The 224,008-nt window shown below is 39.9% G+C and overlaps 4 protein-coding genes and 1 long non-coding RNA gene across 19 annotated transcripts in view; 3 read left to right on the forward strand and 2 right to left on the reverse strand.

The window, feature by feature from the left end:
• BRMS1L (BRMS1 like transcriptional repressor) overlaps positions 1–21,766 on the reverse strand; it is a 23,847-nt gene extending 2,081 nt beyond the window's left edge. Inside the window, exons 1-9 of the mRNA XM_033062959.2 lie at positions 21,555–21,766; positions 17,013–17,103; positions 13,096–13,223; positions 10,643–10,722; positions 5,199–5,295; positions 4,753–4,836; positions 3,324–3,388; positions 1,886–1,925; positions 1,057–1,183 (exon numbers count right to left, since the gene is read on the reverse strand). Of these exons, the coding sequence (XP_032918850.1) occupies positions 1,057–1,183; positions 1,886–1,925; positions 3,324–3,388; positions 4,753–4,836; positions 5,199–5,295; positions 10,643–10,722; positions 13,096–13,223; positions 17,013–17,103; positions 21,555–21,690 (848 nt within the window). The 5' untranslated portion in view covers positions 21,691–21,766. The remainder of the gene's footprint in view (positions 1–1,056; positions 1,184–1,885; positions 1,926–3,323; positions 3,389–4,752; positions 4,837–5,198; positions 5,296–10,642; positions 10,723–13,095; positions 13,224–17,012; positions 17,104–21,554) is intronic.
• Positions 21,767–29,609: 7,843 nt separating this feature from the next.
• On the forward strand, positions 29,610–160,890 carry RALGAPA1 (Ral GTPase activating protein catalytic subunit alpha 1). Of its 15 annotated transcripts, none has more exons than XM_033063049.1 (43): positions 29,610–29,931; positions 40,909–41,019; positions 41,523–41,572; positions 43,002–43,059; positions 43,700–43,743; positions 44,611–44,788; positions 45,603–45,718; positions 47,391–47,529; positions 53,527–53,735; positions 54,088–54,327; positions 56,490–56,678; positions 57,157–57,294; positions 59,454–59,602; positions 60,811–60,940; positions 61,659–61,896; positions 64,093–64,254; positions 68,493–68,633; positions 74,834–76,405; positions 78,321–78,445; positions 80,548–80,764; positions 81,935–82,111; positions 85,344–85,496; positions 87,284–87,477; positions 87,596–87,694; positions 87,806–87,961; positions 89,382–89,510; positions 90,500–90,625; positions 91,838–91,896; positions 93,890–93,998; positions 99,110–99,220; positions 100,149–100,217; positions 101,456–101,590; positions 102,312–102,495; positions 110,178–111,042; positions 112,430–112,501; positions 113,444–113,567; positions 116,130–116,285; positions 126,616–126,774; positions 129,109–129,236; positions 148,515–148,639; positions 149,466–149,502; positions 157,593–157,595; positions 159,529–160,890. In XM_033063049.1, exons 1-43 carry the CDS (start codon positions 29,826–29,828, stop codon positions 159,623–159,625), a joined length of 7,779 nt encoding a protein of 2,592 aa, XP_032918940.1. In that variant the 5' UTR covers positions 29,610–29,825; the 3' UTR covers positions 159,626–160,890. The 15 variants fall into 15 exon arrangements, with proteins under 15 accessions (XP_032918940.1, XP_032918945.1, XP_032918942.1 ...); XM_033063054.2 differs by lacking the exon at positions 149,466–149,502 and adding an exon at positions 149,256–149,286 and having other exon boundaries at positions 159,529–159,616; XM_033063051.1 differs by lacking the exon at positions 149,466–149,502 and adding an exon at positions 156,389–156,506 and having other exon boundaries at positions 159,529–159,614.
• On the reverse strand, positions 160,047–164,348 carry INSM2 (INSM transcriptional repressor 2). The gene is made up of 2 exons (XM_033062012.2): positions 162,835–164,348; positions 160,047–161,192 (listed from the first exon to the last, which is right to left on the reverse strand). The coding sequence occupies exon 1, from the start codon at positions 164,346–164,348 to the stop codon at positions 162,957–162,959; it is 1,392 nt and encodes a 463-aa protein (XP_032917903.1). The 3' UTR covers positions 160,047–161,192; positions 162,835–162,956.
• A 955-nt stretch (positions 164,349–165,303) lies between these two features.
• On the forward strand, positions 165,304–183,596 carry LOC116997188. The gene is made up of 3 exons (XR_004418119.1): positions 165,304–165,553; positions 180,647–180,705; positions 182,846–183,596. It is a non-coding gene; the product is annotated as an uncharacterized LOC116997188 (long non-coding RNA).
• A 24,055-nt stretch (positions 183,597–207,651) lies between these two features.
• NFKBIA (NFKB inhibitor alpha) lies at positions 207,652–211,388 on the forward strand. The gene is made up of 6 exons (XM_033062653.1): positions 207,652–208,053; positions 208,371–208,479; positions 208,989–209,199; positions 209,690–209,778; positions 209,896–210,156; positions 210,644–211,388. Exons 1-6 carry the CDS (start codon positions 207,830–207,832, stop codon positions 210,689–210,691), a joined length of 942 nt encoding a protein of 313 aa, XP_032918544.1. The 5' UTR covers positions 207,652–207,829; the 3' UTR covers positions 210,692–211,388.
• The last annotated feature ends 12,620 nt before the right edge of the window (positions 211,389–224,008 follow it).

The raw sequence follows: 224,008 nt of genomic DNA on the forward strand, positions 1-224,008 counted from the left end.
CAATAGTGAACAAAACTCCCTCCCCATACCCCACAGAAAAAATATCATTTCAAGTAGACTAATGGGGAAAACAGAATGCACAAAACCAAAGACTAAAACAATTAACAGAACAAAGATCAATTGCACACTGAGTGTGACAATTCCCTCTAGTCTTAGAAGTTGTGGGGATTTTGAAAGCCCAGGAAAGCTCCACTGCATGATTGCCCTGTTAAGCATCAGTTTTTTGGCTTTTGTCAGACACTGAATGCTAAGATCTTTACTTGGCCCAGTATAACTGCTGAACTCTGCTAAAATAATCCAGAGGTTTTTAAACTTCAAACACAATCTAAGGTACTAAAATACCTTCCTTTTTCAGCCCTGAACAAACACCAAAATCACTGAAATTTTTTCCTCTTCACCATACACAAGGAAGAAGAGAAACAGCCAGTTCTACAGTAAACTACTGATATATGAAAAGTCAATTTTCCTGAGTACATGTGTATATTTAATCAATGTTGGGCTTAGACTTATTTGCCCCATTCAGTAAAAGGTAAGATATTTAATTTTAAATACACTCAGATTTTTAGAATTTACAAATATTATCCATACATAGAAAATTTATAGATCTTAAATGTTCAACCAAATTTGCACTCTAAGATTGTTCCAAGGTAGGACCTTTCTTATGAGAAAAAAATATAATTAAAAAGTTCTCTCTTCTTTCAGAGCACTAATCAACAGAAAACAAAGCTTATCTTCAACCACATAAAGTTTTTCCATAATTAAGTATTTTTGGGTGGGCCAACAGATAAATTCTCAAAGCAACAAACTCAAAGGCTATCAGAAACTAGTAACAGCTTAAATTGTTAGCGAGATCCAAACTTGACAACCCTTCAGTCAATTCCAACCTTTACTGGCCTCTCACAAGTCAGCACTCATCTTTAGTGTCTTCCACTAAATGTCATTAGCAAATGTCACTGAGGTGGTAGTATTTCCACATAGGCCTTACTCTTTAATGCCATCACCCTAGCTACTGCTTAACATGAATGTACAGAGCTGCACAAATAAAATAATCTTTACCTTGTAGGACATTCATCTTTCTTATCAATGCATATAGTCTGCCCTCGTCCATACCACTCGCCATCATAATAGAGTCTTCCTTCTTCAGATCTAGCACTATGTAGGTGCTTTTCTAATTTGACAGGTGCTAAATTAAATAATAAAAGTGATTTAATATTGACTTCACAGAAATCAGTTAGGTGCTTAAATACACTTTCATCAAGTTATTTACACAGAATACACATTTTTCCAACAGTAGTCTGTTTCTTAATAATTGCATGAAAATTGGAAGCAACATACCTTTCTATTTCCATGCAGATAATTAAGTTATATTTTCATTTTCAAATAGAAGCTATCACCTACATGCCTCCTGTCCCTTTTCCTCCTCACCTCCAAATATGTGACTTAGCAAGAACATGCATCCCACTTCAGTGCTAAATATGAGTACCTCTCCTTTCCCACAGCTTTGTTTTTTCAGGGTTGTAGCGTGCAGTCAATGTGAGCATCCTTTGAAATGCACCTGTAAGGTCCAGATGCTCTCAATTTTTTGCTTTATCTTGTGCAAATGCTGGCACAGCTTGCTGATATGAAAAACCACTGCTGATATGTAAACCACTGCTAGAAGCCTGAATTTTTGTTGATAATTTCCTAGAATTTGTGTCAACACAAACAAAAGCAATCAAGCTACAGGTATTAGGACCTGAGAGAGGGGAAAGACAAAAGTCACATCTTCCAGCTACTTCATCCCATCCTCCATCTCTACACCAGTACTGTAGTGAATACAATCTGCCTGGATGCAGTTTGCATCACTGCAAGTTCTGTCTTGAAAAACCAGACCACGTTTACTTACGTTCTGGCTTTACCCTGTGTGGTCCCAGCGTAGCCATTGCCTTGAAACACAAAAGAAAATTAAAGTTAGTTAGCAGGCAGATTAATTTTGTCTTAACTGCCATCTTTAGTTGTGGAGTAACATGCAGTGGTATTTGTTTTTATATGCAAGTATATACTTGCATTTACATGCAAAAAATACAATGAGAATTCTAAAACAAAAATGTGTTCAATGGTGACTTGGTAGCTAAATAAAAAAGTATTTTGAGGGTGAAAGAAATCACCTTCTTCATTAAATTTTGATTTCAATAACTCAAGTTTTTCTAAATTAAATCCTCAAAATTGCTCTCATGTAATTCTGTCAAGAAAACACAAAATTACATTAACTCAGTCTGAAAAACAAAATGCTATATAAACAATCCAGTCTTTTAATTTATTTGTGAGTTTCACATAAGCTCACAAATGTTATTTCATGCAAACTCCAGACCACACATAACCTTGGGGGGAAAAAAAAAGCACTCAAAGAGTTTTTGGGGGTTTATTTGTTTTGCTCTAGGGGATTTTAAAAATTATTTCCAGAAAAGGTAAAACCCTAGATCCTGGGTTTGCTGCTAATTGTTTAAAATTATGCAAAAATATAGAAAGGAATAGGAGGGAAAAATATTTTGTGTCTGCTCCTCTGATGCGATAGAAAGAGAAAACATAAAGGCCACATTTCACTTCTCATTTAGGAAATAGGTACAGGAGAGACACTGACTCAGAGCCAACTCCCCACCAAGTTTTTGAATTCACCTAAGTGGTTTGCTATTCCATAAGCTGGGATGCACTAGGACACTAGGGGAAGCTTTCTGGCTGCAGATGCAAGGCAAGGACAGCATTTCATTACAGCAAGATCCTTCAACAGTCTTACAAAGATCTAACAAAGGGAATATGCAATTAAAAGATGGGTTTATTTTTTCGAATACATCAATTGACTGAACCAATTTCTCTTCCTGTAAACTATGATTCTCTTGTAATCTGAGAAAAACACAGTTCCTCATTTTTGTGGAAAAAAGAAGTATAAGGGGAGGTCAAATCACAGAAATCTGCTTTAAAAAAACCTTACTATATGAAAACAAGCTGTATGAGATTTTAAAAAAAAATTCATATAAAGCAAAATCCTATATATACTATTCTATCATAGTTTCTACCCAATTAGCCTAAACTATCAGAAAGCAGATCCACTTAACACAGGCTTTAGGCTCACTTTTTCATGGAAAACTACAGATTCCCCATTTTAGAGATATCCTCTTGCACCACTTTAACAGGTTCCTCTGTATGATTCGGGTAGAATCAGAAGAAATAGCAATAACAGAGTTTGAAGTGAAAGGATTAACTGACTACTGAAGAACTACAAGTCTATTTAGCGTTTTGATCATGTAAGAAATCCACAGTCGTTGTCATTCATCCTTTCATCTTACCTTCCTTATTGTTGTCCAGTCTTCAAGAATATCAAGGTCTTGTAACATATAAACTATATAAGGGCGTGGAAATGTTAGGGAAAACTCTTTTAAACAGAAATAATGAGAACACTCTAGTGTCTGTAGAAATATATTAACAGCTCTGTTCTGCAGATCTTTCACAGAAAGTGTACCAACATGAAGCAAAAGCTCAGTGCAAACATACCCATCTTTGAATTATGCAACCTAGAAGGATACTATAAGAATCATTAAATGAGGTAATAATAGTATGTAGATATTCAGGCTACTGGAGTTCAACAGAAGGATAAGATAAACAGCTGAGATAACACCATTCCATTCCTAACAGTTCAAAAATTACTTTATTAGCAGTAATTCAAATTACAATTAAAATTCCTTGCAATTTCAATGTACCACTGCAAAACAGCACCTACATTAACATCAGCTTATAATTATTTTTACAGTATTCCACATCATATATCTTCAACAGAAAAGTATGTCAGCACCACATATCTGAGTATCAAATATCCAAAAAATAGGAGGTGAAAAGGCAAACCCCCCCTTCCTTAAACTATCAACTGCAAAGTAAAAAATGTGTAATAGAACAATAAATGAACTTCAAAACAAAACTCCATATAGTACAACTATTCCATTACAATAGACTTCACTTTTTGTTTCTCCCCATTTCATCTCTGAAAAATAAGTTTAGCTTATTTTCTATGGTGCTATGGATGTATAAAAACAAAAATCTCCTATAATGGAAAGCAACTTTAAATTCCATTTGAAATTTTAAAAATCCTAATCCACTTTCAAATTTGTTTTACCCTAAAGAGCAAAAAATTGCAAATCAAAAGCTGTGTAAAATGTCTAGGTATTTGCTCTGCACAGATATGACAAGTAAATAACTATTTCTAAACTACAATCAAAAAGAACAAATTCATTTACTTCAGAAAAGATTCACTACTGAAAGGATTTTTTAGCATTATAAACTGCCTGACACTGCTGAGATTTTATACCTAATACTATATTAGCATTTTTGGTTTGGAATACACTCTAAAATGGTAAGGTCACTCATAATTCTCATAATCCAATGCTATTTATATGGTTAGTTGGTGATGTTCAAGGGGCCTAACTTGATTCTGCTTTTCTCTTGTAACTCTATTTTTCTTTAAGAGTTAGAAAAATCAACTTTTAGAAACATTTTCTACATAAGACTTGTAGCTAGGTGAGAGAATCTTAATTTCAATTTTCATGATGGGATGGATGTGTCAACATGGTTTCGCTAATCTGAATTAGAATAATGTCTGCCATGCAAACATCAGTTTTGATAATGAATTATCACTTCAACTTGATATTAATGACACATGTAATAAAATTAGCTATAAAACTGCAAACACTACTAGAAAGAACAACGATTTCAGTAAAAGGATATCTGATACAACAACAGGTTTCTTCTTATCTGGGCTAAATGGATCCTTCCTTTTCTTCCTGGACTGGAGCTCATCATTCCATAATTCTGAAAAGATATTAAAAAAACATGCTATGAATCAGAAACAGTTTCATGTTTAGCTCTTTTTATAGCAGAAAACACTGTCCAAAAATGAAAAATAATATTTTCTGGTGAGATGCTGTTTCTAAACAGAATAAAGGTGTTAAAAGATTATGTAGGCATAGATTAATACTCTCAAAAGACACAAGGGATGCTGACAACTATTAAACCAAAGCTGAAGTTTAAATTCAAACCCCTGCCCAAAGTCTACAGCTGAATAGCTTTCTAAAAGATAACCTAAAACTCACAGAAATGTACAGTTTACTAATCAATAGCCATCAGAAGACTAAAAACAAATTTAAAAAAACCCAAACTGGATTTCCATCTACCTGAGGTAATGTCAATGCTATGTCTGTCTTCCTCAAGTCTTCTAATCTTCTCTTCTAGTTCACTTTGTACAGTATCATACAAGAGAAGCTTCTCACTCTGTAAAAGCAAGATTACAGATTTTTACATTACTGAGTTCAATAATCTAAATATTGACAATTTAAGGCATCAGTGGAAGGAACAAAAAATAGCTTTTTCACAACCCACAAAGCATATGACATCTCCCTCTATTCACTTTCTTAGCATGAGATCCTAGCTCCTTAAAGACAGCACACTCACTTAGCACAAGTGAAAATATAATTATATATTTATCAACTACTGGTACCAAGAGAAATTAAGAGCATGCAGCTAGCTCTCCAGAATAACGTTTTGCATCTTAACACAAACACAGTATTTTTCTTCTGGACAGAAGAGATTTATTCACAATGGGTAACTGTAAAGTAGTGACCTCTATGCCACTTTTTATTAGAAATCACAAAAGCAAATGTTTTCATGGAAAGCTTTTTATAAAGCTACCTCCTATACTAAATTACACAGTATTTATATAGGTCAGTTACTTTTTCAAAGTCAGCATCAAAATCCATTCTCTAACAGATTAATTTAGAACTAAGCTGAGTTCCAAGCCTTAGAGAAATTACTCAACTGCTCTTTCATAAGTTTGCGTATTTCCAAAACTGCGAGTAGAAAATACAGCCAATTGTTAGAGTTTAATATTCACTTTCAGTGAGCAATGTCTTCAACAACTCTGGAAAACAGGGAGCTTGGACTTGCTGAAAAAACACCGTAAGCAGCTCAAGTCAATTCATCCAGCAATCTGCTACCATGTCTCTGTCAGAAGCTGTAGTTCCCTACAACCAAATGAGCAATGTCTGCTCCTCAACTGCTCTCGCCCACAGCACAGAAAACTTCCCTTTACCAGCGTTCAAGCTAGTTTGCTGGAGTGAAGCATCTCTTGAGGAATGAGCAAAGATCCCTATTCCACTAAATGACAGTCAGAGCTACCATTCCCTCAAGTTACAAAGTATTCAAATTCTAAAGACCTCCTTTCACATATTTTTCAATGCCTCATTATAAAAAACATTTCCCAGGCAGAAGTCTTTTTACATATATCTGAAGTGACAATTGAGTGTTATCTATTCTGAGACCACTTTAAAATTGAATTTTAAAACTGAATAGTGTTTGTGTTTGGACATGTGTTCTGCTTCAGATACCTAGTAACAAATAAGGTGCGAAAAGGTATTACAGGCATCAGAGGCATTCTTGATGAATGATTATATTCCAGAACAACAGTAATTCTACAAGCAGCTTTTCTGACTTAATAGAGACTTGTATTGCATGGTGAATTCTGAATGTTTCACATAACAGCAGAACAAGGGACAAAGACCACCTTAAGGTGTAATACATAGCCAAAGCAAATTGTTCAATCATGGATAAGAGACCTTGCAAGTCTTACAGGATTCTGTCCAGCCTCAGGAGTACTCACAGGAGCAAAGACAGCCACTAATAAGCCGTCCTTCATAACACCTAATTCTTTCCCAAGGCATTAAGAAAATGGAAAGCTTTCCAGAAGTACACATGCATACTCTAGCTTTTTTGGTATAGTAGGAACCAGGAATTCAGGAATATGGTGAACCACTCAGAAGAAAAAACCTTTAAGCAACTGTAAGGGGACTGAGGAGTACTATGATGAAAACCTCAGGATTTAAGCTATGTACAGCATTGGACATACAAGCACGTGAGTGTTTGTACTACAGTGTCCAGTACTTAGATAGATGAACAGCAATCTTTATGTTCAAGGAAAGATATCTATTTTTCTTGTAACTGCTTTTGAAATGACAACTCTATCAGCAGCTAACGCATCTCAAAAATACTTCTTTGGTTTTGTTATTAAAATGTAAGTCATTTTTAGCTAATATTATCTCAGGTATTTTAGTTACAGTAATTTCACGACTATAAGGCGCACCCTTTTGACTAAAATCTCCCCCCAAAACCGGAAGTGCGCCTTATAGTCCGGTGCGCCTTATCTGATCTACAAAGTTGCAACATTTGCCACCCCGGAAGTGAGAGCCCGTCGGCATCGGGGCCGCCCCCGCGCGGGGCGGACCCGCCGGTATCGGGGCCGCCCCCGCCGGCATCGGGGCCGCCCCCGCGCGGGGCGGACCCGCCGGTATCGGGGCCTCCCCGCCGGCTTCGGGGCCGCCCCCGCCGGCATCGGGGCCGCCCCCGCGCGGGGCGGACCCGCCGGTATCGGGGCCGCCCCCGCCGGCATCGGGGCCGCCCCCGCGCGGGGCGGACCCGCCGGTATCGGGGCCGCCCCCGCCGGCATCGGGGCCGCCCCCGCCGGTATCGGGGCCGCCCCCGCCGGCATCGGGGCCGCCCCCGCGCGGGGCGGACCCGCCGGTATCGGGGCCGCCCCCGCGCGGGGCGGACCCGCCGGTATCGGGGCCTCCCCGCCGGCTTCGGGGCCGCCCCCGCCGGCATCGGGGCCGCCCCCGCGCGGGGCGGACCCGCCGGTATCGGGGCCGCCCCCGCCGGTATCGGGGCCGCCCCCGCCGGCATCGGGGCCGCCCCCGCGCGGGGCGGACCCGCCGGTATCGGGGCCGCCCCCGCCGGCATCGGGGCCGCCCCCGCGCGGGGCGGACCCGCCGGTATCGGGGCCGCCCCCGCCGGCATCGGGGCCGCCCCCGCCGGTATCGGGGCCGCCCCCGCCGGCATCGGGGCCGCCCCCGCGCGGGGCGGACCCGCCGGTATCGGGGCCTCCCCGCCGGCTTCGGGGCCGCCCCCGCGCGGGGCGGACCCGCCGGTATCGGGGCCTCCCCGCCGGCTTCGGGGCCGCCCCCGCGCGGGGCGGACCCGCCGGCTTCGGGGCCGCCCCTGCGCGGGGCGGACCCGCCGGTATCGGGGCCTCCCCGCCGGCTTCGGGGCCGCCCCCGCGCGGGGCGGACCCGCCGATATCGGGGCCGCCCCCGCCGGTATCGGGGCCGCCCCCGCCGGCATCGGGGCCGCCCCCGCGCGGGGCGGACCCGCCGGTATCGGGGCCGCCCCCGCGCGGGGCGGACCCGCCGGTATCGGGGCCTCCCCGCCGGCTTCGGGGCCGCCCCCGCGCGGGGCGGACCCGCCGATATCGGGGCCTCCCCGCCGGCTTCGGGGCCGCCCCCGCGCGGGGCCGGCCCGCCGACATTGGGACGGCTCCCTTGCGGGGGGTGTTAAAGCCGCAGGGATCGGATCGGCTGCTGCGCGGGGGGGGCGAAAGCCGCAGGGATCGGATCGGCTGCTGCGCGGGGGGGGCGAAAGCCGCAGGGATCGGATCGGCTGCTGCGCGGGCGGGGCGAAAGCCCCCGGAAACACGGCGGTCGCCGCGCGGGTGGGGCGAAAGCCCCCGGAATCACGGCGGCCGCCGCGCGGGGTGGGCGAAAGCCCCCGGAAACACGGCGGTCGCCGCGCGGGTGGGGCGAAAACCCCCAGAAGCACGGCGGCCGCTGCGCGGGGGGGGCGAAAGCCCCCGGAATCACGGCGGTCGCCGCGCGGGGGGGGCGAAAGCCCCCGGAATCACGGCGGCCGCCGCGCGGGCGGGGCGAAAGCCCCCGGAATCACGGCGGCCGCCGCGCGGGCGGGGCGAAAGCCCCCGGAAACACGGCGGCCGCCGCGCGGGGGGGGTGAAAGCCCCCGGAATCACGGCGGTCGCCGCGCGGGTGGGGCGAAAACCCCCAGAAGCACGGCGGCCGCTGCGCGGGGGGGGGCGAAAGCCCCCGGAATCACGGCGGCCGCCGCGCGGGGGGGGCGAAAACCCCCAGAAGCACGGCGGCCGCCATGCGGAGAGGGGGAAAACCGCCAGAATCGGAGCGGCTGCCACGCGGGGAGGGGGCAAGCAGCTGGAATCGGGGCAGCGGCGGCACGGGGCAAGCCTGCCGGCATTGGGTCACCCGGAGCGCCAGGGAACTCCCGGAACAGCGGGGCCCTGGGGATGCTGCACGGAGCGGCGGTGGGCATAGCCCGGCCCTGCCGGGTACAGGCAGGCCCGGGAGCCAATGGCTGCCGGATTGAGGCGGGGCCTCGGCCAGGAAGCGTGCGGGAGGAGCTGGGGGCGGAGCCTCGCTGCAAAAAAAAACCCGGTGCGCCTTATAGACCGGTGCGCCTTATCTGATCTACAAAGTTGCAAAATGTGCCGGCTCCCGGGGGGTGCGCCTTATAGTCCGGTGCGCCTTATGGTCGTGAAATTACTGTACTTTCTTCATAATATTTTTATAAAAAAGGTAAAAAATCATGTGGGAATCTATTAAGAACGTGATAACGAGAAATAAGAAGCCTTATTATATATATATATCTATCTGCTAAGCCAAACTAATAAAAAGGTCTTCAACATCTTTATTAACAACTCAGACACAGGACTCGAAGGAATACTAAGTAAGTTTGCCAACAACACTAAATTGGGACGGGCTGCTGGCTCCCTCAAGGGCAGAGAGGCCCTGCAGGGAGACTTTGACAAATCAGAAGGCTGGGCAATTGCCAACCAAATGAATTTTAAAAAGAACAAATGCTGGATTCTGCATCTGGGACAGGATAATCCTGGATGTACAGACAGACTGGGGAATTAGAAGTTGAAGGGCAGCACCACAGTAAGGGACCTAGGGCTTCCGGTTGACAGCTGAATATGAGCCAGCAGTGAGTGCCATGGCAGCCAGGAGAGCCACTTGTGTCCTGGAGTGCATCAGGCTCAGCATCAGCAGCCAGGCAACGGAAGGCATTGTCCTGCTCTGTTCTGGGGCAGCCTCACCTCGAGTGCTGGGGACAGTTTGGGGTGCCACAAGATAAGAAAGCCACTAATGTAAGAGTGCTCAGAGGAGGCCCGGGAGGTTGGTGCAGGCACTGGAAGGGAAGCCATATGAGGAGCAGCTGAGGTTACTTGGTCTGTTCAGCCTGGCAGAGACTGAAGGGAGACCTCATCTTCGTCTTCAATATCCTCACACAGGGAAGCAGAAGCACAGGTACCAATATCTTTACTTTCATGACCAGGGACAGGATTTGAGGAAAAGGCACGAAGCTGAGCTGGGGGAGGTTTAGATTGAGTATCAGGAAAAGGTTTTTCAACCCAGAGGGCAGTAGAGAACAGGCTAAAACAGGTTCCCCAGTAAAGTGGTCCCAGCTTGTCTGAGTTCAACAAGTGCTGGGACAGCACTCCTAGGCACATGGTTTGATTCTTGGGTGTCCTGCACAGGGGCAGGAATTGAACTAGATTATCTTGATGGGTCATTTCTAACTCAGGACATTCTATGATTCTAATTTTTAGATGCTTTGAATAACCTCTTCCATGGGATTAAATATTACACAGCAATTGCATTGAAATAGCAAATAACTGCTATAATAAAAACATGTACTGAACCTGAAAAGCATGACAGACAGTAAAGTTAGATGAAATTAGCTAACAATGTGAAACAGCTGGTACAACCTCACAGTGCTGTCGAGACGCTTGAATTTCACATTCATACTTATTCTTCACAGATTCCAGACAAAGCTCTCTATAGATTCCTGTAATCAGACAAATTACAGCAATATTACTTTCTTTAGCAAATATCTGACTTCAGAATTCTATTTTAAGACTGCCTGCAAGTCTCAACACATGCACACAGTGGAAAATACAGATATATAAAATTAGGCACTTAAGAGTGGCTGGCTGCTTTAATGAAGATAAGTAAGAACAAGTAAATCCTCAATTCTAAAGATCTGAGAAAAACTAAATGCTATTTTAACTCCACCTGTCGGTCAATAAATTATGCCAGTGGTCACATTAACTTTAGAAAATAAGTCTATTTCATATTTGTGATCAAACTATCCTGAATATTATCCGTTTTCAAACTCAAGTACTGAATGACCTCTTCTATTTTCTAATTGGGTTTGGGGCTTTAAAAAAAAGCTAGAAAACTGATTGAAAGAAAAAGGTCTTACGAATTAGTATTTTGAATAAGACTTACTTTATAATGCATGACCTTAATAAATTACATTAATTAACAAGACTGTTCCATTCTTAAAAACAGTCACCTTGTGATAAAGGGTACCGCTTCTAAGTATTAGGAGCATTTTTAGACACTTCTGGAAATGTGTCCACTAAGCAGCTGAAAAAAACCTGGGAGGTACCTGAAATGTAATATCTAATTTGAACTCTATGTTAGACACATTACTTGATCCCATGAGAGACAAATGGTCAATAAAGCTATCACAACATCAGTGGAGGCCAGCATAACTAATGGGCTGCTTCAAGGCATCATTTCAAGCATCAATAGAATTTGATTTAATATATTCAATGCATTCAACAGAAAACACTTCTATTGCTTCAGATTAGAAACTTGAGGAGTTAAGTTTGCACACACAATGGCGATGTCTTGCAGCTGAAGAACTTTCAAAACCAACTTCCTTATAATTCAACTTACTATAAACGAACACAGTACTAGAGGAACAAAACTACTAGTAGCAATCCCTCTGAAAAACAAACCACAAAGTATTGCATCATTCATCTTTCCACAGTGAAGTTATTAGAGAATTCAAAATGTTCTCTTCTTACATTGCTATGTTATGCTGGCTTTTATTTTCTTATATTTATGGCTGACTGGCATATCTAGGTCACTGTTTATTTGCATGATAGCGAAAAATATAGGTATGAATTGGTCTAGAAGAAACAGCTGTTTTTCTGACTAGCTGTAATAGTCAAGATCCACATTTTGTGTGAATAGTGCCTTAGAGAGCTGAGGAACACAAGTTTGTGTTTTAAGACAGATGCAATTATATCCAAAGTTTAGCTAAATATAGTTTAGTTTGGGGTTCTGTCACCACTTCCTCTTCTTTCTTAGGCAACAGTAGGTCCTTATGGGTTACCTGCTAGAAGTCAAGTCCTGCTATTACTCACTTCTGTAAAGACTCTCAAACAGTAAGAGCAAATAAGCCAGTTCTGCGGTCTCTTGCCTTCTCTGGAATAATTTTATCAAGGTCATTCAGCTGGGGACAAATGGAAAAAAACCTCCTATTTTCTATTCTCTGCTTCAAGGAATCTGCTGGTTTTAAGCTGGGCTTTTTTTACATTGAAACATGGCTCTTCAATGGTGCTGAAGACCTATCAGGAGAACGTGTCGTATCCTGCATACCCCACACCCACCAATATGAAAGCACTGATGGATAGCCACATTTAAAACTGAAAATTAAAAGCCTGGATTAAGACTGTTTTTATACCAAACCTTTTGCAAGTTCTACTGAGATCCTTCTGCAAAGTCCAAGTGGGCTACTTAGGACTGACTAGTCAAGTGAATTTGGGCTCACAACTTAAAACCCAGAAATGCTGGGTCAGCAGCTGAGAAAAAACATTACAGATAACATCTGGAGGGAGAAAAATGCCTTCTTCTATAAACCTGTGTAAACATTAGTTTTAATAACTAACATTCAGCTAAGAGAAAAGCATCAAGGACAAGAGGTTTTTCCTTCTTCCAGAACAGAAGGATAGGAGATACGGACCAAAAGAGCAGGAGTCATACTAGATTGTGAGTATTTCATGACGTAGCACCTACATATCTCTTCAAAAGTGACTATTGTCAAGACTTGATCCAAAACCTTCTGACTAAAAAAATTATTAGCTTTTACTCAGTAAAAGCTTATTGTTCTTATTACACAGGCAACTATCAGGTGAAACATTAAAAAGAGCCGTATTTGTAGTGTGATGTTATCAGACAACTTATGCAAGGAGGTAAGCAACATATTCATTTTGACTTAAAAACTACTTCATATTTAAAATTATCCTACAATATTTCTGATTTTAAAACACATTCCTTCAACAATTCTAAAGAAAATAAAAGATTGACCTTAAAATGCATAGCAAGTTTATACTTTGAAACAGCAATACCCATTTTACATGCCTACCTGCCACCTTGGTTCGGATTTGCATATTTTCTTGTAAAGCTGCCAATGGTTCTAAATATTCAGGTGCTTTTCCAGCTATGACCTCTTGTAGCTTTGCATCCACTTGGCTTAATCTTTCTTTGTAAAGTCTTAAAATAATAGAAATAAAAATAGGTATTTTATTTAAAATAAAATACAAGTTAGAAGAAATATTTTTAAAATAACTATTTGTTATCCCTTTGTTGATGCTATGGAACACTAAACAAAATGAGGGTTTGCTAGCATTTGAATTTTCCAATACATATTTTCTTTTTGAACAATACTATCCATGTCTGTTAAGCCTTTCTGAAATGCAAATGCAAACAATCAGAAGTGCAGAAAGGATAAAATTAAATGTATCTCCATGTCTAAGGAAGTAGGAAAAAAATTGCACATCTGTTAATAATAAGACATGAATCAACATGGAAGAGGAGACAGAAAGGTACAACAGTACATAAGAACAAACTGGGTTATGTCATGAGAGAGAAAGATAAATCGTTTGTGGATAGAAATAATCATTCACATTTGTGTTCACATATCTGCTTCCACACTACCATAAATCAAGCAAAAAGAGATGCAGGTGCTTAATAAAGCAACTCTCAATTCATCTCCTGTGAAAATCTACATATTGTGTACTACTATAAATATAATGAGATAATTTCTGATGTATTCTATTCCTGCCAAAAGGAACTGTAATTAAAATACAGTAATTTCACAACTATAAGGTACACCCTTTTGACTAAAATTTTTCCCTCGAACCCGGAAGTGCGCCTTATCTGATGTACAAAGTTGCGAAATTTGCCAAACCAGAAGTGCGAGCTGTGAGCCGTGGGAGGAGCCAGGCAGCCGGGCCGGGTGGAGGCGGGCCCAGGGGCCCGCGGTACCGCCCCTGCCAGGTGAATGCGGGCCAGGGGGCCCATGGCACTCCCCCTCCCGGGTCCAGGCAGTCCCGGGGACCCATGGCTGCCAGGTTGAGGCGGGGCCTCGGCCAGCAACCGCACGGGGGGAGCTGGGGGCGGAGCCTCGCTGCAAAAAAAAAGGTGCGCCCTATAGTCCGGTGCGTCTTATCTGATCTACAAAGTTGCGAATTTTGCCGCCTCCCGGGGGCTGCGCCTTATAGTCCGGTGCGGCTTATGGTCGGGAAATTACTGTACTTTTATTTTACCTGGAATTCAGTCATTCCATAAAAGCTGATATTTTCTGGCAGACAATGAATAAATCTGCTTGCACTTTGAAGAATTTTATGTAATATCAATTACAAATATTTCAATTTCAATGAAGGTCCACTTACTTGTAACTGTTAGTGTTCCGTGTTAGAATCATCAATATAACTTTTCCTGTTCTCATTTTTCACCTTGCACCCCACAATTAAAAGGTGTGAAATTAAAGCAAACGTGTACAAACTGTAAGTGTTACGAACACATCAGTTGTTACCTGTTTACACGCACATAACAGATGTCCTTGGGACAAGGGTACTACTTTTTCCTTGTTTAAAGTGCACAGGTTAAGTAATTGATTAGACAAAATAAAGTTCATGAATACTAATATATCAAGACCTCTTTGAGAAATAACTGCCTTTTCACCTTGCCACCAGGATCTGTCCTGCAGTCAGCTAACACAGCCTGCAGCTGAACAAACCCCAGTTTTCTGGGCTTAACCCTTGATGAGCATGCTCTGCACATGGTGGTTAACACAGAGCTACAGCAGAATTATTTAGCCAGACCACAAGCCTGGGTGCACAGCACACCAGACTGGGTCAGTCCAAGTACCAGCTACATAAAAGCAAGCAGTTATGGACTGGGTGCTGTCATCACTTGGTACCATGCAGCAGTTGATGAACTACAACTATTTATCCAGTTCTTTCAACCAGTGATTTATTTAAAATGAATAAATGTTACCAAACCACTGTAAACACTACTTATAACATCCAAATTCAGTTTCCCTGAAATGGATGAGGAGGTAGACCCAATCACTACACCATCTGTTAGTTGTGACAAAAATCCCATTGTTTATGCATCTTTTTCTACTTTCCCGATATCATCTCCCTGTTCACAGCTGCTTCTCCCTATAATCCCTCTTCCATCATTCTAATGCTCCATTTCTGGTATTCCCACCATCACTGTTCTTTCAGCCCACACAAACATCTCTATCTCTCAATGTGTCTCTACAATGCCTTCCTCCATAGACCACAGTCTTACCACCTTCTCAAACACCATTTGTAAACCCTAAGCCCCCAAAAGTACTTGCTTCCTTCCTCTCAAGACCACTCTCTTTCAGACTCACTCCCTAAAGATCTGTTTCCACAAATTGTTTTCAGTCATCCAAGCTGTTGAACAGATGGAAGAGAAATGCTGAACTGAAAAGTTGACAGTTTTCCAAAAGCCAAACCGATCAGTACCGACTGGCTCTAGTACTCATCAATTGGTTGCATTTCCCAGGTTTTTACATGTGCAGCCCGAAGAACAGCAGGACAATCTTGTCTAGACACTGCAGCAAGGAATTTCTTGTTGGGCAATTCTTTCCAGACCCTGTTACTTCCACACCACACAGTGTCCTCTTATGTAAAGCAAGTTATTTGTCTCAGTTCTGTAGGAGAAAGAACTATCTCACAATATGAATATGCATCTGAACCATAATAACAATTAACTTTTCAATTAAAGTATGTGCCCAAGAACAGACCAGGTCTTCTCAAACTTTCATTTACCAAGCGCTTTATTAAGTTAATTCCCAAAATGCCACCAATTTAAACTTGGATAGATGCATCTAACTTGTCTGTGCATACATGAAAACAAATTTAACTCCACATAGAGTGCTGGAGCTTGTCCAAAGAAGGACAATGAAGTTGGTGAAGGGTCTGGAGCTCAAGTCCTGTGAGCAGTGGCTCTGGGAGTTGGGGTGTTTAGCCTGGGGAAAAGAAGACTCGAGGGAGATCTTACTGCTCTCTACAACTACTTGAAAGTAGTTTGTAGCAAGGCGAGGTCTGTTCTACTTGGTAGCAAGAGGCAGGGCTAGAGGAGGGCTAGAGGAAGTGGTTGCACCAGGGGAAGCTTAGATTGGATATCAGAAAAAAATGTCTTCACTTTAAAGAGTTTTCAAGCATTGGAGTAGGCTGCGCAAGGAAATGGTGGAATCTCCAAAAGTGTTCCAAAAAATGTGTAGATGAGGTGCTTAAAGACATGGTTTAGTAGTGGACCTGACACTGTTAGGTAAATGGTTGGACTTCACAATTTTAGAGGTCTTTTCCAACCTTAATGATTCTATAATACAAATGACACGCTGTAATAAAAATGACAATCACTCTTGAACAACTATGGCTATAAAGTTTATCTCTTCTTTAAAGGATGTTTTTACTAGCTACTTATGTAGGTATTATGGCAGAGAGATAACAGTATTTTCATTTTATCTTGTACTGGTACATGGTTTGCAGTAATCACAAGAAACTTTAATTGGTACCAACTATAAAGACTACTGCTATAAAAAAATCCCCAACCTAATTTCTTACTTACCAAAGATAATGCTTAGGTCTGTCCCACATATATAGAAGTATCAGAATGATACTGAATGAATAAGTAATTAAACAAAACCTCAAATTTCCCTAAAATCCCGGTTTCTTGGTTCTGCCAGGGAGTTTGATGCAACAGACCCAGAGTAGCCCTTCACGGGAACAACATTTCAAAACCATCCTTACAGCAAAACAAAAAATACATGAATACACAGAAGTATGTTAGAACAACTGCCTGCAAGTAATTTCATAATTCCCAGTCTTTACTTGTCTCCAAAAGTAGTATCTACACACATGAAAGACCAGAAAGAAACACCATGAAAGAAACACCAGCTGCACACAATATTTTCATAGAATGGATCCTCAAATGAAGCACTTGAAACATTAAAATACTTACTGATCTTTAAGGTCTGTAAATTGCTTTTCAAGATTGGACATTTCATCTAAACATTCCATTCTTCTTCTTTCACAGTCCTCATCATCCATTTCTAAGAATAAAAAAAAATTAACAATGTAATATATGACCAAATAAATGGGATATTTTGTTTCTAGTGAATGCCAAAGGGTGCTTGAATTTTAGCCATGAACAATTTCTCTCTTGTATGATTATTCTCATAAAGCAGAATATGAGAAATCCCTTAGCATATAAGCTACTAAGTAAGAAACCTAGACCTAATTCTAGAATAAACTCCATAAACAGCAATTCTTCTTCCTCTTAACAGGAAACAACAGCACTGTAAGACCTCAAGCGGGTAATTTCATTACTGAAATAGATACAGAAGATGAAGATGACAAAGACGAACAAGCACCTGACTAACAAGTTCCCTGTTACATTTGTTATATAAAATTCAAGATTTATTTTAGTAATATTCTTTAAAGAAAAGTAACATATAATTTTGAAACAGGTTTCATCCTGTTCAATTAGAAGAATTCTTTGAAGTTGAAATATTAATGTAAAAATATCTGAAATTCATTTTAATGAATATTCAAAATTACTCCAATGAAACACTTCTTAATCTGAAAAATCTAGAACACTGCAGACACCTGACTTTATATGTTTTTATGCAGCAAGAGTAGTTAACGTTAAACTCTTTTCACAGATTTTAATTTTCATTCCTGATTTTTTTTTGTACTTTACCTAAAGTATAGCAACATAAATACACAATTTTTTGCCAAAACTTTTGACACTGCCATTGAGACTAAACATCAGTTGTTAGTTCCATTGGTCTTTTTCAGACTAGAAAACTGAGAAACAAAGATACAAAATTCTTGACTCTTTCTCAACCTTCCCAGGAAAAAAAAAAAAAAATAAAAAAAGGATTTGTTAAGCCATATTCAAAAGTCAGATAAGTGAAACTGTTTTATAACAGCAGTATCCGCAGGAATTAGCCCTCTACAGCCACACTGCAGCTGACCGTTATCAACCAGCAGCAGACATTCAGAAGGGATGGCCATGCACTCAGGAACTGTGACTGAACAGGCGCAAACAGGTCAGATGCTTGAGAGAAGGCATTGTCCAAAGGAGTTCTTACTTATGTAAGCAGGTACTCTGGCAAAAAAAAATCCTACCTCCTGACAGAGAGGCAAAGTAGGATCCTGGACCCAGCAGGGACCACTCTTTTAGGCTATAAACTCTGAGCTTTTTGCTTCTTCCTCACTCACATTTTTCCAACAAACACGTTTAATTGCTTTATGCCGTCTCCTATACCAACTACAGAATGCAGCATGCAAGTCTTCATTCTTACTATTTTGCAAAACAGTATGGCAATTTGTAAAGCTGATGAGGTGAAAGGAGTAGCTTCAGGGCCACTACCTACTTGGAAGAATCTGATTAAATCAGATTTTCTACTCAGACCTCTCTGCACTTAACTTCTTCCTGAAGTCATCACAAGCTTTTAAGACTAAAATCTGTACTAACCTTCTCTGCCTGGATATGAAAACCAGCAGTCAGCACAGCAATACCCATCAGAATTACAATGGCAACTATGAGTCCAACTTAAAGACCTAATGCAGTCTGTCAGACTACTGTTAGTACAATCAAAAGGAACAGTGCACAAAGTTTTAAAACACAATATAATCTGAAGTATTTGAAAGCAGAGCAAGAAAACTTGAAGACAGAACTTAAAAAAAATACAATTAATTGGGAGGGTGGGGGAAGAGCACATAAAGCTGTTAAGAGGTATTATTTATATTAAAATACTGTTCTCTAAAGTAAGGCAGAATGATAACCCCAGAATTAGGCTGAAAATCATATTAAAAAGCAAAGTTTTATTTGATTGTTTGACACAATATCCAAACCAAAAATCGATGTAACAACTTATAATTTGGCCAGATTTAAGGAATGTGACAATCACATTACTCAGAGTTGTCTAAAGCATTTCAGTGCTACAAAAATAAAGCTTCTTCAAAACGTGAGGGCACCTCCCATTGAAACCAAACAGGAACAAGCACTGGGATATCCACAGTTTTTCCCTTTTATTCTCAAACATTTTTCAAATGTGTTGTGCTATGCTTTTGATTCTAAGTTTGCTTCCGTAAGGAGTTCCCTCATAAGCTTTCCTTAAATTAACATAGATTTTACTGTTTGTGTTTAGGGAGTATAAAGCAAAGAAAACTAGAACTGTAATCCTGGCTGAGGATCTGAGCACAGCCAGTGTTGGAGGGGAAAGGGACTGCATCTTACATTTTAAACTTGTGCTGCAAGGAAATTTTACTATTCACTGGCATCTGAGGGTACAGCTGACATCCTTGTAGATAAAGAAATAACTCATCTCTCTCCAACTGCCTCTCAGCTATAAATACTTTCAAAAGTCCTTAACTTTCTGCCTAGAAGTTTTCATTTTACCTATCATCCATACTAAATGTCAATTCACATGCCAAGTTGCTCTTCAATTGGTTCATCTTTATTCTTCTTCCAATAAGATTCATAAAATTATTAAGATTTTCATATTTCAGAGTCCTGAAATACCTTTAATTCTCCACTTATGGAATTTCTTCCTCGTTCTTTCCTACGGAATATGCACTGCTAAAAAGGTAAAATGTTGTAAGACCAAATTTCATGGCTTTCCAATAGAAAATTTATATCACAGGAGGTGAAAGATTGCTTATTTCATATTAAAACAGTTGCTGATAGGCCCACCCTGTCTTAAATCTTCAGATTTACCATACAGTTTCATACTGCAAAAAGTATTAATGGTACTTGTAAATACTTTCAAAGTCACAGTTCACAGTTGTTTTTTCCTACTATACTCAAGCAGTCTAACACAGTAATTAGGGCAACCTGGTTTAAAAATAAAAAAATCCACACAGCACTTAAAATACAACAGCACCTAAAACAGCTTTTTTTAATAAGCTGTGGCCTATATAAAGAGTTTCCAAAAAAATGGCCAAATTCTCCTCTGGGATAGTGAGCATAACTTTTTCAATTAATCTCTAAGAAACTATTCTATATCCCAGTCAATAAAACACCTGCACTAAGTACGTAACATCTAAATGAACAGGATAGAAAGACTGCCAGCTCTCAAGGACGAGTCATGCTTCCTCTAATAACACCTTTTGTATTCTCAGGCATTTACTGGAGACAGAAAAAAAAAAGAAAGTTGAATGCAAGTAAAGTAAATGACAAATACAACAAAGAAAATCATTACTAATTTCAACTGAGACCTATTTCTTGGGGTGCTAATCACTTTAAATCTTTAGAAACAATATGCTTCCAAGGAGTATGTTCATATTGGTCAACACACTGAGACAAGCATGTAATTTTCTGTAATCATCACACTTTAAGTACTCCCTTAAAAGCATTTCTCTGTGGAATGCAACAAAAAATTATCTGGAGAGCTTCCTGCATTGTTTTAAATAAACACAGAGTACATTCACTTAAAACACACTCCTTCCTAATCCCAGATTCTCAGGCACACGGTGTGATTTTTGGGGTGTCCTGTAAAGAGTCAAGAGTTGGTCTCAATGATCCTTCTGGGTCCCTTCCAACTCAGCATATTCAACACCTGTCATTTAGTCAGACAGGGGCCTCAGCACTAAAGCACTTCAGCTGCCAGAACCACATATCAGGTCTAGGACTGATCCTGGTCTACATCGACATCAGCACTTTTCTCCAATCATTAATTCTGTCTAATTTCCTTTCCATCCACTGTCATGCATCTCATCACTAGTCGAATAAGGCACCACACATTCCTACCGGTTATCACCTGGAAATATGTTGTAAGATCAAAGACATAAAGGAGTAATCACAAGGAAAGTTTGAACAGATAATAATATCCTTCTTAACAACATAGTGTAAATTAAACATAAAAAATGACCCTTTTAAAGTTAGATTTCAGCTACTAATGTAATTCAAAATGTACAGTCCAAAGGGAAACTGTGGAAAAAGGAAGGGACCTTCAACCGAGCAGAGGCCCAAGTGATTTGCAAAAGAGGCCAGTGGTAGGTATTCACAGGGTTTCCAATAACCCCTAAAAGGTCTTAAAACACCTAACTGAAATTCTGTGCACACGTATGTACACATGGCACGCCTTTAAGTGGAGACCTCAGCGAGGCGTCCCTCTGCGAGCACGCACTCCAGCCCCGCAGGGCACAGCCCCGCAGGGCACAACCCAGGGCTTTCCCCGGAGCGGAGCAGTGCGGCCCAGGCCGCCATGACCGGGTGCCAGCCCGCTCCGGAGCCAGCGGCTCGGGGCTCAGCGGCGCTCCCTGCCCATGCGCCCCGCCCCGCTCCCGCGCCCCGGCCGGCGGCCCGAAGAGGAGCCGCTGAGCCGAGCCAGAGGCTGGGCCGGGGCGGGGTCACGGGGGGAGGGGAAGGCGGGGACACCGACAGCCACCAGAGCTGGGGCGGAACCGGTGTGTCCCCGGGGCAGCACCGAGCGCTGAGGGAGCCGCCGGGGCGCCCTCTACAGCGGCGCTGCCTTCCGGGCGGCTGCGATACCTGAGCTATCCCCCTCCTCGGAGACGGACGAGCTCTCAGTCTCCTCCTCCTCAGAGCTGCTGCCCTCGTTCTCCCCGTAGTCCACCTCCATCTCATCGTGATTATTCTCTTTCTTCTCCCGGGAATGGACCGGCATCGTCCCCGCCGCTGCAGTGGAGCCCCGAGCCCGCCCTTCCCGCCGCTGCTCCGCCGCTGCCACCGGCCGCTCCGCCCCGCCCGGTGCCTGCGCGCCCGCCCATTGGCCGAGTCCCGCCACCGTCTGCCGTCACCACGCGCGCGGCGCTCTGGGAATTGTGGTCCGCCCTGAGAGGAGGGGCCGGGGGGTGCTGTGAGGGGCCGGGCGCGTAGCGGCGGCTTTTCGTCGTCTCCCGTCCCGGGACACTCACAGGACTGCTCGGCGCCGAGAGAGACTTCATCGCGGCCGGGCAGAGCTCGGAGCGCTTTGTACCTGCGCACGTCTCCCGCAGGAGGCCGAGCGAGGCTGTGGCCCTGTGTGGCGGGGGGTTCTGTCGTGGCCGTTCCCCGCCGGAGTAGCGGAGGGACGAGGCGGGGCCTCACGTGTGCCCCCCACCACCCGCCGAGCTCCTGCCGAGGAGTTTTGCATCTGGCAAGGCGTCCCTTGTGGCACAGATCTCAGAGGAGAGAGGTCCTTGTGGTTTTTTAAGGCGAAATTCTGTACTGTGATTGTGGTGAGGAACGGCAACTGGTTGCCCAGAGAAGCTGTGGATGCCTCATGCCTGGAAGTGTTCCACGCCAGGCTGGATGGGGGCTTTCAGCAGACTGGATTACTGGAAGATGTCCCTGCCCATGGCAGGGGATTTGGAACAAGATGATCTTTAAGGTCTCTTCCAACTCAAACCGTATTATGATTCTGTGAATAGTGGCCTCCCCAGCAGAACTTGCTTCTTCTCCAGTGTCATATGCTGTCCTGTACACAGTGTGATATGCTTTAAATTAAATCAGACTTAACTAAAAGTGACATCTGTCTACTGAGAGTAGATACGAGAAGAGACTAAAGAGATAATAGTGCAATTTGTGCAGGGTTGGGATAATTTTTTTTTTTTTATTTGGGTAGCAGTACTTTAATGTTCATTCACCAATTGCTCTTAATTGTGCTACATAAGATGTACTGAATAGAAGTGGCACTTTCTGGAAAAGCCTGTCCAAATTGTTGACTTGCTTTCTTCCTTTCAGGAAAGGGAATGAAATCTTGCAATTTCAATGAGGATTATTTGGGTAACTTAGGTGCATTTCCTTGCACTTCTTCATCCCATTCACTTTTAGTGTTTACACTCAGTTTCAGAATTTTACCTTTTTTTTATTAAACATTTCATTTCCTCAGCATCTTCTCTACACTCTTTTTATTTGGAGTAATTTTGGCAAGTTTTGGTCCTTTTCACTGCCCCTCATTCCATCTTGGTCCATTTGGTTGTAATCACTCAATTTCCAAATTTTCTGGTTTTTTTCAATTGCATTTTAATGTATCATATCTCCTTTCCAGAGGGTCTGTGAGTCTTTGTCCTCTGATTTCCAGATTTCATTCCCTTTCTTTCAGGAAAGAAAACTTTGCAAATTTAATCCAATTATAATCCTGTCATTGGGGAAGAAAGGCAAACAAAGACTGAGGAGAAGATGCTAAGGAAATGAAAGGCTAGAAAAAGAAAAAAAGAAAATTTCAAAACCAAGTGAAAACACTGAAAGTGATCGGGATCATAAGAAGTGTGGGGAAATGGACCAAAGCTTGCCCAAATAATCCTCATTGAAATCACAAGATCTCATTCCCTTTCCTGAAAGATTTCATTCCCTTTCCCTTGGATTAGCAAGATAAAAAGACTGGAAATCAAAGGTTCTGGACTAGAAAAAAAAAAACCAACAAAAAACTCAAAAAGCTACAGGAAATAGTTGCAGCAAAATGAATGGCAGGAAAACAGGAAACCTTTGGCATGATTGTATTTTCCTATTCAAACAGTTGGAACTAGGTCTAAAGGAGCTAAAAATAAACCCCAGAAGGAAATCAAAGTTCCCATGCCCTGATGGAAATCAGCAACCAAGATGAGGAAGTTAAGGCAGAAACTTTTTTTAATAACATACAATTCTACGTGCTTCTGTTCTGTTTATAGCCAGGAGAGGGGGGGATTACCCAGCTAAAGCAATATATCTGTTATGTGGAGGAAAAAAAGGTACTGGTTGAAGTTAACTTGACTGTCCAAATGGAGTTCTGGAAAATGTGAGAGCAAAGGGCACTTCTGGGCACTACATATGGGCACAGGGCTAATGGCAGTTTATAGTTTATTTCCAGACTATAAAGCTAATTTTTCAAATAAGCCCTTAACATTGAAATTGGCAACAGCTATCTTAATCAGCTCTCTAGAGGCAAATGCTAGAAGGAGTGGGGAAAGAAGAAATTCTATCTGGCCTGTTAGAGGACTTGCAAAGATTTTTGTTTAGTGTGTATACATACATCTGTGAATCCAGCCAACCATGAGACCAGATTGACCATTTCATCTATATAAGTGAATGCAAGTGTTAGGTCCCTACAAAGATGTGATAGCTTTTTTTTTCTGGATCGTGACTTATGCCCTTCATTAGAGTAAAATAACTGTTAAGAAGGTGATTGTCATCATCCTCATCTGCTCAGTTCTGCATTTAATGGAGAGGTGGGGATTAACAGCTAAGAGTTTTTTTGTGGTATTTTCTAACAATTAGAAAGAGACCATTAACAGGGACAGTTGGCAAACATGTAAAAATTCAAAACTGGAAATTCTGTTGAACACTGGTATTGAAAAAATTTGGATGCAGTAACAATCATTATAAACAAGATGCTGGCTAGGACAGATACCTCCTTCCCCAATTTGGTTCACTCCAAGAAAAACCTAGGAAGGAAAGCTGTATTTTATACCTAATTTCTTGAATGGAGGCAGTGAGTGGAAACACTTTGGATTCTGAAAAGCAGTTACTAACTTTCTGATTATAATCCTGATTGCCAGCTTTTGTTGTAGTGAGTAGTTGCATAGTAACTGAGTATTTCTGATAGGAGGAAGATTGTAAAGGGAAAAACCAGACAAAAATATATATCTAATCTGAGTCATTAGGACACAGGTATAGATGAAACTTGAAGGAGAAGCAGGGATGAAAGAGCTTTTACCATGTGTGCAGTATAGTGCACTATATCTTAATGAGTTGGAAATACCTTCTTTTAGGAGTCTTTCCCATTTAAAGATATAGTATGTCTTGGACTGGTCATCACAGATCTGGTTGTTGGGGGTGAGGTCCTCCAAAAGGGACAGAACAACAAGAGAAAGAAGTGGTAGCCCTGGGGTGTTTGCACTCCAGCAAACCGAACTATTTCACTTTCTATCACTAAAAATTATGTGTAACGTTGGCCAGGTTCAAGACAAAGACACGGCACTCTATGATCCATGTGACAAAATCCTTTTTATTCTTGTGAATTCTCCTTAAATAGAGAGTTTGGAGTTCCTGGGCAAACACTTATGATTGGTTGGGAGTTTGGATTGCTCAGCTGTCTGGCATCTGCAGCTTAGGATGGAACTCACTGGGTGAAATCCCTGTTTGGGTTTGAATCTATCTTATTATTGTTCACCTAAGGGCCTGTTTATCAAACCAGGCTACTTGAATCAAATCTTATTCATGGCCGAATTAAATGCCCAGCTACAAGCCAGCTTGTGCTGTAACAATGATACACTGAATACTTTATTAAATCTAATTCTTCACCCTCGATTTGAAAGTGCAATATTAGGAGGTAGGTCACAAGAACTCTGAAAAGACTATTTTGCATGCAAGTCAAGATCAGCAGCAATGTAAAGTAGCAGTCATGGAGTGCCAGTTATGAGCTATGTTTGAAGACTATTGTATGATGTTCATTCCTCCGCAAAAGACTCTGATATATGCTGCAAAACATGTGAAGTTGTACTAATCAAAATAAACACAAAGAGATATCACCTATTTATAAAATATCCATTTTACTCATGGATGACATAACCAGAGAGACTGGGGCAAAATATTTCCTTTGATTGAAAGAAAATAATCTTTACAAAATTGTTTCTCCCCTAAAGGCTGGCAGACATGCAGGGTTTATTTTTTGCATTTGTCAATATTGCAAAACTATTTCAAAAGTTGGGAAAAAAAAATAAAACACCGCAGTGGTTGAGTGTTTGAGTACTTTTGGTTAAAAGAAAAGTTGACGCAACTTCCACTGTATCAGAGTATTCACATTTCAAAAGCTCTTTCCTATCAGATATGGGTGCTAGTGCTTACATTAGAACTCAAACATTGTGAGTTGGAGGTGACTTTGCATAGTAAAAGTCTAAATTCTCTGGCACTGCTGGCCAGGAATTAGTAATGATTACACCGGTTATAAATAACTTCCACATGTACGAAAGTTTCTCGTCATGACAGGCCTTTACCCCTTCTGTTCTTTGAGCATGACTGACAAGAGTCCTAGCATGCTAAGGAAACAAAGCTTAGATAATGATTGGTTGTTTTGGTGGTTTGGTTGATTGGTTTGGGGTTTGTTGGTTGTTTTTTTGTTTCAATGGCACTCTCCCTGCTACTTTTGAAGCCATTGTCTGATTTTGATCTTATATTACATGAGAGCATGAATATTCAAGATATCAATTCTGCATGTTTTGTGAAACAGCATTTGGAACAAATAAAACATAGTAATGTCCCAGAGAGAGAGATGTGTTCACTTAGCTTTTGTGTAAGGGACAGCAGCTTGCAACCTGTACACGTGTAGTTAAGACTTAACTGCAATCCAGCCTCTTGCCCATCCCAAACAGGTAGGGAGGACTAAACAAAGGAAGGCTTATTGTTGTGAAGGGAGGAGGCTCATGGCTTTCAGTGGCTAGAATACAAATTTGGAGGAAATCTGGCTTAATGAGTTCTATAGTTCTTGGAGAAATTTATTCAAACTTGTCATCTTTGGTGAGTGGAAAGACTGCAATGTTCCAGCTTTGTATCACACAGAGGTATTAATTCTGATACACTGCTAATGAAACAAAAGCAGACTATAAGCTCATTAAAAGCTTCTTCCCTAAACACAGAAGTATATAAATTCCAGATTTCATCTGAGACACAGAGTTATGCAAATGCAATGGGAAATCATGGGAATCATCATCTTCATAGGAAGAGGATTTTGTTGAAGGGACAGCTAGCTGTTCCATTATTATTATACCAGAAATATATTAGAGGATCCTGATATTTGACTGCTTAGGTAAAAGCAGCAAACATCTCTAGTGTCAATATGTTACACTGGAGTATTAAATTGTACAGAACTGGGGTTTTGATTATTCAGATTTAAATATCTAGTTTTGGGAGCCTTTTTCATAAAGTAAATAGTTGCCTATTAAGTAAAAAATTTGTTACTCGGGACAAACAGGAATACTGCTGCACAGGCAAAGCCATAGACTCAGAGGTTCACAGCACACCACTCCAATGGCCACAGCACAATTTAGAGAGCCTTTTTTCTCAACAACCCTCATAGGAAGGAGACTGAAACTAAATGTGAAAAGATCAGAAGCAGTGCCATTTAAAGAATATTTAAAAATTATTTAAAATTTCTTCTTTTCTCTTAAAGAACCATTTGGGCAAATACCTCTTCAGTGTGTGCACCTCAAAGGGGTCAGGTTTAAGATCTATACTAGCTACCTGAAAGATGGGAAATACTTAGTGAAAATTTGAGCAATTTTAACACACTTTTAATCATGTACCCTTATGTGGTGTAAATATTAGTAAGGCATGAATTCCAGAAACTTACATATCTGTAGGTGTATCCAAGAATGCAAAACAATATCTATTCCTTTGGAATGCTGAACTCTTGAATTAGGCCACAGAAGTGTTTGTGCTCTTTAGGATATATTAAAAAATACCTATATGTTTTCTGAAGTATTTGACAACAGCTGAAATCTTAGGAAATCATAAATCCTAGAGAAACTGAGAGAAGTTTTTTGATACTATGAATAGGGTCCAATTGCCCCATACTACTTTAAGTGTCCTATGGGGCCCTGTAGAGATCACAGAATCTGCTGATTTGGAAGAGACCCATCAGGACCATCAAGTCCAACTCCTGGCCCTGCTCAGGACGATCCCCAAGAGGCACACCATGTGCCTGAGAGTATTACCCAAATGCTTTCTGAACTCTGTCAGGCTTTGATGACAGTTAATAGAAGGAGGGAATAAAGTTCTGCGGCATTTGTCAGAACTTAAAAAAAGTTCAGTTAAACTTAGTCATGACAGTCCCATTGCATATGGATAGAAATATTTTAAAAGTTCTTTCTTTAAAGTGGAAATGCAAAGAATTGGGCACAGTAATAGCAGCCTGTAATGCACCAGAACCTAACCTCTACCTAACTAATCCTGCTCTTTTCTAACCTTCATGCACATTCAAAGAACCAAAGTCACATGCTTCAAAGTCAAGCCTTTGCAAGACCACAGGTTTTCCTGTGCACGGAACATGCCTTTCCTGCCTGGTGTGCCTGCACAAGGAGGTTATCTACAGAAGCCATTATTATCTTGGTTAACACCACTCCCTCCCGTGATATAATATTTTAATGATGTCTTACTCTATTATTTTTAATCTCATCTTGAGTTAAAGATCTAAAAATTAACGGAAAAGCAAGCAAATTCTCCAAATAAAAGATATTTCTGAGTTTTTCAGTATGCAGAAGTGTGCTTACAACTAATGAAATTTAGAAAACAAAGCACATAAATCAATGTATCATTGTCAGATCTTAGAGAGCTAAAATGTACTGTGTTATAGTAAATTAAATAATTGTAATACTAGCTATCACTGCTAATCTTCAGATCTCACTTTCAGAGATGGTAGAATATTAACTGCGTTGGGGCAGACCACAGAGTCCCTCACTGAAGCCTTGCTGACTATGTTCCCACTGCCCTTGTGCTTCTAACATTGACTGTTATCCATCATTATTTTAAACACTTGGGTTATGTTATTTATGTGACAGGTCTGTAAATGTTGACAATTCTTGGAATTTTAAAATGAGTCTCAAATAATTAAATATTTCCAATATTAAAAACTCCAGCTGTTTGAATCAGACTCTTAGCTCAGACAAGTGGATATATATCCTCAATCCAAAACAGAGCACCAGTGACTGTTTAAAAATGTGCAAGCAAAGAGATACTGGAAAGAGTCTTAAGTGGTACTACAGCAGATGTTTTTTGGAAAGTCCAAGAATTCTCTATCCCAGGAATGCAAGCAAAATTTTAGGAGAAACTTGGGACTTTCAATGTTAGTAATTCAATCCTCAGCAAAAGTTGATACAGCACCTCACCCATTTCCCTGGCTGTTGTGGGCCTGGCTGTATGGTTGTGCATGGGACTGAGGCAAACGTGTTCTCTTGAGCTCATTTGGCTTTGCTGCAGGAGAAGAACGGACATCACCATCCTAAAAGAGCACAGAAGACATGAGGATGCCTCAGACCGTCGTGTTGGACCCAGACGTGCCTGATGGTTCAGTCTCGATGCCAGCACTGCAGCCGAAGGCGTAGGCAGTGAAATCAGGGAGAAGCAACTTTGGGCAGGAGGCGGCATGAGGAGTTGCAGCACTTTGGGGATCAGTGTGGAAAGAGGAACTATGAGACACATCGTTGCTGGTTGCACAACTGAGGCTTCAGTAAAAGGTCTGGAGTCGCTGCCGCGGTGAATACGGTCCCCACCTGGATTTTATTTCCTAATTGCTCACAGGATTGCACACTTACACTGCAGTGTCTCTGTACAGCCGGAGTAGCTGTGTAATGGGATAACTACATTTTACTTATAAACAGCAGAAGTAGTTTCCCACACGAGTTACTGTTTCCGAGCGGCGCAGAGGCTCCTGCAGCGAGCCCCTGAATGTCCCGCTCCGGGGCCTGCTCCCCATCCCCGGCCGGGGCTCCGGGGGAGCGCGGGCGCGGCCCCGCCCGCCGCGCCTCGGAGCTGCGCGGGGCAGCGCCGCCGTGACGTCGCGACGCGGTTGCCATGGGGACGCCTGGGGTCGTACCTGACGGCTGTCGTGAAGCAGCGGGAGGAAGGCGAGGGAGGAAGAAGGGGGAGTCCAGGCCCAGCCCGGCCCCCCGGCCCGCGGGGAGTTGGCTCCGCGCCGCGCCCCGCCGCCCTCGCCGCATCGCAGTCGGAGTCAGGAGGAGGAGGCGGAGGCGGTGCTGCCGCCTCTGGCTATGTAGGGGCCCCGGAGCGGGCAGATCCGGAGGCCGCTGTCCGCCTCTGGAGCTCGGCGCCGGGGCCGGGCCCGGCGGGATGTTTTCCAAGAAGCCGCACGGGGACGTGCGGAAATCCACGCAGAAGGTGCTGGACACCCGCAAGGACCCGCTCACCCGACTCAAGCACCTCCGCGTCCTTATCGGTGAGGCGGCCGGGAGGGGGTCAGCGGGGGCCGCAGGTCCTGGCGTGAGAAACACCGGGAATTTGGAGGGACCGGCTGAGCGCTGGGGCGGGGCGGCGAACTCGGGGCCCAGCCCCGGCGAGAGAACCCGCCCGGCGAGCGGGGTACGACCCCTGCCCGGCGTGGCGGGCCGAGGGTGCAGCGATGTGCCGGGGGCCGCGGACCCTGCGGGCGCGGCGCGGGATGCTTCGCTCGGCGCTTTTGTATTGAGACACGGACGTTTCCGTCTGAAGGTGGAATTGCTTTGGTAACTGTGGAAGGAGAAAAAGTGGTGTTCTTCCCATGTGAATTATTCTCTAGAATACACAAGCTGCTAAGTTGCTGCGCATGAATAAAAGTGGCTGGCGAGCGCAAATGGTGCCTGTAACTCCTGAATCCATTCCAATCCATGTGCTTTCAGTAACAATTTATATTTGTGTACGTTTTCAAGGTAGGAGCTACAGTAGTGAGTGTTCACTAGTGTAGATGTGAATGGGCTTCTATACAGCCAGATTCAAAACACTTCTGGTTTGCCAGTTGGTAAAGGAGGACACAACAAGCCCTGAAGGGCTGCCGCAGTTCCATGTGAACTGCCATTTAACTTGACCAATGAATTAGAAATTGTGATTATACTGCATAATTGCCTAATGAAAAAAAAAAACAGGGGGAAACAAAAACAAACCTGGAGTTAACCATTCCGAAATATCTGTTAGTTGCGTGTTTTTGTAAAAATCTAAGTCATTGTCATCAAGCTGTCCTTGAAAAAAGAAGCTTGCTCTGGAGTGTCTTTTGGGCACTTCAGTCCTGTGAATGTGTGTGTTGCTTCTGACAGTTTATCAACACGTGAACAGGGCTGGGTCAAGGGCAACTGCATTCCGTGTTTAGCACAGAATGCTGAATGGATTATTTTGGGTTCTGCCCACAGTCTGCTGGTATTTATGTATCTTGTCCTCCAAAGCTGGATTCTTCCCTTTCAAAGGAAAACAGCTATTGCTCCCTTGTTTTGTATTGGTGTTTAAAGGAGCAGGTGTTCCCATGTTGCACCATCTGCTGCTTCATGAGTTATTTTCTGCAACATAGTAATTATCTAGACTTGAAATGGAGAATAGTTGTGTAGCTATCTAAGAGACTTCAATAGTCAGATGCATCCCTTTGCCTCACTCAGAATGTACCACTCTTCCTAAGCGACTGTACTGAGCCAGCTGTGGCTTGCTCTGTGTTGGTTTTTAGCGACTTCCTCAGTTTAAACTTAAGAGGGGAAAACATCCTAAAGAAACTAAGTACCCCTCTGAATTCAGATTTCCTGGCTAAACTATGTTTAATATATCTAGGTTTGCTTTAGTCTACAAAACACGGAATGTTTTTGATCTAATCTGTTGTAGATTTTGTATTTATGTTGCTTGCAATTTATGTACAACTTTTTTTTCTTCAGCTTTCTTAATAATTGGATGACTTCTGTAAATTGCAAGCCGTAAGCTATGTCAAGCAGACATTCTTATCTAATCTAAGGTTTCTGTGTACTAGCTGTACGACAGACTAAATTTGCTGGGGATGTTTTCATATGATGCCCCCCCTCCCCATGTGTATATCTCAGCTGTTAAAGCACAGCTCCCACACATCCTTTCTCCAAGTTTGGCAGAACACAGTGTGTAAGTGACTGTGTAATTAGGAAAAGGTGTAACAGTACTCTTCAGCTTGTCTGTTTTGGATACATCCACAAGATTTTGTCATTATGCAGACATTCTTAGGTGCAAGAGGTACAAAAACAAGGTGGTTTTTTTAGGGCAGAAGAGTAAGATATTTCCGTACATATTCCCACTGCAGAGCGCGAGAAGTACAAAGCAGATTATTTGAAGTCTTTCTTCTGGTGTGATCACCTCCTTGCCTTAATCCTTTCTCTGCTGCCTCAAGTGACTTCCAAAACATAAGCTCTATGCCCTTTCTTCTGCAGTTTTTTCTTTGGCTAGTCTTCAGAACCAGATTAAAATAAAATTAAGGTGCCCATGTAAGACAGACTGCTTCCTGAGGTGGCTTCTCGTACAGGCACCATCCCACAGCTTAAGCAGTGAAGTACACGTCATTTTGTCCTCAGTGACAATTCTCCCAGAATAATAATTGTTGTATTTCCCATGTGTTCAAGGGAGCCATGTTAGCTATTACCTACAGGCTATCTGAGGGGACAGGGCAGGAAATCTCAGGTCAACTCTGTTCAGCATCTTCCTGAAGGAAAAAATAATTTTCATTTATTTATTAAATTAATTAAAATTTTAATTAATTAATTAAAATTATTTATTTTATTTATTGTTCTTAGCCACTGGAGACTAAAAGTTCCAGAAGAGAATTTTCTGCAGTTTCACATTCAGGAGAAGGAGCAAATTTTTTCTTGTTCTTTAATTTAAAATACTTTCATTAGGCCTGCAAGGCATATTGGATCAGAGTTCATTTTTTTCTTTTTTGCTGTGCATTTTAGTCTTTAGTCAGCAGCAATAAAGAGGTATGGCCTTGGTTTCATGGTTAAGACTTGAGAGGAGGAGAGGGAGTGTTAGTTAATTTTCCTGCTATTTTACCAAGACATCCAAAACGCCAATTCTCCAGTAAGCCAAAATAATGGAATAGTCATGAATAGAGGTGACTGCTTGTAAATTACAGACTTCTGGCAGTCTATTAGCCAAAGAGAAATCTAAAAAATTTAATTATGGTGAAAGACTGAGAGTTGCATCCTCTAAGGAACTGGTGTAAGTCAGGTACCATATAGTCTAAAAATATTTAAATCAGTATAATGCCACTTTTAGTAAGGATCAGAAGAGACTGAACAATATCAAAGCACCTAATATGAAACTAAGTGGATGGATAGCACAAAGGCCTGTGACTTTTATTTTTTTAGCAAGTTTAGAGTAGTGTACATTAGATGGAATTTTTAAAATGTCTTTTGCAAGATACTCAGAATGCAATGATATGTATTCTTTTAGGGAAGTATCCCGTCATTGGTGACAACTCAGGTTAAATTTAGTAAAAAGAGGCAAATTAGTCTGCAGAAGGATATGTAGAAAATTTTGTGTATTTGGTAAAGCAGTGATGTACCATTATATCAAATACCATTACACCTTTAGGAGTCTCGTTGCTATAGTCAGTGTATAGAAGATTAAGGTATGGGAATGACTCAGATGAGAGTAAAATTTATTGTAAAAAGATATTGAAAGCTTTAAAATTTCTTTGTATAGGGGCAGAGGATGAAAAATATGTAAACACATATGAAAATGACTAGGAAATAACATTGATTACAGCGTACCAAATATGAAGTTACAATAAATTATTTTTGTCTTGGGAAGCTCTTGAATGCTAGACGAGTGATCAGTTTTAGGCATGCTGGGGGAAAATGCATTTCTTGTGGTTTGGGTTTTGTTTTTGTTTTTTCTTGTTTGTTTTCTTTTTTTCCCTAAAACTCTTTAGTACATAACTGCTCTTTGCCACTTCAGTCCAGTGTCTGTCTCTGGTTCTCTGATCTGCTTCAGATTGGCTCCATTCAGTCTTTTTTTGTAATTTGGAAACCAGAGAAAATTCTGTGAAAGTCGGGTGACTAATTCAGAATTGATTAAATTATTTGTTAAAGTAAATACAATGTATGACACATTTATGCATGTCACAGGTATAAGGTTTATTAGTGGATGTTAAAGCCCTTAAGAGGCCTCTAAGTAGTAAGAAATATTATTCTTGCTAAGAAATGCTGAGAAAAATTAGAAAGATTGAAGTTTCATATCTCGGGACTTAGTGGTATGTGAGCAAAGGCAATCTGCTTTTCATCATTATGTTGCTGCAGTATATTTCTTGAAACACCTGTAATTATCTGGTTTCACAGATTTTATTCTTTTGAGATGTATTCCTTTTTTCCTGATGGGAAGTGTTTACCCCACCCTGCTCCATTTGTTTTTTCCTTCTCAGCTCTGGGGAGTGCCTGAGAGTCTCGTACAGTTCCCTGGTGCTGGTTTGGTCAATGTGTGATTTTTTTAGCAAACTGCTCTGCTGTCTTGTCTTCCTGTATTGTGGAAGTGCTGTGACAGTTGTGTTTACTGTGTGTGACTGTGGTAGTTGAAGCAGCCGAGCCTTGAGCGGGAATGTCGTACAGGATTCCCTTGGGCTCTGTGTGGCAGCAGTGGGGCCTTGCTGGAAGGAAGGCTGTGAGCTGCAGTGGTGCAGGTGTGATCACTCAGGCTCTGGCTGATGGAAGGGAGGCACATCATGTACATTACAGAGTTAGGTATTGCCTATACAATGATCTTCCAGAAAATATATCTCTCTATATAAGTATCTATATATATATTTTAGCAGTACCAAATCAATTAGCTAATTACATTTTTTAGGATCATTACAGTGGAAATAATATGGCATTATTCTTATAATATTGCACTGTTTAATGAGACTTCAACATCAAACTAAAATTCTATGATTTTAAAATGGTAATTTATAAAAGTTTATTCTAGTAATCTTTCAAGCATTAGGTCTTGATTTATATGTCCTTTTGTTGAAAAAGGGCTTTGAACATTCTATAAATAATTAAAACAACTAGGTGTGTTACCCTTCCTAAGATAATAGTTTAAAAATAATATCAAAATGAAAAGTCAGTAAATATGTTGGTGCTACCTGTTGAATTTGAAGTTTGTCAGAATTTGGAAATATATGTATTTTTTTAAAAAGCTAAAATGTATAAATATTTAATGATCCTACTGTGTGCAAGTAAATCAAATTAATCTACTTGGTTTAAATTTTCTTATAGGGCTGAATTCTTAAGATAGTTGTTTGCTTGTCGAGTTGGGTTTTTTTCCTCCTCCTTTTTCACTTTTTTTGTAGAATAGAAGTTACAGGCCTAGAATCTGTTAATCTAGAGTAAAGAAAAAAGGAAATATATTGTTTCTCATAATTATTTTATTTGCATCTGGTAACTAAAACTGTACTGCTTTTATCTCTGGAGCCACTTGTAAAATGCAAGAAAACAGTATCCAAAGTGCAGGGTGTTTGTATTATTTTGTTTTGTTATTCTTGGTGGTTGGTTAGTGCTGGAGATCTCATGTAAATAATCTTTGAAAGGGAAAAGTCAAATTACATAGGACAGAATGAAATGAACTGCATTGGAAATCCATTCTGATATATTGCTTAATATTAGACAATATACTTAAACAGAGATTGCATTTGTTTAAGGGGATTTTAATTTAAGAAATACATTTCACTGGCAGTCAGCCCTAATGCTTCAGCTGGATGGCTTTCATTGGTGTTGAACGTCATCAACATCAGCATAAATGAAAAATGTTTTATCATTGTTAAAGTGACAGCAAATGAGAAGCTACAACAAGAGTAGCTGCCTGGAGTTTCAGTGGATATGCAAAGACTTATTATTTTTGGCAAGAGTTGTAGATTTTTTTTTTTTTTATTTCCTGGTTAGTCTTAACTGCAGAGGACATGTCAGTGCTCATATAAGTCAGGGATCTGGATGTGGATTGCATGCTGTATAAGAAACTGGGCTTGATGTTCTGTCACTCTTGACTTAACCCTGAATGAGTTATGTTTTGGTCAGGAGCAAAGGGGGAAGATTTACTCTGCTTTAGTATTTTGGCTAATGTTGCACTCGACTTGCAGAGTTCAGCAATGGCCAGGGCTGCTGAATTGTAAGGCTGAGGGCTGGAGCCAGATCAAAACCCCAGGGTAGACAAAAGGGAGGCTCTGACCACTTGGTCACAAAGGAAAAGTCTGTGTGGCTTTAGCTTTTCCAGTTCAGAATGAAAATAAGTGCATTACTATGGAAGTGTTTGAAGTTGCTTAAATAAAAGCTTAAGTTCTGGAACACCCGTGAATTGTTGTGGAAGTATTTCTTAAGAGTTTACTAGTGTAACTCTCATAGTCTGTAAAGTATTAGAGAATTAGCTTGGAAAGCTGGCAGCTGCTTCTGCTCATTCCTGTAGGGCACTGGTGTTGTACCAGTCTGTATGCAGATGATGTTCTTTGGTTCTGTTAACCTACTTACTAATTTGTGAATTTTTTTCATTTGTATCTAAAAGGTTGTGACCAGGAGTTTAGATTAGTCTGATGCAAAATAGAAGTCCATTAGAAGATTGCTTTAAGTTGTAGTCCTTCAAGAATATTTTCTTTGATTAAAAAAAATTGGTTTTGTTGAACAGCTGTTGTTTAGATCTGAAACAGTAAGGGCTAATGTGAAGCCTTTGTTTCATAGATTTGCATTTGTGGTCTGTTATCAGCACTCTTTCACTTTGACAGTCTGTTAACTATGCCAGAGCCACCACTTAGTTCCCGAGGTTTTCTGCTTAACCTTTCTCAGTTACATGCTTTTCTATTTGAGACAGTCCCTATGTAACCAAATCTCTCTACTGTTTTGCTGTAAAGAAACCCTTAAATTTTTCAGCATGGAGAATTAAGAATTAATAAGTTTGATTATCCATTGAGGACATGGAAACCTTTGCTTTCTAGTGGCACCAATTTGTTACAGAGATTGATACTGACCGTGTCAGTCCATATCAGGCCTCTGCTTTACAGAAATAGATCCAGAATTCTGGCCATCTTCCAGGTCATTGTTTGCTGCAGTTGTCAATTTGGGTTTGGTAAGGGCAAGGGAAAGTAACTTAAAAGCCAGTAAGTCTTGGAATAAGACAGGATAATGTTTTCATTTACTAGGTGCTTTGACAATTTTATGTATAAACATGCTATTACATTCTAAAATGCTTAAAATAGAGCATAAAATTAACCACAACTTAATCTGTAATGATACAGACTGTTTTCTTAAATTTCTGCAATGCAGTGTGAACTGATGAAAGTTCTCTTCAGAAAAGTTAAAATACACGTCTGAAATCAGAAATTTTGGCAGGGTTTGTTTTGTTTTAAGGAGAAAATTACATTTAAGCACCAAGAGACACATACTGTGTGAAATAAAATATTATAAAGCAAGTAAGCTAGTACTTTTCTGCACAGGACAGAACTTTAAAGGTAAACAATTAAAATACAAAACTTAAACCGCGCCAAAACATTTTTTTTTTAAAAAAAAAAAAAATCAACCTTGAACACAACATGGAGATAAGATTTGTACGAGCTTTTAAATTACAGAAAATTATTTAGGAAAAAACAGCAAAGATCAGTGTTTCTTGCTGTTTTAAAGCCTGAAGAAAATTGCATTTTCTTGGCAAACAACTTTCATAAAATGCTGAAAGTCTGGATTTTAGGGTACTGAAACTATGCATTGTACAGTAGAAATTTTGGTTTTAATGTCCCTTTGGAATACAATAGTATCCCATTTTTCCCTTTCACATTCTGAGGAACTTTTCCAACTACTTCATATGGTGCCAGATCTACTTCTGATTCCTTCCTTCCTTCCTCCCAGTCTGGTCATCGAAGCAAGAACACAAGGAGTACATTAGTTTGTGTTAGTTATATGATCTGTGGTAGAAGAATATAAAGTTCTTTTGTTTAAAATTTAAAAATAGGAATGAACTGGAAGTTTTAAAGGAAAGCCTGTTACTGTTTAATCCTAATTCACATTTAAAAAAGGCTATGTCTCTCTTCTTAAAAATACAGAAAATACTTAAGTAGCCAAAGCAGAGGAGCAACTTCCTGCAAATTCCCAGTTCAAGGCTAGCTGAAAAGGATATGCTGCTGGTAGAGGAAATTACTTTCACCTCTGCAACATGCGTGATACTTTGAGAGAGCATAGAGAAGACAGTGAGCTGATGTTGGAGAAAATGATTATGGCATGAGAATTGAGGAGCTGTTTCTTTAACTGATGGCAAAGATAGAGGTAAACTGAATATTTTAGAGACATTAGATAAAAAACCAAATCCTTAATTAAGGAAGAAAGCTATAACAGCAGCATATAACTGGAAGTTTTAATGGTACAGTAATCAAGAAGAGCAGTATTCTCTCCATGCATTAGTTGTGTGGGTTGTTTTCAATATAGAGGTAGCTGTGAAATGGAATGATGCGTACAGGTGGCCAGATCAAGCCCTCTTAGGGTCTACATCATTATATCCATGCCATATCTGCTATTTTTCACCCTTCTCTTTTTTTTTACCGTAATTAATCTCAGGATATTCATAATGAATTTCAAACTTCTCGACCAATGCAAGGTTCCAAATTTCTGCACCAGCAGCTTACTGAATCACTACAGGTGTCCTTTGATGATGAGCAGATGTTCTCTTTTGCTGTAGGTGGCAAGCCTGTCAGATGAACAACTGTTTTCCCTCCCTTAGGAGGAAAGCTGGTTTTCAGCATTAACAAAGAGAGTTAGTGGGTTTTTTAAAAAGTGTTATTTTCGTGTAATAAAAGAACATTAAATTAAATTCCCATTAAATAAAATGTTATATTTCTTCCATCTGAAGCAATAGTATTTATTGCAAAATACAGTTGTTGTTAACCAGTTTCAATTTTAAAAGCTTGCTTTTGATTTTGTTATCAAGTGTGATCTTAGAAAGGAATCAGAGTGAAATGTATTTGCTATAGAAATTGCAAAGTCGAGGAATTTTTTACTCTCCTCCTACTCTTGCAAACTGCAACTGTATTTTGAAGGTATGTTTTTAATGGTATTTGGGTGTTAGTGGTAATAATACAGGTCTACCACTGCTCCTTCAAGCATTTTTTGAGGTGACTGACATGTTATTCTTCAGTAAATACATAACAAATGAACAAAAAAGTTAAAAAAGGACAAACTTCTGAAATTCCACCTCACCCTCCAACCAAAGGCAGATTGTCTTACCACAGTACCAGTTGTACATATGCAGTTACGTGGTAAAATGGCAGGCACTGTTCAGCTGGTTATGTAGACAAACCTTCAATTTGTTGCCTGAAGAATTTAGGAATAGTGTCTCCAAAAATTGCGGACTGTTAAGATTGAGTGTTTAAGATCATATATTTGGCTTAGGCATTTGGGGTTCTTTTCTGTTGGTCTGTTTCAGAGTTGACCCATGTGTGAGGGAAGAATGAGGGTCTATTTCAGGAAACAAGACATTTAACATGCCTGCAAAAATGCAGCATTCCTGTGTTTTGGTTGGAAGAGACTATGTTTAACTGCTTCCTATCCCTTTAGTATTTGGAACTAGTATTTTCTGCATCTTTGCTTTGAGTGAACAATTTTGCTGCTTTCTACGTGTAATTCCTATACAGTCCTATAAACATATGGATTACGAGATACCTTCTGTCACCCTTCTTTCTCCTGAAAGTCTCAATCCTTGCTTTCTTTTTTTTTCCTTTAATCCTTCCATCTCAAACTCTTGATTTTTCTTCCAGTATTTTCTTGTTCCTAGCCTAGGTCTCAGGGCCCTGCCCATGGGTGGAAGTGGTTGTAATGGTTGTGCTTGTGCTCTAATCATAGCTCCATTTTGTGCGCATTTCCCTGATGAGCTTTAACATTTGCACGTCTAAACTGTAGCATTTCAGGTGCTGATCTGTAAGTGGTATGGCAGTTTCTGCAAACCCAGAGATTTGGTAAGCCTGTGGATGGTCAGGCACATCCTTGCTTTTCTGAACCACTGTTTATTCCAGCTGAGCTGCCTTGCTTAAGAGTTGATCTTGGCTGCTGATATAGCACTATCTGCTCCAAGAGCACCTTGGCTCTACTACATTCATTATGCAAGATGTTGCCAGAATGCTGTGATATAGCAAAAATAAGTCTGTGTTGGAAACTTTTATAGCAAAATTTGTGTTAAAATTGAGTTAATAGTTCTCTAGAGCTATATAAGAAAACATAACTGAAAATACGCCATGCTTTTGGCCATCCTTTCAGTTCATTGTTCCTGACTTTGTAATCTACTGTTTGTATATCCAGTCATGTGAGATGATAAAGACTGATGTCATTCTAAAAAGGGTTAAAAACTCTATGGTCCAATACAGAATTAGAAGGAGCTTTTTAGAAGATGTATCTACAGGGAAAGAGGGTGTTTCAGTGAATACAGCTGGTGAAAGGGTATAAAGGTTTTGCTTGCTTCACCTTTCTTCATGTTTTGCTTTTGTTTGTTTCACATCAGTATTCTGAAAGAGCAGTTTTGCCATTTAAAATGCTGTCTTCCTGTTCCTCTGTGCTTCCACGGTATTGTTTTGTCCACCTAGTTTCTCAAGTCTTATGTAGTTGAAAAACAGGACAGGGAGTGTCTACACAGTGTGTACTAAGGCTTGATTATTTAAAATGATCACTTTAAAATTAATCTAGATAAATCACTGTGTATTTCTGTATCAGGAATTTGCAGAAAACTGTCTAGAGAGCTGTGGGAAGAGAGTCTGGAAACCTTCCTGGGGTACATTAGAGAGCATATTCCCGCATACTTAGAGTGATGTTTCCACCTCAGGGTATCCCTGAGATCCCATCTTCTGATTTCCTTAGGAGTGTGAGGGAATGAACCAGGCTAGAAAGTAGCATCTTGGAACTTGGAGGGAATAAGGAGGCAACAGTGGGAATCCAGTGCTACTTTCTGCATCCTCCCAGCTTGTTTATCTACAGAGCAGATGTGTTCCTCACTTAACATCCTCCTTCTACTTTCTTTAGTAAGCTTAGTTGTGCTTAGTAATTATAGTTGGAGGTTGTGAGGGTCTTTCTGTTGTAGAGTTTGGCAGTCTCACTAGCTTTATTTCTATTAAATTAACAATTGAAACTAGATTAATTTGTACTAGTCCTGATGGAATTAGGGTTCATGACTAGCATTTGATGGCATTAATATGCAAACAATGGATGTGCAAGAAGATGCTGCTTCCTGTTTTAAAATTCACTAGACACTTATGGCATGCCATACTGAATTTCATTAGCCTCAGTGTGAAGAATGAAAGCTTCAATAATTTCTTTAATTATTTTGTTATTTATTTAAAAAACAATAATTTTTCTTCTAAATATCTGCAGTTCTTGCTGCTGGATGATGGTATGTAGTGGTTGACTGTGAATATTTGAAAGTATTATAAACAATGTTCTGTTCTGTTTTTCAGAGAATGCAGAATCAATTGATCTCAAACAGTTTTTTGACCTACATTTTTCACATATATATTATGTGTTCTTTGAAAACTTTGTGACTATTGAAGTGGGCCTTAAACAAAAAGGTAAGTATTTCAGATAGAACTCTTTTTATCTTGATGCTTGTGTCTTAGTTATGAAATAACGCAGGGTGCTATAAACAAAGCTCTGTGTGGTCACAGATGGCAACATTAGCTGTGCAGAAATATGTGTAAGAACTGACTTTGCAAATACTGGCAGAGCAATGAGATGTGCATACAGTGGAGGTGAGCAAAAAGTGTTTATTCTCTGTGTTTGCCCTTCTGCAAAGTGAGGATTCTTAAGGTGTTATACTTTGTATTCTGCAGAATTATTCTATGACAAGGTAATGTGTAACCTAATCTCTCCCACTTGTAGATGCCATAATAGGAAGTTATGCAAATTTTAGCTCTTATAAACTGTATTTGTGGAGTGTAATTTTTATTTGCAGAAGTAGTGCAAAGTTATGGTTGTAAAAGTGCAGGTTTTCATTTTACATATTTAAGGATCTTTGTTTTGATGATGAAAGTGCATCTTCTATTTATATTTAACTATTTATTTTTGCAACTAGGTCACAAGTCTCAGAGAGAAGAATTAGATTCTATTCTTTTTATTTTTGAGGTGAGATATTTTGAATTTTTTTTGCTTTAAGTCCTATTAATCTACAGTCATCTGTAAATACACTTTGCATTTGACTGAATTCTTTCTTACTTTTGCATAGAGCTGAATTCTTTCTTCCTTTTGCATAGAGCTGAATTTATGTGCTTTGTGTGAAAAATAAAAATTGGACTTGCAGTTTTGCAAGAAGATGTTTAGACTGGAAAAAGATGTTTCTGTGTCTCTAGAAAGTTGATTATTCTTTGGTGGTGATATTTCTTCATAATGTCTTATACACACTGAAATTTGTAGAAAGGTGATTTCTGTTTACTCCTGATACCTTGGAGCTTTTGATTGCATGTTATCTCTGATTTTTCTCATAATAGATTGTTACTGCAGAAAATTTTTACAGATCCTTTAAAAAATATTCCTTATTTTTAAAAAAAATCATTATTTGAAAATTGCATTTCACATTATTCTTTCCAAAAGTATGTGTTGCCTTAGATGAATTCGACACTAAAGAAATAATTTAATAAAACCAGAACATTTCTAAGCAGACTCTATAGTTTAGAAATAGCTTAGAATGTCAAGTTTTCATCTTTCCTTTTTGATGGAGGCTTGTCATTGTAGAACAAGTATTGTTTCTTAAAAATATGGAAGACTAAAAGCTGATCAGTGCTTATCACATGGTTGAATACAAATTCAGTTATTATTTATTTATTAGTGAGGTATGTTGGTGGATGTGAAAGAACTAGTTCATTTGTTCACTAGTTCCTGCATAAAGGAATATTAGGTAATCTGTGCTTTGGAAGCAGTTGAACAGTGTGCTGGAGGGCCACAGCCAGGAAAAATTAGGTTATTTACAAGTTGCAAATTCCTCTAGTGTAAATGTTGCAAGTCTTACATGGTAGATTTGGAATTACTAACCATGCTCTGTTTCTTGTTTCTGGAGATGGTCATTCTATTTGTAGAGTTCTTGTCTGCACTGTTTTGCTGTAGCTCATTACCCCTCAGTTGAGAAAGCTGAAGCAAATATTTGCTTGTGCCACAGAGGCAAGTTGACAGCTGAACATCTTAGCTGAAACCATTAGAAATGTGGAATAACTTAATGCAATCTGTTGTGAACCACAGTAACTGAGACAGACACTCATCTTCCATTCTCTAAGCTGTAAGCAGCAGTGTCTGTCAGAGAAACAGTGGAGCCAGGTGACCTACAATAACATTTGAAGTCTCCAGTGCAGGACTTACAGTCAGTCTGTCAGAACCTTTGGACTTCTTAGCTTTAGGAATGGGGTCGTCTTGATAGGACAGTAAAGCTTCCAAGGAAAGCATTGTGGGAATTTTTTAAGTTGATGCTTCAGCCTCTGATTTGTGCCCTTTGTGAAAGGGCTGTTTGGTCTTTTAGGAGTGATATCTGCAACATACATTCTTGGGGTTTGTTTTTTTTTTATAGAAAATTTTACAACTCCTTCCTGAAAGGATTCATCAGAGGTGGCAATTTCATAGTATTGGTAAGTTGATTCCCTCTCCCTTCCACTCTCCTTTTACTTTTTCCTAGTAGCTACCAATTAGTGGCTACTATGCCATTCATTTCTTTACACTTTAAGTGGCTTAACAGGGGTTGTGGTCTGGAGAATTTTGCAAGCTAGGTGAAGGAAAATAAAAAATAAAATAAAATAAGTGGACAAAGTCCCTGACCAGTGTATTGAATACTCTTCTATATAGATTTAAATCTGAGAATATAGAAATAGAAGAGTGGCTGAGAAAGAACAAGGACAGGTGAAAAGTTTGAAGTTTTAATTATTATTTTTTTCCTTATTTTCTTTCTCTTAGTAATACATGTCAAAACTGACATGGGGTATTTGTAAATAGGGAATGCTGATTTTATGCATGTGATGACTTGAGAATGTTTTACTTTTAATGTACACATCTCAAAAGTCCTTAGGGAAAGATAAGGAGGCTATGAAAGGTGATATTTGATTTTTTTCCTTCTGGCATTGAGTCAGTTGCTTGAAGGTATCAAGGTCACCAAGATTAAATTGGAGATTGCCAAGGACTTGTTTAAAAGTGGCTATCAAGTCTGACCGAGAACTCTGACATTTTATTTAATATAGAAAGAACAAAAGCAAACATATTTTTTTCTTTTTTTAGGGTTGATTTTAAAGAAGCTTCTTCACACTGGAAATTCATTAAAGGTATTGCAAAAAGTTGCATGCGCTTTTGTCTACAATACTTAAAAGTACAAATAAGAACATAAGGGAAAACTTTTACAGTAAAAACCCAGGAATGAAAACCAGATCGTGACTTGTGTGTCCTGAAAGAATGACTCCAAATCATCAGCTTTGTCTCAGTTAAAACTACTCACAATAGTAATGTGTTTATGTAGCATAGCCAGTGGATTTTAAAGAATTTTGTATTAACGAAGTAGGAGGCATTAACTGTTCATTGTTAGGGCAAGGAAGCTGATTTTGGGGCTCAGGCTACCTTGGAAGATTATCTATGCCAGGGAGACCTGAGGGTGGGGAGAGTAATTTAAATGGTTGGGACAAAACAGCTGCACCATTCCTCTGGAAACCACCTGCAGGATTCTCTGGTACTGAAATTCTCCAGAATGAGAGCCAGGAAGGGAGTGCTCTAGGACTCTATTAACTTTTTTGCACGAGAAATGGAAGAAGGTAGAATTGGTCCTTCTGACACAGAAAGCTCACTCACTCTGTTGTTATTATTAATGATCATATTTAGAAATTTTATGTTGGTCTTTGTATTTTCTGAAAATTAATGTGGCATGTCACAGTGCTGTAGTGAAGCAAGTGATTAGATGTGTTGGTTTACTTCTTTCAGAGAAATCCATGTGAGAAATTCTTTGAGACAAACAGCAGTGAGGGTGCCAGGATTGCCCTTGCATTTCATCAGGAGCAGCAAATGTGTTAGTTTGGCTCTGCTAGTTGCTGGGGGTCAAACTATCTGTCCTCATTTTTTTATTGTTCTCCCTCCAGGACAAATGGAAATGCTTTTGTGTGTTCTGGCACAAGATAACTTATTCCATGTTTTTTCCCTTTAAGATACGTCGAGAGGGTGTGCGTCTCTTTCTTTTGTGGCTGCAAGCACTTCAAAATAACTGTAGTAAAGAACAATTATGGATGTTTTCTTGCTTGATTCCTGGATTTACATCACCACAATCTGAATATGGTCCCCGAACACTAGATAATCTCATTAACCCTCCCCTTAATGTCCAAGAAAGTAAGTAATTCGGTAATATTCGTCAATTCTCAACATAATTCAAATCTTGTCACAGGCAAGGCAAGTTGAAGTAACTGACATACTTGCATGTCCAGGGAGATAACTGAGCTGAGATGAGTTTCTAACAGTTTTTCAGGTGGTCTTTCTGTAGCAATTTCTGTCTTTTCTGTTGTTTTTACTTGTAGAGGAAAGCGGTGTCTCCATGACTAGTAATTAAATTTGCTGAAACACAGCAGACAATTTCATGGCAGGATAGCTCTGCAAGTGAAATTTTACTACCTACTTAAGCCCTTTTTTGGAGTTATCTTATGAAATTCACGGTGCAAAGATTGTTATGTGAATATCCAACTACAGGAGCAGGAGAAAAATCGACTCTGAACTACCTTCATTGTTGAGGCAGAGAAGGTTACAGATAGTAAAACTTAGAGGATATGTGACTGATCAACTGCTAAATGGGAAAATGGTGAAAGATATAAATAAAGATTTGGCATTTGTGTGCCATAAGTGTTACGCTATTGTTTGCATAAATTCCAAAAGAAATTTTAAAAAATGTGAATTTGGCAGGTAGATTCCAAAAGTGATTATAGAAAACCTACTTATTGTCTGCTGTGCCTTCTATATGTGTAAGAAATTTGTTCCATGGTGGTTTATAAGTTAAAATTTCCTGATTTTCATTAATCTATGGGTGGACTGTTTTACCTGTAAGCTGTCTCTGCTTGCTGCAGTGCACGTCTACTTTCATAACTTTGTAGATGTTTATGCATGAGAAGAAATGGTCTAAACGTTAGATGTACTTCTATTTTTCTTTAAATAGCTCAAGTGACTATAGAAGAAATCACTCCACTTGTTCCTCCACAATCAGGAGATAAAGGACAAGAAGATTTAACAAGCTATTTTTTAGAAGCACTTTTGAAATACATGGTAATTCAGGTATGTTCTATAGTTTTCAAGCAAACAGGTATGAAACAATTAACACCTCTCTGTCCTTAACAGTAAGTTTTTTACTTGTGGCACTGCAAATGCATATAAAAGTGTTTTAAAGAATCCCTCCTTGCCATTCCCTTTTTGTAAAAAGCAAATTTGTCTAGAAAAATGTTTCCTTGTCTTCTGTGTAAAGATTCCTAGATCTATAACCACAGGATCTTCCATCAGATTGTAGCATGGAAACAAAACAAGACTTGTCAGTCACTTCTAGCAATGCTGATATCATCTCCCTTCTCATTTTCATCTCCCGTTCTCTGTACTGTTGTCTTGAACCAGTGGATCAACTGTGTACAGAAAATGAAGAGTTGAATGAATATTTAGTCCATTGTGTGCAACTCAAACACACACGAAGTTCTTCCCTTAGAAGTCTGACAATTCCATGGCATCCCTTTATCCCTTTATCCATCACAGTTCTGTGAATTTGCCATGCTGGAATAATTTCCAACCTCATTTTATTGCTTCCAGTATCTCCCGCTTTGAATAGAAGTCTTCATACTTGTGATCTGTAGGGTAAGCTTAATGCTGGCTATTTACTTTGAAGAAAAATAGCCCTTATATTTTTGAAGACAACTGCCTTTTCTGTAATAAATTGGTAGTATTATATTTAAATTCAGATAGGTCATTGAGACAGGTGTCATAGAGCTTGTTTGCTATGTGAGTGTTGAAGTTGGTCACTGAAGTCCCTTTAGAGGCCACTGATAATTGCAAGGTTCTTTGATATTAAGTTCTGCTAAAGGACTTTGTGTCACTAAATTATATGTATCAGCTAATCTGTTGACTTATATTGAGGGGTGAAATATATGCATGTGTGTTCCACTCTATACACCCATTGCCCAGAAAATGGATCATAGTAGAGCTGTGGCCTTTGACTAAGGAATAGAGAATTAGAGGGGAAAGAAAAAAAGAGAGGAGTCTCCCTTTATATTATTTATGATAGACTTGGCAGATTACCTAGCTCTGCAGGCAGATGATTCTCAGGAACAAAGATGGAAATTGCATGTTCTATTTCTTGAGGAGAGCTTACCATGCTTGGTACTACTTATCATGTAGGAAAACATTTCATAAGGGGAATGTTAGCACTTGTGACCCGTGAAAGTAAATTGTGTAACTCACCTTCAAAGTTGTATCTTCTGCTGCTTGTGGTTGAAAAATTTGTTTTTTTCATGTTGCCAATTGCACATATGAATCCAAGTAGCTATTACAATGACTATATGGACACTTGTTAGTGAAAATGTCTTAAAAGAAGTTGTTGAAGAAATATTTCAAATGGCATGGGTAATTATTCTTTTTTATAAAACATTTTGAAATATAGAAACAGTTCCATTAAAAACTGTGAATTTGGGATACTCCCTGATTTGGCAAGATGACTGCAAAAGCAAATTTATTTCTCTTGGTTTCTGTATTTTTTGTGTTCGTTTCATTTTGAACAATGTTTTGGAAGAGAACAGTCTTTGTTGCATTGACATTTCCCAGCTAGTTTCTGTTTCATCTTTCTAAAATAATTTGTTAAAATATATATGATTTTGTTTTAAAGAAATAACTTATAAAGAGAACATTTAATCAGTTACCTCTTTCTTCTACTTGTAGATATTTATTTTGTCCAAATTCTTGTTTTAAGGTTAAGAGTTTAGAATGGAAGAACAAGGAAAACCAGGAAAAGGGATTTTCATTTTTATTCTCAAATTTTAAGAAATACTACTTACCTTCTATTTTCCCAAACATCTGTAAGGAGACCAGCTTGTATAACCCTATACTTGGTAAGTGTTAACACAGCTGATAAAATCATTACATTCTAATAGTGATGTTATGATCTGATTAATGAGAGATACCTGTGCCCAAATTAAGGTGACAACAAGACCAAATGCTGGTTCAACAGTACTGGCTTTATTTTGCAACATTGACTGCATGGGGAAAGAAAAGACAAGAGGGAGAGGGATAGAGGGAAAAAGAGAGAGAGAGAGAGTGCCAGCAGAAGCTGGTTACCGCCCATGGATCCAGTGGTGTCTTATTGGGTCTTCTTCATCCTGGGCTTGGTGGTGGGGTGTGGGTCCTTGTTTGTTCATCTGTTAGTAAGTTCTGTGCTGAAATGGGTGCTGGGTCCGCAAGGTCTGCTGCTGACAACCAAATCCTTTCAGTATTTATGCATTTTAGAAACAAAAGGATTATTGCTTATTGGCTGCAAGTAATACAGTTCTCTTATTAATTAGTGTTCCATTTTCTCTTGGTTAAATGCATCTTATGCTAATTAGTCTGTGTGTTCAGTCTTTCTCTTCTTTTGAGATGGTGGGTTTCTTAGGTTGGTGAGTCGGTGGTCATGCACCTCCCGCTGTGGAATTACCTTTTACCCAGCTGGAACTGATTTCAGCAGAATTGCTGAGATGATTTTCATAACTTTTTCCTTATCTTCTACCAAATGTTCTTCTGGCCTCTAAATTCTGCTTTCTTTGTATCCACTATCAGTAGTACATCATTCTTCCTAAGCTGTGTTAACCTCCCCGTAGGTCCTAACACCTGGACAACAGTACTGCCTTTATACAGTCCAGGTTCCAGGTGTCCATGGAGGTGTATTTGGGGGAGCTTTGGTCGCCATTGGTGGCCGCAGATGCTGCCTGTGCCATAACTTGGGATGATACTTTTTGACCAGTGATATGCATATAAGCTGGTGCTTCTTGTCATGGGACTGTGTTAGCCAGGATGTGCTAACCAGATCTTGCCTTTGTCAGGCCTGTAATTAACATCTTCCTGTCACAAATTCCTCCCTTCTGTGGCCTTAACAATGTTTGACAGGTAATTGTGCTCTCTAACTCTAACAAGGTTGTATAGCAAAGCAGTTTTTAACTTGAGTGATGTTGCCCATGAAGGGCATTCTCCAAAAGTATTTGTCATGAAGCAACATGTTAAGATTCCTGTTTATGGTTTTCAGTTCTTTGTTTGTGGAAGCCTCTGACCCTTTCATTAGAGTCAATCTTACTCTGTTAACCTGAATGAGGTAAATTAAATGTTCTTGTAAAACCTTTCTTTAACGTGACCTGTATTGTTGATCTGGGTTGTGCTCTGAAACTACTGCGTCTGAAATAAAAGGTGCTAGTGTGCTGTTCTTTGGGTGTGTTGGTTTTATCTGTACAGAATCACAGTGTTTGGATTATACAGTGCTTGCTCACACTTCTTACAGGGCAAAGTTAGGTTTTTGTGCAAACTGCGGTTTATCAAGAGCCAACAGTAGGAAAAGGAAGCTAGGGCTTAGCACAGTCTTCAAAACTGATGTGTTAGAATGTATCTTTCCATAGAGAGAGTGGAATGTTAGGTGTTTTCTAAGCAAATCTGAGTTTTACTCAGAGTTTTTAGCCCATTTTAAACCAGAATGTTGTTAGCAAATCTTGATTTTGTTCTCAGGTTTGCATGCACCCATGAATGTGTTGGTTGTAGGCCAACAGAGTTCAAGGCTCCTTTTTGCAAAGCCATACCTTGTACGCAGGCTTTAAGTTACCATTTAATCATTTGAGTCAGACAGTAACATTACCATTCCTCTTATCTTTTGATGCAGCATCTCAGAAGAACTCTCCAGAGTAGTGATTTCCAGACACAATTCCATATTCTAGGATTAGGCTGTTGGGAAAGTTTGTTGAAAAGGTCTTAGCTTCTTCTGGTCCATGTACGTTTATTTAGATTTGGGAGATGGTTGTGAAAAAGCCATGTTCTCTTGGGAAAGACAAACAATGGGCTTTCTCATCTACAGGAGAAGAACCAGTATAAATACAGCCATAAGTAACAGTAGAATAAGAGTTATGCAGATGCTGAAGAAGTACAGTGATAAAATAGCTACAAGAGGGATAGTAAGCAGAGCTGAGAAAGCAAACCTACTGTTGCTTGGTGCATCAGAACAAGAAATATGGAAATGCCATTTTCTCTTTCTATGAAGATCTTGATTGAGTCTTCCATAGAAGTGTTACTGTAGTCCTCTGTTTTTCTGTGAACTGTAAACAAGAAATTTTCAAGGCCTTAGTAAAGAAGAGGACCATGGAAAACAAGAAGAAATGTGCACAGATCCCCCGAATTACTGGGAGTGCCTTAAACTGTGCACAGTGACCAACTATAAGGAGGATTTTTTAAAGCAATACAGTGTTGAAAACAACAGAAGCATTGGTAAGTTGAATAATTTTTTCTCCCCTAAGATATTCTCTGGCATGCATCTTCCCACCCTATTTGAAAATAATCCTCTGCTTGTTCTTAATTTACAGCCTTGAGGCTGAAAGCTGGGCAAACTTGGGCACTGAGCCTGCTACTAAGAGCAGTTCTCATACTACTGGTGTAATGTTTAATTTAGGAGAAGTCATGAGGTACAAATCAGAACAGTAGTTCTAGTAAGCAAACATTGATATAGGGCTTTACTGGAGGCAGTATACTGGACTGAGATTTCTTTCCTGATAAATGTGTTGCCTATGGCAGTAAGCACTAAGCATTCCAGTTAGAAGAAGGCTAAGAATGGCTCCTAAAATTCTGGCTTTAGTATTACAGACTTAGAAGAGGAATACAGCATTATAAAAGCCCATGAGATGATTTTTTGAGGGGGTTGTTTTTTGTTTAGTTTGGTTTGGTTTTTTTTGCTTTTTTATGTTTTGGTATGGGTTTTTTTTGCCTTATTGTTTATTTTGATTGTAAAGTCTTTGCTAAATATCTGTTGAGACTGAGTTAGAAGTTCTTTACTAAGAGCTACAGATACGGAAGTAATATTCCAGGGGCATTGCTTCTTCTGTCATAGTAATGTGCCTTTCTGTGCTATTTCTAAGCCATTTAGGCTCCTTCATTTACTGGGAAACACTAAAATGTGTTGTCCTGTGTCTAACTCGTCATTCCTTATGAACCCTTTATTGTCTTAAAAACTAAGCGTGGTCAAAGCTTACAGGTGTCCACTGTATTTTCACTAGCCTGTTTACTTTCTACCTTGTGTATGTCTTCCACCCTCTTCAGCTTTCTGCCTTTTTTGTCATCAGCTCACATCAGGTTCCCACAGGGGGAAGGGCAGGGGGTGGGGAAAGCCCAAAACACAACAGAAATTAAAATGGAAAGTTGTGGGAGGGGAATATTTACTCTTGTGCTATTGGAGTCCATCTAACAAATCTGTTTTACTTTGGTTTTATGTCTGTTTTCTCATCTGAAGCCTTGATACCTTCTTCCAAGATGGACAGAATTTGAAAATACAAGAAGCAGCTGGAAGGAGGATACATTTGAGAAGCAGCTGGAAGGAGGATACATTTGAGAAGCAACTGCAGCACATAATGCAGTTGAAACAAATTATAGAAAGAGAATGTTCTGAGAGATTGTCATGAAACAAGGAGACAGTCTGCTGCAAAAACTTATTTACTGCATGTTTAGTCCTTCTGAAAATACTGCCAGTATTGCAGCCTTTTTGCTCTACTGAATGCCAGTGGATAGCAGAGAGAACTGATTTTTGCATCTTTAAATACTGTGATACCAGGCATTTGCTTCCTTTTTCAGAGGCTGTACTGTTACACATGCTCATTTAAGATACCTTTGTTTTTCATTTTCTTACTAATCTGGTGCCTTCCACAGAATGAAAACAACATACTGGGGTTTTATTATTTGCAGTAAATAAACCATTTGTAAACTTGTCAAAGAGTATTCTGTGCATTTGTTACTTACTTAGGTAGATGGTACACAAGAATCATGGGTTTTTTCCTCTAAAAATAATGCTTTCATTGAAGAGTGTGGATGTAGTTTTGAAGTTTGTACAGGAAACATTCCTCAGTTTGGCAGCATCATGATGGGTTTATCACTACTTATGTATGTGACTTTTGAAATGACACTGGGATAGACAAGCATGGATGTCCTCAGTGCGGTGCTGGATCTTGTATATTTGTGATAACAAGGAAATCTTTGCAGCATTCTGCAGATACGCTGATTTTACTTTAGATGCCTTAAAAAGGCTGTCATCATATAATTGCTTATACAATAGTTGATTATTTCTTCACTGCTGTCCAGATTTGTACTTCTTGGATTCTAACACCATAAACTGGCAAAGTAATGCAGGATCCTTTAAAACAACTCTTGACTTTGCTTTAGGAAGATGCAGTAAGGGAATAACTTTATATTGTTCATTGTGACTTTTAAAAATCTTTGACTCTCACCATTAGTATCCTTGAACTGCTTTCTGGTTGGCCTGTAAAACCATGGAGCTTGTACTGCAGGCTACGGTAGAGTTGAGGCGGTGCTGACATAACCATCTCTTTTCAATCTGTCTCTCCTTATATGGATAGGACCATCATTTTTCCATGCTTCTGTCTTTTTTTTAGTTGTTTTTTTGGTTTGGATTTTTGTTTATTTTGGGTTTGTTTTGGTTTGAGTTTCTTGGGGTTTTTTGGCTGTCACTAAACAGAAATCATGATACAGAAACATTAGTATCAGGGTGTCCTGACAGCACATATCATAATCAGTCCTCACACAAATACTTGACTTCTTTTTGTTTTGGAGTATATCTCGTATTTGCCCTTATAGGACTAGGACTATGGTTGATTGGCATGCCACTTTCAGAGAAATGCTTGCACGTGAAAGTACCATTGCTGCTTCAGGTTGATGATTGGTAATGCAGAACTATTCTGCATCATGTCTTGAGTTGTAAAATCCAGAAATTACATTTTTCAGTGTTAAGTCGCAGAAAAATGCACAATGTAAAAGTGGTATCCATGTGTCCCCCCCATCTTTGTAGTGCTTTTACCACATATGATGGTTCCATCCACATTGATTTAAGTACTGTCATGATTTTTTTCTGAAGCAGATTCAGGAGTACTGATGACTCTAGCACAGCAGAGAACCAGAAAAGCCTAAACAGTTCTGAGCCATCATGTAGAACATGGGATGGCGAAAATGGAATTGTCAGTTTTAGTCCTCAAACAGCCACAGTTCCTGCCAGCTGATGTGTCCCTGAGCATCCTTCATTACATTCCCTACAAGTCAGCATAGAAGCTATTGCCGCAGAGTCATCTTGCAGCTAAGTCATAGGAAAACGTACGTGCCTGTGGTCTGGCAACAAAGTCCAGCAAAATTAGCCAGTGCAAATGGGGCCCTAGGTGAAGCTGCAAAGCTCATGTGGCTTTGGAGCAGGATTTCTGGTTTGTTCATCTTTCACCTTCTGCAGGGCCATAAGAGGCTGTGTTTATTGCATTTGCATTTTGGATTATATATCTCCCATTGTAGCTATGATTAGATTTGAAAATATATTCATTTTATATGAAAATAGTTTTATTGGGTGGTCATAGTCTAGTTGGCAGTTATTTTGCTACTTGGAACTTTGTAGTTTTCAACAAAAATTTGAAGAAGTGAGTTTGCTGAAGTTTTTTTTTTTTAAATATTGAGTATAAGATAGTTTAAAAGAACCTGAAAATAATGAAATGTGTTTACTTGCATAGAAAAATAATGCAAGCAAAAACGTAAGGCTATAGAAATCACTTGCAGATAAAAAATTAAAGGTTCTGCATAGCAGAAATAAGCTTCTGTCTTGTGGACCAACAGTGTTGTCTCGCTTCAGAAGAAAATTACAAGTGTTTTGATGTCTTGCAATTCTTGATGTTTTCTCTGTTGCATCCATTCCAGCGCATCTTGGAATAAGTGATGCAACAGTGAATGCAACAAAACTACACCTCTGAAAGTTCATGTATGTTGGTTATGGTTTTAGGATTTCTTTCTTATGCAGATCTTTCTCTCTGCATATATTTTTAAGATGTTGTATTTTCATACAGATATACCACAAATGAGACCAAAGCCACACTACGTAATAGTTAAGAAAGATGCTGAAACCAATGAGGCAATATATTGCACAAAGGAACCTTTCATTAAGGCTCGTGTTATTGTCATTCGATGGTTGGTGTCTTTCTGGCTTGAGCCAAAACCTCATACAGGACCTCATATTCCTGGGATGGAAGGTGAAAATGTGCCAAAGAATATTCAGGTAAAACCAAACACAAAAATGTATTTATTTTCACATTTTTAATTTAATTGTTATGTCAGCAGTATGCTCTCCTCCAGTAGTTACAACTAATGAATAGTTTTTTTTAAAAAAGGAATTTCTAACTAAATTGTATATTTATTAATTCACTTCAAAAAGACCTGCAATGCTGCTTTCTTTTTTCAAGTTCTGCAATTTGTTTTTAATCAACTGGACATTAGAAGCCTTGAAATGCAGTAAATTATTTTGTTTGTTTGTTTTTTTCTTCTTTTCACTGTTCAAATTATACTTAAATTATATTGATTTATTGCTGTATTAAAAATGAACTATGGAATATTTAAATCTTTTTTTTCAGAGAGCAGCTGCTAGCATGGCTTCAAGGGAGGACAGCAAAAATGACAGTACTGATAAGCAGGATAGAAATGCAGAACCAGAACAATCTCATTCTAATACAAGTACTCTAACAGAGAGAGAACCAAGTTCTTCCAGCCTCTGCAGTATTGATGAAGAGCATTTAACTGATATTGAAATTGTCCGGAGAGTCTTTTCTTCTAAAAGAAGCAATGTTAATTTTCTAACTGAAATTTTTCGACAGGTAAAAAACTCTTCAGAATGCAAGAAATTTGATTATTATATTGTATGTTTTCATTATGTCATAGTTTTCTTTCAAGAGCACTTGTTAAGCAGAGCATTATTCCAAGTTACAGGTTTTTTCTGTCATCCTGCCTTCAAAAATCAGAAAGCTGAAATTCTGAAATGCATTCTGTGCAGAATACCCCTAGTTCCTCGTTTTCCTAATTTTACAACATTAATAACCAGTTTAGCAACATTTAACTTGGTCTCCACAGTTCCCCACAGATGGGGAATGTTTAATCTTTTCGTACATCAACCCTGTAGGTATTAGAACTCACAACCAACCATATTAACATAAACCTCCTGTGGGAGTCTGCAGCTGTTCCAGAGCTGTTTTAGGAGCATCCAAATGTCTTTTCCTTGATAATGTTCATCAGTAGAGTAGGCCAGATGGCTATAAAATGTAGCAACTTCTCTTTCCGACTTCACTGCAACCAGAAATGTTAGCCGAGCATACTCAGAATAGTATTTCTCTACTGGAAACTTAGAACTTATTTAAACTGAGAACGTATGCCAGAATATGGAGTCTTTATTAATAGTAACTTGGAGTTCAGTGTGGGAGAATGGAACAAGATAAACTTTCTTTATGCCCCCTGGCATAAATCACAAGACAAAGAGAGTTTTCTGAATAATAGTAAAGAAAGATATACTAAACTTAAAGTTAACTGCAAAACACCAATTACTTTAAACAGCAGAAAGCTTAACATTTTAAAACTCATTTATCTGGATGAAGTAAATGTTTTTGAATGAGGCAAATAAATGTCAGAAGTTTATCCACATCCCTTGTATTGAAGAGTTTGGACACATTACTGAAGGACATAGAAGAGTTACCCAAATTCAACTGACACTCAAGGGTTCACAGAGTCTGAGACATTGAATGTGGAGTGTAAATTATCAGTGGTCTACTTTTCACTGTCCCCACAGTAAAAAGAAGCAAAGGCAGTTTTCTTCATTCCTTTCACAAGTCACTCTGTGTTTATGTAGATTATTTGTATTTCATGTGCAGTTATGAAACCTTATTTACGTAATTATTTAGCCAGGAGTTTTTTGTCTAAATTAATCTCTAATACACAAGATGTTTGTAACATTTCTAAAACATTAGGACTAAGTTATTCCTGTCAAGACGAGGTTTCAGAGGTACTGAGTGGTGGAAAGAGAACAAGTTTTATGCATTTTAGACTTGAGGGTACAAAAAATGTATATGGGCTTGCAGAAGATTGTTAGAATTGATGAGCAAGTATATGACTGAGCTTCTCTGTTTAATCCTGTATTATGCAGCTGAATTATTTTTAGTGTGATAAAGGTATGAAATCTGTTTCCAGAGTGAATATACCTGTGTTAAGTGGCCCTCCTTAAAGACATGGTCAACTAGTTTCCAACAGTTACAGCACAGACCCCGTAAAACTGTGTGTTAGTGTAGTTTATCTGTTCTTCTAAACATGTAATTAGGGCATCATGGTCTTTAGTAAGTTTATAGTTAGTTAGAATCTGACTAATGTTGAAAGTTTCTGGTCTATGACTAGTTGTTACCAGCAGAGCCAATACAGAAAACCTTCTGAAGAGGGCACTGAACAGCCATCACATCAACTAAAAGGCATGATTTTTAGAAACAATAATACTGAAATCTTTTCAGTGAGTAATTTGCTTTAAGGGTACTGTTTTGTAAAATCTTAATTAACTAAAAATAAGATAGACAACTACCAGTATTTTGTGTCACTTGACATTTTCTTAATCATTTAGAGCTGGTTTAACTCCAGTTCTTGAAATCCTCTGAATAGAAGATGTTGTAAGAGAAACTTTGGCTCATTTGTTTTACCTATTTAGATGGGTGTTTGGGTCTTAATTTCAGCAGGCTAGGTGCTTAGTAGATATGCCCACACAAATTCTTATCTCTTTCAAAGTATTTCTTGGTAAGTTTTCTTGTTTAAATGTGATGTTTTTTCATGTTTTCGGTTTACGTATGAAGAAAGTGAGCAAAGATTTAGGTTTGGCAATAGTTTGTATGCTAGGATCCTACAGTGGCTGTATTTTTCCGCCTTTATCTTTTAGAACTTGTACATTATAGAGCCCAACTTATTTCAAATATTGTAACATAGTTTTGTTTCTTTCTTTTTCTACTTGCAGGCATTTCTGTTGCCGATATGTGAAGCAGCTGCCATGAGGAAGGTGGTGAAGGTGTATCAAGAGTGGATTCAACAGGAAGACAAACCTTTATTTATGAAAGAGCCTGAAGAAATAATGCAGTGCACAACTGGAGATTGTGATGAAAATGCCGACCATAATTCATCAGAGAAAGGAAAAGAAAGAGAAGAGGTAAAATATTATTGGTTAATATTTGTTCATTAATCTACCAGTAGACAGTGAAGTGGCTTCCTTGATAGTTTATATGTGGTTTTCTCTGGTGTCAGAACATTTATTGAGGAAAATCAATGGTAAAACACTGTATGGATGAGCTACCAATTTTATCTATTATTTGTAGCTTTTTAATGTGCTTCATTCAATTTAAAATTTCATATCATTTTATGAACTGTTATCAAGATGTGGATTATACAGTATGCCAACTTTCAACTGTGTAAAAATTATATACAAATAAAAGGATGACAAAAATAGTAGTTACTCCATTCAGGTACTTTAAGATAATTGCTAAAAGCTTCATGAAATATTGTTGTGTCTCAGGTGCATTTGCCTGCTGTTGTTTATTATTTAGTACCTATTATATCCATTTTCCTTTAATATAAAGCCAAAATACTTGTCTAAAAATACTTGGAATTTTAAGAAAAATATTTTGCAGGAAAAAGGGATGAACTCCAGTCATGTTAGAAATTCCAACTGGACAAGAAATGGCTGTTATGAGGATGCTTTGCATAAAACATCTGAAATTGATACTGAAGAACAAAATGTACGAGCTGGAGTGCAGTCAGTATTGCAGGTATGAAACAGACTTGGTATTTAATTTCATCTAAATTATCTATCTAAAAATTACCTAAAATTTCTTGTTATCAGCACATAAAGAGTGGAATGCAGGGCATTACTTATTACAGGGAGTCCCATACATCTCTAAAGCATCTCTAAATTTTAAAATTATTTTATATGCAACAAGTATGATGATAAATGTTAGACAAATGACACTGGTTCACTATATTTTTAATGACCTGAAGTAGGACAATGTATAGACCTGTGTTGGGTAACACAGTAAAAAAAAAATCTTTTAATTTTGCATCAGAACATGCATTCTCCTCTGCATTATATTAGAGAAAAAATAATCCCCCTGCTACTGCAGCATCTTCAAATAATTCTAATTAAGTGTTTTATGAGAATGTTTAGAGGCTTTTTTCTTTTATGCTATGAGTCACAAAACCCAAAACATCCATTCCTATAGTTTTCCTAGTCTGATTATTAAGGTGTGCAGAGATATTTTTTTCTCTTTTTCTGAATTTGCAGTGTGTTTGAAAATTTGATGAGATGCCTTAACTCTCCAGTGATACCATTAAGGAAAGCAAGTGTTGCAGTGGTACCCTAACAGATGTTATTTAACAGCTTCTGGGCACAGTAGAAATTGTGTTAATTTTAATTGCTTACCAAAATGCTTCACTGAAGGTGAGGCTATGGCAAATTGGAAAGGTGTCATTTGAGGGTCTTTGAAATGCTCTTATGGTTATAAAGTGCTTGCAGTTTATGTTTATGTGCACATACGTTCATATAGGTGGGTGTGTGACACCAGCCTCCATAATATTCTTATATCCAGCAGAAAATTGATTCTGAACAAAATAAAATAGTGTGCATTTGCCACTTTACTATGTGTGACCATGCTAAGTAAAAGTCATTTGTACTACAGCTTGAATAAGTATATTAATAGGGTTTTCTTTTGTGCTGTACACTCCTATAGATAAATAAACTTTGAAATCACTTTTAAACTCAAATATGTTACAATAATTTAAGCTTCATAATCTTTGTTTTCAACGACTTTTTAGAATATGAAGTGTTACTGAGAAAAGAAATGTGAAGTATCTGTTTCTGTTTGCAATATATTACTAGGGCTTATGCATCTGTCAATGTGTAGGAGATTATTCATGTTGGAGATTTTTAGACAAAGGTTCATTTGACTACCAAGTATCTTTTTTTTTTTTTTTTTTTTAAACCTGAAGCATAGTCAAGACATCATTCTAACCCAGTACCATGTCTCAGTTTGAGAAATTTCCTGACCTGGAAGCACGTTTGATTTTCTTTGTGAATCAATAATCCAAGACTTTTGTCTTGAGGTTTTTTTCCCGTTTAATCCTTGCTTAGACTTATTTCTATTTAGAATAGGTTAGGTTCATTAGTTGAGGCTAGTGAATGTAAAACTGCATACGGATAGTTTTTAATTATTAAAAATCCAAAGCTTTCAGTAGAGGGAAGTGATGACTTTAGTACCAATGACTTCCTGTACATGTAAAAAAATAATTGAAAATCTAGGCCTAAGATTCAAGTGCTTTCTAAACTTACAAAAAAATATAGTAACACCTCAGTAGCTCCTTCTGTAGCTCCTACAATGTCCTTGCCTACTATTTTTTTCATAATTTTCATTCTGAAGGTCCTAATTCACTGCCCACTGAAGTCAGTCGCTTTAGGGAACGCTTACCTTTGGTAAGCCTTACTGATCCCAGTGGGATCAACACTTTAGTTTCCCAGTACATAACACAGGCTGTGTCATGCTGAGGCACACACTGTGTACCAGGACAATTTCAGGCAGTTTACCATATATTGCACTAGTCAGTTCCTGGCTTACAGGTGGAACTTTTGTGCAGTGAACTTTTCACTGGGACATTTTTGTCTATCATAGTAAGCCAATCATATTGTGTAGTTTGTTGAACCATCTGTCTATGCAAAAATATACAAATAGGTTTTGTAGAAAAAATGGGAAAAAGTTCTCATTGTTGCTTAATCAGTACTTCAAACTGACATGTTTAAACATACACTTCCGTGTGCATATGCAGACTTTTCTGATAAAGACTTTCTGTTATAGCTTTTTGCTTCCTGGTTCTAACTGAATTGCTGAAAACATCAAAGTGCTTCAGGATCATGACATGTAATCTTTTCTGCTTACAGGTTTTTATAATAAATTCTTCAAATATATTTTTTCTTGAACCTGCAAATGAATTTAAAGCTCTGCTGGATGAACACACTGATATGTGCAAACGCATTCTCAATATCTACCGCCACATGGTAGTCCAAGTGACTATGGACAAGAAGACATGGTAAAATGTTAATGCTTTAGTCTTAGATTAGTTCAAAAGACAAATGTGAAAATTTACTTGGTGGTAAACACAGAAGAGTGGTATTGATTATATGAGCTAGTTCCTCTAAATCAGTAAATACATTAACACCATAGACAACTTAGCACAGGGAAGATTATCTGCCTTCTTAAAGCCCCTGGTAAGCTCCTAGTTAATTTGTGGCAACTTAGACCTCAGTGCAAAAAAGACTGAGATGGGATATGCAGACTGTTATTAAGGAGCTACTGATGTTTTTTTCCAGGGCATTTTGCTTGTGTATAGAAGCATTAAAAATATTGAAACATATGAAGCTTCACAGCCTTATTTAAAAATAAACAAAAAAGCCTTAGACAAGCATGGATAACTATGACAGTCAGATGTGTGTTGTTCTTGACCTGTAATTGCATGCAGGAGTCTGTGTACCATGTAACTGTGTCATGCCTTTCCAGTGCTTACGGTGCCTAGCAGGTACAAGAGACCCTGCTTTAAAGGAATTTCTGTTATTTCCCACTCCTTTAAATAGTAGTCTGTAATCAAGTACTATATTGCCACCATTCTCTGTTACAACGAAGAAGTGGCAAGGGGATTTCAAATGTCTGATTTATTAAATTTTAACTTGACTTGCATTCAATCTGTCAGTAGTGTTTCCTGAACTCTGGGTAAGTAAAGCTGGCACTATGTGTCGTGTGAAGCTTGTCTCCTCTTCTGAAGAGCCAATTTAGCTGACCTCTGAGAAATTTGAGAGTGATAATAGTAAACAGATTCTACTAGACTGATATTTTCTTTCTGAGTTTCACATCAGTGTAAAGAAGTGACTCTAGACCACAGCGCCAAGGATTGTGCTGCACAAAATTGATGAAGTATGTTAATGATAATATAAAATTACCAAAACCTGTAATTCATAGAAAAAAATCTCAGATACAGTTAAAACTTCACCTCTAATTTCAGGCCATGAAGGTGATAGCAGTTGAATGACTTTGAAGAAGATATTACAGGGAAACAGGGATTCCTCACTCTTAAGTGCAAAAAAGATTGGAATTATTTCTTTTGCAAGAATGAAGTTAGGCTCTTTGTAATCATTGCAACCTTTTTGGAATGTGTTTGAGGAAATAAGGTTTGGTTATTACCTTTAAAAATACCTTGGTATATACAGAGGTACAACAACTCTTAAGTTTGATACTGTTTTGCAGGGAGCAGATGCTACTTGTGCTGCTCAGGGTAACTGAATCTGTGCTGAAAATACCACCCCAAACTTTCTTGCAGTATCAAGGAAGGAAAAACTCCACTTTAGCTGGAAGGCTTGCAGGACCACTTTTCCAGGCAAGTAAACATAAATTTACTTCACTTTAATTAATTCAGCCTAATTTTCATGAATAGATTTGATACCGCAACCACTGTTGGCTAGTTTGTCATCTTATATCACTGATATGTACTTAGATAATGTGAATGGTGTAGGTCAAAGAGATGGTTACATTTGTTATTTTCTGGCCTGTATTTTAATGACACTGTGACAACGGTATTTGAGGTACTGTAAAATTCAAGAATTGCTATACTTCAGTTGTGTTGGAATAACTGGCGAAGATAACTGGCAGCGTATGCAGTTCTAGACTGCTGCCATAGCAAATTAGCTCAAGTCAGCATGAAATCTGTGTTGCCCATGTCTAACTGATGGATTTTTTTATTTCTTAGAGAATTCTGTAATTCCTTACAGAAAACTGTAGCAAATTCTTGCAAAGTTTATAGTTGCAAAGTGCTGTTGTGTTGGGTTCTTGGTGACTAGGATCTGTAGAGTCTCCAGTTACTTTAGCAGAACAGAAAAGAATACACAAGATAATGGGTCAAACCAGTAGTTCCTGTATCTAAGTCAGAGCCCTGTGTTGGCACTTGATAATTCATTAAAAATCTGTGTATGCTGGTGAGGAAAAGAATGTCAGGACTAAACAGAAATTTCTGTGGCAGTTTGAGGTTTCCTTTGCAATAGTAGCGTTTGAATGTTGTCAACTTATGTTCGCAATCCAACTTTTCTTTGTTCTTTTAGACTCTTATAGTAGCTTGGATCAAAGCAAATCTAAATGTGTACATTTCTCGAGAACTTTGGGATGACTTGCTGTCTGTAATGTCATCACTGACATACTGGGAAGAGCTGGCCACTGAGTGGTCACTGACAATGGAGACACTTACTAAAGTATTAGCTAGAAACCTGTACAGCCTGGACCTCAGTGACCTGCCACTGGATAAATTAAGTGAGCAGAAGCAGAAAAAACACAAAGGCAAAGGTAAGACAACACTGTAAAGACATCATTTGAATTTGAGCTGGTGTTGGGCACAGGATAATTTTGGTCTTACCTTTTTTGGTATGCCTAATTAGGCATTGCTATCACCTGAAATAACCCTGTTTCTTCAAGGTAAATCCGCTTTTTAGAGCTACCACAACATGTTCGTGTTATTTCTGCAAATAGGCACATATGGAATGTGTGTTGAATTCAAACTAAAATGTTACATTGTACTGGGTTATGCTTTTCTGCTTTTATCAAAGCAATTAAATAGTTGAGACCCAATCATAGCTTCTTGAAAATAACAAAGACTCTTTGGCTGGTGAAAACTGTGGTGTTCCAAGCACAACTGGAATATTGATCTTGAAATGTTAAAAGATTAAATGTAAGGTGAACATTACTAATTGGTCCCTAATTGATCACTAACCCCTCACTTCGATGTCTTTGTGGACTACTTAGGGGAAAGTTTAGTTTAATAACCCATATGAATTGAATATGTTTTTTAACTGATTCCTGAAAAATGCATAAAATACTCTGTAAGACATAATATGGGGAGAGGAGATGGCTAGTTATAATGACTCAGTTCTGGAATTGGTAAGGCACAGGAAGTTTGTCCTCCTGGACAGAGGTGTGGATAGAAAGTTCCAAAACCTGGATTCTTTTCTCGGTTTGAGACAGAACTTCTGCGTGTGACCATTAGAAATCACTTTGTTTCCACTTTTGTAAAACATGGATAATGATAATATTCTTTAAAATGTGCATTGTGATCTAATAATGAGAGGCAGGATTATATTGAGGGTGAGTAACAAAGATGTAAAAACCTGTTAATTTTAGGCTACTTTTTGTCTCTTCGGTCAAACCTGAGGGAAGGTGTTTCCTAGTACTATCTTAAGGTTTGTCAGTGAGAAGCAACCTATGTGGATTCCCTCTCTTAAAGAGGATGTTGCTATAGGCTTTTTTTCTTCTAAAAATATTTCACATCCTTTTATGCCTTATCTTAAGCAGAGTAATTATTCACAGTTTTGTTTTGGTATTTGCTATATGATAACTGGACGGAAACACATCTCTCTGTAGTTGTCCTTGAGAGGTCATTCCAGATCATGCATTTTTTGTCTTCCTATGCTGTACAGCTTTCTTCTTTTTCTTACTAAAACAACACAGGTTAAACAAAATGAACAAAAAGAAACACCACCATCCCCCCTCCAAAAACAAACAAAAACCAACAAATACCCACCAGAAAAACCTCAAAAACCCCTCAAACCAAAAAGCAAAAAAAAGAGCAGTCTGGTATAGGATAAGAATATGTGCAGTTATTTGAATATATGCTTTTAAAAGCATTTTGAATCATCTGAGCAACATGAGGAAAGTTTGTTAATCTTCAGTGACAGTTTCAGAGAAAGCCTGCATTGCTAAATGTGAATTGCAGAATCAAGTCCAGCTTTAGAATTAATTGATATCATACAAATTATACCAAATTTCTTTGCCCCTGTTTGATGGGGAAGAACTCACTCACAGTCCAACTCATGCTGGACTAGAGCTTACTTTTCCCAAAAAGGTGCCCCTTTAACGATTGTAATTGTGTCAGTTTGGATTATTAAGGAGCTCAATCTGCATAAGGGAATACATTGCAAATATTCTTTGCTTCACTCTTTTTTTACATCTAGCTGTTGTTTATATCTCCTCATATGAGCTTTGTTTACTTCAATATAAATGTCAGATCTGTATTTGTTCCATCTTAATCTTACTGTAGGATTTTCAGTCAATTTCCAAAGAACCTTGTTCTCTGAGCCCATCATCCAATTTTTTTTGTTTTTGCATTTTGTGTAAAATTATGTTATCCTTATTTCATGTTCCTCAATGTTGCAAAACCTGCCCCCTGAATATTAATGATTTGAAATGTATGACTTTGTGTCTTATCTTATTTGGTAGGAGCAACAGAGGAAAAGTTACATGTAGTATTGCACTACAACCAGTGTAAGCCCATTTTTTCAGAAAAGAAAATTACAGTAGCTTAATAGCATCCACCTTTCTGAAAAAGTTTGAGTATCCCTCAGAGTTAATGCTGAGCTTTTGAATTCATGCTTGCTTGGGTAACTTCATTTATTCCATCCAGCTTTAAATTTTTTTGAGAGAACATATCTACAGTCATCTGGTGATAGCAGAATAGATGTGAATAGATTTGCAATTTTATTTTTGCAGGAGTTGGGCATGAATTCCCAAAGTCTTCTGTTGATAAGTCCTTTTCTAGAGGCTGGAGCCGTGATCAGCCTGGACAAGCACCAATGAGACAACGCAGTGCTACAACCACTGGCTCTCCAGGAACAGAAAAGGCAAGGAGCATAGTACGACAGAAAACAGTTGGTAAGTATCTGTAAGAGCTGATAAAAGTGATATTTGAGAAAGGGTGAGGAATTAATAACTGACTTCTGTAGCAATGTGGATAGCTTCTTTCCACAAAGCTATACTATCTGTGATGATTTACACATTATTTAAAGCGTAAATTATGCAGCCTTGTGTGCTTTGCGGGTAGCTGAATAGCTTGTGTTTACTGGAATTACAGTTACTGCAAATGAAAGTAATGCAGTTTCTATATTAATTCTTAATTAATTTGATCACATGCTTAAGCTGGATTGGAAAATAGTACTGTTATATATATATAAAGGAGAAAAAAGCTGGAGTGGTTTGAGCTATGGTGCTGATAGGTAGGTAAGAGAAGTTTTCTTAAGTGTGTGTCTTCATACACTGCGCAAGATGTGTTGAGTATTTTCAAAGTGTGCAAAGGGAAGTGGGGAAAAATATGTGTAAGTCTGCATAGTTTTATAAAATATGCTGTCTGTACTATACCCTGAATATTGCAATAATGAAAGATTGACACAGATGTGTGCAGTTCTCCATTTCTGAAGTCACCTATTTCTGGATTTTATTACTTGCAGATACTCTTTGCTGTATTATAAATGAGTTATACTGAACAAAGTTTTAGGTGAGCTTTTCAAAAGAAAACTTGTTTGTGTTCATATTATTTTCTTAGACTATGTTAACAGGAACTGGACTGCAAATTTCTTTACTCTTTTGTCTCATCTTGATGATCTCCGTGCTATTGCTTACTTGAAGGAAAGTTAAACTGCTTCTTATTTTGTATTTAAAAGAAGAACTTTTTAAGGAATATCTCTTATTGTACTATCCCTGTAGCAGTATTGGCTTTGGTCATTGTATGTTGTTGCTTCACTGATACTTCTTGGACATAGGTACATTCTGATGCAGTTTTAAAAATTTGGAATGCGTATTAGCAGTTGAATATATAATTGTTGTAGCTTTTCAGAAATTAACATTTTCTTTCTTTTTCCAAAAAAATTGAAGTTAATTTTTAAGTCATAGAGGCTATTTAGACATACTTTCTATTTGACTATTCCTCAAAATTCTCCATTTTAAATTTTTTTCTCTCCTAAGGCTCTTGTTCATGTATCAGAATTAATTGTCCTGTAAAGCATACAGAAACAAGAGAAAAATGAACTCCCTACTCCAAAATTTCCTGTCTTTTTTGCACACTCAAGTGCTACACAGCTTTTTCTGCATCTTAAGCTGACAGCACCTAGTTTTCCTCATAGATCACAGATACTTTAAATGTAATTTCTGCTTCTCTGTAGTCTGTGATTAACTGTAATGGTGGTTTTGTTTTAAATCTTGATTGTCTTAACAAGATAAAACTCATGTTAAAATTTCTCCTTTACAAATTGTTAATATTTCAGATATTCTGTCAGAAGGTTATGTTGTTTGGTCAATTTATTAATGCTTTTGATTTGCTGCAATTTGAAAGATGGCTGTTTATATGATGTTAGCCTTGAAATGACTGGAATTTGTCCTAATCAAGCTATATATTGACCTGGTTAGAAGCAAAGTAATCTGATTTTAGTTTCACTGCACTTTAGCTTCCATGGTTTTGTTCCTTTCCTCCAATTACGCTACATATTTGATGTTAATAAGCCACATTTGCATTACTGCAACCAGTTAAAATTTCAACTCTATTCATCTTGCAGAATACCAACTGTGGACAAGCATCCCAGCATTGCTAGGATGATTTTAAAAGACAATAAGTTCAAAAAGAGTTGCCGGAACCAGAATCCCAAAGTCTTCCGTTTTTTTTATGTTAATGAGGAACATATTACAAAATGTTGCCTATATCTTAACTGCCTGAAAATAATTGTTTGTTACTGTGTCTCTGGTGTGCAAAGAGAGTTGTTCAGCTGCTTCTTAATCTGTGCCATTAATTCAGGGTCAAATAATTAAAAAAAAAACCACAAAAAGTAAAATCTAGAACATTTTTCTGGTCAGATCTTCTCCTTCAGTTTATTATTAGGTCTGAAAGCTAAGTCTGGAATTGAGTCAGACTTTAAATATGTTGCATGATATGTGATTTGTATCACATTCCCTTTGATTGTGGGTAATATATACTCTTAATATCTGAGTAGAGGGGATGTGCATGTTGAATATTTTGTGGTAAGAAAAAGTTGGAGTTTCTTTTTCATCTGTTTTATGTTGTACACATTTTTGTGTACATCTTTGCACCTCTATTTTTTGAGCCATCATCATGCCAGCACACATTTATTGCTGCACCAAATATATGTGTGTGCGTGTTACTCAAATAAGAATCACAGCTTTTTTGATATGCAGTGCGTACATTTTTAGCCTGAACTTATGTAAAATAATTTTTGGAAAGGACCTTTAAGCATAGTATGCATATGGGTTGAAAAATCTGTAAGGTTAGATACAGGAGTTTTGGCTTAGGCAACAGGTTGTAGTCCTATAAAATTATTGTATCAGAATTTACTTACCTGTTGTTCTGCTTTTATATAGACAATAGCGGAAGGTTATAAACTATCAAGTATCTACATGTTCTCATATTGTCTGCCTCCACCTAACTATTTAACTGAATATTATTAATATTCATTAATGAATATTAATAATTGAATGTGGTGGAGAAAGTCCAGTCAAAATAAAAGGAACACTTCATGTTAAGATTTGTAATCAACACAGTATCCAATATCAAAAGCTTGATTTATTTAGAATAACTTAGCCTGGAAAAGATCCTTCATATTTATTGTGTGGTTTTTATTTTCTTTTCTTGCCTACATTCATAGTAATATTCACAGTGATGAATGTAATGCATCTAACTATAACTGTATCCTGAATTTTGTTACAGTATCTCTTGAACAATTGATATTAAAGCCTTACACATAATTGCCCTTTAAAAAAAAATAGTTTCTGTCGTACAAAGTTTACTAGAGCATTGCTTCAGTCTTAAATGGTCTGTCTTTCTGAATTGTTTTTTCAAACTGAATTTAAGACTCCACTTAATTCATGCTGCATTTGTCAAATGTATTTTCTGCTCAGTGGGACCTACCCAGGTTACCTGCATGTTGTTATTAGCAGCAATTCTTTAACCTGGTTTAGAAATATGATGTGCTCCACTTTCACTGCACTCCATTCACGAACATTTGATTCCCATGCGGATCAGGAGCACTAAGATCCTAAGTCTATATTCCGTGTTGTTCTGAAAATATGGATATAGAGAGAAAAGTTCAGACTGACTATGTATTGCGCTAACAATATTTATACTACATACTCAGAATTTCCCTTAAATAATTTTATCAGCAATAATTATAAAACAAGTTAGCAAATGGACAACATTGAAAGGAACGTATGAAAGGAAGCTACTTGAAGCAATGGATATTACTTTTTTAAGAACTTCCAGTGTACTTTGAAGTTCAATGCAGTATCAGTTCTTGCTGTGTCTTACTCTGACAAGGAAAAACAAATGTCAAAGATTCATTTAAATCTATTAGAAAATTTTCAATTATAACCTTGATTATAATACCACAGTTTTTATGTCCATTTTCTATTCTGTATGACTGTTGGTAGGACGTGAGATGAAAAGGTGAATAAACATCAGTTTGGCAAGATTTAGCCAGTATCAATTAAAAACCAGGCCCCATGGCTAAAAGAATTTAATACTTTTAATTGTCAAACCATTTCACTTCAGTAATTTTATTTTTAATGTGGAACTATAACATGCTTTGTTGGAAATTTCTCTACACAGAACTGATAGTTTTCTCCCTATGATTTTGTGTCTCTTTTGGAGAACATGAATTCAAGAGTATGGGTATATGTATAATACAGAGACACTTTTCAGGATAAAATCAGAGGAAACTAGAAAAATACAAATGTAGTACAAGTTACTTTTTCTGTTAAAAAATTAAATTCAGAGTGCTTGTGGAGTAACTTTGATTTTTCAACCCCTGATGCAGTGGGAAAATGTATTCATTAGCTCATTGATTTCAAATGCAAAATTTCTGTATTCGTCATAATAAAGGCATTGTTGCTGCTTTACATAAAAGTTGAAAATTCAGAATGTCTTATGTGTCCACTGATTTTTTTCTTTCTTACAGCTCTGCCAATATCTGCCGTGCTGAAATGTTTTAATTTTTGAATTTTCTTCCTTTTTATCTTTGTTTTCTCTGTTGCTGCTTTTTCTGTGACACAAGCCTTTCATTATAGTCACTCTTCTTTTTTCCTTCCCCACTTCTTTCTTTTCCTTTTTAAAGCCATGAGAAGCCGATCCATTGGTGAATGTGCTCTGCCATCGGCCTATATACGCAGTGCTAAAAGTGCTCCTGTTCTGATCCATACTTCCAAACCCTTCTTGCCTGATATTGTTCTCACTCCCCTTTCTGATGAGCTTTCAGGTAGTGCCACCTCTGCTAATTTCTGCACCCCCTTTATCACTTTTTTAAACCTTCTGCTTTCAAATTCTGCTAAACCATTAAATTTTTCAAAGTAAAATTACTTTGGGATGGTGGGAGAGGGGAAGAGATTAAGAATTAATATTTTGAGTTTTGTAAGATACCATGCTATTTTACAATTCATTCTGGAACTGTTAGAAGTTAGTGCTGTGCCAATGTTTACTATCATAAAAGAGAAAATTTGAGAAATCTCTTTGCTTTTCCAATTTATTGGTAAGCAGCAATATAATATCTGTCTACCAGAGAGTACAACTAATCTAAAATTTTTATTTTTGATGAGTGAGGGAGGGAAAGGAAGAACTTAATTTTACTTTGTCATTTACATCTTTCTATGTAAATTTTTTAATTCAGTGTCATAGGCGTTGTGTGAACAACCATGATGATACACTTCAGCTGCCATGAAAAAAGAATATGGTGTCATATAATATGCTTTAGAGTATGCCTGTTTTTTCATTACTATATAAAAACATGAAAAAATCTGTAGTGTGGTATTCTCAAGTGTGATGTTTTGGTGTTATTTTCTAAATGATCAATTTTTTAGGATTATTGTTTTCTTCAACATTCTGTTTGGCCCAGCAGGGTGGGTAGCTACAAGTTGTATCGTAGCTTACTTTGGATACTTTTCTTTGAACAAATAGATTCAACAACTAGAATTAGCACAGACTTTAAAAATGTGTGTTTTCAGATAATGTAATTTTTCCAGATATTACATAGGTATAAATTTGTCATGTTTTAAGGCTGTTACGCCTTTGTATCAATGAGTGGGGAAAAAAAAAGTACAGTGGGAGGACTATATATAGTCAAAAGGGCATACGGATATAAGGACTTCATGACAATAATATTTTTATGACAGATTTTTTTTCTTTTCTGTCTCTCCTGCCTGTCTTTGTTACCCAAGAAGTACTAAGAACTGTATCTTCATAACTGTATTTTGTCATGTGTCACATGTCACAAAGTTCTTGTGAAACAGAAACTTGATGCCTTAATATTCAGTCTGAAAACATTACTGAAAAATCAGGAAAGTTCAAAGAACCCACTCTAGAGAGACCAGACTTTCACAATGAACCATTACAAAGTATTTCAATGCAATTCTTGGCACCACAAACAAAATCTAATAAAATACAAATTATATGTATTAATTAATAGAAGTATGAATGCAAAGAGTATCTCTTCTGAGATACAAGTGATTATAACTTAGAAGATAGAGATTTTTATAGGAATGATAAATAAACAACCTATTAGAAGAAAATGGATCCTACCTGGCCATAGCATTGTTGGAAATAGTCAGTCCATAATGAAGACCTTAAGAATACCTGCAGAAGGGTTCTGAGCTTTCACAGTGAAATATTATTTCATCACATTATCACTGATACTTAATTGTCCTTTCTTAAACAAGGCAAAAGTACTTTTGTAGTCAGTTTTATGGTCCATATTTCCGAAAAGTCCTGGCTTGCATATTACTTCTAATGTGTCCCCGACCTGATGGCTCTCTTGCTATTATTCTTTATGATGATACCCATCCAATTCAAAAACTGCATGACCAATGTAATTATAAAAATAAAGTTATGTTACAGACCTTTGCACTTCTAACATAGAAAAAGTCCTAAGCCCTTCCTGGTTTTGATGTCTTCTCAAACAGATGGGTGTTGCGGCAGCTTCATGATGTGCCCAAGAATCTTGAACATTGCCAGAAAACTAAAAACTTCTAGTTAAAAAAACCAAACTGTTAGAGTGTTTATGGGGAAGTAGCAGAGAAAGGGAAACACTGTCCACTGGATCAGAGTGCACTTTGCTGTTTTAATTTTCTGCATTTTTAATTGTGCTCTCTTTCTTCTTCCCTTTTTATTTAAACATGAAGCTTTATCATTTTCCTTGCCTTTTCTTCTTACATTAAATATATTATTTTCTGAAAGCCTTCTGTTTCCAGATGTACAGCATGTAATTTGGGAAATGATCAAATTGTTTCTATCACAAGTGTATTCTAGGTAATGAATGATGTTTAGTTAGCTGTGACAGTTGTTCGTGGTATTACAGGATCATATCAATATCCCTGTTACCCAAAGTGACTTTACAATCCAACAAAACTTGAAGGAGAGGACATTACAAATTATTCCCGAATAGTAGGATGCCTAATACTAAGTGTTTTGAAGTAGTTTTCAGCTTCTTTTTGGTTGTGAAACTCATCATTGAAAGGTGGACCCACTGAACACTGGTGAGTCTGAGCAGGTAGACAAGAGAAAGCATTTATGACCAAACTTTTACTTTATGTACTATATATTAGTTTTCAATAGTAAGGCAGAAAACCTGACTATAATTTGTGAGACATAATTTGAAGATCAATCAGTAGGTTGATAAAATATATTCTAGAAGTTCAATATTGACATCCAGTCATCTAGCATCATAGAGGATGCTTTTCCTAAGATTGTGATTATTTCATGTAGTTTCTGTTATGCTGTTATTTCTACGTGCAGAATATTTGCAACTTTTCAAGCAGTATCCAAAAAGTGTAAGTGAATTATGCTTTAAGGTGTTTATTAATAAAGTGGTTTGGTATAGTGTATCTGTTGCAAATCCACAATATTTCTAAAAAGAACTTTCATTTAGCCTGTTAGAATCATAGGAAATCCCAGTCTTACACATTTACAAGATAATGAGTGAAATGACCATTCGTTCTGGAACCCTTGGGGATTTTTAGGTGCAAGACCTGAAATAAAGTGTCAGTGAGATATAGGCAAGTTTCCTAGAAGTAGTGGGCAAACTGATTAATTGCAGGTGGGAGATTTTTCTTTATCTACTAGGACTAAAATAATCAAGTTTTAACATGAAAGGGAGTTGCTTATTATGCCTTTAAACCTTGCTCTCAAATCATTAAGTAATATGAAAGATGAAATATAAAGAAATCATAATTATAATGTTAGTATAGCTGTAATTATTCTTTAATTACAGAAACTCACAGAAAGCCTGTGTTCTCTTTTAAAAACCCCCAACAAACTATGGAAAGCTCAGAAGCAAAACATTCTGTTTTTTCTCTGCTTCCCAAATGGACTTTGCATGTTGAAATATAAACCTGCCTCAGTTTATACAGGGATCTTCTATTAGCACTCATGCTGTCTTGTCAGAATGTGTCTCTCCATGAGTTTGTATTTTCGCATATCTATCTCACACTTGATGCTGAAAAACTGCCTTCTCTTTCTGCCTTCTAGCAGCAAAAGGAGAGGGAAGGTTGATTTAGGAAAGTTGTGGTTGTGTGAGATTGGCCAGATGTACCAATTACAATCTTTTCCTTACTGTACCGTATGAGGAACCAGGGCAATGTTTCTCCTAAGGGTGCTCAGAGTCAGATACACAGGGTCAACCTGCCAGCACACAAACTGCTTGGGTGTTTTAGGTGTCCCAGTCTTACTGTACAGCTGTGTGCAAGGGTGAACCCTGGTTGTAAAGGAGCAGTTCATTTGGGTTTTTAAATATTGTCTGTGTTTTCAGTGCCCATATTGCAATAACATTTTTCATTTCCGTAGTTTCTTCCTGTTCTACAAGAAAAGAAATCTTTATTGGTGCAAGCACATGTTTGTTTGGTGCAAGCACATTTGTTTGAAGATGTGTACTTGTATGTGCTTGTCATGAATATGTGAGCACCTAAGATTAATTCTGGATCAACATTGAAATAAGCTAACTGAATTTATTTCAATGCATGGAGCTGCTTTTTGTGCGTTGTTTTCTGTCCGATTATTTGTAACATCCTAGAAGGTCATGATCACTGCATGCATGCACAGCATGGGATTTCTAGGCTGCTGCTTTAGATAAGGTTGAGTTTGTAACAGATTTGATAAATGCATACTCAGGGCTCAAGATGAGATCCCTGTATCACAGTTGCATGTATTAATCTCATACATATCATCATGGATACTTTCAACTGAATTCTGTTGGTCCTTTCTTTGCAGCTGTAAGAAGTATCTTGAGACTGCATTAGTATAACCTCTGTTAATCTCTGCCTAAGTTAATAGGGAGTTTGAAATAACAGTTCCAACTAGAGAGGTTCACTTCAGAGGGTGTTAGTTCGTAGTAAAAATTTGAACAAGAACAATAATGGGAAATTTGTTGCTTAACAAAGCTGAAGAGAAAAGGAATAATAGATTGTGTTGTATTTGATGATTTTTCAGTTCATGTTTATTTTTTGAGATAGCTTGTATGTCTGTTCTCTTTTTCCAATAGAGATCTCTCAATTTCCTGTCTAATAGCTTATTTACAGTTCAGTAAACTTTGTATGAGGTCAAAGTTTTACTCTAAAATTTTAACTTCTTTGAAAAATTGAGCATGGAAATAGCATTTTTCATCTTCTTGGGATACATATTTAGTTAAGTACAGACATAACTCATTCCTCTGGTTTTTAGATTTTGTTTAGAAGGAGAATGTGAGAAAATGGGCCTCTATTTCTAACATTCTCAGAAAAGTGCAAGCAGCTTAAAACGGGTTTTATGGGGACTTCAGATTATAAATATTCAGTATTCATATATATGGAGAGATCAATGGAGTAATAATTTGAAATATTTACTAATATATATAGTATTTAGTAATAATAAAAATATTTTAAAATATAATTACATGTGTAGTTACTTTATTTTGGCTGCAACATGTCAGAGTTAGGGGAAGGAAAGGGGCTTAAATTTTGTTCTGATATTAAGTAAATTCACCATTGCAGTCCTGAAGTTAAAGTGTCTAGATAGAACAAGGTAAGTCTATGTATTGCGATAAGTGACTCTTGCTGGTGTTCATTTAAGCTATTTACTGTTACTCCTGAATTTGAAAACATCTCTACAACTTTTTAAGTAGCAGGTAATAAAAATTAATCTAGGGAGTAAAGGATTCTGTCAAAAAGAAACCAACAGAAAATTGAGTAAACTGGTTTTGCCCTGCTGTTTAAGTGCTTAATCTCCTAAAAGGACTGGAAAGGATAGGAGCTAGTTTACTTGTCTGTAAGCGTATTTAGTCTTGCCTACAGTGGTAATTTGATAGTACATAGTATTTCTATAACAGTAGGAAATCTGAAGAGATGCATGAAGGTTCTTTATTTTCTGTGGATGATGTGAAATGAGATGAAGATACTTCTGTACAATTTCTAGGTGATGCCTGTTGGAACTGTAGGTTTCATTCCAGTTAACTATGATTTTTACTGACACTAACATATTAAGAGTCTCAACAAGGAACAAGGAACCGCTAATTTAAATGGTAATAACAAATTCTGATCTTTTTATAAACAAAAGTGGGTTTACTCTAATGTTAACTTTTGTGAGGCTGCAGGATGTTTTTTGGTATCAGAGTACTTAGTTTTGTAATTCTCATAAATGTTACATTTACCTGAGTAAAACTGGAAGAAGATGAGGAGGTAAGCCTTCATTAGGTATTCAATTTCATATTTTGAAGATGAAAGACAAAATATTCTTCTGGGGGAAAAGGGTATATCTTTAAATTGTCCATTATGTATAGTAATCTTTTCTGTATAGGGCCAGCTCTTCCTTGTCATTTAAAAGTTTTAGTCCTTAGGTATACACTATATTACATATCCCAAAATACATATAAGGGTGTGATGGTGTTCTTCCTGAAATCTCACTAATTTATACATATATACACTTACACATACATGTATTTGTTTTACTTAATAGTTTTCCACTTCAATAGACAGCCCTAATTTTCCAAAAAACATCCTTGTTCTCTTTGGAGTTGCCCATTTTTCTGAAGATGTAAATTCCACAAAGGGAGTACTACTGTTGAGCTAATTTGTATTCCAATAACCATTTCTTGAACAAGCTAGCTGGAATAATATTGGTTGAATTGTTGAACTTATTGGCACAGCTCTAGCTTTAACTGTATTTCCATATGTTCCATGACCTCACTGTTCTCATGCATGTTAACATTTAAAACTGTGTTCTGATGGTCTAACTCATTTATATTACATTCTGTACTGGATATTATGTGCGTGTGTTTTTAACACTCTAGTATTGGAAAAAGTATTTTTGTTGTATCTAAGAAAATGAGGTTCTGAATTTTTCTGGCTTTTAAAATCACATACTTAGGATGTAGTGGTAAATACATATTGTCTCTGTATGTAAATTTTTGTGCATGTCACATATACTTTTTTCCTACAGACATTGACGATGCTCAAATTCTTCCACGTCCATCTCGAGTCAGACATTTTTCTCAGAGTGAGGATGCTCCAAGTGAAGTTTTTGGTGCATTAAATGAAGAACAGCCACTGCCACGAAGCAGCAGCACCTCTGACATCCTGGAACCATTCGCAGTTGAACGAGCCAAAGGTGCAGTTCCTGTCATTGACAGTTCATCCCATCATGCTCCAAGCTTACAGAGTTCCACTGAGACCTCTTCAATGCATAGATCCACTGAAAGCCATATCACTGATACAAATAGCAGAGAGTCCTCCTTGGAAGTTGGGGATAGTATTTATGACCATCTTTGTCATTTAATAGGGCCGGTAGAATTTGCAAACACTGCCTTTGAACAAAGCCAGTATGTTGACCTTGAAGGTGAAGATGATCTCCTTTCCTCTCTGAGAGAATATCTTATTAAAGAAAAAGAAGAACTTTGCGGTAACTTTGAGATAGAGAAATGTGAGGCTTCTGCTCATGAAGTTGATACATCAGTAAGTAGGAACGATAGATTACCACTGGATGGATTAGAAAATAGAGATCAGACTGGTCAATGCACGACTAGCAACACTGTTGCAGAACAAGCCAATCACACAGAGCTGCAACTAGAACAAAACCCAAGTGGCTTTATAAGTAATATTGCACCTACTCAAGTAGACTTTTTCACAAGAAATCAAGCACTCAATAAAGCCAGACAGTTAGATATTGATAAACAATATGAAAGCGTTTTTGATCATGGGTCAAGTAGTCCTAGCAGCAAAGAAGGGAAGAGATATCTGTACAGGCAAGCAGCCACTGAAACTGATGTAGATTTAGTTGTGGAAGTACCAGTAGCTGAAAAGCATAAAAGTGCCCAGTTTAATGAAAAAGTGACCAACTCGCGTTATGTCCATGCAAAGAAAATTCTTCCTAAAGCACAAGTTGATCCTCAAATGCCTCACATCACAGGCACAAGCAAACTGGCACCAACTAAAAGAAGTATATCTGAAACCGTAACTCATAGGGCCAAAATAATGAAAATAACAACAAAAAAAAGAAACAGCGTTCATGTTACTTTTAGGCCATCTACAGAATCGGTTCAGTTTTACAATCCTCTTGAGAGCAAAGAGGCTGCTTGGAAAGCAAGACTACGTAAACTTGGTGGCTTCAGTAGTAGCAGTAGTGGTAGCAGCAACAGCAGTACCAGTGCAAGCAGTAGCTCATCATCTGCCACAGAGCTGGTTAGACCTGGAATATATAGGCATCTAGATGCAGTCAATGCTGCTTTGGCTGGCAGCAAGCAAGTTAAGGAATCTACAGAAACTCAAGCAGCTGTGTTGCAGAAAGAAGGTCTTGCAGTTAGTCAGCTCCAATGTCGTAGTGCCTTTAGAGCATCAGGTCAGGAGTCGGCACAACAGCAGGGCTCCCTGGGTGGTGTTTATAAAACTGTTGTACATGCTCTTTCGAAGCCGAAGGCAAATGTTTCCCCACAGAGGCAGAACAGAATGCCAGCAGAGGCTCCACTGAGGGATCTGTACAGTCATGTAATGGGCTATTTTGGAAGGAAAGCTGCAGGTGAGCACTAACAGTGTGCAGAGCGCAAAAGGAGAAAGGCAGCACCAGTTTGGCTTAATGCAACTGAAGCAAGCTCTGATAAGCAATCAAAAGGCTTTGGGATGATCACTGCTTTCCCTGTTTGGTTATGCATGCGCCTATAGCCAGCTGATTTTTCTCCCAGCATAAGTTACATTTACATACCTTAAATTACTAATTTTTTCTTTTCAAGATATTTAGTTGAACCTCTTTGCTGCTGAAGATCATCAGATTAGGGAAGAGGAAGAGACAGTAAATGACCTAGTAAAGGATTAAGCCTTGAGACTTTTGAATTTTCATCTATCATGCAAGCCTTCAAATTAAGCCTACTGAATGATTGGCAATGCATATTTTATCAGAATGTTATTCCACTCTTGAGTGTAGTTTTGTCAGGACCTGGCTCCCTACCAACTAGGTTGAACTAATTGTATTTCTGGTTCATTTAGTGTGTTTTCTTCTTCCTCCTCATCCTCTTCCTCCTTTTCCTCCTCCAAAACAAAACCAAAAAAGAACCCCTCAAATTTATATTTGGAGGTCATTTTAGATAGTATAAAAAAAATAATCCAAAATAGCAATCTGCTATTACTGGAATGATTTCATTACAGCAGTTCTCTGAGTCTAATCATAAGGTTTTGTTTGAATCTGTTTCAAAACATGTCATAGGCCTTCCTGTATTCATTCATCCAAATGGCTGCAGTTAAATCTTGGCAACATCATCCATTGCTTTCTTTTTTTATTGGCATCTTGGATGTTCATGAAGGTCTTGTGATAGTCTTTCGCCTGCTAACTATGAGACCTCTGTGGTCTGATCAAAAAAGAAGGCTGCAACTCTTAATATACATTGTCTTAGTTCATATAAGCATAAATGAACAATAAATTAACTTTCAGCAGTAATGCAGGTTTTCTTTTTTCCCCATTGTTATGCTGGCATGATTAACAGAGGATTCTGCAATGCATCCTGCATCGAGATGTTAATGCCACCTGAGGGCAGTCTCTGTAAGCACAGCACCTGAGAGCGGTACTGTCACGGGTCTTACAAAAATGATTTGCTGCTCTTCAGAAATTAGATTTCTGAAAAAGGCATATCTAGGAAGCACCAATTTTAGAAGTACCTGTTATGTAAAATCCAACATTTGACAGAACCTCACTGTTAGAATAAACTGCACTGTGTTCTCATGAGAGATGACACTGAGGGAAAAATTTATATAAAAAGAACATAGACTGGAATAACTTACAGACTTTAAAGGCTAATATCATAAAGTCGGGTGTAACAGCCACAGCTAAATATGAACAGTATAGTTATATCAAAAATATAACACTAATAAAGCAGTGAACTTCATCAATTTTTCATAACCACTGATCATCTAGAATTAGAGATTTCATTCCATATAGTAGCATGTCATTTTATTATGTAATATTTTCTTTACACTATTCATACTAACTGTATACAGTGCCACATTGCCATTTGTCATTAGTATCTCTTACAACATAGTTTACTTTTTCCATTACATTGCTTTTCATTAGGAATGCAATGAAGAAGGAGCCTGAAGGAATCACGTAATTTTTTTAGAATTTGTTGCTTACTTGTGATATGGAGGAAGAACATGTGCTTTATCCTTAAAGCAAGCATTAACAACTTTGAATAGTGCTTACCTATAAGCTTCCTGCTCCTAAAGGTGGAATTGGAAATCAACTAACCCCTGCTTAGTGGGAAGAAGAAGCCGTACTAATTCTGAAAGTAGAATCTGCTTTGAAAGAGAGACATTTTTAAAATGCATGTTTGGCAGTTTTGATTTTTAAATTTCTGTTAATTAGCAGGTTTTTTAATTTGTTACATTTTGTTTTGAAAATGTCTTGATGCATTCTTTACTATAAATGGTTGTTCATTTGCTTTTAGCTAATAGAGAGGACATGAGTCAAAAGCTGCACCCTATTGATAGTGATATTGGCAGTAGCAATACAAATGTTCCTGACCTCATGGATGAATTTATAGCTGAGAGACTCCGCAGTGGTAATGCACTGGTAAGCCTTTAAACTTGCTGCATTTCAATACTTAAGTCTCCATATATGAGTGAACTTGTCAGTGACGAGAAAAATCAGTTCAATAAAAAGTGTTTCTCTGGCTTTTATGAATCAGAATCAAGAATATTGCTTAATTATTCCTTGTCTTTGACATAGATTCTTGCCATTTTATATTATTTATGTTTTCATATCTATTAAATCTTCGTTATGGAAGCAATGCGGAAGTTGCTGTCAGGTGAATAGGCTCATTGAATTAAACAGCCTTAATGGCACCTGCAAAGATACTTTTATGTGGACACTTTCAGAATGCTAGTTTGAATGTGAATTTGCAGGCCTCAGCATGGTATGTAATTGTGTGACATGATGTAGTATAGTAGTGTTCTCTACAGGTGTAGTCAATGCAGCAGACTACAAAACTACTCATATATATTTTTCATTTTTTTTTAATTTCACTTCCGAGTGTTGAATGAATACACTATTCATGTAAATAGTACTGTGCTACTTGAATCAGCTTTCCATTTGCTGTTTTCCTACACTTTTCCAAAAGTGTCATGTTGTTTGGAATGGCATACATAATAAGAATTTTTAATCTATTTTAAATTAAGAATTTCTGGTTACTGTTGAATGCTTACAGAAGGAGACAACTGATTTGAAGAGATAAGTGCTTATTAACTAGTAACAAAAGTGAAAATACTAAAAAAAAAGTTGCAAATTAAGAACAGAATGGGTATCAATTTAAAGATAGAGTTGCAAAATTGTTTAGTTCCTTTTTCTTGAATTTGCAAGGTCCTTTGATGACATGCTCCTGTAAGACATATTCCTATAGAAAATTGTCAGTGAGGGGTTTGTGATAATAAGGGACAAAAGAAGATTCTTCAAAGTTATTTTTAAAATTGTTTATTTATTATCACCTTTTATAAGTGGCAAGAGAGGATTTATAGAGTTTGTCCGTAGGTATACTTTTTTTTCTCTTTTGTATTGAACTCATGTTTATGAAACTTGATTGTTGGCACAAAGTATTCTTATCAGTAGTCTTAAGTTACACAACAAAATGCTAACTTGTCTATGGAAAAGGTTAACTTAGTCTGAAAATTAATGAAACAAATCATAACAGCTGGTTGCAGAAGAGAGAAAGGGAGGAATTACTCTGTTTTGAGAATTTATTCTTTCCTCAGGTAGCAGAAAAGAGCTGAGATAAGTTTGAGTAAATACTCTGAAACTACCACTCATTTTTTAAATTAGCACACAACAGACATGCTTTCTTAAAGTAGTACCAACTTACTAGGATTACTTTTAGATTGCTACATATATTGAATGCTAAAACCATATAGTGAAAAGCTTATTACTCTGAGTTAACCTAAAATTAGTATTACGTTTGTAAAAAAAAGCAACACTGTCTGGGCCTAGTGTAAATGGGGCATCTTTAGTCTCATAATGCATACATATTTCAAGCCATTTCATAAAATGGCTTTTCTACTCTGATATCTTTTCCTCTCAAGCAAACAGTGCTATTTGTGGGGAAAAAATGCTTTAAAGGAAGACTTCAAATAGACCACCATCTTACTTGTACATGAGCAAATCTGTATCCCTTATTTCTGTTATGTGAGGTCTTTTGTGTTCCAAACCAGTACCAAAATGGTATTTTAATCAGAAGAAGATTAATTCATGAATTTGTAAATTAATTTGATCCTTCTAGAAATTAAGTTTTTGATTGTAGTATGGTGGCCTATAGGACATTGTGTCTGAAACCAAGGTTAACAAGTTTTCTTTAGTTATTTAGATATAATATGCTTTTTAACTTTTTCTTTTCATGCCTTACCTACCATGTGGCCTATGCTACTCTGAATTCTAGCCTTTTATGCTATGTGTCTAAAAATCCACTGCACAAATAAAATTTGTATTTATGAAATTCTGTGACTTCATAGGTTCTTCATTTGGGGGTTTGGAAAGTCTTGGTATTTAGAATGATGACAATTTCTGGCTTAGGTGCTTAAGAACTGTTTGTTACATTCTGACTTCAGCAAATGTGGGATCACTTTTTCTATTTTATGTAAGTAAGCCATCCAAGATTATAAGATAATTTATGTATCTTCAATATCTAGAATGTGACAAGAAGAGGAAGCAGCCCTGGCAGCTTGGAAGTTCCTAAAGACCTTCCTGATATATTGAACAAGCAGAACCAAATGCGTCCTGTGGATGACCCGGGCGTGCCTTCAGAGTGGACGTCACCTGCCAGCGCGGGCAGCAGTGACCTCATCAGCTCAGACAGCCACTCTGACTCCTTCAGCGCCTTCCAGTATGAGAGCCGCAAATTTGAAAGCAAGTATTTTTCCAGAAGTAATAGCATTTTGGATTAATGTATTGTAGATTTCCTTTGTTTCGTTTTTTTGGGGTTTTTTTGTTTTTCCCTGGATAAAGTTGTATGCCAGTAGTTTTCTGTAGGGGGAGATTATTTTAATTTTTCATTGTAATCATTAGCGAGTTAATGGAACAAGAAAAGTTCTTACAAGAGGGTATTTTTTTTTAGTATACCAGAACAGAAGAGCACTGGAGTACTACTATGCAAAGAGGAGAACATAACTGAACAAAAGTTAGAAGACAGTATTGTCTCCTCTGAGGAGTACATCCATCTGTTTTGCACAAATACAAAAATTAAAGCTTATTTATTTTGGAAATTATTTTAATTCTTCTGAAAGTAATTAGGTAACACTTAAAGAAAGGCTCCTGCTATTTTTACAGTGGTCGTTGTGCAGCTGTAGATTAATCAAGATGCTAAATGGAATATCATGTTAAAATTAGTGTGCTTTGTTAAAATTGGCATGCTTTGTTAAATAACATAATGCTTTTCACTCATTTTATTTGTCCATCCCCACCCTTGTTTAACAGAAGGAGTCATTATGGTTGCTAGAAATTATGACATCATGTGTTATATAAGATAAAAATAATATTTATATTGTAGAATTTTTGGAAGAAATTGCAATTTTTATGTACATCTCCATTATGCAAATAAGTCATGGCATTTAAACCTACATTTCAGCCTGACATTTTTGTCGCTAGTGTTGAGGATAACATTTGTTAGAGTATCATTTACTGTCATATTTTTAGTTTGAAGTTAGTGTTTCTACAGCAAGCTTGAATATTCCTTCCAGCTTGTAAATTTTACAAAAAAATTCCTTAATGTATGGTTCCTGTATATTTGCACTATTGAGATGTAGATGCACTTACAGCAACTAAGAGAATATAGACATGCAACAAGAATGTCTTCTGCAGACATCAGGTTGTGGGTTTATGACAGGAAAGTGAATATTCATAATATATAATAATACTTTCTGCTGTTGTATTTTATTTAAGTTTTACAACAGTGTACTAGTAGCATAGAAGATGCACATTCAAGTTTTCTGCTTAGTTTGGATGTCCTGGGCCTCTGGGGTTTTTTTGTATTAGTGGTATTTTTATGTTGTGAGTTAATACAATGCTTTCCTCAAACAGATTTCAACTTTGGCACTGAGGCAGGGACACCAGCTTCTACTGACATTGATGCAATTTCAGGACAGCAACAAAGTGCCGAGGAGCAAGAAGTGGCCAGTCTAACTACACTCCACATAGATTCAGAAACAAGTAGTCTCAATCAGCAACCATTGTCTGCTGAAGCTGCAACTATTACTGGTAAAGTATATTTAAAGAAAAAAATTATTTATTTCAGAAATTTTCCACCCATCCTGAAGAATGCAACTTCCAGCTTCTGCCAATAATCTATATTCTATTTAGATTATTCTCTTATTTCAATTATTTTTTGATTGCTATTGAAAAGTAATATGTGAAATAACCTAAGTGGAAAACCTTTGTCTGATTTTGTTATCCATGGTCCTAAATGTATTTTAAACCCTTCATGAGAAAATCTATAGAATTACCAAGGAGAAACTCTTACCACATAATGTATGCTAGATCTCTTACAAGTGTCCTTTATTACTGGTAGTTAAATAATTAATTTTCATTAAATGTTCTTGCTTTGGAAGGTTTTCACAGTTGTTCAAACCAGTGTATCACACTGAAGCATCTTGTGATTCCTTTATATGCATTGATCTTAATATATCTTTGTATTAGCTGTTGTGTAACTGAGAGGTTTTATTATGCAAAATGTTAGTTATTTGGCCATGTAAGATCACTTTCCATTTGTATAACTGAAAAGTGATGCAGTTAACAAAAACTGATGAATGGACTCCTGTCTGAAAGAGAGAATGATCCTCTCTGAGGATGATCTGAAAGAATGGTCTCTTGCCAGGCTTTCTGCAGAAGAAGTAAAGCTGTCCGTTGTCTTTTTCATATTCTTAGTTCCATAGCTGTTACATGCTACCATTCCTGTTACAACCTTAGTTGTAACAAGTAACAAGTTGCAACAAGTATCTATATTTCTGTGAAAGCTTATACCTCCATACTGTGTCTTGTTCTCCGTTAGAGATCAAACTCTGCGTTTGCAGAGGTATGGAAAGACATCTTTACTTCCTCTGCCCTAATTTTCACTTTTTAAAAGTGCCCTTCTGCTGAAGGAACCATGGTATTAGCTTTCATGGACATTGTTGTTCAGCTTGTTCCACAATGTTCGGCTTGACTTGTGTTCTCTTCATTTTTCTCTTTACTGTGTGCTTGTTGAAAGTTCTTGCTGTAGATCTGTTCTTCTGTTTGTTTGTATGTTTTTATATGTTAATAACTTCATTGCTGTTTGGTATTTTTGTCTAAGTGTGCACTATAATTGAATTGATAAGATTGCAATTAGTGACTCTTCTTGCTTGAACCACTGTTGTAGAGAGGCAGTTCTTGTGTGTCACATGAATTTAGCTGGGTTTCCTGAGGAAACAATCCTTGTGCAATTCCTTTGTCTGTCTCTGTTCCACACGCCCAACAATGTTGGAACCTATTGTGTCATTTTTGCTAAACTGACATATAAGAAAACAGAAGGATGTTATTTTCTTTGATGTTTTATGAAAGATAGGCAGCTATCTAGTGAAAATTGCATATATTCAGACTTTCATGATGGAAGCTGCAATTTGAATTTCACTGTATTAGATGCCAGCAAATCAATATAGAAACTCAACCTCAAAACACACTCACAATAAACAAATTTTCAGTGGTTCTGCTGATCAGAAAACTACTCTTTCTAAATCTGAAGAGTTTTGAAGGATAATTTCTTTTTGATATATGGGCATTACATCATATTTTAAGTAAATAATAAAGTTGATTATTGACTGCTGTGTACTACACCTAGAACATATTGTACCCCTGGAGTCTCTGTCAAAGTTGGATCTACATACACTGGAGTATCTTTTAATGACAGACTCTTGTAGTTCTGCAAATTTTCCCTAATTGTTTCTGTCCATTCTCTTCCATCATACAAAGATCTCTTTCCCTCTTTCCTCTGCTCCCTTCTTCCCTGCTTGTTCTTTCTTTCTATCTCATTTACTTTCTTTCCCTCTCTATCTCACTCTCTCTCAATTTCTCTCCTTCTCATCACTCTTTCTTGTTGCTTTTTTGGAACTACTTTCATCTGTTCCCAACTAATGAGCAGAATGGAAATGATGTAGGAAAATACTTCTTTGAAGATCTTTGAAAGGTGTATTTTACTTTTATCTTTGTAAACATATGGAAAACTAGTGGTCAGTAGGAAGAAAGGATTGTTGCCAGTCACATAAAACAACAGTCTGTGTATGAAGCAGTAGTGTCCCTTTATCCTGCATAGAGGTGTTGATTTAAATTGATAGTAAAAACTTCATTGTCTTAGCCATTTAAAGGAGATAAAGACCTTTGCAGTTTAACAACATAATAGTTTACTGCAATTTCTATTCTGATAACAGTAATAACATTTTCTGTCAAGTTATTTAAACAATTTGTTCTCTTTATAAGAAAGAACACTTCTCTCAAATGAGAAATGTTCTTCAATTATTCTCACAATGATTTGGGAAAATTACCATTTAAAAGACTCACTTTTCAATTGCTGTCCCTAAAGTTCACTTTATCACTAATACTGAACTTTACACATAATATTTTTGTGTCCCCGTTACATTTATCTAAGAATTAAAATTAATAGGAATTCTTCCATTTTAACATGATGTGTGAAAAAGTCTGTGGGGAATATTTATTCTCTTTTTGTCTGCCATGTGACTGTTCTGGCTAAACTCAGCCATTTATAAGGACCTTTAGACAAATTCAGGATGTGAAATGTAAGATAGTACAGAAGAAGTAAATACAACTACTTAGTCCCTCTTCACAGATCACACAGTACAGACCACATAATTGCCTAGAGAGGTTGCTCAGAGACTATTACAGGAAAGTGCCTTTGTAGCACTGTCGTTCAGACTCTTCTGATTTCCTGTTTTAAAGGAAATAACACCCCTCTAACTTTTCCATCATACAAATTTTCTCAGCTCAATCAGTAGATAAACACCAAAGCTTATCAATTAGTGGTTTGAGATTTTATTTATAAATTAACTTGCATGCATCTATAATCCTGGAAAAGCATTTGTTCTAGCAAGATTTTTGCTTAAACATTTTGCTAGAGAGAAATTTAGGTGAGGGAATGTGATGAGAAATTTGGCCGGTTCTAAACACTAAAAGTGCTACGAAACAAACACATTCAGAATTATTTGGATGTAAAATAGAGATCTGCTAGTCCTCTTACCTGTCTGATTTTGATGTTCATCTTTTGCCTTTTCTGCGTGCACTTTGTTTTCTTTCAGAACACCACTCACAGGGAGATCTGCTTACTGTTTTGTATCTTTTCTTGGCCCCATTTGATACATAAAAGCAGCTCAGTTTTCTGTTAATGCTGTATTTAGACAACATTTCAATAACTCAAGGAAATAGAAAAGGCTTTTAAGGTAACTGTTAAAAATTACATTTGCAGGCTCTGAAAGTGCTTCTCCAATCCAATCTGCTCTTGGATCCCGATCACAGACACCCTCTCCTGCCACTCTTCATGCAGATCATATTGAGCAGAAGGATCTGCAGCTGGATGAGAAGCTCCACCACTCTGTTTTACAGACGCCAGATGACCTAGGCAATATCTGGAATAGAAAATACAAACCTCTCTCTTTCTCTCTCTTTCTCTCTCTTTCTCTCTCTTTCTCTCTCTTTCTCTCTCTTTCTCTCTCTTTCTCTCTCTTTCTCTCTCTTTCTCTCTCTTTCTCTCTCTTTCTCTCTCTTTCTCTCTCTTTCTCTCTCTTTCTCTCTCTTTCTCTCTCTTTCTCTCTCTTTCTCTCTCTTTCTCTCTCTTTCTCTCTCTTTCTCTTTCTTTCTCTCTCTTTATCTCTCTTTCTCTCTTTCTCTTTCTCTCTCTCTCTCTTTCTCTCTCTCTTTCTCTCTCTCTCTTTCTCTCTCTTTCTATCTCTCTCATCTCTCTCTCTTAAGCAATGTAGTGAAGTAGCTAGTATCACATGAATTGTAAACAATCCTATACAAGGTTATTTCATCTGCACTTCAAAAAGTGTTTAATTACAGTGTTTACTTTTAAAAGCAAACAAAAAACTTTTGCATTTTAACCTGCATTTCATTGGAATTTTTAACAGTGGATTAATAGTCCACATATTTATAATTGCTCTTCTAGTTGCTTAGAATTGTGGCAACTTAATCTAGCATGTGGTCCTGCCATGGACTGTATTATCATTGATGACAATTTCATCATTTCATAATCTTATAATTATTTCTTGCAAGTTTGATTTGTTTCCCTTCCATATGTAAACCAATTTGTAATTACTGTTGACTAAGTCAACTATCTTAGCTGTTGAATTCTAAGATACATTATTTGTAAATACGATGTGAACATTTCTCCTGCATTTGGTCTCATGGAAACAAGAGTGTCTGCTATGTATTTCACACCCTATTTCTTTATGTAGCCTACTGATGGACAAAATGAAAGATCATTTTGCTTTGTACTTTAAAATCTGCAGCCTAGAAACCAATAGTATCTCTACCACAGTGGCCCAGAAGTTCAAAAGAAGAGGCTATGTGATTAGGCTGAATTCAGATTTAATTTTGATTTGATATGCCTATCGGAGCTGCAAGATTTTCAGAAGATCCCAGCCAATTATCCACCTGAGGGGGTAGAAAGAAGATTCTGAATGCCTGCTGTTCTCAAACTGGCTCATTATCTAGTTTTTTTGTGGCTGTTTAGCTAGTTGAGCATGACCTGAGTAGACTTGAGCCATCATAATCTATTGAAGGTTTCTTTATATGGACAGATTAATCATCTTCCACCTAAAAAAGAATGCTTATTCATGTAGCACTGGTGTGTGGAAAGAGCTAGGTGGGTGTTAGGACTGTGGTGCTAAATTACTGAATGTTGCCTCTACTCATATAGAAATTTCCTATTTAAATGAAAATAGCTAGGGACAAGATTACTCACACTTTTCTCTTTGACTTGCAGTAACATGCTTTCCTATTAGATTCTAAGAAAAATAATCTTTATGTTGTATTAAGAAAGATCTGAAGTCGAAAGATAATTTTGCTTGAAAGCAGCCAAGTGGAGTTCTGGAGATTCATTGACTTCAAAGAATGTAGGAAAATACTTAGAAAAGGAGTGGCCTTACTAGGCTCATCCGATCTGTATTAGAGCTCCATCAGTGACCTTAAATATTACTAAAGAATATAAGAAACAGACCAGTTCTTCTTCTACAGAGTTTATATAGACAAAATTTAACATATACAGTGTTCAGGTGACTGAATGGGTAAAAAATAGCTTATTCTAAAAGCCCTAATTTTAACAAGAGTGTATATTTAACAGTTGTATCAGGACTTCTCCTTTTCTGGAGAGGTAGATCTCACTATACTTTTTTCCTTCTGTTGCAGAAACCAGTGAATTTCCCTCAGAATGTTGCAGTGTGATGGCTGGGGGTACACTTACAGGATGGCATGCAGATGTTGCTACTGTGATGTGGAGGAGGATGCTAGGAATTCTGGGAGATGTCAACAGCATCATGGATCCAGAGATTCATGCCCAGGTTTTTGATTATCTGTGTGAACTGTGGCAGAATCTGGCCAAGGTAAAAGAACTTTTCTCCAACCTGACCTGTTTGGGCAGGATTTTCAAAAAGAAAAAAACACTACCTTATGTATTTCCCTTAAATTATTCTCTTTCTGTTTTGTTTTTAATAATCACAGATAAGAGACAATCTTGGTATTTCAACAGATAACCTAACTTCACCATCTCCCCCAGTTTTAATTCCACCACTGAGAATTCTAACACCATGGCTCTTCAAGGTAAATTTGAGCACTAAACTGTGAAGCAGAAAAAAAAGTTAACATAAGTGTAGAAGAGTGTTTAATGTATTTTTAAATTTATGAATAATAAATATTGTTCTAAAACTGTAGGCAACCATGCTGACTGATAAATACAAGCAAGGAAAGCTACATGCTTATAAGCTTATTTGTAAGACAATGAAACGAAGACAAGATGTTTCTCCAAACAGGGATTTTTTAACTCATTTCTACAATATAATGCACTGTGGACTTCTTCATGTTGATCAAGTAAGTTAATTATGAAATTCAAGATAATATAAATGTTATGACTGAAAATAAAATTCTCTTCTCAAAAATACTCAATGTATTTTCATCTCAGTAAAATAACTTTGTTTATTAAATTAGTGCTGTGACATACTTTTTCTAAAAAGAAAACTTTGATAAATGATCCTCATGTTCTTGGTTCTGTTCAGAAATGCTTTTTTTGTAGTCCGTTTCAAGCAAATATGAGGACAGAAAAGGTACTCTCTCATTTTTTATTGATTGTATGTTACAGATTGAAGTATGCAAGAAAGAGAAGGAAGCAGATCTCTAAAGTCTACTGTTCTTCTTACTTGCTCCCTGATGCAACAGTTTAGCTAGTAAATTGTGCTCACTGCATTGGAGGACTTTGTTTCTACAGCAAGTATAGGAACCAGCAAATTGAGATGTATTGAGTGTATCTAATCAGTGGGAGTAGACCTTTTACATAGGTTTTGATATTAAGAAGTCTGAAAATGTTGTATGGCTTAAATACTTTTTAAAGGTTTGCAGAAGTGTAAAAAAGTTGGGTTTGTGAACTTTTTTGAGAAATAATTATAGGTATGGGGAGATCAAAGGTTCAAACAACCCAATTTTCTTTAACTGGGAAGAATAGAATTATTCCAAAATTATTCCACAGATGACTATGGATAGGACAGATCTCCAGTTTCTGTCCTCTAACGCCCATTAATGCTGCTTTTCTTGCTGGATTGAAGATCCTCCTATGACATTGCCGTGTAGTTGGATATTACTACTAGTGGAGAAAAGGAGGGGTGGTGCCTATCTGTAGATTTGGGATGTTTTTTTACAATTAAAGCATTTTATACTTTTTCAAAGTACTTTCAAAAAATTTCATCATGTACGAGGATTTTTAAAAGTGCCTCACTAAGTCTACAAGAACATAACATGCTGTGATTATTAACTACATACCAGAAATGTTACAAAAAACTTTATTATCTTTCTTTAAATTTTGGTTTCATGTGGGTATATGTAAGAGGCTGATATTTTTAAAGTTATAGTCAGGCAATACTTGCTGGAGAGGGTTAAGCACTTGTTAAGGTATAATAATAGCTGGTTATCTTACTGTATCTCTTCTGTACCTATTCAAATGAATGGTTAATCAGTTACAGAACTCTTAAAAGCTGACTGTTAATTAATATATGAACTATTGTCCAAGCCTTAGTTGATCTATAAAGTATAGCAAGTTTACTTACATTAATATGAGTATACTTAAGGAATTTATCTTTTGTGTTATTCTTCTGTCACTAATGAATGTCTTACTGGCCACAATGAGTTTTCTTTCTCACATTTTTTGCTTTCTACCTTTGATAAATACCTGCCTTTTTCATTAATTTTTCATCTTGATTCGTGTTGATACTCTTCCTTTTTTCCCTTTTCCTTCTGCGAGGATATTGTCAATACAATCATCAAGCACTGCTCTCCTCAGTTCTTTTCACTTGGTTTACCTGGTGCTACCATGCTTATTATGGATTTCATTGTAGCAGCAGGAAGAGTGGCTGCTTCTTCTTTCCTCAATGTAAGTATTCATCAGTTAATTCTCATTTATGGATGAGGAAGAATTTGAGAGAATACTGAGCAGTGTATTTTTCCTTGGCTAGGGTGTTAAATTGATCCCAGAATTCAATGTAGTGGTTATTAAATACAGATAATGTTAGTGATTTATTCTAGAGCTACACATGCCTCTCCAGAAAATATGTGAAGAATGCAAAAATTACAGTTGAAACAGAGAATCTTATTTATAGTTACAAAAATTGTGACTGCCATTTTTCTGTGCTTGAAGAGGTTTTAAAGTAAATGTCCATTTTGACTATGATTTAATTTAAAAAATGTACTTATTCCTCTATATCTCTGCTATAGAGTGACTTTTATGATCAGGCTTGAGAACTCAAATGTGCTAGTGTTTGCACTACTGGGATTTTTTTTTCACATTTCTGATTTTGTTACTCAGGAAAGTTCAGCCTTATATAGTAATATGGATGTGATTACCTAGGTGCTGTTGGTCCTGCATATTGTACTCTCTCAAATCCCCCACAGTCTCCTCCAACTGTCTGAATTTTGACTCTTTCAATCCCATCAATTCCTCTCTAACCAGTTATGAAATCCAGCCTTCCTCAAGGTACTATGGGAAACCTCTGTCAGCTTCTTACACTGCAGCCTTTCCTGTTCAGCAATGCCTCATGTCACCTTTAGTAGTTTTCCACATCCTGGTCAATTAGCCGAACCTAAGACCTGAGCCCAGTTAGCAACTCAGTTATTTGTCTGTAGTCCTAACAATTCTTCTGTCTCCTTTTGACTGTCTTACAAAATGAGAGCAGGGGTGTGCATGAGTAACAATCCAGGGAGCTGTGGTCTGTGTTTACTCAGCTCTGTAGGGGCTCGGAATTTCCAGGAGAAAGGAAAAAGCTGTGTACAATTTTAGCCATCATTCTCTTTTAAGGCACCTAGAAATGTCAGCTTCCCCATTGCAGTCAGAATATATATTTCTCCCCAACTTTTTTTTTTCAGGCACCAAGAGTTGAAGCACAGGTCCTTTTAGGATCTCTAGTCTGTTTTCCCAATTTATATCGTGAACTACCAGCTCTTCACCCAAATATTCCTGACATTGCTGTATCTCAGTTTACAGATGTTAAGGTAAGAATTTTAAGAATATTTGGCTAGTATTCTGTTACTAAATATATGTTTAATATTCACAGAAAATACTAAGATGTTAAGATCCTAAAAGTTTTCAAGAGTAATTTCAAATAGATCATAAGACTCAAGATCCCATAAAGTCTTGTCAAACTTTATACTTCTAAACATACATTTTAATTGCTGTTAATTAATAATAAAGTGTTTTCTTATGTTTGTAGAAGGAAATTATACATTATCTCACCCTTTCAAGCCTCTTCTCACTAAGACATTTGCAGGTATCACAAATTTAATCAGCTGAGACAAGAAGATTGAGAGGTTTAAGATTCGTTATATAATTAATTAAGACAATTTTATTAATTTCACAACTGGTGAAATCTGCCTGTGTTCATTCCTAGGGGCTTTAGAAAATTTCTGTAATGCAATGTGTTCTGTACAGCAGTATGTTCTTTCTTTAAAAGGCAAATATTAATGGAGTCATTACCTTGTCTATCATAACACAGAGTTAGGTAGTATGACAGTATACTGAAACTGCACAGAGCTCAGTTAATGTGTCTAAGAAAGTCTCTCCTTAAGTTTTCTAAACTGTTTCAATTTAGAGAGAAATGATGACTTGAGAGCTGCTTTGTACTTTGCTCTCCTTTGGAGACTGATTTTGAATTCCTTCTTTCTCATTTCTCTTGTACAATGGCTGTTTACTTGAATTATATTAAGGCAGCCTACAGCTTTAGGGACATTACACTCTAGTTGTGTCAAAATTCTTCTTGACAGAATTCATAAGGCACTGTAGGCACTTACTCTGCAGCTAGTGGAAAATACTTTTGAGATCAATTAAATTTTTTAAAAATGCTTGTTTAAACCTCAGTGTAAAAGATTCTTTCTTTCATACCCTTCAGCACTACTCAAGATAGCTTCGAGGAATCCTTTACAGTTTTTTTTTACCCTTGATATTTTATGGAAATGTTTTGACAAGAATTGGATAAATGGCTCATCAGCAGAAATTAGGACAGTAACATGTAGGATACTCTTGGGGTCACATGAGTAACAGCTATATCGGACAGGCTAGATATTTGGAGTAGTGGTATGCAAACAATCCATCTGACCAAAACGTAGAGACTCAGCTAAGCAATATGCCTGTGTGGTCTTTGATAATAATTTGATGCTTTTTGTGATGGAGTTATGTGTGAATCAGTGAGTATTTCCTCTTCATTTTAGGAACTCATAATTAAAACTGTGTTAAGTTCAGCAAGAGAGGAACCATCTGGTCCTGCACGGTAGGTCATACTAAAAGAGCTTCTACATTAATAGATTATTTTCTTTATTAGCCTATTTTGAGGTGAATATATTAGAGAGCTTAAAGTAAAAGTTTGTTGCATTTTGTTATTGTTTTCTTCGCCACTGTCAGAATTGTGGTCCATGATGTGAATTTGAAATTGTTTATAATAGAGATATTAAATTAACAAACTCGGCTGGTCTAGTCCAGTATTCTTTCTATGATAGTGGCTGATAGGAACAGGTGTAAATAAGGGTAAGAGAATAAGCTTTCCCAGCCTACCCTGGTGTTCAGCTCAGGGATTTTCTGGACTAGAGATGTGATTTTTTCTTTGGTTAGGACAAGATTATTTATGAGGGAGGAATAGTTATTTTTTATTAAATCACATGATTTAATTTGAATAACAGAAACAATCCAGTGTACATGAACCCTTCTTTGTGGTATGGACAAGAAGCAGAGAAGATTTGAGCATAGCATTAAACTAGGAATGGTTGCTCTGATGCTTAAACCTAAGCATCTTCATCAAATAAACAACTTCAGAGGGAATAGTTACCAGTTTTCTCTTCTGTTTCTTAATTTGCTTAGGATTTTGTTCCTCTGTACCTGTCTTCAGAAGCATTCAGTTACAGTCCTGTAACTGTGTGTGGGATTGAACACAAATCTCTAATGCCTGCCAAGGAAGAGTGCATTTGTGTGCCTTATATATTTGGAAAGAGTGAATATATATATAATATATATAACTAATATATTGTCAATTAAAAATACTAGAACTACATATCTAAAAAACTAAAAGCCTGGAAAGATCAGCTTATTGAACCTTTAAACATTTTGTTGGAAAACCAAGAGCAGTTTCCATCAACCCACTTAACCTCTTTCTTCACTTGAGCTGATAATATTTCTCAATACAGGAAAATGAGAGAATAGCTTGGGATCACATTAATTTAATTTTTTTGTGTTACAAAACTGCTTTCTAAAAGGCATAACACTCTCCATTTTGCAGTTTTTCTTTCAGTGACAATGTACAAAATAGGGTGGTTTTACACTAGAATGTACAATTAAGTCTTGCATATATTTTTGCTGTGTGTAAACATTTTCATGATTTTAAGTAGCCTTAAAATGCTTTTTCTACAGCACAGGCTTCATACCCACTTCTGTTTCTATTCTAGCCTACAATTTTTCCTTCCCAGGTGAAATGCATTGCAGGCCACATGACCAGCTTTCCTCTTGTCGATTTTGGATTCTCCCCAGTTTTATCCAGGATTTTGAATTCTGAAGTTGCTTCCAAAATATTTGTAGACTGTGTTCCTGAAGAAAATAACTAATGGCTCAGAGACTGTTTAAGCTAGCTCCTTAATATTTCTGAACAAATTTCATCCATCTCTAGATTTGAACCCATTCGTCTAAATACTCTTTGCCTTTACACTTGTTTTCTATTTCCTGATTTTAAATGAAGAAATAACAAAAGTTGATGTACTAATAACAATATATATACTGTCTCTAGAATTCATTTACCCCTCCTTTATTCATGCTTGTTTATTGTCTGTCTAAAACAGTGTGAATGTCTATGAGAGTAACATTCCTCTCTGATATCTGTGTCTCTAAATACTAGCAACCTCTTGTGTTGAGAAGGAAGAAGCTCCTACCCCAATTTTTGCTTTGTCTTAACAAAATATAAGAATTTTCCATACATTGATTTCAGGTAATATTTTTAATCAAAACACACATAGAAATGCAGGAGTTCTTGATGTCTTTTGGATTTTTCAGTTGCTCAGATGGGTGCTTCCTCTGCTCTTTCCTCTGCCTTCACCCGCATACTTTGGATTTCTTGCCCATTTTTAAATAAGTTACAGTGCTAAAAAGGTTTTTGTGCAATTTCAGAAATATTAAAAACATATTTGTTGTTATACGTCTTTAGCAAAACATAATGAATCAAAAAAATTACACATTCCTGTAGAATGTTTCTCAACAACTTGTCCTTCAACATTGTTTTACAGATGTGTTGCTCTTTGCAGCCTTGGTATTTGGATCTGTGAGGAGCTAGTCCATGAGTCACATCATCCTCAGATCAAGGAAGCATTGAATGTGATCTGTGTTTCTTTAAAGGTGAGAGAATTGAATTTTTACAATGTGTATTGCCTTTATGTGTAAAGATACTTTGCATTTTCAGAGTCATAACGATATCTTAGCATCCTTACGTCGCAGTCTCATTTGCTATCCTTACAAAAGAGAGAGTTCAATTTAACAAGTAGATCTCAAGAATGTCAAAAGTTCTTTACTCTTCTTTAAGTTTGAGAGAATGGTATGCTGGGGTATAAGATAGTGGATCTTTATTTTAATATATATATCACTACTCATTCTAACCTACCACAGTATTCTCATAACATTTTGTGTGTCTTCACTTCTGAGTTCCAATCATGGAATTATGCAATATTGCTTCTTAGCCCTGGCTAGATATATAGTGAGAAATGCAGAGTACTTATACTGTATGCATGGAAGCACTGGGAATGTTTAATTTGCTGTGACAGGGTCTTTTTCTATGCTTGTTCCAGGAGCTGCATATTTTTGGTTTTTTTTTTCTTGATGAGTGTTTTTGTTTTCCTACTATTTTAAATCTTTTTGCATTGGTTCTTATTTTATAGAATAATTAGAATATTAGCAAAAACATCTTGGTTTTAAGCAGTTTTCAAATTTGTATGTTTGTGAGCAATAGCTTCAACATTTTTAATGTTTCCCAGTTTGTCATCAGAACTTTTCTATGTGCTCTTTGTTTGCATCAAAATTCTGTGAATAGTCTAGTCTTTCTGTCCATATAGATTAATAAAAACTGGAGTGTGCACCTGTTACATATGACTTCTGTCAGATGTTGGAGACTATTATTTTCTTTTAAGCAGTGGGAATCTGAAAAATATCTTAGCAGATCACCTGCTAACATCCTGTGAAGCAGGATTTGAGTCTCTGTATAAGGTAGCTGCAGGGCTTTTAGTATTAGACTCCAAATTGCAATTTCCTGTTTTGCAAAATCCCATTCATTCTTTGCAGCTCCACTAATACCGTCTTCCAGGGTTTTCCCCTTGGTTTTTAATAACGCTTAACCTTTGCATTTTATCAAGTTCCTGTGCAAGTTTGGTGTAAGGCAAATTATGGTTTTATCTTGCTGCTTCAATTTATCAATATTTGAACTATTTTTAATCTTGATATTCATGGTGATTTATGTTCTTTTTCTCTGAAGTATTTATTAAATCAATTATTTGTATCTCATTTACATTAAACATAAATTACTTTTTGAATGAGAAAACAAAGATCTTTGTATTTTTACTTTGCTTTGTTTTGTGCTGGCAAAACCATCCAGTGCACATTGTCTTTTTTCCAGTCCAGTTCTGAGCAATGGTATACATTCACAATTGAATTTAATAATGAAATGAAAAGTTCATTAATGTGTCATGGGAGAAATAAATTAGCTCTAATTTGTTACCTAAGCAATCTCCTGGCTACCAAGTAGTCAGAGGTTTTAACTCCCAGAATGGATTATTTTCTTATTTTCAAGAGAAATGAATGGGTAGGGGGCTGAAGGACTGGTCCAACTTACTGATAAGTTCAATTGAATGAATAACATTGAATAGAAATGTTAGCAGCAATTACATGCTTATTTTTGAAATACCAGAAGCCTATTCAGAGCTGCAGTTCAGCAGCTTGCTTTGGATATGGCTAGTGCTTCTCTCAGCTGTGTGGCAACACTGCTCTGTCTACATTAATCTCTGCTGGAGCTTGAGCACAAAGGATCTTAACCAGCCATCCAGACCTATAATTTTATTCTGCATCTCTCAAAAATGCTGCAGATACATCATTAAATTGTGTTGTACAGATTTAGTTGAATGAATGCTAAACAATAGGTTATTTTCAAGTGTGGACAAGGTTAAATTCCTGATCTAACATCCAGAAAGAATGGACCCTTACAAAGATTAACCTTATGGTAAGACTACCTTTCCAAGAAAAACCCTGAGAGTTAGTAAACAGGCAAAGTACCAGTTCATTGGCTTTTTTTTTTTCTTTCCATCAAGTAACTTCTCAAAAATTATATCCATGATTTACACTACTAAATATGAAAGTGGTGAATTCTTATGCTTTATAGCATAGGACATTTTCCAGAGACAAAGAATGGTAGGTGGAATGTTTGTGGCATCATACAGGTGTTTCCTTGCCACCCCTGAAGGTTCTTGTAAAAGAAGTCAGAATCAAATGACTGACTTGAAAGGGGTGAACTGTTTCATTATCTGACTCATAGTCAGTGAGGCTACTTGAGTTCAGAAAAATGTCCTTCCAGAGCCCACAAGTCATGTAAGTGTTCTAAGGTGCCTGAGCATTTGTTGTGGTTTAAGCCCAGCTGGAAATTAAGCACCATGCAGCTACTCACTCAATCTCCTTTCTTCCCACCCACTGCAGTGGAATGGCAAGGAGAATCAAGGCAAAACTTGTATGGTAAGATGGGAAAAGTTTAATAATCAAAAGCAAAGTAAAACAGTGTAGTAATGGTACATGATAATAATAATAGAAAGGAAAAAAAACCCAAGTGATGCACAATACATTTGCTCATTACCTGCTGACCAATATCCTTTTCCCAATCCACACAGACCCCCTTTCCAGATAACTCCCCCAGTTTATTTACTGGGAGTGATGTCCTGTGGTGTGGAACGTCCCTTTGGTCATTTCGGGTCATCCATCCCAGCCATGCTCCCACCCAGTTTCTTTTGCTTGTCACAGGCACAACATGAGACAAGAAAAAAAAATCCTTGACTTCTGATAAACAGAACTTAGCAAAAAATGAAACATCAGTGTGTTATCACCACCATTCTCATTCTGAAGCCAAAACACAGCACTGCAACAACTACTGAGAGGAAATTAACTCTACTCTAGTGACAGCATTCTTTCGAAATGTGGTATATTGGTCATGCTAGGACAACTTCTTGAAACATATGAGGGATTTTATCTATTTCAGCCAATTCCCATATTCTTGATCAAAACTTCCTCCCTGATGCTTTTCCCATGAATAAAAAAAAATTTAAGTGTGCAAGATTAGATTTAAAATTTATTCATATTCATTACTTTATACACTTTTTCCTTTATGTGAAATTTATGTCTCCACTTACTTTTGTTCCTTTAACAAACTAAAACAAATAAATTCTCTTCAACCAGAGAAAAAAAGAGGTTAACTGACTTGTGTAAATCAGCCTTAAAAATTATTTATTCATTCATCTTCATTTTAGAGCCTCTTTAGAAAAAGAACTGTTAAAAATTTAAGAAAGAAATTATTTCTAAGTAGTGAATGGCTGATTATTCAGTGACTCTGAAAAGTGTCCAGGTCTTTTTCTCAGGTAATTTTTTCTTATTTTCAGTGATCTGGATGCTCTGTATTAAGCTACCCCAGTTTGCCCCCCATCTTTCTTCTCCGGTGATTTGTGATTTTGGGGTTTTCCTGCAGCTTGTTAGGATGTTTTGAGCAATCTGGATTTGATCTCACATTCTGTACTCAAATTGTCATGTTTTCAGGTTTTGGGGTTTTTTTGTTGGTGTTTTTTGTTGGTGGTTTTTTTTTTTTTTTTTGTTGCCACTCAAGCTTGAGCGTTAGAATCTGTACGCTGCTTACTGTGCTCTTACAGAGTACTTTCACAGCATGGAGAGAGGCTGTCTCATGAGGGATGAAAAAGTAATGATAGTCTTGAAAGTAATTAAAGTCTGTGAAGATTTGGAGATGTTATTGTTGACTTTTAGCTCAAAACAGTAAACATCTCACATGAAACTGCGTCCACTGAGAAACAGGGAAAGTCGGAACAAGAATTAACTACCCATTGTGTATTCCTGTTTCCATCTTCCTGGATAACTTGGAAGAGCCATTCATAGTCTTTCTTTTTGCTTACATATATACCACAAATAAACAATGGTAATTAAAGCTTTGTACTCCAGACTTTTCCTTATGCTTGTACCATTTCTTTTCAAGACTTTAAATGTAAAAATTGATATCTCTGCTTTGATAGGAGGCATTGATCCAGAACATTCTTCTTCCTGTGTATTTTCAGTTTGTGTTTTTACCATTCAAAGATTTTATTCAAAAATCTTTATTTTCTGCTCAGGCTTCGTTGCTCAGGCATTTCAACTTTCTTAAAGCTTTGGGTTTTTTAAGTTTTGCATAAGATGCATCCCTCCCTGAAGGGTTAATAGAACTGGTCTAAGTAAGAAAAAAGCCTATGAAGCCAAGAAATTACATCTAAACATTTTTACAGCATAATTGCCCTTTTCTGAGTTTGGAAGTAGAGAACCAGCTTGCAGCACATATCTGTGACAGCTTCACTGCTGAATATAGTGAGATTGAAACAAGTAAACTACTATCTTAATATTGCAGGAATTCACTTGTAATATTAATTTTGTCCTTGTCATTTGCTGCACACCTTAATGCTTTAAAGCAAGTACGGTGAAGGTAGAAAATTCAATTACATGTCTTATGCATTAACAATTTAGGGAAGCACATCCCTTGCTTTCAATTTCTGTTTTCCCACTTAGGAGTGTAGAACAGGTGTACACTTCCTCTAAGACTGGGAATCAGTTGTACAAATGTGTTCCTTCTGCTTTGACCAGCACAGTAACTGTGGAAGGCAGGCTCCAGAGCAGCAACCTTCTCTTGCCTTTAAAAGAAAAGCAGGGTTAAGCACAGAAGCCAAGGTTAATTCATTTCCACTCAAACATGCTGGGCACAGCAGTCACTGGCAGATAGCAGAACAGTTCATCTCACGTTTAGTACTACAGGCTGCATTTTGGGCATGTGGCTCTTCACCTGCCTTGATTCTCAGCAAAGACCTCTGATCTCAGAATTGGATCTTTGAGGGGCTTTGCGGTGATATTAATATTAATAATCATTAGTTCTTTCTTCCTGGCTTCATGATATTGTACTAACCAGTCTGAAGTTAGTTAGGAGACACCTCTCTCCTTTCTGGTGTGCAGCTCACTGGATGTCTGTCCCAAATCTTTGGTGTTAGCTGCTAACATTTGTTAATGAATATAAAATAGTTCCTTTTGAGTTTTGTAAAATTGAATTGTTTCTCTAGTAAATAGATACTTAAGGAACTGTATGTATAAAACTACCAGTGAAATTTGTGACCACCCTACCAGGTAATGTACTCTTACATGGAATAATTTTGTCATTGTTACTGTGCTCTCTTTTCTAGTTCCCAAATAAAACAGTAGCCCAAGTTGCTTGCAGTATGCTGAACATGCTGATACATTATGTACATAGACTTCAACTGTATCAAGCTGATTCACCTTTAAGAATTATTCAAGTAAGTATTTTTTTTAAGTTGAAATTTTCAATTATTTTAAATTAAACACTACCATGCATTACCCTAAAATTAAACACCTGAATATTGAGAATTATACATTGAATTAGTATAAACATAATCTTACTTAATGCTACCAGTAGGGAATTGCAGCACACTTAACTTCTAAACTCCAGTATTGACGTATAATGTGTTATACATGCTTGTTTTTTCTCAGAGGAAAAGTGTCATGAGAATGTCAGTAAATACAATTTTTATTTTATAATATTAGATCTCCTCAAGCATGTATATTTAAGTTCAGGGAAAAAATGATTGCTTAAAATATGGATCTGCAATTGTATTTTGCACATTCATGAAAGAGTTTCAGTATAAAGCAAAAATAATATTTTGAATACACTTCACACAACAAGGAGGTATGGCCTTTGTGAGTCTGAACCACAGATAAAAGACAGAGGGCTCCCAGGTTCTTTTCATGTGAAAGCTTCTTAAGAGATTCAGCAAGCATTTCTGTCCTCTGGGGACATTTTTAATCAAATAGAAATAGGGTGCATAGACATTCTAGTAGTTCTAAGAATAATGTAGCTTAGATAGCACCATACATAAACCAGCCCCAGGTTTCTTACTGCATCCTACAAGTGGGTTGAGTCATGTTCTTTTCACCCCTGAGTATTTGAGGTAGCTGTGTAATTTCGTTGTATTTAATGCACCTACATCAGTCAAACAGAACATACTCCTTCAATGTATTCTGCAAAACTCAATTAAAAGTGTTTTATTTAAAAAAAATGTCAAGGAATACTGTAACTTGTCTCAAAATAATTGTAATAGGTATTAACCATGAATCTAATATCATGTTAGATTACCTGCTTAAAAAGTTATTTTAAACTTAAATATTTAGGTTCTATTTTAAAACAAATATGGTATATTTCCCCAGATTCTGATAGCAACTATTACACATCTGCTACCCAGTACAGAAGCTTCCTCTTATGAGCAGGATAAGAGAGTAAGTATTTTTATTTCGTTATACTTTCTGCATCCTGAAAGCTGTGTCTCTGCTGAATTAGCTTTGCTGTGGGCCCCACTGGGTCATTTAAATTTGGGCACTTCGGTGCAAATGTTGCTGATGTTGCTGATAACTCCATCATTGTGGGGTAGCATTCCCACAAGGAGCTGGAGTTCATCCGTTGCTCATTTTGGTTTTCAGACGCTCTGTTTTATCTTCTGTCTCTGTTTGCAAGAAGTAATGGGCTATTGTAGACTACACTCATGTGCCAAGCTACTCACTTTTCCACTTGAGGATGCTTTTCATAATTGACCAAGTTTCCCCATCAGCTGCTGTCGGTCATTGTACATCAAATATCATATTAAAAAAACTATTTTGACAAATGTAGTCCTAATGGGTTTCTTAAAAATTGGTTAAAAATAAAAAGACTCAGTGCCCTTCATCATTATCATTTGAGGAGCAAACTTGGAATGCATTATGTGAAATGAGTAGATTAGGTAAATGAATTTTTTAAAAAACTTCTATTTACCTTGAGAAGTATTTTAGAGAATCTTACAGATATTTATCTGAATTGTTTTCTCTTCCACACTGAGTTTTAAAAATCAAAAATAATTATTTGGTCTGTAAGTTATTGATTATTTGTTTTAGATTTGTGTCTGTTATTAATCTGTTCCAGAGGAAACATCCCTAGAGGGAGTTGATTCTGTTGCTAAATGAGTAGCCTACAATACAGAAAATAGTTTAATTTCTTTCAGATGATACCTGGAGCTGCATAACATTAATCATATGTTGTAAAGGGCATTATTGTTATCTGGAAAGCACTAAATACAGTTCCATTTTTTGTAATCCTTGATTCACTTTGTAGTGAAATTTATATGCAAAATGGTGCATCAGTCTTAATCTGGACATGTGTTATCTGTAATTTAAAAAATAACGCTCTACAAATCAATTTTGAAAACTGTGGGTATCCTGTTAAGTACAGTATGTGCTCACAGTCTTACCCTGATGAGGAACTATTGAATGGATGGCCTTTGTTAAATACCTCAGTTGCCAAAGTTTTTACTGATGCCATAGATTTTGAACGTACAGTGGTTAACAAGTGGGACCTGCCATTACTGCAGAAGGGTGACTATACTGAATTTAAAAAAGAAGACTAAACAGAGAAATAAAATAAAGTGATAAATATGAAGTAGCAGGTGCTGGCTTAATTGATTTGTAATGGAAAGTGTTTTTTCCAGTTGGTGGTTTCTTTACTTCTGTGTTTATTGGATTGGATAATGGCCTTGCCATTGAAGACCTTGCTGCAGCCTCTTCACACTACAGGAACAGAAAATGATAAGACTGAAAGATCCGTTCTTAATTGTATATATAAGGTACATGTTTCTTTGCTCCCTTATTAAGAATTTCTATGTATGGTGGTAGTTTTCATGGAAATGAAGGCAAAAGTTTTCTGTGAGCTAACCTCAATTCCACTCCTAGAATATGGATTGCCGGATCACTTCTTGCATGTTTCACTGTAACAGCTTGACCTTTGGTATATCTGGAATAGTAGATTTTGTTGTACATTTGGGTGGTTAACCAAGCCCTTTTTTTTTGTATGTCATATGGATTGCAGATGTTTGTATTATAGAAGATTAACTATACATTCAATACAAAAGGATGTAACTTTTATATATCAAGCAATTTCATTTAGCAATAAGCAAAGCAAAAAGCACTAAGTTACAATTACTGTCTTTAGGAGCACAGGGTTTTTTATCCTTTTTGCAAGGGAAAAGGGATTAAAGCCTCTAGCAGCTTAGACCTAGCGTATGTAATTAAAGAAGATAGGAGATCTAAAAATAAAGGTAGCTTAATGATTCTTTGGTATGTTTTGTTTCTTTATTGTTAAATTCCACTTTGGTGATAATAATTTTCTTTGCAGACCAGAGTTTGTTTCTGTAAACATTAAGCATCTAAAATTTTCCAACATTTCATCATGCCTGCCTTCTAACAAATCAATTTTTAAAATGCAAATAAAAATAAACTCAATTTCTTATAAAACTATAAAGTATAAATTTCAGTAATTTATATAATGAAATTCTGATTTTGTTCTAGGTTCTACATGGATGTGTCTATGGGTCTCAGTGTTTTAGCAACGCAAAATATTTTCCTCTAAGCCTTTCTGATCTGGCATGTATGGATTATGATCCTTTTATGCATTTAGAAAGCTTAAAGGAACCAGAACCACTGCATTCTCCAGACTCGGAGAGGTCTTCTAAACTTCAGCCAGTCACTGAAGGTTTGTCTAATTGCCTAAATATATTTTCTTTCAAAAAGATTTTGTCTAGGTTTTCAGTATTGAAGTATTGGTCTAAAGCACAGATTTTCAACTATGTGTAGACACTCAGTAAGAACCATTAGTATATGGAATCAGCAAATGTAATTTTGAGCAATTACCATTTGATTAACTGAAATAAGTATGTTCTGAACAACACCAAGATCACTATGATATGGATTCTTCTGCTCTGTGTATCAGTAGAAATGTTAAGTACTGCAACATGCATAAATGTTGCTTTTCATTTTACTTTCAGTAAATTAATTTGACTTTTTTCTTGATTTTTCTCCTTTTTCTAGGAATATTTTTGATTTTTCTTCATGTTTGACATTGCAATATCAAATTAATTCCGTGCAGTTTTTTAGCCTATCATAATTTGTTGTTGATCTCTTTTTACACTGTTTAAAACTACAAGTTTGTCTAAAAAGAGAGAAATTTTCTCTCATCTGGTTAAAATCTTAGGAGACATGGGAATTAGCATTTTCTTCACAACTCAAAACTAAAAATCAAGAATCAAGAATCTAAGCTAGAGAGTACTATCATGTATTATGCAGTATATCTAGTAAATATCAAATGGCTACATAGGGAAGAAAATTGAAAAAGATGAGATTAAGATACAAGCAACTCTGTGTAGTGCTATTCTGCCTCTGTATTAAGTTGTTCCATTTAGGCTTTTTTAGGGTATTAAGAACCAGATAAATGCAGCAGTTCTTTGTAGCAGCTGTGTGCTAACAGCAGGTGATTTTGTGGTCTGTAGTGACTACGTGCTGTTTTTTATGTAGAGAAAATGGCTAATCATTGTGCCCTTGTCTAAGGCATGCTTCATCATCCTCAAGTACTTTTTTGGCCAAAGAATTCTAAACATAGAGCTGTCCCCTAATAAGCTCAGTATTGGATTGAACAAGTCTGATCTGAGAACTACTGGCAGGAGGAGCTCTAATTATTAAATTTACTGAAGAATGAAGCAAGGTACTATAGTTGGCTTTTCGTCAAATGGCTGTGGCCTTATTAGTAAAAACTAATCATCTGCAGGGTCAGAATGAAAGAGGCTTCGAAGGATTCATTCTGTCCTAATTACAGTCTCACCTATACATATTATGTAAAGCTAATATTTAAAGCATTTGCCAAAATTTACTTCCACTGCATGTTCTATTACAGTGTAGTGAATTGTAGTGGCTTTTTATGCCCAGCATCCTTTGTATTCCATAATAATCTGTAATTATGGGTTAGAAGCAAATGCTGTGTGGCTTTTTTAATCTGACAATCTGAAAAGACAACCTTGAATAGATTTCTCTTTAAATGAATACAGTTGCACAAAGCCTTAGCATCAATATCTTCATTTTGCATTTCCAACCATGATCTTTTCTTTTATGATTTTTGTTAAATTTCTTAATAAAAGTAATTTCAGATGTTCCTTTTATCTCTCCAGATGAATTAAGTTTCAGGGCTCTGGAATTATAAGTTAGACTGTGAAATTTAATTGGCAGACTGCAGCATTATAATACAACCTCAGTTCTGCAGCCTTGGCACTTCTACTCGCCATTGCCAGGCAAAGAATAAAATTGGCAGTGCTTAACTGATTGCACAGCATCTGTTCTCCCTGGCATTGTTGGAGGAGTGAGGGGAGTAAAACTAGTGGATAACAACCAGTCTGGGTCTCTGTCAAGACAGAGGGTCAATTAGTACAAGCTAGCAGCAGAACTGTATGCCAACGGATCAGCAGAGTAAAAGGGCTATCATAGTATCTTTTTTGAAGGAATGGAAATGAGCAGGGCAGTAGTTGTAGGGAATTCAGGGAAGCTATACAAAACAGGGTAGAATTTGCAATACCCTTTCCTTAGGTCACAAGCAAAGCTGAAAGCACTGAAATGACAGAATTCCTAAGATGGGGTGCTTCAACTGATGTGATTGATTTTCCCTGTTATGCTTCCATTGTTGAAGGTCAGATGCATTACAAGTTTTATGGATACTTAGCCACAGCATAATATCCTATGAGACCAAAAAGATACAGGACTTGGAGTGACACAGCTGTGTAGTGGAGACAGGATCTACTGAGAGCAAGCCATGCAATAAACAGCAGGACAAAGATTTCTTAAATCCTCTGGGAACAGGCATATATCGAGAAAAAGGATGATTATTGGCCTCTCTTTTCAGTAACTTTTTAAGTTCTGTCTCTCACAAGGAAACTCTTAACCTAGGATTATCTGTAAAATTGTCTTTGTTCTCCTTTGTGTAGCTGAAAAAGTGGTAGATTTTAGTATTAGATATACAAAGAATAACTTTGAAATTAGGTATTAAGTATATTAAACTGTTACATTTAAACCAGAATGAACTTACAGCAGCTCTCCATAAGGACATCAGTAGCAAGCTTTTATTGCATCATCAGAACTTGCAGGCAGCAAGTCTGTGATGCTTTCATACATCTAAAGAATCACTTGGCTTGTCTATGTCAAGGCTGATGAACTGTTCCTCTAGTTAGTGTTGGCAACTAGCTACAGTATAGGCACACAAATGGTGGTGGTGATTTGACCCTGGCTGAATGCCAGCTGCCCACCAGTGCTGCTCTGTCATTCTCCTCCTCAGCTATGCAGGGGAGAGAAAATATGAGGAAAGGCTCATGGGTTGAGATAAAGAGAGGAAGAGATCACTCACCAATCACTGTCATGGGCAAAACAGATTTGACTTAGGGAAATTAATTGAATTTATTACCAAGCTAATCGGGATAGGATAATGAGAAATAAAACCAAGTCTTCAAAATATCATACCTCTACCCCTCTCTCCTTCCTGGGCTTAACTTCATTATAAATCTCTGCTTCCTCCTTGCCCCCGATGGTGCAGGGGGATGGGGATTGGGGGACTGCAGTCAGTTGACCACGCATTGTCTCTGCTGCCCCTTCCTCCACAGGAGGACTCCTCATTCTCTTCCCCTGCTCCAGCATGGGGGTCCTCACAGAGGAGACTTCCTTCACAGAAAGGAGACTTCTACAACACAACTCCTTTACATGGACGGCAGTTCTTCATGAATGCGCCACTGTGGCTCCCCTGTGGGGATCCCTTTCCTGTGGCTCAGTCCTCTAGGTGCATACTGCTCCAGCATGGGTCTCCCATTGGGTCATAAGTCCTCCCAGCAATCCTGCTCCAGCATGGACTCTTCTCTGCACAGCACCACAGTTCCTGCCAGGAGCCTGATACAATGTGGGCTTTCCAGAGGGTCACAGCCTCCTTTGGCATCCACTTGCTCCAGCATGGGGTCCCCAGGGGCTGCAGGTGATTCTCTGTTCCACTGTGAACCCCCATGGGCTGCAGGGACACATCCTGTCTCACCAAGGTCTGCACTGGAGGCTGCAGGGAATCTCAGCTCCATGGCCTGGAGCACCTCCTGCCCCTCCTTCTTCACTGACCTTGGTATCTGCAGAGTTGTTGCTTTCACATATTCTCACTCTGCTCTTTAGCTGCAATTTCTTTTTGCCCAATAATTTTTTTTCCTTCTTAACTCTGTTATTCCAGAGGCATTACTTCCATTGCTGATCAGCTCAGCCTTGGTGAGCAGCAGGTCCAATTTGGAGCTGGCTGACATTGTCTTCATCAGACACAGGGGAAACTTCTAGCAGCTTTTCAGAGAAACTCCTGCTGTAACCCCCTCACTACCAAAACTGTGCCACACAAACCCACTGTTCTAATTAACTGCACCCAACTACCCAGCTTAGATGTTCACAAGCCAAACTGGACTGCATAGTGACAATCTGCTAATTTACTTCTGAACTTCTCCGTTTCATTTCAGGACCATGAACATGTATGACGGAGAATTTTTTTGCAATTATGGACAAAAAACATTTTGAAAGCTGTTCTTCATGGATCACAAATCTGTTAGAGGTAGCTGTGATTGGAAGGTTCTAGTAACATTACATGGATACAGTGGTCTATCAGTTATTGATTTGATTTTTTCCCCCCTTATTCATATTTCTCCAAACATATTTTAAACTCTTTTGCACAGATTAATCATTTTTTCTAATATTTTTTGATTTCTAATGAAAAATACTTCCCTGCCTGATGTTTAGTCATAGCTTTTGTTTAAAAAGTAGAAATATAAAGTACTTCTCATAAAAGGCTTTGCTGTTAGCCATTTTACTGAGAAGGCACAAAATACACACTTTAAAAAAAGAACTTTATACATAGTGCATCTAGATTAATACAGTTTGTGTCTTTTCTAGAGATGGGTTCTCTGTTACTGCATGTCTATATAGCTGAAGTTTAAAATTAGAAAGGAATGAGACTTGGTTAAACTAAGGTAAAAACAGTAAACTAAGCTAAGAGGAACACTCTTAGGCGCCCTCTAAACATAATGAAGGAAAAAGAAGTTTTAGAGAGTGATTCATCTCATTGCGCCAATTTGAGATTAATTAGTCTGTACAGGTCATCATTCTTTAAACAGTGAAAAGGATGAGGAGAGTTAAATTCCACCCTCAGTCATTACTTTTTACTTCTACTGCATAACCATAGTTGGTTAAAATGTTCAGCCAAAGTTGAATTGAAAAGTTAACAGCATATCTTAAGGAAAGTCAAGAATCCTTCATTCATGCCACAGTTACAAATTAGTAGTGATGGACCTTCAACCTTTCCACAAAAGAGGTAATTTCAGGACTGAGAAAAATAAATAGTATAACATGATTCTAGTAAATTATCAAATGATCATGTACGCATTTAAATTACATTGCCCTAGCCAGAGGCAGTACAATTGTAAAGAAGCAGCGATGTGTTCTCTCAGGAACACAGAGGAACAAAACAGTGAGCTGGACTGCCTTAATGTGTAAAGACGTGGCTTAGTTTGTAGAATTTGTGGTAAAGCTGTGATGGCTTGCATTATTCCATATTTTCATTTGCCATCCAGAAACAAAGAGCATGGTTTAGATACTCAATTTTAAGGTTTTAATATATTAAATGTCCATTTATTCCTGATTGAGGAGATGTGCTTCTAGGAATAAATTCAGTTGCAAAGTTAATTTAAAATTTTCATTATTTCAAAATGTGTTACTAGGTTTGGAATTTTTCCTGTTTTATTCCTGGGAAAACCATCACCAAAATCTGATTTTCTGTATGGCAAAAATGTTTCAAGATTGCTTTATTTTATTTCAACGTAGCAGGTTGCGTCTTACAGTCTACTTTTCAATATACATCTCTTGATACTTCTAATTTAATTTTCTGTGTCATTTTTAGATCAACAGCACTGTATTCTGAGAGAAGACTCAGACGTAGTGTTCATATTTTATAAAAGAAACAATGACAGGTTTCTGATTTTAATTCAAGTGCAAAGTTTTCAGTGCAAGGCTGTATTAGGACTGAGAATAGATCTTCCAAATATAAATTAATTGTTCCCTTCTTTGTATCACTGTGTCACTTGTCCATATGTCCCTTACACTCCTAAGGGAGCACATTCACACAGGCACAAAATGATCATGGTAAGGTTTGATATCTTTAGGGTTTGCCACACAACAGTAGTAGTAATAACATATGCTGGAAGGTCCTTATTTCTTCAGATTTCTCAGCAGAACCTAACAGGGGGCATTTAACTTTTAAGAGTGGGACTTCATGTGTCTGGAAAGCTTCTGTCTCTGCTCCTGGAAACCTGAGAAAATTATTCCCTTATTTATCTATGCAGTGGCAAGTGCTAAATATTTGGTATAAATATCCTGACAAAGATGGGCCACCTTCTGCATTGTCCAGGTGTTAGTTAATAATGTGCTGATAAATGATTCTTCAAGCACCCAGCTTATTTTCTCTTTGTTTTGTGTAAAATCTGCTTCCAGATCCTTCTCATATTTCAGCAGATGGCACTATAACTTAATTTCCTTGTATGCTGCCGGTATCTGGACACTTAATTCAGTGTCACTGAATGTTTTTGTATTTGTAAATTTTAAACCTCAAGAAGGCTATAGATGATAAAAATACAATCTGTAATCTGTTTATATTAATTTTCAAGGCATTTGTTTATTAAAACACTCAAATAGATATGAGTTCTGGAATTGTGTAAATATTATGTTGATTTTGCCAGCTATTAACTGGATGAAGTGTTTTCCTATTTGTAGTTCAGATTTAGTACTTCCTAAAGGAAATCAATAACCAGAATCCCAAACATCTCTTACATGCTGTACCCAAACCATTTTGGGGAAAAAAGGGCCAAATACATGCTACCTGTTTATTTTTGCAGTTGCTAAATGCATCCGTCTTCAGAAACTGAAGATCTATAATGGCAGTCAGTAGGCATCACAAATTTGCCTTTATTTTCTAGTTAAACCAATTAAGATATCAGAAACTGCGAAAAGAAATTTGTTTAGTAAACATTAGTTTTGTGGCTTATGAATATCCAACATAAAGTGAGATGAATTCATTATACCTTACTTCTATGCCCAAGAGGTTACATATTCTCAGTAAATGCTGAATGGAAAAGTGACATCATTCAGAACATTCTGGTTTGATGGATTTTGGTGACAAAGAAGATGGGAAACATTTGCAGAAGTTTTCAATGTTTAATGTAATTAAAAATGCGTTATGTAATCCTGAGGAGTACAGTTTTTTAATCTTCTCTTTGTAAATCCCAAATTCAGGGGATCCATGTCCAGCTACGAGGGAGAGGATAGAGAAAACAAATACTTGGCCAGTTTGATCTTGTTCCTTCTTCCACCAGTCTTATTCTGCAGTGTAATATTTTTGTGTATGGGTTCTTCAAAGGGTCCCCTGACCCAATTGATGGTTCTCTGCCTGAGAGAGTCACTTTGTCTGGCTCATGTACTTCATGTAGAGTGGACTTGATAAGAATAATTCAATAACAATATAGTACTGTGTTAGCAGAGTGTGATATAAACATTAAAAATACCTTTTTTGAATTTAGATGATGTAATGTGAGAGTGGAAAGTATGCAGCAAAGAAGGAGGTAGCAAAAACCATATTGAAATGCCGGTGCATCTCATAGAATGAGTTTCACATAAGATGGGCACAATTAATTTTTCTTTCTCTCTCCCAAGATTTTCTAACCTGAAACTTCTTAAAATGCAGTTGTGGCATGAGATTTCGTTTTTGAAAATTTTGATAATGTTAGATCATGCTCAGTATAGACAACCTGGTCTTTGATTTTGTACTTTAAAATTATTCAGTGCTATTCTCAAGCTAACCTACAGCTATATGCTCCCCAGGGAAATTAAGATGGATTAGACCTTTTGTGCATCTATCTTCCTTTGTATTTCTCACCGTAATGATGTGCATAAATATAAAAATACACTGCAGTATGAATGGGCATCTTGCAACGCAGTTATGATCTCCACTTCAACAGCAATTTAAGATTTATTTTCACTAGATAAGAAATTGTGTATTTTAGAAGAACAGTGCTGATAACAAAGCTATGGCAAAGGAAGTATAATCTGTAGACATAGACATGACTGTAAATGAAGATGCTTCTTTAATTGTTTTAGGGTTTTTCTTGCTATTTTTATATAAGACCAATGGTCATCAAAATACATATTTTTCCTTTACTGAGTTGCATGTATCCTCAGCTTGCAGTGCTCATTCTCTCAGGAAGAGACCAAAAGAAATGCATTAATCTCAGTGTTGTTTTCTGAACTCTTCTTTTAAAACTTGTGCTCTTTCTCTTGCAGTGAAAACTCACATGCAACAAGGATTAATATCTGTTGCTGCTCGTACTGTGATAACACATCTAGTCAACCACTTAGGCCACTATCCTATGAGTGGAGGTCCTGCTATGCTGACCAGTCAAGTGTGTGAAAACAATGACAATCCATACAGTGAAAGTCCTGAGCTTTCTCCTGAACTTTTTGAGAACCCAAATCTTCAGTTCTTTGTATTAAACAATACTTCCCTGGTGTCTTGCATACAAATCCAAGCTGAAGATGACATGCCTGGAGGAGGACTGTCTGCTGGACTTGCATCAGCTAGTTCAAATGTTAGAATTATAGTGCGTGATCTGTCTGGCAAATACTCGTGGGATTCGGCCATTTTGTATGGACCATCATCTTTATGTGGGTCTTCACAACAAACACCTTTTGCACTTTCATTATCTCAGCAAGATAAACCAGAAGATGCTCTTTCATCTTTTGAGCATGTGGAGGATGTATCTGCAAGAGATGGAATTACACTCCAAGTTAAAAGGAAATTTAGAGACACTGTACCAACATGGGATACAATTAGGGATGAAGAAGATGCTCTTGATGAGCTGCTGCAGTATTTAGGTGTTACAAGCCCTGAATGCTTACAGAGAACTGGTGTTTCACTCAACATCCCTGCTCCTCAACCAGTCTGCATCTCAGAAAAGCAGGAGAACGATGTCATCAACGCAATTCTGAAACAGCACACAGAAGAGAGAGAGTTTGTAGAAAAGCATTTCAATGATGTAAATATGAGGGCTATGGAGCAGGATGAACCAACCTCACAAAAGCCACAGTCAGCATTTTACTACTGTAGATTACTTCTCAGTATACTAGGAATGAATTCATGGGATAAAAGGTAAAATGACTCATATTTTAAGAACTTTTTTAAGGAACTGTGCTGTTCTTACCTTCATCATAGAGTTTGTTAAGCCGAATATATTCCAGGCTAGCTAATGAAAGAGAGGGGATATGCAGCTAAGGGCTAAATGGCAGCTTTCCTCTGCTTTTCAACCTATCATTTAGAGAGATAGAAAGGAGGAATCTGTTGCATTTATTGTGATTCATATTCTTTCCTTAAAAAGTGTTTGAAGGCAAATTGAAGGAGCGATGTATTTTCTTTGCTTCCCATGTATGATGCTGCAAAAATCATTACCTTTCAATGCCAGAATAATACTCAGAAAGTGTCATATTCTCAGCTATTGTGTCGCTGGACAGTGTCCTGCTGCTTTGTCTGCTAAAAGCATGCTTGCATGCAGCGTCAAAGCCTTGCATGTGTATTAGCTAATGAGAAAGATGTGTCCCCTACTATTTATTTCAACATTGGCTATGCTTGAGTACTGTTTGAATGTTGTTAAGAGCAATAGGAGAGAACAATGGTCAATTACAGAAGTAATGTCTCTTTACATTATTATTTTTGTGTAGGTGTAGTTAAGTGCATGTCTGCATATACATGGGGGTATGTACAAATATTAGCACCCTAGAATTTTCTGGGTCTGAAATCTTCTTCTGCCATTGCTTTCAAATTCCACATTAGAATCATTGATGTATTTTCGTACTATGAAAGGAAATGGATATTCAGTGAAACAAAAATAATGTGTGTGACTGAGGTATCACTGGAATCAGACAAAATGTTAGTGTTACAACCCTTCTTGTTTGGGTCTTTAATTCCTCAAGGCAGTCTGGTTTTGAACAGGACTGCTCTTAATGCCACAGTATTTTGTGGGAAACATCTTAAGCACAGTTGAAAAGACATGAAAACTGCCTTTCTCTAACATACTGGTTTTGTTTTTGTTTAAACTGTTACAGCTGGCTGGATGATTACTGAGCTAAGTTCTGCTCTGCAGTTCAGGGTAGCAAAAGTTCTGTGTTGAATGCACCGACTCCCTACAATAGTAGACTAATGGGAGTGTCTTTTGTCACTAAACTTATATATTTTATGGTTCTTCTGTAGAGAAGAAATGGATCCCAGTCAGATCCAATGGGCTGACAGAAGAAAGTGGAAAGAAATTAAGGTTTTATTCAGGGCTGTAGTGAATATAGAAGATTTTCTGTAGTAAGAAAAATTGCTTGTATATTTTTTAAAGATGTCTTAATTTTTATATATCAAGGAAGGACTGTTGAAAAGGCAGAAATATGTATTGGCTGTTCCTAAGTGGACCAGGATATATTGTTGTATCATTCTTGTACTGTTCTGTATCCATCAGTGAAGAGGTAATAAAAAAGTTACAAATTTCTCTATTTAGAAGGAGCTTTCATCTCCTGAAGAAAAATGAGAAGTTACTTCGAGAACTCAGAAATTTGGACTCAAGACAATGGTAAATTCTTTTAATGACTGCCTATTTACTTGTTTTAAGTGTGCTTTTACTCAAATGGCTCTAATTGCATAGATGTGAGAATTGAGCTGACTTTTTTAATAGGTTTTTTAATTATTAATGTCTTGTGCATCTTATTGTAGTTTTTTCTGTTATATTGAAGTTGCATTGCTTTTATTTGTAGGGTCAAATTCTGCATATAGAATACCATAAGATAAACAAATTTCAAAATAACTTACGAGCATTTGTATATGCATAATGTTTAATTATTTAAAAACGTTAATGTATCAATTCTCCACATTTTAAACTTTGCTTGATTGTTTAGCTGTTTCAAATGGTCCCAGTATTTGAGGACATGGACTCTAGGTGGAATTGTAGCACAGAATTAAAATTAAACTTGGTTTTGTAGAAGTTGAAATAAAACCCAGCGGAAGTTGCAGAAGTGTGAGAAACCATCTCCACTTGTTCCAGTGTCTAACAGCAACCTGTCAACAGAAGATAATTAAGTGATGATGATCTTTTAAAAATATGTGAAGATTCTTCATTCAGTTGCACAAGCTGCATTTTCATAGTGTTCAGAAGGCACTGTTGTTAATGGGCAGTGCAGTGTGGATAATACCCACATTACAGGTTTTTACCATTTTAGCCCACCTATTCCATTAGCAGTTGGTACAGCCAGCACCATCCTGCATCTTGGAAGTGATGAAAAGGGTAAATGCTGCTCATGTATAGCAAAACTTTGGCTCTAGAGAAGATGACACTAAAAAGGACAGAATGAGAATATGAAAATAAAGGGAATATCCAAAAAGAAGTCATATAATTGTACTATAATTCCACTATGTATTTTTTGTGCTTTAAAAGTCATGCTATGTGTGTGTATTGTTTGCATATTTTCATTTCATATTAGTTAAGGCACTGTCTTGCAATGATCATTCTGTTTTACAGCCGAGAGACACACAAGATTGCAGTGTTTTATGTTGCTGAGGGACAGGAAGATAAACACTCCATTCTTACGAATACTGGGGGAAGTCAAGCCTATGAGGATTTTGTAGCTGGTCTTGGCTGGGAGGTATTTATTAAATCCTAGGTTTTTTACAAAGACAGTTACCAATACCTTAATATATTACAAGTCTTGGTTCTCCAGCATTACTCACCAGTACTGAAATACACCAGTTTAAAAATAGGATTTAGAGAAAAATTCCTGGTTTAGTTTCATCAGCAATACTAGCCATTTAAATTCAAACTCTCAACAACTGAGGAAAGTTTGTGCAGGCAAAGATAATTCTTTAATGTGCAGTCCTGTATTTGGCTTTCATGGACTGATTAGGAGGCATCTTGATTTCCCTGTAAGCTTGTAAAGTGTTAAGTCCATTGAAGTTTGAGCTTTGCTCAAATTCAGGACTTCAAAAAGTATAGACAAGCAACTTCTCACATACTCTCTTCTTCCTGCATTCCACTGCAGACACATATCGGTTCACACACTCCACTATACTTCTGTTCCAGCGGTCAGAAATACTGTGATCTACCCCATCATCTATATGGGCCTGCACCTCTTTAGTCACTTGTTCAATAGTATCACAAGGATTTCCTTTTTTCCATCTTTCTTTCAGATGCACAGGATTAATTGCCACTGTAAAGTCCAATTTGGCACTGTTGCACAGAATACAGAAATGGCTTTTGGTCCTGGTTGGCTGTAAAAGAAGCTGCAGGTTTTTTGCTCCTCTTGCAACTTGTGCTCATCAGGAGTGTCCATATGAGTGTCTATATTATTTTTCTTTGTGTTTCTTTATTCCTTAGGTATAAAAGGACACTACCAGATTAACTGTGTGAATAATGACTCTGACTTTCCCACAGGAACAGAGGAAAAAAGCTACAAGTCTGCTGACTTTCATGAACATAGATGTTTATTTCCCACATTGAGGAGGAAAAAAAATAACACTAGTACCAGAAAATATCCTTCTTTAGTGGTTTACAGTAATTTTACGACTATAAGGCGCACCCTTTTGACTAAAATTTTTCCCCGAAACTGGAAGTGCGCCTTATAGTCCGGTGCGCCTTATCTGATGAACAAAGTTGCGACATTTGCCACCCCAGAAGTGCGAGCCCACCGGCATTGGGGTGTTCCCCGCGCGGGACGGGCCCGCCGGCATCAGGGAGCTGGCCCCCCGACAGGGAGGGGGAAAGCTGCCAGAATCGGAGCAGCCGCCGCGCGGGGGGGCAGAAAGCCACCGGAATCACCGCGTGGGGAGGGCAAAAGCTGTCAGAATCGGAGCGACCGCTGCATGGGGAGGGCGGAAAGCTGCCGGAATCGGAGCAGCCACCGCGCGGGGAGGGGGAAAGCCGCCAGAATCGGAGCGGCTGCCGCGCGGGGAGGGGGAAAGCCACCAGAATCGGAGCGGCTGCTGCCTGGGGAGGGGGAAAGCTGCCGGAATCGGAACGGCTGCTGCGCGGGGAGGGGGAAAGCTGCTGGAATCGGGGCAGCGGCGGCACGGGGCAAGCCTGCCAGCATCGGGTCACCCGGAGCACCAGGGGAGTCCCGGAGCGCGCCAGCAGTGCGGGGTTCCCGGTGCGCCAGAGGGGCGCATGACACCCAGAGCACCAGGGAACTCCTGGAGCAGCGGGGCCCTGGGGACGCTGCACGGAGCGGCGGCAGGCATAGCCCAGCCCCTCCGGGTATAGGCAGGCCTGGGGGCCAATGGCTGCCGGGTTGAGGCTGGGCCTCAGCCAGCAACCGTGCAGGAGGAACTGGGGGCAGCTCCTCGCTGCAAAAAAAAAGATGCGCCTTATAGTCCGGTGCGCCTTATCTGATCTACAAAGTTGCAAAATGTGCCGGCTCCTGGGGGGTGCACCTTATAGTCTGATGCGCCTTATGGTCGTGAAATTACTGTAATTCTCTTAGGCAGTATTAGCAAGTTTAAAGAGCTGCTAATTTGGATTAATATTCCATAATTAGACAACTAATATTTTAACATTTTAACATTAAATTCTGCATTCTTTAGTATCAGGAAAACAAATATATCCCATGTGGGCGGAGATTAAGTGTATTCACATCTAAAAAACAACCTTTTGTAGTCACTGTTTTAAAGGTGAAACAGTACATTAAACACACATACTTATTTCAGTGTCAGACTGTTTCCCATTGATCTAAGGCTTTAAAACTTATTCACAAATTATCAGTTAGTTTCCTGTGATTTTTTAAAATGCCGAATGAAAATTTCTCAAAAAAATATATGGAAGATACTAAATTCCCTGGCTGTTACACAGAGTTTTCCAGAACTCAGGCCAAGGTTGATGTAGTATCTGAGAATTCTAAAAATTCAGAAAGCACATGTAAGTGACTGCACTCAAAGGCTGTGGGAATAATGCAGTAAATATTATTTACACAATCTTTCCTTTCTTTTAACCTCATCTTTCCAGTAACTTCTGTAGTGACCATGGAATATAGAATGCTAGTGCACTGCAGTTGACTTCCAGTCTAGTCAGCAAGTCTGAGCTCTTTTAGAAACAAAGTGTAACTATACTGCTAGGGAAAGGATTTCACTTTTGAAGTTCAGTTGAAAGTGCATTTTAAAGAGTGTATTTATTACCTGATAATTTTTTTCTTGTAAAGCTTCCTGGTCTTTATTTCTAGGTAAATCTCACAAACCATTGTGGCTTTATGGGAGGACTGCAAAAAAACAAAAGCACTGGATTGACCACTCCATATTTTGCTACCTCAACAGTGGAAGTAATGTTCCATGTGTCAACAAGAATGCCTTCTGATTCAGATGACTCTTTAACAAAAAAAGTAGGTGTCTCTATAAACAATGCTCTCTTGGTAATAAATCTAGAGAAATTAGTGTCGAAAATACAGTAACTTTAAAAAAATCCAACATAACAACAGAACACCATAAAATATCAGAACATTTTTACCTGCTAAGTTGGTATATTCTCTGCCAATTTCTAGTTTTATCATACTGGTGATTTTTACCATCATTGCAATTGTTGACAAGAACATATACATAGTGGGGAAAAGTGCAGGGAAGTAATGGTTGGTGTAGAAATAAAAATTTTACATCTGAATGATATCTTAGTACTTTTGAAACCTTAGATGCCAATTAAGAAATATGTGGTGAGTACTTTCTGAGTTGACTTTTTATTTACCTAAGAGTCATGTGCAGGTTATTAACATAATTTTCTCTAAAAATAGTACGACAATGTTTATTGTATATAAGGTGGTTTGTCCTGAAGGAGGCACAGATTCTCAACAGTGATATGATCTCTTATAGCTGCATTAAGAAAAAAAAATGGTTTTCTGTACTGGTATTTTTTTCTTTAGAATTTAATAAATTCCACATTAGTGATAATAAGTTACAGTCTCGAACATGTGTTCTATTATAAATGAACAATTAGCTATCCTCAGACTGTCCCCCCATCCTGCATACATACGTCTTCAGATGTGCTAATCCATTCACTAGACACGTTAATGAGCACTGGTTGAAGTGTAATATTGGAGGAACTGAAGCTGGTTGACCTCAGCATGGACTTTAATACTTGTAATTAAATTAGATGGTAGACAGTTAGTAAAGAGAGAAATAGCCATGCCTCTGGCAAGCTTCAGTTATTAATGACTTCTTTTTCTTTGTGTTCAACTTGAAGAAAAAATATTATTGTTCTTATTATAGAATGACTATGAATTCTAACTTTTCACTGTTCCATCTGAGGTTGGTTTGGTTGGTGTGGGGTTTTTTAATTAAAAATGCTTTTGCTTGTGTGCCTACGATGCTGCATCCTTTCTGTTCTATATTTCCTGAAGTAGAGCCAGGGTAATAATAAGGTTGTTAAATGATTTATAGAAGTGGCAAATAGTAAAAATAACTCATTTTAAAATTAGATTGTTGCTACTGTTTTAGTATAGAACGAAGTGGGGGGTCTTTTGAAGTTGTCTGGCTTCTTTATTTTTTAAACAAAAAAATAAAACACAACTTGTAATTAACCTTTCAAAGTTTGTTTATAATTGGTTTGAATTAGATCATTACAAAGTGTTGGAAAGGGGGAAAATGAATCACAGTGAAAAATAATTAATAGTGAATAATTTAAAAATGCTATGGTCTTCAGCAGAACAAGAGGCAAGATATCGTGTCTGTTTCCAGGAGCATGTCATGAATGAGCGTTTCAGGTAGCTCAAAGAATGATCACTAAAGGCATTGGCAAAAGCAGGTTTAATATTCAAATAAAAGGGTGACAGTTCATTTCCAAGATTCAATCTATTGCCTACTGGATGCTTAAAGCACACAGAGAAATGTCAGACTAAAACGTAAAATTAATCAGTGAATCTAAAATAAACAAGTATCATCTGTGTGGAGACTGGGGATGAAAAAAGGTTAAGAATGGAAAGGGTAAAGATGAAAGGCGATGAGGAAGATCCTCTCAATGAGTCACAAGGTTCAGAGTGGACCCCCTTGCCAAACCTAGCCACAGACTTGAACAACAGTTTAGGCTTAAAGCTTTTACCAGCATGTAAACTTAACAGCACTTAACATCGATAGCTTAATTTAAACAATTTAACAAAAGGTTCTATAGAATTTACTGTAGCACAGCAGTAACTCACTTATAGGCCTAACTTACAGATCTAAAGTACTTAATCTGAGAGCAACATTCATAGTACAGTTGCTATAGCACATTTAAACTTGAATGCACACAGATCTAAAGGAGTATGTATGAGGTATATACCTGTAAAAAATTCTCCTTTAGTTCAGTCAACTATTCATGTCTGATTCCTTTGCATCTTCTCAACAAGTGAAGGGATTTATCCTTGAGCAGCAGGAGTATTAGCCCAGGCTCCATTGGTGTCATTTGATAGCGATCCTCTGAATTCAGCTAACTTCACAGTTTGCTGCCTCTGAGAGATGTCCCACTCAGAGGAGGATTGCTGGCTGCAGCCAACCGGTGGTCCAGGAGAGCTCAAAGGGTCTCACTTCCAACCACTGCTTAGAGGGCTGCAAGAGAGTTGGATTTAGTCACAGTAATTTTCCATTCTCTGCACAATTTGGGTTGGTAACTTTCTTTGAAAGTTTGATTACAACTTTGATTACCAGTTCCACTTGGGCTGTTATTGATACAAGAAAAAACAGGTTTCCAAGGTTGTTCATTGAAAAACAGGAGCGAACGTTCTGGGACCAGGCAGTGTTTCTGATACACTCAAGAGGAGCTTAGCCCAGGTCTTGTTTGTCAAGGCCAAGGCCTATCCAGCATTTCTAAGATGATAGTTCAGTCCGAGGGGGTAGGGAGGGATACACCTTCTCAGAACACCCTGCACCTGCATACAACTGTTTTTGCCAGGGAAGGTTCAGTGCTGGTCCAGCTTGTGAAAATTGTGTCAGCTGAGCTTCTTAACTATTCCAGCTTGTCCCTTCTTCTCTCCTGCTTTACCGACAATCTCACCCATCAGTAATTTGGAATATTTGAGGTCTGTATGGATATGTAGAGTGTATCAATAGATTGAAATTATATTTGTGGCTCAGCTACTGGTTGACTGTTTAATCAAGCTACTTTATTTCTCTGTGGCTTTCATTTCTGTTCTTCCTCAGTGTGTTGATATAGTTCTTTTTAAGCACATTTTCCCAAGAGCAGAGGCTTGTGAACCTTTTTCTCTGTCTGCTCCCTTTCCTAACAGTTTTTGGCTCATTCCAATCGAATCTAATAAAGACATGTTTAAAAGCTCTTCATTTTGTGTATGTTTAATGATGATAGGCTAAGTTAGGGAGATGGAGTAGGTGAAAGTTTTAGTGCTCCTACTCAGCAAGTAAAGACTTAATGGGAAGAAGCATTAGATATCAAGGACCCAGCAGCAAAGAGAGATATTAAGAAATCCATCCTAAACATGAGAGAAACGTCAGCTGAAGTTTGCATCTTGGGATAAACCGGCAAGTGCTATCAGGAGACATGAATAGGAAAACAGTCTTAATTTACTATTCATAACAACTGCTCATGCTGCTTGTACTGAACATACCAGCAAAAGGATTGTGTTTTATGAAATCAGCTCACACACACTATCAAAATTATTTGAGAGGCGTGTGAGTGCTAACAGTTCTAATTGTTCTGAGTACGTATACTGTTCATGACCTTCATAGAAACTTGAGATTTGAGCTTCTCTACAGGTCTTTCACATGATTTTTTAGTCTGTTTTATTCAATGGGAGAAAAACAAGCAAACTTGCAGTAGTTGGCTTCAAATGGCTGCTGCTTTTTATATTGTAAATGTGCCTAGAGGTACATGATAGGTTCATCTTATAAATGGAAATTAAATTAAATTAAAACAAAACTTCTTCCTGCCAGTTGAGCCACTGTAGAATCAAGATTCTGCTGTTTCAGGGGCTAAGCCATTTTAAAACTGTTTTTCCATCAGTCTTAGCAGTAAATTAAACTTTTAAGTGTCTTGATACCTCTGAAGCATTTGCTTCTGAAGTTATGAAATAGCAAATAAATACATGAATTCAAGAACCGATGAAAAATTTCTGAATGTGTAAAGGAACTTAAGATTGAAATACATATATAAAATAACTGTTTAATTTGCAAATAGAAAATTAAAGGTTTAATGCTGATAATGCAATCAATTCTGGTTTTCTTACAATTAAAGGTTGGAGTAAAAAGTATTTACACTAACCTTACAAGAACAAGCTTGCAGAGAATGTGAGGAGTAAATAGTATGAAGACTCAGTTCACAGAATGAGAAAGGTTGTAGAGAGAGGCACATAAATGAGCTGTCACCTGTCTAGTTTCTCCTTCCTTAGGAGGAACTTCCTAAAGGAGTGAAGGCATTGTAAGTGAGAATTTTATACACGTGTAAAGAAAAGTAATATTGTTGGTAATTAGAATACTAATTCATCTTGAGCTTTTGGTGTATTACATGATCTAAGTTGTGCATGACATGATCCTAACCCCATAAAACCATTACAACTCCCAGTACTTACGGTTTTTTTAATTGCTAACCTGTATTGGGGACCTGAAGGTTTATAGATGTGAATTATTAGTACAGTATTTTTTTGGGTTACAATTAGATACACATATTGCTAAAAAATCAAACCAAATAAACAAAAACCCCAAACGCACCATAGTTATTGAGATGAAGTTTGGTGAAAGATTCATCTAGAAGGTATATGCACTGTAGACAGTAGTGCTATTAACATTAAATGGACAAAAGTAGCTGTATAAAACCATTACTTCATGTATCTCTGCTCCTTTTGTTCTTTTTGTAATAAACACTTCCATTTTTGAAGAAGAAAAAAAGTTGAGGCTAGCTGTTCTCTCAGAAGAAAATATAATAGCTTTTTTTCTCCCTCCTTTAGGTAAGTGGGTATTAGAAATTACAGTAATTTTGGCAAGAGTTCAAGGGTTAATGTAACAGATAAATAAAAGGAATTTTCTGTAAATTGAGCCCTGCATTATTTCACTTGTCTTGCCTTTCCAAACCTAACTCATTTAATTTTAAAAAGTAAATACTTAAATTCTTCCTGACAGTGTGCTTTGCTTTTACTATCGTTTATTACTTCAATTATACTTGGTATCACTTAGAACAATCTGCCATTTGGAAATTTCAGTATAGCCTGCAGCTTAGTTTAAAGTCTGGCTGCTATTGTAACATGTACAGCATATGACACTAATGTATCAAAATTAGATTTGATCATCCCTCCTGGTTATATTTATTTCACGTTTCTTTTGTATTCAGTTAACATAAATGTATTAGGAGAGCTGACACATGATGATGGTTATAGAGTAAGAATATTTTAAAGTATTTTGAGTTAAATTTGAAATTTCAGGTAACCTAACAGTTGGTCATTTTTATATATTTGTTCTAATGGAGTAGAGTTTCAGAGCAACCCTAAAAAAAATCTGTTTGTCTCCTTTATCTCCTCAGGGCTGTCTTCCTGACCGCTCAGGTTTAAAATGGCTAAAACAGAGCTCTTAATCTCTTTCTCATTGCCACCTTTCCAGATCACCACAGATAACATGACTGTTGTGCCTGTCACTTGTGCCCATAGCCTGAAATCATCTTTAATTTGGTCCACTTTCTGGATTGTTACATTTATTCTGTGCTTACGGCTCTTCTTTTTCTCACCTAACATTTCTTCCAACACAGCCTTTCCATACACACAGTTAAAATTTATTGTCTGTATCATAAACTGTTGTTTTGATTGCTGAACCTTCCTTTCTCTGGTCTTGATACTTTCATTCTTGAAGAATGCTGATATAAACAACATTTTTCTAATCTTTAACACCTTTTTATATTTGTAAAACACCTTCTTTGCATTTGTCCATCTCTGTTTTGTGTCATGTCTTATGCTTAGATAAAGAACTCTCTGGAGCAGTTTGATCTGCATTTAGAGTCATAGAATACTGGGTAACCCATAGTTCCAGATGTTTCCAGTCTACCACCAGTTGCTCAAGGTATAACATTATTTTAGGACTTTTTATTACTTGTATTATTGCAGTGACTTTTGTCACTGGTACTGATTTGCACTTTGTTAGGTGTACTGTGATGTATGCACATAAGAAGTTGTAAATTCAGGAAAACAAGGTCAGGAAATAAGTGTGAATGTAACTGGTCGACAGTTTTGAATAACCATTAAGACACACTTCAGTCTTGACAGCTGTCCATTCTGTATGCAACAAATCCAATTCTGTTGGATAACACTGGGACCACACTTTCTTGGGAAATCATGTTTTTGTCTGTCCTTAAGGTTTCAATGAGCAGAGGGAGTTGTAGGTCTGTATCTTTGTCCTACTTGTGTCCAGGGTACTGAATTCTGTGACACTTCCAATGCAATACAAAGAAATAAAGAATCCAGATTAAAGTTGAAAGAGATCAGGCTCTGGTCTCCTGTGGTGTAATAATTACAGTGAGTGATGAATTCTCAAAACGTTTGCTGTGCTTGCAGGAGATCTTGGTTGTTTAGCAGTGCTGAATTTCAGGGTCCTCAAATGAAAAACTGAACAGAAATCTGAAATTCTTTTTCCAAAAGATTTATGCAAAAGCTAACAGATTAAATAAGCCAGGAAAGCTTTTCAAGTCCATTTCAAGTATCAGGTGTCTTCCATTAATCAAGTGTTGTTGATGAGTCCAGTTACCACCATTCACAATTTTTCAGAAGCTTTTCTTGCTGACCAAGGGAAGGACATCTGAAAGAAGCAATAAGGAGCACTGTGTTAGTAGTGTCAGATCTTCTTCTGATCTAAACTAGAAAAAAGAACAGAATGACTTATCCAGAACTTATTCTCCAGACATAAGTATAAAATCAGCAACATGCAACCTTGTTTTCTTGTTGTTTTGTCAGTCATCTGACCACTTATAATAGAAACAAGGTTTCAATCCTCAGTACTTCTCTTTTTGTTATATACCACCTTTCATACTTTATACCATTATCCACCTACTTGTATCCTCTGATTTTGACTGTTAACCATTACATGTCACAGAGATGCCATTCTACGTTGTACTCAAACTGGGTCATTGCCAGATCATTCTTGATAGTAGTCATGAGGTGAAATGCATTTGACAGGACCTGGAACTCTGAAATAACCTGGTTCATTTTCCTTTTCCTCTGAAGAATTTTCTGCTTTTGGCCTGGAATGTATTCTCACATATATATATGAGTGTTGAGCAAACTTCAAAATTGGACACAAAAGTCGCTGATGGCTTCAGTACATTTGACATCCAAAAAATATGTATCTGTTGTCAGTAATCCTGCTGAAATATCCACACAGTACACTTTTTTCACAACATAATCTGTTTCAGTCTAGTCTGAAAGCATACATCAGTAGTGGTGCTCCATCTGGGTAGCTTTCACAGAAATGCAAGCACTCGTATCCTATCTGATTAATTGCAGGTATCCGTAACAGGTACACAGGGACAACATTTGTTAAATGAAATTCAGGGGCAATCTTGCCCTCAGGAAGCTGCAATATCTAAACTCCCTATATGTTTTGGATTTTAAAGCTATTTATTTGGCAGGTACACTATCACCATCACTTGTTTCTAACAGTCTATGAGTTTATTGTCTCTGAGTCTAAAGATGGCAAGTAAAGGAGGAAAAAATTATTTTAGTAAATAGTTCAATATTGCTGAATTATGAATGGTGCAGTGCAGTGACTGGATCAGCCCCAGTTCTGCTTTTTGGCGTTTGGTTCAATGAGTTCAGTCAGTGCTCCAGATGGCCGTCCCTCAGTCTAGGGTCGTGTGAGTTTTTTACATTCCACAACATGTCATGTCCAAATTGATTTACCTCATGCCTTCTCGTTGGCTGGGCAGCCTCATTCTTCCTGAGCTTTTCACTTCCTTCTAAGTGCGAGCCTGTCAATCCCTGATATCTTATCATTGTCGTATTTCGACAGCTAGTTTGACTGTCACTTTGCTAAGGGAGCAAAATGGGATTTTTTAAATTTTTTTTTTTTTAATCTGTGGTGCAATTCCTCACCAACTTCTCTGGTGATATAGCCAGTTTAAGATTTGACAACCCCGCTTTCCACTCCTGTCATGCTTCAAAGAAAGGTGCCAACAAGTTGTTTTCTTGGGCTATGTTTCAGACCAGTACAATGAAATGAGCTGAATTTGAAACAAAAGCCTGGCATGTATTTCCCCACCTCGGATCGTGTTTGTGATTAATTTAAAAACTGTGTCATGCCTGAAAAGAGAGGTTGGTTAACTGTGGCCAAAGGAGAGGAGGCCAAGGATAACGGTTTATTAGACATCTAGTGATGGTAGAGGAGACTGAAATGGAGTTGAGCCTTGTGGAAACTTAAAAGATAGAACTCTACCCTGGTGAAAATCAATGGATGGGGCTGTTCTGGTGCAAGGTTATCTTAATTAATATTTTGTTGCAAAACTAAAAGGTAAGAAGGAGAAGTTACTTTTCTGGTGATTTTGGGGGGTTGGAAGGGTTTTTTCTTGTGTATTTTGGAGTTTATCTTATCAAGTCCTCCAAGCTATAGCCAGGAAAGAAAGAGCAACTAAGTTTGCTTCTTGTCACTCTCTTACTGCTCTTAGTGACTTTATTGCTTTCTACAGTTGTAGTGATGCAGAGGTCAGTCTCCTCTCCCAAGTAACAAGACTCAGGAAAAGGAAATGGCCTGAAGTTACACTAGGGGCAGTTTAGACTGGATATTAGGAAAAACTTCTGAACAGAAAGAGTTGTCAAACATTGGAACAGGTTACCCAGTGAGTTGTCATCCCTAAAGGTACTTAAAAAATATATAGATGTGGTGCTTAGTGACATGGTTAGTGACAGACTTGGCAGTATTAGGTTAATAGATTATCTTGATGATCTTGGAAGTCTTTTCCAGACTAAATGATTCTGTGATTCTAAGGTAGGAGAGGGGCAATTTTGCAATTAATTATTTTATGACATTTGCCATTGTTAAGGATCCTTATCCAAGGGTCCTTCAGCTGCTCGTCGTTGCTCATCAGCTGTTCAGGTTGCTGTCTGGCTTTATTCTAATCTAGCTAAATAAAGCTCAGTGTAGTCAATGTTGGTATAACCAATTCTTTTGCTGGGTTGGGTTTAAGTGTTGGTGGACGAGTGTCCCTAAGTAAGTGTTGTTCAGAACAATTCAGTCATCTACACAAGAGGTGAGAGCAGCTGGCTTCAAAGGCACCACAGCCATTTTAGAGTAGGTGTATGTACAGTCTGGTCCAGACAACACAAATTACTTGTTGAGCATCAAAGAAGAGATAGGGTATTGAAACCACATGTACTTTACTCAGTCCAACTGAAGAAAATCCTTTTTTTAATAGAAATACAACCCTGTTCTTCAGTCTGATACAATTTAAAGCTAACAGAGAAGAGCAGAGACAGCTTCTTTTTCTCTTTTTTCTTTTTTTTTCTTTTTTTTTTTTTTTTTGAGTCTACTACTGGCAACTGGTGTAGGCCTTCAGATAAGACAAAGGTAGCATTCCAGAAGGTTTTGTAAAATAAACAAGTGAGTTAATTGTAATAAAATTTCTCTGAAGACTGTGCATGTGTTTTGCTTTTATTTAAAGTGCAGTTGTGTTCTGAAAGTGCTGTGGGAAATTGTTGCTTTTTTATATAGAATAGCTTCTTGTATGTACTCAGAGTGGCATTTGTATGTTACATGTTAAACAGCAGTTCACAGTGCAGTCCTTTGAATAACATCAAAGTGATTGATTGACAAATTCCATCTACCTAAAGCTGTGGAAACAAGCTGAAAATAGGGGTGAAGACAATTGTCAGTAACTGGTGATGCACTAGGAGATAAAAAAGATATTCCAGTTGGAATTTTCAGAAATAACTCTTACTGGAAAGAATCTCAGATTTAATAATCTGAACGTATTTGATCAGTATAAATAAAGCCTCTCTACGTAATGTGAACATTTGTTATCAGATGATAATGTTCATCAGAAGGAGTGTTTTGGTTCTTCAAGGCAGATAATTCCAGAGTGTTCAAGGAATTCCTTCATCTGATTATATGATTACATCGGAGGATACAGCATAGATTTTGAGGAAACCATTCAGCCATTCTGAGCCAGATCAAGAACCATTTAATGGTTTGTAGGGGAGCAGGTGTCCAGGTTTCCTGGAAAATGAGCATTTATCTTAGTTATTCTGGGAGCTATGGAGAATGCAGTAGCTATTCTCCTTTAAAAACTTTTTGCTTCTGGTAGGCAGTTAGGAGTTTGGCTAGAATGATGAGGTTAACATTTCAGATATGTAACTTTTAAATAGATCTCCATTCATATACTTTAGGAGTTTTTACAGAATTTAGTCATTTTCTGCCAATCAATGATGGCAATCTTGAACACATTTTAGTAAATCAGATTGAACCACTCTGCATTCTTGAGATAATATCAACAAAATTTTAGTTTCCAGTAGGAAACAGATATCCATATATCTGTTAATTTAAATAGAAATTAACACCAGTGTATAATTAGTAGCACAAACCAGTGCTGTCAGCTAATACACTGTAATTGTAAAAGAACTGTTGTGTAATTTGGTTATTTTATTCATTTTTCTTCACGTGTTTTTAGTGGATTTGTCTTTTTAAATATGTGCATTTAATATACTGTATGGCTATAGAATATTAATTAAGAATATTCTAACTGATGTTGTTTTATCCCTGATTTTCCAGCTAAGACATTTAGGAAATGATGAAGTACACATTGTCTGGTCAGAACATACTCGAGATTATAGAAGAGGAATAATTCCAACAGAATTTGGTGATGTTCTTATAGTTATCTATCCCATGAAAAACCATATGTTCAGTATCCAGATCATGAAAAAACCTGAGGTAAGGATTTGTTTTCTTTTGTGTTTGCTTCATGTGTTTAACATGAACTGAGTTCTGTTTAGAATCTGAGGTTTTGGTATAATAGATTGATCCAACACGGTGATATTTTAAACATTGACAGTTGCAGTGGTGATAGGAGGGAAAAGGAAGAGCTCAGTGAGTACACTGCATAGTAAAATAAGTACATTAATTTCACGACTATAAGGCTCACCAGACTATAAGGCGCACTTTTTTTTTGCAGCGAGGAGCTGCGCCGCATGCAACAAAGTAACGAATTACTGGCAGGTGCTCAATTTGCAAACATTTTTCACAGATCAGTGTGGCCTTTAAATGCAGCCCCAGGCGTTCTCCCTGTGCCGCAGGCCCCGGCACCCCCGCCCACCCCCAGTGCCGGCTGGCACGGCTCGTGGCTCCCAGCTCCCACCGTGGCTGCGCCGCTTCCCGACTTCTCCACGGCCAGCAACCGCACCATGTTCCAGCGTCCCCCCGCCTGGTGACCGCGCCAGGTCCCAGCTTCCCCCGCCGGGCAGCCACGGCTCCCGCAGTTCCCGGCTTCCCCCACGCGGCCGCAGCTCCTGTGGGTCCCGGCTCGGCTCGCAACTCGCACTTCCGAGTTGGCGAATTTCCCAACTTTGTCCATATATAAGGCGCATCCGGATTATAAGGCACACTTCCAGGTTCAGACCAAAATTTTAGTCAAAAGGGTGCGCCTTATAGTCGTAAAATTACTGTAACTTGAAATTGCAGAGGCCTGATGCTGTAAAGCATAGCTAACAACATAATCTAACAAAGCTAAAATATTCTGCATAATAATTTAAATACTACAGTAAACTCATCAAACTTTTTAATCAAATTTGATACATAACCAAGGTAGTTGAATAATGGACTGCTCCATTCAGCTCTTAGGCATAAGAATATACATTCATTCTAATGACTGTTCCTCAAATGTCATTGCTGACCCTGTTCTTAAAACAGTGGTTTAGGGTTGTGAACACTAAACTGACTGAGTAAAACTAGTCATGAGTTTTGGTACTATCTGTAACTTCTGTATGCGATGTCACCTGCCATGCATTTCTATACTTTATTAAAATTATTACTACAAGCACTCATATTAACAAATGAGCTATGACAGAAATAGGATTACCTCGTTATGATGATTGCCTCTATCTATTGATAGGCATTAAATAATAGTCTTGTTATTGTTGGATTGCTTACATTTTTAACTAATAAGTTTATTTATTCTTTTCTACTTTAGTTGTATTATTGGGAGCATGCAGGTTAAGAAGGAAAGAAAAATCTGCTGAAAACAGGGATTGCTGTTAGTCCAAACAGAAGTCCTTGTATGTGAAAAAAGTGCCTTCCATCAGATTTCACTGTTCTCAAAACTACAGTAAATTACTAATAACAGCAATAATACAGGGATCTAAAATTCTTTTGCAGCACTGGTTTCCTCTCAGCAGTAAGAACGTTTAGTGTACACTAGTCTGCTCCCTTTGCTGAGCTGATGCACAAATTTTGCTGCTCTTCTGCTTTATGTTAGCAGCTTCAGAACTTTATTCACATATACAGGAAATGAAAATACTTAATACTGAATGTTTGTTTTGTTTTGTTTTAATGAAGATTGATTAGAGAGAAATATAATGCCAAAATATAAGATCAATCTCTTCTGTCAACCCTTTGGGGGCTAGCTGTGCTAAATATTGAGGTTTTCTACTGATCTCACAAATAAAGTTTACAATTAGGCTCCAAAGGGGTGAAACTTTCACAGATTTCTTCTGTAAAAGGCTTACAGTCTTCTTGTTAAATAATGTAGAAAGGAAGAAGAACAAAAGAAAAAAAGGAAATAGAAGGTGAGGGTCAATACACCAGTAAGTGTATGACACTTTCACACTGGGTTGGTCCTTATGGACATTTTAATAACTACAGCTGTGATAAAAAATATTTTAGAATTTGAGTAATTATTTATTTTTCTTCTTACCATCTATAATATTATCATCTAGCCTATCAACCTCATAGACATCATATGCATGACTTTTCCTAGGATTGTTGCAGCAAATGTTGGAAATTATCTTTGATGAGACATAGTATTCAAATAGTTGCTTAATTTTTTTCAAATGCTGTGTTATCTGTTGCCAAGGATATCAAGCAGTTACATGGCTGTATATTTCCACAAGAGAAAAGGTCTGACTTGCAACACAATAACTGGTTTGATTATCTAGCCATGAGGAGGGGAAAAGACATATATTTGAGTGCTCTATTGTTAATGTTGATTGCTAATTGTTATAGCTATGATCTTGTCTTGCTTTATGTTGAGCTTCTTAATTTTTTATTCAGGTTCCATTTTTTGGTCCACTCTTTGATGGTGCTATTGTGAATGGAAAAATTCTGCCTATTATGGTTCGTGCAACAGCTATAAATGCAAGCCGTGCGTTGAAATCATTAATCCCATTATACCAAAACTTGTATCCTTTCACTTAAATGGTTTCCAAGGCATATACATTCCCTTGCAGTTCTACAGATATGATATCCATGGATTTTTTTTTTCTTTTTTTCAGATTAATATAGGGATTTTTTTTTAATGGTGATGGTGCCTCTAGGGAACCTAAACCCAGATGAAGCATTCAGATGAAGACCACCTTTTTTAATTGAATAAAGAATAGATTAAGTGCTGAAAAATTGCCTGTTTCTAATGTTTTGTAACATGGACTTGTCATTTTTGTTAACAAAATTATTTTAATGACCATTTTGTGAATAGTCTTTCTAAAATAGCAATATCAAGATGTTAATAATATTTTTTTCCTGAAGATATTAAGTATTTATCCAGTATTAGTGTGACTTAGTTTTATTTCCTAGTTCCAAGAATGCTGCTTTCCTTCAAGGTGAGACGTTTATTGAACTTCCATCATACAGATTTTGTTATTCAGCTCAGAATACCAAGTTGACCTCAAAATCATGTTAGTGTCTTTGTAAAGGTGTCAGAAAAGTCTATCTCTTTTCTGTTGTTGCTGTTGGAACTGAAATTTTATGTTTTGGAGGAGCTGCTCTTGAAAGAATAGATTTATCAACCATAGTTAAAAAACTAAAAATAAGGTAAGTCAGTCACTTATATCCCTTTCCTTACTTAAGATTGAGTTCTGTTAGTTAAATCAACAAGTTAAAATCATCATGTTAGTTAAATCGAAAAGAAATTTTTGAATTTCATAAACTGAAAGATAAGTTTAAATTTTGATCCAAAAGAATTCTGTACTTAATTTCTAACCAAGCTGTAAATACTAATACTTGTCCTGTGATAGATTATTGCTAAAATAATATTTTTTCTATGGCTGACTGTTAATACTTGCAGAGTTTTGGATTAGATATGATGAAATGGATTTACAGATGAATGATGGATGTGTTTTATGTGATCACATTAAGTGATGTTTGTGCCATTTCTGTAGATGACACACATTGATTCATTGTATTTTCATGTTTGGAAAGGTCCGATCTTTCTGTCATTACTCAAGCAGCTTAGTCAAAGAATTTAAAATGTATTATCATTATCATCATCAACCATCAAAAGTGATGGTTTACAGCATTATGTTGATGTATAGTGGTGAGTAACTGGAAAACAATTTATTTTGAAATAGTAAACTTCCAGTACCAAAAAAGCCCCACTGATTTGTATGTTTAAACTGCAGAGAATATGGAAGGTTTATTAAATTCCTTGGACATAACTTGCCAGTTCAATGTCTAGTAATTGGCCAGTTCCATGGAGCTGTGCACTGCATTTTTAATTCAGTTCTCCAAATTGTACTTTTTAATATGCATCAAAGCACAGCATGTCATTTATGACATAATGTGGCCTCCATTAAAATGTTGATATGTCTCCTAGTATGGTTAGCATGATAAGTGGAAAGCATGATGTGTATTTGATTTTAGATAACATTGGTTGGTGGGTTTCATGTCATCACCTAGTAAACTTATGAAGTACCAGTTGGCTGGACACAGATATTAAAGGGTGGCTTTATTAAATTGTCAGTGGAATTGTTTTCCCATCTGGCTTGGAGTATCTTTCATTTACTATTTGGTATAATAATTTAAAAATTAAAATGGGGTTGTGGGAAGTTCTTTAAAAGCTGTTTACTTGGTGTGAAACTAGGGAAAAACTCTACAAACTTGAATCCTGGCTTGAATTAGGCTCTGATGGAGTCAGTTATGTCAGTGGAGAACAGCAAAAAATGCTAAACTTCAAAGTCTGGCCTGAGTCTCAGTGGTATAAAAACCTTTTGATTAAAAATGTCATGGACATGCTCTTGTTGTTCAACCCATCGCCAGACTTGAGGTCAAGAAGGAATTTCTCTCATATAAGAATAGCTAAGAGTTGTGGATGTTTCCTGTAACATGGATGTGGTCTGTTATCTAGGAACATTTGAAAGTTGAATCTGATTATGTTCCTGTGATAGTGCAGAGTTGAAGACGTCAAGGACTGTCTTTATTGTCTCCTGCTTTTTTTCTTCTGGGATATTTTAGCTATGGCTGCAGCAGTTCATTTCTGGCTTTTAAGTTTGTAGAGGACTAAAGGGTGTGGGGAACAGGCATATTTTATGGTCTGTGGTTAAATAGCTTTCCTGGAGACACTAGCGGAATTAATGTCTCTTGTAGACGACAGGATTCACTTATCAAGGTGGCCTTTCCATGTGTTGGAATATTGCTGGAGCAGAGAAAAAGAGGGCTCAGAGTGGTGAAAACAATACATTTTGAAGAGGGAGGAAAAAGGAAACAAAAAAGCTATTTTTCTGAAAGTACACAAAATGGGAAAGTGAAGCTGATGTTCTTGAAACTGATCTTCATTTACTTACTTATGAATCTCTCACATGCTGAGCACTGTTAATTTATTAGGAATTTGGATGATGGCTGATAGATATCCAGTTGAATGTTGAAGTCAAGGGCACAAGAGTTCTTGAGACTTTGTCAAACAAAACAGATATCAGGCACTACATTTCTGTATTAGGCCTTCTTTTTACAGTAGTAGACCAGCAGAAGTAGTTAATTCAACCAGCATGAGTGTTTGGATTTCTCTGTGCCTGCAGGTGTGTGGTTTGTTTTCTGGAACTGTGTAATATTTGGGCTCTTTTTGACTTAGTATGGAGTTAAAGATATGTATATGTAGGCCTGTGCTTATCCATTTTTGAAGAATGTTTATAATATCAGCTTGTAAATATTGTGGTGATGGATCACTGTAAACTCTTAATTAAACTAAGACTGTTTTGATTTGCTTGTGTATGGGATGAGAAAAAATTGGCACTGAGTTTGGCCCTCCTGCTTCCAAGAAGAGCTTGTCTACCCTCCAAGACTGCATTTTCTAAGTGCAGACCTGACTGAAAAAAATCAGCTGTCATTTGTAATCAGCAGGGATATTCAGTCCTCTTCACGTAACCTGATTGCAACTTTTCCCTTAATGCGCTGGTCTGTTAATCACAGGGTGGCAATGGTAGTATGTGTGAATGGTATAATAATGGTTGCATGGATACCAGAAATTCTGGTCATCTCCTGCTTATAGTCTTCTCCAACTTTGAGTATGTGTTGTAGGGCCTGAAGTAGCTTTCTGAATTTGACATATTCTGTCAATCATCTTCCTCTTTCTGACGTTACTCTGACATTTCTGACAGGATACTTAGCAAAACACTTTAAAGATTTGATTTGGTTAATGATTTTTAAAGGTTTTATCAGCTATGTGGTTTTATTCTTTGCTCAGAATACTATAATATGTTGCCATATTGTCACACTTTAAGATTAATAATTCACTAAATTTATCAGCAAACATCAGTCATTCATGGCAGGTGTCCTGCTTTGTTTGATTCTTGACACACTCATTGCTGCAGCTGTGTGAAGAGAATAGTGCTATTTTGGGTGGTTTTTGCATTGGTGTGTGGAATTTGCTTCTCCTTCTCCTTCAAGGACTCTCTGGGCCCCCAATACTTTTTGGTGGCCTGGCTCTCTTATATCGCTGTCCCCTCAGGAACAGGTGGCATGCATGCACACAGAAGCAGGTGACAAACACAAAATACTGGTGGCATCTTTCTAATGAAGCAGCCCACCTCTCTGTCTCATAGCTGTGTTTCTTCTCATTGCATTTGCCGTTGTCTTACAGAGTGCATTCTTATCTCCTGAGTATACTCAAGCTGCACATATGCTAAGAAAACTTCTAACACTTGTAAATGCAGGTGTAATGTTGGGACTAAATGTTGAGAACAATCGTTTTCACTGTGATGTAGAATAAGAAGGACAATATTTAGGGATTGTTAAATAGTCTTTATTTAGTAAATTGCATTGAAATTCTTGATATGAAGAGTTTTATTCATGGCTCATATCTCAGACCAAGCATTTTGTCGCATTCTGAATTCAGAATCAACCATGTATGGGAAATGGATCAATATTAACTATTTGGAACAAGAGACATTGTGACTGCATATACAATTTTATTTGAACTTCCTGAATAAACAGCAGATGTCAACCAGAGGTACACTTTGACATAGTAGGCACCTTCAGTGAACCAACTTTTTTTTCATTATACACGAATTCTGGAGGGCTGACAATTACTCTGAACTATCTGTGCTTCAAATAGCACAATTCAGACACTTTTTGTCTTGCATAGTCCCCTATTACAGATGCTAACTAAGACCCTGTAATAAGCTAAACACACAGTAAGAATACCTCTTTAATATCTTTTAAATCTGAAATGTATATCTTAGAATATATGTATGTATATTTTAGAATACCTGGTATATGTATGGCCATAATTTTCACTTCTTTCTAATCATCTGCAGTCTTTGACCTGCAAAGGGTATTCTTCAGATTTCTGGCTACATTTGTTTCACTTAATTAAGAATATTTGTTGCATTTGAATTTTCAAACTGTAAATTGTAACTAATTTCTCATTAGTACAGAATCTTAGAAGTTAAAACTGGATAGCACTGATTTTGGCACTGCCAGTTTCCCTTTCTCCAGGAAGTTTTCTATCTTAAAACTGCATGAGCATCTCCAAGGAAAAAAGTGAATAGAGTGATCCTGCATCAATGACAACTGTGTATCAAATGGGAAAGGTGTAAGGATTGCATGCTCTCATAGTTTTGGTATAGTAAAAGGAATAATGCATGAAATTATGATTGCTTTTCTAATATTTTCTGGTTTAGAATTTTTTTCATCTGCCACATGTGAAGAGTCTAAAGTTTGCTGTATTTATGGCAATATATTTTTGATACAGGACATTTAATAAGCTTTTAACATACCTGTTACTGATTTTTTTCTGTCATCACAGGTGAGAAGATACCAACATTAAAAATGATGTTTGATGCACTTTGTTAAAACTGCTTTATATATTTTATACAAATAATTACAAATTTCAGGATTTCAGTGAATATTTATTCCATCCCTGATGCCTACTGTTGTAGGCATGATTTCAAGTAAGAGACACGGATGACCCCTGCTGTGTTTTCCCAAAGAAAACACAATTGTTTCTGAAATCTGTTTTACTGTTTAGCAGTGAAAATTGTTTTCCTAGTTCAAGCAAGACTCATAAAGTACAGAATATGATGTTCAGTCTTTCCTGTACTTTGAATTGCTCTGGGTGTTCTCCCAGATCCTAATTCTGCTGATAACTTAATTGATCTTTTAATAATTTTAAATGTGATTGATTAATTACAATGATGCAACATGAAAAAACTAAAGATTTCCAAGACGTGTAGAAGTATATGATTGTTTTAATGGATTGTTCAGATATTTCGGTTTTAAGGAATCATGTAACAGTTGCACATTATAAGAAACCTAAGTATAAGAGGAAAGTCTTATATCTCTATATATCTCTATAGGGTTGTGTATGTGTCTCCTTGTAGGTATGCAACAACTGTAATAGCTATATCTTTACTCTATTTTTCTTCCAAAGTAATACACAAATTTACGCATTTTCCTGTGATTTCACAAGTATTTTTGAGCAAAAAGAGGCTGTTGTAAGGAAAATTGCTGGGAAAATACCAGAAAGATGTGATGCCGAGTTACTTGTATGGCCATGAATGGCTAAAGTGCTTTGAATGACAAACCACTAATGCCAAAAAAAGCAAAATGCACAGTACTTAAATAACTGCTGTGTTTGAGAATGTTCATGTTCAAGATTAATGTTTTAATATGTTATACAGAAAATTAGTACAGTTTGAAATATCTTATGTAAAGGAATTGGCACAATGGCAGTGCAGTGTAATAGAATAATCTAAAATAACTTCTGTATGAATAACATCATGTTGAAGTTTGCCCAATTAAACAAACCAAAAAAAAAAAAAGCTAAATGAAAAAAGAGCTGAGATTCCAAAGCATAAATTGTGCTATTTATGTTCGTTAAGTATGGTTTGAAATCCTGTCTTAGGGACATCTTGCCTAACTATATAGCTCATGCTGCTCAGTAAATGAGAAGAGTATTGATTGGCATATGCTGCTTAAATCGATCACCTTGACAGCCAGAATTACAGTAATCTGTCAGTATTAATGACTATCTTTCAAGCCTTGATACCTCTCCTTTGCTTGTCTCGTCTTGCCTCAGTTCTGTTTGAAGTGCATTTTCTTGAAACCTCGTTTTTGTCAGGGTAGGTACTTTTGTAGGGTTTTTTTGTCCCCTGAGTCCAATTTATTGGCTTGATCATGCAATTAGAGTTAAAATACAACACCAGGGAGCAAAAGTAGGCAATGTCCTGAGTAACAATTGCACCTCAGAGGTAGTGCAAGCCTGTTCTCAGCCATCATTTATTAGTTACCTGTTGAAAGAATAGGATTGTTTTGCAATGAATAATTCCAAAGCATCACTTTAAATGCCTTTGATTTTAGCCACTAGAGACAACTGATTGAGCCAACATTTGTGGTAGGCTTTTAAACTCTTGCCTTAGTGTTTGTCATATAGACACTTCAAATAACTGTTGGAGAAATACTTGTGGATGTGTGTACCAAGCTGCTGTGTTTGCTACATTTTCATGTGGTGAACATGATTTCACAAAGTTTCACTTGGTTTTCATGTATTTTTAATGTGAGTAGTAAGATGAAGCATGACACTGTATTGTTGACCACAATTCTTTGAGTATGATCCTCCAGACAGTTCCTGATGCATCAAGTGGTTCATCCATCAAATCCATGTCTCTCAAATTTGGAGACAGGGATATCGTGTTGGACTGTGTCAGATGCTTTGCACAGATCCAGGTAGATGACATCTGTTGTCATCTCTTTTGCTCTTACCTCATGTACCAGTGTGGTAACACTGTTGTAGAAAGCCAACAAATTTGTGCATGATTTCTTCTTAGGACAGCTATGTTGGCCGTCTCAAATCACCACCTTATTTCCCAATGTGTTTTAGTATAGTTTCCAGAAAGATCTGCTGCATGAACTTTGCAGGCATTGAGGTGAAACTGCCTGGCCTGAAGCACATGTTAAAGGGGTACAGTTTAAGCACATGAGTTTAATAATGCTGTTATCACAAGATATCTCCAGCATATTTCATATCAGCATTACAGCTTTATTTATTAGCTACTCTTCCCTAATGAAATACATGAAACTGTCTTGAAAGTGGTAAAAACACAAAATATCAAGTTAGCAAAACTGATTGACTGTAGTAATGTAGTTTTCTACTATTAATTGCATCTATTAAGACATGAGTGCTCTTTTGATGTTGTAAACACTTTTGGGGGAGACTCAAATCTTTTTGTATTGTTTGGAAAAATATATTCTAGATTCTTTTACTTCTACATTCTTTCATAAATGTAATTTACCCATCTGAAGGAGAAGTACTGGTTCTACTGATTTCTCAACAAAACACAGGTAGGCTTATCTCAGTGTCATTCTATTTTAGAATACAAGGAGGCAGTGAGCTATCTTGAAAAGCATTGACCTGCTTTTTCAGCCGCCTAGAACTTCTGAGTCTGGATATGTCATTACAGATCCCTTGAAAGAAGGAAATTTTTCTTGTTGCAACATATTTTTAAGGGAGGAAACTTTTGTATGTTGTAAGCTGAAAGTTAGTAGTGGAATCACTCATTATAAAATGTGTTTTTAAATTCTATAAATCCCTTTAATTTTTTTAATTTTTTTTCCTCTGGGAGAAGGCTGCAAGTCCTTAAACTGGAATGAAAAAGATAAACTAATCCAATGTTACGCAGAGTTGATTGCCTTGTGTGTAACACAAAGTGACAGGTTTTTTGTTAATACCTACTTAACCTTATTAATTAATTAAACATTTTGGGTTACAAAAGCCCTTTGTTAAAATGTTAAGACTCTTGCCCCCTTAAGGTGTTAAAATTCATACAGATTTCTTTGATAGCTCTCAGAAGTCTGTGAATAAAATCCTGGAAGATTAAACAATTTTTCTTGACATTTGTAAGATGTAAAGAAAGCAATGTTTTTAACCTATTTAAGCCCTGGGTTTATGCTGCAAAAAACAGCATTGTGTATTGATTTAATCCTTTTCTTTTCATAAATTCACCCTCATAACAGATAAGGGATGTGCAGACAAATTGCAAGATTTGTATGTTAAAATACGAAAAACCATGTATATATAAAAATAAGTATGTGGCATTCCATATGGTTGATTCAGATATTTAAATTGGTGTTTAAATATAACAACCAAAACTGGCAAAATCATAGTGGTTGTGAAATACTGATGTTTTTGGGCGAGTTGAATAAGATATTGGCAAACTGTTTCTGCATCATTCTGCATATGGTAATCAAAACAGTTGGGGCATGCTTCCCAGTGCCAACAGAGGGATTAGAAGATGATAGGTAGCAAAAAAAAAAAAAAAATAGATTAATAGAAAGTAGCACATTGGTTGGCTTCGTCCTCCTGCAGGTCTGTATTTCAGTTACTGAAAAAGGGCTTATATATAATATTTGGCAGTATGTAGAACTATCTAGCTGGAGATGGAATGTACTTCATGTAAAAATATTCACCAGTGTCAAAATTAAAACAAAAAAGATTACAGTTTATTCTGTATGTACCACATAGTAGAAAAATTGAATAAGCCAACATAAAGCAAGGATTAAAAGTTAGTGTTACAGTAATTGGAGTTACCATATGGCAGTCCGAAGGACATGGGTCCTAATCATAGCCTGGCCAATCAAATTAATCTCACTACTTTCTAGACATTGAGAAAATAGTTTAATTGCTGATTAACTGCACCTGAATGAATCCATGGGTCACAAATACATACATCTATCTCCTTCTGAATGCTTCTCCTCCCAAACACAGAAGAATGCATGCTATTAGAAATTTGTTTAATTTCAGCTTGCTAAACCATAGTTACCATCCATCTGTTCATGCCAGTTGTGGAAAAAGGTCAGTTTTCAGCAAAGCCATGCATTTCACAGAAGGTATGTGAAGTGAAATTTCACAGGGGACATGATGGATCCTGATTCCTAGTGATAAACCTTAGGGGCCAGCAGGGTTGGCATATGGTTCAGCATGATATGAAGGCTTGGGTTCCCTGGCTTCACTTCTCTGGCGTGGAGCTGATAAAACCTGGCTCTTAAGTATTGTTTCACTGGACACCAATCATGGGCAGCAGGAACTGCCCACTTAACTCTCTGTGGGAAGGAAGCCCAGGCTGTGTTCACAATAGTACCATTGTAGTGCTGCAGACTGCTCTCAACAGCTTGACAGCATTAGGGAGGAGGGCGAAGGGGCTGCTTTGCTAATTGCTGTTCAAAATATAAAAAGAGGGAAATAACTGAAAATTCATATTTGTTTTCTCCATTTAAATAGAAGCCTAACTTTGAGTTTCTAAAATCATTCTTAAAATTGATTTTACTGCCCTCCAAAGAGGCTTATAAGTAGATTATTTGCTACTGGTACTTCAGTAACCCAAGGTAAAAAGAAAATATTCTCATAAACTATAAAATTTTTAAAAGCTAGTTGTAAATTTCATTAAAATACAGATTGGAATTAATGACAGAATTTCTCATTAGAGAAGTTTCCTTTGTTACTAGTAGTGTAGAATGGCAGATGAACACATACCTGTATGTGCAGTCTTTTAACTAGGCAGTATTTAATGCAATTTTTTATTTATGTAATTTTGCAGTTTGGAGTGGTTTTTTCATGAAAAGGTGTTTGTTGTTTTTCTTATAAATTAATATGTCTATATTTGCAGAGAAGGTGTTTAAAGTAGAAATTTAAATACATGAATGTATGAAAACAGTAAGCTTAAGCATTCATACTAATAGCACAGAGTACAGAATTAGTTTTGGTTCTGTATTCTGTACACCTATCTACCTTAATTTTTTAAGTTAAAACTGATGTAATGCCGGATGTCAGAATTAGGATGAATCCCTCTCCCAACATCAGGAGTTAGTTTGTGGGGTTGCAGTTCCCCTCTGGCCTGTGGTATTCCACATTTGTTGCAGTCATCACTTCAGCCCACACCTGAATGTCCTTCATTGGTTTGTTTGGTACAACAGCTTTAATAAACTTCAGTGTCATGGCCGGTGGCCCCGTGCCTCCCCTGCTGCCTCCTGCAAACCCACAGCTGCCAGGTGAGCGCTTGTGTCTGACTGCAGGAGCAGCACTCCGTCACTCCAGAGAGAGCCTGAAGCACTGGCAGCTGTAACGGGCTTCAAAACAATTAGCACAACATACCTTATAGATTCATTGATTCCCATCTTGGATGCATTAGTAAGACAAATCCTCCCTGTAAGTTGGAGTGGGAATTCTGCCTGCATGTGGGCTTCAGCACTGTTTTCTTCACTATTTTGTTTTCATGTCTATAGCCTGTTACTAAAATGTGGATGAGTGCAGTATTTTTAAATACTGTCATTATTCTTCTAACCACCCAGCCAAAGTTTAGTGCTGATGTATTCGTCCTTCCCATCCTGCTAGCCATTTGATCTGGCTTTTTAACTTCATGCTAAGAAGCAGTTCAGGCTTTGGAGAACCAACAATACACTATAAATGGTACCGAAACTGATACTCTCTGCTATATGTTTGTATTAGTATGTTCCTGCTATATTTCAAACAGATAATTCATTGAATGCCCATTCTTCCTCTTACTGCAGAGTAGATTATATTTAAGTCAAGATTAATGGATAGATTCTGATGTTAAAACCCAGTCTCTGAGCCTGTCATTCCCTAGAGGCATATAGTGCATTAGTTTAAGCCAATGTGCTGCTTATCATAGATACTCTGACACTGTCTTAAATGACAGTTTACTGTACTTTGTAGCTGCTTACTCTGGTAATAAAATCACTATATTATATTCTTGATAATTACAATATTAAATAGAAACTTAATTGGATTACTGCACATTTAGATACAGATAGTTCTTAAGTAATTGTCCACTGTAAAATTTCTGATACTAATTTTTTCTCTCATGCAGTGTGTTCTGTCAGAGTCTAAGCTTCATATGTAGTTCAGTCACCTTAGATGAAAAAGTGCTGAAAAGACATCTGCAGTGCAAAGGAGTATCTTTTATCATACAGGTTTTCACTTGAACCTTTGTTGGTTTTTAAATCTTTCCATAAGATGTTCCTGTTTGCCAAAGCCCTTAAAATAAAATAACTTCTGGGTTCTACAGAGTTGAAGAATTTGATAGGTAGTCTTAAATCAGATCTTTTTTCCCTTAATTTTGAAATTCCTAGAAGTCTGAGGATAATTTTTGTCATTTTTGCTGCCTAAGCAGATGAACAGAATTATAATTAATTCAATAAATAGTTATTTTCCTTATTTTTTTCATATATTAAAAAGAATGAAAACATTTTTATATGATTTGGTTTTATATAGTTTATTCTAAAGAATATACTGAAATTAAAATTTATTTTAAGTTCACTTCACTTGCACTTTAATTCTACATATCTTTATAAGCTTTCTGTAAAGGACCTTAGTGCAGAGTGGTTACATTTTTCATTTCATAATTGAGTGTTTTAAGTGGCTAAGCATAGTCCAAATTTTATCCAATTCCAGCTTGTGTTAATGGTGCTCCACTCACACTGCCTTAGCACCTGTTATGGATTTTGAGTCATCTGGCAGCCCGTGGGACTTAGATAAAGAAGTACCAGGTGTCCTGCCTGTCTCTTAATTGAGACGCAATGTAAACAATATAGACTTGGCAATATGGTTATAGAAATGGATTAAAGCCCAGTTGTCTGCACTGATGAATCACAGCTTTTTTTCTCCTAGAAGATGTTATAAGCCACTGATGAATTTAGCGAGCTGTAAGATTTTGTGGAACAACAGAAAAATAAACAATGCATCAAGGATTTTCCTAGAAGGACAGTTTTGGAGAATGTTAAATGTGTTGAGTTTTTTGATGAATATGTAAGCATCAGTTAGAATTTCTTGGAGTAATTTAGTAATTTTGAAACCGCACACACTCTATAAATTAAGATTCGTACATAAATTCAGATAAAGTCAATGCCTTTCAATATGTAGTGTGTTAGCAAACTAGGCGGAAAACAATACCATTTACTTGAAAACACTCAATGGCTGCAACTTTATCTAGCCTACACTTACCTTACAGGACTTTTAACATATAACTGTGGAGTAGATACACGTAAATTAACTCCTTTAACTGTAAGATAAGTAATCTCAAATTTAAAAAGTGCCTGAAAATGATTTATCACAGTTTTATTTAGTAGTATAAAATCTTAAAAGTAATTTTCATTATATTTATTCAAAGAATGATGCAACTGTGTTTTGGAAACAAACTGCAATATCTGGAATTATGGAGTTAGTTTGTGTAAATTTATCTATTATATATTCCCTTATTTTCTTCATGAAGAAATAGACCTCAGAAATTGCCTCAAAAAAGCCCTTTGCAGTTACAGCTTGAGTTGAAAAAGAATGTCATTAAATATGTTAGGTAATATATTTTAGGCTTGCTTATATTCTACAGTCTTGGTTTGTTACTTATGTTTTGTACACATTCTCATTTTATTAGTGAGATGTCTACATTAATTAGTAGATTGCAACATATACATTACTTACTAAAATTATTGATTTTGGATAATTAATAGAGTCTCTTCTAGAGTTTTATAATGTTTTCACAAAATACAACATACAAGTTTACTTTTGAAATGCATTTTTCATCTCTCTGAGATTTCTGTTCTATTTTTATGACTAAGAAAATATATTGTTACATTTTATTGCAGAAGAACTGTCTTGAAAAAGTGGTTCAGTAGGGAAAAATCACCTTAAAAGATATAAAATCGTTCATTCTTTCACCTGCTTAGTACTGTCAAGCATAGCAATTTTCTTCATCTCTTTCACCTAAATAACTTGCATGAGATGTGAGGAGAATGAACAGAATTCTACCTTATGAATCATTGGTGTTGTGGCTAAGTCCAGTTGTATGTGCAGGAGCTTCTTTCATTTATAGCATAGCTGTGCAAACAGATGCACCTAGCTAAATATTTATTTGCCATTTTCAAAATTGACAGTATTTAAGAAACACTAAAGGACCCAGATTGACTTTGAGATATCAAGGTGACTTGAGTAAACAGAAGATACAGCTGGAAGAAAAAACCTTCTTTATTTGTATAGTGTGCAAACTAGATGTGGAAATTACTGAAATGCAATAAATAGGGAACACCATGATACCACTTCTACAGAGTCACTTTTCAGAATATTAGAGAACTTTAACTATTCCTCTCAGTTGATACTGATCACCCACCTACATACAAAACGCTGCTACTTGCAGGGCTTCCAGCACTGGATCAATAGCAGCCTGGCTTACATCCTTAACTCTAAGAGCCAACAAAGACTACAAATTGCTGTGACTCAGTATGAGTGCAGCTGGTTTGACAACCACTGCACAGTCTCTTCTTTTAGAGTGAGATTTCCCAGAAAAAAATTCCATTTCTGTGATGTCTGTGGGTTTTGTCTCGTCTTCCTGTAGAAGTCAAATTCTGCTGGGACTAAGTTTTCCTTTCAGCTTAAAACCTTGATCCTAACCTGTACTTGTTATCTTTATAGGGGACGCCATTCTCCTTTCACACTTTGATTTAAGGAATTGAAATTTACCAGGAAAAATGTGCCAAATAAAATAAATTTTTTATCGTTTTAGGTACCTCAAACTGTAGCAGTTAATTCTGTGGGGTTTGCACACCTTTTCAGGCCAGAGAGCAAAAAAACTTAAAATCTCCTACCAACATATGCTCTTCACTGTGCTTCACTGTTTTTTTTTTTTTTTTTACTTTGGTTCCTAATATCTTGGAGCTTTTTTGTATGTTGACAATACTAGATTTGGGGTTTTTTGCTATCAAAAATGATGTGTGCTTCTAAATTTTCTGAGGGAGAAAATTTGGTAAACAAGAGCCCTTAAAATATTGTTAATCCCTTTTATGTAAATTGTGTATATATGCAATTATGCAAGTGTCCATTGATTCTACAAGAAAGTATCTCTGGGTATAGGATTTTCATTTTCCAGATAAGGATGGAGCAGCAGTTCAGTTTCTGCTTGTCTTAAATTATTTTCCAAATGCCTGGCTAAGAAAGTCATACTCTCCAGAATCATATCAATATATATTGACTTCTTGGATTATTTTGCTAACAGTTGGAACTGCCAGGGATGCAGCTGTACATGTATTTCTGAGAGGACTTTGTAATTTAACCTGAAAAAAATCCACCTTGCTATTTAGAAATGCATGTTTTAGCTTTTTTCCTAAGACATATTCAAGGCAATCATTGAAACCCTGTCTTTTTTCCTAGGTCTGGAACCCAATCATTATCATTATACCATTATCATTGGTATGATAATATACAGTTATATCATGGTATACTACACATGTATACTGCACATATATACAAATACACAAGTATGAGGAGGGAAGACTTTATTCATAAAACTTTCATGAAAGTGTCTTCCTTCAACACTGCTGAAATTGTTCTTTGTTTCATAAAATAAGATTTCTTAATCACGGAAACATGCATGCTCATCTATATAGTCTCATCATTAGGATACTTTCTTGGAAAGGAGACTACCTGGATTCCAGTCCATGCTTGGGAAGCATTTGTTATCGAATGTTTTTTGGAACAGGCAGTAGAATTTCTTCTCTAGCCCATTTGAGAATCTAACACTTACTTGTTCTGGTAATGGATGGATTACAGAGTTGTGAAGGGCTATATCCTTAAATAAAGTCTTGGAAATCTTATTCCATGTTTAAACTATTTTTTTCTTCATTTTTTCCAGCTTCACGTTAATGTCATTTTAGGATTGGTATTCTGTCAATGACTGTAGTAATCATGCATCCAATCCTTAACTAAAAAATACCAGATAGATTTATTGTATTACGTTTTGGTCAGCTGTAAAACTGGGAAGTGTGAAGAAGAATGGAAAGAAAACATGTAGTCAGAATGACACAGTAAATTGTGAGAAATCAATAATCATAGCAAAGGGAGATTTTGTGAGGGGGATTGTTTGTGGACACTTGTGGAGACCTGATGCTACACATAAGCCACATAGAAGAAAGTACAAAAGTGCCTTTCCAAAAATGTCAAGATTAGTGAGAGTAGCTGCATTAACTGACTGGAGTTGAGTGGTTTTGATAAAATGCATGGAGCAGGTATGGACTATAAAGTTCAAATTAGTAGCCTGCATTTGCACTAGGGAGTGGTAGACTGATGGCAGTATCTGAGAGAATGTACCATCTAAGTAATATATCCAGAAAGTGGATTCTGCAGTGCTCTGAGTAGATTATAAAAGGATTAAAAATGCATTTATTTAGGCCAGAGAAAAGGATATGGCAGTAACTGAGATGTGAGGTAAGAGCCTAGGTAATTTGTTCAGATAGATGGCTAGAAAAAGTTTTAGCTTAGATTATGCATAAAGAGTCTGCAAGATGTAGATGTATTTTGCCATAGGAATCTAATGCTTGGAAGTGATACAATCAACAGAGATGGAGAGCCATTAGGTGAAGACATGAAATTATATTTTTCAGAAAGATTGGGCATAAGTAGGTGATCTGATAGCCAGGCTTTCAGTGCTAGTTCCAAGTGCAAATCAACAGGTCTAATAATGGGAAGTACAGTATTTTCAAATAATAGATCTTTTCAAGTAATTATTAATAGAAATAATTGCAAATTTAGAGAACAAGTAAAACAGATCGCAATGTAAATTAAAATGGTAACTGAAGTGACTACAACCTGAGTAACCTGTAAAGATATGATTCTTGATTTTTTTCTGGTACTGGTTCTATTTTTCAGAACAGGTTCTTCTGAAAAAGTATAATGAAGTAATTATTTTTTTGTTACACTTTTTGCAGTTATGCATCTGCAAGTTTTTAGCTGACACGTTTGGACAAGTGCCTGTATAATTAATGTATATCGTACATTTTTATTCATTCTGTTTTGTTCCAGTTAGCACCTTCTTCAGAAGCTAAAAGCTCCCAGTACTGTTGTTTAAGTGTTTTGTCACTGTCTGTGCCAGTCTTTCTCCATTGGTTTGTCTGTGCATCCTTCCCATTCCATCTTAATTGCTGATGCCAGTGGCAACATCTCCTCGAAGAAAGAATACAACTTGCATTGGCCTATTATTAGTAGTCATTGAGTTTGTGTTTGCCACTCAATCTGTAAGTGCTAATAAGTCTTTCCTAGAGAGCAGTGTTTTAAAGAAATAAATGTCTAGCCTATTAGAAGTAATGTAAAAATTAGCTACCATGGGTTTATGGTCACTCTTACAGACAGTTGCATTCAAATACAGTGTAGAAATAAATAAATTATATCAGCCACAAGAGCATATAGAATTGGAGTTTCAAAATTGCTAGGATGTTTTCAAAATATAAATGAATAGAAGATAAAGTATCTCATCTATGCAGTCTCTAATACAGAAATAGAGTCCTTCTGAGGACAGTGTGTAATTTCTTAGGGCAGAGTAGAGCAAGCTTTGGACTTGGCGTTTGCCTCAGATTTTTTTGGTTGTAAGGTGGGTTATGTTTTTAACAAGATGCAAATGGTTTTGGGGATTGTTAGGATGAGCAGCAACCCAGCTAGGTGAATTATTTTTCTCTGGGTGTGCCAAGTGTGCATTTGAATTAGACTTCTAGAACTGATATAAGCATATCCTCTTCACTGTGTAACAAAAACATCGTTATTGTCCTCAGTCAGCATCTATGTCGAGGCTTCTGTATTTGGTTAGGAGATTGTACCAAGACTAGAGAAAAAGAATGTCCTTGTCGTGTTCAAAGCAGTAACTTTCCTTCATTTTGCCTTATTTGTGTATAAGCTTTGGATATAATAGGATAAACGAAAAGGTTTGCTTTAGAGACCTCAGAAAGTAGAGCATTTTAAAAGCAAGTAGGTGTCTCTACCGTACTTTTTCATGAAACATTTTACCCATTCAAGCAGACTTTTAAGAACAGCTTGTTTTGATAGCAGTCTGTTCTCCTGTGGGCCTTCAGCCTTTGCTTCCTGGCAGCACCTTTGGTGCGAAAAGAGAGTGATCAATTGGGAGACTATCAGTGCCAGCATGCATAGAGTGATAAGTTAACACACCACTGGGAATTTCTAGGGCCCACCAAGATACTTCACTTCTAATGTGCTAACAAGCTCATTTTTCTACCTCTTGCCTCTTCAGTTATTTTTTTTTCTCAGAAGAGCTTAGAAGTTGAGTGCATCAGGCATAATGAAAAGCTCTGTAGGAGGGAGAAGCAATAACCCCATTTTTCCCTTTTCAGCCAAATAGAAAATTAGTTTCTGGTAATACACAAAGGCCAGTATTTTTTGTGCAAGGGGCACTGCTGTGAATCAAAGGACTCTATTAACTGCAGAAAATTCAGCAGCTGTGAATCTCCCCCAATGAAAAAAAGTGCTTTTCAACAAGTTGTGAGATACATAGTATTATTTAGACTTCAACCATCAGTTTCATCCTCTACCACTTATACATAGCCTCTTAAAAACTGTGCTATATTACTGTCCTCTGTTCAGGCTCGATACTGTGTTTATCCCCCAACCTAAGAATCGTTACAATGGGAGATTTTTATATTTTCTCTTGTCCCAGTGCTTCTATTATAGCTTCTCCAAACTGAGGCTTCTGCTGTGGTACAGCTGTCTCTGGATTCAGAAAGAATTCAGAGCACAGATTTTGGAGGGAAAACTGTTTTCCAGTTTCACTATGTAACCAAGTTATGGTCTAAGGAAATATGATAGAAATAATTTTATTCACTGAAACTTGTTTCTAGAGAATATATTCTCTTTTTTTTTTTTTTTCATATTTAGATAGACTGTAAAATCTACAGTAAATATTGTACAGAAAAAATGGCCAAAAAATTGAGTAGGAAAAGCTCTGTAATTGTAGAAGTGTAGTTTTGTAAGATAATGTGAAGACTGTTGTTTCCAACTTTCATTGGATGTTGGGAATTTTATTATCATAACTGAAAATAGTATCATTGTTTATTTTAAATGTTATCACTAGTAATTTAAAAGGCTTATCATGTGTAATAGAGTTTTTATGTTTGGATTGCTAAAAAATAGGTGCAATGTGAGTATTGTCTCCATTTCACAGGTGGTGAAATTGGAATCAGAAAGATCGTTTCCTCACTGTCCCTGATTCCCCCAAAAAGAGCAGTAGACCTGAAATCAGACCCCAGAATTTTAAAAAAACTTGTTTTGAGTGCATTCCTCTACAGCATGCTGATTTGTTTGGGGTATTTTTTTTTTGGAAAACAGAACCATGTCAGGAGTAAATTATCTCACTATCTGTAAATAAAATACAAAAAAAATATGTAGGCATAAGTGTAAATGTCAGGGAAAATTTCTGATCATTCTGTTTGTATAAGATAACTGGAGAAGGTTTCTCTCATCCAACATACTGAGTCCAGCTGGAGGACTCTGAAAGTTGTGTGAGAAAAGGTTAAGTGATTTCTCAGTTCAGCAACTATACAACATGAAGTCAGCATGGTAGATTTTCTTGATAATTGTATGTTTGCTGCCTGCTGCTCTACATTTTGACAGCCATTTCCATAGTTGCTTTCATGAACAGCAGAAATATTCTCTCTTTTTCTCGCTCTCTCTGTGCTAACAGCACAATCGGGCCTGCTGGAACAAGAAGCCTGGAGAGGGTTCTTCAAAAACAACACTTCTAGATACCAGTCTCTTGTCAGTAATATTAGAGGGGGAGAATACAGGAAAAAAGAAGAAGTGCAGTATTTTACTGTCAGTGCCCTGCCAACACCCTGTTAACCAGTATTTAAGGGTCCTGTGGATTCTTTACAGATATTCTTGCTTCTTTTAATGACATCATTGAAAAGGTGCTTTTCCCAATACTGAAATTACCCTATATTTGTCTTAAATGTGTGTCTGTGTTTAGGGATTATGAAAGCAGTTTATTATGGAAAAGTGCAAAGTCATTTTGTTTTGTTAATGCTAAGGTATGTTTCATACCACACTTCCTAAAAATTGAAATGTTTTTCTATTTAATTGTAACTGGAATACAGGCAAATTAGTTACATAAGACAGTACTTAAGTTGTTGTTGTTGTTGTTTGTAAACAGTTTCAGGAATTTCTGCATCAGACATGAAAAGAATACAGTTGAACCATAAGGTATACATTAATCATGTTTTTCTTACACTTCATAGTATGTCAGTTCATCAGACAATATGACAGTCATATAAAGAATTAAAAATAAGTGCATACAGTCATTGAAGTACATTATATGTATTTAACAAAAACAAGAATTCTGAATTACTAGGCACTGATATTTAGCAGTTAGAGTACACGATATAAATTCATCCTTAATTCTTGGCTAACTCAGTTATGAGGAGAGAGCACGATACCTGCAAACAATTGTTCAACATCATCTAGAGCCTACAACATTTGAAGATTTTGCTGCTCAGGTTTTCTGCCCAGCACCTTATCACCATTTGCCCTCAGAGACAGGTAAGAAATAACAAACAGTTCTTATAAAATCTTACTTGAAATGCAGTATCCTTACTTATAAAGACTAAAAATTCAGACCTTTGCACATAATGAAGAGTTGCCATTAATTGGAAAGTACATACATGTTTGACAAAGTTGAGTTTAAATCTTTATTCTGTTTTCTGGCATCATGAGCCAGGGCCTGGCATTAAGATTTGGCAAGATGTTTTAATATAGCAACCAGACCCTGTATTTTTACAGCAAATTTTATCACAATCCCCTTTGTAAAGTCTGCTTGGAAACGTTGGTACTGTCATCTAGGCTAGTTCAGGTAGAAACATTTCTAATTGCACCTTCCTCATAAGATAAGTTTCAAGACTCATTACATGTTTAGAATGTAAAGTTTTAAACTGAAAATCTGAGCTTTGCAATCTTAATTTTGTAACTACTAGTCACAAAGTTGGTTTTAAAGTAATTTTTGCTTTCCAGTGAAATACCTGTTTTATAAGAGGATACTGCATTTTTTGTTACTAATAAGAAAATCGGTAAAAGAAAATTAGTAACTCAAGGCCTTCCTGTTCTGACATTTCTTGAACTCCTTATGATTATTTCATTATTTTATTTCCCCTCTTTTTAGATCATTAAATATCAGTTCTGTTTATCTGAAGGTAAGACAAAGTGTCCAAAAAAACCCTTTGTTCCTCTTACTTTTACTAGACCACTAAGCTTGTAACCAAATTGTATGCAAACTTTCCTTGTTGCCCTTGTTCACACTAAAAAGAATTTCACACTGATTGAGAAATGACCACTACATCCTCTAAAAGTTTTAGTCTTTTACTAACCTCAGGTCTGCATGAAGCACTAACACTGGTTCTGGGATTAAGGTAACTAATGATAGAGACAGCTGTTGAATGAGTAACACTTTATTGTGTTGACCTTTGTTTCTCAGCATGAACAAGTAGTACTGGATGGCAGTGGTGTGTTTTGTACCCTGTACTGTCTTTCATTGATGTTGTAAGACATTCTGCAGTGATAACCTAGGAGAGATGGAGAAGAAGAATGTGTAACACTTGAAATCCCCTGTTCAGAAAAACCTTATTCTATGATAATCAAAGTGCTTCCATGGCAAAACTGTAAACCTAAATGAAATAAATTTTTTAAGAATAGTTTGGCAAGTTGTTATCTGAAAATTTGTTTCTCAATTCCAAAATATATACAGAAATCAATTCTGAATTATAAAAGAATTATGGTAGGACTACAGAAAGAATGACTGAGAGATGTTAAAATATTGAGGCACCTTTACTTTAAAATACAAACAATAACTAGAAATGAGGTGTAATTTCAAAGTATAATAAGTGGTATAATTATGCTAGTGGAAATAGTTGAGACCAAAGGTAAACAAAATTTAAAGTTAGTAATTTAATTAAAGCAGTATAAAAATTAGCAATGTAATTGAAAGTATGTAAATGTTTGAATAGGAAGAAACATTAAAACAAGAAACATTAAAAACATTAAAAACTATAACCAGGGATACCAGCCCTTGCCACATTTCCTGTCAATATACCTAGTGAATATTCAGCACCAGACTCTAGTATATATTCTCGTGCACTTGTTGAAGCTCTGCCTATTCCTTTACAGAAGTCTCATTCCAAGCCAAGTCGTTCTGCCCTCTTCCTGTAATTCAGTCTTAATAATTTTCTGTAGGAATCTCATTAATAGGAACTTGTGATGTGTTTCACATCTGCACACATGCATGTGTGTGTCTGCATACCACAAAATACGATGACCTTCTCCTGGAAGCCACATTCTTCTGGATCTTGCATTGTGCAGTGGAAGCGACCAAGTCATCAGTGTCAGAAGCAGCCAGCAGTTTCCTAGGACAGACATGCAGCACAACGTGACCCAGCATCAGTCAGCCTGGCCCCACATCTGTCTGACTCTGAGCTTGCATTGCAGCCAAGGGAAGCTGGGGATGCTCTGGCAGTCCTGCTTGCAGCCTGATCCTTGTTCCATCTAGGGCTCCTGGAAGTCTGATACTCAGCTCCAGGACAGAGTGCCTGGAGTAGCACTGAACCATGTGGCTCCAAACTGGCTCTAGAGGGCAAAATTCTAAAGCCTGAGGCAGGTATAAAATAGCAAATAGCCCTGCATTCCCCTGCCAGAATGGTTACCCCAGGGTTTGCGGTTAGTCTGGAAACCACTGGTTTCCAGTTCTAGCAGACCTGTGAACTACATTGCTGCAGATGACCCAAGTTTCTGATGGACTGTCATCCCAAGGAAGAGTTCACCAGCAGTGCTATTGAAAAAATAGATAGCCCTAAATCTCCACAGCCCTTGCAAAAGGTGAATTTCTTAAAAGAGGTACAGAACACTGAACCGTGCCAGGATTACACACGGGAGTGGTGCTGGAGTCCTGCCTGGGAATCCACATGCATTTATCACCCTCAAGATGATTCAGACAAAACCTTGCAAGCTCCCAGCCAGATGTGTCCATGTCATTTGAAAATTTCTAACCAGCTTCTAAGAATACACATTTTTTAAATACAAAATATTTCATTTATATATGGGGCTTCTTTTAATAAAAAATGTTTGCCCTGAAGAGACTAAGGAAAAAAATCCACATTTTAGATATTATAGACTTAATTCTTTTATTGGATCATGATCTTCATGATTACAACTTCTGAATATGTTTAATTTTATAAAATACTCTATTGCTCTAATACTCTATATTTTTTCATCTAAGAAAGATCTTAGCAATTATGAGGCTGCTACAGCATATCACCAGGTATTACCATTTTGTTGTTGTTGTGATCCCGTTGGCCAGGTTTTTTTTCATTTCTGCTATGAAAGTCCAAGCAAATAGAGAACATGTCATTCAGTAACAAACTGTGTTTTCTCAGATGGATTTATTTTATCAAAGGCTCAGACATCAGCAAAAACTGTTCCCGTTTTTATTGTGACTGCTCTTCAGTACAATGTGATTGTGGTAGCTGCTGTTTTATCTAGAAGCTTAGTTTGCTCTGTCAAAATATCTGACAAGTCTACCTTCCCATGTGTAGGAACCTGACTAGTGTAGTGAATGTGTACATTTAAAGAAATTGAGATTTACCTGTACTTAATCACAGAATGCAATTCAGTTGCCTCTGTGTTTTTTACCTTGTGCTGTTTCTGTACATTGAGTAACTGCAAATACTCTGCTAAATAGAGTAACTCATCCTATGCAGATATTGAGTGAGCCAGGTCTCTGTGACAACAGAATAGGTTGAGGGAACTGTCAATGATAAGCTCAATTATATTGAAGGGCATATTGACCTCATGATGCTAACATTCTGATCTTTAAAATGTACTCATGTCTTGGGTTCGTTTTTTCTGTCTTCTTTTGTTCCCTTTCTTACTAAGACTAGTACCTTATTACAGTAAATTTCTAAAGAAGAGGCCCCTCTACATTCATCATAGTATATTCCTTGGGACAAAAGCATCAGGCTTTTTGGTCCCAACAATCATTCCTGTATTTTCATGCCTGCTTTCAGAACAGTTCTGCTGTCCCACTCCCAAAGCAAGCAAATCAAGCAACAGCTTGTATTTTCTTCTGCTGCTTCCCAGGTGTGAAACATTGAAACTAATAATTTTTTTGGCCCTGTACCACCCCTTCACAGATGAGAATGATGGTGCTTTTGTCACTGCAGAAGGATCTGAGTCACACCTGGTGGTGATGGTTTGTGATTGGAAGTGAAGCTGAAATACAGAAGTGAAGGCTCTGTGTCTGGCAGGGCTGGAAGAATTTCTCATTATCCTTTCTCCAGTCCAAACTTAGGACTCTTCTTATTCCAAATCAGAGCAAAACCTCAAAACTTAGTGACATTTTTCAAAGAATTCATGTTGGAGTGGCTGAAGCTGAAACCTTATTGTCCTAAAATCAACCACTTGGGTGAAGGTACGCTCAGCACTTTGAGACAGTAAATACAGCATGGACTGCTAGAAACCCAAACAGATCAACTTTCTACATTAATGAAATGAGTCTACTGAAAAAGTTAGTATGATTTTTAAACTAAAAGGCATTACATGCATAAACACAAGGTGATAGAATTAAATTTTAATTCTGACATTCCTTATTTTATTTTATTTTATTGTGCTATTTGCCCTGTGTAATTATTTCCATTTTTGTTTTAAAGTATAGGGCAAAACAGAATTTCTGTAACACTGATTGACAGCCCCAGGATACATAAGCAAATGGCAACCTCTAGAACCACCACCTCCTGCAGACTGAGATAGGACAGTAGTTTGTAGGAATGGTAAGCTCTCTTAGCTCTGCCTCAGTCTCCACTAGTGGAAAGACTGGGAATTTTGCCAGTGGGTTTCACTGTTATTTGGCAGAGAAAAGTAGGCTTACCTAACACACATGGTTCCAACTGGGTTCTGAAGAGCATTCTTCACTGGAGATGGACTTGGCTGTTGTTTTACCATAAACTTAATCTTTTTTTTTTTGCTGTGTTCTTTCTCATGCCTCTTAGTTCTTTCTCTTCTACCAATTCTGGTCTCCCAGGTCTTTAGACCATCTCTTCCTCACCTTTTTGCCTTGCTTTGCAGATGCTTTTGCAGTCTTTCTACATCTGCTTCTTGCTTTCTTTCCTCATTTCACAAAATCAGTGAGAGACTTAATCGACTTGATTCTAGCAAGGTTACTGAGTATGACGGACAAGTTGGCCAGATTTGGACTGAAATTTATAAGAGTGGCGAAGGGCACAAGCTATACAAAAAATGATTGACCTTTTCCTTGAAGGTCAGGTGGGAGATGCTGAAGTATCTCAGAAGACCATCAAAATTTACCAACATGCACAAATTATATTTTCCCCTGTGGTCATTCACAGACACAGCACTCAGGGCAGTGTTGATCCAGACAACGAGATGTGATAAAACCAGAAGAACTGAGAGTAGCCTTACCATGCAGCACCCCTTCAGGCTTCTCCTTGGTGAATTTTTCATTTTTGAATGTCAGAACTGATGCACAAGATTAGTCATGGCAGTGCATATGTTTTGATACCTCCAGATTCCTCCATCTCACCTCACTTGTAATTTAGTCTGTGTATAGTTAGGATTCAATTTTAGATTTAAATAGTTAATTTCTGAGTCAAATAACCAGCATACTATCATTAGGAGATTCTAAGTTTCTCAAATGAAATATGAAAATGTCACATTTCAACTTTGTTGACCCATCTCCTTGTTCAGAAGCAATTGAAATGGCTTTGCATTATGGCCCCAAAAATAGCTGATCAGGCTATGATATTTGTCACTTGTCAAATCTAAGAGCAGAAAAGTATGGGTCACTTCCTGATATTTTCTACGTCTTAAAAATCCAGAGGCATCTATTTTGTTTATTTTATAGAACTTTCTGGCTTCAAATAATTTGTCCATAAAGCCTTCATGTATAACTCTATATTTTGGATAACGAAATATTTTGTTGTTGTGGTTTAAGAATGGTATTTTCCAATTAGTGTTCCTACTGAAACCACTCCAAACCATGTGCTGCTTGATCGCTCCCCCTCCCCTCTGCAGGCTGGAGAGGAGAACTGGAGACATTAAAAGCATGGGTTGAGATAACAACTATTTACTAGAAACAGCAATAAGATAAGAAAATGAACAGCAGCAACAACAACATCAATACTAATGACAAGGTACAAGAAAGGGGCAAACTATTCACACGGACACAAACACACCCCATCCCTAACACTATCCAACTGTTCCTTCTGCCATGCTATGCTGATCTGGAAGGGAGCCCTTCCCGCAGCCCTGCAAAATGATACGAAGTTGCATAGAATAACCTGTGTGTCCTGGCCATGGTGCCTTCTGACTACTGCAAAAATCAACCCTGTCCTGGCCAGAACCAGGACATTTTTTGCCCCTTGTTCTATACTATCTCCATCATGACCAGATCCTGCACCTTCCAACTATATACATATATCTTCATGTGTACATAAGCATGAGTATCATTTCCATAGTCAATGACCATCCGTCCAAGGTGTCTGTTGACTTCCTTTAGTCAATGACTGTGGGTTTAGTCCATCCTACTGAGTATCATGCTGGCCCAGGTGTCTATGAGGATATTTTTGGCATGAGTCCCATTGTCCAGCTCTGTTCTTTTGGTGGTGCTATGGAACCACATGAGCTGCTTTTCAAGGATGGTGTTCTGGGCAGTGATAGGAGACACAGGGTGTATCCAGGCATCCAGTGGTTGTCTCCACCATTGTCAGCACATAACATTTGTCTAGGCAGATCTGTGGGGCTGTGATGTAATCTTCCAGGCCTCCTCACATCTATATTTCAACCCTTGTCCCCACACCAAAGAGGCTGTACCCATTGAACCTGATTGATTGCAGTGCATGTTTTACAGTTATGGATAACCTGGGATATACCTGCTCGATCACAAGCCCATCTGGATGTTGCATCTCTTTCCTGATGACCTGTGTTATGGGCCCACTGAGTCAGATAGAATTCACCCTTACGTTCCAGTGCAGATCCACCTGAGGCACTTTAATCTTGGCAGCCCGATCCACCTGTCCGTTGTTGCAATGTTCTTCAGTACCCAACTCCAACCCCCCCACATCATCAGCTACCAGAAAATGAAAAATGAAGGATATGCTTTCTTCATAGATGGTTCCTAGCATTTTGTAGGCATACATCAAAAATGGAAGGATGATGTATGGAGTCCTACATGGCCAGTCTCAGAAGCTATTGAGGGACAAGGTGGATCAAGTCAGGGTGCAGAGCCTGAAAGCCATCCAGCAGCCTCAGATGTCACTAAATGAGAAGAATGCCCAGCACTCTACACCCACTCATGCATGGTGGCAAATGCTCTGTGGGAGTGGCTACAACAATGTAAAAAGAGTGATTGGCAGTGCAGAAGGAAGCTATCTGGGCCACTGAACTGTGGCAAGACATCAGTGCCTGGGTAGAGAAGTTGGCTGTAAAAGAACATCATGTAGACGCACACACATTTTCTGTATTGCTCCTTCTGGAGCTGCCATAGCATTCTCCTTGCAAATATTCTGTCACTTTATCAGGGATGCATAGGTGAAGTGCTAAACCATTGGAGCAGAGAATTTCCCAAAAAAACTGACCCATTCTCTCCCACACTCTATGCTACTCGTGGCCATCCACCCTCAGGGCAGATCTCTGAACAACCTCCCTGGAAATCTTTGTCCTGACCCTGAGTATAGTGTTGACTGCACTGAGGAGACATGGCAGTCTTAGCAACAGGAATATGCTTTTCTTAACATCCAGCAGGAGTTCAAAATTCTCAAAAGCTGTTTTAACAGGTCTGAAGGAGGAAGTGAGGGTGAAAAACTGGGAAAAATTATCTTCCCCATTTCCCTCCACAGACTGGGTGTGATTATTAATGGACTCCCAGAGCTAGTGCCTGAATAAAGACAGGAGAGAAACACTGAATACACATCCCAAATGACCTTCATTGCCATTTATCTTATCATCTTATCATAAACTGATACCCCATAGTACAGCAACAAAGCAATCTGATCCCTCTCCTTGCTCTGAAAAAGAGCACCATTATGAGCACATAGTGGGTATACAAAAACATGTACATGTACCACAGGCACATGAGCAGACCAAGCAACACTGTGAGCAGTAGGCCTGGACCTAATACACCAAATCAAATCAGATTAGATCAAATTTGTTTTCAGCTTACTCAGGGCAGATCTGTTGTTATCTCAACCCTTCGTGCCTCACTGGGCACCAAAGAGGTCTGTTGTATTTTAGGAGTGGTGTTCTCCAATTCTGTGTTCCCACTGAAACCATGTGCTGCTCCAAACCATGTGCTGCTCCATCACTCCCCTTCTCCTCAGCAGGCTGGAGAAGAGAATTAGAGGCATAAAAGGTAAAGCTCAAGAGATAAGAACAATTTTTACTGAAAACAGCAATGAGATAAGAAAACATACAGTAACAACAGCAGTGCTAATGACAGAGGGTCCAAGAAAGAGGCAAACCATTTGATGTAGAATAATACCCAGTCAGAATAATACCCAACCACTCCCTCCACCGCACTACAATGACCCAGAAGTGAGCCCTTTCCCAGAAAATTACACAAGACGGTATAGAGTAACCTCCAGGTCCTAGCCATACACCCTCCTGGCTACTGCAAAAATTACCCCATCCTGACCAGAGCCAATTGTGGAAAGAGATAAAGATAATAGCAATCTATACTGAAAATTTTTAAAACTCTGAAGGGGAAGCAAAACCTGCAAAATTTTTATGTACCATATTTAATATCTACATGTGTGTATGAGCGTATGTATGTGTATATATATGCTTATCCAAAATCCAAAGAAATTTAGTTACTAATTGATCTGTTAATTTCTGTCAGACTTTAAATATATTTTAAGTGCTGTTATTCTTCACTCTTGTGGTGTAGTATGTTCAGATGTGAAAATCACTTTAAATGACTTCTGTTCTTCAATAGCTCTAAGTGTCTTTAAAAAAAAGTGGTTAAATGTGATTTTGTGCTTTTGTCCACAGGAATTAGAAACAAAATTTTAAGCTACAACTGGAGTAATACTTTAATTAAAATAATGGGGCAGACTGAGGTTTTCTTTATCCAACAACCCATGATAAAATTTCACATTAGGGTTTAACCCTTCAATGCAGACTAACTAGCTTAAAACTAGCTGCTTTTGCTTCTTTACATGATTTCAGGAGTCTTATGTTGACTGGATATAATTTTAACGTATTTAGTACTGTGAAACATCTGGAGAGCAGAAGCCATATATCAAATTGCCATTTGTTTTTCCTTCTCAGTTGTGTGTATGTGTGTGAGTATTTAGCTGTTTTCACCGATGTTAAGCAAGCATTTCAGACAGTGTTTAGAATGTATCTCTGTTGCTATTAATAAGGTTGTTGGATCTGAATAATGTCATAGAATTCTTTTCTTTCTCTCTCCCTTCCTTTTTTTTCTTATAATGCTTAGTTGGTAAGTATGATGCTGTATTTCAGAGCTGTTGTTTCATTGCACATAACTAACTCATCACTCTCTTTAACCTGTAGCATGAGCAGCAATTGCATAATGAAATTCGAAATTCCGTTTTCTGTGCTCATCTGTTAATACCCTTCAATCTCTGCGGTTCGTGTCTCATGTCTCACACCTGTTATCTTTTATCTTTTCTCCTCCCCCTTCCTCACTTCTTTCCACTCCTCCTTCCTCATCACTTCTTCATTCTCAACAAAGAAAGAAATGCTGTGATATTTCTTCTCCTTCCAAAACCTCCACTAGAAAGCATTGGCCACATCAAGGTAAAGGGCAAAGGCTTGAAACGGAAGGTCTTTCACGCTAGCTGTGAATGGTATGCTGTGCAAAACAACAACGGTTATTTTCTATTCTCTAATTTCCACCATTTGAAATGCTTTAATTTCTTGTAAAATCAGAACAAGATAGAATTTCAGAAAATGCGAATGCATGTTTCCCTGCCTACCTTTTTCTATAAGGCACAGTGAGTCAGGCATTATCATGCTTTTCCAGATTGTTTGGCAGTGAAGTACCTAGTTCATGAACAAAATTACTGTCACCAGCTGGGGAACAAATAACAGCCCTTTCTCTCCCCTGTCACTCTGATGGGTCATGTTAGTTTGAAGATAGAAAGTACCATGCTGTTGCTCTGGAGCAGGCAGGTGAGGGACCAGGCAAGAACAGCCAGGTTGCTAAATACCACAGGTTTGTGACAATCTTTTAAATTTGCTCCTCGACTTCTTATGTTATGACCTCATTTGATTTTAGAGGAATCTTTCAAAATAAATCATGACCAGTTTTTGAATGATTTTTGCACCCTTTATGTGTGAAATGTATACTGAGGCAGCGAGATCTTCAGTTCTGATTATTGCATTATTATTTTAAAGAATTACCAGTAATAGCATGATGTGGAAGAAATAGCAAGTGATTTCTGGCTTACTGCAGTCCGCAGGGGTTTCCCCATTGACACCTGCAGGACCAGGCTTCTGTCTCTAAATTATATGGGTTAGAAGCCTTCAGAGGCAACTGAGGTAGTTGAATTCAATCACATTGTCAGTCTCTGTAAATGGCTAATGAAAATGCAGTTTAGTTTTATGGATGGGAGTTCATAGTATTAATTTTCTCTAGCATGGGAAGGAGAATGTAATTTTGATTTCATATTTTCTCCTTTTCCTTTTGTACCTCTGTGGTAGATTTGGAGAATGGCTGTTTGTAGGAAAGAGCCTTGTCCCTTGCAGTGAGGGCTCTGAGGCCACTGCAGCATAGCTCTGGGCACTGGGCTAATGAATTACATATCATTGTCTCAAATTCATCTTGTTCCTTTTACAAAGAAACTTTAACATATAGTGCATCCAGTTAGTACAATCTGTTCAAGCTTCTGCCTTGTGGGCCCTGTAGGAATTTGCCTTTTGAAGCACCAACTAAAGTTGGTATGGGAGAAGATGGCCCCAAATTCACTCCACCTCTTCAGCAGCATTCGTAGAGCTCCCTTCATATGCAATGAGCTGTTAACCTTCATGTTCTCATTAAAGACTGGATTCTTCTGGGTTGTGGTTTGACTAATGATTCCCCATCCCTGCAAGGGAACTGGAGCTGTTTGTTTTCCTGGTTAGCAGGAGGAAACTGCCCACTTCAGTGCTGCCTCAATTGCTCAGAGCAAAGGGGTTCTGCAGTCCCATAGCTCAGTAGTTTCTGGAATCATCTTTTCTGTAGGGGTGGATTTGTGGCAGTTGCTAATTCCATGAGCAATACCATCCATCACCCACAGCTGGTAAAGGGCTAGGTGATGCTGTGGCAGTGACAGCAGCACTGAAATTCCCGTCTGCCCCTTGCTAAGAGATCCTGCGCTGCAAGTGCGGAAGGCGGCACTGACCCGTCTGGTTCTTGCTGTCCTCTGCAGGCTTCTGCCCAGAGACTCAGCCGGGAGAAACTCCAGCAGCAGCAACAGCACAGGTGGATGGAACAGACTTAGCCTCTCCAATGTCTCCTCGGACTAGCAAGAGCCGCATGTCCATGAAACTGCGCCGCTCCTCTGGCTCAGCCAACAAGTCCTAGGTGGCAAGATGCCTGCAGCTTTCTAGTGAAGAGCAACTGGCCACCCTTCCCTTCCCGCAGCGACTCACCGCGTTTTGGGTTTTCTTACTGCTCACACCTTTCATTCGAGGATAATGTCTCATGTGTGTGCACCCATCCCCGCATACTCCTTTTCTGTATGTTTATTTTAAACAGTGACACTGGAATTTTACTTTAATATCTTAGCTTTGTTTTTTTATATCAACCTTCAGTCTGCCTATTTTTTTTTTTCTTTGCAATGCAGTTTGTACCCTTCACCTTTTACCTACTTGGATGATTATGGATGATTAACTTTGGGTTTTAACTCTGGTTGATCTTGAATCAACATGGAATTGGAGACTGCAGTTGGATTACACTGTATTTATTGTGCCCCATTGCAATTTTCTCTGTAACAAAGGAAGAAATATGTACAATTTGAAAATGAATGTACAATTTTAAATTGAAGTTGCATTTGTAAAGTCTTTGTCAGATGTCACAATGTTAATGCACAAGATGTGTACAGAGTATTTATGTTGAGAATAAAATAGTTCAATGGCCTTTGAAGCGTTACAGAATCCGAATGAAATAATTTGCTCATAGCACCCTTTCATCATAAAGCAATGTATCATTTCATAATTCTGCAGATAATCTATGCCAGGAAAAAAAAAATCACTGTGCTGAAATTCTATTTATGCTTGGCTTCCAAATATTTTTATAATGTTTGCTTTTCCAAATAGTGTCAATATTAAATGCCATTGAGTTTCATGAGTTTTGGCCGTTATCATTAGGCTGCTCCATCTAGATGTATATTCTTTTTTCTTACATTAAAAAAAAATTAAAAACAAACAAACACTTTTCTGATAGAAATTCATTGCTGTGATGATGGGTACTAGGGAAAAAAAGGGAACATGCTCCGGGAGCCTGGCCTGAAATGCTAATAATTTCAATCTTCTGAGCGCAGATTAGTACACGAGTTCCACCCACCCAGAGGTATTTTCCTACAGAAAATTAAATGCTCACATTTTGAGTCTAGTAAACAACAAAATGCTGTTAACAAAATGTAGCATGGCATCAGTACTAACTGCATGTGTAAATATCATATAGGCAACAATGAAAAAATTATGTATTGTCATTCATGTAGTATCTACAAATTTGTAATGGTTGAAGAGAAGACATACTATTTAATAATCCAATAAAATTATTCTTACCACCTTTTGTATAGTCATTCACCTTACTGATTAGATTCTTAGTCCAATTTATAGAAGAATTGTGTATTACATGCACATGGAGCCGTTAAATGCAATACACAGCTTGGTTTTCCTTTGTATTAAAAATACACACAAGTTCGCAAGAATGCCCAACTGAAAACTTTTCCCCAGATCTGGTAAATATCTTGCATGTAGCTCTGCAAAGCATAGGTTGTTCCTTCTGGCAGGCTGGTTGTTTGAGTGCTAATTGTAGGAGCAGTTAATAATCATCATGTTTGCGTGGTCTGAAGCCCTTCATCTTTGACTACAGAAGGAGAGAAAGAAGAACCATGATTTAAAAAAAAAAACAAAACAAAAAACAACTAGTGACTTTCTCTAGGGGCAAACTCATTTAATTGCATGAACGGGCATTTTTACCTAAGTCTCTGTTGCCAACAGACGACAGAAAAATGCATGACTTAAAATAACACGCTTTATTTTTGGCATATTAGTGAGTTTCAAGTTTAGCCTCCTTTTTCAGAAAGCAAATCTTGGCTGCATTAGGTTATATTCTATGAATTCACTTGTCCAGATTCTGGAACTAAAATGACAAAGTCCATGAAGCACACTTAACATAAAGCACTTATCGTTTGCTTGCAGCCTTTGGGCATGATACATCTTTTGTTGTGTGTAACAAAATATAAAACTACAGATATAATTGCTTTAGAGGATGCTAATCAAGGGATTGAAATATTTTGCATGCTCGTGCCAGAGAGAGTGTTAGAACAAAGACTACGACGGATCAATTTGGTTCTTCCGAAGTCACCAGCTGACCCACTTTGCCCTGCTGAATTCAAGAAAGGCATGAGCTTTCTTTTAAATCTTTTATTGAATTTTCTTGCACTTATTTTTAGCCCCATCTGCTATCACGTTTAGAAACAAGCACTCATGGAAAAAATAAATAATAAATAAACAAACAAACAAATACTGGCTGAAGTGTCAATAGCTAGTAAATTCAACAGCATTTCAAAGCATTTGGCCAGAGCACTGTCAAAGCCAGGGAGTACACACCGCAGGTTGCTTTGCTAAAGGTAGGTGTCGTTAGGGAGAAGGAAGGTAGCCTGTCACCTGCGCTTTAGCAACATGTCTAAAGACTGCTTCATGTCCTAATTTCAGCTGTTCACAAGACTCGGAGGAGCTCACATCAAAAGCGCAGCTCACAGGGGAAAGGGGTCGGAGGGCACCTGAAAAGGCGAGCCCCGTGTACAGGGTGCTTTTCCACTGCCTGCGATGCAGGGGCTGGCAGGGCCACACGCTGCCCAGCCTGAGACCGAACTGCCCTTCTGGCTGCTGTCCGTGCCGCACTAACGAGCCACTGACGGAGCGGAGCAGCTTTTGGAACGGGCAGCTGCCAGAGACGTGTGTTTTGCCTACCACACAGTTGCTAGAGTACAGAGACACAGCAGAAGCAGGAGATGCGTACTTAGCTATAGAAAATCAACACCTTGTATTTCAATTAAGCAGACAGCACGATTAATTTCCCATGCGTTTTGCTAGCTATTATATGACTTGACACTGACTCAATATGAACATTTACCTTCTCAGCTATCTTAGTACAGAGTACAGCAAACAAAACACCACGAATGTTGAAGCTCGGTGGCTAAGGCTATTAAAGCAAAGTCACTAAATCAGGCTCCTCTTCTCACGAAAAATAATTCCTCTTTTTAGATACCCTATATACAGCCGTACTTCTCTCCGTCGCTACGGAACATGTACAGGCGGCAGGCCGCACCCGACGCCTCGGCATTGCCCGCCTCCCGGCAGATGCTGGCAGGGCTTCTCGCCTGTTGCTGCCGGCCCGCGGCCGTGCCCGCGGCCGCCCCGGTGTCTGGGGAGCAGCGCGGCGCTGCCGGCACTGCGGGGCCCGTGGGCTGAGCACGCCGCCGCGGCCGCGCGTCGCTACCCACCGGCCGGCTCCTCCGACGTCGTAGCCGTGAGAGCCGCGACTTTCCATCGGAATTACAGCGTAGCCAGAGCTCGCTCGGCTAGCCCGGGCTCTCGGAGCAGTCCCACTGGGGCGGCCGGCGACCTAGCAGCCCGGCCGGACGGGCACCTGGAGCAGCAGAACCTGCCTGCTCTCCGGCGGGTGGCACTTGCTGGCGTGCCGCGCCAGCCCGGGCGCGCTGAAGAAGGTGGCGGGGCAGTGTTTGCAGGGGAAGCCCTGCCGCTCCCCGCCCGCCGCGCCGCTCTCGGGCACCCCGGCGGGCGGCGGCGGCAGCAGCAGCTCCTCCCGCACGGCGTGCCACAGCCGGTGCTTGTCCCTGATGTCCGCCGAGGGGAAGCGGGCGCCGCAGAGGTGGCAGGCGAAGGTGAGGGGCCCGCGCTCCGGCGGGCCGAAGGCGGCAGGCCGCGCTGCCCCGTGGGTGCCCAGGTGCTTGCGGAGGTAAGCCTGCCGCCGGAACCGCTTTTGGCAGCAGGGGCAGGCGAACGCCTCCCCGCCGGGGCCGCCCGGACCGGGAGCGCCGCCGTGAGCGGGGCCGGGGCTGGATCCGGGGGCGGCCGGGGCGCCGCCAGCGCTGTCCGCGCCGCCGCGGTGCTGACGGGCCGGCGGCGGGGGCTGGGGCGCGGCGGGGCCGCGGGGCCGCCGCTCGGGGCTGTTCTCCTTGCCCGGCGGGGCGGAGGCGGCGCCTTCCGCGCTGGGGCCGGGACGCGGCTTGTGCCAGCGGCGGTGCGAGGCCAGGTTGGCGGGACAGCTGAAGATCTTGTGGCACTCGGGACAGCGGTACTCGACGCGCACGATGCGGGAGCAGCGGTGCTGGGCCAGCGCCAGCGGGTCCGCGTACTGCTCCTTGCACAGCTGGCAGATGAACTCGCCCAGCGGCGTGCGCCCCGCCGGCGGCCCCGGCCGGCCCTCGGGTGCCTCCTCTTTGATGCGCAGCCCCAGCACGGGCGAGGTGGTCACCTCGTCGGCGAAGCTCAGCTTCCGCGTGGCCTTGCCCTTCTTGGCCGGCGCCTTGGCCCGAGACGGCCGCTTCAGCGCGGGCACCGACGGCAGCGGCGGGGCGGGCAGCGGCGTGCGCGGCTGCAGCAGCAGCTTCTCGGCGGGCGGGAAGGAGGCGGCCAGGGGGAAGGACTCGGCGGAGGCGGGGGAGCTGAGGCACCGCTCGAAGAGAGCCGCCCGCGGCCCCGCCGCGCTGCACGGCCCCGCCGCCCCCCAGTCGGCCGGAGCCTCCTGCGGGGTGAGCCCGGGGCCGCCGCAGCCGCCGGCGGGGGGCCACGTCGCGGGGCAAGCGGCGACGGCTGCCTGCTCGCCCTCGCCCTTCTCCTGCCCCGCTCCCTGTCTAGCGGCGGGGCTGTTCCCGCCGGCGGGCGGCGGGGGCGGGCTGGGCGGAGGGTCCTGCTCCAGGTCCCGCTCCCGCGGGCGTGCCCGGTAGGAGCCGCCGGCTCTCCGGCTGCGCTTGACGAGGAAGCCGCGGGGCATCGCGGAACGGCAGGGGCAGCGAGAGCGCGGCACCGCCGGCCCGCCCGGTCTTTATACCCCCGGCCCCGCTCCCGCCCGGGCGTCATCCGCCCTCCGGCGGCGGCGGCCAATGAGGAGTTGGGGCCGGCGCTGGCGGCGAGGGGCGGCGGCCGGAGCGGGCCGGGGCCCGGGCTGCGGGGACGGGCGGGGTGTCTCGGGGAGCAAATCCCCGGCGCCCTGCGACGCTGAGGGAGCTCCGGGGCCGGCAGTGGCTCCGAGATGGGAGAGACCCCGAGCTGGGTGACGGGCACTGCCCTCGGCGGAGGGGCCGGACGGCGCTCGAACAGGAGCGTCTGTCGTGGGTGTTGGTGCCGGTGCCTTCATCCGCCGCCGGGGCCGCACGGACAGCCCCGCGCGCCCTGCCGCTGAAGGGAGCCGGGGCTGGGAACTGGCTCCGTCCGTCTGCGCAGCCACATCAGGAGTTTTCCCAGAAGTAGCCAGAAAGCTCCGGTATTGCGGTGAGCTCCCACTGCAAGAGCAGGGCTCCCGGGCTGCCACCGCCGCCTATAATGCTAAATCACGGCTCTGCGTTGTGTCCATGACTGGTCCCTTGGCAGCCTCACCCGCGGGCAGCCTCCCGAGCCCAGGGGAGGCTACTGACGTGTGGTACAGCGAACTGCAAAAGCGCCCGAGCTTGCCCCCATCCCGCCCCGCTGCAGCTCCCGGCCCGTTCGTGGCTGCCGTGATCTGGCAGCAGCTGGGGCGCGCCTGGAGCAAAGCAGGAGTCGTGTTCGCTAAAGCACTAATCGCCTTTTTAGGGGAATCGAGCGCGCTGGCAGCGGGGTGTCAGCAGCCCCCCGGCCTCACCGCGCGGTCCCAGCATCTCCTGTTGCACCGCCCGTGCAGCCGAGCCTGGCTATGGCGGCAGGACGGTGCTGCCCGCCCGCAGACCTGCTGCCCGCAGCATGCCCGAGATGGCGTGCCATTGGAAATGACCGCGCTAAAGCCTCGCTCCCTCGCTGCCCAGGCACAGACAGCCCTTGCACGGCAGGAGGGTCGTACTCACCCGCTCTAAGCATCGCCTAGCCGGAGGAAATAGAGAGCCCCAGGAGAAAGGGAGAAACAGCACCTCTAGTTCGAGGGTCTTTCCCAGAAGTGGAAGAGCTTCAAGCAAGACCAGAACTCCCCCCACCTGCTCAAAACACTCGCTCAAACCACTTCTCTATGTAAGTGCTCCAATTATATTTGCTCAGCAAAGTCTTAGCCGTGTTTTACATTACTGTCCTCTCCCGTTTTCCTCCATTTTCATAGTTGCACTGAATCGCAGATTAGATTATAGACTCCATGGGCAAGAGATCACCATTTGTTGTACAAACCACTGTAACTGGGACCAATGAGCCATGCTTTCATGCAGTTAGGTCACTCCACTGACTGGCTGCTTGATTCTGACCCAGTTGTTTTTACTTTTGTAGCTGGACTTCCCATCTACATTTCTCACTGAATAACTGGATCTCTGGTTACAGATCCACTGTTCCTCCAAGAAATATATACATAGTTCTTTCAATTTCCCCTTGTAAACAATGTTCCCGTTTGCTTTTTGCTTCATTGCAAAAATAGTGTATGGTAGGAATGTCCAGTTCAGTTTTCAGTCCTAAGAGGTGAGGAATCCAACAATGCCTTTTCCAGCACAGGAGTAGCTGGAGGTAGAGTACCAGCTGGAAAGCAGGTGTATGGAGTGCTTACTGAAACTCCAAACGTTTTTCTAAGGAAAGCTGGAGTTGCACCAGGGAGCTTCTCCATGTCCCCAGTGTCATCATCTGACGTGGCCCAGACATCATGGGAAGGCTTGGGGAGTAACCTACAGTCACAGATGTGGAATTGCTGCTCGATCTCCCCAGCTGATGTCCCTCCTGCAGTGCTTCTTGTTTCTTCCCTGTGATTTGGTGCCCATCTGTGCCTCCCCCTTGCTCACAGTGCCCTCCAGCACAGCCCTCTTGTAGCTTTCTAAACTTGCCTCCAGTTTGTGATGAGTTTCTAAGGTGAGACCCAAAACTGTAGAACCCATCACTCCATTCTTGGTCTTGCTGCAGCATGTGCCAATGCCCACAGATGTCTGACAAAAACACTGGCAAAGTTGCGTGGGGATTCAAGTTGGTCCAGCCACCTCGTGACTTATTTCTCTCAATAAATATACTGTTTACCCAGGCTGTCTCTGCCCCAGTACAAACTCCCAGTGCCCTGGCTCCCACTTGGAAGGGTCACAGTTATTGTGTGATTACAGATTATGTCCCTTCCCTCCCACATTTACAAGAGAATGTAACCTAGTGGCTGGCATTACACCCAACTCTCACAGCTTCTAAGCTTTCCAAACTGTTACACGGGCTTATCTTCTTGCCATCATCCCTTACTCCTACCAAAAATTTTACAGTTAGAAAATTCAGGTAATTTATAATAATAGTCAACAATCTGTGGACACACCTCCAAATCCTGTGTAAATTTGCTGGATTTTTTCCCCTGTCTTATTACATTTCATTAGTCCCATCACCTAGCTGAGAGTGCAGCATTAGACCCTCCTGAACATGCTACAACAGGGAAACTTTAAGGTCAAAGCTTTTCTAAGCAACAAGCTGAATGATGTTATTGCTCCTGACCTTACACTGTGTTCTCTACAGTTTGCTAAAATCAGGTCGGCCTTGATTAAGCATGTTGGCTGCTTACACATGGGTCATCCTTATGTGACCTGAGATTAACCAAAGGGTTAATCCCACAGTAAATAGGAAATCAAATTTCTAGTGGAAAAATGCAGCTGCTAGTGGGGAACTGGCAGAGTGAAAACAAGAGGAACCAGGTCCTCATCTTACATCCTTTGCTACCTCAGTCCATTTCTCCTTTCTGGTTGAGGCTGAATGTTGGGGTGCTAGGGGATGGAAGCAGGAGTAGCAGCACTGCTCTGCCTCCTTTTTTGCCGAAGTTTCTCATTTTGTGTGAGGGGACTTTCACCCTTGTTCATAAATTTACTGCTAACATAAGCCTGAGGGACCCATTGAAGCCTTGCCAAGATTCAGCAATCAGATTCAGTGATGGCTGGAGCAGCCCCTTGGGGACTTTCCAAAGTGAGAACAATCTTCAGATTCCTCTGGATCCCTTTTGCTGTTGCTGCCTTCTTTTAGGGACATGGTTTAGTGGTGGGCTTCTCAGTGCTGGGTTAATGGTTGGTTGAACTCTTAAAGGTCTTTTTCAACCTAATCAATTCCTTGATTAGGTGACTCTGGAGGATGCTCCATCTGATTGCCCAGGGTGCTCCAGAGTTTGGCACTAGAAGCTCATCATCCAGGTCCTTGTACATCCCAGCTGTCTGGAGACTGTCGTCTCTGGCTGTGAGGTAGGGACACCATTGCTTTCAGCCTCAGTCATGTCTCCAGCAGCTCCAGGACACCTGGCAGCCTGTGCAGACACTGAAGGAGAGGTCTACACCTCCGTGGTCCACAAATAAAACATTGTCAAGCAAGTGGGCAGCTGCATTTATATTTCTGAACAGTCTTGGGGCATAAACAGCAAGAGGAATGTATGACAGAAATGCCAGCTGGCAGAGAGAAGGTCTTGAGTGAGGTCTGGTTCCCAGAGAAAACCCTAAAAACTCTTCTGGGGGCTGAGGGGACAGAAATAAAAAGAGAAATTCCTTTTGCCACTTAGTAAAAGAAAAACTAACCACAACTTTCAAAAAATAAGAGTTAAAAATAAAATAGAAAAAAACTATAAGCAAATGATTAAAGAACATTTCTCTCCTTCATGTTTCCCCTCCCCACCACAAAAAAAAATGGTTGTGGTTGAGTTTTTTATATTGCAGGATTTCAAATAAAGTTGACTTTTAAATCTTGCCCTGACATCTGGTTTGTAATTAATGGAGCAGTAAATAGGAGGGAGACAGAAGCTGCCTCAGAAGCCTGTCCTTGATACATGACTCTCCAGCACTATAGCTAGATGAGCGATACCACCCCCAGGCTCCAGCACTTAAACAAAATCCAGGCTGGTTTTGGTGGCAACACAAACCATTTCATCTTCCCCCTAGAACAAGGCTGCCAATTATCTTGCTGCAGTTGGGGATTTGATGCTGGTGACAGACATTGAAGGAAATATCAGCATTGTGGGGATATGGATTGCCTAATATAACTGACCTTGCTAGTATCTTAATTGTGTTTTGTTTTACCTGAGGACAATCTGCTTCAAGAGGAAAATGATGCTAACAGCTGCTATGTTTTCTTCATTGCTCAAATATTAACAAAAAGGCTTCTGTAAGGGAAGGTAGAAAACACTGTTCTGTGAAGGTGCTTGGGTTACAGGAATTTGAAGGGTTTTGAAGACATTATGAAAACATTTGATCTTCCTCTCTTTCCACAAATGAAGTGATGCTGTGAACTGGCCACATCACATCACCCATCACTAAGGTGATACTGGGAGGACAGTGATGCCACAGCTCCTGTCCCTACTCCGTAAGTGTGCAGCTGTGTAAGGGCAAAAGGAGGCCCTTACAAGGGCCAAAACCTCATGTTTTGGTTCTTCCCCACCTCCATCTGCATTCACCCATTGCAGGGAAACCTCTCCAGGAAGCAGATTGACATTCCCAAACTTATAAAGGCTATAGAAGACTTGATGGGACCATGATGACTTTTGCTACTTCATTACAGATTTCAGCTGGATTTCAGCTCATACCCCACAGGCTGAAGCCATTTGCCATTTACCAAATTTGCCTGCAGTGGAGTTATTTATTGATCTCACCTCGTCATAAATAGGAAGATTTGGCTTCCTTTGGCATGATATTCTCAGCAGTCTGTTCCCTACAAGCATCATTAGATGTTGCAACTCACAGAAGAAAAGGCCTCCTAGTACAGAAGGCCATGGTTATCAATTTTATGGATATCAGTAGTGGCTTTCAGGGAGGCTGAGTCCCAGCTGCGCTCAGTGCAGGTGTGTGTGCAGACAGGTGGATGGTTCTGTGTGCAAAGAGGGCAGCAACTGAAGAGACCAGAAGACAAGACAGCAGGACAGTGGGAGAAATGAAGTTTCTGAGGGATGCATCTGCTGCATGCTGGTCTGGGAAACTCCATGCCTGCCTCCAGTAAAGTTTAGGCAGGACAGAGAAACATGCTGGTTGCCTAATTTCCCAAAAGGGCTCAACCTAGGAGGCTTTCAGAGAGCAGAGATCAAGACCAGATGAATCACAGCCACAAATACTTAATTTTGTTATGGTCACACTTCATCCTGCTTTTGTGCTAGCACTGGAGCATATTCAGTTCTGCAGGGATGTGGTGCAGGGAGCTGAGCCCACAGGCAAATATTTACATTTTTGTCTTTCCCCCATGGTCCCAATAATTCTTTCTGTTCTAAGGCTACCTTATTCGATAAAATTCCTCTGACCCAGAGGTGCAACAGATAATTCCCCAGGGCTGTTGCCCAAGACCTTTCTGCCACCCCCTACTCCATGATACCCTCTCTATTTCTCCCTCCATTTTCTTCAGGTCACACCAAATTCCCAGGTCCTTTTCCCACCAGAACTGGAGGCACTTCCTGACAGAAGTATGCTACTGCATCTTTGCTTGCCTATGCAAAGGAATGGCAGGATTTGTTGTGTAATAAGGTGCAGGTATGGCCTGGCCACTGCAGAGCAGATGGCAGTGCAGGGACCACCACTGCCAGCAACAGGTGCTAAGGGGCGGATGGAGCATGGGAGATGCTGATAAGGAAAACCAGTGGCAAGGGTGGGAGAAGACAAGCAAACCAACGTGGAAAGCTGGCTAGAAACATCTGGGCAGAGCAGCACCCAAAAGGAACAAGCTGGAAAATTGTATTACTAGGAAATAAACCACATCTGAGCTGGGTGCCTGCATCTCAGAAAAGCAACAAGGAAGATAACAGCTCCCAAAAGGAAATAGTGATTCATCTCTTTGTAGGGAATGTGACAGAGGAAGGAAAGGCAGCACTGAGCCAGAGAGAGCTGCTGCTCTTTTCTGACAATGCATCTCCAGCTTCTGAGCCCATCCACCTTGTTCATGCACAAATGGGACCTGGTAAATGCCCATTGTGCAGGAAACTTCAAAGAGGTGAGGTTAATGCCTGCTCTTGGCAAGTGTGTCAGAATAGAGACTCTCTTTTTTTTCTTTTTTTTTTTTTGTGGGTGAACACCCATGTGCAACCATTAAGGACAATGGCAAAATGCTTTCCTGGCTGATGAGGTAGGAAAAGGGAAAATGCATCACTTCAGGTGCCAGTGCCTGCATAGAAGGCAAAGGCAGTGGTCGCTGGAGGATATCTCCAGCAGAACCTGGGGGGAAAGCACCAAGCCAAAATCATGAAGCATATATCTCGTTGTTCTGAAAATATTTTTTCCACTTAGGACTTAGCCTTCTTTACTTCCAAGCCAGGAGAAGGAACTCAAAACCAGCATCATGCTCCAAGTACTGCTAATATAACAATCCTTAGCAGCTGCCATGCAGGATTCTCCACTTACATTTGTTTTCCTTCTTTTGTGGCATTTGATTAAAGTCCTGCTATCCTAAATATTAATTAAAGTGCTTGGAGGCAAGGCCTAAATTTCACTTTGCCTCCTAAGTTCACCAGCTCCATCCTCCTCCTCCAAATATGTTTTGCTATAAATTACTGGCACTGTTTCTGTTGATAGTCAACATAATCAAACATTTGTAAGCATGCTGTCTCTTCAATCTGTTCAGTTGATGCACTTTACCTGATCTTTCATTAAAGTAATCAAAACACTTGCTGTGCCACGTCTAATGAATGTTGCATGTATGATTAAGTACTTTCATTCATATTGCAAGTTTGATTTAATGTAATCTGCCTTTCAGACAGCCATTAGCCTAGCTCCTGCGTGAATTCGATTAATTGGCTGAATTCTTCCAGATGTCCTTTAAGTATTACAGGAATTTCTATGTAAAAACAGCAGGGACCATCTAGCAGAGAAGCAAACAATGATACGTTATATTGCTGCCCTGACTTACAAAAAGCTGGATTCATTTTCATTAATAAAACATCTGTACTGCTGCACAGCTATGCATCAAGATGCATTTATTTTATATGTTTATTTCTCTTATGACTATAAACAGACAGTTAAACAGAAGCACGGTATGTTCAGTTGGAAGATACACAAACAGAACTGTACCAGAAATGAAAATCTAAATGTCAGAGTTAGGACTTCTAAAATAAGCATCATGTGTTGTAACAAACATGATAACAACTCCTATGGCTACGTAGTATTTCTTAGGATAAAGGCATTTTTCTTAGAGAATGATGAATCTGAAAACAGTTGATTCCTGGGTTGAAATGTCCTATGTCCAGTTTATGGCTTATTGTACCTTTAAGTGGGAGGAAAAATGCACTTTTAAATGGTATGCAGTAAATAGAAAAAGTGTCATTAAATTAAACAGTTTTTCTTAAATCTTAAAATGAGAGTTATTTTCTTTTTTTTTTTTCCCACAATGTTACACTTCAGAAAGGAATTACTTTTTCCTAAGAAGCGAAGTCCCCAAAAGCCAGTTTGTGTTTCAGTGTCTACTGTACCCAGACTGTGCAGGACATGGTGCTGTTTCAGGGCATGGGGAGGATGCCTCCACAACTCAAAGTAGCTCCTTTCACTTTCTGCTGACCTTGCTAGACCTGAGAGCACCTCTTGAAGAAGGATGTGACATCTCAGAACTTGCTTTCCCCTTTTGTCCTCTCTCCCCCTGCCTACCCTTCTTATCCTCGGGAATGAGTCCATCGGGCAGGCTGGAGAAGTCTGGCAGGAATTTAACACTGACCCTGTGGCCCTGAGTTCAGCACAGCTTAATTTTCCTGAATGTGTGGCACTTCTCATCCAAATCAGAGAGCTGCAGGGCTCTGCCTGTCACCACCACTCGGTTTCACTGGGCTCTGCCAAGTCAGGAACTGAGGAAGGGAAAGGAGCAGCAGCACTGCAGCAGTGTTGCAGCTCCCCAGCAGTGCTCCTTCTCACCTGGGGAACAGTCAGGTCACAGTCTTCCCTCTCCTCCCTGGCTCTCTCTTTTCAGCTGCTGCTCAGCCTTATAGGTGTGTTTGGTCCTTTAGGTACCTCTCTTGTCTTGGCAAATTATTTGCACTTTGCACCACATCAGGACTTCACTGACTGCCCTGTCAAAATGAGCAGGAGCTTGTACTAGCCAGTTCATTTTCAAGGGCAGTTTTAATAGATGATGGTTTTACAGGACACATCTGAAATAATATTGTTCAGCAAAAGTTGTGGTAAAATGAAAGGGATTGAGACTTGCTAAATTGTATCCCCTTTTTCCTCCCAGCATAGTCACTGCACTGACCAACGGCTTGCTTCTTTGTGTACACATTCTCTTCTGCTTTCACTTCTTTCTCTGTTTCTTGCTTTTGTTCCTATGTTGTCTATTATCCTCCTACAGCAAAGGTACCCCTAAAAATACTGTAATTCTATTCTATTCTATTCTATTCTATTCTATTCTATTCTATTCTATTCTATTCTATTCTATTCTCAATATTATCTGTATCCTACTACAAAAAACACTTTAAGACCAATTTTCTACCACAACTGTGTTATGAGACTTTGCTGCAGTACCCACATAACCTCATAAAAGCCTGGCCCTGCTATTGTGCCTAAATCATTACTCTAACCATTGTAAGGGTCTCCTGCCCATGACAGGGAAAGCAGGACACAGGGAGCTGATTGGCTCCCTTGATCTCTGTTCCAGAGGGATTTTCTTAGCAGGGAGAGCAGTGGGCTGGCTGGAGAAGGGGAGTGAGTGGTGAGCAGGAGGTGAGGCAGGCTTTCCTCTGCAAGCCACAGGAGTCTCGGCAGCAGCAGGAGAAGCACTTTCCCCTTTGAGACATATCAGAAACCTGACTCTCAAAGCAACAAAAACTGTTTCTAGATTTTTGCAGAGAAGAAAATGGTGTAAATATCACCTATAGGTGGCCAATCTAAAAATTAAATGTAGCAAAGAAAAGCAAGCCTTTTCTAGTTGCTAGTGTTGTGTGATTTTCAAGGCAGATGTGGAAAAGTCACATCTCCTTTTGAAGCCCACGAGACTGAAAAATTAAATCAGGGGGCTTTGTCATTGATGTTTTTCTAATACAAATGTTTTGAAATCCCTGCCTTTCATGTGTCTCTTACAAATAAGCAGAAATGTGTGATGAGTCATTTTTGCTTTTAATTCCTTTAATAGATTCTTACCTCACCCACTAACGTCTAAACAATTCTCGTTTCTGTAACAATCCCTTCTTCAGTGGTAAATATTGCTCTCAGACAACATCTTTTTTGGAGGTTCATTATGTTCATTCTGTGGCTGAGGCTCATTATACTCAGTTATTTATTTAAAAGAACAAAATGACAGCAAATGCCTGCATGTATCATGTCTCCCTTTACACGTGTATTAAATATATTTCAGCAACAAGGCCCAACACTTTCATAGTTTTGAAAAAAACAGCTGGCCTTCCTTTCTAGCCATCAGTCCTTGAGAAAGGAATACTGAGAGGTGATGCTGGAGTCTAACCTTGCCTGCTAAATGAGATTCCACTGACGCTAATGGGAAATTTGGCAAAGACAGGAAAATAATTTATGAACTATTTGAATATTTTCAATTACAAAATTAAAAAAAAAAACCTTGGAGAATTATTAAGAAGGAAGAAGCAAATGAAAATGCCACTATAAGGCATGGTGAAATGGTATATGTGGAACCAGTCCAAGAAATAATTTTGATACCAAATGACAGGTTTGAGTCTTCCTGAAGTACCAAAGTATCACACATCTCACAAAGAGCTTGACAAAAAAGCTCACAACCTTTACACAGGAAAGAGCCCTCAGCCATTTAAACTAACATTTCACTAATCTGACATTCATAGCTTCTGTTCATGTTCTTCTAAGCCAAACCCCAGCTCTAAAAGCATCACCCACTTCTGTTCACACCCAACTGTCTCTGGCCCTCAATAGAGAGGTTCTAACTGGTGCACAGTCATAGCAAAAGGTTTTTGAGATTATAATCAGCATAATTATAAAAATGGAGTGAGGTTTGGCCTCAGCGAGCTGTAAAACACATTTTTAACTAGGCCATTGATACAGAAGAGACAAGATGAAAAACAAGGGAGGAGGGCAAAGGTTTGGCTGTGTGGCCATTCTGGGAAATGACTGAAAAACAAGAACAAAGCTATTCAGAGCAGGTTGTTAAAGAAAGAAAATATCTTAAACAGGCCTGAAAGATAGGAAATAGAAATATGACACGGTCGCTTACAAAGCAGAGGTCAAAAAGACATCAGTAATTAATGATTAAAAGATAAAGAACCAAGCACTTAATTTCAAAGAAATTGTTGGGAAAGGCATAATGGGACTGTGAACAGGAAAAAAGACTTTGCAGAAGTAAATGGAAATGAAAAATATCTCAATAGGGGGAAAATGGATAATTGAAAAAGTAGAACTGCAAATTGCTGCAGAAATTCACCTGGAACATAAACCAGTTATTTTGGAGTAAGGATGAAATATAATTTTGAATGGGTCCATTTTTTTTCAAAGGGACCTCCAGGCATACACTGCCAATTTTGCTCTGATATTTTTCCATTGGAGTTTTTGTGCGTGGAATATATGAGTGAAAATGTCTACAGTATGTCTGTGTTTGAAAGTTTAAAGAATGCTTTCTGAAATGCAGACCAGTGGATTTTTCTTCTGTTTCATCAAGAGATTCTAGAATAAAAGGGGTGGGAAGCAGAAGCCAAGAATAATGGAGAACAGCAGATGTTTTGAAACAGCAGTTTCAGCCCTATTAGCATCTTCCCTTGTTTTCTTTATTTTTTTCTGAGCTTCAGCTCAGGTGAGCAAATCTTGATAATCATGGAGTGCTAGAATGGCCTAGGTTGGAAGTGATCTTAAATATCAGCTTGTTCTAAACCTTCCACTACACCAGGTTGCCCAGAGCTCCATCCAGCCTGGCCTTGAACACTTCCAGAGATGAGGCACCCACCATTTCTTAAGGCAATGTGTTCCAGTGCCTCACAGTACAGAATTATTTCCTAATATCTAATCTAAGCCCACCCTCTTTTAGTTTGCAGTCATTCCCTATTGTCCTGTCGTCACACTCCTTTGTATAAAGTCTCTCTCCATCTTTCTTCAGGCTCCCTTCAGGTACTGGAAGGCCACAATTAGGTCATCCCAAAGCCTTCTCTTTTCCAGGCTGAACAACCCCATTTCTCTTAGCTTTTTCTCATAGGAGAGGTGTTCCAGCCTGCAGCCATCTTGGTGTTCCTCCTCTGGAGTCACTCCAGCAGGTCCCTGTCCTTCCTGTGCTGGCACCCAGAGCTGTACACAGCCCTGCAGGTGGGGTCTGACAGAGCAGAGCAGAGGGGCAGAATCCCCTCCCTGCCCTGCTGCCCACGCTGCTCTGGATGCAGCCCAGGACACACTTGGCTCTCTGGGCTGGGGGTGCCCATGGCTGGCTCATGTCCAGCCTCTCAGCCAGCAGCACCCCCAAGTCCTGGGCAGGGCTGCTCTCCATCTGTCCATCCCCAGCCTGTGCTGGTACTGGGGGTTGCCCCGTCCCAAATGTGGTACCTTGCACTTCATCTTGTTAAAACTCTTGAGATTTCCCTGAGCCTACTTCTTGAGTTTGTCCAGGTTCCTCTGGATGACATCTTGTCTTTCAGGCACCTCAACAGCACCCCTCAGCTTGGTGTCATCTGCAAACTTGCTGAGGGTGCACTTGAACCCTTCATCTATGTAATTAATGAAGATATTAAATAACACTAGTCTCAGTACAAACCCTTGGAAGACACCTCTTGTCACTAATGTCCATTGTGACTCTCAGCTGTTGAATGCAGAGTGTAAAACAACAGTGGAAAGTCAAGATTGTATAGGCTCAGCTACACTCTGGAGTTGTATCAAAAGGAGTTAATCTAAAAAAAAAGATTAAGTGACTGTATAACTTTCTCATAGTCGCTGGTGCACAAGGTTGTCGCACTACTTCCACCTGAAGATGAGGGATAGGAAATAATCGCTATTAGAGAATTGTTTCAATTCAGTTTCCAGTTAGGCTCCTCCTCATTTTTTAAATTTTTTTTTTCTCCAGACTGTATGAGAGACTCCTTTACAAAAGCCTACAGTTGTGTTAAGCAGGTCACGGTTTCGGAATAACCAAGCCTAACCTTCTCTACCCTTGGCTGAGTCCCCTGATGCTGGTGAGCAGATCCCCGGTGTGTGGAATGACAGAGCCCTGCACAGAGGCACATGGGGCACTGAAAAATTTATCTCCTCTTCTGAAGAAGCTGCCACACCAGAGGTTTGATGTATTATGTAGTAATGCACAAGCCCTCCCACCAGTCAGTGACTGCTCCAGCCCTAATCAGAAGGATTGATAACCACATCACCTCTGTACTGCAGAGCCAGCTCAGACACTAATTCCCAAGGGCTGGACCACAACACTGAACTTTTACATGAAGAAGTAATCTGAAGTGCTGTGGATTGTAAAATACAGGAGTTTTGGCTGTTGTGGGAGAGGATTGGTGACACATCTACCTGGAATAGCTGTGGGTCTCAGGCAGTGAGGCAGGACACATATGGCAGCTGCTCTGCATAAAGGTAACCAAGTTTAGCAGAGAAGACATGATGCCGTGTCTCAAATACTGCTTTTTATTAGCACATCTATGTGTGGATCCAGAGAAAGAGTGTTCATGATGATCTACATTTTAATGGGACGTGGAAAAATTAAGAGTATCTGTCCTGACATTTCCTGAAACCAGTCAAAAGACATCGTAACAGCTGTAGGTGTTCAGTGAAGGCATAAAGCCCTTAAACACCGTAAGTCAGTCTGGGTGCATCCCTCTCTGGATGCTGAACCATAATCCCTAAGTGCCCAGCACTCACATAGGCTTAATCCTTTTCAACAATGGGATGAGCTGGAGGCTATATCCTTTCAAGATTTACATAACACCCCAGCACACATGTCTTTTGGGAGGATAAGAGCTGCTTAGTATGTTCTGCACTCACATTCTTACAGCCATTTGGTTTACATCCACGTCTCCCCAGCGGGAAACCCCAAGCTGATGACATTGCCCTCAACCCATCACCATGCTGGTGGTGATGGGCTCAGCCCAGCAGACGGCACTTCTGCACCCCGTGTCCTGGGTGTAGCCCTTGCCCTGTCACACAATGCATCATTGGAGCCACCCCATTGTGACCCCCCCAACAGAGCCGGGTTCTGTGTTCTCCAAAGATAAAGCAGCAGAAATGTGTAAGGAGATGAGAACTAGGGCAGTTGTGTGGGGAAGGACAATGGCTAACTGGCATCTCATGACAGGCAAGCCACAGCATCCTGGTGTAAGCCAGGTTCACAGCATTATGGACCTTGCCTCTCCCTTTATTTGTCTTTCTATGTGCAATACTTGTGCTGCGCCCTTACCTTAAGGGTGATCACCACAGACCTCCACAGTCAATGCTCCATTGCTACAGCACTACAGTAAGCCGTGTTTCAATTGGGTCAACTGGATACTGCATTCACTGGAATGAAGTTTACTTTGAAACAAAACTGTTCTCTGGTAAAGTTCATAGTTCCTTTGAAAGGGAGAAGCAATCCAGACATCAGCCTCCCTCACTTTAATTACTCTCAGTGTTTTCTTCATGCCAGCAATCTCCCATGGATGCAACAATCAATTCTCAGGACAAGGATAGGTGAACAACTAACACATCTGAACTGAACAGAGAAAAAAAGGGTATGAAACAGAGCAAAAACCTGCAATGAAAATTAGCCCAATCTTTAGTTGTCAGCTGATATCCTTGCATCTTTCTTTTCCCATCAGCCTTTTTTCCTTGACTTTCTTTTTGCAAGCCCTGTAGCAGCTTCATCTGCAAACTGGTGGATCCACAGAATTCCCTTGGCTCTTCTTCAGCAGTACAAGACAGCTGTGTCCAGCAGCACGCTTTCATTTTGCCAGGGATACATTCCTACATTATTAACTGTGGTGTTTTCAACATAAATTTTAGGCTCATGACACTTCTACAAATCTACAGTAGCCACAGTATAAAGTCCACACACATATGGATCATCCCCAAACCCAGGGAGAACTGGGTTGTAACAAGGAACTGAGGAAGAAACTTGAAAATGTAACAACGTACAAGTCAAACTGGACATTATTAAAGTCTGTTTCAAAAACATAATTATTTTGCCTTGTCCATTTCTTTCTACAGTGTGCATATAACATTATCCCTTGGATCACAATGTATAAAAATGTGTAAGAATTAGAGATTAAGGCTTGTTGTCATTCTCTGCCTGCTTTAGTTATTGTTTAAGCAATTCAGCCTCTGAGAATGGTGCTGAAAATAAAAATCTGGCACTTGCATGATAAATATCTGATAATGCAATGATGAAAGTCCCCTAGATCTGTCACCAGAGCCATTGTATAAAATTTATTCTACCAACAAAGGCCGAGTGCAGGCACACCTTAGCAGCTAGACTTGGCCACTTATTGTGTTTATGTGAATCTGGTAAATGGGGTGGAGTCAAAATCAGCATTATTGTAATCTTATAGGAAAACACAAAATGTCCTCATCTAATTTAACTGCTGCCTCAGTTAAGCCACTCTGTTCTTGAGGATATGTCTGTGCTAGAAATGTGATGTTGATTTTCCACCCCTTGTCCACTTACAAGTTTCACCACACCCTGCAAACACCTGGAGTACTAAAACCATACAGGGGCCAAGTACATGCTGCTGTACAACATTTCAGAACAGGCAAGAACAGAGAAATTTAAAAATCCCAGAATCTACAAGTCCTTCTCCTGACTACAGAGTGGTACAGGCTGTCTGTCAGAGAACAAGTCCCTTCCAACCCTGTTCCACCTGCAGCCTCACCACTGGGAGTCCAAGGGGGTGTCCTCCAAGTGCTTTGCCTCAGCAGCTCAAATAGATGACTAGTTCATTACACAAGGACTTAAAATGAGGGGAAATCCTCCAGGAATATCTTTATAGAGCAATGTAGGGCAGAGCATTAGCTTGCTCAAGATTTTTACAGCACCAGACCTGCACAGCGTCATTGGTGGCACAGGTTCTAGCCTGTGCATTCTGCCCAAGGAGGCATTACTGGCCTGCATCTCAGATCCCTGGCTCTTAAGGACAATGAGCCACCCATGGAGCAGAGAGGGAGTTAAAGAGGGAACATTTGGATGAAAATTCATATTGCGGTTTCAGGAGAGTTGGGGGGTAGAGGGTATACTCTCAGAAATACCGTGGCTAAAACATGCTTAAAGCAGGCACACACTAGGGCACAGTCAGGGGGATGCAGAGTTATACAGAGCTTAGTACAGAAATACAGCCAGGAAATGAGAACAAACATGAGCTTACAATGGGTTTGCTTATCATTTTTAAATACTGCCATAGAAAAAGACACCCAAAAGAAGACAGATATTATTTGCCCCCATCATTCCCTGCTGTCAAAGAAAAGGGAAGTGTTGGTTGTCGAATGATATCTTTCAGATTTAGATTACTTTTTTGGTGGGAGGGAAAGCAGGTAAGCAAGCCAAAACACAAATAAATACAAATTTGTATTTGTTTATCTATCTAGTTTTATGTTCCACAAGACTTTTTGTTAACCTAAAATTAAAAACAACCACAAAACCAAAAAAAAACCAAAAGAAAAAAATAAAAGAAAAAAAAAGAAAAAACTGGTAAAATAAGAGCTGCTGGGATTGCTAGGAAGAATTTTGTGACGGGCAACTTCCCACTAATAGCCCCTTGCACACAATGTTGTGGAAGAGAGAGAGGTGAAAAAACACTGCTATAAGCACTAAGGCCATTTAATCCTTAACATGGGAATGTATTTCTGCTCTTTTTCCCTCCCTAGATTCATTTTATGTTCCCATCAGAAGGTTAATTGTGTTAACAGGAGTTACAGCCACAGGGGAAAGATGTGATTGAATGCTGAGTGCAGTTTTAGCTGATAACCTCCGAGTGAGTGAAAGGGCACAAAAAGGGGTTGATCTCCTCTAAAGGGGTTGTCAGTCATTCAGGAAAAAGTGCAGCTCTGGGAGAAACAGCCTTATCTCCCAGGACACGAAGAAGAGAAGCTATCAAAATAATCATGAAGCTACACTCATCCCAGGCTCTGTGTCTGTGCCTGTGGCTCTGACACTGGAGTTAAGTGAGAATAACTGGTTTTTTTGTGTATATGAACAGCAGACCCTGACTTGATGCACATTCTTGAAGACTGATTAGATTGCATGAATATGTATAATTAACAACAGACCTCAAATAATTATACCTCTAAAAGAGTGGCATGAAATCTTTCCATCTTTCAGCTTGATAGCACAACTCCTGTTTGCTGGATTGAAGATATGATTGCATGCCAAGGTTTTAGGTAAGACTGCCTCTGAAATCTGTCACACACATTTGCACTTAATCAAAAAGGTCCATAATAGGGCCTTCATGAGAAGCAAGGCATTCTCTCCGTTATTTCAGCCCATGTCTAAAGTCACCCTGCAAAATTGCTAGGAAGTAGTTTGGAGAAGAAGGGCTAGTGTTTTTTAAGATTAAATATTTCCATAAACTGTAGTCAATGAGAGTGAGCATTTGTGGAAATGTTTGCACTCATAGACAGGACAAAGGACCGAGTGATATTTCAGTGCTAGAATACAAGCAGTGGAGGTTGTGTTTGATTCTCAAAGGTCATTGGAAATTCCAGAAACAGAAAGCCTTCTCCTCCTTTGTGCTCCAGAAATTATAAATGTCTTATGAGCACTCCAGAAATTGTTTTGGCTGCTGTTACCAGTTGAATTGCAGTTGTCCTTTTCTACCTTGTCAAATATACAGCTGCTTGTCCATTATATATTATAGCCATAATATAGCAGTGCGGTCCTGCAAGAGAGAAATAAGTAGATGGGCAAAAAATGCTTATATTTTTGTTTAAAATACCCAGGTATAAACCTGGCAATCTTTTTCCCCAAAGCATTTAAGTGCAAAAAAGTTCTGTAATATTAACATCCACAGTGCAACTTGAACAAAACAACTAAAAGGCTTATTGACTTGGTAGCAGGGAAAGCCAGTTTGAAATATTTGATCCTATCACCAGCTAAGCAAGTATGTGTAAAGTGTAAAGCCTGCACTTGTTGATTTCTGAGATAAAAATCAATAAAACTGTCCATAACCTATAACTCCTTGGTTTACCTCTCCATAGAGATCAAAGGAGAGTAATTAGATTTCTGCCTGACTAGCAGGGGTAGAAAACTGTTTCATTTTGGATCAAAACCTTCCCAGTGGATTACACCTTCTATCCACTGCCTATCAACACTTAACAATTGCTTCTGTATTTGACTTTGACAGAACTACCAGAATGTTACTATCTAATTTTCAGTGTAGTTGATAGAGGGCTTGGATGCTTTATTCTAGTGTCAGATTATAAAATTAATTCTTCTCACTTTGTATCTTACATTTTTACTCTGCCTGGTGCTTTGTAAAAGACAGCCTTGCTAATGTGATTAATAATTTAAAAACAAAACTACAATAACCATTCTACCTCTAATTTACAACACGTAAAAAACCCTTTATCTATTATTGATGATCCAGTCTTTGTATTCAGATATCACTCTAAACAAGCAGTTGTCTGCCTTGGATTGTCTTTGCATTTCATATTCAAATGAGGTGGACGCTGTTGCATATATTTTCATTTGATGACATTTTAATATCACCAGATGCTATTGCCTGCCCGGAGATAACTGTTCCAAATACTGCCTTCTTCCCCCTCTAAGCACAGTGATATTAGGTGATGAGCAAGAAGCAGGTCATGCTTTAAAATAACATTTTATAACACTTGTTACTATCATGGTGGTTTTGCATTTTAACAGTCCAAGAGTATCTGTAGTAATGGTTATTTAAACAGAAATGTCACTCTGCATTTTGATCTTTCTTAACTAAGCAGCTTTTTGAACAGGTTGAGAGCATGAAGTATCAAATAACAGATAGCACTCACAACAATTTCCTGTCCTAGATAGAGATTAATATGTTGGAAAATATGTGACAGTTGATGTTCCATGTAATGAGCTGTGGTGATGGACAGATGCAATAAATTCATGCCCTGATGCAGAGGGCTTTGTCAGATGAAGTTCACATGACAAACAGTCACCTGAAGCCTTCCAGCACCTCCAAGTCTACTCAGAGTAAGCTTTTGGGGACATTTTGCTTACTTATTTGCTTACAAGATTGACAAACCTCCCAAATTCTCACAGGTCTGAGTCTTTAGAAAGTGAAAACTAACCTCATTTTTAAAGAAGAATTTTTACATTTTTAAGCTTGCAGTATTTGAACCTGGCCACAACATACACTTGTATAAAAATATTATATAAAGTTTGACCTTACCCTAAGCATATAGTTTTAGACAGAAACTCCCAAGAGACAGAACATTTTTCACTATTTCTTGAGCAACACAAAGCACCCTAACCTCTAAAAAGGAATATATGACTAACTTTTTTTTCCTACCTGTGGTTTCTCTGTCCCTGCACAAGACCAGCACACAGAGAGAGTTGTGTGCAGTCTTGGAGGGCTTCTTTTGGCACTGCATCCTGACACCAAGAAAATCTTCAAATGGTGGCAGAAGCTGGAGTTAAGGTGGGTGCATTCTGCCCTTCTTCCAGGGACCACTATAGGGAAATCTATGAAAACATCTATAGAAAAAACAGACTGCTTGACCCCTCCAGGGATAGGACCCATCCAGGCTGCAAGACCCCTCTCTCCTCTGTGAAGGGAATGGAGGAGGGTGATGGAGTCAACTAGCTAATCCAGGATATGTCTTGGCATGCCCCTAGACCTTCCAGGTTTGAATGATTAAATCTCCTCTTGCTTGATCAAAGCAGTTAAAAAGAGCAAGTGTCCCATCAGAGTTCACCCAGACCAGAGCACAAGGGCGGAAAGATCCCAAGCTTCAACTCTTATAGCTCCATTGAATGACAGGCTGGCACTGTGTTCATGTTCAGAAGCAAAATTGACATTTTCCTCTCCCTGAAAGAACACAACTTCGAGCATAGACTCATGCTGATATGGCTGTACTCCTGCCCTTCAGATCATTCACATGGCCCTGGCTCAGGCAGATTTACTGTACTCCCCAGTGTGAGATTAATAGATCCAGGACAGCCCCAGCATCTCCACTGAGGGAGTTCTTTCCACTGCAAAAGTTTTGGGTGTTTCCACAGACAGCATGCATGCTCTCTGCCATGCCTGAAATGGAGACAAAAGTCAGTGCTCACCCCCAAAGGCACAAAAAGGGCTGCACTCTGTGCTTGGTGATAATTGTGCTCAGCATGCCATGTAACACCACCAAGCAGCAGGGAAATGATCTGGGTTTGCAAATTCATATACAAGAGGGTACAAATTGCCCCACTTGCTTTGTCCCTGCCCGGACTCACATCTGATCTCCAAATCCCAGCAGTTTTCACTATAGAGCCAGCCAACACCACGTCTGCCAAAGTGCTGTTCATAGACCAGACCAGTGGGTTCTGGTGGCTTTGAATAGAGATGTGATTGTTTGTGAAACGTGGTCGTAAATATTGTTAACTTAAACAAGCAGTTTTGAGAGTCTGGTTTTTTTTACCTCAGAATTGTCAACTGCTTTCCCTCCACTCTTCTCCATTTTAAATTAGTTTAAATTCTATCTGTGGTTTTATTTTTCCTTTAGCAAAATATCTCTTTATCCATTCTTTATCCTTCATCAGTTGCCATTAAATACTGATGATATGCATTAGGATTAAAAAAAGTGTCATGCTATATGATATGCTATTTCTAAGCCATATTCATTGAAGAGTTACACAGGTAGAAACTATGTTGTGTGCAGGTCCACAGAACATTTTTCAAGTGATAAAGCTGATTTAAGGTAGTCCTACCCTTCATGATGCAATTCACTGGAATCACCCACTGGAGTGACAAAACTACTAAAAGAAATGTGCATTAAATTGCTCCTGTGGGGAAAAAAATGGTATAGGTCTCAAAAAAAAATATTTTCAGAAATGTACTGCATTATCTTAAATGTTTTACTATCAGAATGGCTCAGGTGGTTAAACTGAACAAGGAACTCTTTCTCTATGTTCACCACTAAGAAATTATTACACAAAATAAAGTTGCATTTAGCTGCAATGTAGACGTACCAGAGGGATCCAGTCCTCTACTGCACCCAAAACCCAAGTCTTCATTTGACCTTTTGAAGAGCATAAAATAGATACTTGAGGATGGGAGAAAGACAAAGCTCTTGTCCTCATGCCTAGTTTTAAGCAGTAGCTTCCACGTTTTGCTGAATTGGGAGCAGTGACTTAATTGTGAAATTATTTGTATTTGAAGTCGGTCATTTCATTAGGTAACCTTAGTTACCTGTGGAGGACAGCTAAGTTAGAAGGGGCACTGTATTAGCACAAAGTGTGACATCTCTGGAAAGATGTTTGGGCACTTCATGTTCTCTCCTTTGATTCCAGTTCTGCTGGTGAGAGGACTATCCTGGCCTTCATCACTGCGCCGTTTTTCCCCTGTCTCATTCTGCTTTTTGCTCTGGAAAGGAGGCAGCTTTCTGTCTTTATTAAAGTCACACCAGTCAAGGAGTGCTCCCTTGACATAACAGCCTGCAACATAACAGACTTGGAAGAGTTAGCAATTGCACCTTGTTCTGCAGTGCACCTTGCTCTCCACTCTCCCTCTGGCCAGCAGCTCATTGTGTGATAGGGACACACTGTTCCTTTTCCATGGGTACCTGGGCTATCTGTCTGCCTCAGCCTCGCAGGCATAGGAATTGCACACAAGCGATTTCCAGGCAGGCAGTGTTCTTAGACCTTTCTCTATAGATGCCAATTAGAAGATTAGCATCTTTTCTCTCCCCCTCTTTGCTATTAAATAGTCACACAAAAGCTGAGCTGACAAATTGCTCTCTCTATGGTGTGGGACAAAGACAGACAATAGATCAACATCATTTACTATACTCAAATCCTATTAATCACAGATTAATGAGAACATGTCTGGGGGGGAGAAATTACCAGAATGTGGGCATATTGTCTTGTTACTCATGTAACATCTGCTGTGGCTTTACCTTTAGTGTCATGTCATCCTTTATCACATTGAAATAATGTTTGTTCCAGAAACATAATTATGATAATGGTTCCTTCCTTTAACAATTACTGAGGTACAGTAGCATTATATTTCTTAGCCTCTTGGTTAAAAAAAAAAATGTATCTCTTAACTACTTTCTGAATGCTTCTATTAGTCATTATCTGATTAAGGAAGATATGTTTATAGGCATTAATAGAAACTTGTTATTCTCTTTTTTATTATGGATTATAATTTTATTCATTACTTCTCTGAAAAATCGCATGTGCAGAAGTAAAGCTAGAGTTTCGCTTTTACACTTAGAGAATTATTTCTCTTTCAGTTTTCTCTTAAACTACTGCTAATTTTTCATTAATTCACATTACAATAGTATTGGATCACGATGTTTGTTTTGAAAAATGTGCACTTTTCTTGCTATCTTCTTAAAATAATCCTACAGCTGAATTGCTTATCAATTTGTTGTCATATTTTCTCTTCTACTGCTGCTATTGATACGGAATACTGTTCAGCCCAGCATGGATAATTGTCTCAGAGCGTTTCACTGCTCAGCCTGGATGCAAATTCAAAGTTTTGGGTTTAACTAATTAGAATTCTTCTCAACAATTCCTAATGTTATCCTCAATATGGAACAGGATGCTTCACAGATAAATAGCAAAGCAATTACAGACATAATCATCCGGCAAATAAAGAGGAACTGCACTCTACACGTGTGACTGTGTATTTTCAAAAATTGTTTGGCCCTTGTTCATCACGTCCCGAGTACTTGCGGGTCCCTGCTGCGCAGCCGTGCTGAGCAGGGCGGGGGCCGGCCCGGGATGAGCCGGCGCTGCGGCGCTTGTGGCTGTTTCAGCACCGCGGGGCCGGACAGCTCCGCAGGGCAGCCGCGGGCTGCGCCGCTGGCCCCGGCATCGGCATCGGCATCGGCATCGGCATCGGCATCGGCATCGGCATCGGCATCGGCATCGGCATCGGCATCGGCCCGATCCCGGCACGGGCATGGGCACAGGGATGGGGACGGGCACGGGAATGGGCACGGGCATGGGCATTGGCATTGGCATTGGCACGGGCATTGGCACGGGCGTGGGCATGGGCGTGGGCGTGGGCATGGGCATGGGCATGGGCATGGGCATGGGCATGGGCATGGGCATGGGCTCCACTGCCCCAGCCCCTCAACGTCCTGCCCCACCACCCTTCCCTGAGTTCCTCTCACCTCCCTGCCAAGGCCAGTGCCGCAGGTCCCACTACCCTGGCTATTTCCCCTCCAGAGGTGAGGGTTCACCAGAGCACTGGAGAGTGACTGGGCCCACCATCCCACTAGATAAATATACAATCTGTGTCTTGCAGTCCTGAAACATCTTTTGAATGTGACTCTGAATTAATCCCAGCACACCCAGGAACTGCTGGTGCCACCACTGTGCTGGCTGCTCACTTCAGCACCCAGCTCACAGGCACCAGGTTCCCCTGGCAGGTGCCACAGCCGTCACCCAAGTGCCCAGAATCACTGCAGAGCCCAGGTCCATTAGCGCTGGGTTCACAGCTGCTGTCACAGGGAGCGGGGAAATACCTCAGGCCGCCAATGAATATTGTTATGCCTGCTACATGACAGCCTCCATCCTTCCTTAGGACTTGGGCATTCTGGTGCATCATGCACCTAAGTGCCATTGCTCACTCATGATTCAGAGACCTACACCCTCTTCCAAAGGTAGCCTTGTTAGCCATATGTTTGGAACAACAAAAAAGGGATTATGAGCTTCTGTAATGCATTAGACCATGTTTTACATCCAGACCAAGTGCTTTTATCTGTCCAAGGACCATCCGCTCATCCCCTTTCTAGGTGTCCTTCACCATCTGAGGAGATTTAGTTGTGTTGGGGCACTCTTCAACCCTTCCATAGGGATGAAGTCACTGTTATTGAATTATTAAAATACTCACAGAAAAGGGGGAAGAGAGTGATCAGCTTTGTTGCTAGATGTCAACCAGAGGAAAATCTTACCTACCTGTTCCAGTCCCTGCTCCAAGAGTGGCTCATATAACTTCATTCAACAGTTGTTCTGTACAGTATCCTGTAGCTTGGCTGCCCACAGGATTATTTTACCCAGACTACAAGGAATCTAGCATGAATAATTCTTACCTATCTCTGAGGAAATAAGATCAGCAGAGTGGCCTGGTTCCACCAAAGTGGATGGCAAGTGGAAATAGAAGTGATGCATCGCATCTTCACCAGGCCTCAGTGAAATTAGTGGATCTTAGTAAATTGGGAAATCCTACTTTTTAGCTCTTGGCATGGGCAGTTAACTGAAAGCAGACAGATGCTAATCCTCCCAAATCCTCCTCTCTCACCTACATCCTGCATGACTGTTCTATTCATTCAATTACCAAATATAAGACCAGTGATAAGGCTGCCAGCATTTTCTGTATCTGGCTTAAGAGAAAGAAAGAAAAAAAAAAAAAGTTACTCCAGTGTTAAATGTGAAATCTATCTTGAGGATTTCAGCAGACCCTAAGCACATGGTGGCAGATTCACCATCCTGTGGACAGAGTCCTGCTGAGGCCGTCTTTCTGACAGAGCAAAGCTTAGAACAGGTAGATGCTATGACCTGACAAGATCAGGGTCCTTCAAGGTATGGTAAAAAAAAAAATGGGATTCACAACAGAGCCACCTTCAAAGTAGGGAGACTTGGGGTAGTAGTTGCTCAAAATGGTCTTAAGGGTTACATTGGGATTTTGGCACCTTATTTCTGTCCAAATTCCACTTCCTTTTGTGGCTTTGGTCTGTAAAATAAGGATATATAGCCTTTCCAAGTGACTGTGAGGATAAAAGTATTCATGGTTTTGAGGTAATGGTGCTAAAATTCTGGTAATGGGAATCCAGAGATAGCTGAGGGCTGCTTACTCACACTGTGCTTCCTTTCTCAATAACTAATAGCATGTCTAGGCTTTGATGTTGATGGGTAGGCAGAAGAGTGGTCTTGATTAAAAGCATTAATTTACCTCTAGGAGATAACAGATTCATATACACAGGTCTAAATCAGGAGTAACTGCATCAAAATAAACAGCCCTTGGGTAAAACAGGTGTAAAAGAGAAGAAAACCAGACCCTGTATCTAGCAGATATATGACAAGGTAAATGGGCTAACACAAGAAAAGTGAATTATTGTTATTATATGTGTGCGTTACATTCAGTACCATTAAAATCTAATGCTACAAAGAAAATACCTTTCAAGCCAGTAAAGTATACGCAATAGAGGCTGTCAAGAGCTCATCAGAACCTGTGAATGTTTCCTTTGTATATGTTGCTTTCATTGCAGCACTGATATAAATCAGGAGTAGTTTCAATCGCTGAAAACTGGCAGAATAAAAAAAGAAAAGATCCTTTAGCTTTAAAGAAATTAACTGAGATCCGTTGACTCAAGAAAACCTTTAAAATTTTTGAATTGCATCTTAAATGAACATTTAATTTTATAATTTGTCAGCTTAGATAATAATATTAAGAGATCTATGCTGATACAAACAATTGTGTTAATTACAGTAAAAGCCATCAAATTAAATTCATTTCCTGGAATCAATAGCATTTCTTCAAGTACCATTTCTAATTATGGTCATACCTTCCATTTGGACTTTTATTAATGCATATGTTATATCTGTCACCTTCTTCAGTTGTGAGCAAACTCACTGTATGTTAATTCACACCTGATAACAATCGTTTTTCTGGTACTTACCTTCTAAACCTGATGATAGGATGTGTCAACACCTATAGGATTTTTTGTTTTCTTTGAGGACTTTGTGAAAGTTATGTTCTTTCTATTTTAAATTTGCTGCTAAATGATCGTTTCCAATTCCATTTATAAAAAAGGACAATAAAAATTAAGAGTAAAAGACTTTACTGTCTTTGATGCAGTCTCTACTGTAACCTCTAGACATGCTGGGAAGTAACAAAATTGAGTAGATTATACTTTAGAAGCTGTTACTTTAGAAATTTCTCTTCTCACTTCGAGGAGAAGTTCTGTCATGCTTCCATACAGATAAAGGATGCCCATAGTTATTTAGTCACAGATCCCCCTGCCCTCAGTAATCTGTTTATATTAAGTTTAGACGAAATACTCTAGAAAATTCCCCATCACATCTGCCTTCCTGCTCATGACACATTTTCACATTGTGTATCACAGTCAAAGTATCACCTCATTCAAGAGACTCTCCCATGACAAGCTGCCAGGACGCCCTAAAGATTGATGTGAGTACATAATACCTCGTGCTAATTTCCAGCACATTTCATCTCCACAGTCTTGCTCCCCCTTTACCCACCATGTCATCAGTGAACTCCTTCAAAGTGACATAACCTTAATTACATTTTAACTTGATCCCAGAGGAAAGCGATATCTTCATTAACTGCTGGGAGGCAATCTTCAGGCTGAGTTGCAGGGGTATTTTTTCACGGTCTGAGGTTCTAGGCAAGGCACAACTGTGACAGCATGTTAGAAAAATACAGTCTTTTCTTTAGCTCTCAGTCATCCTTCAATAGATCACGAAAACGGTGAGGGTTTTGTTGTTTGGAGTTTTTTAGGGGGAAAGGCACCTTTCATGTGACAATAACTTTCAGGGGCAACCCACCATAGTCTAAATGAGACATTTTGGACAGCTTTTTTTTTGGTCTCCCTGTGGCCCTTGAAAGACTCAGCCCAAGCATGACAAACCTACTCTCAGTCTCCATGGCTCTTTCCACATCATCAGTGTCTCTAGGGAAACTCCTAGTTTTACTGCAAGCCAAGGATTCTGTACAGGCATAGTGACATTTGGCATTCCTAACACACCCCTAAGCCGTAATGTCACCCCAAAGAACAACAGTGCCACTAGTGAGGAAATCCTACCTGAGCAGAAGAGACAGAGATGGGAAATGCTGACAAATGTGATCAATAAAAAAAAAAGTTACATTTGAGGCAGAAAGGAGACTACTAAGGTAAATGGAAGTGTTACCAGAGTCAAACAATGAACTGAAAAAATTATGAGAGATGACAGGAAGAAAAAAAACCACTGTGGCTCATGAAAATTTGGGGGCTAAGGAAGAGCAGATTCCACTTTCAAGTGCCAAAATCTGCCAGAACATCTGCCCAGCAGGCTGGGCAGGTCCTGGGCAGAGGGATTACACATCACTACTCATCATTGCAGTATTGCACACCACAAATAGTGCTCATTTGTTAGAGGACTGACCATCTTTGTATCAGTTGCTGTCTGCTCATATTTATCAGGTTGCCAGGATGAAAACTATCTGCATATGCATATATGATCACAGTAGAAAAATTATTGTACCAGAACATCCAATTTTCACCCTTTACATGTACTTGCATGTAAAACATTAGATAACTTTCTGGTGATCAGTGCTGTTGTCATCAAAACACTTGCTCTCATGTTATTTTTAAGTAAAGTACTTAACTATAAATGTCTGTATGGATACTGCCTTAAGCAGAAAGATACATTCTTCAATATAAGTACAGTAATTTCACTATTATAAGCCGCATCATTTTGACTAAAATTTTCGTCTGAACCCAAATGCGGCTTATAATCAGGTGCGGCTTATATACGGACAAAGCACGAAAAGTTACTGCTCTCGTTTGGAGGACAGGTGTCTGCTGAGAAAGGCAGGAACTTCTCTTTGAAATGGAGAATGTAAACACCCTCCCTCCAAATTATTAGAATTTTGAAATCAAGGGGCTTTCAGGTAAAAATATGGGAATTAGGAATAACGGTTCTTTTCTAGGGAAATTAAAGTAGAAATACAGTACTACAAAGAAACAAACTCCAAACCCTGACAAAGTCAGAGTACAACCTGACACCCCATCAGGCAGGGTGTTGGTAGCAGTCCAATTAAATGGTGGCTGCATCCTCCTGCAGTGACAGATGTGATTCAGTTGGAGCAGTGCTCCTGCAGAAGGTGCAGTTTCCCTCCGGAGGTCCAGTGGTGATGTGGAGAAATCCGGTTTTCCTCTGGAGTCCAGTGGAGAAAGGGGTTCCCTTAGTGTCCCAAAAGCTCTGTTTTTATCTTGGTAAGAAATGTTGGGCTCTTGCCCCTGGTTGGAGCAACTTCCAATGGGATGAAGTAATTTTATCAGTCACACAGTGGGACTCAATGGGCCATTAGCAGAAAATGACTGGCTGGAGGAAGGATGGGTTGTGAAAAGATAAAGAACAATGCCCTGCCTGGTTTCAATGGATGGCCCATTAGCAGAGTATCTGCCGCAGAGATAAGGATCACTGGCCCCACCCTCAACAGATGGTGATAGAATAGATACCTTTTATCACATCCTATATTGTAACGTGCGGCTTATATATGGACATAGAACAAAAAGTTGCATCACACCCAGAAGTGCGGTTTATACTCAGTGCGGCTTATAATCGTGAAATTACTGCTATGAGCTAATCCTGCTTCCAGTGAAAAAGAAATTTAGAACTAGAGCCTGACATAGAAATTTTACTAGTAATAAGTGCAGCTGTCAGACATGCACTTAGCTGACCAAAGGTAAGGTGAGATAAACATTTCTATAGCAAAGCAGCCAGTGACCTCAGTCTGCATCCAAAATGAGCAGCCATCTAAACCCTCTGTTGAAAAATGTGATTTCACTGAAGACACCTAACATCTCACTGGTATGCTTTCAGGGGCACTGGGTGACATTCATGACCATCATCAGCACTCACCAGCAGCTCCTCTCTCTGCCCATCAGCTTCTGCAGGTGGGAGGAGGAGGTAGGACTCTGCAGGCTGCTCTCTCCTCCACTCTGTGTTCTTATTCAATGCTAGTCACTCTTAACACTGTGATATAAATCAGAGAGGGAGCCTATGTTAGAGCATTACTGTGTAAAGCAAGTCTGTCTCCTAGTATATACAGCAGGATATCAGAACTGGGAATTTTCAAAAAGTTACAATCCTAAGACTACAAGTCCCTTTATTTTTGCATTTTCTTCCTTCTAAGTGCTTAACCTTAATGTTGCTCTCATTTTCACTACTTTATTACTGGTTAATTTTAGGCTTTCTCATACAGCTAGAATCACCACCCAAGATTCATTCACAGAAAAACGTGAGATTTTGTAAAATGCTACCAAGAAGACAGTACAGAAAGGCCTGTGTAGCTTTGTAAATATATATGCATTTTTATTTCATATTTCATGGATATATTTTTATAAAAATATCCTGCTTACTTGCTGAAAGTCAATCTAACCTCACATACTGTCTCCTACAATGGTCAAAAGCAGGTGGTTAGAGAAAAATGTAGGAACAGGAAATCATAAAGTGATATTGTCCCTAAATATTCTGTCAACGGCCCTCCTTGGTTCAGGCAATTTCTGAGTGGTGTCATTTTATTTAATAGATTTAATAGATTGGCCTTTCCATCCATTCAGTTTTGAACTCTTGCAAACAAAGAGCATTTTCAGGAGATTGCAAAAGATGGTGAAGGAATGGGACTGCTTGGAGAGGATCCAGGACTTCAGGCCATGCTCCAGTGAGAGCTTATCTTTCCCAAGAGACAGCCACTGAGTAGCTGTGTCCTGGGACTGGAGCTGACACCACCTCATCTGCAGACATCTTTCCCCAGTTGCTCCTTTTTCTGCAACAAAATAAATTTTGAAGAGTTTACATGAAGCAGCATCTGTCCAAAGGTGTGTGATGAGCAGTTCACTGGCCTAGGTGCTTCCAAGACACATTGGGAGGAAGGGATGCAACCCAGGTCCTCAGTGCGATAACCACCGACCTGCTGAAAAAATGAGCAGAGGTTTCCAAGGAAAGCAGTAGTACACCAAGCCCACTCCAGCCAGGCCCTGTAGGATAATGGGCTGAGGATCCCTGGACCTATTGGTCTTCATGGGGGCTGAAACAGCGGACACTCAGCAGCTGAAGTCCTTCACCACACAGCAGTGTGGCATTCACAGACTTCAGACCAGGGTCAGACAATCACTGAGGGGCAGCTCTCATTGTCACACCTTTGAACTGAAGTGTCTGAGTCCTGCCCAAGCCCCATGATTGCATCCCACCCAGAGCTGGATGCACATCCGCAGTCATTGCTCTGCTGTTCTCAGTGCTGGTGCTTTGCCTTAACTAAAAGCCCATGAAGAACCTTTAAAGCTGTTCCGACAAGACAATATAATAATAATAATATTTAAAAGATATAAGATTATTGAGTATGAATTAACTATTAACATTACTACTTCTACACACTAATAACATTTTAAAGTACCCTTAATAGCTTATTCATTTTAAGGGCAATAATCAGCAGAATCACCTGCTTCCCCTACCAGATGTCAAGGAAAAAAAAACAACGTTTCCTTTTCTCATTATAAAACCAATTTAGGATGAGAAAAGGGCGGCCCTATAATCGCTTCTAGCAGCTACTACTGAAGGGACTGAGAGGGAGGAAGATAACAGTTTAGCAGAAAAATATATGGAAGAAACAAGGCCAATGGTAGAGCTGAAGAATCCAAGTGATACTGACAACATGCAGGTACCAAGATGATCAAATGTGCATCAACAACAGGTGGCATTGCCTCAACAGCCTTGCCTGCCTCAGAGGAGATTGTGCAGTCAGCCTGATCAAGGGGAGAGAGGTTTACTCTGAAACACAGTGATGTAAGGGCACAAGGTAATGATGCAATGCAGACAGGCCTGGAGGCTTGGGACAGCAGGTCTGCACCTTGCTCCTCACAAGTGTTTGGTTTGGTTACTTGTGCACAGGACAGGTTAAAAATATCTGCATCGAGCTTTCTAGCATTCACAGTCAATAGGCAGTGAGGAGCAGGCGTGATGTTTGCTCAGAGTACCTCCACACTTCTCAGGAAGGTGGACACAGGATACCCCATCCTTGGGCAGAACACCCCACCTTTGGGCTCAAGCCAGCACGCTCCATATTGCTCTGAGCTGTTGCCATCAAGGATCTCGTCAGTTCACTCACTGCCCAGGATATCTTGAGGAAACTTGAAGGCCCTGAAAGTAGCTGTGGAGAAGGAGATGACTATATGTTCATGCAATGGCTAGAGATTATGAGTTGGACTCAATGATCCTTGTGGGTCACTTCCAACTAAGAATATTCTGTGATAAACTACAGTAAATTCACGAATACAAGCCGCACGGAGTATAAGCCGCATATCTGGTGTGTTGCCAACATTGTTGCCTTTGTTAATGGATAAGCCGCACCCGGAATATTAGCCGCACTTTAGTTCGCTGCGAACTTTCACAAAGTCGTCATTTAGTAACACAATCGCGGGATCGCCGGGGCTTACTGGCTTACTGCTGACCTCGGAAACATTGTTTCCAAGTTAAAAAAGACACACCCTTTATTTACAAGCCGAAAAAGACAGGAACAATAGTGTGGTCATTTTGCGAGCATTCCCAATGGATCTGCGTTGCCTTTAAACAGCCGCTCAGCCACGCGGGCTGAGCTCCGAGCGGAGCCACATCTCCGTGCTGGCACCGACACCCCGCTCAGCCCCGCGGGTGAGCGGCCCCCCCCAGCCCTCTCCCAGCAGGGCGAGCGGCCGCTTCATCCCTCTCCCTGCGAGCTGAGCGGCTGCTCTACCCCTCTCCCAGCAGGGCGAGCGGCTGCTCTGCCCCTCTCCCAGCAGGGCGAGCGGCCGCTTCATCCCTCTCCCTGCGAGCCTAGCAGCTCCCTCAGCCCTCTCCCTGCGAGCCCAGCCAGCCCTGCAGCCGCACAAGACTGAAAACACTTTAAAAAGTACAGAGAAATATCACACACTTTTATCGAACTGCCGAGGTAACTCACCCCGATAACAACCCCTGCCCCTCAGTAACGCCGCCATCCACAGGCAGGCAATAAGCTGTTCTCTGATTGGTTCATCGTCGGAACAACGGGAAACCATGGATTTCAAAGTGTTTCGGCTCGGGACTGGACTGGTATGATACTAGGTAAGGGCAGATATCACATTTTTGTTCATAAATTAGCCGCACCCAAATATTAGCCGCACTTCCGGGTTTCCACCAAAATTTTTGTCTAATTGCTGCGGCTTGTATTCGTGAAACTACTGTAATATCTTTTTAATATCTTTGGTCACTATTTGTGAAGAGTTTCTTATCTGTACAAGGCTTTTTACAAGGCTTTTTTTCTCATATGTTTAATGCTTTATTTTCTGAAGACCTGTAGTATGGCCGTTTTCAACAATTCTACTGTTATCTTTACCAATTTCTGCCTGTTGCTTGCAATAGCCAATAGCAAATAGCAGCAAATCAGTGAGAGAATCATACAGCCTGACAGGGACTTTCGCAAAGAGGCATCAGATGACCAGGAACAAGCTAAATGCTTCAGCATCCTAGCTCACCTAGATACAGATTCCTGGAAACAAGCTTTTTAACTGTGCCATGAATGCTGTGCCCAATGCCACCAGAATTGGACTGCACCAAACAGTGCCGCTATTGAACAAGAATGCAACAAGAACGCTGACTCCACATGGTCAAGGAGAGAAGAGTCCTTTGTAAAGACATCCCTTGGGAGCCTGACGGAGGAAGCACGGTTACGCTGGTTTTGCCGTAAAGCCAGAGCTGTTCTCCTGGAGACATATCACCGTCTCCATGGATCGGGGATGTCTGGAAAGGCAGGCTCCGAACCCAGCCCCTCCTTCCAAGCAGCGACGGGCCCTTGGAGGACAGTGCATCCTTCTGCAGGGCTCAGGCACCGCTAGAGGGAAGCCCAGCACCAGCCTCAGCCCTGCCCTGAGCTGCGCAAGGGAAGGGGCGAGCGGCGGGCAGAGGCGGCGAGAGCGGCGCTGCGAGCTCCTCCCGCCGGGCTGCGGCGGGGCCCAGGCGCTCCTCCCTGCTCCTGCCCCTTTCCCTTTGCCCCTTCCTCTTTTCCCCTGCTCCGCTACCGCGGAAGGAGCGGGACGGAGAGGGTGTCGCATTAAAACCCTAGGGGGAATAATCAAAAACTAAACTAAACAAGAATTTGTTAATTGAAGTTAAATACCGTCATGGTAAATTGGGGAACGGCTGCTGGGAAGGATGAGTGTCCCTCATCTCTCTCAGACCAGTAGTCACAGCACCTAATTTTAATTTAATATTAGCCAAAAATTGCTTCCTCCTAGTTCTCTTCATCTTACCAGCACAGAAATCTCTCCTGCTGGCAGAAATCCCTTGACCCATTTAGCTCCAGAAGATAATACTGTTCCAAACAGCTACTGAATTGTTTGTTAGCAACAAGATAACTATCAAAGGACAGAGTAATGACAAAACAGGTTATGAGAATTATCACTGCCATAATCATCTTTGTAACATACTTCACTAGCTTGTGTAACAGGCATGTTTCCTCCCCCAAATTTTGTCTTAAAAAAAATATTGCCAAGTTTTTCACGACATGCTCTAAGTAAACAAAGTAACGAGCAAAGTAGCAAAGGCTGCAGCTGATGAAGAATTATTCAGAAAAGATTAAGCTATAGCTGAAAGGTACAGACATATTTAATAATGTGATGTAGCACAGCAATAAGAAGTTAGATTTTGCATTAAATTCCACAAGAACAAATGCACTACACAGCACCTGAGGGGGAAAATCTATACATGCCATAGACTTTAAATGAACTGGTTTTACTAGGAAATTAATTTCAGAGCCATGATGGATACTTGAGATAAGGGCAAAACACCCACGATTACTAGAATTGCCAGAATTAATAGGACCAAACAGGGGGGAAAACAGAAAACATCACTTAACTTTTCTATAAATCCTCCTTAACTACAGCTTGCACTCTGTATTAAAAAAATAGTCAGGAAAAAAAAAACCAAAAAGGTTCTGTAAAAGGTAACCAGGTATGGAAATGTTCTCATTTGAGACAAAAATAACCAGGATAGAAGCAGGACTAGCTGAAGCTTGGAAAGGAGGCAGCAGAGGGGGGTGACAGCTCAGTCACATCACTGGTGCCCTAAAAAGGCAAAGAACAACATTTCATTCCCTGTTTCTCTGAACAGAAGTATTGATTTTTCTCAACTGAAATACCACCTAGTAGTTTTAAAACAAACACCAGGGATATTTGGTGCAGTTTTCTGTTCAGCATCATTGTCAGAGGATGTCGTGGAGATCAAAGATGTGGCAAAGTCCAGCAAGGGATTCAGAAAATTCACAGCAGCTTCTAAACAAAGGGGCATGGAAAGCTCCTAAAGCTCGGGAAGCTGGATGCACAGTCCAGGAGTGGAGCCATTTGTCTGCTTATATTTTTCTTCTCTAAGTGTCTTCAGCTGGCCAGTGTCAGGGAGGGAATGCTAAACAGTGTGACCTAGCATGGTGTAGACAAGTGGGAAAGCTGAATCACAGTGAGGCTATGATTTTCTGAAGTTCATTAGAAAATTAGTTTGGAGCTGGGAACTGACTTCACACCTACAAACCATCACATCAGGAATACAGCAATATATAACCACAGGGGCAGTTTCCCTGCACAATTGTGTGCCAGAGTTTCACTTGCTGGTCTGGAAATGAACCAGGCAGTAAAAGCGATTAGCAGTGGAAAGACACTAGACAGCTATAATTATCTAAATGCCTTCCTATTAACCATGTGAGAAACTAAATCCTCACAATCACATTCATTAGTAAATGCTAAGGACAAGCTAACTACATGAAGTTTCATTTGATTAGGCAGAAGAATTCTACTCCAATATGATTATGTTACACAGAATGACCTAAAGAAAAAATAAACCAAGTCTGTTTCAGAGAGCAAATGAATGTTAATACTAGCAGACAAGCAAAGAAGCTCAGTCCTTGTGGTACCAGGGCTGCTCCTACCAGCATGGCCAGGCTCCCTCAGCTGATGGAAAAGGCTCCCAGGTCCCCGACGTGGCTCCTGTTCCATCTGGTAGACCTATGGATGGTGAGTGCAAGAGGGACAGAGCCAGACCTGCTGCAGCACATTGTAATGATTCACCTGCATGTTAGCCCCACTTAGAAAACCCTTCAATGCCATAGGAAGAACAGATAGCAGGCAGCAGGAGAAATTCACCTTATTGATGCCTGCATTGTTTTTTCACCTGAGGCAAAAATGTGGTTCAGTGGACAGAGCATCAGTGTGAGCAGCATAAGCACAGCCTGACAGCTGCTCACCTCAGAGGTGTTGGGTTTTAGCAGCCCCTAGCACACTATGCTGCAAAATTGTGTCACTGGTCCCTGTGCCAGACACAGTCACTCCTTCCTGTGGTAGCAGAGCATGAGGAGAGCTAATCATAACCATTTCTATAGACATGTGAAAATAGCATGGCAGGCATCAGTTTTCAGGGCAGGCTTCCTTCTTGGTATCTTTGCTGGTTTCTTTTTGATACTGATCAAAGAAAAACCTTTTCTTAGGAATTAACCTCTTCCAATAACTTACAAGTATGGACTAAGAAGGGTTAGTGTGCTGGCAGTGGGGATAGAGGAGCTCATTGCACCTTTAAGGGAAGTGTGAGGGCAATTCCAGCATGAAGCTGAATCCCACTGGACCGACATCCGTAATTTCTAGATAATGAGGTGGCAAGCAGCATACCAATGTCTAGACACAACAAAACAATATTCATGCATTAAAAAATGAACAATGATCACAGTCCATCCAGAGCATGAAGCACTTCAGGGAAGACCTGTGTCTCCAGAGCCTAGGTACCAGTGATGAGGACAGGAGGAGAGTGAAAACCTGAGACAGAAGGTCAGTTTCCAACATGAATTACAAGTATGACTTGTTCTTGACTGAAACTGTATTTGTCAGTTTTAAACATGAGTTCCCTCCATAGCCCTTTATTCCCAGGCAGACGACATGGTTACGTGGTGTTCATGTGATTTTATCCAGTCATCCATTTAGGAGATTCAGACCCCTGTGAGACCCTTCAGGCAAGGAGGCAGAAAGGAGGATGTAGCCTCTCCTGAGAGGCTTCACCACATTTCTGTGTGGGCATAAGTCTCTCTGAAATCCATGAAAGCTGTCTACCCAGATGAAGGGTACCTAGACGTCATCTAAGCAGTCCTCTACTGCTCCACAGACTATGTAGGGAGAAATGCTATGTGCTGTTGGGGCTGACCCATTCACAGAATCCACAGGACAGCAGATGACCAAGCATCTGCCTGGTCTGCCGCCCTATCCTGCTCAAACACTGCAGGTGAATTCTTTATACATAATCAAATATACCAGAAAGTTGTTAGATTTGAATTAGCATTCGTTAACACAATTGATTGTGTTGATTTAGTCATCTAAATGGTCAATGCTAGGACATTTGGATAATTATTACTGTTTAGTGATATTTCCTCAGCTAATTGTTTTTATTGAATGACTCACTTTGATGATGCAGCTGAAACTAATGTGCATCTGGGCTCCCAAGGAGAAAGCTTTTATCTGCCCAATTCACCTCCCAGGGGATCCATCCTTTCTGTAAGACAACACATTCTGGTGCCTCTGGATGGTCCTTAGGGAAGAAACCATCTGGGAAATGTTCCTGCATCTGCCAATGCATGCTTGATCATATGTGATTTGATTTCTCACAGCAGCTCAGGATTTTAAAAGCCTGAGCTAAACTAAGCTGAAATGAATTCTTTCCAAACTCTGCTTGAGTGGGTGTCACCTGTGAGGGCAGCAGTGCAACAGCCCAGTAAGCTATTTCCTACTCCACCCTCTCAAGCACACTCCACCCTTGCCCCATGAGTTAGGATCCTGCTGATGCTGCCCTCCTGCCTCTCCTGCACAGAGAGGCTCGCCCCATTCTGCCAAAGCCAGGCTGAGCCCCTGCTCTGCAGCAGTGCCTGCCTATAAGGGGGGACTTGAGCAGTGGTCAAGCTCTGGGCTTGACCACAAGTGTCTTTCACCACATTCAGAAGATCACAGGTAAGTTTCTGCCTGCACAGCACCATGACAATGGAGAGAGATCAGAGTTGATGTGAAAGTTTTCCCAGCTGGAGCTCTCTGGAAAAGCCCAAATGGGATGACCACTGCTCCAGCAGCAAGAATTCCTGTAGGCTCCTGGGATACATGGACACTTTGACTGTCATGGCTTCTGTCTTCCAGGTCTGCAGGGCCAAAGAACTGCCAGCTGATGAGGATACAGGAGGTAGCTGCAATGGCCATAGTGGGATGCTGAGCTTTGAGAGGCAGAGGATGCAGCCAAGAAAAGGATTTGTGTCTGTGAATGCATGCAGAAGAATGAAATAGTGTGAGAGTCAGTTGTTTCAAAGAGGGACTGGTATAGATTTTCTTCAGTGCTCTGGGGAAAATCACTCCTACCTCACTTCCCTTGCTGGCTTTCCCACAAATATGTTTCAAAGCCTCCACGAATCTTCCTGACTTAAGCATAAAAACCAAACCCATGACCCTAAGCCTGTTACCAGAGGTCAGTGTTTTCCCAAGCAAGTTATATTTTTGCCTGCTCAGAAATTTGGTCTGGGAAGAATTCAAGGACTAGTTTCCACCATTTTTACAGGATTCCTGAACACCTAAGGATGGCCAGCAACATGTGCCCTCAGGCTATGCCATGGGCAGCCCCTCCAGTCACCACAGCATATGCACAGGATGGGGAGTTCACAGAAGAACTAAATTTACTGCAGTGCATAAACTATTTATCCAAGGAAGGCAGGAGCTTATCTAGGAGAGATATTTCTGTCTGGGAAACACCACAACCATAAGTTAGCTCATATCTTCCATGAAATCTGAAGAAATCAAAGCCCTAAAAGGCATATGCTAAATGAAAAGTTACCCCAGGAATGGATATAGCCTTGCAGACAGATAAATTTAAACTCCTTAGAGGCTAGAAGATCTCCATTGCAATCTCCATCTGCTCCCTCTTCTTTCCCAATACAGTTTCAATAAAGAACCACTGATTCCAGCCCACTCTGTAAGATGCAGCCATACTTCCAGTTCCCATTTTCTGCATGCAGCTCGGGTATCTCAGGACCAGCAGGAACAGTCACCTTCCGACCACCGGCTGGGCAGCAGAGCTGAAGCTGCGCCACAGGATGGCACTGCTCATTTCCTAGCTCACATATATGATGGTGGCCCTGAACTTACTGCCAGTCGTCACTGCCCTGAGAGAGGTCATGCGCAATGTAAACAGTTGGCTGCATGAAAATAAGAGGGAATGATAGCTGTGTGAGAAAATGAGGATTTTATTATAATCTGTGTCCTGGGACTTCGAGCAATACTCAGAATATGCAGAATATGGGATGTATTCAACCTCTCTCAGCCTGCCTTTCACCTCTCTCTGTGTTAATCAGAATTCACCTAACATTCCTCTAAATGCAGTCTAGCTCTTTGTTGTCTCTTGGAGATTTTCTCCTAGCTTACTCTCCTGCAAAGAATAACTGTGATATCCCAGGTCTTGCAGCCCCATGTTCATCAACAGCAATTTGTTTACCTAGAAGAAGGATGGGCTGGACCAGGACATGGCACCAGAAGCACATCCAGACCTTGGACAATGCTGCATGCTCCCTGCTGCCACAGCCAATGATCCAGCTCAGAATGCAGCTTACAACTATGAATAAAACTCAGAATAAAACCTTGGGAACCTTCCGAGCAGAGCACCATAACACCCAGAAGAGACGGGTGTTTTGCAGGAGGTATCTAAAAGCGAAGCCCCTCTTAAGAGCTATCTCTGCAGCAGCTGCTGCCAACACCTCTTGCCAGCCTCAGGCAAATTGTGGATGGCAGATTGGAGTTACCACACCCGGAGCCATGCAGTCTGCCAGGCTTTGTGACTCCAGAGGACTTTCACCAGAAGGAGCAGAGAGCAAAGAGCCTGCCTTCCTCCTCTGAAGAGGGTGTGCACAGGAGGAGCTGACCTCGATAGTCCCTTGGCTGGCGGTCCCTGGGTTTTTCAGGAAGAACACAGCCCAAAGTTCATCTTCTGTTGTTGTGGGTTTTTCCTCTCAGGGCTATGCCGTTAGTATTGTCTAGTATTTCCTGCTTCCTCCCCTGGCAGCTCCTCTGCTAGCTACAGCACTCAGTTTATTAGCCCCTGTGTTTGCCACATCCGTCCCCAGGGAAATCCCTGAGCCCACGTTGTGCAGTTGAGCTTCTAATTGAGGTTTGCCATGCGCTTGTCTGCTGCACTGGGCTCCCACTGTGCACACAGGAGCAGTGTGATGGCTTTTTATATTTATCCAGAATTATTTGCAACCACCAACGTTAGGCACAGAGGTTGTACAGGAGCATTAGAGGTTCAGAGCAAGCTATGTGCTGAAACAGACATCTCTCACTGCCCACATGCAGCCAGCGCCACAGTAACTCAATTAAAGTCCCCAGTTTGCCCAAAATACCAATCTAGTACCACAGAGAAATTTATACCCTGATCCAATCTTTACTTTCTCTGTAATCCAAACAGAAAGAAAAGTAGCTCCCCGCTTTGCACAGCCCTGTCGACTCTGCCAGGCTTAGCTATCTCTCCCAAATGCTCAGCAGCTCAGTTTTCTGCAGGATCCCACTGATCCGCCCTCTCCACCTTTGCAATATCCCTATTTGCTGGGAAGAACTAGGGACTGTAACGTTACCAAATGTCACAGCTGTCTGCAGGGGAAAGTCCCTTTTTAATTACTAGCATGCTCCCAGTTCATATTTTCCCCATTAGGTACTTCCACTTTGTCTGCAACCACATAGGGGGCTGTACTGATGGGGGAGCAACTTCAGTGCTAGAGGGAAAGTAGTAAAACCAGCTCAACAGACCTGCCTTCTCCCTCCCCAAGATTCTTTTCTCCTACATGAAACAAGTGTGGCAGCAAGTTTTGCTGCATCAGGCAGTGAACATCAGCTTGAAGCTTTTTGAGCAACATGCTTTAACAAAGTTTCCACATGAAAAATGGGAATGGCAACAGAGAAAATTTGTCTTCCAAGTGTAGCAAATTTCAAATTACTTGACTTATATTCACCCTTAAAGCAGTTTAAATTGATATAGTACATCTCATCCCTAAGGATCCCCAGAAGTGGAACCAATTGATAAACAGCCCACAGTTCATGCAGAGAAATACAGACCTTCCCAGGGATGCAATACATCAATTTAAGATATGCCAAAAATAAGCTGCAGTCAAAAAATAAAAACAGACTAGTGTAGCCAACCAGAACTCTAGATGCATTAGACTCAGGTCAGGACACTGCAGATAGCTATTTTTGTGTCCATGGCACATGAGTAGGACTTCAAATGCCCTAATTTGGACCTTGGCTTTATGTGCCAAAAATTACAAGCAGACTATTTGCTTGGATATTATACCAGCTTAAATAAGGTGCAGAAATGTGTCCTACTGCATCCACCATTCTGCTCTTTGGAGTGTATGACCATCCCAAAATAATCTCTGATTAAAAGATTTGAGGAGGTAGGGATACAGGCCACATGGCACATGTAACTACCTTTGGCCCTCATCCTGACTGACAAAAATGGACTTTGCATAACTGTCCTTTCTCTCATTTGGCTGGTTTTTTAAAGCTTTCAAATTAGTTACTTATTATTAGAAAGCAGGAGGGAAATATGTTTTCCTTGTTTATCACCAGACTAATTGTTTGGAGCTGCCTGGTTCTTACCTCTGTAGCAACTGTAAACGGGAAACTGAGATATGTGGATTTTAACTGCAAAATATTATCAAAATGACAATGTCAAGTGTCCCCTGGTTTCCCTTGCACCAGCAAAGTCCATACTTTTGAAACAACAAACCAGAGTCCTATTCCAAGGGGTATCTGCATGTACATACATGTACATGCACATACATGTATAGACAGCAGGTCTATTTCACTGATTTGCTTTGCTTTTGGTTTTAATATCCTGGGCCAAGATCTTGCTGCATGTTGTTAACTACCTTTCCTGATGCACTTACTAGGAGCCACATACTGTCCTCACAATTAAATGAGAGGAAATAGTTAACAGGTATCTGCAGCAGCAATCGTAAAAGGATGAAGTTGAGGTAAATCTCTGGTAAATCAACAGCACTAGACGGTTGTCATGATTAGTGTGGCAACCAGGAAATTACAATTTAATGTGTTTGCTGGAGGAAGCAACACAAGAATTTTTCGCCTACTTTTAAAACTGATTAAAACCCTACTGCCTCTTTTCAGTAGTCAGACACTCGAGGCTGCTTCTAGGAGCCCTGCCAGTTTCTGCAAGGTAGAATAAAAACAAACATCACATCCCTGTAGCACCACAGCCTTGCCAACTGAGTACTCAGGGCCACAGAAAGTGGAGGAGGCTTTTGCAAAACCTAGCTCTTAGATATCAGGTGCAAAACCACCTCCCATGGTTACAGGTTTTAACGTGGTTGGCCTTGAAGAGCCTGCTGTACTAGGCAGCAGAGACTGCTAACATAATCCCAAATTAAAAATGCAGAGAACGTTAATTTCCTCTCAAAATGACAAACACAGAAAACATTCCTGTGAAATTAATGCAGACATAGCAGAGGTTTTAAACCAGAATACACAATCAAAGAAGGTTCAGGTTGGCACAGATGACTGCAGTGTTCATTATGTTTTGCCTCCATTTCAGCAGGGCCCTGTCCCTGGATAGGTACAGCTGCTCCATCCCCTAGGGGTATGTCTGAGCTTCCCAGAACTGCAACACTTGGGTAAAAAGCCACACAGGAAACTAGGGTTGTGGTAGGCTCCACCTTATATCCAAAAAGCTGAGTTTGTTTCTTTCTATTCTTTTTCTCTGGTGAACCATATAGAAAATTGCATAGAAAAGCTGCTTGAATGTGATAATTAAAAAAAAAAAAAAAAGCCAGTACTTCAACAGCACAAAGCAGCACCGATAACCTTCACCGCTCCAAAACCTTTGCTTTATGCTATCTTCTATTATGCCATCCCTTCAGGCAAATATTATACAACAACTGTGCTAACTATGAGGAGTTACAGCGAAGACAATAGTTTTAGTTGCTTAATTGTTAATGAGGGTTCCACATGCCCCTGCATCTGCAGCTAGCTGCTGCTTTACATATGAGTTTAGGGCTAAACCCCTTCTCGAGTCGTGCTTTTCACTGCCGAATACCCACGGTTACTAGCCCATGTGTGGGCCCCCCACGATGCCTAGGGCCAGGCTGCAGAGCACCAGCCTCTCCCTGGGGCAGGAAGTGGGCTGGCTCAGCATGACTTTCCATCCAGAAAACATTTTCCATCACCTTTCTGCCACCTACAACTGGCTGCAGTACTGCCAAGTTAAAACACACACAAAATAAAAGCATTTCATGTGCCTCTGAAAAGAGGTTGCTTGTAAGTGCTTGCTAAAATTAGTCCTGTGGTGGTCTATGAGGGCAGCTGGAAGTCGCTTATAGAAGGAGGCAAAGAATTCCCTTTGCTGAAGTCAGTTTACAGCCATCACAGCCAGGATAGAAGTTTTCAAGTTTAATGTTTGTGTGGTTCTATCAAAATCCCAACTGCAGAGAGTGAGGTCCTTTCTGGGCTCAATTCCCCTGCTAGTCAGAGCAGGAGCTTGCTTTTCAACTCCCTTTTTTGAAGAGATGCAGACAGGAGGAGATTCATTTGTTAATTAAATTTCCCCTACCAATTTACATTAAAAAGGTGGAACTGTTTCAAAAAGCTCACAAAACTTTCATAACCTTTTACTTAAAAAAGAAAGAGTTTTACGGCTTTTTTCTAAACCTGCCCAAAAAACACCACTGGATTGTCCCAGGCCAAGTGATGAACACTGAAAAGAAGCCCAGGAATGGTACAGCTGGGCTGAAAATTAGAAACATCTGCTCACAGAAAGCCAGGCGTTCTTCCTCTCCTCTGGCTCTTCCTTTTATCTTTGGATTTTCCCAAGTTCTTGTTCAAAGGGATGCCATCCCATGGGAAAATGACAAAAGGAAAAAAAGTACAAACACTGTTACTCAGTGAGGCCAGCAATAGTTGCAAGAGAAGAAAAATTCTTCATGGGAATCCCCTACATCTGAGAAGCAGAAGCAAAAATTCACCAGGAAAAAATTCAGTGCTGTCAGCTCTGAGGAAAACAATGCCTTTTATCCATGTGGGATCCTGCATTTATCCAGTTTTTATTACCCACAGATGGCATGACAGCAGTAAAAAAAACCAGAGAAAAGTGACTAGGAATGGCCAGAGAAAGTAAGAATAATGGCTGAAGATGTAATTTCTTCTTTAAAAGGTTTAAAGTGAAAACTTTACGGAGTGGAAACTTACACAGCAGAGATGCAAAATCCTCTAAATACTGAGGCAACACCTGCACACTTGCAGGCATGGCAGAGTCACATCTTTCACGTGTAATACTGCCTGAATCTCTCCAAGAAGTGACACTCCCTTCCAAGCAGGGCAGATGCAGTGTCCTGATGCAGTAGCAGCCCCAACATCGCTCCAGTGGTGTTTGATTCCTTGACAATTTAGCATGACTTTGCTGCCCTGGGCTCACTAAAAAGCTAGTTTGTTACACTGGTTAAAGGTGGTCCCTGAATCAAACTTCAAAATGATCCTCAAAGGCTCAGGGATTTGTCATTGTGCAGACTGTGCCACGCTACCTGTGGGTGATGGAGCTTCTAAGAGTGGCCGGACACTCCTGGGAGGGCCACACTGTGGCCTTGCAGTGCTTGAGGGCAGCCTATACAAAGAGATGGGACCGGCTTTGTAGCCGGGCCTGTTGCCATAGGACAAAGGGTAAGGGTTTAAAACTAAAGGAAGGTCAGTTTAGATTAGATATAAGGAAGATTTTTTACAATGAGGGTGGTGAACCCTCTGGGCAAGCTCTTACTGTTAGAGGTTGCCCAGAAATGTGGTGGATGCCCCATCCCTGGAAAAATTAAAGGTCGGGTTGGATGGGGGGCTTATCCAGTTGAAGATGTCCCTGCTCATGGCAGGGTGGGTTGGTCTAGATGGGCCTTTATTTTCTCCTAAATTCTTATTCAAAGGAATGCCATCCCATGGGAAAATGACAAATTGGGGAAAAAGCAGGGACATTCAGTGAGGCCAGAAATAGCTGCAAGGCAGGAAAGAAGCCCCTTCTTTATAGAACCCTTCCAACTCGAATTATCCTGAGATGCCGCAGCCCCTCTCAGGATGCTGACGGAATGCCAGGGGGATGCAGGGTGCAAGCGGGGCCAGCAGTGCCCGGCACTGAGGCGCTCCAGGGGCCCCGCAGCACCGGGACCGCCGGGGAGCAGGCACGGGGAGCCCCAGCACCGGGCAGGGCAGGGCAATCCCCCGGGGCGCGGCAGGGAAGTACCGCCGGGGACGCCGGAGAGGCGAGTACTTCCCCCCTGGAAAAACGCCAAGTTCCCTCTCAGCCCGGCCTTTTCCCTCCCTCCCCTGCGACGCCCCTTCTGGGCGGCCCGAGCCGCTCCGCCCTCCCTGCCAGCGCCGGCGGCGCCGAGCAGGACCAGACCCGTCGGTCGGGCTTTGGCTGGAAATTCCCGTCCTCCGCGGCTCCTCCCCCGCAGAAATCCCCCGGCCTCGCTGTATATGCGAGGCGCCGCCGCCGCCGCCGCTCACTCGCAGCGCCTGCAGACCCGCCGCCATGATCGCTGCTCGCCGCGCCGCCGAGCCGCCCGCCATGGACGGCTACGAGCACCCCAAGAAGGAGCGTCAGGGCGCCCTCGCGCTCGACGACCGCCACGACAGTGGCCTGGACTCCATGAAGGAGGAGGAGTACCGGCAGCTGGTGAAGGAGCTGGAGGACATACGGCTGCAGCCCCGCGAGCCGCCCGCCTGGGCACAGCAGCTGACGGAGGACGGGGACACGTAAGTGGGGGTCGGGGACGGGGCAGGGGTGGCTCGGGCACGCTGGGGAGCTCGGCACGAGCAGTGCGGGACAGGATGTGCTTGCCGGCGGGGCGGCGCCGGGCTGGGCCGCGCCGGGAGGGAAGGGAGGGGGTGCGGAAAGTCCCTGGAGCGGCGCCAGGCAGAGGCGGCTCCCGCGGCCGCGGAAAGCCCCGGCCCAGCCGAAAGCCCCGGCTTGCGACACCCGCGCGTGACCCGGCCCGCCGGGCGCGGGGCTCGGCGTGGCGTCAGGGGGGCTAACGCCTGTTGCTTAATTGCTCCTTTTCTCCCCCCTGCAGTTTTCTCCACTTGGCCATTATTCACGAGGAAAAAGCCCTGAGTCTGGAGGTGATCCAGCAGGCAGCCGGTGACCGGGCTTTCCTGAACTTCCAGAACAACCTCAGCCAGGTACTTTCACCTCGATAACCCCGAATGCGGATCAGCCCCTGCCACACCCACACACTGCCTCTGGGGAATTCCCCCAAAAAAGTCCCTTCGATTTTTTTTGTTTTAATTGATGGAATCAATTGAATCAAAGCCTACATTCAGGAAAGTCCCTAGCTGGCTTCAGTCAGTGTTGGTACAATGCTTCCTCTCCCTCAAGAGAGTGGCATTTAACGCCCACATTTTTCAAATATGATGCCATGGGTTGCATCCCTCTTTATGGAGATGTTAATGATGCCCTTCATACCAATTGACTGTTGGTATATCCAGAGAGCCCAAAGTTCATCACTTCCAGATGAATGGGCAACTATACAACAACTTGGGAAGCACGAAGAACTTGAGTTTATAGGGCGTGCTTTAATGCTTTTATTTGTTGGCACAAATCACTAAGTGAACAAGAAGTCTGCTTGTCTAAATGTTGCTGCTAAGTTCATGGTGTAACTTACAGTCTGCTTTTGCTCTTATGCTTGCAGACTCCTCTTCACCTGGCAGTGATAACTGATCAGCCTGAAATTGCTGAGCATCTTCTGAAGGCCGGATGCGACCTGGAAATCAGGGACTTCCGAGGAAACACCCCCCTGCACATTGCCTGCCAGCAGGGCTCCCTCAGGAGTGTCAACGTGCTCACACAGTACTGCCAGCCACACCATCTCCTCGCTGTCCTGCAGGCAGCCAACTACAATGGTACGGACTGGACACACTCCTGAAGTTCATTGGTGTGCTGTGCTGAGGGTAGGGTCAGTCTCCTGCGGATCTCAAAGATCTCTGGAGAGATGGAGAAGGATTATTATGTGCCATTTGAGAGTTGAGGAGCCCAATGCATGCAGCGGTGTGTCTGACTTCTTTGAAATGCCACTGTCTTGCAAGCCTGCTCACTGTTGATTATAGTCTCTCATGGCTTTGAAGTTTGCATTTGTAGTGAGTGCCTTTGCTCTGGTTCTCCTTTTTTGTTTGTTGTAAGTTGCACTCAAACACTGAAATAGAGCCTCCGAGAAATCTTTTCAAAATCCTACCCTTTTATTCATACTGGAAGCTGGAAAGCTCCTCTGGAGAACACCTTTTTGCTGTGAATGAATCGCAAATTTAGATATCTGGCCTATCATCTTAACTTTTAAGTAATGACGAGGCATTGAATTAGACTTACACAAGTTTTCCCTCTGTTTGTGTCTTTCAGGACATACATGTCTTCATTTAGCATCTATTCAAGGATACCTGGGTATTGTTGAATATCTGCTGTCCTTGGGAGCAGATGTAAACGCACAGGTATGTAAGGTGTGCCATGAATTTAACTGAGTGGGGCTCTGTAGTCATAAGAATCGACAGATCTGGCAATGGCTCTGCCTCTCCTAACATGCCAAACCTTATGCTGTTTTCACACAGGAGCCATGCAATGGCAGAACAGCACTACATTTGGCAGTGGATCTGCAGAATTCAGACCTCGTGTCGCTTCTGGTGAAACATGGGGCAGACGTGAACAAAGTGACCTATCAGGGCTATTCCCCCTATCAACTCACTTGGGGAAGAGACAACTCAAGCATACAGGAACAGCTGAAACAACTGACCACAGCTGACCTGCAGATGTTGCCAGAAAGTGAGGATGAAGAGAGCAGTGAATCTGAGCCTGAGTTCACAGAGGATGAAGTAAGTAGCTGTTGTCATTTTTATAAGACAAGGGGAAAATCCTGTCCTGCACAGGGTATTTTTTGGTGTTGCTTTGATAGCATGCCCCAGTGACTTCTTGCTGTGTAACAGATAGATATAGCAAAGATTATGCTATCAACAATCAGCAAAATGGCAGATGGGGCAAGCATGTAAACAGAGTGAGAATAAAATGTAAAAAAAATAACATGAGGGAATAGAGATTAATACCATGTGACATGGTTCTCTGTGGCTGACACAGAACCTTATGAAAGAAAATCCAAGTTGATGGGTGGTTTTCTCCTCCCTAGGATTTGTTTTTCTAACATTCTAAGTGCTGCATTAAATAGCATATGTAACCATTTTGGTGTAGAAATTTTATACACTGCTGAAGTCTGGGCATGTAGAATTTGGCTGTTATCCCAGAGTGGATATGATACTTTAAGGAAGATTTTTGCATTAACAGCATTTTGGGTTTTTTTTCTTGCAGATTATGTATGATGACTGCCTTATTGGAGGACGACAGCTGTCATTTTAAAGCAGAGCTTTCTCTGAAAAGAAGTGACTGTATACATTCATGTATAGAAAGAGGACCGACTTTCTGCATCTAAAAAGAAAGTCATGATGTGGAGAGAAAAAAGAGGAGGGAAATAACTACACTGCCTAGCAAGGAGAAGGAGCACATAATTGTAACAGGACAGTTCCAGAATCTCCCTTGTGTTTAAATACAGGACTGGGATGTGTAACATCAGTACAGATCTGTGATTATTCACACCACCTGATAAAGAGCCACACAGCCAGTCTTCTCAGCCCTGCAAAGGTAACAGACTACACATCCAACCTGCTTGGTACAGGGAGCTTTCTTGTGGCATCAAGTACTACAAGTGTCCTTTTGTGGCATGGTGGACTCATGCCAGCACCCCTTCTCAGAGACTCTGCATTCTTTTGTGCTGGGCTCGTGGCAGTCCCTGTTCTTTCTGATGAACCTCAGCTGCTCTCAGTGGGGCGTCCCAGGTGGAGAAATCGGACCAAGGGACTGGTGCCCTCTTGGCTCTTAGGCAAAAGTAGCAATAATGTTAACTGTGGGCATTGGAAAAGTGTGTTTCACACTGTGTGTGTCATAATTGCTACACTTTTTAGCAACTGTATATTGTGTAAATACTGTACATTTTTTGTTTATAATTATTTTGGTACATGTGAGATACGTATTTATTAAAAAAAGTCAGATTACCATACCTAGTCTGTGAAATGGTTCATTGCCCACCTCCCTGACATTGTGGGAATCTACCTGGTTTGCTTTTTAAGAAAAGTTCTAACACCTAGTAGCCCGTTGGGGTCACATTCTCAGGGTTTTTAGGTGATTCACCTCAGCAGTGGTAAGACATCTAAACAGCTTGCAGCTCTCAGCCCTTCTGCTACAGCTAATTTTGGAAGCGGACGTAGGTGTTGTTTCCTGCGCCCGCTGCAGCAGGCGGATTGTGGGGCTGGGATTCCCCCTCTCTTCCAGCACCAGGCTGCCAGCCCACTAGAGAAGGGGTTTTAGGCTGGTTTTGGCAGCACCCGCCCACCTGCTCTCATGGCAGCTTTTGTTCCAGCTCAAATACTTCGCAGCTCTTTCCAGGGGAAGCCTGGAGGCTTGCAGCACAGCCCTGTGTCTGCTCACCCCTTATTTATCACCTGGCCCAGCTTCAGTTGAACTCTGACCCCTTTGGAATTTCCGAAGGGGATTTCCATGCAAAGAGGGAACAAATCCTGGGAATGTGTTCAGTGTGCTACTGCCTTGAACACCTGAAATTCAGGTGGGGCACCCCACATCCCCACTGCAGGAGCTGCAGCTCTTCTCCAGTTCATTGCAGTGAAGGATGAGGCTTGAAGTGCTTCAGTTATTCCTCAAGTTTCTCCCCAGCATTCAGGCAGGCAGAATCACTTTGCTAAATCCTCTGCTCCAACTCATCTGCTGGCAGTGTATCACAATACTGGACAGACTTCTTGGTCTGTTGCGTGCCTGTGTAAAGGATGGGTTGTGCAAAAGGTGACCATGCCTGTGTGTACCATACCCCTGGATGGAACAGGGAGCAGCAAAGCTGCTAACGCAGGATGGGGGGGAGCTCTGCCAAGAACTGGCCAGGGGAATTCAATGCTCCTGGCGCCTGGCCCAGCTCAGGCTGCTGGAGAATGCTGTGGCCCCAGGTTGCACAGGAACACCCATTCCTTTTTCTGTCCTCCTCTTCCCAAAGGGTTCCTGACGCACAACCTGCACTAAGGAGGGTTTGCTGGTACGAGGAAGAAAGCCACAACTGGCTGTGTGCTTCCTAACTTGCATAGGAGCCAAAGGCTACCGTGGAAAGTATTGTATAAAATTATCATCCTGAATAATTTTTATTTCCCTTCCACTCTCATTGCATGAGCATAATCCAGGTATATGCACTGAAACTTTGGGCAGACATGGCTACATCTGCATTGCAAATACGCATTTTCCAGTGTGGGGCTGGATTAGGATCTGGCAAAACTTTTTTATTGCTGGGAACTCACCCTGTGCTCTGACCAACCATTAACTCTGAGCTGGGACTATTGACTGTGGGAGTTTGCTCACTTGCTGCTACAGGTTTTTCACCAGCAAAGAATCCCAAGTGATTCCACGGCTGGAAATAGAAATGGTGGTGTTCCACTTGCTACGTTTCAGTTTCCGTTGCAAAACGGAGGATGGAAATGCTGTCAAGCATTTGTCTGCAGAGGCATTCACTAGCTACAGCTATCAGTGGTCTAAAAGTCCTTGGGTGCACGGCTGGACCAGGTATGCAAATATTTAAATAGATACCATCTGGAGGCAAATACTGTTCATTTGAAGGCCAGAGGGATTGAGAAAAATGCAGTTATCAGTAGTACCAGGCTGGCCGAGTAGTTTCGGAGGCACTGGTACATTCTCTGTTGCCCATTGCAATATTTAGACAAAGAATATCTAGAAAGGCACTGCTATAATCTTACAAGAATTCTGGAGTGACTTAATAAATTAAGCAAATGTTTTACTGTATGAGGAAGTTTCGCAGATAAACAAATCATTGCCGAAATACCACATGCTGGTTTTGCTCCTGTTTGCCCCCACCCGTCATGCAAAAGTAACCATGTAACATATGCGGAGGAACCATGGGTAAAGCAAGTAGGACAGAGATTAATGTGAGAACATATTTGTTAGCAAAATAGGTTGGGACATGTTGTGTATTTGTGCATTGCTAATGCAGGATTACTCATTGGAGAGCTTTGCCTGTTCACTTGATGATATGGGAAGATTGTCCACTGTAAGACATCCCCCTGGCACCCCCTGTTTTGAATATGTGGCCTTTAACTGCTGCATGTCCACCCTGTCTCTGCCCTTTCTGCACCTATGCCTTTAGAAAGATCTTCTGAGAGTAGTTTTGGTGATGAGCTGCGTTCCTGCTGTCTTCTTGGCATTCTGGCAGACGTGTGGCATTGTCTCATTTGTAGGATATAGAGCAAGAACTCCTTATGCATTTATTTTTTCAACATCTCTTTTCCCTTATTCAGACAGCACGGCTGCTATTTGCAGAGCACAATAGCTTGCTCTTGCTGTGCCTCCCCACACTGGTCCAGGGTTCGAAATTCTGTCCCAGAACCTTTTCCACATGTCCTGTGTGGCTCTGCAAGCTTCAAAAGCATCCATGCCGCTGCAGAGGGAGATCTTGTGAAGTTCAGATCTAAATCTGAATTCCTAATTCCTGAATTCCTAACTGGCCCCTCTCCGTTAGCCTCCTTACTTTCCTCAGCCTATTCCATGCCTGTGTCCTCTGCTTTTATTGCCTTTGGCACTCATATCTGTCTCTGCCTGTTCTTCTTCCCTTCCTCCCTTTCTGCATGCCCCCCCACCCTTTTCACCTGCAACACCAGCTCATTCATCCGTCATTACATTACACAGCATGAGTTTACATTTTTGTTTCCAGCCTTTCCCTGCTGCCCATTCTTGTAAATCTCTTTGATAATCCCAACAGGGATATTCCCATACTTCCTTATATTCCACACAAAGAACAAAACTCTTCATTTCCTCCCACACCCTCCTCTTCCTCCTTACATTCCTGCTCACTATAGGCCTTTCTCACTCAAACCACAACCAAGATGCCAAGATGCCTTTCAGCTTTCTCAGCATCAGCCTTGGACTTCTCAAGAACCTTACAGTGTTGACAGATAAAATAGGAATTCCAGGGTGGCAACGCTGGATAACAGAGCCCCGATTTTTCTCCAGTAATTTAGGGTCCTTTTTTTTTCATTCCCTGCAGCTTTGGAAAGTGTAAAAAGCAAGGGCAAAAAACAACCTTGCACCTGGGGACATGCACAGGGAAGCTTTATGCTCCCACTGGCTCCAGCGCCAGCTTGACGTGTGCAGTCATGAGCAGAGCCCTTTCCCATTCTCCCCACCTGCTATTTCTGCCACTCTCAGGTTATGGTGCAGCATGCTCCTTGCACACACCTTGGGCTGTGTGAGCTGGCTGACACCCAGATGTGGGTGTCTTTTCCTCCTTCAGCCTTTTGACATTAGGAAGGGGTCCCTATTGGCTGCTTAGCATTTTACACACCAAGAACTACAGGTGAAAGCAGGGCCAACAGTGTTTACCAACCGCGTGTCCTGCAGGCAGCTGGTGGACACATCCACCTGCCTTCCTGACAAGGACTTGATGCACCAGAAGGCAGTGAGGCCACCAGGACTCTTAACCTGTCCCAGAGAGCGGCAGCCTCACTGCAGCTGACCCTTCCCCACAGCTTCAGGTCAGATTCGTGTGAGCAAGATGGTTGAGTGCGTAAAGGAAAAGGTGAAACCAGGAAAACAAACAAACAAGGAAAGACACTGTGATCTCCAGGGAGAGGACAAATATAAGTTATTATTTTTTTAATGGGAAATTTTCAGTGATGGTGGACTCTGGGCCAGGCACATATCATTTTTCTGTGGACGCTGAGCCATGAAAATAATTAAACATCTGGTTGTTCCTAGAAGTTAGAATTGCAAAACAGTGCAGGGGTGGCAGGGAAGAACTTCTCCCTGGACAAATGGCTACCGTCGTTTCAGGGGGCGTGGAGGAAGGGCTTTTCCCAGCATTGCTGTGCTCCCAGCACCAGCGCTTTGCTGAAGAATGAGAACTGCGCAGTATCCCGAGGGATGAGGGAACAGGAAAGTCCTGTCCCCTCGTGCCAGCCGGGCAACACATGTGACCTGGACAGCTGTGCACAGCCTCTGCCCTTCTCCAGCAGCTGTCTGTCCCAGCTCTGGCATCTCGCACCCCCTTGTCCCTTCACTGAAGCATTAACAGGAACTAAATGTTTCCTCTAAATCCTGGCACATTTATCAGGTCATAATCCAAGAAGTTAAAGTCCAAGAAAGCTTGAAACAGAAACTCCCCCTGATACCCTGGAGGCTTGAGTGCCTGCCCTTGACATGATCTGGTGCTCAGATTTTCCCAGGACTGCCTCCTCATCCAATTTTCCAAACAGGACTTTCCAGTCCTGTCAGAAGAGAGCTGGGATTTTCCCTGCTCACTCCTTTCTGCAGTTTTACCCTGTTACAGCAGCCATGAGCCACGGCACCAGGCTCCACTGCCTCTCCAGCTGCAGCAGTGCCGCCTCTTACCTGTCCACCACCAGCCCTAGGGCTCTGAAGGAACAAGCCTGCACTCAATTTAAATTCTTTTCCCATTCACAGTTTTAGCTGGTTCAGGTTTATTTTCCTGTGCATCTATCAAGGTAAGATTTTCATCTCTCCAGCTGAAAGCACAATGTGAGCAAATGTATGGTTCATGAACGAGCCTTAAAACACAAATATTTTTAACATGCATGCACACCTTGAAGGGCACACAGCTACAATTACAGTGCAGCACTTAGCTTGGTTAATTATTATTCTTGGATTTCAGTAGCTTAAAGGAGAGGGAGTTTCCCAAAGCTCTATAGGCGACTCAGTGCTGCTGCTCTGCTTCAGCAGCGCTTTGTTCTCACCGGGGAGTGCCCAGGGGTCAGGTGAGAGGCAGCCCCCGAGGAGCACGGACGGTGGGATAAGAGACCCGGGCCGTGGTGCTTGCTCCTGCAGCGTGGTGTTTGTCCTCTCTGCATGGGAAAGGGACACAGCACATCTCAGCCAAAGCTCGGCATGCATCCTGGGCTGAGGAGGACTGAAATCAGTAAGGATGGCTGACCAGCCTGTGGATGAAACAACCCTTTTCTTTCCTTTTTTTTTTCTAAGAGGATGGTTTTCTAGTCCAGCATATGTCAAGGGTAATGTTACTGGATTTCTTCAAAAAACTTCAATCTAACCTCAGATGTTTTGTCCCAGCAAACAAACCAACAAGCCCTCCGCCAAGCTGCGTGGAGGCTCCTTACCCCAGGCTGTCCCAAGACTAGCTTGGGGAAAACACTCCCATGGTGGGGGATTCAAATTCCCCTCACCCTTGAGCACACTTGATGTCCACCTCCTTTCTAATATTCTATGAACTAGGCTGTTAGAGTAGGAAAAAAAAAATTACTAGACCACCCAACATCTTCCATCTGTCCATCCATCCCAGACCTCTTAAGGCTCCTGCCTGTACAGGCTTGTCCCCTGGCAGTAGCAAGCTGAAACACCTGGTGCTGGGCACCGAGGCAGGGGATAGCTCTCAAACTGCTGTGTCTCCTGCCTTGATAACCACTCTTGCAGCACTGCACTCAAATCTATGGAAACTGAAATAATGAGGAGGAAACAGGGTTGGCCCTATAGCTGTGTGGGAGGCTGGCAAGCTTCAGCTGCAGTCAGCCAGATTCAAACAGGTGATCAAGCACAGCAAGGGCATGATTAGCAACTGAAATGGCAAGAAGGCAGCAGTGCCACCAGGGCAGAAAAGCTAGGTGGGACCCGCTACCAACAGCAGATAAGGTCCACTGCTGAGGCAGTCTCCTCCCCTTCACAGCCCAGTCCAGCTGTAGCACTTTTCATGCAGAAATGCTTAAGGTTTGCCCACAGCATCCTCTCCTCTGACCTTGTCCCAGAGGAAGTGGGGTGAGCAGGTCCAGAGAAGGCCAGGACTCCAGGGTGCCTGCCTTCCTGGCCTGGGTGATGACACAAAAAGACAGTTTCTCTTCTCCACACAGCTGGACTGCCAAGGTGATCTGATCACCCACTTCCCTCCACAAGACACTCCTGTATCTGAGGGACTCACAAAGTAAGGAACTGATAATTCTGTTTCCTTTTTCAGAGAAGTCCATGCAAAGCAGAAAAGGGAATTTACACCATTTACTTGGCAGTTGGGTTCCTTCCATGAGCAGTTCCAGGCACACGGTGGCATGACCAAGAAAGCCTACCTGGTAGGCATGGTGCCCTTGGAAGCCTCTCCCTAGGCTGAGTACAGTTCCCACCTGTACTGAGGAGAAGAAGGCTGAGGACTGAGCTGCATCCATGCACTGTACAAAATTAGAGCATCTCATTACAGCACATGGCAGCTCCATGCCACAAGTAGGACCACAGACATTTCTTCCAAAGATGTGTGTGTATGTGTAGAAGATGTGAGAGCAGCTGCACTGCAGTATCCTGGGAACAAGTGTCGATATCTCCAGATTTTCTGCTTCAAATTTAAGAACAAGTAGAATGGTTCAAAATAGCCAGTTTTTTTTTCTGTTTTGCAAAGGAAATCACAGAACCACAAAATATGCTGAGTTAGAAGGGACCCACAAGGATCATTGAGTCCAATTCCTGGCCCTGGCCCCACACAGGAACATCCCAACAGTCACATCATGTGCCTGAGGGTATTGCCAAACACTTCTTGAACTCTGTCAGGCTGGTGCTGTGACCCTTGGGAGCCTGTTCCAGCGTTCAACCTTCACCCTCTGGGTGAAGAAGCTTTGTCTAATATCCAACCTAACCCTCCCCTCAATCTCAGCCATTTCCTTGGGTCCTGTCCCTGTCACCATAGACAAGAGATTAGTGCCTGTCCCTCCTCTTCCCCTCATGAGGAAGTTGTCAATGGCAGTGAGGTCTTCCCTCAGCGTCTTCCCTCTTCCCTCATGTTGAGGTTTTGCTGGCACTTTTCAGCCTGTCAGATGTTTTGCTCTGCTTTGTTTCAATTAGAAACAATGATTTTTTAAAAATATATGTAAAACTAAAACCATATTGAGAACTTCCCAAATGAAACATACTACTTCTTTAGACTCAGAAAACAAGAATTTATTTCATTTTTTTTCTTACTCATTGGAAACTTCAGATGTTTGTTTTCTCACTCACCTGAAAAATGTTTTCTCCTAAGCTTTTGTGATTGCGACATAGTAGAATTTCCTTCCTCTCCCACTCTTTTCCTGAGTCATGTGAACTAGGCATACCGCCATCCTGGGGCCTAACATGCCATCTTTGAAAAGCCAGCCCTCAAATTTGCATCCAATTACCATCCATATAATAGCTGTTAAATTCCTCATGCTTGCACAGGGACAGATCTTCATTTCGCCTTAGAGTCAGCAGCCTTCCATCAGGTCTGCTTGGCTCTGCTTTCTCTCACCCTCACAGCATCCAGCCCCCTTCACACACGTACATCCTATTCCCTCTAACTATTGACTCTACCATTTGGCTGCTCCAAATATACCAGGAAGAAAACTCAGCTCATTGGAGGTGATATTTTCAAAATTGATCCTGAGAACACTTTCATGTTGAAGATTTTGGGGATGCACAGCAATCTGTGTCAAGTGTACAGCTTTTGGATGGTAAACTGATGCTGATTCTGACACCAACCAGTGTCCTGCCACCGGATATTTTGCCCATGACTTAGACCATATCTGGAGACTGATTCAACCCACGGTGTGATGCCAATGTACATCACCCAGGGAGTATTAGGTATTTCCCATGCAGATGCTTTCATTTAGCAACAAAGCAAACACAGTTCGGTGTGTCCTCTTCCTGGAGGCAAGTCCCGGTGTTGTAAGGACATTCATCATGAAACACCACCACAGATGGCTTCTCTATATCGCCGTAAGAAAAATGTCATCTCTGTAGCTATCCTGTTTCACTGAATTACAGCTGGGCCCTTGAATGCTATCAATAGAAATTGCATGTTCCTTGTAAGCACAGGATAAAGGCAGGTCTGCGTAGACTTACTAATAATTTTGCTAAATGGCACATGAAATATCATCTTCATCCCCAATCCCAGAGGTTCTGAGTCCTGTCTCTGAGGACACCAACTTGGGAGCAGTCTCTAGGCCATGGCTGGTCTTCCACCCGAGCTGAGGTGTGCATGTGAATCAGTGAGGATGCACCTGCTGGGCAGGGTGCTGGCAGTGGCACAAATGTGGTCCTACCTGTCAGTGTCCCCTCCTGCCTGCCTGTTGGTGCTGCAGGGAGATGGAGAGCTTGGAACCCAGGCTGGGTCTGACCCTGTCCCAGCCAGAGGCAAAGATGGATGCGTGCTGCTGTGTGCCGTCACAAAGGGATTTTTTCAGAGTGAACTGAAAATCAAGTATGCCCTAGTGACAGGACAGACTTTTTTATCACATTTCAATAACCACTTAGCCCAAGGAGCAGTGCTGTGACACGATTCACTGAATTTACAGCTGGGCCCAGCTGCTGTTTGCTCCTGGTGGCAGCTGAGTCTTCATACAGGACCAGCCACTGGATTCAAGTGCTCCTGGTCATCAAAATCTGTGTCAGGGCAGGATATGTCTCCTCCAGTGCCTGGCATTTCAAGCCCTATTCCATTAGCTGTAGAGGAGCAGCCTCAGTAAACCACAATATGAAGTCAAAGACAAAATGTGTGAGATCAGTGAAATGTGCACAGTTTGGTCCCACTTAACCTCATCAGTCTGTCACTTGAATGTGGAAATCCAGAGTTCAGGACACAATGCACCTACAGTGGATGTAAACAGTCATGGCATTCAGAAGCAAGTAAGCTACAAAATGAGAGAAGCCCTGCAAAACGTCCCCCTTTAAAGGGTTAAAGCAGAGAGGCTCCTTGTGCTTTTAACCTCCCGTGAATGGAGTAGCTCACCTGCCCTGAACTGAGCCTTCAAGAGCTCTTCAGACAGGAAAGTGCAAGCTGGTGCAGTGATGGAGCTGCTTTGCATGGAATTTAATTTTAAATTTTTTTTTTTTAATGAAGTAGAGGTTAGAAAAAGAAGCAGTGGTGATACTGCAAATATATGCAAGGCATCAAAGCTTCAGTGGGGAACCTGCTCAGCCCTGTGGTCCCTGAAATGTATGGTTGTAACTTATGATTGACATAAATTTTGCTGCAATGACTGACTGCTCCCCTGGATGCAAAGTTAAGAAGTGTCTTTATCCCATCAGCACCAGTTGGCATTTTTCTTGAACCCTACTCAGACACTATCGAAATATGTACTGAAGATCTGCCCCTGAAAGTGAGAGCTCTACACGCCTGGCTGCCTTACAAGAAGTGTAGAAGGAAGAGGAAATTGTTTGAACTCTGTGTGTGTGGCATGAGCTGCATCAAGCTGCAGATAGGATGATTCCTCTCATACGTGGTGCAGCAGCTACATCAGTCTCTCTCCTTCTTGCAGCTGATAGCTAAATCATGTCTTACAGAGCTGTAATCATATACATAATTAACTGGTTCCTGCATAAACCCAGAACATCTCCCTTTTGCTAACTAGCCCTCTGCCTGTACACAGCACCTCACAGACTCCTGTACTTGCCGGACACGCTGCTGGCACAGTTTTGAGAGTCCCCAGAAGGGGCCTCCGGAGAGCTGAACGCTTCCAGCATCTGCCAACTGGGGCTGCAGACGTCTTGAGAGAAAACCTCCCCTTGAGAAGCCAGGACAGAACAAGCTGATCAGTACCAAAGGAATGAGGGAGAGGGAAAGAAATGCTTTTGCTAGCAAACAGCCAGTAATTTAACTTAGGAATTGCAATAACAACAGTGAGTCCGACTGAATGTGTATTAGCCACTTGAAATACAGTACAAATGTTCTAAGTCCCCAGTGGGAAAAATGAGGCACAGACAGTGGTTTATGCTGCAGCATAGGAGGATGCAGTCTGCTCCTTAACACCTCTGAGGACAACAAGAAGGTAAAACATAAACTGACCTCCAAAGCACCTTCTAGTAACAAGTGGCACAGGCAGGCAAAGACCAGGTCTGGCTCCATCTCTGCCATTCATCATGTGTGTGACTGGGGCAAAGCCACTGCCACCCCAATCCAGCTCTGCTGCTGCTCATCCAGGCAGGCTGCATGTGCTTCTTAGGGCACCACAAACCAAACCAGCAGACACAAAATGTTGCTGTAGGACATGGAGTCACAGCCCACACAAGCTTCTGGCCTGCAGCTTCTCTGCCCCAGCTTTGGGCTGCAAACTCCCCAGGGCAGGGACTGCCTTTAAATAGGTGTTTGCAGAGGAGGTTTTTCCCAGGGCAGGTGCTGCCTGCAGCATATGTGCTACCTGTCCTCTCCTCTGCAGAGCCATGAGGAACATGAACTGGTAAAACCATCAGCTACAGTGTTTAAGCAGCTGCAAACACACCCTCTTTAATTTCTGCTGGGACTGTCAAGATTTGGGCTGCTGTCTGTGCACTGGACCTCCCTTGCGTGCTTTAGTCTCTACTAAATTAGCAGACTTCCTCCAGTGGTGTGCAATAAGGTAAGGTGAAAGGCTGTGAATGCCAGTAACCAGAGCTATGTGGAAATTCAGGAGGACTTCTTGCTGGCAGGGGCCCTGTGATATGATGGGTTTCGCCTTTGCTCAGCTTTGCTGGCAGAGGCACCCCATGCAAATGCTGTTCTCTAAGCTTTCACACATGGGACTTTCAAAGGGTTCATGCTCTTCAGAAAAAAATGCATAGGATCAAATTTTCCTATGGCCCCCCAAGTAATTTTATTAATCACCAGGACAAATCTCAAATGTCTTTCAGTATTGAGAAATTCCACTTAATCACAATCTGCCCTACTACAACCTTCTCGGCATCAGATGGAGAAAGAAATGATGCAGCAAGGACCTTAGTCACACTAATGCTGCTTCAAGGCTGAGCTGGGGAGTGGGACATGAATCATCTTTGCCTTTTCTTTCTTTTAAGGGAAGTACAGAAGATGACTGCTGCTCTGAGACTAAAACACATGAAGCAGTGACAGATCTTCCTGTTTCCTTTCCATCTCGGGTCCCTGCTGTGCTCTCCTTCCCTGCACTTAACTGTACCTACCGAAAAAGCCCATCTCTCTTTCAAGCTACTCCTTGGAGATTTGTTTACCACATCCTAGCAAGTGCAGAGCTACACACAGCAGTTGTCCAGAAGCAGCTGGCAGAGTGAATTGCAGGATATTTTCCAGACAATTCAGTTCCTCCTTACAGAGAACTTTTCTGTGTGTACAGAGGCAAAAGGGCAGTGGGATGCGGAGTTGGGTGATAAAAGACCAGCTCCTTGGAGAGGTGTAAGCATGGCAATGATAAGCATTGCATCACCTCACTTTTGTGTGCCTGCCAGCTTGCAGGAGTCCATCAGGCACATCTGCTGCCCAGAGTATAGAGCAAGGGGCTGCCTACACAAGCAAAGGGGAATGTCTAGGCCAGAGGTGCACACCCAACCTCAGGCTGGCCAGCACAGCAAGGCAAAAAAGGTGACAGGATCAGAGGTCATGACAGATCTGTTCCGTGAAAGATGTTTTCTGTGGCCTCTGCTTTTGTCCCCCTGATCTGAGGCAGGCAGAAAGAAGCACAGCCTAGGACAGCAGATTGTCCCTTTCCCATAACAGGATAACTGAGCGAGGCTTGCTCCAAGGTATTGCAATACAGGGAACAGAAACCCACAGTGCACAGAAGGACAGAGAGCAGGGAGAAGCAGGTGGAATATTCTGCACCTCTCTCATCTCATAGAAAATGCACAACCACAATTCCCCATGGGTGCAGCCCCGTAGGAGAGGAATATATATATCTTGCTAAAAGAATCCAGCATTTTTAATCTAGACACTCTTTGAGCAAGACTTAGGTGACACTCAGATGAAGAGCTGGAGCTGAACAGTACACCAACAGTGCCCCACCACCCCAGCCTGCTGCTGCCTGACGAAACATGAAGCTCTGCTAGGGCAGGCTGCCCAGCACGTCAGCCATGGCTCCCTGCCCAAGCATCCGGGAGCTGCAGCCCTTGCCCCCGCAGCTGGCAGCCAGGCACGCTGCTGGGCCTGCCTCTGCAGGCTGCCTGGAGAGCTGGATCCAGTACAAGGCTTGGGCTCTGTGGCCAAGCAAAGCATGTGACTTGGTGCAAGCAAACTGGGTTGGTGTTTTTTTGCTGCAAAAAGCCCACAGTGCATTGCTATGGAGAAATCCCAGCAAGCTGCTTGGGCAGGCAGGGGTTGCCCCATTTCTGTCTGGGCTTTCCTGGCCTGACATAAAGGCTCGTGTGCTGAGAGAAGCTGCATGCATGTGGTAAGTCTGGCAGGTTATACTCTTGGGATCTTGGCACACAAGGGAACAGTCTGCCCGGTACAGCCAGGGCACATCAGCTGCACTTCATGCAATCAAGAGTCCAGGGTTTCCAAACACTCAGGTGACTGGACACAGCTGCTGTTTTGCTGGGGTTGCTCAATGTCAGCTCAGGGTTACTGGACTGTGCTCAGTGGATCTCATCCAGGGAAAAGGTCAGAGGAACCCTTCCCTGCAGATCGCCTGCCACGGATAGACTGAGCCCTGGTTTGGATAGAAACTTGCAACTAACATTCAGGACATGGAATGTGCTTGTCATTAATTTTGGCACAGCTTTTCTTGTTGTCAAAAATTTGCAGCCATCCAAACTCAGACGACATGAAAAGGTGGGAATTCCCCTGCCATCACCAGAATAAAGCCACCTCCCCACACCATAAACCATCAGGCTAGTTGCAGCTCTCAGCAGGACACCTGTAGGGACACA

Source organism: Catharus ustulatus, chromosome 6, assembly GCF_009819885.2.
Source record: "Catharus ustulatus isolate bCatUst1 chromosome 6, bCatUst1.pri.v2, whole genome shotgun sequence".
NCBI lineage: Eukaryota > Metazoa > Chordata > Aves > Passeriformes > Turdidae > Catharus > Catharus ustulatus.

Bases quoted from the DNA above. Each gene is read 5' to 3' on its own strand.
- RALGAPA1 (XM_033063045.1), top strand. From the start codon at position 29,826: ATGTTTTCCAAGAAGCCGCACGGGGACGTGCGGAAATCCACGCAGAAG. The intron at 90,626-91,837 runs GTAAGAATTTTA...TCTTCATTTTAG, and splicing joins CTCAGTTTACAGATGTTAAG to GAACTCATAATTAAAACTGT. The intron at 157,966-159,528 runs GTATGCTGTGCA...TGTCCTCTGCAG, and splicing joins TTTCACGCTAGCTGTGAATG to GCTTCTGCCCAGAGACTCAG.
- INSM2 (XM_033062012.2), bottom strand. From the start codon at position 164,348: ATGCCCCGCGGCTTCCTCGTCAAGCGCAGCCGGAGAGCCGGCGGCTCC.
- NFKBIA (XM_033062653.1), top strand. From the start codon at position 207,830: ATGATCGCTGCTCGCCGCGCCGCCGAGCCGCCCGCCATGGACGGCTAC. The intron at 208,054-208,370 runs GTAAGTGGGGGT...TCCCCCCTGCAG, and splicing joins CTGACGGAGGACGGGGACAC to TTTTCTCCACTTGGCCATTA. The intron at 209,200-209,689 runs GTACGGACTGGA...TGTGTCTTTCAG, and splicing joins GCAGGCAGCCAACTACAATG to GACATACATGTCTTCATTTA.